Source organism: Pleurodeles waltl, chromosome 3_1 (genome assembly GCF_031143425.1).
Source record: "Pleurodeles waltl isolate 20211129_DDA chromosome 3_1, aPleWal1.hap1.20221129, whole genome shotgun sequence".
Lineage (NCBI taxonomy): Eukaryota > Metazoa > Chordata > Amphibia > Caudata > Salamandridae > Pleurodeles > Pleurodeles waltl.
In genome coordinates, this window is record NC_090440.1 from 405,215,897 (window position 1) to 405,504,254 (window position 288,358).

Below are 288,358 nucleotides of genomic sequence, written 5' to 3' on the forward strand. Positions count from 1 at the left end.
TGATGCTAATGCACAGAAGGAAAGGATGACAAAACAAAACAGGGGAGGGAAGAGACAAAGGATACACTGGGTCAGTGGCTGCACCAACACCACTGTTGGCGTACACAGCACCCTCACACACAGGGAACAGGTTTACGCAATATCCATTGCACTACCAGAGAAATTGCTTGCCACCAAGGCATGGGGAGGGGCACACACCACCAAATGCAGCACACCTGGGACCCACACAGCCCTGACCAGCAGTGGATGCCTACGAGCAAGGTAGCAAGATTATCCCTTCAGAACCCTAGCCACCAGGGGACCTATGCTGCAATGTCAGGCCTGGCCTAGGGGCACCCACTGACACACATCCCCCACCCGGATACCACCCTACCATGCGTAAGTTGTAATGATGGGCACTGTACTCACCCTCTTGTGGCTGCTGTGATGCCCTCAAGCACCCATCCAGCTCTGGATAGGCCACCACAAGTATGCAGGCCATCAGGGGGGTCAGGGTTCGACAGGCACCCCTTCCTCGTTGGGAGGCTATCCCCAGCTGGGCCTCCATTGTCGTCCATGCCCCTGGTCTCAGGTCCTCCCACCGTTTGCGACAGTGGGTGCTCTGCCTGCCATAGACCCGCAGGGTCCGCACCTTCTTGGCGATGGCATGCCATATACCCTTGTTTTGATGGGCACTGGCCTGCAGAGGCAATACACACAGGAAAATACCATTAGACAAACAGTCCTGCCTGTTACACATATGGCCCACCATACCCCTTCCCATCACCATTTCCACACACATGGCCCAGCACACAACCTGTATGCCACCAAGAGGACATCGACCTACCCCCCTTACACAAGGCCTTCACACACACAACTCCATGCATTCATGCCACATGCATCGTGCTCACAGTATACTCACCTGTTGGTCTGGAGGCCCATACAGCAGTCCGTACTGGGGTAGGACCCCATCCACCAGTCTCTCCAACTCCTCCGAAGTGAAGGCTGGGGCCCTTTCCCCAGTCACACGGGCCACGGTAGGTTCCGGACACAGGTCACACCAGCACATGCAGTGTAGGTCCTCTCCTATGGAAGGTCAGGTAGCAAGTGAGGAATCAGATGGAAAATAACGGTCACGTCCACGGCGGTGCATACCGTCACCGCCGGCGTAGATCACCATTGGCCACTGTAACCCCTTAGGGCCCAATGTTAGCCAATGAGGAGTTGTACGACAGTTCCCGACTGCCTCCCACAACGGCGCACGTCAGCGGAATTACCTCACTTCCACCTGTCCCTCCACACAGGACAGGCGGATGCCATTTCGGGGGGGGGTGGGCAGGCCCTGGAATAATGCTGCGTCACAGGAGATATTAGCACATACTGGACAAATCACAATGACCCATTACATGTTTACAGGATGCAAAGTACTGTTGTAGCTCCATTGTTCAGTAACTGGCTCCTCACTCTTTTGTCCCTTAGATTCCTATCGCTGCGGATGAATAGGAGATGGAGACATACCCCTGTGTACAAACCCCTGGTGGACTTGGCAACACTGGAGGACAGGCACATTATCCTCACCTATAGACTTGACAGGGCCACAATCACAGAGCTGTGTGCCCAGTTGAAGCCTGACCTGATATCTGCTATCCGTCACCCTACTGGGATCCCCCCTCTTATGCAAGTGCTAGCTGTGCTCCATTTCCTGGCAACTGGTTCTGTCCAAGTGACAGTGGGCTTGGCAGCAGAAATGTCACAGCCAATGTTCTCAATAGTGCTGACAAGAGTATTGTCTGCCTTCATAAAACACATGTGCAGCTACATTGTTTTCCCCTAGGTTGAAGATTTGGCCACAGTGAAGGTCGAGTTCTATGCAATGGGACATATCCACCACATAATTGGGGCGATTGATGGAACACATATTACATTTGTCCCCCCACGATAGAATGAACAGGTGTTCAGGAATCGTAAGAATTTCCACTCCATGAATGTTCAGATGGTGTGCTTGGAGGACCAGTACATCTCCCACGTCAAGGCTAAGTATACTGGGTAGGTGCATGATGCCTTTGTCCTAAGGAATAGCAGCATCCCAAATGTGATGGGCCAACTACAGAGGCACAGGTTGTGGCTAATAGGTGAACCCTGGTTCCCACCCAGTATATGTTGGTGTATGGGTATGGTGAGGGCCATATAGGATAGAGTGTGGCTAAATGTTGTCCCTCAATATTTGCAGGTGACTCTGGTTACCCAAACCTATCATGGCTGCAGACCCCTGTGAGGAATGCCAGGACAAGGGCAGAAGAACGTTATAATGAGGCACATGGGTGAACCAGAAGGATAATTGAAAGGACCTTTGGCCTCCCGAAGGCCAGGTTCCGGTGCCTACATCTAACAGGTGGATCCCTGTGCTGCTCACCAAAGAAGGTCTGCCAGAGAGTGGTGGCATTCTGCATGTTGCATAACCTGGCCCTCAGACGCCATGTCCCATTCCTGCAGGAGGAGGAGGCTAGAGATGCCCGTGTGGCTGCAGTAGACCCTGTGGACAGTGAGGATGAGGAGGCAGAGGATGAGGCCAACAGAACATGTGTGATCCGACAATACTTCCAATGACATACAAGTAGGACAGTGTTACTTCACATTTCAATGACTTTTGTTTTGGTTTGTGTGGCAATGGCATGCTGATATTTTCAACTTCTAGGCCCACTTACTGTTCCCTCTGGCAATTCATTTTGCAGATGTTGGTGACCTGACAATTACTCCTGGTGTGATCACTACAGCCAGCTACAGGTCATTAATCTATGTTCATTCTCTGTACAGTTGATTTGCAATGTTTGTACCTGTTACAATGAATACATGTTTGATATACATGACATACTCCAAAATGTTTTTTTTTCAAAGGGTGTTTATTGAAGTGCTAATATATGGAGGGGCAAGTGCAATGGGATGGGGTGATGATGGAGGAAAGTCCAGGGTATTGTTCCAGTCTGTTTGTAGCACAGGTGCATTGTCCAAAGGGACATAGGAAGGGGAGCAATGGCAGTTCAAGGTGGACAGGGTGACTGAGTGGGACACAAGGGTGACAATCAGGAGAGTCTAATTTTCTGGCAGGGTCTTGGTAAGTGTCTCTGGCTTCTGTCTGGATCGCAGGGAATGTTTGCGGGGTGGTTCTTCTTCTTCCGGGGGAGGGGTGCTGGTGGTCTCTGAGTCCTGTGGCGGGGCCTCCTGGCGGAGGTGGAAGGCTGTTCAGATGTCTGGCTAGTGGCAGGGGCCCGCTGGTGTGAGACTGCCTCCCTCATAATGTTGGCCATGTCTGCCAGCACCCCTGCAATGGAGATCAGGATGTTGTTAATGGCCTGCAAGTCCTCCCTGATCCCCTGGTACTGTCCCTCCTGCAGCCGCCTGTTCTCCTGCACATTGTCCAGGATCTGGCCCATCGTGTCCCGGGAATGTTGATAGGCTCCCAGGATCTCTGCGGGTGCCTCCTGGATAGTCGGTTCCCTGGGCCTGTCCTCCCCCTGGCACACCACAGTCCTCCCAGTGTCCCTGTTGGCCTGTGCCTCTGTCCCCTGAACTGTGTGCCCCCAGCCACTGACCCCAGGTCTCTGATTGTCTTGGGTGCGAGGTGTGCCCTGGGGTCCCTATAGAGATGGACACACTGCTGATTGATGTGTCCTGGGGACCGAGGTATGGGTACTCTGGTTGGGTGCTGTGGTGGTGTTTCCTGATGTGGGAGGCTCTGTGGTGGAGTGTGTCCGGGCCTGGGTAACCGGCTGTCCAGTGGTCCCTGATAAGCCAGGTGGGTCATCCAGATCCTGAAGACCAGAGTTGCTGTCATCACTGTGGGCCTCTTCAGTTGGGGGACTGGATAGTGCTGGCACCTCCTCTCCGGTGACATTGGCTGGGGTACCTGGGGGATGTAAATGATGTGTTATGTTTTCTGTGTCTGACATATTGTACAGCTGTGGCTTCCCCTCTTTGGTTGGATTTGCCCTGCCAGCTTTCACTTGTGTATGTTAGTGCATGGTGGGATAGTTAATTCTCTATAGTGTGAATGCTTTAGTGATGAGTGCCCATGCAGGGCTGTGAATGGTGTCAATGCATTGGTACAGCATGGAGGGCTTGGCATTGGAATGCGTGAGATGTGATGGTGGGCTGTGTAGAAAGTAGTGGAGTGGAGGGAGTGAGGGTGAGGGTATGTGATGGCATGCAGGTAGAGGGGTGATAGTAGTAGAGAGTTGACTTACCAGAGTCAAGTCCTCCTCCAACTCCGGCCAGGCCCTCAGGATGCAGTATTGCCAAGACCTGCTCCTCCCATGCTGTGAGTTGTGGGGGAGGAGGTGGTGGTCCACCGCCGGTCCTCTCGTTCGCGAGCTGGTGTCTTGCTGCAATGGAATGTACCTTCCCCCGTAGGTCATTCCACCTCTTCCTGATGTCATCCCTTCTTGAGTGCTGTCCCACAGCGTTGACCCTGTCCACAATTCTCTGCCATAGCCCCATCTTCCTGGCTATAGATATCTGCTGCACCTGTGCTCCAAATAGCTGTGGGTCTACCCTGACAATTTCCTCCACCATGACCCTTAGCTCCTCCTCTGTGAAACAGGGTGTTTTTGTGGTGCCATGGGTGTTGGTGATGTGTGTTGGTGAGGGTGTGTTGGGTAAAGTGTTGGGGTGTGTGATGTGGAATGCGTGAGTGGTGTGTAGGTGCGAGTAGTGTGTGGCTCTAGTTGTGTCAGTGGTCTTGGTGTCTCTCTGCTGGCAATGGTTTGTAATCGTAGAGGGTTGTGGGTAATGTGGATGTGTATGGGTGTCAGGTGTTTGTTGTTTGAATTGTCCAATGTGGTGTTGTTTTGTTTGTGTTTGTCCATTGTGAGCGCTGCGGTATGTACTGCCAATGGTTTACCGCCGTTGAATGTCTGCCGTGGTGATTCATGGGTCGTAATGTGGTAGGCGTAGTTCTGTTGGCGTAACAGCATGGGTTTTGGGACCGCCAGTTTATCACTGACCTTTGGTCTGGCAGATTTGTGTATGTGAATACTGACGGATTGGTGTGTGTGTCATAATATGGTGAACTGTGGCAGCGGTAAGTTGGCGATCGTTAGCTTGGTGGTAAGTGGGATTTACCGCCAATGTCATAATGAGGGCCACAATGTACTATAACAAACAATTGGCTGCTTTGATGGTGGCTAGGTCCAGACCAAAAGATAACTGGGGACAACTCGGTGCATACCTAGCACTGTAAAGAATCTTTCTTGAGGCTTTGGGAGGAATGGTGCTCGAATAGGGTTGAGTGTAACAATCTCAGTGAACAGAAAGATAGAGCTTAAAGTTGGAGTTAGCTTGCTGGCCCCACTGCTCTGATACTAAAGAGGACATCTTCTAATAGATTGGAGGACAGTTGAACATGTAGAAAGAAACAACATGAATTGAGTGTACTTTTTATACTGCATGAATATGTTACATAACAGGATGCAAACTTTGTCATGAAACTCCACTACTGTTGATACTACTAAGTGGGACTTTTTAATATAACTCAATTATGCAATAGTTACATTCCATTAGAAGTTGGGGCTCGGAGAGAGACAATAAATATAAAAGAAAAACTTTCAAAGAATAATAAAAGTACTGTTTAGTCATATGACACACGCACTATGACATTGTCAGTGACTCTGATTTTATGGTGATGGTCGATAGAATCAGGGAATGTACCAGACAGTCTTCCAGTCAACCAAGGGCTATTGCTGGGCCCCAGTTGACCTTTCTAGAGGAGATGAAAGAAGGTAGGGCTAGTCAGGTAGCTCACTCTTTTGTTCAGACAACAGCAGAATCCATGCACTTTCCCCCATTCATTGCCAAGGTTTTGATTCTTTTCAGGCATATCTATTTAAACAGGTGTGATCCAGTGTGGTCATCACGTTGAGGCCTTGTTTTTAGATCTCACCTACAGACATATTTTAGTTGTCTTTTCTCAAAGACCTATTGGTTCAATAAAAACACACAGAGTCGACTTTGGTTGAGCCATTGTTTACAATGTTGTCACTTTCTTGTCAATCTCACTTGCCTGCTTCATATACAATGGCTTTCCTTCCTCTTCATGTTTGTCCATCTCCTGGAGCATACCTTCTTTATACTTTTGATTGTCTGACTTGAATCCTTCCACTACTTCACATGAGGGAACTACTTTTTTTCTCAATGGACCCCATGGAAGTATATTTGTTTTCATGCTCTCTCCCCCATGTGCTGCTTCCCCCATCACATTCCCAATCCTTGTGCTCTCAGTGTTGCTGTGCACGCCTCCCAACTTGTCCATCAAAGCAGATCATATAGATGTTTTGCCAGGGTATGAAAAAAGAGCAGCCTTCATTTAGTGGGTTTGATTTTATCTCCTGTTTTCCACACGCTGCATTAAAACCCGGGCACTGACACACAATGCCAGCATTCATGCCACTTGAGGGCGGGATGGTGCACTAAGCTGGCATTTTAGGTAAAAGATGCATGTATCATGTCTGAAAAGGAGATGTCTCTACTAAAGGCCCATACATCTAATCATTGGGCTGCTGGTGAACACCGAATAGCTCTAGTATTTGTTTCAACTTCGAGTCCTGTGTGAAGTAAATTTCAAGCATTTTCCTTCAAATTACGACACGTCCTTATTCTTTTTAAATTTTGTTCCAAATGTATTTAAAAAAAAATAAACTATGCCATTTATAAAGATTAAAAATATTAAATTCAAATTTACAGTTGCAAGCTATCTTAAGATTTGTGTTTGCTTTCGTGCACTATTTAGATAAGCTTTACAAACCAGCACTGGCAAAACCGGTAGCATGGCACTTTTATAAATGTGAGCCCTGCTGGCTTTGCCAATGCTTGTTTCATACCTGGGTTTGGTAATCCAAACCAGACAACTGGCTACAATGGCCTGTGGAAGGGAGGTGGAGAGTAATATTCGTCGTTTTGACTTGAACTTGGACAAGGGAGGCAGCTGCCTAAACGGACTTTGCTGCCTTGCTTGACATCTGCCTTCTTGAGATTAAAATATAGAGATACGCTGGAGACCCCCACAACAAGATATGCTTTTCATCTCATACTCTGGGAAATGGGTGTCAATGATACAGATCATGGCAAACATTGGGTGATCTAGGTAAAAAGGCCCGTCCACTACAACTGTCAGCTGCCACAAAGTACAGGGGTGATGTTATGGTCTAGAGGGTTGCTAGCAAGGAGCTTGCTACAGAAACATTTATAACACCTGCAACGGATCCTGCAGAGAAATCTTCTTTGCATGAAAACATGCAGGGTTTGTCAGAAATGCTTACATGAGGAGCTAGGTGGCACAAAGCTATTGTGCCGGCGATTGTGAACCCTTAAAATGTTTTCCAATAACGTTATCATTATCTAAGTGACAACATGGACTTCCGCAAGGAGATGAAGGAGTAATATGCAGTCACAACCTGTAAATGTAGGTAAGAATCAATGTGGACCCTTTCATCTCTGAACAACAGCTAGGATGTTAGGCAAATACTGCGACTAAAGATCTAAATAATTAACAAACTGGACAGTTTTGTGGATGATTTCCTGGAAAACATCAAGCTGGAGTCTGTTCTCCAAAACTACATCTCCCAACACTCCTTGTAGTCCATAACATGCCCAGTCCCAGGCCTGGCCTCCTATAAATGTCTCTGCCTCCTTAGTCCTTCCTCTTTCTTTACTGCTTGCCACCAGAGATAAGTCTTCCTTCATATTGCTATTTGTTTCAACTGTTAAGTTTGTTTATATTGTTGACACCTACGGCTGTGGAGCGGGAGTGGGGGTTTCAACAGCGCTTCACTTGTGAACTGTTTGTTCCCCTCGCAGGCCGTCGCGCTCCCTTGATGATGGAGTTAATAGGTTTATTATTTAGGAATTCAGTCGCTCGACTCGAGCGCCGACGCGCTTCCAATTTGTTTATTCTATTTTTAGGGACTCCGAGTGCCCTGTGATCGGAGCGCTCCATTAGCCCGTCAAACTTAGCGAGGCTAAGCAGCCCCAGTGGAGCTGTGCGAGTGCCGGACGCAGAGGACGTAATCCTCTTTCGATGTTTGTGTGCGCATGCGCGATCCGTTCTCTGACCATGATTCTAGGTAGAGATCGGCTTGTGTGCTGCGCGACATTCACAACTTCACATTTTCACCCCTGAACGCCCAACTGGGCGCAAAAACATTTTTCAGGCTTCTGCCTAGAGGAATTTGTGCAGGTGCTCCTTCCACTTTTGAATTAGGCCGTTTTGAGTGTTATCAGCTCTCTCTAAATTGGAGATTTCTCCTCTTTAACCTGCTGGGGCTCTCCCCCCGTTGAACTCCTCCACTCCACTTGCTTCTCCAAGCATGGCATACTATGCAGAAAAGGATAAATTTTACCATGATGAGACGGAAATGCCTTATGAGCATCAGATGGAGGAGAGACTAGTACAGGCCCTGGGTCACCATGCACAGGACTCTGTTAACCAGGCCCTGATAAAAGCTTTAAAGTCTTTTACTCATGCACTAGTGAGGTTTGGTCAAAGGGAACTGATGGGGCGAACCCCCTCTTAGTCGCTGATTTGAGAAAATCAGTCGCCTGATGTGGGCTTTGCCCAGCGAGCCGCAGTGGGACCTACTTCCTCGGTGGAAATTTTCACGTAAATGGATCTTCTGTCCTAAAGGATCATGAGTATGGGGCTGGGGTCAATTTAGTTCCACCAGAGTTTTTTCCTGCCCCGTGCTGAAGTTTACCATTCCTCCGCCTCACATACTTCTGACTCCGACCAAGTGGAGGCAGAGCCCAAACAGCCCACAAAGCGCAAACGCAAGAGCCATAATACCATGTCGGAATCTACTCCTCAAAAGAATGTTCTTATTGATCTTGTGGATATCATACACCTGAGGTCTACTGAATAAGTTCCTTGTATGGAGGTTGCACACTATGTGCAGGACCACCTGCGTAAAGGTTTTGATAAAGATGTGCGCAACACCTTACGCTCAGAGTCTCCTCGCCCTTCCCTAATTGGCAAAGTGGCAGATACCCCGGAATTAGACCAGAGTGTAGCCACATTTCTTTAAATATTTGCCAAGGACCTGAAAAAGGGCTTCGATCGGGCCTGGAGAGGATGTCAGGATAAACTCCTCGACATACCAGGACACATTACCAAGATCCTTGAATTCGCTGTACAGGCAAAGGATTCCAGTACTCCTTTAGATCCGGAAGCCATTTTGAAATGGGCACAGAGGGCAATGTGCCTCCTGGGCAATGCTAATTGTGCTATGTCCACAGAACAGCGTAAATCATTTTTAATGCGGATAGATCCTAAGCTGGCTGAGCTGGCCCCATTGGAACCAGGTACACTTGCGAATGGCCTCCTTTTTGGTGAGAAATTTGTCAAAGACTTGGGCAAATAGGTCTCCGACTTTTCAGCCTTGGATAAGGCTCAAACTTCGATGAAACGGATCTTTAACAGGGGCTTTTTTGCCATGGCCGGACGCTATCGAGGCCGGGTGTCAGGCTGGGGTTTCTATCAGGCCTCAGTAGATTATATCCAGAGAGGTCATGGTTGCTACCAGAATGCATCAGGATTCTACCCTTCCCGAACCAGGAGAAGCCGTGGTCACACCTACACAGGCAGAAACCAAGGTGGTTTTCAATGCCACTGATGCCACAGCATCAGGTGTGGATTATTCCCTTTTCAGAAGTTATTCTGGGGGCAGACTAAGGTGGCACTTTGCCGCTTGGGCACAAATCTCTCAAGATCCTTGGGTTCTGCAGACAGTTCAAGGTTACAGACTGGAGTTGTACTCCCCTCCCAAACAGGAAGAGTTTCCTCTTCCACTCTGTTTTTCCCAAACCGAGAGCAGTTTCATAGACAAAATTGCTTCTCTCCTTCACAAACAAGCCATAGTTTCTACGGTTCCCCACCCAGTGGGTGAACATCCTTTAATTTGTAAACCTTTGTGAGGGATTCAAATGCTCAAACTCCCTCAACCTAAGTATACAACTTTATGGGACATGGATATTGTTTTGGGTTTTCTGAGAAACTGGCCATGTGACAAGGATCTCTCTGGTAAACAGTGGTCAGCTAAACTCACCATTCTTTTTTCTCTCATTTCCTGTCGGAGGGTGTCTGATGTTCTAGCCCTGGATTTGGCAGGTAGAGAATTTATCCTTCTGGAGTTTCTTTCACTATTTCTAAACGTACAAAGACGGCATCCAAGTGCATTTCATATCTCGCTTTTCCTCATAATCAAAAGTTGTGTTGCGAGATGTTTAAAAGCTTATGAGGCTTGTACTAGAGATACACAAGGCCAATTACTGATATCTCTTCAGAGTCCTTTTTCTCCAGTATCTTCAGCTACTTTGGCCAGATGGGTCAAATGGTTATTGGGGGAAGCGGGTATAGACATTACCACATTTGGAGCACATTCTGTGTGTGGTGCCATGGCTTCTAAGTCTTTTGCAGCCGGTTCCCGTTTAGAGGATATTATGGCGGCCGCAGATTGGTCATCCTACAATACGTTTAAGGTTTTTTTATCATAAGCCTATTGTTGATGTGGCATCTGCAGTGGTGGATCAGCTTTGAACTAGCACAATCCGAAGCCTCCGGTCCTACATAGAATTAAAAAAAATTCTAGGTATTGCATCAAGAGTTTTCAACTCTATTAAGGACACAGAGGCGAGGATTATCCCACCCAGATTAAGAGATTCTTTTCATATTCTTGCAATTGTTATGTGATTACATGATAAAGAATTTGTTATTTACGCATAATCTATTGTTTTCATGTATTTTACTTTATACCCACCCATGTATTGAATTGTCATTATCAGTTTATTAGCACATGTTCTTTTGTTCATAGGATCGGATAATAAGGCCCTAGATGTGCATTGGATGGTCGTTCCAGTTCAACCACTGGCTACAGTTCGTTGTTCCCCTTTGGGACTTAGAGAATTCAGTTCGTGGATGTCAGATTGTCTTCGGTTTATTATTGCAAAGAAAGAGGAAGGACTAAGGAGCTGGAGACATTTATAGGAATCCAGGCCTGGGACTGGGCATGTTATGGATTACAAGGAGTGTTGGGAGATGTAGTTTTCTGTTTAACTAATGTTGATTGGCTGCTGTAAACTTTCAGTAGAGAAAGAGAAAGCATAATCCTCGCCTCTGTGTCCTTAATAGAATTGAAAATTCTTGACACGATAGCTAGAAAAAATGTTAGCCCCCAGGCTCATCATTGGAACACTCAAAAGAAAGTAGGTGTGTTGTTCCATTGCTGTACTAAATGATAAACTTTGATGAAAAGGGTTTTTGAGGAGTACACTGCAATTGGTTTAAATCTTTTCAAACGCTTAAATTTTAAACCAATACCAGGCCTTTTACAGAGCAGAAACCCAAGATAGACTTTAAAGGCAATAGTGATATTGAATTCATATTTAACGCACAAAATAGTGCCCATGTCAGTTGCCTTTGGAATGTAATGCAACTGTAACACCTAAACTACATTGTCGAATCTATGTACTTATTCTCTCATTAACAGTCAGAAAAGTGCATTGGACTTGTTTCAAATTGGCTGGATTTAGATATTACAAAACACTGTGGATAGAAATTTATTTCCATATGATACATTTAAATGCAATCTTTTAGTTAACTAAAGCTTACTTAAGCTTCATACGACCCTTAGCCACGGGCATACCGAGCATTTACACATCTCACTCTTGATGCAGCAGTGCCATCTGTAAATGGGACTGAAACGCTGGGCTAGTTTTAGAAGAATATAGTGCTTGCCATGGAATGTTTTGCTGAGGACAACACTTTACGGCCAATAAAATGGAGGTCCTCGTGTGATTGTGAAATATCTCGTCCTTTGGGGCACCATGAACAAAGACTTTAATTTTGAATAGTTCTATGAGGCTGCACAGAGAGCACATGGACTACTTTCCCAAAAGTGCAGCAGGATTCCTTGCTTCCCAAACCAATGCTTGTCTGTAGGCAGATCCTACCACCCTCTTGTCTTAGTGTCCCTTAAGTGTATGAATTAAGATATGTGGTGCTTTGATGCAGAGTAGGCAGTGGAATGTCGTTTCTAAGACCTGTACAATCGAATGCACTTGTAAAGCTAGCAAGCAACTTCGTTGCTACAGACACGCACTAGGCAGTAGTCTTTTCTTATTTCATCTGAAATATTTTGTACATTCTATTTGTCTTTCAATGCACCATGTTTTCAGATTACAAACCCACAAGCACCGAAAAGAACGGTCATAAATAAAACTTTATTAAAAAAATACAAATTTGTTTGTTTTTATAAAAAATGTAACGGAGTCCAGAAATCTTCTTTTAAATACTCATTAGTCATACTAATATTGGAATAATATATTTTTTATATAATTTTTGTAACACCTATTTCCCAGTTTGAGTCAGCAGGCCTAGACTGGTTAAAAAGCTTTGGTGAGTTCCTGCACTCTCAAAACATACAAACAAAAGCTCAGCCACGTGCATCGACTTTTTCTTGTGATCTGTAAAATAGCCATAAAATTCAGTTTCACAGTGACCTTAAGCCACTTCAATTTTAGATGGATTCCATTAAATAGTATAACAATTCCTTCACTGTCTGCAGAACTGTGTGTATTCCTGCGTGTGTATTCCCGAATCCTTCCATATACCATGTAAAGTCTTCATAATGTCTTTAAAAAGTACAACAGTGCTCTTACAAAGTGAAACCATAAAATTGCTCTCATTCCAAGGTTTGATGGCAGTGAAAAAGAGGTAATTGTTTGGTGACTGCCATCATCTTTCAGATATGGACACAAAGTCAGATCACAAACGGTGCTCTCCATAGACTCCAAGAGATCTCGCAGGTACTTCTTTTTTGGCGCAATCACCAGGTGCAGAGATTATTTAAATATAATTGTTTCAAAGGTAGATGACAGTCATGATAAATTGGTACCAGAGAATTGAGACAGGTCTCGGAAAGGCGTCAGCATTGAGATACCATAGCTTCCAGATGTGTGGTTTTCTCAGAAATTGACATTTATTTCCCGGTAGACCACTCAAGCAAGTATAGGTATAGTCCTTTTCATTCTGATGAACTATGTATTGCAGCAGTTGGGCAAAATCTTTTTCTTGTCTGGAATGCTCAGTTTGGTTATAGTTTCTTTGTTTTCTTCTTTTAGATCCACAGTTTTCTTCACCTCCCTGTGTAGAGTAGATCACATCATTACATAAAATTAGACACTACACTCAAAATGATTTAGTAATTTCACGCAAAAAGTGAACATAGAAACTGATTTAGCTGCAATTATTGCCAAAAGTCTGATTTCAAAGTTAAGGTACATTCCTATGAAAAAAACCAGGCTAAATAAAACAGCTCAGTATGGGGCACAATTAGTAAGCCATTTGTTTGAAAACACAAACATTTCATGGTAGGCCTAGATGAAAAGAGTTAAATTACACCACTTGAAGGTGTTAAACTTCATCACAAAGTGTATTACGGTGGATGGACCAGGCAAATCATTAGATTCTCTTTCATGGCGATTTGTGTTTATTCATATTGCGTAACCTAATGAAGATTTGAATGCCTTTTTTCAGGCACATTCCTGTGCTGGAAATCTGCAAATTTATATGTGCACTATTGTGTAGAACTAAGCAAATGCTTGGCCTGGATAGTAGCCTTTGAGAATGGCTTTGCTTGAATTGTTCTCCATCTCAGACCCATCATCATTTTATTGACGGTCTTTGTGGTTGATTAGCGTTCAAGGCTATCCATATATCTTTGGTGTGATCTTTCTTTTTTACTAATATGTTTTCTTTACCTGTTTTGATTGTATGGATTTAGTTACATTGATTTTAGGGAACCTTGTTACACACTTGATAGGATTATGTTTGTGCATCAAACACATAGGGCAGGGTAAAGGTTACGCAAATCTTCTGCAATGAATGAAGATGTAGGTTCAAGACTGACCGTTGCTTTGCTTTAATTTAGTTTTCCTCTGACGATTTATTATTTTGACTTTAGATGTTAGATTTGAACTACATATGTATTATGCTTTGAGTTTTTTTTATTAGCTTTGTGGTTGATTAAGATTCAAGACTATCTGTAGTTCTTACTTTTTGAAATTAGTATTAAATTAGATCTATATAGCTATTCTTTGTATGGTATACTATTTGCCTATTTATCTTTGGTGGGCAATGATTATTCAGTATGGCATGTTTTCTTTTTTTACTGGTTTATTAATATGTGTGTTTAGTTGTTTAGGGACGTTCAGGCAGTGTTGCTGTCCTGCTGTCTCCCTGGGACTCACTGTCCCACACTGCATTGCTACTGAGGAAGAGGGGCTGTATCTGATTTCCCCACACTGCACGCTCCATCAGCATCCTACCACCTTCTGTGGTGCAGAGCATTCAGGGAGTGTTGCTGTCCTGCTATCGCCCTGACAATCATTGTCCCACATTGCATCAGTACTGAGGAGTAGGGGTTGTACCTGATTTCCGTGTGTGCTTTTTCAGCACCCTATCAGCTTCCGCAGTGTGGGACATGCCTGGGAAAAGTACAGGCCAAGGGCAGGCTCATCCTGTGCTCATCAGTGCCAGAAAGAGCCAGGGCGGGGCCTAGAACCTTGGATAAACTGTTGGAAATCATTGCTTATTGTGGTAAGAGCATTCGCTCTACTGCCATCTCAGCATTTGACTGCACCACCTCTGGCTGGCTTGGTGAGAGGATCAGTTGAACCTTAACCAATAGGAGATGTCGCTTGCTGTACATGGGTGTGCTGGGACCCTCAAGTTCCTGTTGTTGTATGGTAGGTCTCACCCCTCGCCTGCATCGTTTTTAAGGCCCCTCACATAAGACTGATTTTTGCTCCTCAGTACACAGGATTGTACTGGAACTGATAAAAGGGACGGTAAGGTATTCTTCTGGCACTGGGGCTTACAGTCTTTTGTTGCTTCACGACAACCTCCTCCCAACACAACTTTGTTTTTGTCTTTATCACATATATGTCTTCTCAAACAAGCTGATTTATTACCCCTCAGTTCATCTGAATCTACCTGAACTGATAAAAGGGACCATAAGGTATTCCACAAGTAATTGGGACCCTCAGCCTGTTTGTACTTTTCAGCATCTCTATTGCGACATCCTAGACTGATGGGGTGGGTTTTCCCTCTACTGTAGTCAAACTGTAATGAGCTAGGCGGCCACTTTGTGGTTGTTGATTTGGCAGACTAATATTCTGTTTAGCCAATACAATTTGGCATGGTCCAGACTTACGGCAAGAAGCCCTTGTTAGTGGTATTTTAATACATACTTGCATTGTATTTTATCTTCTCCTCTAAGCTGTTGCCAACTCCCCTATTATGGCATTCGGACTCCCTGAACTACCTGGTCTTATTTTATTTTCTCCTATATTACGTGAGATGGTACCCTCCAGGAACAGAGTAACATTAGGTTGTGTGTTGTTGGTTTTGATCTGCCATTCTGGCCAAAGTGCTTTAGGGACTTGGTCACTTGTATTAAATCTTTTTCCTGATTATTTTAACTCCCAAGAACTTTTTTAATGACTGAATTTTAGAAATGTGTTTTTATTTATAAATTTGAAGAAATTCTTTCCAGTCTTTTGAGAATATTAACGATTGAAGTGGATTGCCTAGTGCTAAACATACCTGCCATTTATGGTTTATTATCTGTTTAAGCCCTGATATTAGATGGCAGGCTTTTTTGCCTTTGCCATAGGGGAAAAAAAGCTTCTGAACTGCCAACAGAGGTAAAAAGGCGAGGGAGCAGGCAAATCATGTGTCACCAAATTGTGCCCTATACGAAACTTATGTTCTCCTGGAAGTAGTGGAGGGACCCTTGAAAACAACCGAGAAAGGCACTAGCCCAGTGACAACTTGAGGTGCTAAGAGTAATATTTAGTTTTATCTGATTAAATGAAGGGGAGTGGGAAAAAGCATAATGTAACAGAAACCCTAGTGCACTAGGTGAGTTCCCAGGGCCCCAGTAGAGCATCAGCAAGTGCAGTTGCCCCTGGGAGAATCACTAAAGTGAATAAAAATAACCCTGATATTGTCACATCGAGCCTTCAAATAAGTTTCAATTTGGGGGGTTGTGGAGAAGGGGAATCGGAGAATCTGAGAATAATTTGATGCACAAAGCCCCCCTCCTTAATGATAAAATGACTTGTACCTGCCTGTGGCAACCTACAGATCAATATCCAGGAGGGGGAGATTGGGGATCAGTTCAACCATCTGAAAACTAAAATTACGGGGCTAAAAACTGTTACCTCTCTGAAGCAACTTCTTACAGAAAAAGTGGAGATGCTGGAACTGATGGTCGAAGCTTTAGCAAAGGGAGAGCAGGAAAACATCCCCAGATGCCCTGAGTCTCATGCGCCAAACTTTTCTAACATGTGATCACTGGCTATATCTAGGCCCAGGAACACAACCCTTTTGGGGAGAAAAGCTCCCGTGGCAGAGGATTCCACCATTGTTGGGAGCCAATGTGAACATTATTTCAGGGAGAGCTATTAGGCATGTGTACCCTGACCCAAATGTCAGGAGCCCAGCAACTCCCTTAGACACAAGGTGTGTTGTTAACAGTAGTGCTCCCCATATTATTCTGCAGCCAGAAAACCTGGCTGTGCCACCAAGAGCTCCTATTACTTCCCATCTCTGGGGTAGGAGAGATAGTTTACCTAGTAGGCAATTGAGTAGAGAAGTGTTTCTGACAAACGTCCCTAAATCCCTATTGGTTAACCATGAGAGCAATGTGTTACTTATTAATAAAACAATTCACTTGCTTCACCGTGTGTGAAACTGCAGATCTGTGATCAGGAAGACATTGTTATTGCAACAAGATATGTGAGCAGGAGTAGTTCAACTGACTGCATTGGTGTGAGATTTGTTAACAATGCCATAGTTGAGGGCTTAATTCAAATGGAGCTAGATCTGTTTCGACTAGTGGCTCTCCCATCCGTTTATGACTTCACTTACCAGGCAAATTTTTATCTGGAAGACTGAGTTCACTAGTCCCGACTCCAGCCCAATTTTCCAGCAATCATGTCTACAGACCTTGTTCAATGCGGGCATCTGATATTGACAGACTGCAGCAGGGTCCGCCTTAGGGCAGTGGGACAAAGGATGACTGGGACACCCTGAAGGTCATGGTACAACCCAAGTTACCAAGTGTTTCTGAAGGAAGTCCGATTGTATTGATGAAATTGTTGTCCTGGAGCCTGGAGGGTATTAACTAAAAACAAAATTGCAGATCTAGGATGGGATGAATTTATTGATAGGCACCATATCATCCTATTGCAGGAAACATGGATGACTAAACCAGAGTTTAGGCCTGGCTAGTTGACCTTTTATATTAAAGCTACTCCTGCCAGTTTCGAGTGAGCATCCAGGGGTCTCATAATTTCGGTTAAGTCCATGATTATCTGTAAGACTGAAATGCTTAATTCTGGCTCTAGCGATACTTTGGGTATTAAATTGACTCTGCGAAACACTTCTAGAATGATTTACTCTTATTGTTGTTATTAATATTTATGTCCTCTCAGTGGTAGATAACAGTGAATGCCAAATATTACACTTCCTCCAAAATCTTCTTGATTCTGTAAAAATTGACTGGGTCATGATTCTAGTTGAAGACTGCAATTCACTCTTTGAACCATATGAGCCTCTCTCATCTCTGCTATTAGCTGAAGACAAGGAGTGGGGAATGCAGCGATATTTGCTAACCTTGTTAATAAATGAACAAAGGTGACAAACCAACTTTTCTACCTTACTCTTGAATATGGGCTAAAAGCAACCAACAGTCCCTCAAAATCTGTTCAATCGACCAAACTTAACTTTAAGTTAGGTAGATCCCTAAATTATAACCCAGGAAATTACAGGCCCACCAGTCTCATAGAAATTTCCCTAGAGTTCTTCGCCAGGCATGTTCTCTATCGACTCCAGACTTGGATGAAAGGCCACCAGATTTTGTCCGATTTCCAGACTGGATGTAGAAAATTAGTACTATGGACCAGGTATTCCGCTTTTCAGTCACCAGGTGGAAATATATCACAATAAGAAAAGTCCATCTTTATGTGGGGTTAATGAAATGGAAGGCCACATTTGACCTAGTCCCAAGGAAAAGCCTGTGGTATTATCTGAGACAATATGCCATCCTTGATGATCTTTTAAATATTTTAATTAAACTCATCACTGGTACATGTGCTCAACTTAGGTGGAATAGCTGCAGGGACCTCACTGATAGGATCCCCATCAACTGTGGGGTTAGACAAGGGTGTGTATTAGCACCCACTCTGTTCTGTCTGTACATTACCAGCTTGGTGAGCTGGATGAATAGTTGTCAACATGATGCCCCAAAATGAGCAAATGTCAGCACTTGATGTTTGCTGGTGATACTTTAATTATATCATGCACGTGCCTATGGGCCTTCAAGTTTTGTTGAGAGAATTCAAAAAATTCTGTGAAAACAGAGGCCTCGAAATTAATGCAGGAAAAACAAAGCTTATGGCCTTAAATCCCCATCACTCTTTTAAAAGCAAGATAAAGGTAGACGGGACACTGATGGGAGCAGATGAGAACTTTTATTTATTTAGGTACAAGATTTTCTGTTAAACTCTCCTGGACGCCCCAGATGAAAAAGAGTAAATCCTTGCTTCAGCACTGTTCTTCAGCCATCTTAAAAAAGTATTGACATACCTCCAGCAGAGCGCTTTCACCAGTCCTTGAGGTCTGTAAAGTAGTTACTCCTAGTAGGGCACTGTATGGGCTGAACTCTGGGAATACAGTGATACTAGTATGCTAACAAGAATGGAAAATAGATTTTTAAGATCACTCCTCAATTTACCAAGCAGTACCCCCTAGTCAACATTAAGACGGGACCTGAATATAGAAAGGGTTGGTGACATTGCCCATTTTAGGAATCTAAATTATTGGATCAGATTCTGGTCTACCCCTGAATTGGCCCTGAAGGAGCTGATTGCTCTTGACAAGAACTGTTCCACACCCTGGCTTAGGGTGGTCAACGAGCTCTGCCTTATATTTTCGGGTTTTCCCCACTCATCAGGCAGATGTACACTGAGTAGAAATGTGGGCATTCAGATTAAAATGCCCACATTTATATTCTTTCTGCAGTTTGGCCCGAATCAGGTCCGGAGGGCATGACAGATAAGTACTTAGCCCATAAATGCACACCACAATATGAAACTTTTATGGATAGAAGTATCCCGCACACAGACACAACTTTGTATTTTCGTTTCAGAATTGGCTTCCTTCCTCTTAACATGCTGACTGCAAAATGGAAGGGAAAACAAGGTGATTTAGGGGACTGTTCCTTCTGTACGTCAGCTATTGAAACAGAGGCTCACTTTTTATTCCTTTCCCCAAAGTACACTCTACCCCGCACTAAGTGGATTATTTCAATTTGTTGTCACTTGGGTGTCGGCCACTGTGCAGAGGCACCACAAATTCTTAGATCTGAAGCACATGAACCAATAGTTTTTGTGCTATCAAGATTTTTACATTGGGCTTGGTACATAAGGACTAGAAGTTATCATTTGCACACTGAATATTTGTTTAAACCTACCCATGGAGAGTGATGTTTCTGATTCAGGTGGAAGTGATATTCTGTTATCTGGATATATGAGGTAGGACATTTGTCAAGTTTATATTGATGTATTTTTTATGCGAGTTCTTTCGTCATCAAGCATTGCAGAACTATGCAAGTGTCACTTTATCAAGTACTTTATATCTCAGTAAATATTGGAGTTTTTACTAGCGGTTTGAAGCTTTATTTTGTCTACAGAACTCCCTTGATTAGCCTAGTCACTTGTCATTTTACTTTTGAAGTTTTACTTCTAATAAGTCGTCTAGATATTTCTCTTTCTAGGAAAACTCACATGCCACTTTAATGTGCACTTTATTCTCCTACAGACAACAGATTATGAATGTTGCACTGAAATTCAAATATGTATCTTGACTATGGAAACTTTCAGACTTTTAATGGTTATTTTCATACTGCTCCTGTATTTAAATGAGTTTTCTAGATGTTTTACATTGATTGGCTGTAGCACAAGTCACATTAGCAAGTACTTCTTGTTGATGCAAACAATGAATTATTATCATGGCACTGGAATTTTAAATGTCTATTGTGTCTGAGGGAATCCTTAGAACCTTTCAATCAGGTTATGCCCAGACAAATTATTAATCATTGTAAACTGCTTGATTTATACATAATTATAACAGCGTTGTATTTTTCCTGTGGTTGCATTTGTGATTATTTTTAACTGTGATTTCAATGTACGTTTATGGTTATATTTAAGCAAGCAACATAAAGTTATTACTTCTACTACTTGTTTTTACTGTAAGGATTCTGTTACATTCATCTTTGAAACCCTTGTTACACATTTTATAGGATTATGTTTGAGCAGTAACAAAAATGGTAGAGTAATGCTTAAGCAAGTCTTATGTGATGAATGAAGATGTAGATTCAAGACTGACTGTTGCTTTGCTTTTATTTTTACTTTAACATGATTTATCGACTTGAACTTAGATGTTAGATTCAAACTGCTTGTTCATTATACTTTATTGAGTTTTCAATTGTTTAGGGTATTCATGGTTGAATTTTGTCATTGTTATGTTTATAGGGTTATTTATGATCAGTAACACAAAGTGTAGAGTAATGGTTAAGTAAGTCTTGCACGATGAATGAAGATGTAGGTTCAAGACTGACTGCTGCTTTGCTTTTATTTTAGTTTTACTTTGACAAGATTTATCAACTTGAATTTAGATGTTAGATTCAACCTACTTGTTCATTATACTTTACTGAGTTAAGTTAAGGTATTTGTGGTTGAATTGTGCCATTCTTGTGTTTACTTAAGTAAATACCTTTCTTGTGTGGTGTGTGGGATCATAGAGTCCTTTTTTTAACCATAGAGTGGTAGGAAGCCGAGATGCACATGGTGAAATGCCGACATGCTAGGCCTGAGGGGCTTTTGAACCTCCAGAATGAGTTTGGTCAGCGCCCTTTGGGCATGTGGATTACCACAGTGTGGAGTTATGTGCTCAGGTCGTTTCTTTGGCTATCTTCCTCTTTGGACAAATACACTTTTTAGGTTTTCGTCAAGCATCAGAGAGAGAGAGAGCCATATTACTTGGATCCCATTTCTCCTCATATAAAAGAGCAACAACTCTGGTGGTCCTGTGTCAATAACCTGATTCCATGGCTCTTTGCCACCTATGGATAGACAGGTGGTCTTAATCCCTGAAATGTGGTATATCCCTTTCTGATAGGAGAAAAACTATATGAATGCAGGTTAACAAAGTCTCTTTATGATCAGTCTCTCAGCAAGGATCTCAGGTCAATGTGAGCAACACTCAGGAAGTTATATTTTCACCTTCAAGTACCAACTACCTGTTTGGGTACATTCCTGGAAAGTTTTAAGTATGGCACTTGCATGCACTTCAAAGTGCCCTTAATGAAATGTTGGGATTCAATCCTTCCAACTTTAAGAAAACAGTTGAGTTTCTCCTTCTATCAAAGGGAGATCCTACTTTGAGTGGAAAAGGTTGAAACCCCGTTTATTCATCTGAATAGGCAATTTTAACTGCATGATTTCTAAGGCACTAACCTGCAGACGTTTGGATAGGTCAGTAGAAAAGCTGTATATTCCTAAGAACTAGGAAACAATTATTTAAGGAACAGGTAAGAACAAATGGCTCCTATTTTGTCACAAGGCACTGGACAGGCATGTTACCAATCCTATTCAATTAATGTCTCCTATTGGTATCTTCATAAGCAGGATCAAGCTTATGAAGACATTCTTAAGATGACTTTGCATATGTCTAATGTTAAATATTTTCCTTTCAAAAGTCTCACTTTGTATGGAATTTGAAAATTAGTTAGAGCTTTCTGATCATATGCTTTTCAATCATAGTAAATTGGTGACATTTTTGTGACCTGTACATTAGCAAGCAAAGACAGAGCACGGAAATCCAGGCCCTGAAGATAGTTAACAAAATTAAGGCCATACACATAGCCCACTACGCCACACTGCAAAATTACTTTGCAGTTCGCTCCAAAGGTATAGTGGGTGAACAGTGAAAACAACCAGAACGTGAGTGGCTGCTGTTATTGGCAATTGTATATTTTGCACTTTTTTAGTGTGACAGCGCCCTCACATCACAAATTGACACAAGGATGCATTTTATGCTACACTAGAAAGTTGAATAAGGAATTTGTGTTTTGCATAACTAAGCATAATTTTCATGCAATTTCACACAATTATGCAAAAGCAAGTTACGTGAATTTTGCACACTCCTAGTTCCATGGCAGCTTCTGAGAAGTTTTAGCCATACCATTATAAATATAATCTGGCATGGCTGCCACACTGTGTTGGACATGGTTTCAAAAATTAGTTTGAAGTAGGCAGCTCTGAACAATGCAGTTACAACACCTCTAGAACTGTTGTGGTTGGGAACTTTCGCAACAATTTCACAGAAGGAAGCAGCTAAGCCTAGTAATGCCAGTATTTGCTCTTTAACTGCCTTACCTTCTAAGCAACACACACATCATTGATACATTCTCTTTTGTGTGTTTACAATCCTGGTAGACAGAGTCAAAGAAAACTAAAAAGGCTAGCCTGAGAGGATGTATTAGGGGCAGAATTTGGTTACATTGGGGTGTGTATGTATTTATGCGTGCCAAAAAGTCTGCTTTAGGTTTGCATGCCAAAAAGTCCACTTTAGGTTGCTATGACCTCCGAGGGTGTCACGAGGTACCCCGGGAGCAGCATCCAAATGCAGTACTCCACATTCAAAACAGAATGTGTACACATGCACTCAGGACTTGCGAAAATTGAAATTTCATTGTCCAAAGAAATACCAGCTCAAGCAGTGTGTGTTGGCGTGAGCAGGCCATCTGGCCGAAACACATTTCATTAAGTGGTGCTTCTTTGGGTAATAAAATTTCAATTTTCACCAAGTCCTGAGTGCGCGTGTACACATTCTATTTCTTTACAAAGATTTCAAAAGTAGTCCACAACTCACTTCAGCTGCTGTCTGGAAATTTGTGGAGTGATTCGTCAAGCAGGGCTGAGAAAAAGTGGGGGAGGTCCCAAAACACATTTTCCTCATGCAGTTTCACATTGGGATTTTAGACATCACCACAGCTCGAACCGCTGAAAGAATTACACCAAATTTGGCAGAAAGCTAAACCTTGGTCCAGAAAGAGTGCTTTTTAGGGTCGAGGGCAAAGAACTCCGTAGTTGGTGTAATCTCTCTATGGTCTTGTAACCACGCCCATGTCAAGCCCATCAGTTTGGTTGGTTCGTGGGCTTGTCTTTTAAAATTCGCTTGATTTAATTAGTAAAAGGCATGCATACATCATGCCTTTTCCGATGTTTAGCCCTCCTTGAGCGCACCGGCCAACTACTGAAAACATACGAAGTTCCATGTTTTCCACACTATTTTTTCCTCTTTATTTCGTAGACAGCGCGATCCTGCTGGGCAGTAGTCGAGCACTTTGCATGACATCGACCCCTTTACATGGATATTTGCACTTTTGGTGGTTACATGGATAATTGCACTTTTGCCGGTTACATGGATAATTGCACTTTTGCCGATAAATTTCACTGTGTGTTTGCTTTGCGCTCATGGCAGCTGTCGGCTCGCTTATGTGAAACTGTTTTCAGTTTATGTGGCAAGAAAATCCAGTTAGGAGTTTACAACGCTAATAGCATTAACTCGAGTAAACGCTAGACCCATTGCATTGCAAATGCTTATTATGATTTGGTGCATATTCATCCAGTACTTTTGGAGGTACTAGAGGAAAAAGAAATATACATATCTAGGGATCCCCCGAGGGGGATCAGGGAGAAAAGCAAGCCCCTGATAGGCTGGCTGCAACCTGAATGGAATGATACAGCAGCCATTTTCCTTCTCAGTCGGCTTCTGGGGGAGGGCAGTGGGGGAGGGGGGGATTGAGGGGAACAAAAGTTAACAACATAAGGGGTCAGGATATAATTATTCTGATCCCATAGGACACATGGAGGTGTCCCTTTTTTTGCGCTGAACCGCGGATCCACCGCCAGGCTCAACATGACCTCCAGTGTAAACCTGCAATGAATCAGCTAATTTGAAACCCAAGAGAAAAAAAAAAAAAACACGACACACCAAACCCTTGCTGCGCATGGCCAAAGGCTGAACGTGGCGTGGTGTTGGTTATGTGTGGGGGGATTGGCCATGGGTATTGCAGCGGTTGTATTGACATAAGGAAATTATATATTACTTTACGATAAAAAAAAAACATAGAAATACAGTGAAAAAGACACAAAGGTTACTGGGCCGTTATAGTTAGGTTGACGTTTTACCCAAACAAAACCAGAGAAATTCAGCAGTTATAGTAATACTTACAGTTATACTTATTTGAAGAAACTATAACTTTTGTCATTAAGTAACTTTAGGCCACGAGTTATAGTTTAAAATAAAAATAACTATAACTGCTGAATTTCTATGGTTTTGTGTACGTAAAATGTCATCCTAACTGTGAGGTCCCTGTAACTTTTGTTTTTTTCAGTGAAATATATAAATATATATATAATTCACTTAAAAAACCCAAAGGTTACAGGGATGTTATAGTTAGGTTCTGTAATTACTCTCACAAAACCAGAGAAATTCTGCAGTTATAGTTAGAGTTATTTCAAGTAACTATAACTAGCTGCCTAAGGTAACTATAACTTGCACCCCCGCCATGCACAGTTTTTTCTTCAATCATTTATCTTCTAATGTTTCACTGATATTTTCATTGATGTTATAAAAGCTGTCATAAGTGCTGTAATATCGGGGGTAACTACCAGTGCATGGCGAGGGTGCGAGTTATAGTTATCATAGGCCGCAAGTTATAGTTACTTGAAATAAATCTAACTACAACTGCTGAATTTCTCTGGTTTTGTGCGAGTAAATTCAGAACCTAACTATAATATCCCTGCAACTTTTGTTTTTATTAAGTGAATTTCTAAGTTTTTTTTTTTTAATTCTCTTTCCTAACTATAATGTTCCTGTAACCTTTAGTTAGTCAGTGATTTTATTTTTTTTATTTTTATGTAAAGTCATTTTTATCACTATACGTTAATCCAACCACTGCGCACAGCTTAGGACCATACGTGGCGGGAGCTGGCTGCAGGGCCTGGCCTGTGGCCAGTTCTGCAGTTAACTCCCCTAACCACCCAACCCCACACTGCGTACGCCCTTTGGGCCGGTCTTTCGGTGTGAGAAAAGGTGTGACAGGGTGTCTCTTGGTGTGTGAGTTTCTGTCTGGTGTGAGAATGGCTGCGACAGGGTCTATGTGGGAGTAAGAGTGGGTGTGAGAGTGTCTGATTGTGCTCCAATAGATTAAAGATGCATTCACGTCCACAAAAGATTTCAGATCATTTTTCAATATGGAATTGAGGAGCAAACACACTTGCTTTGCCTTCGCCAAGCCCAGGAGTTAGGATCAATTGTCCTTTCCACTGGTGCACCTGGTATGTTTATATTTGCAAGTGCTTTCTGCTGAGATTTAATTTCTGTGGAAATGAGCATCATGGCCAGAACAGAAGCTCACCACTCATTTATTCAACAAGAGTCCACAGTTTTACACAAAATGTCTAGCCAACTGGAGCACTTTCTACTGGTTTGCAAGTGCTACCTCGGTAGAGTGGACATTGTGGGCAAGGGGGGCTGCGTGGCTCACCTCCTTGGCTGATTTCGGCCACAGGGATGCCATTCCCCCAGGGCCCAGTCCCAACATATACCTTTTTCTTGGGAGGGGGGGCGCACAGCCGATCTCAGCCCTGGAGACCCCATCCCTTGGGGCCCGGTCATGTCACCTGGGTGTCCCCCATGGCACCCAGTCATCATTGTTAGGGAGGCCTGCGGCAGCCAGCATTGCTTTTGCAGACAGGGAGCTGCTAAACATGTAGCTCCCTGTCTGCAAAAGCAATCGCTTCCTCCGTTTCCCTGTCTGCATCTCTTGAGTGCAGGGAAACAGAGGAAACCTCTTCTCCCAGCATGCGAGAGCTCTTTAAAATCTCTCACTTGCTGGGATCAGATTGTTTGCTCTGACTTTCTTCTTACATTTCAGATGGCGTCTCTGTGGCTGCAGGGGACAGAATGATAGCCTCGGGCAGTGGTGGTCCCCGGGGGAGTCTGCAGAACCCCCACTACTATATTTTAAACATTTTGCCTTGGCGAGGTGGTGGCCACTGGGGCTGCGGGGGGTGAGGCAGTGCAACCCCCCCGTATATAATCAAAACATCCTTGGGAGGTGCCAGTTCCTGGGGAACAGGGGCGTCTGTGGGACCCCCATTATTATAATGAAGTCATTTCGCTCCGGGGAAATGGTGGTCTCGGCGGCACGGGGCCGCATGGCACTCCTACTGACTATTAAACCGCCAGTAGGATAAATAAATATAGATATATGATTTACATTGCAAGTCAAGTGAAACAACATATTGTCCTAAAGATATCAATACTACTATAGTAATTGGTAGTATATTGACATTCTGATAACTTGCTACAAATTTCCATGCAAATGTACATGCAATATGTAGATTACCTGGCAAGATGCAGAACGGCTTCCACCACATTGGTTCCCTCCTTGGCACTGGTCTCACAGAAGAGTGAGCTGTAAGCCTGAGAAAAAAATGTATACAATGGAAACCATTAGCCATCTTGTTATTTCTCACCACAGACAATGCTATCAATGATCGGTCTAAAACTGAAATGCGTGTAACCACATACGTGTGAGTTACAAAGCAGCCTTTATCATTCTAATGAAAAGTAACTGTAAATTTAATCGTGTGCCCTCTAAACAGCAGGTGATAAGCGTTATGCGACTGCTACTTTGAATGAAGAGATGTAGGTTAGGTGAATACGTTTATATGTGCAGCAGGTAAAAAAAACGGCCAATGCTGCTTTTTCTTAGAAAGCATCAAACTGGTGAAAAGTGCTCTTTGATACAAAATACATACGGATGCATATCAAAAGCATGACTGTCTAGCTGGTGAGATGGCATCAACAGTCAGACAGTAATCACTAGTTTCAGTGTATGCTCAAACTCGACTTCAGCATATAATAAAATACTGCTCTGAGCAGGTGCAGCTTCTGGGCCACCAGGTCTGTCTGGTTATGCTCCCTTGCAGACCCTTTCCAAGCAGGAATAGAAGTGTGGGGGCGCTGGTGTCATGCTCTCACAAAGTTAAGGGACATAACTAGCTTTTGCAGGCTCTCTTGGTTTCAGTTCGAGCAAGGACACAGTGGTGCCATCGAAGCAGCTGAGGCAGCTGGTATCTGCAACTTCCAAGATTTCTATTCCCTGCCTGTTCTAACTGCTTAAAAGCACAGTCTAAAGCTCACACGGGATGTTCCACCAAAGGACACGTACACCATCAGCCACCAGCGCAGGTTGGGAGCCTACCTTAGTTTCCCTCCTTGATTGTAGGGGGGGGTGGGAGGGCAAGTGGGAAGGGAATCGTGCCCCAGCGCAATATAAGCTAATAGGCCAGCTGGTAGGCCAGTCCTCCATCAGCTTTCATCCCTGGCATGCCCAAGGTCCTTGAACCAGGTTACATATCTCTCTGCCGCTGGACACACTGAGGAGGAATTTTTTTGAAGCTCCTATTAAACTCTAATCTTCTTGCATTCCAGAAGGGGACACCTACCAAACAAGGAAGCTCCCAGATAATCTTCATTACTAAAATAAACCTTGATTGTACATCAGCCCAGATGACATGTCAAAATGCCCCCAGCTGATACTTTGAAAGGCAACACTTCTGCCATCCAATTGGCAGTATGTATACATAGGTCTAAGCACCACTCTGCCCTCAGGTTTTGGTTAGTACTTCTGAAAGTCATCCAGGGGAGTAGTAAGAGGATATAGTGCTCTATGGCAAGAGTGCCTACAGTTTAACTTTCTTGTGAGCGTCTAAGGTCCTAAGGTACAGGTCTTTACATGGACAGGCAACCTTTGGACATCATTGGAAAATGCCCCATTATTTTCTGTCACCATCATCAGATAAAAGGGACCTTAAGTGATACCAGGACATCAGTAAGGAGACACCACCGACCGTACACTGAGTCACATAGGACATTATCACAAGCACCGTAGACTTTTTCATAAAAGTGTACGTGACTCTTGTTGCCTGGGTTATGTAGTTTTTGGGAGTAGCTATTTTTGCAGTCCACAGTTCCAGCTCCCACTTTATTCAGTACTGCGACTATTTTTAGGTCGAACACTTTTTAGTTTACACATCACTTAGGTACCAGGGCTTTACATGAATGTTGAGCCTGCTTATCAGTATTCTTAACCTTGTCTCTTGGATCATATTCCATTTATCGACTCAGGACCGAGTTGAACCAAAGCAACTCCTATAAGGTAATAGTGGCCATAGGGCTCAGTGTTCACAGAAAATATAGTGCCTAATAGGAGGGTAATATAAAGGTGTTTGGGGTTGCAACCTTGACTGTGAAGGTGCTATGACCTTTTTGTTTTCTTTGTATCTCGCACATTTAAATGTTATGTTTAGATATGTGTTACATAGTACGTTTGCTTGTGTAAATACTGAGGGTTATCTATTGTACCATACTTAATCTTAGTGTCCACGTCCAACAAGTTTCTGGTATAGGCTTTGACTCTCTCAGGGTAGAGCCTGTGAGCAGTCAAGTGTCTACATAATCTCTTGGCTATCTAGTTTGGAGTGCACATGTGTTGTATCAATGTGACACCAGTAAAAAAACCACATTACCCACACATAATGTTTCCCAGTAATATCTGACTACAACAGAACAGCAAGAAAATGCCTCACACCACTAATAACTATAAATTATGGGGGCTGTAGTAGAAACCTGCCAATTGCTTTGCAGAATTTATCCCATTTTACAGGCTCAGCTAGATGGGTCTTGGGCAGAAAAATGTGTGTGATTCAGAATGTTTTACTTTCAAAACAGAATTATGGAAAGTACTGCATAAATAATGAAGCTGAATGTCATGCACGATTTCTGATTTCTTAAACGTAGAGAAGGTACTTAAAGTCAACCAGAAAAACTTACTACAAAAAAATAATAAAAAAACTGGGTGAAATTCCAACAAGCACTGCAGAAAAAGAATGGATGACCTGCCAGAACAAAGGTATTTCAAATAGCTAAGTGCACGTACTTCCAAGCTAGCCCTTGAAGGTGATTCTTGCGCTTTGCGCATAATATGGAGTCAAGACCTTCTACCATGCCAAAGGTGGACAGCTCATGAATTTGAACTTAGAGCTAACCCAGTCATCATGAAAAAGAACCTTAGGTCAGCTGCGGTCTTAAATGGTATAATTATCATGCTCGCGAATTAGCGAGGTTTTTCAACTAACGCCGACCTTGTGGCTCAACTCCAGTTTCCTGGAAAAGCACCTTCACAAGTCTTACACAAAAAGTATCACATAATGATCCTGCCTTGCTTAGGTTCAACACACTGCCAGGTAATACCAGAAACTGTTGTATGTGGCAGCACTTTTATATGACAATAATGCATGGTACATTCAAGACACACCTGATTTCATCTTGAAACCAAGCACTGGTAAAGGCAATGAGGATCACCTTTGTAACCTATTGGTTTTGGCAATAGTTTTAGCAATATGTTACTGTAGATACAAAGCATACTTTGTGAGTAAAGACTTTGAATGTATTAACATTTTTTAACTCTTTGCTTTAGTGTGTTTTTGTATTGTATTTGTAATGTACTAAACTAAATAGTGGCAAAGATAAGAAGTCATGGTTCTAAAAGGCTGAGTTATTTGGATTTCCAATGCTCCTCTGGTACGCATGAGATGAGTAGCGGTTAGGCATCTGCGAGAGTTCTGCTTATGGATGGATAATCTGTAGCTGAGGCTGAAGACATTGCGAGTCAGTGGGCAACCTGTGGTGAGATTACACGCTCATGCAAACCCTGGCCTCTCTCCAGTGTGCACATACTGAGGGGCACATATGGGCCATTTGTATTCCCTATTCTATTTATGCACAACACAATCTTTGTTGTTACTCATTTATATCAGACTGCTAACATGAACTCAAAGCCAATAGATCTGGCTTGTTTTAGGCGCAGATTTGTGGTTGTGTGATATGTCTAGATGCAATGGCAGAAACCTCACAAAGAGACACCTAAATGCTAGTCAGGCAGCATGCAGTGTAAAGCACTGAATGGCATTTCAGTGTTTTAAGTCCCACCCTTAATTACATAGTCCACATGCCTTGCAGAGGCTCACAATGCACTGTGGCGCACAATAGGCTTTTGCCTCGTGACGAAAGCGGTTGCATAGGCAAGACCTAAAAATTGTGATGTAAAACTGTGGAGTCCTTGGAGCCAAATTTAAAACTTGTGGAACAGAAAGAAAGTGACCGCTTTGCTCCTCTGCGACACTCACCCTGCAGTGTCTCTGGAAGGGCAGGAGATCAGAGAAAGCAGAAAGCCTGATCTCCTCCACTCAGACACACCAGGCAATGACTGTAGGTCTCAGAGCTGTTGGTGCCACTTTGGCTTATTATTTATTTATTTTTTAAAAGAAGTGGAGGTGCAGTACTTGTTCCCTGGCAAAGTTGATCCAAAACTCATGCAGGTCATTTGTTCCCTGGTGAAGCAGATCCAAATATTCTCAGCTTTTCTATGAGTCAGGAGCTAAGTGAGAAACATGAGTAAGAGACAGCAAAAGGGGAGAGCAAAGCAATATGGAAGGTGGATTTGCTGAGGATGGGGTGAAGGGAAAGCAACAGGAGGGTAAGGAAAGCAACAGATGGCAGGGCAGAAGCAACTTAGGAGCATAGATGGAGAAGCAAGTAAACTGAGTAAGATATAGTTATGTGAACTGGGAAAGGAATCTCAGAGGACAGGGGTCTGATGAAGCAACACAGAGGACGGGGAAAGCAAAGCAGGGGCTGCAATACAGAGGACACAGGGAGCTAATGAAACTAATGGGGAGAGAGAACAAAAAAAGAGCAGGGGGGACATAAATGGGCGAGAGAATAATGAGAAGGGGCGGAGGAAAAGCATATGGGCAAGAGAGATAGCATAACATGGCACGCAGAGGCGGGAAGAGAGGCACACTAGAGCGATAGATGGAAAACACATGCGTTCTCGTGCAGTGCTTAAACAAAAAGGAAATGTAGCTCCTGAAAGTGAGTTGTAGAATGGCATTAGTAATGCACCCATGCTCCAGCGAAGGGGCAAAAGCAAGAAAACTAATGAAAGCCCACACAAGCTAATGAGAGGGACAATGAAGCCAACCAGTGGAAACGAAAGAGTGGCCTTTAAGCCCACGGTAAGCTAACAATATGTGTCTCCCAACAGGCAGCAGATGTGCTGTCTAATTTCCGAGACCCAACAACTACATTTAGTATTAGGGAATGTGTGACAGGCACAAAGCATAGGAAAGAGGACCATTCGAGTGATATAGCTAACAAATGTGTGCTTCATTGCCATGCTTTCTAAAAACTCCAGCTTTCCTGACAGTGTTCAATTTAACAGGGCAGAGACGGGAAACTCTCCACTTCTCTGGTGCACATGCTGCAACCATGGCTGCAAGGGAAGATAATCTTGTAGGCATACGTATTAGAATAAAGTAAGGTGTCACTCCATGAAACAGACCAATGAAGGAATATACCCAAATATGTTTATTCCACACAGAGGAAGACTTCATCCATCACACAATCCACCAGAGCAGCATCTAACAGTTTTCACTGGAATGAGGCAGACCGCCAAACCTAAATATTTGAAGAACCCCATACATACAATATAAGAATCAACTTGAGTGCGAACCACAATATATCTTCTCTGCCCACAGAAAACAGGGAAACAAGAACTCAAAAACAAACAAAGCTTGAACAATACAAAGGACAAGAAACAAAGCATACAAAATTGCAGAAATTCAAAGATAAAGCAACAATTATTTTATTGACATCTTTTTGCAATTCTATTGCAACTCAAATTACCCCTTGAAGCGCTTCACCACCTTATGAAACGTACCTTATTTTGAGATACCAATTTTTTATGAGGACACAATACCCTAACACTCACACAAACATTAGCCTCCATAAGCTTCTGCAACGGGGTACTGTTTGCACTTACTTTTTGTAGCAAAGCAGAAGCACAGTACAAGTGACCCCTTATTGCTCCATAAAATATAATTGAACACTTGCTGAGGGGAGATGCTGAAAGTCTGAATTTCAACTGCTGACCCGATGACAGCAGAGGGTATGCAGGGATAATATACATGGCTTGGCATTGATAAGGCTTAGTAAACTATGACAGCCATTTAAGTTAGATGGCTAACAACATTTAGACAATTAGGGTAGGGAACAGGTTCATTGATAAGTGCTTTGCGGTGAAATATAGTCAGGCCATATGTCATGTTAAATTTAATTTACATAGAATCTGCATAGTTATTTACAATAATCATAACTATTCTGGTACATAAGATTTATAGAAAAACTTTTGCTGAATACATTATCACATGATAATAAATTGTCAATCGTGTGTGTTCAGATTTTAGGGGAACAGAGCATAACTTGCTGGAGAGGAAGGGGGAAACAACTGCCAATTCCACATTTATTTTTAGGGCAATGTGGCCCTATCAGGTCTGATCCCAATAATATTGGTGTGAAAATTACAAAACATTTTTATAGTGGTCTTGATGATTGATGTGGAAACATCATACGTGAATTTCAAACTGGCTTTACACCAAGAAGTTGCTGCACAAGCCTTAGCATAATAAAACAAGCACTGCCAAAACCAACATGACTGGTGTGTCTGCAACATAGACAATAGACACTCAATGGTACAGTTATTCCAGGAATACCAGAAATTTTCTGAGGCTGTTTCACCCATGACATAATAATTTTAATAGCTCAATGTAAACAGTCCCAGTGTGCTGTATCTCTATATCTGCAGTATAGAAATCATTAGCTTGCCCACAGGCAGCTGATGCGTGGTCTGTAGCCATGCTACAATACATAACATTATTTTTCACTAAAGAAAAATAGCAGAAAAATACTTCTCACTTTTAGCTCCTTCATTATTTTTGAGGTTATGTAGAGAGAAAGGCAGTAGACGAAACTATGACAAAAATGAAATCAGAAAATTCCATAAATATTAACAGAATTGATTTCTAGTATACAGACCAATAATCAGTTAGAAAGGTATGGGAAATAATTCACTAACATATATAACCTCTGATGGATCAAACAGGACTTCTGAGCACCGATTCTATTCATTTACAAGTTTTTTGTCCAAAATACTGTTCTTAGTTACCCATATCCAGCAATACTATGCGTGGATGATGTGGTTTTCATTTCCTAAACGCGACGAGAGCTATAACATCTGGATGACACATTAGGCTAACACTGTTTAATTGTCTCATGGTTCAAGACCGGGGAAACCTAAAGCCTCAGACTACTTGGTACCAAGCAAATATTTTACTGGCTAAGAACATTTTTGACATATTTTCCACCTAAACAAAGGTATCTTGAGTGCAACAACAGGTATTTAATACTTCGTTTTTTGACCCCAAAAGTTTGGGCAAACAAAGTTTAGAGTGTAACAGGTAAATGGCTGCGAGAATCATTTACTAGAGGAAAAATATTGTCTATGAGGAAATAAAACACTGGAAAGTAGATTTATATATCACTGGCCTTAAATATTCCCATCTTAACAGATCGTTTCTGTCCTGATTTAATTAAACCCATTTACTATTGTTTCTTGATCAAAATTGATTATTGCAACCAATTTCTAACAAACTAAACAGTGGGAAAGACAATGAGTATGGCTAGCTTATGTGTGGAATTAAAAACAGGCTAAAATGATGTTTGCATGCTTTAGAATATTAAAGCTAGTCCTATTGGCTTTGCATGGTTTGTTTAATATTTATATTTGATTTAAACTCATAAACTAGCTCGCTGAACGAATAACAGCTGCAGGACTAACTTGTTTCGGACTTTGGCTTAATATCAATGAAGTTAAAATGTTATTAATGCTTCATCGTGAAAATGTGCGCATCAGAGCTGTATGTGTACCGCTTCACTGTGGGTGTCACTTCTGGGCCTTGAGCAGTAAGGAGCTGAGGGAGGCGCTCCTTATGTACAGAACCGCAGGACAAAGACAAACAGTCAGCAGGAGACCCAATGTTAAAGAATAACGTGGGAAGCTCACTGCCGCATGAGTAGTGGTAGGAGGAATGCAGGTGTGCCTGCAGCATCGTGCCTATCACGGGCGTGCCTGTGCACGGAGAGTGAGGGGAAAGGTCAGGTTGAGCAGTGGGAGGCGCCTAGGGCTGTGCTTGTGCAAAAGAAAATCTTGGCAGGTGTGCCGTGACAGCAAGAGTACACAAACATGTGTGCATGTGAAATAGCTGCATGCGTACATGCATGTCTGACCAACAGAAGGGAGGACATGCGCGTATATGACGTTTGAGGGCAGTTACAGGTGACACAGAGTTGGACTGGCCTGTAGGGCAATCAGGCATTGCCCGCTGAGTTGGTCAGACAGATCAGTGTGGGCCGCTTTTGTGACTGTTTGTGGGCCACTTTTATGGCTGGTGGGTCGGTTTTTACACTTGATTTGCCTGACGTTTCCACAAGCTTTGCTGCAGCAATCGCAAATCGTACCTTTCAAAGCACCCATACAGTGTGTCTTTACAAGTTCAAAACTGACCTGATTTGCAAACGTGGGCCGCTTTCATTCGCTATCTCGCTCTTTAATGGGGACCACTTCTATTCTGCTGCCAGGGCCTATTTTTCGGCCCAATCCAACCCGGGGCTGTACTGAATGGGGTGCGTATGTATGTACCGGAGGTATGGTACGGGAGATTCTGAGTAGTGGGAGGGTAATCCCGTGTGTATGTCTCAACGGCAGGATGCTGCTACTTGTCTCTGCACCCAAAGGTAGCTGGTTCAAACCGGTTAGCTCAGTGACCAAGGTGATACAAATGCCCCTGTGAGCAGCAAGCAAACATATGTTTGAAACAGGAGGAGATACACAGCAGGGGATATGCAGGAGGTGTCCTGTGCTGTAGAATTCGACAAAAGAGTGAGTGCAGAGGAAGGGTGTGTGCCGTGTGTGGTTTTGTAGACTGAGGCCTGGTACAGAGTGAGTGTGCTTGCACTGTAGAAGTACATACATATGTGTATGTATGGACTAGGTGGGCATGTGCATTGACGGTGTGTATGCAGTGGCAGATATCAGTGTTTATGTGTAGTGGTTGCTGGTACAGGGGCATCGGTGTGGAAAATGAGAATCAATCCCTCACGCAGGTGCATAAGGCAAGCCTCACGGCCTCTGTGGTTCAGAGGTCACGGGCGGGGATCAGCCAGGGGCATAACGGATCCCCACACTGTGCAGGCCCCCCCACAGTTCCAGCAGCCAGTTGCCGAGAATCTATATAATTTAAAAAGGTGTAACTATAAAAAAAAAAAAAAAAACGTTGTATAGACATAGGCCTATCATTAGTGGCAGAGGTGAATGAAAAAATAGAATTCACAAAGAGTGTCTCTCGTTTCAAATCAAGGGCATCTTGGAGGGTTAAAGGAGACGCTTCAGTCTCTTCCTGCTGCACTTCTAATTGGCACATACAGACCTCAGATACCAGCACTGGAGAGGAAACTGGAATGCAGTTTGCAGTTCCGTCTTCAAGACAGGTCAGACGACAGGGGAAACAAAAGCAGCCTGCAGTGATCTTAGCGTGCTCCCAATTTTTCAGGTCACATTAAGATAACTGGCGAATGATGTTAAAGAGAGCTGTTTTTTTGTGTCTATTTATGGTTTTGACTTAAAGTAGTATATAAGGGTAATGAGCCTGCTGCAAATGTGTAACAAGCAGATCGCAGATTTGTATTTTATGGTGATAGCTCATTGGGCTACTGCTTTGGTCACAGAGAATGTTTTGGTACTTGCAGTTCGTAAGCTACAGTTCTCGTAATAAAGCACAGTGAACTGTGAGCCATTATCAAAGAGATGCATGCAGACTGCAACACGTAAGCTTGGAACCTTATTTTTTCTAAAATATTTGTCATTTTAAGGTAGCTAAAAAGGTTTAATTTCAGTAGTAAAAAAATCGTATTGATATAGACAGCCCCAACCATGGCTACAAATTACATTCCGAGTTTGTGTTTCTCCAGAAAAAACACTCAACATATAATGCCTATCAGTATGGATGACATGATTCCTACAGGTTGCAGCTCACGTTGTCTTATGTAACAGTATCTAACAATGATTTACACATTTCACTGATTCATCGTCTCTGTGTGAGGCATAAAGAGTGCTTTGACACCATACATTGGGGTTATGTAGAGATGAGGTGCACCAATGCAGGGAGGTCACGAGGGAATCCATGGAGGAGGTCCTGGGCAGGGCTCTAGCAAAGATTGCCATACTGGGCGCCACTAATGCGAACCCCAGCCCTGGGTGTTTGTGTTATCTGCCCCAGCCTCGGAAAGTGAGACACAGTGCCAATGGCCCATCTGCATTTCATTTTCCATAGTGCAGAGTCCCCTGACTTACCTCTTTACCCAGAACTCTCCAAACTAAGGCCAGATTTAGAGCTCGTCAGACGGGTTACTCCGTCACAACGGTGGCGGATATCCTGTCCATCGAAATCTAAATCCCATAGGATAGAATGGGATTTGGACTTCGGCGAACGGGATATCCGTCACTGTTGTAACCACTCTGCCGAGTTCTAAATCAAGCCCTAAGTTTTTTAACTGTTCATTTAAATGGCCTGAATGTACAAACAAATAACATAACAACGCCTAAAAACACACAATGAACTGGAATCCAGACATGCACCATAATGTAAATCGGAACTATTAGTAAAATAAAAAGAAATTATCTTCAAAAAGCATATTTGATCCTACAGGTAGCTCTAAAACTTATATATGTTATAATTCTGAAAGCTACACGATTACAAAAATGCTCCTTAAGTGCATTACCAAAATGCACTTGATGGCACACTGAGGTTGTATATTTCATCACATTTTACAATTTGTGCCTGGCAGATTTTACATAGTGGCGTGTACGTTTTCACTCACACCCACATTCTTACAATCTGGTTCTAGCTTTTTATCCAAGATCATTGTGCATTCTGGAATTTGTAGTTTTGTGTTTAGCTGTTAAACAACCTCTGTTTGGACTGTGCTTTTGGATACAACGCCAGGAATGACTGAAGGTGTCACATGTGACATGTGCCATTTGGCAGCTGTACACACATATCCCTTCATACTTCATCATGTGTTTTGTCACATAGGCTTGCTTTGCCGCTATGGTATTCTACCTGGTTAAGTGAGTGGTGCTTGCACAACTGCTGCCACTACAGTACCTCTCTAGTGAAGGTGGCTGTCATTGCTTCTAGTTTCCCATGGTGTATCGCTCTTGTGAGGGATGTTTGCAGTACTCATGTTTCCGATGCTGTATCTGTTTCACAAGGGAGACCTCTACAGCTACTGCTAATATTTTTCATGTTTAGTGCGACAGAAGGTTGCACATCTTCTGTCAATGCTGGTCTTGCTTTGCTAGAGAAGCTTGCACTGATGCTCACAGTAACACACTGATGTGCAATCAATTTGAAGCTGATGTCACTCCTGTACCTTTTCTCTGTGAGGAAAGTTTGCTGTGCTGTTGCATGTGGTGTGCTTGTTTTTTATGCGATGGAAGCTTGCACAGAAGTTGCCTTTGCTATGCTTGTTTTGCATCAGGGAAGCTTGCAGTACAGCTCTGTGTGCTATTTCTCTTTTGTGTGAAGAAAACTTACACCAATGCTGCTTGCGCATAACCAGCATGGGGACATTTTATTCTCCTTTTCAATGCTGCTATCTGCATAGTACCTGCTGTGGGTGTGTAAATGAAGGTCGCACTGCTGATACTTATGAACAGCTTCTTGTGACTGTGAGAAACGTGAACTACTCCTGTGTATGCTGTACCTGCTGCCTGAAAGCGAATTTTGCTCTATTGCTGCTATGGCTATTGTACTCTATTGCAAATTTTGAAAACAATCCTCTGCACTTAGGCAGAGGGTCATAAATAGCCAAGTGAGGAGAAGTATGTGACATAAATATGGGTGTGGGAATTAGGACTCAAACATGGTAACATTGAAATGCTAAGAAAATAAGAGTTAAAAAGAATGAAGAGAGAAGCAAAGGAACAGTGAATGAAAAGAAACAATGATGGGTAGACAAAGGGAGGGACAAACGGGGAAAGTAAATGTGAGACATAGGGAAAAGAAAAATGTTAGAAAACACCTTTATGGAAGAGAATAAAAGGAATGGGGATCACACCTGAGAAAGAAAGCATTTGATAGATAAAGGAAAATCAAAAGAGATATAAGAAAGAGGGTAATAACTATGAAATAAATGAAGAAATTAGAAAGGAAAATGAATGGGACAGGGAAATACACATATAGAAAGGAACTGACTGGAAAAGAACAAAGGAGTTGGAAAAAAGGAAGTAAGGAATAGATAGCTTAAGACCAAAGTCTGAACAATGGCAAAGAGCATGAACAGGAGTCCAAGCCCATGAGGCAGAGCCTGAGGAAGAGTGGGCAGTAAACACAAAAGGTAGAGATATGTACATTGAAAAGTGGTGTAGGGAGTTTCGACTGGATGGATGGAGTGAAGTTATGGAATGTGAAGGAGAGATGACACACGTGTAAAATATGGAGTTAAGAAAGGTAAGGAGTAAGGGAACATACAGGAAGTTGAGTGAGCTGGAATGAAAATTTTGAGTAATAAAAGTAAGACTGAAACAAGAAGTACGTAGATGCATGGGAATGAGAGAGGTATCTGTGAAGGAAACAAGTGTGATAGGAGTTTGGAGATGACTAAGAGGGGTAAAGATGGCAGTGGTTTAGAAACTGGGGATGCAGAATCAAGAATATCAGAGGCAGAGAAGGAGTTGAACGTAGCTTTGAGAGATGATAGTGAGAGAATGAGAAAAATACATTGGAAAGTGAGATGAACTGAAGAAAGATATTTAGTGGCCAAAGGTCAAATTAAATGTGAGAGACAGGGGTGGTGTAGATATTAGAGAATGTGGTGTGTGCAAGTTGAAGCTAAATATGATAAGGGAGAATTAGCAGTAGGGTGTCAGTAAAACTGGGAAAGATAGAGGTGAGTGCAAAAAGTTAGAGATATAGTTTAGAAAGAGAGTTTCAGAGTTGGAGGTAAGTAGCAAACTGGAAGAGAAAGAGTGAACTAATGAGAGATTGAGGTGCAAAGAAACACATGAAAAAGAAGAGAGGGTGAAATTGTTAGAACATGTAGAAGTGTGAGGGATCATGATAGTAGCATGAAAATGAGGGACATAAGCATGTTTGAAGAGGAAACTCAAAGAAATCGATGAAACCGGAGGATGAAAGTGGAATTAAGAGAACTGAGAGAGAAGAGAACAAGAAGGGGGAGTGAGGAAACTTGGAACGATGGAAGTAAGAATGGCAAAGGTAAATCACAGCAATGGTAGTGAGAGGGGGGCCTAAATATGTTGGAGAAGGGGAGCAGTGCTGGAAGAAAAAAGAGAATTGGTGAACTGTTCAAAGTAGAAAAGGTGATGAAAAAATGAGAGCTAAGAGGAGAGGCTGACTGATCAAGGAACATGAGAGATAAAAAGGACTAATAACATGGTTCATTGGTGCACTGCAAATGGAATTTTCAGTAGCACAAAGGTACCGCTTTTGCTCATGACCACCTTTGATATGCTCGTCACCCTATAACACCAAAATGAATTTTTATATGTCCTAAGGTCTCCCTGACAGCAGAACTTGTTGGTCTCCTTGAAGCTATCTGTATCTGTTTCTGTAATGAAAGCCCTGCTGCTAGTTTTGCGGTCCGTTATGATGGTGAAGTGCTTTAAAACAGTGGGCAGGGGGCGTGGCCAAGATGGCGGCATGAGCAGACACGCACGGGAGAGCTCTGCTGTCCGGACCTACAAACGGCACACTGGCACTGGGCCCCCACATCATAACCGCCCCCAAATACTGGGGGGTCCAGCTAGGACCTAGGGGTTGCGCGGTGTGCCCCGGAACAGCGCCCGATCTGAGGCGGAGATCCGCCGACGCGGGCCGCCAGCGATGCCTGAGACGGACGAGGCCGGCGACCTCCGTGAGACTGGGAGATACGGGCAGACAGACCCGGATGCACCAGCCCCGCTACCGAGAGCGGCTTAGAGGAGAAGAGGGTGTGGCATGCATCGGGCCGCAGAGGTACGAGATGGGGGGAGGGGCAGATGTAGAGAGCGGCATTGTGGAGCAGCCTGCCCCCCGGCCCTGAGAAGACCTGTTAGGGCCTTGGGAGCCGGTCCTGGTGACCTTGGGACTTCCCTCTGCCCCACTACTAGGGTAGCGGAGGTGAGGAAGCTGCGCCATTAAGGGTGGGGGCACTCGGCAGGACTGATCGGCCCGCGGAGTGGCGGAGTAAGCGGGGACAGACCACGGACCAGCACAACTCCCGCCTCGCTCCCTGGGGGGTCCTGAGAACAGTGAGAGCTGCTAGGTGGGCCTAGAAACGGGGCATCGGAGGCTGGGCCCCCGTCTCACCTGTGGAGGAGGCTTCAGGGCTCCGGAAGTGGGAGAGCTGCGCCTGACCGGCGAAAGAGACTCGGCAGGATTGTTCGGCCCGCGGGGAGGCATCTGGGGACCCGCCTGGTGCTGCCTGGTTTGAGGGGAAGTGGTGGGGGGCTCAGAGAGCAGCCTGGCAATGACTTCCTCCAAAGACGTATCCAGCCACCCGGGACTATTCGTTTTACTCCGCGTCCTCAAAGATGTACACACGGATAGACTATTTCCTGGCCTCCTCAGAATTCTGCTCTAGAGTGCGGGCTACCGAGATAGAGCCCAGGGCCTTAACAGATCATGCCCCTATAACCCTGATGGCACAAATCAAGGGTGTTCGAGCCAGCGGCCCTGGCTGGCGATTTCAGGATACGATCCTACAGTCCAAAGGCCATGGTAGAGGCCGTCCGACAAGCGATACTAGACTATCTCAATCACAATGATACCGGAGCTACCAGCTTAGAAACACTTTGGGAAGTGCTAAAGGTAGTTGTACGAGGGGAGGTGATGTCCCTGTCAGCCAAGGAAAACAAGGCCCGGAGAGATCAGAGGGAGAAGCTGGAACACAAGGTGGCTGCTTTGGAGCGCTCTCATAAGCATACGGGAGCTCCCAGAGTATGGAGGGAACTAGAGAAAGTACGCTTACAGCTGAGGAGACTGGACTGGGACCGGGCAGAGTATGCTCTAGCACAGCTCAAACATAAATTCTATACAGGGGGGCAACAGATGTGGGAAACTTCTTGCCCATAAACTAAGAGCACAGCGCCACACCAAAGCCATAATGATGGTGCGTTCCCCCTCCCAGGGAGAGGCCCATACAGACACCCAAATAGCGGAAGCTTTTTCTGACTTTTATGGAAAGCTACATGCAGCAGACGCAGCGACAGGCCTTGATCCCTCCGCTTACCTGGCCGACACTGTGATTCCCCCACTCACTGATGCAGACTGGCTAGATCAATCCATAAAGAAAGAGGAGGTTATCTCGGCTATTTCCTGTCTGGTGGTGGGGAAATCACCTGGCCCGGACGGCTATACCTCACTCTTTTATAAAACTTTCTGTCCAGAGTTGGCCCCCATCCTTACAAGACTTTTCAATTCCTTCCTGATAACCAAGGTTCTTGCCCCCAGCATGCTTGAGGCCACCATTACGGTCATTCAAAAACCTGGGAAGAACCCGGAGGAATGTGGATCATACCGGCCCATTTCACTCCTAAATATCGATGCCAAACTATTTACGGGCATCTTAGCGCAGCGCCTCAATCCCTATATGCCCGGACTTATTGACCCCGACCAGGCGGGTTTCATACCCCACAGACAACGTGGTGACAATACAAAAAGGCTCTTACATTTAATAGATAAAACGCACAGAACCCAGAGGGAGGCACTCCTCCTCACCATCGATGTGGAGAAGGCATTTGATAGGGTACATTGGCCCTATCTCTTCTGGGTCTTGGAGCACTTTGGAGTCGGTCCAGCGCTCCTGACCTGGATAAAATGCATATACAGACAGCCCAAGGCAGCAGTCCGAATCAATGGGACGCTATCAAAGTCGTTCCCGATCAGACGGGGAACGAGGCAGGGATGTCCGCTTTCCCCACTTTTATTTGCTCTTTATATGGAGCCCTTTGCACAAAGGCTTCGGGATGATCCCCGGATTACTGGCATTAAATTTGGAGGGGACCACCACCTTATTAGCCTATACGCAGATGATGCAATTCTTACACTGGCGGACCCAATGGTCTCACTCCCCGCGCTTACGGATGCCTTGCATACATTTGGCTTAGCCTCAGGGTTCAAGGTGAATGCGCCGAAATCCCAAATCTGTCTGTCCCCCTAGATCATGAGAAAGAACTACGTTCCAGATACCTGTTTCAGTGGTCTAAGACACATGTCCCATATCTTGGCATAGTTCTAGCCACGACGACAGCGGACACGGTTCGCGCGCGATCTCGCGATCGATCGAGATATATATATATATATATATATATATATATATATATATATATATATATATATATATATATATATATATATATATATATATATCTCTCTCTCTCTCTCTCTCTCTCTCTCTCTCTCTCTCTCTCTCTCTCTCTCTCTCTCTCTCTCTCTCTCTCTCTCTCTCTCTCAAGTCTTAGAGACATGGGGGGAAACATACTCTGTCTTGGTTCGGTAGGGTTGCTGCCATTAAAATGACGATCCTGCCACGCATACTCTATGTGTTCCAGACACTCCCCTTGGCTCCGCTGCCCACCACCATCTATACCATAAAGTCGGCAATTTTGAAATGTATCTGGAATCGGAAGTCCGCGCGCGTGTAGCGCCTCATACTTTACAGGCCTAAGAGGGAGGGAGAGCTAGCGGTACCATGCCTGCTAAAGTACTACCAAGCGGCCCAGCTGCGATTTATACTGGAGTGGAGCCGACCGATCACTGAGATGCACTGGTGTTTCATGGACAGGTGATTGCCGGGTCCCATATCTGGAAAGAGCCCTGGCTGAGACGCAGACATAGGGCGATAGGCCTTTACTCATCGCCCATCACGGACGTGACTCTCCGGGTCTGGGACGCTGTGGTGACGAAGTATGGCCTGACAACCTTTCCCTCCCCCAAGACGCCGATCTGTGCAAATCCAGACTTTACACCTGGCCTACAAGCTGAGAACTCCCAATGCTGGTATGACGGGGTGTAGGAGGGCCGGCTGCCTTTTCGACAGGGATAGCATTGACCCCTTTGAACAAATGCATACGGACTAACGGAGGCAGATAGGCTGACATATTGTCAGGTCAGACACTGGGTGCATCAACCAGCGATTAAGCCCTTGGTGGCTAGAACACTCATGCCTTTTGAGAAATGGCTCTTAGCGAAGAAAGACGACAAGCAAATGATATCAGAAATCTATAAGCTTCTCCGCGAAGCCCCACGTTCACCCAAATCTAAAGGGCAGAAGAGATGGGAGATTGAGGTGGGGAAAGAACTGACGGAGGAGGAGTGGGACGGTATATATTTCAGAGCACACCACACAGCCCATAACTCATCGGGGCTGAAACAGCTTACAAGATAGCTACACACTGGTATTACACCCCGGCGAGGATACATGCATGGGATCCCACTAAGTCTGGGCTATGTTGGAGGGGGTGCGGAAACACAGGCACGCTCATTCACTTGCTGTGGCACTGTCCTAAACTGCAAAGATATTGGAAAAGCATACTCAACGACATAGATAGAGTATTTCACACTGAGATCCCCAGACTCCCGATGTTTACTATACTGGGCCTCCCAAACCCTCTCACCTTTCCCCTCCACTCCTTGAGGGGTCGACAGATTGCCCTTGCACTCAATGCGGCACACCAGTCCATTCTAGCATTATAGAGCACCGACTCACACTGCATGGCTCCACAAACTCTGGTTTATCCTAGCAATGGAGAAACTAACATTGGCAGCTACAGAATGGGCGGTTGAGGTGCCTGATCTCTGGAGACCGTTTATACAGATCCTATCCGCTGAATTTAACAAACGTACTTGCCCCGCATATTTAAAGAGTTTGCGGCTTCTGTGGGACGCCCAACGTCTGGACGGACGGTTGGCGTTCCGCGGGTGGGATGAGGATCTGGGGCTTGGCTGATAATAGGGCATTGAACTGGGAGGGTGGAGGTGAGTGGCAGTGCGAAAGACAAACGGTGGAGCTCTACTGTTTACATGTTGCGTTTATGTTATTGCTGTCTTGATTTTGGTTATGCTCATAATTTGTTTTCTTTCCCCATCTGATGCCTGGTTTATCGCCAGCATGGAAATGGTTCTTGTATTGGTGGTCTGAAATGAGTCAATCAATATTGCACTACAGCTACTACTCGCACAATGCTTTCTATAGATCCTTTCTACGGAACTGAAACGAAGCACCTTTATTGCTTTCTTGTTGCCGGCCATTACGGTTATAGGCGCATGGCTATGTATCTTGTTCAATATCACGATATACCAATAAACAGATTTGATCCATAAAACAGTGGGTGGTAGAGTGACTGAATAAGGAGGCCCCCTTGCAATGCATTTTAGGGGGCCTCCCTAAGGTTTTGTTATGCCATTGCGATTAGCCCCACGCCACCCACAATCCCAAATCTCTCCTGTCTAGGCCCTACTTTGGTTATCGGTTGCCAGAAGATCGTCCTTCAATCTCCTTTATATCACCCACAAAGCAATACAAGAACAAGGCCATTTTTAATCAGGAATAAAATCAGCAATTACATTTAACAAAGAAACCTCTGGTCAATGGCACCCGTCTCAAAACACCACTATACAAGAAGAAAGGCAATAGGTGGTACAAACTTCTCTGTTTAAGTGGCCAAACTATGAAATTCATTACCCCCAAATATAAGATCCACGGATAACTGTCTTATCTTCAGAAGACTACTCAAGAATTGGCTCTTCCCTACATAACCACCATACTAAAACAGCAATGGACTGCATATTCCTGTGTGTGTATGTAAACATTAATAATTTGATTATATGCATATATCAAGATATGTATATTTCTTTGAAACAAATATGTATAATACTATTTTATCTTAAAATATATACACACCTTTTAGGCCTGTTTTAACAAATGTACATTTTAATTACATTTAAATGTATATATATGTATGGATGTGTAGGTGTATACATATATTATATTAAGCTTGACATGTTAATAGGTCATTGAATAATTTCTCCATAAGTTGTCTGATTAGATGCTTATGAGTCTCTGTTTTTATTGTATCTATGACAATAGGTAAATATTATCCTATTTATCTACAAGCTTTTCACTATTGAAATATTGAGGAAAGATAAAACAATGTTATAAGAGTACACAAATAAATTGACTTCAAATATTGCAACATTTGAAAGTCTGTGTTTATATGATACAAATCTCTCTCTATATATTATATTCCTTACACATATATTTCCTTGCTATGTAACCATGTATCTATATATTTATTACTTTAGTTCTACTGTTCAAGAGGAAAGAAAATACACTCCTAAAAGCTTTAATCTGCCTCACCATCACCCTATACCTCTAGCAACCTATCCTCTATTGCCACTCTCCGACTCATCCCAAATCCATTCCACTACTATGATGTCCTAAATAACCTTTCCTAGACTCTTCCCTCCTCTACCCCTTCTGACTCACCCGAAACCTCAGTTTACTGCTATGGTCTCCCAAACAACCCTACTAAATTCTCCCACATTTATCTCCCCTTTGACTCATCTAAAAGCCCATTTTATTACTATGATCTCCCTAATCCCTTTCTACACACTCTTCCCTCCTCCATCTCTCCTTTACTCATCCCAAACCACATATTACTACTGTAATCTCCCAATTAACACTTATGGATTATTCGCTCCTCTGTCCCTCCATTATTCTATTCAATCCAACTAACAGACTCACATGTCCTCTGCTCAAATTAGCTCATACCTTCTTATACTAATACTGTACTCCTATTTCTTTATACTAATACACCACTAATCCTCTGGGTTCCGGAGTAGTGTGCTACTCGCTGAAAGGGCTTTGACCCCTCGCCATGAGTAGTAAGCTCTATATAAATACAATTGTAATATAAGCAATAAAGTGAACTAGAAGCAGCAGCAAAATCATGAAAAAATAAGACTGCTTACGAGGAGCACTTCGTTGACCACCTGAAGCCAATGAGATCTGGCATTAATTTGGATTCTTCTCAAGTGCTGAGGAAAGAGCAGGACTTTTCCAATTAAAAGGGCACAGCTGCTGACAATACGAGCATTGTAATAAAGTGTGAAACAGACTTTTTCTGAATTAGCTCCATGACACTGGGGATGTAATATCAGTGTTGCTAGGCAGAATTACGGCCACATTTACATAGCTCACAGTCCAGAGTGCAAATCTCATAGCAGTCCTGACGTGAGTAAGGCGAGCCTGTTGGTATATGTGGTGCTTGAGGTGAGATTATTACATCTTTGACAAATACCATCAAACTACATGTCTGCGGCCGCTGCTGCCTTCCACCTCACTCTGTGCCACACATACTCGCTCTCTGGGGAGCAGGTACACTCCACTCAGTAGTGTTGGTTAGAGACAAACTCTTTTGAAGGTTAAAGGACTAGACTACCTGCCTCTTAGTGATGCAGACTCACCTAAAGCATCAAAATGCCATCACTAAAACTGGCAACACTTCAAACACTGTATGGCTGTCCTGCGGGTTGGCACAAAGTCACGAGCTAAAGGAGGCCAAGCCATTGCATATATACTGACTGTGGGAAGAGCCACAAGGTGAATGGCACAGCTACAAACCAAAGGCCGTCTCACAGCCCCTTTTTAAAATGATTAATTCTGTTTAAAATCCATTAACTTTATTGAGTGCAAGAAGTTGGCAGACAGCTAATGATGTTTCTATTCCATACCCAAATATGAATGGATAGTTATTTAAAAAAGGACTCAAACTGATTTAATGAATGATAACATGATAACACGTTTTCTACTGAAGGAGAGCAATTTTACATTTACATAATTAACACATTTAATAGCAAAATGTGATTCACAGTTTTGAATAATGTCTGCATATTAATCATAATTGTTAGTAGGTGACCACATTTAGCAATTACTAACAGCACCAGAGTTTAAACGTTTGTTTAACTTAAAGTTGACCATACTTTCTTGACTACCAAACTAGTAATCCTTTCATTGCACATATCTTTTATACTTGTTTTGCATGGTATGTGTTTTTCCTTTGCAGATACTAAGTTTTCCCAGATGCATTTTGCTAGCTAATGTTGTTGTGCAGAAGACTGATGGAGAGATTATCAAAAGAAGAAGGTGCCAGGACAGGAGAGTGACTCGTGGGAAGAGCTGAATGTATCCAACAGTCTGTCTAGAGTAACACCTTAAGAACATAGTCATGACTGGATCATTGTGCTGCTCTGAGAAAGAGGGGACATTACCTGCTTCCAGAGTCTGGAGAAAAAGGATTGGCTCGCAAGAGTGAGAACAAACTATAACATTGCAAACTAACATCTTGATAAATAATATTACTGTGTGTTCTTTAGACCAGAAAGAAGAGATGTTTTCTGACTTTGAGTTAAGAAAAAAACCCTTCTTAGGTTTGCTGATCGCCACTGCTTGAGCAAAAAGGCTTTATGTAAGAGTACTAATATTCTCTCATCAGAGACTTTTACTTGGCTTTCTGAAGCGGACACCTTAACTTATTTACTTAACCAAGTGCCCTTCCTGATCTATATCTGTTTGATTTAGATTAGGGAGTTTCCTTCATTTACACACAATTTGTATATTCCGTATTCTTTTTGGAGTTATTATTAATGTTTTATTCTATATCATACTGAAACATCAGCTTCTTGACCATTTGACTTAATGATCTGATTTACCAATTAAGGATTTGCAGCCTAACTAAGTTTGTTAATAAAACCCTGAAAATTCATTACAACTCTTGTTTCCTGTGGAGTCCAGATTGTCTTCACTGTTATGGAAATGCATGTTAATGATTGCTTCTAGATTTCTCTCCATGTCGACTAACAATGTTCCATAGACCAGTGGCAGGGTTGGTTTGGTGATTACAGCCAACGCTTGAAGAATCCCTTCTCCACCACTACCCAGTTCATTTGCATTGCTATGTGAGTTGCTCCAATTGAGGTGATCCATGACAATTCAAACCCATTTATTTCTGAAATGAGAACTCATTGCATCAGAAAAATTCACAGCTGATTCTTTCAATCATCGTTTTTTTCCACAGCTGCTTCAAGATTATTTCGCAATAAAACCATTTAAGCCACCAAATGGGACTTCTCAGTTTAACCTCAGATCTGCATCCAGGAGTTACAGTTACGCTGTGGAGAGTCTGTGTTCTAGCTGTTCCTGCTCTCTAGCTTTGTTGCACAATCTTCTAAAGAGAATGCACTTTAAATGTGTGAAGTTGGTGTACAAGGACAGAACAAGCACATATTCTGTCACGGAAACTGTGAAAAAAGGTGTCTTTGTGTTGGATATCGGTCACACCTCAATTTATAGGAAGCAGTTCATCTTGGATTCTGTAGAACTGATCCTACTGGTATTATTGTGTGGCCGCGCATTTGAACAGTCACTCATCCGATGCCTTACTCCTTTGATAGTTTTAGAATTCGAATATAGACCAGGATTTCAGTTACTCAATTATACTGGTGTGAGTTTGCCATCTGCTCAATATATCCATGCAAAAGATGCTTTGAAAACGACATTCTCTGTTTCTGACACCTACCACGTTCTATAAAACATCAGAATGAGTGCTCACAGACCTGCAAATAGAATGATAGTGCTTGTGACTCTTCTTCCTAGTATGTCTAAAACACACATGGGCTCAGTTCCAACTCACACTTGCCGACTCACCCGTGCTAGTTTCTCCCCATCTGAAGTGCGGATACTACCGGACTCTGGCATTTCTTCTCGAAGATCAATCTTGTTGCCGATTACCATGACTGGAATAGATTTATCTGTGGAACTCTAAAACATGAGGTAGATCTTTAATATACCAACCAGTTAGACATAAAATCAGAACTTGCACAGATGTGAAAGTCATAAATAAACTTTGATGCTTCCAAAGAGCAGATGCTTAGGGTTTGAGAACCTACACTGTAGTTTCTGTTTTTTTAATTGGAGTACTGTAGCACTTATCTCTGCAGGTGCAGAGTACAGATCTTCTTTACAGAATTCTATGTTGGTTCCAAAAGGGAGCAATTTATTTTCCAGTCTGAAGAAGTTACAGTACCCACACTTTATTTAAGCCTCATCCTACACTGGGGCTAAAACTGCATCACACAAATAACATCAGACACTGCTTAGTAGTCCGTATTTAAAATTGGAATTTTAAATGTGTGCATTCAAATTTTAAATACAGTATACAAGTCAGTCCCATATTCTTATATCATATACCAAAAAGGGCATTGAAGAAAAACACACTATTTATTGTAATCATGTAATCCACTATCTCAAGTCTGCATGGCCAACTAAAGTATTATAAAAATAATAATTCCTTATATATGGTGTACCTGTAGGAATGAGAACATACCAAGTAAAGAATGAAGGGCTTAAACTTTCTTAAAGAACCAGAAAGGTTAGATGCCGTTGAACCTTTTCTCGTATTAAGAATATTGCATATCTCACATCTAATGTTTATAATTAAGTATATCTCCACAGCCTCCAAACTATGTTAATGTTTTAAGGATTAATTCTGTTTATGGACAGTTTGGTAGAAGTTCAAACGCTCCCCATTCTAGCTTTTTCATTCCCAATGCAGAACACTACTTCTTGGCCAGCACAGGGTTAAGTATGTTAGCGCAAGACTGAACTCAGGTATATTAACAAGACTTGTTCATTAACCTATATCAAATGTCAAATTGGTTAAACATTTAGCAACGTTTATCATCTGACCTTCTTTCAACAAAGGTACCCTGAACCTGCAAATGAACAAACAGAAATATTAAGTACATTAAGGTATTCAAACAACGAAAATGCTGGATGTGTTGGGTAAAGGGAGCATTTTGGTTATCTGTAACACCTGTTTTCTTTCCCATTAGCTGCTATCAACAGCGTATATAATCAGAAACCTAAAATTAGACTTTGTCATTGAACCAATGCCAAGAGTCACTGCCGATTTTTCACAAGAACTCGTCATACTCTTAGAAAAAGGTTCAATAATGCAAACATGAACTTGTGGAATTATCAAATTACAACTGAGACAATAACAATAACGTATCCATTTACCAATCAAGGCATTATATCTTTTTGTTTTACTCTAGTGGAGTCTGCTTGTGTTAAGGAGCTGAGGCCGGAAGTTAAACGTGAAAGTAAACATATCTTCACTAAGTCCTATCTGGTACCTTGATTTCATCAATCCATTCGCGGACATTGAGGAAGCTACTTTCCGACGTAACGTCATACAGCAGTAAAACTCCGTGAGCTTTTCGGAAATAAGACTTGGCTATGCTACGAAACCTGCACAAAGACAAGGTGAATTAGAGTGAATTTTATAATATCAAAAACACAATTTCTAGCAGCTGTAATAAAAACTATAAGTGTCTGTTTTTAACTGTCACATTAATTTTACCTTTCTTGTCCCGCTGTATCCCAGATCTGTAATGTTGTTTGTTCCCCATCCACCATTAGCTTCTTAATTTGAAAATCAACACCTAAGGAGAAGAAGGTAAAAAAAAAAAATTAAAAAACCAACATAGGTCAGAAAGGTAAAAAAAACAACAGGTCAGATATTACAATTCTAGATGCCCCTTCTCCGTAAAATATTTTAAGTTTGTTTAGTTTCAGTTATTTGGGAGTCTACGTTAAAACTACCTGAGAAGAGAATGAGAGATCAACCCCAAATCTGTGTACATCCTAACTGGCAAATGTAGGGAGAGTGATGATTCAAGGCAGACAAAGGACCCTATATTGTCCATGTAAAGATACACCAAAGTGTAAAGCCTAAGAAAAATTGACTTACAGTCTCAATGACTTGCACACTTCCAGGAATTCCGAGGAGGCAGTAAACTTTGGTATAGTCATGCAATGGATTACAAACTACTACACTAAAGCAAAGAAAGGTCAACTCTTGATGCGGTGCGATGCTACATGGCAAAACGAATTAGAGCATGAAACAACACACGAACATATTGACACACACAATCTGAGCTACTCTGCTCTGTGAATATTTCCTGTTGTCAGGTCAAGCCTTAACTGAAGTACAAAGAAAGCCACCTTATTGTGGTTTTTATTGATATATCTGTTACTGTAATAAAAAACAATGTTGTTTAAACCTGGAATAGGGCAATACACGGGTATCTTCTGTCAGGACATTAAATGGTGCAACAAAATTGTGGTAATAATTTTGAAAATAAGGTATGCCCATTATTTAGTTCTGTTATTCTTTTTTTTAGCATACTCATTTTTTATTTAGGTTATTTATAGAGTGCAAACCTAACCCCAAGAAGAAGTGTAGCACCGTAAAAGCACAAAATCATACATAAAGTAGTGAAGATATAACAGATTGAAGATATACAGAGTAGACGATTTATACGTTCCATAAGCATTAACGCATTAACAGCACAAGTAAAACCTATTACACAAGCAGTATATTGTGCAGATATTTTACATATCCCACACATAATGTCTAATAAATGTATAGAGAGCTAGTCATTGAGGGTGGGACAAAGCAGAGCGAAAAATAATTGAGTCACTAGAAAGAGAAGTTTCTAACTGGATGTTTTAAGGATGATGGAAGGTGGTGCAGAAGAGGCAGGTGTTAAATGTTTTTTTTTCTGAATTGCAGAACGACGAGGACAGTCTAATACATAGTAGATGTTGATTCCAAAGTATAGGTATGTAGACGGAAAATATCAATTTCCATAGTATTTCAGTTTGTGATGAAGGGAGGATTTCTCACCTCCTACCAAAGTACAGTATTTCTAATTGGCGGCATTGCCCTTGCATACTAAGACAATGCAACAATGATTAAGGACTGTGTCACCACATGGACCCACTACAAATAAGGATTTTGATAACTCTTTATAAAACATCCATCCACAAAATCTCCGCTAACAGATACATAAAATTGCACACAAATTTGCCTTTTTCATGGAAAAATGTGGGTGCTCGATGTTAAATGTTCACACACAGAACCAGGAGGCTTAGATTACCTTTATAGTTCTCCCACATGACTCCTGCATGATCTGGAGCCCATTATACCACTCCGGTTAATTGCTTAGGCAAGCAGCAACACATTCAGTACATCCCAGACATGCACTAGGAAGGGAAGACTGTAGAACTCACTCACATGTTGCATAGAGAGGAGACATTGTAAGTTTCTTGAATTGACAGTACAGCAGACCTACAGCTCCTAATTCAGTTCAGGCAGCAGCTACTACATGGCCTCACTCAGTGGGATAAACACCGACCAGATCATCAGTCCTGGGGTACATTTAACAACACACGCAGTGGTAGGTGAAGCAGCAAGCACTTTCCTGAGCGCACTTCTGCAATGCCAAATGTTTATAAAAGGGGGAGGGGCGAGAAAAAATCGGTCCTGCTGAGTAAAACACATGCTTCCTGCAGCTGCAAGCCAGTCGATCTACTGCAGTCTTCTGGTAGCACTGGACAATTAAAATCCATCGCTCACTCGCACTAAAAACAATTTTACTAGGTTGTTAACGAAATGCACAGCCTCCCCGCCCCCTTTTCTCATGCAATTTCTGTGGCATCCCGTGTCGGTCACAATAATATATGCCACACTCGCGCTGTAGTACTGTTTTGCACATCAGACTACCGCGCTTCCTCTAAAACAAAAACAAAATCGTGTTTTCCGTTTGCTAAACACTATGTGTCAGATATGGAAATGCTCCATGTACATGGTTAACTGAAGCACTCTTAGACCCGCAAAGGGACAGACTTTCATAATGTAAGCGATAAATAATCACTTTTCTAAAACTACACCATCTTTCCTTGCGGATATCGGAGCACTGAGTCAGCTATTGTAAGCAGACTGAATGCTGCCAGAATACCCACAAGCATTGTTCAGAGTGTGGTACCAAGAATGTTTTAGAGATTCCGTTACTTCTAGACGTTGTAGCAACTGCCAATCAAAATGAAGCATTACCATATTGTACAGCTGTTTGATTTACACTACACTTTGTTGTAATCCCTGGGCCTCAAGTACTAAAAAGGGAATTTCATGAATCAATATACTCCTCATCTAGTTATTACATTCTTTCCCAGACTTTTCACTCTCCTCATGACCATAGTTTAAATGATTGAAATGCCACAGTTTCCTCCTGTGTTATCATGTTTGCTCATGTCCTCGAGTTTTGAACACCTTTCCATTCTCACATTCAGCACTTTGGTTTCCTGGTACAGTCTTGCTATCCATGCCCTCTTCCAAGAGTACGGTGGGGGCAATCATTGGCGCACTTTTCAGATACCAGTCGTTTGTTTATTGATTGAACTATTTCGGTTTGCTTATGAAAGAAGAAATGTGCAAACAGCTCTCCAGCCCAAGCGTGAGAAGGAGTTGGTCCTCTACTCAATGGAACTATGCTTTGAGTGTCTACTGCAGCAAATATGCTGCCATTTTCATCAAAGTACGCGTTTCTGTTTGGTGCATGGTGCAAACATTTTTTTTTATATTGTTCTATAAAATGTGTACACCTTACTTAATCCCCATCACAAACGAGAGAGTCTGGTGGAAGAGCTGTGTATTATTAATTGATATAACAGAATTAAAAAGGATTAGATCCTTTTGCAGTCACTGTATTAAAAAAAAGTTACGTTGATGACTCGAAGCAGCGTCATTAAGTAAAAAGTAAAAATGCAGCTTTGTTTCATGTAATTTTTATTTTGATCTCAAAGCTAAAGATACCTTTTAAGGGGCACATACACAAAACAGGCCTTCCTCTACAATGCAACATGAGAATAAAAGGCAGATAGGACCTGCAGGTGACAAACTGATTAATGTTACACTATGATGATAGGGAAGACATCTAAGGTCAAGTAGAAGAAATATGCTGTCCAGTGGTCATCCAGGCCAGAGTTCCATCCCAGTGCAGATCACAGGTTCAAACTGCATGCCAGAGAATCACTGGCACTGCAGGGTGAGGCAATTGATGGTGTACAATCTGCATCCAGTTGAGAGTTGTACCCTCTAAAATGGGGAATTAAGCACCATTTGGGCATGATTTTCCCCTGGTCTAGGGAACACAAACCTAAACTGAGCATAATTTTCACCCATGATTTGGGAAAAGTCTTACATGCCACAAACCTGGGGAAGTCTCTCTTGTTAAGCACAGTTTGTGCCAAACTTGTAGTGCTATTTTGGGTGTAAAAAGTAATTTGCGTTCAAAATGGAATTTGCACTGCCTTTGTAATCAGAGCATTAGAGTACAGTGCATTCTTGGAACAGCAATACCAAATATGATAGATAAGAGGGATCAAGCAAATGATCTTCTTGTATCGCTTGCACAAAAAAAGTCACCAGAAGCCGTTCACAACTCCATTTTCAATGTAATCCACGTTTTTCCTTTTGCTGTAACAGTGCAACGAGTGCTGCTGCTGTTACCTTTTCCTGGATTGAGAAGAATTTATTTATTTACATATTGCTTGTGATAGTGCAAACTCCACCTGCCTGGGTTTCAATGCGCTGCACAATCTTTTGTAATATACATGTAATAGAAGTATTAACTGAAAGTACACGAAGGGTAACATTAACCTGTGCAGATTAATCACTATTTGGGTAGGGCATACTTGCCCATAAAGATATATGGAACGTCTGCAATATGGAAACACGATAAAGGGATAAGTAGAAATTAACATTAAACTAAGAGATACGTAAATACATCCACAAGTAGAGAAAGTGGTTACTGTCTATACTGTAGTGTGGACAATCATTAAGATATAATTAAAGGCTACTTGGGATACAATAGGGCATAAACAGGCAGTATAAGAGCAGTTTCTGTTGTAACTCAGTCAAGGCATGCCAATGTAAATAGATAGCTCAGAAGTGATAATAAACACCACACTTCCTTTCTGAGAGATGGAAAGGCTTTACTTCCACACTCTAACGCTCTAAGTTGCCACACTGAAATGGCTATTTTGCGGCACTACAAAATAGTTCTCTTTTAATGTTCTAGAATTGACTCCTATCCTAGAAAATGGTCCCACAAGCCCATTTGTCACAACCAAGGTTGGATGGATTTAGATTTGCTTGACAGCCCCATACTGGCGTAAAACCAGTGAGCGGCAGGAATTTTAATTGTGGTAGACATACACTTATGAAAGAAGTGTCTTGAGTTAAAAAAAAAAAAAAAAAATCTCGTTAATTAAATTTAAAGTGAAAGTTTTGTCTTTTTTTATTCCTTGATAAAATGATATTGTTGAATGTCGGGATGGCTTCCGTTCTGCTTATGACTTCATGACTCATACTGGTCGTTTGTCCCACTGCGGCGCAGTTGATTTGCTAAAGAATTTTCAAATATTCAAATGATCAGGCACAGACAGAGAGGATGGTTCAGAGTACCATTTCATAATTGAAAATCAATTTAATAAAGGAGCAATGGCTAATTCGGGATGATTTACTTTTGAAACAAGTTGGGGTGCAATAAAATCTATTTAAGGGACATCTAAAACCAAGTTGTATCCTTCCGGCACAAACTTCTTAACACCTTACTTCCCCGTTTTCTACATGATTATAGTTTTATTATTAATGGGATACAATGTTCAAGAAGCGAGTGCACACTTTTTAAACACATCTAGCATCTTACAAATACCACTATTCACACCAGTTTAATAGGTTTCTACCTTGTGATCAACAGCAACTACATACTCACAAGCTCATGTTAGGTCAGAATAAGTACATGATGCAGTATCTACTCAGAAGAAGTCTCGGGCCCTATGGCGTGCTTTGATCGCCTGAGGCCAGTTACCATTTTAAAGGCTACTATTTTAACAATTATGCATTTAGATTTCTGGTTGTCCAGCACAAACTAGAACTAGACAATATTTAACCATGAGGACTGTAGCACTAGGTCATCAGCCTTAACATAACAGGAACGTGGGATGGCTGTACAATCTAAGGAGAGATATATTGCTTTAATTATCATTGTACCTGTATCCAGGGTTCTCACAGTTGATGAATGTTCACGTGTAAAACTCAGTTTGTTGTGATGCCATGAAGATACGTTAAATAATCAAGGATATAAAAAGATAGTTGACTTGTGCTCTACTGTACCTAAAGTGGTTGGAATTTGCCCCCGGAACTCATTCAGACATAATCGGAGCATGAAACTGGATTTCCCCGAGCCAGCATCTCCAGCTAAGACCAGCCGGTAATCGAGACAAGGGCCCTGGCTCTCATCTTCCACCGTCACACCTTCTTTCTAAATGAAGTTTGAACAAGGGAGGACATGAATTAAAGAAGGAATACAGAAAGATGTTTGTGCTGATACACAATTGCTCCTCTTTCAGTCTTCACATGAGCATGTAGCATTTCCCCCATAAAAGGTCTGAAGGCCACCACCCCTTATGCAGTTTATTGCACTCCTGATTGCTGAGGGCCCAGCTGTATGTTGTTTATTGCAACTTGATTTATTACCATATGGAACAAACAAAGCACAGTTAGTTAAGCAGGCCAATGGTGAATATGTGGCGAGGCAGACAGTAAAAACAGCACCCCATGTTATTGTTATTATTTCAACTACACACCTGGCTCAGGAGCAAATCAGCTTCACATACCCTTTTCCCCTGATCACATAACCCTCAGGGTAATTACCACCTACTTTGACCTACATGTTGCAATACTTTATTAGTGAATACAAATGTCAAGTAAATGCCAGTGATAGCTCACTTCAATATAGTATTATCTAATGGTGATTTTTAAACTAGCTACATTTCATGTGAGACCTTGTAGGAAGCCCCTACCTTTTACTACACAATCTATGCTGCACTACATCAAATTGTAGCCTTAAGATGGAATTCCAAAACTTTACGTCAATAACAAGTTGGAGTTTGAGAGAGATCTATATGGTTCAAAGTACATATCCTTCTTATTTGTGGGTATGAGATGTTGTGGGTATGGGAATACCCTTCTTTACAAATTTGCAGCAGTATTAAATAGTGGCCTAATAAACATGGTCTAACTAACGAGTATCTTACTATGAAAAACAGTGTTTAAAGTTCAAGTTATGAGGGACATCTTCCCATGCTCCTGAAAACTCCCACAAAAACACGGGAAACTCAGAAATATTTTCTCACATGGCTTAACTCCATCCTACACTCAGACTGTGTAAATCATTTTAGTGATCCAGCTAGAGCATCTTGCTGTGGCCTTGAAAAAAAAGCATTTCGTATTGAAGAAAACACTCATTAAATCATAGCATAAAATACAGCCAACTTGCAGAGTTGAGCCAATCAGCCAGAGCAAAGACTAATAGTTTCACCTTTGTGAAAACATTTAGATCTCTTAATTAGTAGTAGTACCATTCTAATAGCAATATCTTCTAAATTGCCATGTCTTTGGGCAGGTAAATGTATTGATTTAGTTCTTTTTGCCTGACCATCCACCCACCATAGGTATGTATGTCCAATATCGTTCAAAACATTAGGTATTCACTTAGGGGACCTGTGTGAAATCAGAAGCGTATGGATTTTATAAGTCCACGTGCTTGAAAGTGGACAAAATGAGTATAATTAATTTGTGCAATAGAAAAACCTGTACCTCAAAACTTCAAACATCCTGTGAAGTGTTATTTGAAAACAAGCTACTTTTATTATGTTTAGAGGTTGGCATCATTAGCATTATCAGACATTTTGGAACCCTTTTTTGGCAGAAGCAGTATTCACTATTTTTAAGTTGTCAACAATACTCAGTCCTCCAAACGAGAGGGAGAAAGGTGGTTAATCATCTGGCCTAATGCCCCTAAAAATTGGCTATTTCACAAAGTGAATCATGGCTGCTCGACAATAAAAAAGCCATGCTTTGAATTATTTGCACAATATTGTCCAGCTCTTTAAACATGGTCTCTTGTTATTGTGCAATACCTTTCGTGTAAAAGCAGGAAGCCGTTTCCTGGAGGAAGCAGTGGACCCACAGTGACTGGGTGGCCGGGAGGAATTCCAATCCAGGGATCTTCGAGATTCAACTCTATAGTCCGACCCCTAGAGAAGTAAAACATTTAGTATCTAAAGTTTATAAAGGTAGTTTCTTTGTTATGAAGAGGAGTATCTTCATATCAACTCTCGAGTTAATGGAGTAGAACACATAAGGCATATTTTCAAAGTCACCTACATCATAGGTATATGGTTTCCCCCAGACCCCCACTGCCTCCATTTTCAAAGCCTTGCTCCCTCAACAGTACAGCATGCAGAACAATGACTCATCCAACAGAAGCTGAGGAGCCATTCACAAATCATCATGGACCTATGCACTCTAGCAACAACTACCAAATAAATCCTTCAGCACCCCTTTCTGCTCATTCCTGTTGTGTGCAGTCGATAAAGCCACATTCCTCATCATCTTCCACCTACTCAGACTTAGGGCCTCATTATGAGTTTGGCGGTCGAACTGGCGGACCACCATGGTGGCGGTGTTTCAAACTGCACTAGGCCGATGGTCTCCAGACCACCGGATAACGAGTTTCCCATAGGGCTGTCAGGACTGGTGAGGGGAGGCAGGGGGTAGTATAGTGTAGCCAATACCAGCCATGCTTACCTACCTGTTGGCACAATGGGCAGACATGCATGCATGGGACAAAATGCATGGGACAAAATGCGCCCACAAACCACAAATATTTTGGGGCCCCACCTCACCCTCCATGGGGCGTACCCCCTGGGCCCTCCATTTTGTGCCCCTTACCTGCCTGACCACCAAGCTTTCCATGGCGATGGGATTGCTGTTGAAAGCTTGGCAGTCCAGCAGGTCGTATTGGCAATGGCGATCCCAATGCTGGGATCTCCAACTTTGGCTGCTGAGGTCAGGACTGCTGCGGTTCTCACCGCACTGACTATGGTGTTGCCGGCGGTCCCACTGCCAAACTCATAATCTGGCGGTCCAACCGTTAATCTCTTTTGCTGCTGAGAGAATGGACCACATAATGAGCCAGCTAATTTAAGAACTTGTTCCTCAGTAGCATCAGTTCCTCAGCGACATCAACCTATCAAGCAACACAGTAACCAAGATCGTGAAGGAAACCTTCCTCAGCCTCCTTGAAACCACCACCCCTAAACCCCACATGAGAGTACCTACTCACAACAAAGCAACACGGTCTCCTTTATCTGCAATTCCAACACAGACCCCACCTGAAACACTCCTCAAACTTGACTGACTACACAGCCACCCACTTTGACCTACGTCATGCCATACCGCCTCACAGAGGGCAGTGTACATCAACCAAGTGACAGATTTGATCTTTCAATGGCTTCCCATCAACATACTCAGCAACAGTTTCAGTGTCTTGACAGGCTTTTCAGACTGTGACAAATACATCAAATCCCTGCACTCTGTCCTCATTCACACCTTCCAAACCACAGTTGATGCCCATTCCCCCATCAAATCCAGCTCCTCAAAGGCCAAGCTACCTGCACCATGGTGCCCACAAGAATTCACAAACAGCAAACTTAAAGAGACAAAACATGTTATAATACAGAAGGTTCTCTGACCAATGACACAACTGCGAGAAGACCTAACTGCCCATCTATAAAACCATTAATTGAGAAAAAACATTGTTTGCTATGCAAGCTTGACCTGGATGCAGGGGTAGCTGCCAGGCAAGAGTGAAATTATACCTTGTACCCCTTCACCAACTGCACATTAATCAACCAATGGCTATAGAGGGCGATAACAAGACTATGGAGCATGGAATATGGTAAGACCACAAGCAAAGAGCTACACCTTTACTGATCACTTGGGTTTAGGTGGAGGATCAGAAGGCGAGCACAGCCAAAAAGTACTCCCTGCAGAGACAACCAAAATGTTTGCTATTTCCACACAGCTTTTACTTATTTTGCCTTCTGCAATGGAACATACTTCCTTTTCACCTGAGATCTATTCCCTTTCATCTCTGTTTTAGGGAAAAAAAAATAAAGACTCACCTTATTTCTTTTAAAACAGATTTCTCTCTGTTAATGTTTTATAGTACCAAGAGACCCCAGCGGATACAGTGCTCTATAAATTACCCTTAAAGTCTAACAATCCCTGAGGGATGAAAGTACTAATAAATACCATGTTTGAAAAAGTGTACTAGTTTCAGGAGGCAACAGGCACAGGAGTCTTTACAGTATATCTAAACTGGCCCTAAAAAGATCCACAAACAAAGCGAACACTATTGCCTAGGATGATTTGTTGCCTAAAGAGGTCACACGCACTTCTCCTCTCGTCATATAATATCACCATTCATTAACATTTGTTGCAGCCTCATATTCAAGACATTTCAGAGACTTGTCCATAGCAAATCTATATAAAAAGTTCAGCCTGTCCTTTTCAGCGGAATTATGCAAATGATTTTAACATTTCATTTTAAGAAATCCTGTGGAAAATTGACAGCGAGAAGTGATTTTTAATCCAACAAAATCTGTGAAGTTTGTGTTGTTTTGAATATGCTGCACACCAAATATATGCCACTTTGCTGACAAATGAAAGCTGTGAGGGATTTCTGTTAAAACAGCTACAAGTATTGAACATTAAGCAATTTCCCTTTGCAGTGATGTTTGTATTGATTTTCAAAGGTGTACTTGACAACATGAAACAAATGTATATGCCTCGTTACATTTTTGAAAAGCCAAGAGGGCTAAAAGTTAACATTGCTAAAATGGATAGAGATTTCAACAGTCATTTGCTGGCAATAGCCTATACATGCTAAAGAAATTGCATGTGACTGGAAAAGAGCCACATTTGTAATGCTGATATTATAAATGTCAGGAAATTCAGGCATTTTCCACTGGTGAGGGCAGCCCCAAGCAAGGATGATCTAGAAAAGTTAGTGGAGGCTATGAAAAAAGAACAAGTTACTTACCTTCAGTAAAGCCTTATCGGGTAGATACATATTCTAGTTGCAGATTCCTTCCCTTCGAATTTCCCCAGGCATCATACTGGATCCAGAGAATTTTCTGAGCAGTACCCCTGTGCGCCGTTAGGTGGTGCAGATGGGTTCTGCATCCGTTGTTGGCATTGTCTGCACTGGATATGACATTGAGGTCTTATATAGGTGCCACCTTGGCATGCTGGCATCGGTTTCTTTTCACGACTCTCCATGCCAGAAATGTAAATCCATGAAGAACACTGACTACTGGTGTGCCAAAACTAAGTCCTTGAGAGGGGAGTTGCTGTCCCTAGAAATCAGTTCACAAAGCTGGGAGGATGGATGGGTCACTAAGGAATCTGCAACTAGAATAGGTGTCTACAAGATAAGGCGTTACCAAAGCTAAGTAACCTGTTCATTTGATAGAGTTTGAGTTGCAGATTTCTTAGCTTTGAATAGATATCCAAGCAATATCATCCCTGGAGGTGGGTCTGCGAACCAAGATCATACTAGAAAGTCCTGTAGGACTGAACAGGCAAAGTAGCACTGCAACTGTACAAGCAGTAGTGTTTGGTAAACGTGTGCAGAAAAGCCCACACTGCCGCCTGACAGATGCTAAGAACTGGAACTCCATGGGGTAACTCAGTGGTCACACCTATAGCTCAGATAGAATGAGCACGCAAACCTTCAGGTGTTTGCTTTTTGGCCAGCGCGTAGCAGATCTTGATGCAGAAGATGACCCATCTGGAGATGGCCTGCTTCTGCACTGCCCTACCTTTCTTCGCACCCACATAACCAACAAAGAGTTGATCATCCAGCCAAAATTATTTTGTACGATCAAAGTAGAACGCAAATGCTCTTTTTAGGTCCAGGCAGTGGAGTCTCTCCTCTTCCTTACAAGGATGTGGGGGTGCATAAAAAGTAGGCAGGGTGATGGATTGGCTTACATGAAAGGGTCTAATAACTTTTGGTAGAAATGAAGTCCTGGTGCGAAACAGCACTTTGTCAGGATAGACAGAAAGATAGGATGGCTAATATTACACCACCTGCAGCTCATTCACCCTGTGGGCAGATGTAATGGCCACAAGGAAGGCTGTTTTCAAAGTGAGAAGCCTGAGAGGACAATTGTGTAGCGCACATAAGAAATGTCAAAAACAAATTCAGATTCCATTGGGATATAATGAATAGGGATGGTGGGAAATATATGTGTAAGACCTTTGAGGAACCTGTGTACAGTACAGGAGTTAAACAAGGAAGGTTGATCAGGAAACCTCAAAAAGAAAAAATTGCAGATAAACAACCTTTGAGTGTGCCCATTGCATAGCCCTGCTCGGCCAAAGAAAGTAAGAGAGAGGGGCAGAAAGGGGGTCAACAGAAATGTCTCTGCACCATGCCACAAATTTCTTCCAATGACAGGCATATACCTTTTGGTTCTGGGGAGGAAAGCCCAGGCTAAAGCACCTCTGTCAGCAGGTTAGTCCTGACTGCCACCAAAGGCAAATCAAGGAACAAGACCTCAGCTGCCCTTCTCACCACCATTGAATACGAAGTCCCTTCCTCCGTTGCCATGGTAAGGGGAGAAAACATGCCAGTATCTGGATAAGTACCTAGTTCACTGGCCTTACCCAAATCTGTGCGCCAGTCCATAGGCTCTTGGAGTTGGTATTCTAAAGGGTACAGTTACCCCTCCCATACCTCACTGTAACTTAGCCCATAAGAAAGGGGATCAGGATCCAACAGAGGGGTCAAAGCCCCTGCCGGCGTCTGAGTCTGCGTCATACGACGACCACCCGGCTCCATGTTAGAGTCAGCAATGAGAACGGGGATGGTGCCCCCTGTGGGTGGTGCCAGGAACCTCGACATCAGGGCCAGCATCGGGGTGCTGGTCCGGATCCAGGACCAGATCCGTGGGTGTCCTTCAGCGCCAAGACCGAAGCCATAAATACGGAACCTGAAGGGGCCTCTTCTGACTCTGCTGGTCCCAAAGGTGCTCAGGGGGAGTCGGGCTGCCCAAAAAGGAGATTTATCACCTCGTAAATCTCTTGGGGTTGGGTGGGGGTCACTTCAGCTTCCAGAAATCCCCATGTCTCGTCGGCCGACCAGAAGTCGAAGAATGCTTAGACTTCTTGCTTTTCTACTTGTGCCTCGACTTACCCGACCACCCTGAGGACTTTGTGTGGGACGACAAAGATGGAGGACTCGGCAACCACTCCCAGGACCTTCCTCTCGACCGGGACCTCGACTTGCATTGAGTTGAGCGTTGAGCCACCATCAGCTTCAGGGACCACTTCTTCAAAGCCTTCAGATGCAAAGCCAGACTTTGGGTCGTGGTCGTCCTCCAGACACCAAAGACACACAAGGTGCGGATCCGTCACAGACATTTCCCGATGACAGGAGCCACAGGGATGCAACCTGGTCGTTCTCTATGACATCCTTGAAGCACCAGGAGTAGAAAACTAAAAAATATATTCGACAAAAGTAAAAAAAAAAAAAAAAACCTAGTCAAAAAGTGACTGAAGGGTAGCCCTCTTCAGATTGGCGCTAGCTGGCACAAAAAGAAAAGAACTGACATCAGCATGTTGGAGTGGCGCCTACATAGGACCCGCAATATCATATCTGGCGTGGATGATGGCAGAGGCAGAGCAGATCCACGTCACCTAATGGCACGCAGGGGTACTGTTCACAAAATTCTCCTGCCTGATCCAGTCTGACGCCTGGGGCAAACTCAAAGGTAAGAAATTTGCAGCCAGAAGTCTCTATCAAATTTAAATGTTAATTTAAAATAAAGTATTAGGTTAGTTATATGATGGCGCAGACATTTAATATTGCCTTAGATCCCGCTGTAGCAGGCTTTACCGGCCATTAAAGGCTTGCTCCAGCGTTAAATGCCGAGCCGAAGGCGTTATGGCCAGTGGAGCCCGCTATGGTGGGCTCTAAGGCATTTAGAACATTCTGCCACTAGAGGGCAGAATGTTCTAATAAATAAGACCAAGTCTTCAAAGAGCCCAAGGGGATTAAAATCCCCTCGGGCTCCGTGAGGCCTGTGCTCACAGCTGTTGTGTGAACAAAGATAACATTGGAATGTTGATGCTCTGGGCTTTTACCGGCCAGTAAAAACCTGGAGCACTCCATTGTCTGCAGTGGAGATCCCAATATTCCAACGTTCTAATTTAAAATGAGTTTTGAATGCATCAGTGACTTTGAATGGTACCCTGACAAAGGATAATAATATACTGGGGATTGAGAGGAGCGATAAACTAGAGAGGAGTTTGTTGTCTCAATAAAGGGCTATAACTTCAAAATGCAGTTTAGAGACATATGAAGAATTGTTAAGCAGTTAAAGTTTGGTTTAGATCAGTAGTGAAAGGGTTCAGGACAGGCTATGTGTCATAAGAGATCCAACTTGCATGAAGAATCACTACTGCTAATGTTATGGAACAGTCAGCGAAGTTGGCAAAGAGAAGTCTGTGATGATGCAAAGGGAGCAGAAGAAATTAATAAAAAGAAGGAAGGGAGTGGAGTTTTTAAATGTGTTTGAATACCACCCACAAACCCACAATGCAGAGTAAAAAGTTTGTTTTTGCTATGTGAAAGGGGGCCTCACAGCATGGGATAAGACGGTATTTCAAAGAGTGTGTAAGGGCAGGATAAAAGTTGTGCATAACAAACAAAGAGGAACTATGAAGGTAAGGACAAAATTTGTGGAATTAAAAGGGAGGTGAGATAAAAAGAGAACAAAGGCATTTTTTCCAACATTCTATCATCACAAAGAGGTAGGTTTTAAACATGAACGATTACATGCAGCGACATTGTTACCTCTGGTACAGAGGATATCACCTTGCCCCCGTCTGCCTGTTTACTACCCCTCCAGCCTTACCTTGGTCTTTTAGCTGTACTGTTGCTTCCCTGTGGCTCAGGGCCCAGTCCAGCCGGACCATGTAGCACACTCTCCATTTGTCAATGGCAGCACTCTCCACTTGACAAGAGATTTTAGCTATTTCAAGGCTAAATCCTCCTTCACCTCAATGCAAGTTAATAATAAATTTCTCTTTTCTTTGATCCCAAACTTTGGCCTCTATCGGTCTCCACATTCGTCTTTCCAGACTCAAGCAGAGAACTCATATGCAATGGCATGGTCATTCTTTTCTTGTGCCTTTAAGTGTAAAGAGGAGGGTGAGAAAGAAGTAAATGGCAAAGGGATAGAAATAAGAAGGTAGAGAGAGAAGGATGTAAGGGGGGAAACGATGATTGGGTTGGATAAGAAGAGAGACCACATGGGAAGGTAGAAGACCAAAGCAATCACCGCGAATGATGGAAGAAAGATAGGAGGTAGGATGGCACACGGAGAAGGTAAGAGGATTGCAAAGGGCAGCAAATGAGGAAGGAAAGTTAGTGAAGAGTGAAAAAGTGATCAGCAGAGAGATGAGGGAAAAACAATATGGAATAACAACAATGGGGGATAAAGGAGGAATCTGAAGAAAGATGAATGGGACAAAAGATATGAATAAAGAAAAATATGGGAACAAAGATCTTGACATGCAAGCAAAAGAACAGTTGGATAAAAACTGGAAGAGAAAAGTAGAAGAAGGGAGAGAGCAATGTGATAGGGAGAAGGGAACAATACAGGAGATAGCATAGGTGAAGAGAAAGACAGGAGGTTAAGTTTGGAAAAAGGAGAAAGACAAGAAAACTTACAGAGAAAGACTGTATACAAGAGAAAGTAAGGCAGAGGGAGAAAAAAAGGGGAGAGGTGGAAGAAGTAACAGAAAATGGGTCTCAGAATGAGAGACATAAGATTAAAGAACAAACAAAGGAAAAAGAGGAGCAAAGAAAGGCAACAAAGAGGGGAAGAAAAGAAGAACAGTAAGGTAAGTATAGGACTGTGTAAGGAGGCATGGTCGACAGAAGGAAGGTAAGAAGGAATTGTCCTTTTGGAACAGAAATAGAGATGTACTAAGCCAGCATGACATTTTCCAAGTACTTCCTCTGCAACACCTTTGCTGTTTTTGTTACACACTCTACTGGCTTTCGCCATATTAGTACCCAGAAGCATATGGTACACATTATGCTATGGATTACTACTTTCTTCACAGATGTGGTAGACACTTGTAGTTTGCAGATAAAGTCTCCTATCAATGCAGATGCAGCATGGTCGGACGGGGATAAGAACAATCTACCATTCACAGCAACCCTGTACTTCACCTGTACTAGATACGACTGGGTTGGGAATGTGAGGAGGTCAAAGCCATAAAGCCTACTGGCAAACTTCCTGGATGTCAGCTTCATTCCTGACCGTCTGTTATGTGTTTACAAGTCCACACTTGCATGCACAGTATTCCTTGGCAGGAGTGCACTGTCGGAGCTTCTCGCCCGTCCAGAGAAGTCTGACATTTGGTGATGGTTATTCATTAGCTGGAGAAGGATATTGGGCTTGCTGGTATTATTTAAAGGCTTCTCTCTGCATTTCTGCAGCACAACAAAGTGGTAGATTAAGACACTGAAATCTGCCACACTGTTTATCATCTAAAGCCAAATCCTGGACTGTGCTCCAATGAAGACCTTTCATAGAAATGCTCTTTCTACTAAAAACTATTTTTATAAGAACCTAGCAAACACAATTAGGATTTATTTGTAGCACTTAGAAAGTGTCCTTCTTTCATGCATTCTGTAGTACAATAGTCGTCACCTTCCATTTACCTCCAAATCAGACAGCAAGCCACTTCGTGTTGCTATGTCCTCTGAACTGTCTGTGCAATCACTGTCAACGTCACTGGGAGAGTCGTCTTCATCGCTGTAAGCCAAACTCTGGGGCATGGAGACACCACTGTCCAGGTATCTGTCTGCCCAATCAGCAACGTCCGAGAATTTACCATAATCTGACTCGACCATATAACTAGAAGAAAGTCAAAATGATAAACAAAAGTAGTTATAGTCAAGTTCTTTCTATGGACTGATGTCAATCAGTTTATTGGCGATCCTACAAAACCCTCTCTCTTCGGCGGTGACAATCTTACCTGCTGTGTGTGATCACAGGTATCATATTGGGGCTGGAACGGTCTGCTAAACTGAGGCGACCTGGGGAAGACAACTAAGAGGACATTGCTAGTTACATAAAGTGTTATAATTATGCAGAAAAAGATAACACTTCCACTGAAATATTGCTTTATTCAGATAGAAAAGACTAGATTCTGGATATGTTAATGTACATGGATTGCAGGAATGGCAGCCTTTTTGTTTGCACATTAATAAGGCAATTATGAAAAACACAGTCTTATTCATGAACCAAACATACTTAGATTATTTTGCAATCCGCTCACCTAAGACTCCGAAGACTATTTTAAAAAATTATTTTAATCAGTTCTTGGCTACTAGAGTTTGCCCCTTAACATTTCCTCCGAAGTGAGGTAGATGTTTGCACTGCCAGTCTTTCTTATCTTAACCAATTTAAGTTCACCAGGGTCACTTACCCCCTTCCGTTCCTTTTCTGCACTCGTCACGAGAGCGGACCTGAGGCTGTCATTGCTGTCATAAAGTGACTTGTTGGCTGCCCTGCAAATACCATGAACAACATTAGTGTTCTATTTATATCGCAATGGTCTTTCTCATAACTCAAACTAAATATGAGACTGGTTAGACAAGCACTGAATGAGATGTTTCCCGCCATCTGTGGGCCACAAAGGCAAGGTGGGTGGAGTCAATCCCAGCTCGCTTTTCACAGAGGCATAACCAGTTATTCCATTTATAGAGAAGATGCTGGTCTAACGGAATCATCCAGAGCAAACAATGTTAAATGATTGGAGATGTTCAAAAAGTACAATATGAAATAAGCACATTAAGGGTTAAATTGTTATGAGATCACGGAACAAGGCATTCCCAATCCAGGCATTTAATTAAGGAAAAACATTGAGGTGGGTAAACCAAACCATCTCATTTCAAATTAACAAAGGCTAACTAACACATAAATTTGATAAATATAAATGGAATCCCAGGACAGGCAAGGGATTCCCAGTGACACAGCCATATGGTAATAGGTATGCGGCGTCGAGGCAGGTGACATGCTATCAGGAATGCTGCCCAGAAGGCCATAGAAACAGAAGTTAAAATATGGTCACTGGCAGCATCTCATTCACAATGCACTTGGTGAGCATAAGAATCCAGAGGAAATGAAAAGCCAGAGATCTGGTTGTGTGGGAGTATTATATTGATATGGAGTATGGTAGTTTTAAAAGGCCATATCTGGGGCGTGGCTTCGGGCGTCAAGATGGCGGTCGCACTCTGAGAGTGCTCTGGACCCCTCCGTCATCCGCCCATAGCTAACGCGGTTTTGCCGAGCGAGGGATGCCACTTCGACTATCCCCGTGATCCCTGGATCCTGAGGAGCCGGTGGAGGTGAGCGGTAGCGAAAGGCAGGCTCCGATCTGCCGCCGCGGCCCGACAGGCTCCGAGGGGAAAGAAAAATAAAATGGCGGCTGGGACGGGGTCTCCGTGGCTGATTCGGCTCCAACGCTGTTGCCCTTACTGATGCTGCGGCGCCGGGCTGGGGGCGCCCCACGGGCCCTGGAGAGCGCTGGGTCGTGCTCCGCGCGTGGAGCCCCGTGGACGGAAGAGACGGCCCTGTCCCGGCCTGAGAAAAAGGCCCTACGTTAGCGGGGCCGCCCCTGGGTGCCCGCGCGGAGGCGCCGGAGTGGGGGGCCTGTGGGGCCCCGCCGGACCGGAAGTACGCCGGGGGTCCGGGAGGGCATTGGGACCGCGCCCCGCACGCGGAACCCCGCGGACTGAGGGGACGACGACGGCTCGGGGGAGAGGCCCTGCGGCGAGAGGGCGGCCCGGGGTGCCCACACAGAGACGATCGACGAGGAGGCTCTGCGATAACCCGCCGGACGGGGGACGCACCGGGAACCCTGGAGAGCACTGGGGCGCGAAGTCCCACGGATTGGAGGAGGCAACGCCGCCCCGACCCAAGAAGGGGGGCCCTGCGCCGGCGGGACTGCCTCCGGGCGCCCAGCTGAACTGTCGGTGGAGAGGACCCACGGAACCCCACTGAAGGGAGGCGGGACGCTGTTGGCACGAGGAGGAACAGCGTGACAGTGGTATGGAGGATGCCCACCCGCGGCTCCCATTCCCTCCCTCCACCCTGGTGCCTTGATTGTCTTGGGGTGGGGGCCGGGAGCGTGTGGCATGCCTGAGTCGTTCGGGGGATCAGAGGTGACCCCATATATTCTTCAAGCAGCTATCGACAAGCGGGCCGGTGGGCCAATCTCACCCTCCCCGACGAGGCCGCTGACCTGAATGGCCCGACCACCAACGCGACTAAAAACAGGCCGTGAACCTGGGACACTGCGACATCCAGGGAGACTGGATCTGAGCCACCCCGTGGATTCCCAATCATAACAAGTGAACCAAGGCCCAAGATTTAAATCAAAACACGGCAAGACTTAACCTGTCCGACTCCCCCCCGCGCCACAATGGGGAGAGACAAGGCGAACAAACAACCTCCACCCTCTCAGCAAAAGATCGACCAGTTCACGACGCCGACAGGACAGCGGGGAGAGGGGGACACGGCTAGTGGGGGCCCGGCGCCGGACGGAGTGAGCGCCATCCTCCAGGCCATCCAAACTTCGCAATCCGCTGTAGAGACCAAAATCGGGGAAGTACGGGAGGATGTGGGCCTTGTTAGGCAGGACCTCAGAAACGCAGTGAACCGGATCACTGAGGTCGAGGCCAGAGTCTCCCAGACTGAAAGCGACCTATCCGACCTTAAAGCCAAAGTAACCCAGCTGATGACTCGATCCGGAGAGTTGCACCGCCGCGCTGAGGACGCGGAGAACCGGTCAAGACGCAACTACCTGCGCTTCATTGGTTTTCCAGAGGGCATAGAGGACGGCGGGGCCTCCGAATTCCTAGAGAATTGGATCAAGACCTGGATGCCGGAACAGTCCCTCTCGCCCTGGTTTGTGGTTGAGCGAGCCCACAGGGCACTTGCCCCTCGTCCCCCTCCGGGCGGCCCAAAACACCCGATGATTGCTCGCTTCCTCAACTTTAAAGACAGAGATAGTATCCTCAAGGAGTCTAGGCGTCTGGAAGACCTCCACTGGGAAAACCACAGGATCCTAATCTTCCCGGACTACACCCGTGAGGTCCAGACTCGCCGTCGTTCATATGAGCAGGTTAAACAAAAACTTAGAGCAATGCAGCTCTCTTACATGCTCCTCTTCCCCGCAAGACTCAAGGTCCTCTTGGCCGGGAAAGCTCATTTTTTTGAAACACCTGAAGAGGCATGGGACTGGCTGACAGAGGAGGGCGTCGGAGCCCGGAGGGGCCCCCCGGGTCCTACTGAAAAGATCTCCCGGATGGGACCCCCCCTCCCGGAGGGGCCCCGGAGGAGCCGGAGACGTACCAGGTCCCGGAGGGGGGGGATAAAAGGAAAAGATCCAGACACTCTGGTGGACAATGAGACGGCCCGGAACTTAGACTCACAGTCCGAGGGAAGTGCGGACCCTCCCGAGCCTCGGGCCTCGGCCCAGGCGATGGACGACGGACGCTTGAGCCAGTCCCCGGCACTTGATTAATACTGACAATGAAACATACTTGACCCCTGCTGGGGGACCCCCGGGGGGCGACCCGGGTTGTTCAACCTTTAAGACGCGGGCCCCTAGGGGACCATCGTTGGTCACGCTGTGCCCCTCTGACGTACAGCACATTACCTCGGCACACGGCCGCTAATTGCAGTTGATCCGGTTAAATGGAGGGGTTCACCACTCCACCCCAATGATAGTCACTCTGGCTATCTGGTTCTGGTTGGGTATGTGGGCGACAGATGCTTCCGGGGTGGGAGTATGGGGAGGGGAGCAGTTAGGGGGGGGGGGGGGTTTGAAACCAGTTTAAAGCGTAACGAGTCGCTTAATCTCGTTTGTTATTTTAATATCTCACTGTTAAGTTCAAAACAGCCGTCCCTAGATCCACAACCAGACACTCAATTTGGTACAATACTCATGCAATCCACGATTGGCATGCACTGACACAGGTCCTCTCCTGGAACGTAAATGGCCTGCTAGACAAGATCAAAAGGTCAGCAGTATTTAGCACTCTTCGCAGATATTCTCCCTCTGTGTTTTTTTTGCAAGAAACTCACCTCCTCGGGACTAGGTGCCCCATGCTTATGCGAGGAGGTTATGATAGAATATACCATGCGGGCTTCTCTAGAGGCTCCAGGGGTGTGGCCATCCTACTCCACCGCTCCCTACCCATGGTGATTACAGGCACACAATCCGATCCACAGGGCAGATTCGTAGTGGCCACAGGGACGCTCCATGGGTCGCCAATAAACCTTGTCTGTGTGTACGCCCCTCCGGCGGGACTGGACCCCTTCCTACTCTCGCTCCGACGCGTGGCGGCGGAGCTCCCCCAGGGGGCCACCCTGTTGGGAGGAGACTTCAATGCCGTTCTCGACCCCACCCTGGATGTGTCTGGCGGGGCCACTGCCAGTAGATCCAATAGGGCTTCGGCCCTCAACAGCTGGACCGAGAGCCTAGGCCTATGTGACGTATGGAGAACCTGGCACCCCAGGGAGCGGCAATACACGCACACATCAGCTGCCCACCAAACGCAATCCAGAATAGATCTTATATTCATGCCCGCCACGGACCTCCCGAGCGTTACAGGGGCAGAGATACTCCCTCGTGGAGTCTCAGATCATGCTCCAGTACGTGTTCGTTTGGGCGGAACAGACCCCTCCAGGCGCCTGGTGTGGCGACTGAATGCCTGGTATTTGAAGGACGAAGACTATGCCCACGAGGTCACGACTCACCTTACCCAATACTTCGATCTGAATACTGGATCAGTCCAGTCTCCGGGAACACTATGGGCAGCATGTAAGGCCACCCTTAGAGGGCAAGCTAAATACCTCCTCCGTTCCCGCGAAAGGGATCGAAATTCTCAGGTCTCCAAGCTGGAGGCCAAGGCCTTAAGGCTGGAGTGCCAACAAGCAACCTTGCCGTCTGCCTCTACCTTGAGACAACTGACCTTAGTCAGAGGCGAAATCAAACACATAATACTAGAATCGGCTAAACATATCTGGAGAGCTTCCACTGCCCGAATATATGGCTGGGGAGACAAAAATGGGAAGCTCTTGCATTGGTTGGCCACCCGTCCTCTGGCCAACAGAGTTATCCCAGAGATTTTAGATGCCTCGGGCACCCTCACCAAAACACCTATTGATATTGCGCAGAGTTTTGCCTCATATTATGCCAGCCTATATGCGAGGCACCCCCGCCCGATCATTGAGAGAGATGCTCCCCTTCTAAACGACATTACCCTTCCTAGGGTCCCCTCGGAGACAAGAGACAGGCTGGACGAAACTATTAGCCTCGAAGAAATCACCAACGCGATCTCCAGCCTGGCATCGGGTAAGACCCCTGGTCCTGACGGGTTCCCAGCAGAGTTATACAAGAAATGCAGTGACATTCTGGGTCCACACCTTCTTAACATGTACGAGGAGGCTGAGAGACTGGGCCGCTTCCCTGTTGGGATCGATCAAGCCACGATTGTAGTGATCCCCAAAACCCAACCACCATCACGACACTGTTCGGCGTACCGGCCCATCTCACTCTTAAACACTGAGGTCAAGGTGCTCTCTTCGATCCTTGCCTCTAGATTGAAAACAGTAATGCCCACTCTGGTGCATCCTGACCAATGTGGCTTTATGCCCACCCGCAGCACCAGACACTGCATCAGGCGGCTACATCTGGCCCTGGCCCACCAAAAGACCCTGTCGCACAAACCCTTGGCACTACTCCTACTCGATTTCGAGAAAGCCTTTGATACAGTGGACTGGTCTTACCTCGAACAGGTTCTGCAAAGAAACGGGCTCGGCCCCAAATTTCGAAGCCTAGTGAGACTCCTATATTCCAGGCCGACAGCCCGAGTTCAGGTGAACGGGGTGGTTTCCGATCCATTCCCCATTGGCCGTGGAACCCGACAGGGATGCCCACTATCTCCCCTGCTCTTCGCATTGATAACAGAACCCTTAGCGATAATACTCCGAGGAGACCCATTGATCGAGGGCTGGTCCTGGCCCACCTGCTTAGAGGATCGCGTGGCGTTATACGCAGATGATGTCCTCCTATATATTTCCAACCCGGCCAAAAGCGGCCCCCGCGTACTGGAAATCCTAGGCCTCTTTGCGGAGGCCTCGGGATTGATCCTAAATCCCACCAAGTCCTTATTGGTCCCCCTGCACAGCTCTAGGGACTGTGTGGACTGGCAGCGAAACATCCCAGTACGAAGAAACAGTTTTAAGTACTTGGGAATACACATCTCACTCCTCCCCGAATTGTCATGGGAACTCAACATTACGCCGTTAACTAGGAAAATCAAGATTGATCTTCTGCGCTGGAAGACCCTCCCCCTTAATTTGCTCGGCAAAATAGCGCTCTACAAGATGATGATCCTCCCTAGGCTCCTCTACTTATTGCAAAATTTTCCGTTCCCTATACCCATAAAATGGTTCAGGGAAATGGATTCACTGGCGCGCCAATTTATATGGAGCGGAGCTCGCTCACGACTGGCGCTCAAAACTTGCCAAAGAGATGTACACGAGGGGGACTTGGGCATGTCCAATGTCCACTTTTACTATCTTGCGACGCAGCTGCTTGTAATTAACGACTGGGTGGGGGGTGGGTGGTCAGACCCGGCATACCGGTTGGAACTTCAGTCCATGGGCTACCCTCGGATCTTTGGCACCCTCTACGGAGGTCCAATCTCTCAAGACGTCCCGGACGTAACTAAGGTGATTTTACAGGGATGGCGGACTGCTCAGAGGTTGACGGGGTGGCAGGGGCGTCTCACCCAACAGACCCCGCTATGGCATGGGAGATACTTGGTGCAGGTGGCGGGCTTGGGGGGTTTTCGAAACTGGGACAATATAGGTATCTCTACTCTGGGGGACGTCTGGAGAGGGTCGTATATGCGATCCTTTGAGGATCTCCCAAAAAATTTCTCCCTGAATAAGACACAGTTCCACAGATATCTCCAGCTCCGACACGCCCTACTAGCACATGTCCAAATGGGAGAAGACATACCCGAGCATAGTCCTATGGAGGCCGGGGTGCTGATGGGGGACCTGGGTAAGGGAGGTGTTTCCCAGATATACCGTGCCCTGGTCGCCGGCACCCCGGGTTCTCTGGGGGAGCTCCGCCGAAGGTGGGAGGGATGGGCGGGCCCCATGGAGGGGATGGACTGGGACGAAGCATTGATGGCCCCACGCACCCTAGCGATGGCCACACGCCTTCGATTGATACAAGCATATTACCTTCACACAGCCTATATCACTCCCATCAAACTACACAGAGCCGGCTTACGCCCCACAGCGGAATGCCCTCGCTGCAGAAACCCCACAGCCGACTTTTTCCACATGGTATGGACCTGTCCAGTCATAGTGACATACTGGGAAGCTGTTTTGCAGGAAATCTCCGAGGTCCTACAGGAAGATATAGAGAGGAGACCTCTGCCCCTCCTTCTGGGGATCATGGGCGACACTGGGTTGAGGAGACCGGACCGAGTTTTCCTTGGGGTGGCGTGCCTGGTAGCCAAGAGGGATATTGTGGCGGGCTGGAAGGCTATAGGTGCCCCAACACTGACTAAATGGAGAAGAGGGGTAGACTGGTGTGCGCAGAATGAAAAACTTGTATATGAGGCCAGAGGCTGTCCAAACAAATATGATAAGATATGGGGGAAGTGGGAGGCTGCCGCAGGTCCTTAGATTAAACAAAGTATAGCCACCAATCATATTGTACTGTCTGGGAGCATGGGCTCGGCTGTTGTTAGATGCACGTTGGCATCTTGTTCTATGTTTGTACCATTGTATTTACCCTTTTCTTTTCTCTTTGCAAAATAAAAAAAGTCTTTATCAAAAAAAGGCCATATCTATTATTACACAGTCACTCCTGAAGATGTTACGAGAGGAGGAAACACGTCCTGTAGTAAATACTCAGGCCGGTAATGCTCTACTGAGCAAGCTGAATCTGAAATTTAGTTTGCAGTTAGACCAGGTTCAGAAGTTTCAAGAATGCAGTCGACATATTATTGCACAAGCAACAGTTATACTTAATCATACGAACCATCAAAGGACTGTGAAGGAATAGTACACTGTATGGAATACAGGTCTATACTGGGTGTAGAATTGAAATCCAATATGGAATTTCAGATGCCATAGTCAATATTGAGTTCAGAATTCTTTCTTCAATATAGAAATCAGACCATCTACTTGGTATAGATGTGAAAGTCAGATCCTACTGTTTAGAATTCAGTCCCTTTAGTAATCAGGTAATTTGCTGTTCAAATAGGACTATCAATAAATTTGCCACCTGGTGGTTTGTTCATAAGTAAATGTATTCAATTATGAAGGACTGAAATTAGACCATTAAACATGGGTTTGTAGTTAACCTAGGTGGTTTCTAAACTGGTGATCTACAGATGAAAGTCACTTATACTCAAGTGTTTAATGAACCCGCTACTGCTCACAAACATGACAAGTTACATTGAGCATCAGTCTCATGCGTGGACTAATTATTACAAGAGACTTACAACAGCTAAGTGATCAGTCACTCTTTACCGAACAAGTGTATTTTCAAATCAATAAATAGTTGCAAATCTATTTCCAGGTCTAGTGATGATACCGAAAGGTGAACACAGCATTTGAGCAAGAAGATAAGGGCTGTCTACCTGCACAAAAAGGAAGAAAACCTGAACAAACACGGCATCCGATCTGAAGCACGTATGCAAGGATTAATGTTAAATAAAGTCATTTTGTATCAGGATAATGCTCTAAAAGATTTTAAATCAAATTTCCAGAAATTACATATCATAAGGGCAGATCTCTCAGAAACATTCTTTGCCCTAGTTTTCCGATACTTAGATCAAGGGATGATTGGCTGTCTAACCATAGGAAAGGTTTTTACAAATTTGGTCAATGTGGAATGTGCAGATGGACCTGTCATGGTAAGAAGGAATTCACCAGTATTAATAATCAGACCTATAGGATAGAATCAGCCATAAATTGTAATATGACATGTGTTATATACATCATAGTATGTAAATGTGAAAGTATTTATGTGGGAAGCACTATCCGTCCATTTAGTATTAGGATTAGTGAACATATGAGAATACTTATACACGATGATGATAGATATCCGATAGTGGCAATATGCCAGACACAAGGGATTAGCAAGTCATTTAAATATTTCAGCATCAAACATATACCGAGAGACCTTAGGGGTGGTAACAGGGAACTTTCCCTAAGAAGGAAGGAAGCACTGTGGATAATGCGCCTTAGAGCAGCAGAGGACGGTCTTACCACAGATCATAAACTTGAATACTTTTTGGGCGACTTATATTACTGTATATTTTGTTTATAAATTAAGATGTAAGAGTTTTACTTCATAAATCCTGCTTGATTATTTTGTAAACAAAAGCACGCTAATCAATTAAGAATGCAACATAGTATTCTGAACAATGTTATTTTACATCGCTATATAGGCTAATTATTGTTGTTGATTTGACACTATTTTGAATTGTTATTGTCATATATTGGAGTTAGGTCATTATTGTAGTCATCGTTATTCGGACATACACACACAAGTTCTTGAAACTAAACTCAGATTGCCAACAGACATTGATTGTCAGCCCATGACTATAGGGTGACTCACACACCCTCTATATTATTGATAGGATTTTGCGTGAGTTTCGAGAGTTTTGAAACATCTGGTATCCCATTAGAAGGCAGAGGGGATAACCAAACTCTTTGCAGGTACAAGATATATGTGTACATGTTGGTTGTATGCATGAGCAACATACTCCATTACCGAGGATATGTTTGGCATGAGGTATACGGTTTAGGGTTTACTTGTATATGGTTCACATTAAGACTGTTACAACTTTGAGGAAATGCTATGATTACATGTTAATATCTCTTCCACTTTATATATTATCGACCGTTTGGTCACAGGTGTTGTTGTGCTGAGTACTGTATTTGCTTTGTTTTGCCGTAGCTTCTTGGTGTTGTAGTCAGTTAATTATATTTTTTAATTTGCCCATGAGAAACTATTTCCTTTTGTGATTAGTGCACACATACATTAATAACCTCTTAATTTACATTTTTATGTTGACATACTTAGCAACATAATTTGTTTCAATAACGTACCCATTGAGAATATGGTAATACGATACACCCAAGATGGCAGTTAAGGAGGGACCTGTAAATGAGTACTTCCTCTACCTCCGCGATCATTTAAAGGTAGCATTTCCGCTAGTGGAAAACGCTAGCGTACTCGCGGTCGATGCACGTGGAAAAAATAGGATTATTTTCTTCCATCACTGCCTCTTAATACACAAGGTGAGCCACATATGTTTTCAAATGGTAGCCGTGGTTTGTGGACACACCATGTGCATTTCCCATGGAAAAATACGATAGTACTCTCTAATTGTGCGATAGTTTAGAGACAACAATAGCGTTTTGATGATGAACGCTGTTACGTTAATAGAGACTTAGTTGTGTCAAACTGAATCAATTAGATGATTCTTCTCCTACAACACTAGGTTATGTACACGTCCGGTAACTACAATTCGAGCACATTTCGGTTTTGATTGTGGTAACAAACCAGCAAGCTTAGTACATACCATAACTGATGACTGCGATGGTGAAATGCTATCATTTTGGTGTGAACTCTATGGACTACAGTATTACGGCATTAATTTTGGTTTGATTTAGTATTTTCAATTCAATTTCTTTTTTACAGTGAATATGACATGGGGCATTCTTTTGGAACAAGTTGACTTTGACCTCTAGACTTGGAAGCTGACTATGTATTTGACTTTGTAGTAGGTAGGCTCTTATGAACATTTTTATGCCTATCTATTTGTGCTATCACTGGGTTTTGTTACACTTGTGTGTGCATGGGCCATTAACAAATATACTTGATTAACTTTGGGTTCCATATGTTGTGGATGCATAAACTATCATGTCCACTATTAATCTGCATGCACTTGGATACGTCACTGAGTTTCAAATTTTGATTTAAGGGATTATCAATGGTGAACTACTCGTAAGACTGGAAACATATTGGTCCCCATTCTGAGTTCAGTATGGTGGAGGGCTTATGTGTTTAGTAGTAACATTTGTTTTTACTTATACAGAGCTTATTTTAATATAATTCTTGCCCTGAAGAAGTCATTGGGTTGTTACCCTAGACGAAACACGTGTTGGCTGTTGGTGGTTTCATAATGCAATGTTTCACACCAAGAAGGATAGGACTTATACTTGTAACAAGGCTGTGATATACTTGGAACACAACAATTCTCACACGGAAGATTAAGACTTTTACTGAAGATAAATAAACTATGGACTGATTACACAAACAAAGAAGAAGTGCTAAGTGTTCTATCTAATGGTCAAATTACCAGATTTCTATATTTTTTGTACTTTGGACTCTGGTGGTGTTTTCCTTACACGATTTTGATATTTCTAGGTTACTATTAACTTGAGATATTATACAAATATTATACCGTGGGCCTCTTCGTATAGACATCCCTGCTGTAGTCTTAGAACGTATTTGGCTAACAATAAAAAAAAAGAGAATATTTTCAAAGTACCCAACGCAAAAGAACTACAGTCTGGACTGCAAGCAAAAAGAGACTAATGTTCAACTACTTTCTCTAGAGAACATTCTATCATGATCTAGCTCAGGAAGTAGCTTTATCCTGTCACTGCACAAAAACATACTCATTTTGGAGATATGAACCTCAGGGCAAACAGGTGAAGGAACCAAAAGTAATGCCTAGTGAAAGGTTTGGTTAATTACATGGTTTCCCTGTGTGGCCTACAGGTGAGCTTCATAATGGAACGTTGTATTTTTAAAAAATGTCTAGCTAATTCCCTCATAGCTAAATCCTTCACTATCTTAAATCTTGAGTGTTGATGAGAGACGTGGAATGCTCAACCCCTTCAACAGCATATTTCATGTCAGGAAGATGGATGCACCTCCATAAAACCCAAAACTAAGGTATCAGAAAAAGCAATCACCAGTATGGTGATGATGGTATTGACTTGTAAAGCACACTCACTGATCACACAAGGGGTGTCCTGGCACTAAGAGAAGATCACTGAAGAACCCATCAGATGACAAAAAAAGAAAAAAAGAGTATTGAGTGGATTACAAAACAAAAAATGATTAGACTTGGCTCTCCCAAATATGTGACAAGGAAGCTACAGGTGGTTCAGAATGCCGCAGCACGCCTCCTACTAGACATCCCAAGGCATACCTCGGCAAAGCTGGCCCTTGCATCTCTTCATTGGCTCCCAATGGAACAGCGTATAAAATTCAAAACTTTATGCGTTATCCACAGATCATTATATAACAGAGGACCTCCTTTGTTAAAGACCTTGGCCACCTACTATAAGCCCACCAGAGACCTTAGGTCTGCATCAGCAGCACTGGCCATACTACCAAAAGTCAAAAAAGCTAGATGGGGCGGTGCCACAATGGGATACCTGGGGCTAAATTGTGGAATTCCCTTCCCCTCGGGATCCGATTAACTAGCCATGATCTTAATTTCCGAAAGGCACTCAAAACCTGGCTGTTTTAGATCTACCTGTCCCTCCCTCATAGTCCTGTTGTTGTCCTTTAGCGCTGGGAGGCCTTCGGGTAGCCATGCGCTTTATAAGTCCAATTAACATAACATAACATAACATAACATTCAATACGGACTGCCAGAGGGAAGAGATTCCAAATTCTTGGTGCAAAGTAGGAGAATGCTCTGCCACTTACATGTTATTTCTGTATTTTGGGAATTTGAAGGAGGAGCGTGGAGAGTGAAGAAAGGACAAAGATTAAATTTAGCCTGAACGTAAACTGGACCACCCATGTAAAGGTGACAGATGTAAATAAATCATGCTTCTCAGTAGGAAGCCAGTTTAATTGTCATGGACCATCTGAGATGTGCAAATGGAAGGGAAGTCTACGAAGAAGCCAGGAGGCTGATCTCTGGTCCAACTGTAGATAAAGCAGCTCGTATTCTGCAATACCAAGCTTGATGGAATTAGCATAGTCAAGCCTTGAAAGTATAAAGGCTTCAATGAGCTTTTTATTTTTTATTTTTATTTTATTTTTTACTGTAGCTAGGTAGCAGATGAACAATTTTGCTGCACGTTCTCAGGTAGAAACTTTGTTGATCAAAAGGAAAAGATAACTGGGAGTCGAACAGTGCTCCCAGACCTTTAACTGAGGAGTGGTTGTAGGTGGAAGACCTAACTCAGTAGGCAACCTGTTTGGTATCCACAGTCCTGGAGAATAGTCAATAATGAAAAATTCTATTTTTTGTGTGCGAAATTTAAGGTGATTTTTATTTATCCAGGAACCTACCTTAAGAAGACAAGAAAAAAAATTGGATTGAGTGTGATTAGTCAATTTGCAGGACAATTTGGTTGTCATCAGCACAGGCCATTACATTCAGGCCGAATGACAGAATAAGCTTAGCTAGGGGGCAGAATAAACATTAAAAAGGGTCAGATTAAAGAACCTTGAGGTACGTTGCAGTGATGCAATGCAAGCATTGTATTTTTGTCTCTGTACTTCATATTACGCATCAACCAGGTTAGCTGGTCAAGATTCTTTGTGATCTGAGGTAGGTCCCTGTTCAGGCTGATATCAGAGCTGCCAGACAGTGGGAGAGAATGGTTGGGAATCTTCACTCTCACCTAGTTTAATTTGCATGGTTTACAAAAGGCAGAGAGAAGATATGCAAAGACCTTGCGGCCATTCAAAAAGAAATATCCCTATTCCATTATGTGTTCTATAATACTGGACCATCCAACTGCTTAGAGAATTGACAGGTATTTTAGTAGATTACAGCGGACTGTAAAAATAATCTCAACCTCTTCGTTTTATTCTTCGACTAGACGGGCTGCAAGAGAAAGACAAGAACTATTATTCATTGTGGATTTCTGGAATCCACTGGTGCTTTCTTCAAAGGTCTACCTAAACTGTCCATTCATTGATAGCTTGTAGTAGGCTACATCAATATAGCATGTTACCTCTTCTTTGCTTATACTGAAAACCATTGTTTTGATGCCTATCAAACGTGTTCAACATTTATGTGCACTATGTTTTAGGATCGACTGTGGCTATAAAGACTCTCATCGCATAAAAACACTGACAAGCGAGGTTGCCAGATCCTATGATCAAAGGGTATAGGAATGCAGAACTTAACAACAATTACTCTTTAATTGAGCAAAAAAGCATTTTTAGATGGTAGTATAAAGAGACAGTTGTGGATTTAATGGGTAGTGGAAGTTCAGCCACGATGGTACAGACAATTTTTCCTATATGCCTTAATTAGAGACCCTGAATAGATCTAAAGGTATAGTAATACTGTAGTGTAGTTAAATAACTATGTTTTTTCTTTATTTGAGGTGTTTCTTGAGAGCACTTTTGAAGGAGATAAGAGGGCTAGAGATTATTTCAGCAGGAAGAGAGTTCAAATGCACGAGCCCCTTAGACGGACAGAAATCTCAATGCTGTACAGGGGAGTTTGGGTGTGATCAGTAGATTAAGACTACAGGTTGGGATGAATCAGCTAGGGATGGAAGAGGGGTAGTTTGGTGAGAGACCAGTAAGGAGTTGTAAAACCAAGATCAATAACTCTATACCATGCTCACAATCAGCTGACATGGTGCAAATACATGGAGGTCTGCCTAGGAAGAGAGGGCAGGCTCCATGTGACAAGGTTAAGGGTCTAACTGCACGGGGCAAAAGAGTATGTGGGAAGACGTATCATCTGACTGCTAATGTACTCGACGTTTTTGAAAACTCGCATGAATAAAAGTTTTTTGGCAGTGAGGGAGATAATGTATGTTCAGACTTTTTGAATCACCAATTAGAAATCTGAGTGCAGTGGGTGTGTTAATTATGAATGCTTCAATGCTCCTGGGGGTGAAAATATACAACCACCTTTGTGGTTGGGTTGTTGAAGTCAGCAGGAAAACAGGTAATTTCCATTTCGGATGAATACAGCATAAGCTCTGAGAGACATTTTGAAATCTATTCTATAAGTAACCCAAGAGAGGGTAACAATTTTAGTACTCACAACAAAATAAATAGGCCAGCCATGACAATGCTTCTTCTCATTACAGTATTATGTAGTCTGCACAGACTTTATGTCTGCCACAGGTGTTATTCTTGTCTACATAACAAGTCTGTTTAAGCTCAATTATGGAAAAAAATTGAAAACATCCAGTGCTGAGCTCCTTTGACATCATGAATAGAGTGTTTTGTTGAGGTGAAGAGAAGGAGAACGTGGGAAGTTGGAATTCAAAGAGAGAAGTTGGAGATGAGCATTTGTAGAGATAGATGCTTAGGTGCAGAACAGAGGCCATGAGCATTATACAGATAGCCCGTGAGGTAAGCTGTAATTTTGATTAAGACAGGGGCATCTCTTGGACTGTCCTGTTTTTTTTGCCTACATTCTGGTTACTATCCTCTCTTTTCCTTTGGCCCCTGGAATAAAATGCATACTGTCAGAAATTGGGTCTCTAGTTGGCAGAGTATGCCCCCTGTCCAAGTAGGGACCACAATCCTAGTCAGGGTAAGTCAGATACACTCCCTAAATTAAAACGCAGCGCGATCGTCTTTTCATTTGTGTGGCAAGAAAAGTCCAGCTAGGAGTTTACAACACTAACAGCTCTAACTCGAGCAAATGCAAGACCCGTTGCTATTAGCTTTGTAAACTCCTAACCGGACTTTTCTTGCCACACAAATGAAAAAAAAAAAAAAACGCAGCGCGATCATCTTTTCATTTGTGTGGCAAGAAAAGTCCAGCTAGGAGTTTACAACACTAACAGCTCTAACTCGAGCAAATGCAAGACCCGTTGCTATTAGCTTTGTAAACTCCTAACCGGACTTTTCGTGCCACACAAATGAAAAAAAAAAAACACAGCGCGATCGTCTTTTCATTTGTGTGGCAAGAAAAGTCCAGCTAGGAGTTTACAACACTAACAGCTCTAACTCGAGCAAATGCAAGACCCGTTGCTATTAGCTTTGTAAACTCCTAACCGGACTTTTCGTGCCACACAAATGAAAAAAAAAAAACACAGCGCGATCGTCTTTTCATTTGTGTGGCAAGAAAAGTCCAGCTAGGAGTTTACAACACTAACAGCTCTAACTCGAGCAAATGCGAGACCCGTTGCTATTAGCTTTGGAAACTCCTAACCGGACTTTTCTTGCCACACAAATGAACAAATAAAAAGCAGCACGATCGCGCTGCATTTTCTTTTCTTTTCATTTGTCTGGCAAGAAAAGTCCAGTTAGGATTTTACAACGCTAATAGCTCTAACTCGAGCAAATGCATGACCCGTTGCGCCCATCAGTGCACACAGGGATGAAAACAATAAGCTGTGGAGCTCAACTCGCAAAAACACATGCGTCCTGTTTTGTGACCTTTTAAAAATAAGCACGAGAAACGGAATCATGTTTACACAGCATAAAAAAATAGTGAGGGGAGAGCAAGCTGGCCCTGGAAAAGCCCCCCTCTGTTTTATTATGTTTGCAAAGAGAGCTAGTGGGAATGAGGGAGTGAACAAGCACCCACAGGGTTGAAGTGAAACAGGCAAATGCAAAAAAAAAAAAGTCCCTTACAGAAAAGATAAACAGAACATAGCGTAATTACACAGTACTTTGTGCTGCTCCAAAAGTGAAAAAAGGCAGGACAAAGAGGCAGGATTGACCACTAGCAAGCAAGGATTTTTGAAGGACACTGCAACTAACAAATGAAAACGCTGGAACTCACTCTATAGTATACTTAAAAGTGTACAGCAGGCCGAACGCTCAACCTAAAACTCCAATAAATAGATCTAGAGATATGCAATTATAAAGTTAGCACGTTTGATCGTGACGTAGCAAAGATCATAACAGGAAGAATCACATCTATACTTTTAAAGTGATGCAGGATTGAGATTGCACTGTTAGGTGAACCCGTGCACTTCTATTCTGAGATTTACGGTCGCGCTAGTGCTCAACAGGGACATCAACAATGCAAAAGTGCTTCCACAGTCCATGGCGGACAAACTTTAAGCCGGGCCCTCTAGACTGGTGAGTTCAAAAGCTTTGGCAGATTATGTAGAGTGGGTTCCTCAGCTTTGTGGGTGCAAGCGATGCACAGTAACTACCGAGTAGAAGAGAAGGACGGGTGCGGCGGTCTCTCCTTGCTGGGAACTGCGCAGGATTGGTTCTCCAGCTTTCGGCTTCGCAGGCGGTGTTGAGTTGCCTGATGACCTGTAGGTGGCACAGTGAGCTCCAGCAGTGCCCTGCGAAGGTGGTTTTGTCGGGTGGAAGGATACTGCCGCACAGGAGGATCACACAGCAAGGGCAGACATGACTGCCTGTTCGGTGCACTATATAGGCAGATGCACCTGATAAAATCAAAGCAGCTGTGCATACGATGATCACACAGCAAAGGCAGTCACGACTGCTTGATTGGCGCACCACAAAGGCAGATGCGCCTGATGAAACTAAAGCATCTCTGCACAAGCTGATCCCATGGAAAGAGCAGGCACGGTAGCTTGATTGTTGCAAAATATGTCTTTTATGGCCCTCAGACTTCGAGGAACAGGGGGCAAGCCAACAAGCCATTGGACATTCTTGCTTCCAGGATGTAGAAAATACGTTTAGTCCTTCTCACTCCAGGCAAGAAGCAGCAGGCCAACACAGCAAAGCAAGTTGTGCAGTGGCAATCCCTCCTACAGCACAGCACACATCACGCAGTAGGCCAATAAAGCAATGCAGTAGTGGAGTGGCAGTGTCCCGTCCCCTGGCAGCACAGCAGTCCTTCTTCCTGGCAGAATGTCCTTGGTTCCAGTAGAGTTCTGATTTGGTGGGGTTTGGTGCCCAGTACTTATACCCAGTTGAGTCTTTGAAGTGGGGGAGACTTCAGGGAGATGCCTTTGCAGTGCACATTGTCCCTGCCCTTCCTGCCCTAGCTCCAGACACTCCACAGGGGACTATGCAGCCCTCTGTGTGGGGAGAGGCACAGCCCTGTTCAGGTGTGTCAGCTCCTCCCTCCCATCTAGCCCAGGAGGGCCCATCAGCCCGGTAATGGGCCATCAGGATGCAAATGTCACACCCAAGCTCCCTTTGTGTGTGACTGTCTAGAGGGAATGCACAAAGCCCAGGTATCATCTACCCCAGATGTGTATTCAGAGACAGGCAGAGGCACAGAATGGTTAAAGTAAGAAAATGCCAACTTTATAAAAGTGACGTTTTCAGACTTACAGTTTAAAATAAAGCTTCACCATAAGTTGTGATTTTAAATTGGGAGTCCAAATACACCAAACTCCATAATTCAATTGACAGTTACACTTAAATGATGCTACAAGGTAAACCCAATGTTAACCTATAGGAGAGATAGGCCTTGCAGTAGTGAAAATTGAATGTAGCTGTTTTTCACTAGCAGGACAAGCACATGTCCAACTTTTGCAATACACTGCACGCCCCCCCATGGGGCTAACCTTAGGGGTGACTGATATGTAATAAAAAGGAAAGTTTGGGCTTGGCAAGTGGGTGTACTTGCCAAGTGGAAATGGCAGTTTAAAACTGCACACACAGGCTCTGCAGTGACCGGCCTGAGACATATTTAAAGGGCTACTGTAGTGGATGGCACAATCAGTGCTGCAGGCCCCACTAGCAGCATTTAATTAACAGGCCCTGGGCACATACAGTGCACTTTACTAGGGGCTTACAGGTAAATTAAATATGCCAGTTATGGAGAAGCCAAAGTTACCATGTTTAGAGTACAGAGTGCCTGCATTTTAGCACTGGGAAGCAGTGATAAAGTACCCAGAATCCTAAAAGTCAGCAAAAATGTCATACCTATCAATAATCACCAAGGTGATCCTTTTGAATCCTTTATTGAGAGTGCATATAATCTGGTTAATATAATCAGTGTAAGTGAGAGAAAAATATATACAGTCATTGTCTATTGTATCAATATGTTCATGGAGAGCTGTGGACATATATTACTCTCCGAAAAAATAAGTCGACTTTGTCATATTCATGATTATGCGTGACAGAAAATATAGTAAATGAAAACCGTTATCGGAGAAAAATATTCTTACAAGGTGCATTACTACACACTATTCCCCGATGGTAGAATAGGACTCAAGATGAGCATTGCGCATTTTATTGTGTAAAAACAGACAATAACTGGTAACCCCAAAGAAAGAGAATTACGCCCATTGCATCAGGTCGCTTACCGGTTTGGCCAAGGCGGAGCTATCTTTTACTGGCAGAAGTCATTATGGACTAAATCCCTCGTCATATTCATAATTAAATGTTTAGGAAGTTATGATAAAATTATTGTAATGAATGAAAACTGTCATTAGGCCATTATTGATATATTCCTAGAAGGTGCATTACTCAACACTAGTTCCCGATGGTGGAATTCAGATTCAAGATTAAGGTGATCATTGCTCTTTGTCAGTGGATAGAATGAAACTAAAAATAACTAGTAACCCCAAGGAAGGCCCTTGCGCCTGTTACATCAGGTCGCTTACCGGTTAAGCCAATGTAGTGCTGTTTTTTGCGGGCAGAAATCATTTTGGGCTAAATCCCCCACGAGAAGCTTGCCGTTCTCATCCAATGCCATACCTTGTTAAGGTCTGTGCCTGACGTCCTATTTCTATTCTTCTGGTTCAAGTAACGGTCATTTCAAATGCATGGTACCGGCAGCCATGATGGAATGGCTAATGAGAGCATGAAACGATGGTGAGGTCAAGGGAAAAATGCAATTTATTCACTATCGGGGCATGTGTCAAACTTCACTTATTATAGACAATACAAATAGTACATTTCACCCTTAAGTACCCGTTACTTGTAACCATGTGTTGGATCCGACCTGGCATAATTCACATTTGCGAGTATAGTCCTACTTTACTTATCGTGTCCCCGGGGGTCGAACCATGCACGTCCCTAAAGGGAAAATAATTATAATAATTTTACCAATAGTTGGCAATGCTACGATTGAATTCCATTTTTTACTTATCGTATCCCAAAAATTGGACACTACAAAATCCTGTTTTAGCCATCATGTAAAAAGTTAAATATAACAAGAAAACATTTTCTTCCAGTGCAATAGAATGAAATTTTAATTAGTACTGCGTGATGTAGAATAGGGGTTATATATCATCTCAAAATCGCGTCCTAGTGCCTGCCTTGGTTCATTCATACTCCTTCCCTAGATGATATAAAACGAGGATTTTGGACACATGTTTTTGGAAGCGGGTCCCCAATGCTTTAGAGTCAAGTTATGTTGAGAGATCATCTATCTCTAGTAAAGAAGAAGCTACCAATACTTGCTAACCCACCTTAAGAGAAAATATGAACTGGGTATAGTATTCTATAGGAATAAACTGGTGCATAGGGTGTTGGTTCTAGGGAGAAAATTGGCGCTCTGAGAAAATTAAGAGATGAAATCAGTACAATGCTAATTATTGTTACCCATGGTGCACTCCTGGGGGTCTACACCCCTAACCCCCCAATACTGTAAGATAAACAGAGCGTACCGGCTCATTTCTACTGATGCAGACGCTGATACAGCATGATTGATCTTGACTTCAACAATAGATTTGAACCTACTATTCCTACATTGGCAAGACGAATATTGCAAAATGCATTTACCTTCTAAATACATGGAATCTTGATGCCTACCTAATTAGGTGCAACCTAATTACAGCCCTGAGGAAGTCGTGGGGTTAATCCCTGGACGAAACACGTGTTGGCTGAAGATTGGCAGACACACTGTTGATTGGCTGAAGATTGGCAGACGCATTGTTGATTAAGTATGATTGAATAATCCGAAGCTGGACGATTGACAGTTATATCATTCATCAATTGAAACCTTCAATAAATTCTACACTGTTTGGAATCGTGTTGGAGACTGTTGAGCCTTCTTGCTTCTGGACTTTAAAGAGATGCCATCTGAGGACATCCAGGCTTAATACCTTCTTTCTTTCCCTTTTTATTTGGGAAACCATAGAGACTTTATACTACACCAATTTACTTTACAATTACCATTGAGTGCCTCCTTTGGGTACACTAGTATTCTATAGGTCCTAACATAATCATATGTAAGTCTGGGAAGTACCAACATTTGCATCTATAGACCAGGCATTATACATATCTGTCCACTCCATATGTAATACTTTTTATATTGTTCACACAATACATAGCATATGTGGTGCAATGTCCATTGAAGGAGGCAGTGAGGTCAGGCTATATCCATCGATTCATTAGAGGAGCCAGTAGTGCCATTCTACATCTTTGTTAAGGCCATGGCGTACTGTGTCAAAGCGAATAATAAAAGGCGCTTTCACATTGTCGCAGCTTCAGTTCCAGATCTCCACCCCGGGGATGTTGTTTCATTTTGAGTAAACCACAGAATTTAAAGGTCTGTGTAAAGGGGTGACATTTTACAAAATGTTCTACCAATGGATGTCTCAGATCATCCTTTTGTATATTGTGATAGTGTTCTTGGATTCCTGTTTTAAGGCTCTAGTTGTACTACATATGTAAACCATGTCACATCGGCAAGTAATAGAATATATTATGTTAGTACTTTCACAGTTAATGAAGTGGCGTCTCAAAAAATTTTGGTCATTAATTGTAACCTTTTTTGATTTGGAAAGACCCAGTTTGCAAATTGAGCAATTGGTACAAGTATAAAACCCTGTAGCTTGTTTTAAAAAGTGTTTGGTTCTGTTCCTTTCTTGGTAACATGAAGAACATACTTTGTCCCTGAGACTGGGTGCTCTATTGAAGCTTATCTGTGGAAAAGATTTGATGTTCTGTGAAATTGAAGGATTCTTAGTGAGTAAATACCAATGTTTTTTAAGCAGTTTGTGGATGTGTTGATGACCATTGTTCTAATGATTAATGAAGCGAATGGACGTCTTGTTTGTGGTAGTGAGTTTTTCTTTGTTTTGAATTTCATTACGGTCAATTTTGGCAAAGTGTTCCTTTGTGTGGTCCGGTCCTGATCCGTTATATCCTCTTCTGCATAAGCCTTCAGTAATTTTTTTGCCGCTATCTCATAGTCTTCCATATTGCTACAGTTTCTCCTGGCCCTTCTGTATTCACCTACTGGGATATTTCTAATAGTACTTTGTGAATGGCAGCTTGTAGCATAAAGAATAGAGTTGGCAGCGGTTTCCTTTCTATGGAGTACTATTGATTTTGATCAATGTAAAAGGTAAGATGCAAATATTCAATTGATTTCCTAGAGATTTGATTGGTCACATCAGTTCCACATTTGTTGGGTGAGAGAGTATGCAAGAATTGTCTAAGTAGAGATTCTTGGCCTTGCCAGATAAAAAGAATGTCATCAATATATCGTCCCCAAAAAATTATGTTTTGTGTGTGATCCTCTGTATTGTCCTTCCATAGCCAGTGCCTTTCCACTTCACCCATCAAGACACAGGTGTACAGTGGAGCAAAACGAGCTCCCATTGACCACATTATATGCTCACTCAATAATGGTTTAAAAAGGATTACCTTGGTGATTATTGATAGGTATGACGTATGTTTTATCTTGACCACTCTACGGTGTTGCAGTACAGCATGTAGTAACGGAGTAATTTAATAACACGTGTTGATGCACTTCTAAATTAGATGTGTCATCTACATAGATTATAATTATACTGTACCAGCATTATAACAGCATGCAGTAACGGAGTAACTTAATAACAAGTGATAATGCACTCACAAATTAGAGATGTATTCTTCTTAGATTACAATTATACTGTGCCAGCACCTGCCCCATTAATTGGGTGTGTTTTTACTTTGCAAGACTCAACTATGATATTTGGAGATAATCTAGACACAAACAATCGTGTTACTTCATCTCTATCACAAGTGGTGATTGACTTACTTTTCTTTTGACCTTGCACCGGATGCACTGGATATACCTAGGGACTTCTCTTTATCCACCAATTTTACGGGTAATGTATGTCTTCCCCAAAAGTTCTTTCTAAAAACTGACTACGCCGATATTTTTCAGCCTTGAAGAAGCCCCAGGTGGATACACCCTAGGAGGCGAAACACGTTTTGGCTTGCTGTGTTTCTCTGCCTAAATGTGCACGAATAAACAGACTTTGGATCTAGCACTCTGACATGATGTGTCAATTCCATAATTCAAATTGATATATGTTACAAGATTGGATCTCCAAGCAATGAATAAACTGTGGGTTTCTCAATCCTTTATAGTTCCAAGATTTTGACTGGGGGCAAATTGGCCCATACCCCATCTCACAACTCACAACTGGATTAAAAGGGCATTTCAAAGGAGGTGAGAGTTGAACCATAGGAATACTGCTGTCCAAACACAAAAACATAGAATGCATAACATCGAAGGTTATAAATAAAGGTTCTGCACTACGTTTTAAAGAGACCTAAAGATAAGCCATTACAACACCCTCCTTTCTACCTCAAAACCAAACAAAGAAATAAAGAGGTATAAAAACAAAATACAAAAACAGAGAGAACTGAGCAAAAACTAAAATATTCACTGTCCATGTATATAAACCTCCAAATGATGAGGAGAACAGCAACATCTTTGAATCCACACCTCACTACTGCCAGATTAAGACAAGTTTGTTCTGTACTCACTATTACTGAAATCTCCACAACCACTTTCTCCTCTCAACATACCCCTACCACAGCTTTCAACCAATTCTGCATCTTCCATCAGCATGAAATTACGAATACCTTCCTGGTTACAATATTCCTCCCGGCTTCCAACATTACCTTTTTGATACAAAGCCACCTTGCGACGGTTCCATTTGTCACCATTATCAAACTTCACATATTCTTTGCACACCTTCTGCACTTTAAATGGGCCCCAAAATTTGGACAAGCCCACATTCACCCTTCCATGTCTCACCTCCACCAAATCTACCTAATCATTAATTTCTTTAGTCACTACACCAGATTGGGCCTTTTTTCCACTGCAATCACAATTAAATAACCACACGGCAGTCAATTTTGTGCCTGGTTTCCTTCCCCTCATGCTTTTAAACTTTGACATCTTAGTCACTTCATTCTTTGTGGTGCGATGAGCCCATACGATGCTATTCACCATTTCTTCCACATTACACCCCCATTGTATCACCATCAAAATCATACCTTTGACCAGACGGTTCACCATTTCTACTATGCCATAGGCTTGAGGGTTGTATAGTGCCATGAGGTGATGTTTAATACTACAGCTTTCCAAAAATGTTTTAGTTTCTTGTAAGGTGAGTTGGGTGCTGTTATCTGTAATAAGTAACTATAGAAAACCCTTGTCCATAAGTACTCTCTCCAGAACAGAAATAACGGCACACTTGGTGGTTACTTCCCTCATAAAATTAACCAACCACCTGAAGTGTACATCCACCAAAACTTCAGCATTTTTTACTTCTCCTCTTGCATCAGAAAATGGCCCTATAAAATCCAAACACCATACTCCAAGGTTTACCTGGATCCTCCATGTGACGTGGTATGGTCTGCAGACCAGTTTTAAGCCTCTTTTCACTTTCTTTACAAGCCTTACAGTTTTCCACTCACAATGCGATTTGATCATCCATCCTTGGCCACCAAGAGTTTTCCCTCCTCTTGGTTAGCGTTTGCCCAGATGTCCTTCATGTGCTATACCAATGAACTTTCCTTTCAGACCCAATCTTCCCTTTGAGACCCCTGGTGGGACACACTATTCATTCCACAAAATAACATCCTGGCCACACAAAGTTAATTCGTCAAGCACTTTCACAAACGGCCTCACAGAAGGAGAACAGTGCTCTCCTTCTTCCAGTCTTCAACAAGCATCTGTTTAACAACCTATAATACTTCATCAACCTCCATTCTCTGACCCCAAAGTGAAGGGTCCACAAACACACACCCTTACATCCAACATCCATGACACAGCTCCTGCTTGTTCATTTGCCAACCCCACCTCCTTGTCAACATCAGTCTAATCTAACAACATAAGTCAGACAGTCTACTTAAGCATCCCACCAACCCAGAATGTACTCAATCTTATACCTATACTCCTGTAACCTAGATGCAAGCCTTGCCAACCTTGCTGAACCTTTCCCAGCCCTTCCTGGTGTTGGCACCTTGATTAAAGGTTTGTGATCTGTATGAAGACAGAAACCCAAACCCCACAGATATGTCCTGAAGTATTCAACACTCCAGGCTGCAGCTAACACCTCACGCTCTATGACTGAATAATTGCATTCGTTATTAGTATGACACCGTGATGCAAAAGCAATGTTTTTCTCCACTCCTCCCTATAACTGGGAGGAAATGGCCCCCACAGCCAAGCACTTGCATTAACAATAAAGATAAACTTCAAGTGGGTATCAAATGGTACCAAAATCCCTACCTCACAAATTTCCTTCCTTTAAGCAATCAAATGATTCTTGTTGGTCCTTGTACCACACAAATGCACACCCTTTTCTTAATATCCGACTTAAGCTCTGTCTTCCCAGCAAACGTTTCCACAAATTTAGAGTGGAATTCAATGTGACCCATGAAAGATCATAACTGGGCTTTATCCTGAGGTATGGGGGTCGATATAATAGCTGTAAGCAAATCTGCCTTGGGTTTGACCCGCTTGTCTGAAATGGTGTGACCCAAATACTCATCTACTCAAAAGGAAATGTGCATTCTCCTTCTGCAGGGTGAGCCCCTGATCCCACAACCTGCACAAAACTGGTTTTAAAGCACAATTATGTTCTTGAACAGTCTCCTCCATCCTGAAAATAGATGACATTTTTGAACCATTTAAATACCTCAGCCATCATGCATTGTAGGATGCTTGTGGCCGATGATAACCCAAAGGGCATTCTGGTAAACTGAAATGTGCACTCCATTGTAACAAGTGCGATTAAACTCGTTGATTCCTCGTGAAAGCAGATCTGTTGATATGCACACTTTAGATCCAGTTTGGAGAACAACTTTCCCCTTTTGAGCACTAACATTTATTTGTTAATGTTAGGTAAAAAGAGGGCGTCCATAACTATATTCTGGTTCAGCCTCTTCAAGTCCACATAAAATCTTAACCGGTCATCAGCTTCTCTAGTTATTACCACCAGTGAGTTCCAACTTGAAGCTTCCACAGAATTGATAACACTCTCCCTCATCGTGTCTACTAACATTTTCTTTACTTCACTCCTAACCACCACAGTCACTCTCTATGTGTTTTACTGGAACCGCACCATGCTTCACGATGATTTTGTGGACGTATGCCTTCAATTGACCCAATGTGTCACTAAACACCTCTCTCACATCAATAATCGCATTATTGATACCAATATATCGTCCATAACCTGACTGGGAGCATGCAGATTGATTATGATACATAAATCATATTGGTGCACCCAAACCAGTATTGATGGCCATTCTGTGCAACATATATTTTCCCTTCAATTTATCTTGTCAGGAATTTAACTGGGCTTGGAAGTATCCCAAGATATCAATTCTCTCTACTTGGTATTCCCTCGGATTAATATCCTTGGCCGTTAAATCCTCATTTTGCCATTCCTTTTTTAACATACTTTCGGAATTATGGTGTACAAGGACCCTAAATCTACCATGAATTGGACATCCCTATCCTTGATTACAAAACTTGCTTTTGGTCCGAGTCTTCCCCCTTCTTTATCTCCCTCCTTATATAGGCGCAACACAATATTTTCCTGTCTGTCTTTTCTTGGTTCTTCTGTGACAACTACATGTGACTTGTTGGTTTCTTTGCACAAGTGGGCAAAATGGCCCTTGCGACCAGCATAACATGACTTAGAGTCTCCATAACAGAAAGCACTCCCACATCTATAACAAACCTTAGAGGATTTGAAGTAACTACTGCCCCCCTTCTGTAACCTGTTGGCTATTTGGTTGTTAATGACACCAGTGCTCTCTTGGGGATCTTCCTTTTTGTTTACCAGGGATACCTCATCTCCACGCTTGCCCTATCTTTCTTACATGTTTTCTGATTCCTCTGCTACCTAGGCTTTGCTGAGTGCATCCGTCAAAGAAAATTGTTTCGCTACCCATAGCTCTTGTGTCTCTTTCTCCTACACTGAACGATTAACTGGTCACAAATGAGTTCTTTAGTCATTTGGCCAAAACAGCACTTGACAGGAAGTTCACACAAACTTGACACAGTCATCCACTGACTCACCTGACTTGTATAGGCAAGTATAAAATGTATATCCTGACATGACAATATTCCCCTCTTTGGCAAATCTGCGCTCCAAATGCAGTTTTGCCTCTTTATATTCACCATGTCACGTATAGGTTGATCATTAATGTCAAGTGCTTCAGGAAGAAACTTTTTCCAAAGTACTTAAAAATAAGGTTTTTTTCCTTTCAGGTCTAAAGTCCTGCCCAACCAAAGCAATCAAATCATTTTCAAATAAATCTATTCAGTACTCCCACTGGACAGAAGGTGTACCATGGTGAGGAAAAAAGGGAGGTGAACAACAATTGCAGAGGACTCCATGCTAGAGACTATGAGAGCTATGGAGTGAAAAAGAACAGTCCTCTGCTTTTCATCATTATTTTTCCAAAGGGTCAAGCTAAGGTGCGGTCATCCAACAGTCACGTGAAGCCACTGACTAATGAATGTGAGTTACTCTTCTCACGCTGAGCGACACACATATACTGTTGAAACTTTCTCTCCATTATGAGATAGGGAGATTTAATGCTGTTCTCATCAAGTTGCTTGTGCGCGCCCCTACTAATGTTAAATTCAGACCGCTCTGTGCACCGGGGTTTCAAAGATTCTTAAGACAATGTAACAATCAGGTGTGCGTGTTGCCACTGAAGGCTCCAAGCATCTTTTGTGGTGGTAAACCTTTGGATCACGGCTCGAGCTGCCCGTTGAGCACAGCAGTGCAGTGCAATTCAGCAGTAATTTTTATAAATAGTGGAGTTATTCACAGTCGGTGTAGTGGCTGTCAGTTGTCCACTTGTTGAGGCAAATCTGGGCGTTCTGCATTTGTACTGCATATCTGATGGTCATGCTTTTCTCCTCATATCAGGGACTATGAAATAGGTTTGACGATCACATGTTTGGCTGGCTAGCGCCAAAATGTAGCAAAGACCTCAGAGACTTCAAAGTATATTATCTAACTCTTTAATAGCGCACAGTCTGCCGCAGTGTGATTGCCTCCTGCCAGCCAGAAACCAACTGCCAGGCCTCAAATCCTGCTCAGGCCAAACACAACCATAACTTCAAAGATTCTAAATAAAGTTTCTGCAGTATGTCATAAGGAGACAAAAAGATAAATGTCAGCTTGTGCCTTGCATGGTACAAGGCCTGTGCAGCTGTAGTATACGCTCCTCGCCAGCCCTCTTACAACTCGGGCCTCAACACTGCACATGCAACTCTCACCATGTGACTACGGCACTGCCACATGCCCAGCATATCTACTGAGCATAATCACGGCTTGGCAGAGTGGTTCGTATAGGAGGGCAAGCATGGCAATAGTGACCACGGTGCGCACATTCACGCCTGAGTGCTTCCGAATAGGGACAGAGCTTTTGAGTTCAGGCAAACCAGGGTGTATGAGCAGCATGTTGATGCTGTCGCTGAAGGGCCACCTGCGTGAGCAGGAGGGTGCGTTCGCCACTGCATGTGAGTCGGGAAGTGCTGAACACACATGCGTGTTTACACTACCCATGAGTGTTGCTCTACTAATATAGTAATATGGGAAGCCAAGACTTATTACGTCCAGTTGCCCTATTGGATTGCAGGGGAGCAACCTCATGCTGTTTGGTATCATTGAACTCGGAACGACAAACCCACACTATTGATAATGGTAGTTTTGTCATCATTGCCCAAGAAGGGCTACTTCGGTGAAGTGGGCAGTTCTAGGTCGGGACTGGTTGTGGTGCCCCATAAATTAGGGTTCATTCCATTGGTCCTGGGTGAAGATCACATCTGCGCATTCCCCAGATAACTGCAATAAAACTTGGGCATCCAGAACGACAGATTCCTGCCATTTGGGGACTGGCCAGATAGAAATGGGGGAGAGGTTGTGACACTTGGCCTTCCAGAGCCAGAGCCTGGCACCCATACAGATACAGATCTATGTTCCAGGGCAGATAGGGAAGAAATTCAGGGGAGACATCTGTGGTTAAAAGTATACCATTTGAACCCTCCCCAACTTCAAAGCATTTATTTAGTATAACAAGGGATACTCAATGTCTGCAACTCAGAGTATCACCTATGGATATGCAGAACCAGTGCGGCTGGACCGTGTCGGCACACTGGCAGAGGAAACTGGGGGCACAGGAGGATAACTGTCCAGAAAGGGGATCTGCTAACTCTTCCAGTATAAGAGACTGTCCTGTGGCTGATTGCATGCTGTAGTGTGGCTCTCCAAGGCAGGTTGGCTTGCCCCCTGTTTTCGGCGGAAGTCTCTGGGACATCAAAAACCTCCGGAAGGAATGGGAGCTTACAACGTAATAAGTAATATCTGGAGAGCGGTGCCCTCTATTGTGCTCACACTGTGCCGGATTCCACGAGGCAGAAGAAGTGTGCGCGTGGCCTAAGGAAGAAGTCTTGAGACCAGGACGCATCAGGTGCAAAGTAGCAACGTATTATGCGCACAACTGGTGTCTGGCCCTCAAAAGTGAGGACCACTGCACCCTGAGACGGCTTAAGAAGTGACGGATTATTTTTGTGTAACCCTGCTGAGTCTTCTCGGGGGTCAAGTGGGAAGCATGTGTCTTGCGTGAAAACTCAACTTCATGCTCATTGTGTGCTGTGCCCATTCATAGGTTTGAACCCCCAGAGGTATGGGTACAACCCGAGGAGCATTGCACGTGGCCTAGTGCAGCACAACAGAACTTGGGTCTAGTGTGTGCATCTGGAGTGACAGTCAAGTATGGCTAAGGTTATAGCAAACTAAACGGAGTACCTGAACCCACAAGGGTACGGAAAACCAGGAATTGGTTGGAACCACCTTGTGCCTCAGGGAACTCCAAGCTACTGTATCTCTGAGTAGTGTACTCTGTTGTGTGAGAACACGTCACTGAGCACTTTATACATTGGATCAAACCTGTCTGGGAGCCAGTGGAGGTTCAGAGGCAACAGACAATGTGTCTTCAGTCCAGAGGCACGGACCTGGTAACTTGTTGTGTACAATCTGAACTGTCTGCGGCAAGTCAAGAGAACACGCCCTAACAGCATCTCTCCATTCCGGAGGTGCTGAACTTGGTTATTTCTTTGTAACATCGGATCTTCTGTCGGATGGTCCCAGGGACCCCCCTCTTGTGTTTTGTAGATCTCTCAGTGAACGTCATATTTGGAGACTGAACATCTCCACCTTGTTTGTCTGCTGGCCTTTGTTTTTCCTGTCTCCCAGCATAAGCCCAACACCTGGGGAGTGTGACCTAGCCAGAAGCAGTTAGGTGTCCAGGGGAAAAGTACAATATTCTGAGGGTTGTGGTGGGGTGCAGGGAACTGGAGTGCTGGGTGGCAGGTGGAGGGCAGATTGGGAACAGGGAGTCTGAAAGCAGAAGGGCATCCACTTGGTAGTCATCAGGGCACCGCATTAGGGTGCTGGAAGCTAGTGCGTACAAGAGTGTGTGCGTGCGCACCTGTGCCAACTGATACCCGGGTCCCATGCCTAGGCCAAGTGAGAACGAAGGAGTGCTGGGGCAGCACCGTGGTGTTGCTGTGTACTCTTGTTTTGCTAGGGAGATCCTAGGATGGACATAGCACTTTACTAGCTTGGCTGAGGCTAGGAGTCTGGTTGGGAGAGTGCGAGTGGTGTGATATACATTTTTGCTGCTACTGCCAGTCCCCCAGAGCACCTCCTGATTTACATGTGTTACACTGATTGTGGGGGACGTGAGGGTAGGGCTAATGCTGACAGCGGGTGGGCACCTAGAGAATTACCTATTTAGCAACTATAGTTGGAGTCAAGTTGGCTTGTATGTCTCAGTTGCTCAAACACACTTCAGGTAAACAAAAGGATACTACACCAAAAGAAATTGGACAATGGTGTATTTTGCTAGCACTGTCCTCCTTGTTGAACTAAAGGTGTGCTGAATTGCATTTGGATTGCAGGTTTGACAAAGCGGAGGTTCAAAGTTAGAGAAATTTAAATGTATCAATAGTTCCCCAGCTTAAATGCACACTAATTTGTATCACCAAAGTTACTAGCCTTTGTTTAGAAGTCTGTTAGCCTTAGTCCACTGCTGAGAGACAGCGACCCCCCCTCACCCTTCTGTTATACCCACACAATGTCAAAGGGAAAAACATGAGAAGGACACTTTTGCAATGTCTGCAATGCAGTTGAAATAGTATTTAAACAATAGTGTCAATAGAATGGTAGGGGTTGAGTGACCTGGTGCATGTAAACAATGTATACATTTAGGGACTTAGAGAAAGATTTGGGTATCATTGGCATTTCAGACAGCTTATAATTATATTTGCTATTTCTCTCCTTTTGTGAACCTCAGCGGGGGAGGGGCCGCCACAAATGAAAGACTTTATTCTTCTTCTACTTAAGACCTACAATAGGGACCGCAGAAAGTGTACTTAACAGAAAATGAGTAGAGCATTTCAGACAGGCGTAAAGGAAGAGCATTCTTGCTGCACTTTCATGCTGTAAATCTGTAAATCCCACTGTACTCATAAAACACCAAAACACAAGATGCGTCATTTTCAACAGCCTTTAATCCCCTGTAAAGGCCCGATGCTCTGGTATTATGTTTAAACCATTTTGTACCAGAGAACACTAGGAGAGCAAACACTACAGCCAGAAGGACCATCAATTTATAGGCAGGTGTTCTTTCTTTGAGGGACACATCACTCTAAGTTAAGAGAAACAATGTGTTGTTTGACCTTGCACAAACTACATGCTCATCTCCACAGGCTGATTCCATTCTGAAATCTCATACCACGGTATTGGGAAGATAAAGCTCTTTGAGGTGGGGTTACCAGAGAGCAACTTCTATGTAGGGTGACCAGATAAAGTAGTGTTAACTTCAGGGATATGGACTAGTACTTTAGGTTATGATAGTGGTCCAGAGCTGAATGATGCCATGTAAACATCTTCATTTTATAGGCAAGACTAATGTCCAGGACTTTTACTCTTAAAATCACCTGCAAGGGCATGCGTTTGATAGTAGGAGCAGCACCAGTACTAAACCTGTGGTATCAGAATGTTTGCCCCAGATCACAGAATGCGTTTATTAAAAGGAATTTCAGAATTTTTGATGAGTTGGTTGCTGTGAATCAATGCCCATTTATGAGTTGAATAAAGTGAGATAGGGTTACCATCTTGAAATAACTTCGGTATCTAAATAGGGGAAACGCTTTAAAAACTATGATGAAGGTTCCCGGTTATTAGCTGCAGGGGCCATTCTGAGAATTATCCAGGATTCACAGATTGATAATTGTGGAATTGTGAGGATGATGCACTGGAAGGGAGCAGCACTGCATATCTGCACCCAGTGATACCAAAGAGAAATTTGTACTTTGAGCAGATGGCCCATTGCTGTAGAAAAGTAAAAAATGTTTAAACCGCTGGTGATACATGATCCAGGATACTGGGGAAGGGGTTTACCAGCAGGACTTGTGCCTTCGGAGAAATCTAAAGAGACCCCACATCGCTTATGTTTAAAATCTTTCTGAAATTGGCAGTGTAATTTTGGTGGTCAGCTTTGCTTTGTGGGATTCGAGAGGAGATAGAGGTGGCTCATAGACCAACTGGATTTCCAGATTTGCACGGGCACAGAAATATCACAGCTCCTGGCAAAATATAAACATTGAATTCATAAAAATCAAGCAAGGCATTTTAAACATTGGGACAGTCTAAAACATTAGTCAACTTTGTACACACTTTGCAGAGCAGGCCATTACTACACCATAGGAGCATAACAGGGTGCAAGCTGAAAGCCATTTAAACACAAGTGTTACTCTCAGAAATGGAAAAGCAAATATTCTTCTCTCAGAGAAGCACGTGATGAAAAATCCCCCGCAAATGATGGGTCAGCAAACCTAGAGAAGGATGAAGAAAACTGCCTTGAAAAAGCAGTAGAGACACTTGCTTTATCCTTTCTTTTTAGAATAGTCTCAGTTCTATTTTGTGTCTGGGTGAGGACAAGCAAACTATCAGCAACTATGTTCCTGCCTTATATCTGATGTTCCTAGTTACTTTATTTGGAAGATTTCAAATGATTTAAAAATCAGACCTTCAGAATGGTACTTAGTACATTTGACCACATTTCTGGAGTGTGCAATAAACTTTATTGTCTCCCAGGCCCTGAGCACAATTGGAAAACTAATTAGAAATTTATTTTGTGCCATATTTCCCGCCACGTTTACTCTTGTCTTTCAATCCGGTGGGTCGATCAGCCCTAGAGCCTTGTTGGTGAATATGTGCTTTGCTAGTATCCAACTAACTGCAACTCCATGGGGGAATTAGGGAAACGCTGAGGAGTTCAGTCACAGAAGTATATAAAACATTCTCAAACTTGAGGAATTCTATTAAGGATAACAGTTTAAAAGATTTCTTAGAATCAAAGGTAGGGAACATGGGATGAGGACTGAAGAGGCTACAGCCCTGCACATTCAACACCTCCCAAGAGTTTTCCAATGCAAGCATAAAGAGGAGGCTCACCCATGTCTCAAATAATTAAGTGAAGTAATCATGAGCTTACTCAATTATCTTTTTAGAAGGAGGGGAACATTAATGAGGTTATGGGTTGGATGAGGATGAGAGTCTTAACAACTGCAGGGAATGTACACAAACAACAGACTAATGAAACCTACAGTAGTGAAGGTTGTGAACTGTATTGACACATGCAATGATTCCAACCTCTCTTCTCAACTATACTTAAAGTTTTTAGATGAAACTTTCCTGACTGAGGAGACCTCGCTGCTCTACAGAGGATGCAAGGGCCCATCTTGCACTCCTGGGAGAGGTGGCTGAATCTCCAGCTCAAGGAGTGAAACAGTACCATGATGGAACTGCAAAGTTTAGAATCTGGCTAATTCTACAGTAGGGCAGTGTAAGGATATCACCTATATTCCCAAGGGCACCAGGTGCCTGTCCATTCAAAAAGCGTCCATAGACCCCCCAATGCAAAGGAAAGTGATGGCAAAACAAATTAAAGCTGGCACCAAAACTCTGTGCATCAGCCAGGCTGAAACTGGAAGGAACAGCATTTTGATCTCTAATTTCTGGTGTTTGTCTAGTATCTGAAACACCTAAAGGGGATGGAAAGAAGTGTAGAATTTCACTGCCAGATTAGTGTGGCAACTCTATGTTAACAGAGAAGATGCAATACTGTGGCTTATGCAGGATAATACAACGTTGAAGGTATTTTTATGGTGATCTGTATACATGCTGGCACATTAGAGGCTGATGAGTGACTAATTCGGCAACCGACTATGTTTCAAAAACAAACATGTGAAAGTGTTCAAATATGTTCCAAATCATCTGTGACCAAGTACATTGAAACAAGTTCTAATCATCACTGTCATTACCATTCCTCATACTTGCTAATTCTCCATGACTTTACCTCATCGAACTGAAATACTGACTTTTTTGCAGTGGACATATCCCACCAAAATGCTATTCTTATGTTTTGATCCAGAGACGTGAACAAAGAATTTTTTAACCCTACTACTTGATCCGGGAGGACCACAACTAGTTTTAGAACAACTTTTTATGTTGTGAGTTTCTCAAAGGTCTAGCAAGTCTAGATAGGTCAGAAAGTACTCAACCATATAGATGTAATACTCACATTTATACTTTCAATAACAGCATCATTAGTGACATTTCATGACCCTTAAATTCAAAGATAATGAGGGTTTAAAAAGTATATACATACTGTAGTATTTCAATATGGCTGCTGTATCCCCTGCTCTCATCTGTCACCAGCCTCATCATCTCTTTTTCTCTACGGAAAAATATAAACAGCTATAAACATTTCCAGACTCTGAGGTATACAATCTAGCTTGGAGGCAAAGTAGAACAGGGATGACTCTTTCTTAATAATTACATGAACAAGAAGCACAGATGCCAAACAGCTAGTATAGGTGCACACTGATATTAGCCTAACAGGGAGAAGGGCAAACCTTTAGTTTAAAACACAAATAAGTACAGACACCTTTCATGATGGATCTGTTGGTCCGTGTAGTCATTCTTCAGCTTATCCAGTTCTGTATGGAGCAATGCTACGTTGGTTTGGGTCTCAAGCAGTTTTCGTGTTAGATGTTCATTTTCCTTGAAAGAAAATAATGTAGATACAGGTTTCTTGAAAACAATGCTGCTTTAGATATTTTCAACGATCATAATACTCAAACAAGCCTATTCATTTCAAAACGTAGGTTAATGTCAGGCCACCATTCAAACCTCCCACTAATGAGCCCACTATCCCACGATATAGATGAGAATGATTTGTCAGCCCCAGGATATGAAGATTGCTACCACAAAGACTAAGGCACACTGATATGACCATGTATGAGGCTGCAAGTAGTCACCAATATCTTATCAACTCACAGATTTATTATTATTCCATAACGACTACCTGAACTCCTGAAATAAACACTACAGCAGCATTATTGAAAAAACATGCCTGGTTCCTCCATCACCAAGTCTCCTAAAACATTCAAAATGCAGTTTGAGGTGGTGACTCTGATATATGGACATAGTTTGTCTACAAGTAGTAGATGATTCTTTGACCCACCATCAAGCCATGATTTTCAGTAGGCCAAAGTGAAACAATTTAATTCCTCTAATGCAATGAGGTTCTAGGTACAGCAATCATACATCTTAGCAAAGCCTAGCACATGACAGCAAGTAATTAGAGTCATCGTTCTTGATGGAGCAGCAACACCCATTGTTGCTGGTGTTGATTAGATGATCACCAGCTGAAGACTCCAATTCCCACTGCTAGTTTGTGTTAACGAATGCAGACCACTTATGCCAAGAAACTTATCATATCTGAATCTAACAATTTTAAAATTTCCTTCACTACTACATCAAGAGATTTGAAAGCACCAGTGAGTTATAGAATGCTCACTAAATGACTCTACAAACGTTATAATTCAATACAGCGACATGGTGCCTTAAATTCAATAGTTATAAAACATTCCAGTTGCCTCCAAAAAACAGGCTGCAACATGCTCAAAGGGATATTTCTTATACTGATATTACATTTTTTAAGTCATGGTTGACTACGCTAGTGCTCTAATAGCCACGGGTGCTTTACCATAAATTGGATTCTCCATGCGCATTAAACTTTTATCCAAAAGCACAAAACAAGAAAGGGGACTACTTTAGAAAACAACACTTCAGTTCAATGAAAGGAGCCATAAACAGAAAATGAAGGTATTTTTTTGTTTTTGTAACAATAGAAAGCGTATCTTCAATAATCATCTCTCTCTCTCTATATATATATATATATATATATATATATATATATTCAGTTATCTTAAAGGATTATTCATACAGAGAAGTCTGTAGCACATACTGGAATTTTGCACACTTTATGACATAGATTGGGCAGCAATTTACGAAGTTTTTATTTTATTTTGTATAGGTATCAGACAGCACTTTAGACACTCAGTCTCTCTCCTTTGTCCTGCAGTTGATATGGAATATATTCTAATACATGTAGAACAGTTGGAGCCCATAAACAGGCGTTTGATAACTATGCAATCATTTGAGAGGTAAACAATCCAGTATAAGAAATGTATCCAGAGAACGCAGGGTTCCCAAAAGTAGAACTAGCGACAAGAAAATCTAAATAGAGCACCGTTTAGATTTGACGTGAATACTTGGTTAAAGAAATATTTCTGTAGGCACATTTGTTACAGAACCACGATGCAAAAAGACCAAAGTACAAATATGCTGCAAATATTTTCATGGTCAGTGTGGAAGTGAAATTGAAGTCTACTAACCTGGCGATCGTCAGTACAGGTAAGACTGAATCAACAAACATTGGTCAGCGAAATCTCCATTAACTGATCAAGTTCAGATGATTTATGGCTACAAAAGACATACACAAGTCAGATTTCACCAGTCCATGAAAATAAACTTTCAGACTGACTAGGACAGTCCTGAGCACTTTGCTCACTTGCCACAGATTCCAAAATACAGGGCCTAACCCAAAAATCCCCATTTGTGTGTTCCTCTCAAAGGTCATTGCCCATAAAAATGACTGCGTCCCCCGGAACTGCAAATTGTTCATGAAGCACTTTCAACATCCTATTTCCATACTCCTGATGGTTCATTAATTGGAAGACTTGGAAATTTCGACAAAGACTGAGCCTTTATTTGTGTGTGTTCATGCATCCTACTGCAACCAACAACGACATAAGAGCTTCTATACAGGTGTGAAAAGGCTGAGGATTTGCTTGAAACTAACACTGTTCTAGCGAAATTAAGGATAGTTCATTGACTCTTGCATGAAATGTTCAGCATCCCATGCAAGTACAAGTGTTCCTTGAGATCTCCAACCACACTAGAGACGGGTCTACAATCCGGACCACCACTGTCAACACCACCCTGCTCCTGTATGGAATTGTTTAAAGAGAATTCATAAGTCTGGGCATCAGTCACCATGTATGCCTCATTAGTTGCTTTTATTAGCATATCCGTTTTATACATCAAGTGGGCTGTACCTAGTCACCTGTGCTTAGTGTGCCTAGTTTTCTGCAAACCTAGATCTACTGATACTGCTGACCCAATCAACAAAGTACTAATTACATGACCTCGAAGACCAATCTCAAGGTCAGAAAATAACTTCCAAGTAAGAAGAGTGTAAGAAACCTTCAACTGAAAGTCTACAATAATTTCTGGTGAGGGATTTTTTTACACACAGACCACACAGGAAGGTGGTTGTTGCATCCCCTTAAGGGAGCATAAGCACCACCAAAATTAAACCCTGCAGGCTTGGAGAAGAAGACATGAAAAAGGGGAGTGGAGCAAAAACATGTACCAAGCCTTGTTTAGTGTACACCAGGCAAGCCACATGTTGGGAAGCCTTAGCGGAACTTCCAATGTATCTCTCCAGAATGGATGGATGATCCGAGAGCTACAAAGGTAATTGGTTCTTTCTTCACTGGACTGTGCTGTTGCCTGATCACTCATGCATGAGACGAACACTCCACTTAGTCAGCTTAGTTGAGAGGTTATCTCTGAAAAGAGGTGCCTGTGGTTGCCTTCTTGTGATATCCCTGTGGGGCCTCTGATGTGCCACGGCTGGCATGGTTTGCAGGGACCTGTCATCACCCCTGAAAACAAAATATCCATGCTAGTTTAAGGATTCCAGCCTGACAAGAAGGACCATGCTTGTGAGAACCCAAGAGCTGAATAGCCAGGCACCATGCCTCTTGCAGGAACCCCAGCTGACGAATACCCAAAGCTCTTCATGCCATAGAGACTACCTTCATGAAGCACAGAGGAAGGAAAGAGAACACTGAACCCTGTCCCTCAGTGCTTTGGTGAACAACAAGTCGGAGATGCTTAGCAAATAACCACTAAGGGCTAACGTCTTGTGGGTGAGTTACTTTGCACTGGAGTGAGTGTATTCCACAATAGTGGTTCTTCCCATAAACTTTGCCTCATGTCTTTGCTTCACTTAGCTAGGGACTGTTGACACCACATGAAAAGCTATGTCTCACTAGTTACAATTACAAATCCAGAGGAGGTGTAAGACACTTCTAGGAAGTTTACTTCCACTAAGAGAGGGTTGAGGATTCCCTGTCGTAAATGGACGAGATGGAGAGATGTTACTCAAACAGTGAGAGTGATCCACTAGTGCAAGCAGAAGTGAGGAGTATAACTATGCAGAGTTTAAGTTGTGCCTGCCACTGAGTTACAGCCACAGTTGGTTTCAGTTTGCATGTTATGGCTTGCGTCAAGGCAGTAATTAAACTTCGCAGTACGGTACTGAGACAGCGTGTCAACACGTTTCAATTGGGAGATTTATCATTGAGGGTCTTTTGGGCCACCAAACCAAAATGGAGACTCTTATGTTCACACTGTATGCCATGTTCTTTTAGTATGTCATGTCCCAGTAGCATGTTCAACACAGCGGCTCTTACTGTAAATGTAGCACCAACCAAATCCAAAGATAGAAGTGCCATCAAGTGTGTATGGTGCACATTAGTGAAAACCGACACCCACTTCCATCATGCAATAGTACTCCCGTCTTCAGCTGGTGCGAATTCCTGTCACTGCTTACACTGCTACACTTAAACTTTGGTATAGCTAGCAGGAGACTGAATCTCACTACTTTTCAATGCCTCTGTTAGAGGCCTATTCTTCACAATTGCGTCCATTGTGATGTCGCGCATCCGACTGCATGAGAACGGTGGTCCTGAAATTCATCAACTTTTTATAAGACCGAGTGGAACTAGGGATTGCGTCTGACGGTTGGGCATCAAGAACGTCCTATTTATAACCCGCAGTATTCTTGACTCTGTGTTTTACCAGCTGCAGCGTGTGATGTCACAGTCTGTGGAACCTAGTGCAGCAGGTTTCTCCACATTCTGTTCTGCGGTTATAACAAGTGTCTGGCCCTGCACTTTGAGGCTTTAGGGCAAAGTCAACCACTTGCCAAAGAGCATTCACCCTCAGTCACGACTACTAGTCCATCAACCTACTGCCACATGAAAAGAAACATATGAGCAGGGCACCCACGCATGTCCATCAAGAAGTAATCTAACGACATGCCGTCGGCATCTATGCCAAAATCTACTTTCCACCAATTGCCTTGGTGCTCAAATCTTCCTCAGTCTACTTGCTGGTCAATTCAACCTTCTTTTCCCCAGTGGAGTGCAGTCTAAGCGCTATCAAGGTATGGTTGGGCTGCCATGAACAAACCATACTCTTAAGGCCCTGGACGAGGCCTCCTGCAGTGTTAGCTGGTTTGCAGCGTTTTGCAAAGCTGAGTTTGTTTTCCAGTATGGTTGTGTTTCTCGCATTGTGCTTTTGTAGGTCATTCATTTGGGGAACAGCATGTACAGTGGAAGCATCTTGAGGGTGCTGTGGGACAAGGAGGGTGAGCAGAGGTCTGAAAAGGATAGGGCAAGACAAGAGCACGTTAAACTTTTCTACCCCAGCTGTCTTCAGATAGCAGGGGTTAGAGAAAGCACAGGCCTCCAGTGCTCTTAAGAGCGCCGAGAGAGGCCACTCCTTCCAATCCTGATGCTTCTTCAGTGCTGGTTGCCAGCATGAAAGGAGCACCAGGATTGCTGAAGAGAATTTGCTGGAGCCTGAGGAGAGAGAAGCGGAGACGTCCTGCAGATTTCTGGATGCATCCTGAACCCATTTAACAATCTAACAGGCATATAGATTCAGACTGACTTGCAAAAATATGGCGCTGCTTCCCAATTTAGAGTGTATTTGTTTTTTATAAGAAGGCCCTCTCTATGAGGTTTTAGGACATTGCACAGCACAACGTTTTTCGAAACATAACAGAACAACAGAGTATTCTGTAGAAAAGAACAATATGGGGCTTTGAGATTTTAGATGGCCAATTACATGACAATCAATAGATTCAGGGTATAATGCATTTTTATAATTTCATGGAGTCTTTATTGAGATGAGAAAAGGTCTCCTACATGACTCTGGAGAGCGTGCACCATTGCCTTAAATTCTCACATCAAGTGACACGAAGTGAGACCCAGAGCTGAACACTGTGGTCTGGAGGGACATTTTAGGTACACCTTACTTCACTGAGCATGAGCACCGACAGCACACCGGGCAGAACACTAGCCGTGGGACATCAATTAATTATTAAGGCATGCTAAGCCTATTTACCTTTCGCTTGACAGGGAAGAGATGCCTACTGGCCCTTCCCAGGATTTTGATTTGTCAGTCAGTCCCCTGAAAAATGTCTTATACTCAATACATTTGGGACATGGCTGGCACATGTGTGTTAGTTATTACATTTGCATATGAAAATGTCTGTAGAGCGAGTGAGCTGCATGTGACTGTGGCAACCCAGGAATTCATTATGGTTACTTGTTCCAGAGTGATACATAAGATGAGGTTAAGAAGAACCTCAGACAGCAATGTAAATTGCAGGGCTGCATTCCTGACGTGCTTTGTAGTGGACCAGACTTCTAGAGTGTCGCGGATGTGAGGCAAGGGTTCCTTTTCAAGTGTAGGGAAAACTTTCTGTTGTTTCCTATTCCATTGTTGCCTAAAAGTGTTACCCACAACAGGTTGAGTGATAGATAAGTTGGGGTATGGTTTCCATCCTTTGTGCCTCCAAACTCACAGCCACATTCCTGCTGAAACTGTGAGACAAAGAGTTTGGTTTGACCAGGCTGAAAAGAAAACACAAAAGTCCGAAGCTACCTGAAACCAGTCCCTAAACTGGACCTGTGAAATACATGTAGTATGTACTTTTTACCTTTATATTATTCTTTATTGCATTATTGTATTTGTGTTATGACTTAAACTGTACTGGTTAATTACCTGTATATGTTCCATGCACGCTCCTCTAATGGAACCTTTATCCATTGGTTGTTGCTCTGGAGTGCGGGTGGCTCTTGATTCAGTCGGCCGTTACTTCAGGATCTGAGAGCAGCTCCGAGCATGGGTCCCTTATTTATGAAGAATAAACTCTTCGTCTGGCTCCAGAGGAAATTGGCTTCTTGTCTTATTTTGGGGCGCCCCACCACAATACACAAATTCTATCTGTAGAATTTACTTGTGCTATCTGCAGACGTTGGAAAAAGTGTGCAGCAGAAGCTACCAACAAGTGTGCAAACATTTTGTTTTACCACAATGCAGGGTCCCATCCCAATGATGATCAAGAAACGTCTCTGTGCTGCAAGGTTGGTGTTGCAGACTGCCATCTGCCTTTGCCAGATTGGAAAGAAGAACCTGTAAGTTCTGAAAACTGGCTAGACAAGATTACTTAGTCCTGCCGTCAGAGAAAGGGATGTTAGACTGATGAGCAGGAGTACTGAAAAGACCCGTCAATGAAACGTCCCAGAAACTGACGCACATGTTACAGCTTGGAGCTCACAGAAATCTCAACTGATTTCCACAATCTCTGAGCAGGCAAAGTATCCCTAAAGGTGTGGTGCTTGAAGAGCCGTGAATGCATCTCAGAAGTTTTACCAGCAGAAGTTAAAGTGCCTAGAGAAGGTCGACACACAGCCAAATCATAGACAGCAATCAATGGTTTAATTGACCTCCATCACATCACCGCTGTAACCCTTGTTCCGGTGGTGGGTTTTCTTTGGCCTGAGGAATAACTGAGGAATAAGCGCTAGCGAGGACCTACCTGATTCTGAGCAGCACCAGAAGAGTGCAGCCTCCATCCCTCTGGTGCACATGCCACCACACCGCCATAGCTGAGCATGCACCTTCACAAAAGACATAAGGCCAGAAATCACACTAGACTCTAAGATGCGGAGGCCAGGCCGGGACAGTGTGAGTGTATCCATTCCTAATGGGTTGTGCTGGAACTGGCTGCCTCGTTAGTAACTTTACAAGTAGGTACAGTGTTAAGGAGGGAAGGATAGGACACTTTGCAACCAATGTTATGTGCTACCATGAAGGTATCTAGAACTAAGCTTGGGGAGGGTATGCTAGAACCAAGAAGGACCTTGAGAAAGTCACATTCTCAGATCCTACAAGAGGACAATTTGTCCTATCTTGCATTAACTATATTTTGCTCCTACCTCTGATCATTAGGGAACACACCCAGATAATACTGTCTGACTAACAAAGCAATTGTTACCTAGACCACTGTTTACCATATGGCTCCTCTCTAAATGCTATATGTTCAGTATTGCATTGTGCGCTGGAAATAAAGTTTGACTGTTATTATACGTCCCATTGAGTTTTGCACCACATCCCTGAGTAATCTTTAGACTACTTGACTTTGCTACCATCAGGGTCAAGTGACAGAGGAGTACGCTCAGTGTTCATAGGCTCAATAGCATGGTAAAGCCCTGTGATAAAGGGTTCTGGTTGTAGCAATCCATGTCCAGTGACCTCTGGCTAACTTGGGACATCTGAAAATGTTCCCTCCCAGAAACTTCATGAAACAAATGTAAAGTTGGTTACTTAAATTCTTACGACTTCAAATACGTCAATGAAGCATTTCTGTTAAAAGGCTAAAAACAACCCTTTTTTGGTACACTTCCCAGAATCTTAGAACAGTTATAAAACATGGCTCATTGTATATGTCTGATTTCCTACAAGTTTGTATCCATGATTACCCTTTTTGTTAGTCTCTTAGCATCTGTATGTATGCATGTACGTACATATATATTGTTCTTTATCTAGCATGAACCTAGCTGGGAAGAAATGGTAACTGGTTTAGTGACCACAGCAATGCTACAGCAAAATGAAAAACGTGTATTTGGTCCCTTTAAAAAGTCAATGGGCCCGGTGGGTGCACCTCGTGAATTTCCTTAACAGCACTAAATCACTTTTCATTCCTTCTCAGGCTAACTGTTCCCGGGGATAGCATGGTAGGTCAAGCAACCCATGTCTGTTCTAATTAGTCTCCCTTGCAGGCCAGTATCAGTCTAGGCTCTTGCAGGCACTCCATTTTAAGTAGGCAATAAAAATACACATTATTATAATCGATCTTCTAAAATTTACATTAGTGGGACATAGAGGTGTTGTTCTTGGTAGTGACAGAAGGGATTCGTGAGGTTTCGAGGGAGTAATGGTATGATGGAAAACCTTAAAGGAAGGGGGTTGCAGTGAAAATGGAAGCTATTATAACCACAGCCAAGATTTGACGGTAGCAATCTTCAGCTCATTAGCGTTTTGTGGACATATAATACAAAAGATAGCAGACAAAACAGATCACAGCAGAAAGATAATCTTATGTGAAGGCCATATACCAGGCATCTGCTAGCCTACCCCTACATCCTCCCCTCACATGCGTGGCTGATGGTGCTCAAGCAGCTCTCTGCCTTTTAACTGTGCCGCATCATCCATCAGTCATTTTCCACTCTTGGTGTGCAGAACTGGTGATTTTCACGATCTTCACAAGCTGGCATGTTGTGCACCTAAGGTGTTACTAGTGCTGACATTGGTGAAGAGCAGCTTTGGTTCTAGTACGTTGTGGGCCGTGTACTTTAGATCCCTGTCAAGAGCACTGAAATCCAAGGTGCACCAGTGGATGTGGGAGGCATAAACTTCACAACCTATTTGTACTTAAAGAGCTTTACACAATGTTTCCTTGTATCCAGTGGGTTCTGGAAATTCCAATTGTCTTCTTTCGTGCAGAGCTGGAGAATTTCTACTTCAAATCTAGTGTGGAATCCCAATGCAATCGATCGTTTACTAGAATTTGTGATTTTGGATAGCAAATATACATCGTTTCTCTCTCAGTCACATCATCTACAATTAGCTGTTTAGAATCTGGGCCTGCTCAAAAGAAAACAGTGAAAACGGTGACCTATTCGCAGTCCAGCAGACATAACAAGTGCCTGTGTTGTCGGCCAATCAGTGCATTCCCGTTAACGAAATATTCAAAGGATCACTTTTGCTTCTAAAGTTCCTTTTTCTATAAGAAAGAATCATCACCCTCCAAATAATGGAATACTTCATTTGTAACGCACTGAGACGTTTCCCTCCTCGAAGTGCGCACCATTCAAGAAGGCGTTCTAAGTAGCACTCTACAATAATACACAGTATAACCAGTGCTTCATTCGTGATAGGATCAGCGCTGGTGCCAAAAGCTTTGGCCAGAATCCAGCGGCCGCTGCTACCTCATGTCAGCGCAGTAAAGACCAAGGCTGCCGGGTCTTGAATCAACCTCATGGCTCTTGCATCCACCACCAGACACTCCCCGTCCCTCTTTCACACTTGTGCCGCTTTGTGCTTTCTCTCTTTCTGCCCGTTTTCATTTTTTCTCTTCCTCCGTCTTTCCCCTGTGTTTGTGTTTCCCTCTGTGCCTCTCAGGGATGCGGAAAAATAAGTGCCGGTACCCAAAATGAGTGCTGGTGGCCCCCACCGGCAACCACCGTCTGAAGTTAAGAATTGAGTGTTACACACTTACTGGACATATGCAAAGGACTCACCTGGGTGAGACTGTAGACTTGGTCTTTCAATCTGAGGCTCTCGTCCTTCGATTCGGTAGCCTTTCTAACCTCTTCACTCTTCCAACAAAATACACAAACAATACAATTTTATTGAGCAGCTTGTTTGTATGTGTACCAATCTAGAAAACATATGTTAAGTAATGTGAACTTTTAAATACACATGTCGGTTTGGCCGGCAGTCCATGGCCAGACAAACGGACATGCGCACGAACAATCCTCCTCCACAGCCCGAGTGAAGAACCAGTGCAGTCTCCCAGTCCCCATCTGAGGTCCAATTCAGATTGCGCAGACCAATCCAGGTGCTTGTCTCAAGCTGGGTAACAGTATGAGGCAAGTGTCTTGATTGGATGGGGAGAGAAGACGCATGGAAGCACAGAGGCGGCGAGGAACACCGAGGCGGCCTTCTTAAGGTTAGTGGTTTTATTTATTATTCCCACCCCCCAACCCTGCGCGAACACTCTCCCTCCACACACCCAAGCGCGAACACCCCCATGCTCCGCACAACCCCTCCCCGCCCCACCAAGTATTATTAAAAGCAGCCGCCACTGTACCAAGATCAATGGTACTCATTTTATCAACCTCAGAAAGGCACAACAATGAATTGGTTGTTGGTATTTTAACTTGTGTCCTGACCTCTGAGTGAGCTTATACTCATGATCTCATAAAAACTATGGTTGCACAAATAAGTTACATTCTTCATTTCACAAAATCTTTAATCAGTTGCACCCAGGACCTTTGCCAGGTCTTGTCCAGAGCTCTGGTGGGACAGGCCGCTTCACAGAGGCTGGCAAATGTTCAATGCCAGTTTTAGTGGCACACTACAATATTAACATTCTGGATCCTATTTTCTTTAGACTGGTATTCATGGATTCTGAGGTCAGTGTATCCACAAAGGCATGAAGTGGTTGTCTTTAAATGTATCTTGTAGAAAAAAAGCCAGGAAGTATTGCAGGGTCACCTGGAATAACCATTGGGCACTCCCTCAATTACAAATAGCTGCATATTAGCTCTTGATTATCTCACTCGTCTGCGCACCATCAAGTAAATGTTTATGCATGCACAGAAGCTGCTCTTCGTTCAATCCGCATGAGAACTGTGTGCTTACATTAAATTGAATCTTCAAAATCTACTTTCTACTTCTTTTTGATAAGTCTTCCCATGCAGTCATTCTAGGGTTGGTCTCAAATTCCCCTGAATGTCTTTTGCTACACTTGAATCCTGCAACAATTTCAATTTAGGGATAATCTGAACAGGATACATTTTGAATACACTGAACATGATACACACATTTAGGTGGTGAATTTCATTCTTACATATTGTACCACTGTTTCACAGCAAAGTAAACCCTTTATGGATTTTGATAATGTATAATCTATTAAGTTAACATTGGCAGAAACTTGGGAAATTAGCTCTCCTAAATTTCTAATTTGCTTTGACAACAAGGCCAGGCACATTCCGAGGCAGAGTATATTTTCAATTAACGAAAAATAAACAGCTTGGTAATTAGTTTTAATTTGCAGTTTGTAACTGCAGTACTTTAGATGACATCAGCTGGCAGCTGAATATGCTATTCCTGGAAGATCGTAAGTAAGCTTGTTCTTTCACCTTGTGTAACCTGTCGATGAGGGACTGCATCTCTGATAGCTCGATCTGGTGTCTCCTCTGCAGTTCAAGGATGGTAGCTTCAACTTTCTGGCGCTCCTGACAGAAGGAAAAGTAAGGAAAAAGCAAAGTGTGAATGTTTAGGATGATCACGTGCATGGCAGGATCTACGGCCTATCACACCTACGGTTTACAACTCAGAAGAAAACATGTAAATTTGCAGATATGAACAACCTGATACCACTGTAAGAGTTTGAAAGCAAAGACATCCATTTTCAAAGTACAGAAAAGGCAGAATTGATGAGATCAGCACAGAAAATATTTTCCGACAGTTCTGGGGTGTGAAGGGAGATCAGTATTGAACTAGGGCAAAAGGATGAAAACGTTGATTTACAGATTTGATAAGGTCAAGATAGGAGAAAGACTCCCTGAATTTTGTTTGCTGGACTATATCTGATGATATCAAAATATTTCAAGTGTTTTGAATGAATGACTTGGAAGACTAAACTGAAGCATTAGAAACTGAGTCTTTATAAGAGTAGAAAGAAGCAAGAGTAGAAAGAAGCATGAGAAGGGTGGACTTCACGGGATGCAGCAGTGAAGATTGGACAACTGTACATTAGTAATTTAAATGTGTTACCGAAAAATACCATCTACTCGTTCTTAATACTTATAATTGCATCCCTTCGAAACTAAAGTATGTTGAATTGAAATTAAGTGTTGTGTTATTTTGAAAAGAAACAGTTATTTTTTGCCCATTCCAGAAAAAAATCTCACACTCATCAACTCGTTCAACTAAACTTTTCAAATAGTGACATCAAGCAAATGCAATCATATGAGTCAACCCTAGCCCCGTAGTCCCTAACATCTACATTCAAAACCCTTTCACTTAACCCTATACCAAAACCGTTAATCCTAAATACGTAGCACTAAACACTACACACTAAATCACTAGTCCCTAATTCCGTATATGTACCTCCTATTGTTTATACCCTTCACCATATACCCATAAACCATGATCCCTTAACCCCAAACCTCTATGCATTTTTAACCCTAAATGCCATACTCCAAATCCTTAACCCTAAATCTTTACTCCTGTATCAATAAGCCCAACCATTAGCCCCATACTTAACCCAATACCCTTTACCCAATGCTTCTAACGCTTAACCCATTATCCCATACATTTAACCTTTCATCCTGTACCCCAACCCCTTGACTCTACTCCCCAAATCCTTAATCACAAAACCCTTAGAAACATACCTTTACCACTCAAACCCTAACCCCTAACTCATATCCTTGACCTATATACTAAGTATCTTAACCATATAACACCAAGCCTAAAACCTATACCAAATACCCTTAAATCTATACCTTATGTGCACAACTGAATACTTTTAACCCATACACCCCCACACATTTTACTCCTATCTATCAATGCCTACCTACTATACATCAAACCCATAACCATATACTTCAACCCATAACAGTAGCCCCATATCGCCACACTCGTAACACCTAGCTCTCTTACCCCTGAACCATTAACCCTTTTCTCCATTTACACTGTCCTTACTTGTGTATGTTTTGTGAACAAACTCTCTGGGAAGTGTACCTTTTCTATGTATCATTTTTAGAACTTATATTTGAAAAGTGTTACTTTTGGGGGTGTTATTTTCGAAGTTTTGAGACAATAAAGATTGGAGTACTCTGAATCTAGAGAACAGTGTTTCTTATTTAACTAAACTGAAGCATGAAAACGTGGTCTATATCTAACTAGCCTGAAGCATGAGAGGATGGTCCTAGGTAGCAAGTCTGATACATAAAACAGGGCTGTGGAATTTAATAAAACATCTACCTGTTCATGGGACAGGTTGCTTCATAAATCTACTTGTCCTGTAAAAAAAATTAATTGCCCCTTTGGTGCCATGTAGAGCGGCGACAAATTATGGCAGCAATCTCATTACGCAAGAGTGCTGATAGTAGCTTCTCTGATTAAGCCAGGGCTAATAATATAGCAGGGCTTGAATACTAGCAATTCCAAGCCCTACTATAGCAATTTGTTTATTATGCCACCTTTCTGAAGATCTGAATACAGGGGCTGGAAGAAGCTGTAAGCAAGAGTTCCAGGGCTGGAATGCCTTTGAGTCTGTGCAAACCTATTAAAATGCATGTTTTAAGAATTTTCACCAGCACTTCTCTAATCTTTTCCCATGCTGAGAAAGGCTGGAAATATACTTCTGACAAGGGCAGAAGTAGAAGTTCTTCCAGGATTGGGAAAAAAGTGGTTGGAGGGAAAGTTAACTTATAAACGCTCAATAGATTTTCACATGAGCAAATCGTCACATACATATTTGCTAAAATACAGTTAACAAGTTTGTTCTAGGAGAAGGATTTCCTGGTCTATGTCTGTAAATTCTTGTGAATTCATGAAGGCCACTAATGCAAAGTCATATACCATGGGTGCACTTTTGTCACTTTCTTTAAGAATTGGGCCCCCAATTAGGTTTGGCATTAACCAAGACATTTTATTTTTCTTAAAATTATATTTCTCTGTCCATCTATCCGCTGTCTTTACTGTGAGTGATAGCATTCTGCTGTTCCACAAGGAGCATATTGGCCCACAAAGTAGTTTTGTTCAGTGTCAGGAACTAATGTGGCAGTGTGTGCTTTTTAAGACCATTTATTTTGTGCTTTTTGTCAATATTTGTTACAATGGTGAGGGCCTGGCAACTACTACAACAATAAATTGTTAAAAAGCTATGTCAAAACAAAACATGAATTGACAAAACCAAAAGATTGACCAGCAATGTCAGATCAGTTGGCTTTGCCAGTGCTTGTTTAGTTTCATGTTTCCCATACTCTTGTTGAAAATGGTTACCCTGATTTTCCATTATGAATATTTTTGGGAAATACTAGCATGCATCAACATAGTTTACTAAATGATGCCTCAAAGAAATAGTACCTAAAATTTCACAATAATTTATCAGAACGTTTTTTCCTACTTGCATTTTTTTCTGAGCATTTTATTTTGAAAACAAAGAATCATCAATCTTGCTTACAGGTTTATCTAAGCATTTGCATCTAATCAGAGAGCATTCTGGGAGCACTATACGTAGCCTCATATTGTTAAACCTTTAAAATGTGTGTAAACAGGTTTTTTTTTCACTGAAACTACTGTCAGTAGTGCAGTGTGACCTTACAACATTTATATAGATTGCTCATCCTAATAATAAAAGCTTTGCATTAGTAAACCATAAAAACAAGTTCGGACAGCATTAATAGATGGACACAAATATTACCTCCACTCCCTTCCCTGTAAACTGGCAGCCAAAGGGTTTGTGATGTAGGGGGTTCGGCCTACTTGTCCCAAGGACAAAATAAACATGAAGTACATGTTACCTACCTTTGGTAACAAAATATCTGGTAGAGACATTTTCTAGTTGCAGATTCCTTACCTTAGAATTTCCCCCAGGCGTCAGACTGGATCCAGAGATTTTTCTTCGAGCAATACCCTTGCGCGTCGGTGAGTGGCATTGGTCGACTCCGGGGGCGTCGTTGGCATCGTAGTCACCGTGATGACGTTGGGAGTAGTATATATATATGCCGCCCTCGCGCAGTGACGTCAGTTTCTTTTAATGACTTTCCACGCCAAAGCGCAAAGTCGCTAAGAACACTGAGATTGTGGGCCAGAGCTAAGGACCTGAAAGGGGGAATCCTAGAAATCAGTTCGCAAGTGGGGATGATGGGTGGGCAGTAAGGAATCGGCAACTAGATTATGTCTCTACCAGATATTTCGTTACCGAAGGTAAGTAACTTGTACATCTGATGGAGACTTCTAGTTGCAGATTCCTTCCCTTCGACTAGATACCCAAGCGATGCCATCCTTGGTGGTGGGCTGCAAACCAAGATCATACTAGGAAGCCCTGCAGGACATAACAACCAAAGTAGCCGTCCCGACGGACCTGACTGTCCATAAAGTAGTGCTTAGCGAACGTGTGCAGGGACGCCCACGTAGCTGCCTGGCAGATATCCAGGACAGGAACTCCGTGTGCTAACGCAGTGGGAGCAGCAGTTGCTCTGGTGGAATGAGCACACAAGCCCTCAGGAGGTTGCTTTTTGGCCAAAACACAGCACATTTTGATGCAAAGAAGCACCCATCGAGAGATAATACGCTTTTGCACCGCCTTCCCTTTTTTCTCACCCACATACCCAACGAAGAATTGATCGTCCACCTGGAAATCATTAGTACGATTGAGGTAGAACACCAATGCTCTTTTTGGGTCCCGGGGGTGGAGTCTCTCCTCCTCATGGGAAGGATGTGGGGGTGCATAGAAAGTGGGCAGAGTGATGGACTGGCCTACATGAAAGGGTGTAACCACCTTAGGAAGGAAGGAAGGAAGCCTTAGTACGCAACACTACTTTGTCAGGGTGCACAGACAAGTATGGAGGTTTTGAGGAAAGGGCCTGAAGCTCGCTCACCCTGCGAGCAGAGATGATAGCAACAAGAAAGACAGTTTTGAATGGGAGGAGCTGCATGGGACAATTATGCATTGGCTGAAAGGGAGTACACATCAAATAAGTAAGGACAAGATTGAATTCCCACTGAGGCATGATAAATGGAGTCGGAGGAAATAAATGGGTGACTCCTTTTAGGAATCTACTCACAATAGGAGATTTAAAGAGTGAGGGCTGATCAGGTAGCCTAAAAAAGGCCAAAATGGCAGATAAATACCCTTTAAGGGTGCCCAAAGTAGAGCCCTGCTGGGCCAAAGAAAGAATGAACAGAAGAACCTCGGAAAGAGGGGGCAGAAAGGGGATCAATAGATTTGTTGGTACACCATGCCACAAATTTATTCCAAACGACAGGCGTATACAGTTTTGGTTGATGGACTCCTGGCTGCCAAGATAACATCGCAGACTTCGGGTGGAAGTGCAAAAGCCGTCAACTGTTGCCGCTCAATCTCCATGCATGAAGTCGAAGGTTGGACAGGTTTGGGTGAAGAACCGTCCCCTGTTGCTGCGACAGAAGATCTGCCCGAAGAGGCAGTCTGAGTGGAGGATCGATGGACATGCTCAATAACTCTGGATACCATACTCTCCGTTCCCAGTTTGGAGCCACCAAGATGACTTGGGCCCAGTCGTTCCTGATTCTCTGGAGAACTCTGGGCAGAAGAGGTATAGGCGGAAAGGTGGAAAGGAGGCCGGAGTTCTACTTGAGACAAAAAGCGTCTCCGAGCGAGTGCTGCCTTTTGAAACTCCAACGTGCAAAACAGATGACATTGCGCGTTCTCTGCAGAGGCGATCAGATCTAACCAAGGCTCTCCCCACTGCTGAAAAAGACCTTGCACCACCTCCGGATGGAGACACCATTCGTGATCGGGTGTGCATCGAAGGCTGAGTTCGTACGCTCTGGCATTGAGGGAACCCGCCAGATGGGTAATGCCCTGATGTTCCAGCCATGTACAGAGGCGTAGTGCCTCCTGACAAAGGGTCCAGGACCCTACTCCGCCCTGTTTGATGCAGTACCACATGGCAGTAGTATTGTCCGTGAACACCTGCACCACTTTCCCTTTGAGAGAGGGAAGGAATGCTTTCAACGCAAGCCTGATCGCCCGGAGCTCCAGAAGACTGATATGGAGCCCAGACTCCGCCGGAGACCAGAGTCCTCTGATTCCCGCCTCTCCCATGTGGCCGCCCCAACCCAGAAGTGACGCATCTGTCACTATAGAGAGATTTGGTTGAAGAAGGGTGAGGGATCCGCCGTGGACCCAATGCAGATTTGAAAGCCACCACTGCAGGTCTTTCGCAGTCCCCTCCGAGATCTGGACCATGTCAGAGAGATTCCCCTGATGCTGCGCCCACTGGAACTTCAGGTCCCACTGAAGAGCCCGCATATGCCATCTGGCATGTGTTACTAGCAGGATGCTAGAGGCCATGATGCCTAGCAGCCGCAGAGTCAGCCTCACCAAAACCCAAGACCAAAGCTGAAAGATCGTAATCATAGCCTGAATGTTTTGGACTCGCTTTTCGGGAGGATAAGCCCGAAACTGCACTGTGTCCAGAGCAGCTGACTGAGACCCCTGACCTGCGCAGATGAGCTGCAACCACCGCCATCACTTTCGTGAACACCCGAGGGGCGCTGGTAAGGTCGAAAGGGAGCATAGTAAACTGAAAGCGCTCGTGACCTACCACGAATCATAGGTAACGCCTGTGGGCAGGCAGGATGGGGATGCGGAAATAAGCGTCCTGCAAGTCCAAAGCTACCATCCAGTCTCCTGGGTCCAAGGCAGACAGAACCTGAGCCAGGGTGAGCATTTTGAATTTCTCCTTGAGGAAATAGTTTAGGTCCCGAAGGTCTAGGATAGGACGTAAGCCCTTGTCCTTTTTGGGTGTCAGAAAGTAGCTGGAATAACAACCACAACCTACTTCGGGCATAGGGACCTTTTCTATAGCTCCCTTGGCCAAGAGAGCTGCAACTTCCTGGCGGAGAAGTGCCAAACGATCCTCTGGAAGGTGACTGAAAGATGGAGGCATGGTTGGTGGAGCAGATTCGAAAGGGAGGGAGTAGCCCTTTCGAACTATCTGCAAAACCCACCTGTCCGTGGTGATGTTTTTCCAGTGGGGCAGGTGATGGCGAATCCTGCCACCAACTGAACGGGAGTGAGGGGACAGACTAGGAGGGTTTGGAGGCTGCAGCGGGGGTAGAGGTGGACTGGGCAGACCTCTGGCCACGTGGGATTCTGCATCCCCGGCCATGCAGAGGCTGAACAGCGTGGGTGGCACGGAGGCTGGGTGGAGGATGCGACAGGGAGCCCCTTCCGTGGGCACGAAAGGGGCGAAAAGCGGACTGTGGGAGGCGATGGGCAGAGGAAAGACCGAGGGACCAAGCCGTAGCCTGTGAATCCTTGAATCTCTCCAAGGCCGAGTCCGCTTTGTCTCTGAAGAGACGTGAGCCATCAAAGGGCATGTCCATGAGTGACTGTTGGACATCCCCAGAAAAACCAGAAGTACGTAACCAGGTGTGGCATCGTAAGGCCACCGTCATAGCAACCGATCTGCCCAGAGAGTTGGTTTTGTCCAGCCCACAACAGATTGTGAACTTTGTCGCATCTCTCCCATCGTTCACAGCTTGGGAGACGATAGCACGGGCCTCCTCCAGTATCTGCAGCAGGACTTGCGCAACCATATCCCTCAACGAGTGGGTATATCGGTCCATAAGGCATGCGGTGTTCACAGACCGCAGCGCGAGACTGGAGGAAGAAAATAACTTCTTGCCAAACTGTTCCAGCTTTTGGATTCCCTGTCTGGGGGTGCGGAAGGGAATGTGCCTGAAGAAGAGGAAGCCTGGATAACAACACTTTCAGGCGTGTGGTGTTGGAACAGGAATTTAAGGTCATTTGGAGCAGGCCGATGGCGGCGTGCGATAGCCCTATTCACAGGAGCCCCTGTGTTGGGTTTGGACCAGGTACCTCAAAGGACATCGGTGAGGGCTTCATTAAATGGCAAAAGGGGTTCTGAAGTAGAAGCCCCAGGCTGAAGCACCTCCGTCAGGAGATTAGATCTGACCTCAAAAGTGGGAAGCTCATGACCAAGGACCTCAGCTGCCTTACTGACTACCATACCATAAGTCGCTCCCTCCACTGTAGCCACGGTAGGAGGAGACAGCATGCCAGCGTCAGGAGAAGTATCCAGACCACTGGATTCGCCCAGTTCCTGAGCCCAGTCCATTAAAGGGTCATCCTTGTATTCATAAGGGTCCAGGGGCCCCTCCAATTCCTCACCATATTCGTACCCATAAGAAAAAGGGTCTGAATCTGACCTGGGGCAAATAGGCCCCATCGAAGTTGATGCTCTGACTCTGAGTCATCGGGGATAAGAATTGGGTCGACGTTGATAGTGGGCACTACAGACGTCGGGAGCATCGATAATCAACCTGGTGCCGGACAAGGTCTCAAGGGTGCGACTGGCACCAGTGCGGATCCGGAGGTGACCTCGGTGGCCGGAGCCGAATCCGCCAGTGCGCAACCCGAATGCCCCTCAGCCGAACCCCTTGGGCCCCAAAGGCGCCGTATCAGGGTCGGACCACCCAAAGATGAGGCGCATGGCCTCATAAAGCTCTTTAAGCTGGGCGGGGGTCGCTCCGGATCCGGGAAACTCAGGGAAACGCATAGCCGACCCAGACGCAGGCTCTGAGGATGGAGGCCTTATGCGTGGACACTCCTCCCCTACCACGTCGGCCGAGCGACAGCACGAAGTCGGAGAGCCATAGGTTCTCTTCGACTTCTTCTTCTTACCTTGACCCGAGGATGTGGAAGAAGATGAGTGGTGATGGCTCCGCGACTGGTCTCGAGACCTTCCTCTCGAGTGAGCTTTAGGGACTGCTCCCTCAAAGCCTTCGGGTTCATGGCCCGGCACTCGGAGCATGACTTCGGGTCATGGTCGTGCTTGAGACACCACAGACAAACCCGATGAGGATCCTCACCGTCATCGTACGATGAGAGTCCTCGCACAGCTTGAAACCGGTCTTCGGGGACCTCCTCGACGCACCAAATTTTACACAAAAACTCAACAAAACGGTCTAATTAGGTCAAAAATAGATCAGGGTAGCTCTTCTCCAGATCAGCGTGTGGCGCGGAAAGAAAAGAACTGGCGTCACTGCGCATGGGAGGCATCTATAAACTACTCCCTGCGCCATCACGGCGACTACGACGCCAACAACGCCCATGGAGTCGACCGACGGCACCTACTGACGCGCAAGGGTATTGCTCAAAGAAAAATCTCCAGATCCAGTCTGACGCCTAGGGGAAATTCTAAGGTAAGGAATTTGCAACTAGAAGTCTCTATCAGATAACTTGTTGTCCTTGACCCCAAACAATATGTCCTGAGTGTGGGACTAAAAGAATTCCTCACCCCTGATAAAATGGTCAGAAAGAGCCTAAATACAAATACAATGAAAATATTAAAGATGTCATGGGCTACACAGAATGCACGTTAATTATACACAAAGTTCCTGACCTACTTAGTAAATACTAACCGATAAATGTACTGCATCCTTAAATTCCATTTGTTTTGAATTTTAGCTTGTTGCATTTTGCCAGCTACATTAAGGTTTTGGGTATTTAACAATATATCAAAATTATATTTTCCCTTCATATCCACCATATTGGTCAGTAAAGAATTCCTCTTTTTGATGCACGACAACCACTGTGATGATACTACAGGAAAAAACAGAACTAAGCACTGAGAAGGTAGATGCGTTGAAAAGACTAAGAGCCTGATTTAGATCTTGGTGGAGGGGTTACTCAGTCGCAACTGTAACATATTTCCCATCTGCCTAAATCTAAATACTTTTGTTTTCTATGGTATCTAGATTTTGGCAGACAGGATCTCTGTCACTGTTGCGATGGAGTAACCCCTCCGCCGAGATCTAAATCAGGCCCTAAATTCCTCTGAAGCACCAGAGCATTCCACTGGGGTGGGTTTTCTCTATTATCTCTCTCTTTCGACTGCACAGTATAATTCACTCTCTTCTGGCTACCATCCATCACACTATACAATCTTATTAAGGGAACCACCTGGGGACCATGCAGAGTACTGAAGTTAGGTGCCTGCCATAATACATGAAATTGCCTCCTTGGTGTAAATTGTTACAGCCACATAAGGAGGCTAGCGAGCTCAGCCTCAATTAATTTAAACAAACATTTTCAAAGCCAATAGGTCTTGCCTATACAAAAGCTATTGGTTTTGCCAATGTGTTTTAGCCATGTTGTATACCATCGTGACTGCTGTTCAGCATGGCTAAAAGTTAGTGACATAAAGGAGAGCGGCATGGAGTGTCATTGAATGGCATAGAGTGGAGTGTCACATCAGGGAGGGAGTAGAGTACAGTGGAGGGGTGTAGAGTGGAGGGGCGTAGACTGGAATCGAGTGTCATACAGTGGAGTGCTGTAGACTGAAGTAGTGAATCACAGAGTAGTGTGACAGAGTGTCATGGAGTGGAGTAAAGCGGCATGGCATAGAGGGAGCTGTGCACAGTGGGAGTAGAGTGCTATGGCAAAGAGTGGAATAGATTGTCATTGAGTGGAATGGCAAACAGTGGAGCAGAGTGCCACTGAATTGAGTGCCAGAGTGTTGTGGAGTGGCATAGTGGAGTAGAGTGTCATACAATAGAGTCAAGTGATGCAGAGTGGAGGAAAGTGACAGAGAGAGTTGCTTGTAGTGGAGTAGAGTGTCATGGCGTAGTCTGGAGTCGATTGTCAGAGTGGAGCGGAGCAGAGTGACACAGGATGAAGTGGTAGGAGTGTTGTTGAGTGTCATAGAGAGAGTGGAGTGGCGTACACTAGAGTGGAATGGTGTAGAGTTAAATGGTGTGGCATGGCATGGCGTAGAGGGGGAGGAGTACAGTGAAGCAGAGTGTTGCAGAGCAGAGTGGCATAAAGTAGAGTAGGTTGTCAGAGTGGAGTGGCATAGAGTGGAGTGGCCTAGATTGGCACAGAGTGGAGTGGCATATGGTGGCAGAGTGGAGAGGCATAGAGTGGAGTGGCAAATGGTGGTATAGTGGAGTAGAGGGTCAGAGTAGAGTGGTGTAAAGTGGCATGGAGGGAGTTGAGTGGAGTGGTGCAGATTGGCAAAGAGTGGGAGAGAGTGGAGAGGCACAGAGTGACGTAGAGTGGAGTAAAGTGTTGTGGAGTAGAGTATCAGAGTGGAGTAAAGTGTCAGAGTGGCGAAGAGTGTTGTGTCATTTAGTAGTATGGCATAGAGTGGAGGGGAATAGATTGGAGGGGCTTAAAGTTGAAGGGCATGTCTGAGTGTAGGAGCATATTGTAGAGTGCAGTAGAATGGCATGTCACAGTGGAGTGGCGTTTCATTCAGTAGTGTGTCAGAGCGAGTGGAGTGGCATATCAGAGTGGAATGTGCCGAGTGTTGTAGAATGGAGTGGCATGTCAGAGTGGAGAGGTGTGTAGTAGAATGGAATAGTGTTGTACATTGGACTAGAGTGGAGGAGCACAGAATGGAGTAGAGTGTAGTAGAATGCAATTGAGTAGAGCGAAGTGGCGTAGTGGACTGTATATGGTGTGGCAGCACACTGCCATTACAGACAACACATTTTCAATGGAAATGACCATTACATTTCCATGATGAGAGTTTTACTGATAAAAAGTATAGAGCGCATTAATTATAATGTGCGGAACTGTCATCACAAAGTGTATTGATTTGTTTGATTATATTAAAATAGTTAGTATTAATGCTGTGTCAAATGTTCCTATTATTTTTTAGATTGTCATAGATATTAATTTCTGTTTATTCCATTCTCGTTTCTCCTCTTTCAATCAAGCTTCAATCTTCAATCTCACAAAAACCGAAGAAGAAAATTCCAAATGCTTCTTAGATATTTATGTATATATATATATATATATATATATATAGGATTTTTATTGTTATACAAAGTTCTGTATGGTCATTATGTTGACGAACATCCAACAACTTTCTTATTTTGTAGCGCTTCGTTAACGCAAGTGGAACCACGCTTGTGTTAACAACGACTCCCTTTTTCTCTTCAGTCATGCGTGGTTGGCGCATCATTCATCATACATCTTTTATATATAAACATCCTGAACAACGACGCCGGAACCAAAACGTCGTTAGCGCAAGCGGAACCACGCTTTTGTTCACAACGACTCCCTTTTTCTCTGCCTTAACCAAGCATGTGCTGAACAACGCACATGCGTGGTTAAGGCAGAGAAAAAGGGAGTCAGCAGCGGAAGAGGACGCGGTCAGGTAAGTGGGGCTGGGGGTAGGGGTTATTTTGTATTAAAGGCAGGTGGGGGGGTTGGGGTAGTTTTGTTTTTAGGGGCAGTGGTGGGGGTGTTTTTTTTGGGGTGGGGGTTGGGGTAATTTTATATTTAGGGTGGGTCGGGTTTTAAGGGGCAGGGGTTATGGCAATTTTGTATTTACGGTGGGTTTTTAGGCGCGGGGTCAGGGTAATTTTGTTTTTAGGCCTGGGTAGTTTTATTTTTGGGGTGGAGTCGGTTGTTTTTAGGGCAGGTGGGGGGTTGGAGTAGGTTTTAGGGCTCAGGGTGGGAGAGGGGTATAAGTGTTGGGTGGTTATAAGGGCTTTGCTGCAAGTAATATTTGTAGTAGTAATTTTAAATGATTCCTGTTAGAAAACCATAAGAATTCACTGAAAAAAAACAAGGTTACAGGGACGTTATAATTAGGTTCTGAATTTACTCATTCAAAACCATAGAAATCCAGCAGTTACAGTTAGAGTTCTTTTAAGTAACTGTAACACGCACCCTAAGATAACTATAACTTGTGCCTACGGCATGCACAACTAATTACTCCACATATTATATCATTGATGAGATGTTGTATGGCATCTTTGATATTATCACTGCAACATTTCCAATAAAATTATTGATAAGAAAACTGTGCATGGCAAGGGCTCGAGTTAAAGTATCCTTAGGGCGTGAGTTATAGTTAATTAAAATAACTAACTATAACTGCTAAATTTCTATGGTTTTTGGACGAGTAAATTCAGAACCAAACTATAACGTCCCTGTAACCTTTGTTTTTTTCAGTGAATTTTTTCAGTGAATATATATATATATATACATATATATATATTCACATATATATATATATATATATATATATATATATATATACATACATACATACAACAGCATTTCGAATTTTCTTCTTTGGTATTTGTGAAATTGAAGCTTGATTGAAAGAGGAGAAATGAGAATGGAATACGCAGAAATTAATATATATCTGACGATCTAAAAAATAATAGGAAAATTTGACACAGCATTATTTCCACATTTCCTATGAGGTGGAGTTGGCCACTTCCCTGAGAAATGTCACAGAGTTTTCCACACAAAAAAAAAAAATCAAAACAACGATGAAGGCATACTAAGTGGGGTGAGGAGAGGATTGGGCCTAAAGAAAAACACTTCAGAATTAGCAAAAAAAATCCTTCACTTGTTCTTTCCTAATTCTGATATAATCTGAAATATCAAAACAGTTCATTTACAGATATTTAAATTTTGATTTGGGCTAGCAAAAAAAAGCTTTTATTTTCACAGCCTTTCCTTTCACAGCACGATTCTCACATTAATCCTCTCACTTTGAGGTCAGAGATAGAAAAGAAAACACTACACTCCCTAGGAAGAAAAAACCTGACATTTGACCTGTCTTTGAATGCAAAGCAAATGTGACAGGATAAGAACAAGATTTAGAGTCCTGTGTACAGAAGGCACGCACTGGTGGAGATTATAACAAATAGGCTATGCTGCACTGGAGGGACTAACTCAAGCTGGATAGCCTAACACAACTAAAGCCAGAAAACAGAAAGCATAAAGCTGGCAATTGCGAGTTACAAAACACAAAGCCAGAGGTAAGCAATGGGCGGAACCCATTGCCAGGCAGGGCCGAACTGTGACAAAGGGTAGGCTTAGGCACTTAAATAAAAATGGCCTTCATTACTGAACCAGGTAGTTATAAAAGTGGCCCACATTTGCAAACCAGGCCAGTTTAGATAGTCAAGACACACTGTATGGGTATTCTGCAAGAAATGGGAGAATGCATGCGTTTGTGTTTGCTGCCGGGAATCATTGTGGTAATATAAAGGAAATCAACAGTAAAAACCGACCCACCAGGCCATAGAACCGGCTCACAAACTGCAAAAACAAACAAAAAAAAACAGCCCACACACTGATCTGTTAGACCAGCACATCGGGCACTGCCTGATTGCCCATAGGCCAGTCCACCCTGTTACCAGGTATGCTTTCAGAATATCCACAAGAATGTGTTACCAATCCAGACAACTGTGCTGTCTGGTAGGTTTCAACCTAAAAAAAAAAAAGAGAAAGTCTGTAAGCCATTTTCGAGGTGTCTCCTGGTCCTGCACCACCCTCCAGTGTTTAAAAAATATGCATAAAAAACAAACAAGCCAGGCTTGCATCCCCTGCGCAAACATGTCTGAACAATGTAAAGCAAGGTTTATTCATGCACATGCCGTTATGTAGTGCAAGGGTACTGTTGAGAGTCTGGTAGGCCCAAATCCTTCTGGTCTCACAGGTAGAAGTACTATAAGATATATATGAGATTAAGCGCACAACTGCAGGCTTCTATTAGTGACAGGAAGGTGGAGTAGAGACTACTTGAAAAGCTTCCTACCCAGGGTGATGATTGGCTCAAAGGCAGAATTTATAAAAGTTGGACAGGTGGACACTTGGTCCTATTAAGCGACTGGCAAATGGTCCCTTGGAGAGACAGGCCCTTGCATTTCTCCAGGAGAGGACTGCCTCAAATCTGGGAGCACCCGAGTGGGGAAAGGAACAATAAGTGAGTTAGATGGCTTGGCCATCTGATCAGGCTATGGGATATGGATGTGGGTTATTGTACCCAACGTAGCCCCTGACGAGGTCGTAGGTGGCGTGTCTGCTAGTGCAGGTGTTTTAATAAAACATTTTAACGAGTGTTCATGTATTCTGAATAAGTGATTTGTGTAGAAAATATAATAACGTAGAAAATAATGCACGCATTTGAAAATGTGATTACGAAGAATTGCCGCCAATGTTCACAAAGCGTACTTACTAGTGAATTAATATTGTGAAATGTTGAATATATGTTTGACTAATGTAGTAGTATGTCATATTAAGGGTTATGCATTATGCTCTAGCTTTATAAGTTGTAGGCCTTAACTTAGCGAATGTCTTGGCCTAGTTTGTCAGGCCTCATGTCAAAGCTGTATTTCTTAACGTTTAATAAATGGCTGTCGTAGAGAGTTAAACTGTGATTTAATTTTGCCTTGTTTAAATGTGCTCACAACTGAGGTTTTCTCATGAGAACCGACTGTTAGAAGATGCTCTTCTTGTTAATGTAACAATTTATGTGTAAGGCGTATGAGACGGACTTTCTCAGGAGAAGAACAATGGAGATACTGACTGAAGTAGAAGCTGCAACAATATTGTTACCTGACAAGCCGGATGATGAGGACATTGCAGGACAAACCAACCAAGGACATGTGAACGGAGTAATGGTAGAATTCATAGATTTGCCATTTTAGTTTTATTGGATAAATTGTGAACATGTGATTATCTGACCAATAGGGATTTTGGAAGTAGTTTTAGGAGTTTTGATTTAACGATACTGCACTGAGAAGAACCCAGCATTCGGCATTTTGCCATTGGATTCATTGCCCATTTTCTTGCTGGCCGAAAGGTCAGTATTTCCTTATGAGTCTTGACAAGAGACGTGTCTGACTTTAATGCTTACAGACTTTTTGTTTTCTGAACTTTGATGCTGAATCCTGATGCTTTGATGATCGACTGATGTCCTGAGGACGAAGAATGACTGTTTGCTGATCCACACTGAGGAAAGGTATTATGACCTAGACTGTTGATTATTATGCACATTTGCTTTTTCTTTCTAGGTACCAACTGCATTGTTTTGATAGAGCCATAGTTAGATGTTTTTCCAAATTTGTGTTACTAAATTGTTTTGCATGAAGCCCAACATGCTGATGCTAATCAGATGTTAGTTAAGGATTCTCACTAATGAAATTGTGCTAATAGAGAAATAATGCTTGATGAATTTCTTTGCTGAACTTAAATGTACATAATTACATTGTCGCTGTTGACTGTTATTAATTTGCACTGTAACTCTAGAATGTGTTGTAGTCCAAGCTTTGATTAGATTACATTTCCTCTGCTGCTTTGGACAGCCAGTATTGTATCTGTATGTGTTCCATTTGATTTTGAGATTAATCTACATAACCTTAGCATTGTTAATATATGGAAATAAATATTCTAACCTTTACTAAAAGGTGTGGTTATTCATGACTGAAAGGTCATGGTGCGTGACAATTACTGACTCCATTGATTATTACAGTTATTGATGGTTGTTGATTATTGATAGTGTATTGATTATTGATTATGTACTGGAGCTATGGTAAGAACATCTTAGTTGCGAGTCAAAAGGTTCATCGACCTGTTCGCGTCGTCTTGTAAGTTTACTTATTAAGGTCAGACACGCTAGCATGTCCCATGTGCTAGATCACTGCCAGGACCATATGAGTTGGTTCATGTTCAGTTTAGGACCAACGGTCCCTAAACTACAATCATTCTGTAGTTCAGTAGGAGGGCAGAAGAGGAGCATAACCTATCTGTTAAATCTTCATGAATTTAAGGGTGACTCAGCTGGTATCTCCACAATTCATCTATGCACATTGCACAGAAAACACATTTCAAGCAAAATATTTTCTTTGAAAAAAGAATTGATTGGAACAGAATGATAGCACATGGTCCAGTGTTTTTCCATCACACATACACGTCATTACAAAATGACTTTACAGTTTGAAGCTTAGCAAGATAATGTAATTTGGCCGAATCACGTCTTGGTCAAGTGCCAAAGTTGAGCTTAGATCACTGGTATCAGAGTTACAAAGTCAGAAATTTACCCAATAGGACATATCTTCCCTCCCACATCTGTTGCAACTTTCAGACAGTCCTGTTCTTTTCTTAGCTAACAGTATGTTGTATGATGTCAATAAATAAAAGTCAAAGAACACAGGTGTTTTGGTATTTTCGTTAAAAAGGCAGGGTTTTCTATTTACATCACCCATGGGGTCGCTAAGCAGCACCGAACAGGGTTTCAAGCTCTTAAGCCTCAGAGGGTCCACAGACTGCCCCTATGAGAGGGGCACCCCTTCAGACTCCACTGGCAGGATTTCTTCGTGTACAGCCACACTGACAGATTCTGCCCTTTGACAATCTTGTGAACGTTCGGTGGTTGGGAGTGTTTGGGAATAAGGTGTAATACCCAGCAACGCTAACTAGAAAAAGTTAAAGGAATGCTAACCGTGAATAGGGCAGCAGTAGCAGCGTTACGGGCATTACTGTGAATGAGGGTAGCAAGGTGCGCGCCTGGGCTGGCGTTTGGCATCCCGAGCCGTACGTAAATAAAGACTCTGGACTTGAAGTCCTGCCACTGAGACTTGCCCCATCTGTGGCCACTGTAAGGTAAACAGATAAGGTCATATAGAGTTCTGTCACAAATACAGAATTATGTTTGCCGCAGTATACTGCCAGCAACGAAGGGAAGAGGGGCTTACACACACGTTATTTAAGACTGACTGCAGTCACAAAAAGACAGAAAGGCCGTCAAAACGCAGCAGCAGCTATCTTTAAGTCACACACAGTACCGTGTACCGGCAGCCTATAGGTTGCAACCCTCTTCCTAGTACGCAGGGAGGCCAAGGTACAATCTTGGGTGTGGTGATATTTAGCCTGGAATTGTTGTGTACATAAGCACTTTAGTATGCACTATGTTGTATGTGTTTCAATTAATGAGATATACATTTAAAATTCCACACAGCATTCCTTCATTTATAACTCTGGACAAATTGGACGAGATTAGAACCCGTGATAAAAGAAGCACCTGCGCCTTATGTTGTGGGTGAGCCGCTCAAAACCTGGAAACCGCTGTCAGGTGAGAAAAGCCAAGACTTGTTTGAAGGCGACAGACTCCTCAATGCATGGGCAGCCACTGCATGACTAAAAGTAACCGGTCGTACAGCCAAACACATCCTTCTAAAACACCTCAAAAGAAACCCCTTCATTTGGAGGGTTGAAGATCTCATGTATATGTTTTTGGGGCAGTACAGTTAATAGTTTTACAATTATTTAAAAATAAAATAATACTCATTAGTATTGGGGCCGTTTCAAGTGGGAGATAGAAGTTAGTGACAGAAATGTGGATAACACTACTGTATTACCTGCTACGTTATGTGCCACATTTAGAGGGATAAGGGCACTTGTAGGGTCAAGGAGAGAATCACTTGGCAGAAGAAGGCTGGTGTTGTGAAAGAGAAGCACAATATAGGTATGCCACAGTGGTAAGCTCCAGCAGGGGGTAAGAGTCATTCAGAAACATTAAGGCCCTCATTACAACTTTTTGCGGGCGGCAAGCGCCGGCCACCAAGTTGTATCCGCCGCGCGGCCGCCAATGAGGCCACACTCCCGCGGTGGCCATTTCGAGATCCCCGCTGGGCCAGCAGCGGGGATGTTGGCCGCAACACGGGAGCCGGCTCCAAATGGAGCCGGCGGTGTTGCAGCTGCGCGACAGGTGCAGTTGCACCCGTCGCGCTTTTCATTGTCTGCTATGCAGACAGTGAAAAGCTCCATGGGGCCGTGGCAGGGGCCAGGGACCCCGCGACTCCCCTTTCCGCCAGCCTTTTAATGGCAGTTCATACCACCATGAAAAGGCTGGCGGGAGGGGGACTCGTAATCCCCTGGGCAGTGCTGCAAGCAGCGCTGCCCTGGGGGATTACAACCGCCGGGACCAAAGTGGCGGGAAACCGCCGGTGCGACCATGGCGCTTCCGCCGCAGTTGTAATTCCATTTGAAGCACCGCCAGCCTGTTGGCGGAGCTTACGACGAAACAGTCCTAATGAGGGCCTAAGGTGGTCATTACGACCCTGGCGGATTACTTCCGCCAGGGCCGCGGGACGCGCTGGCACCGCCGACAGGCCGGCGGTGCCCCGCGGGGCATTCTGACCGCGGCGGCTTAGCCGCGGTCAGAGAAGGGAAACCGGCGGTCTCCCGCCGCCCCCAAGGAATCCTCCAAGCCGGTGCAGCTTGCTGCGCCGGCTTGGGGATTCCGACTCCCCCTCCCGCCATCCAGTTCCTGGCGGTTCTCCCGCCGGGAACCGGATGGCGGGAGGGGGAGTCGCGGGGCCCCTGGGGGCCCCTGCACTGCCCATGCCAATGGCATGGGCAATGCAGGGGCCCCCGTAAGAGGGCCCCAAAATGTATTTCACTGTCTGCCTTGCAGACAGTGAAATACGCGACGGGTGCAACAGCACCCGTCGCACCTTCCCACTCCGCCGGCTCTATTACGAGCCGGCATCCTCGTGGGAAGGGAGTTTTTCCCTGGGCTGGCGGGCGGTCTTTTGGAGACCGCCCGCCAGCCCAGGGAAAAACTCATAATACCCTCCGCGGTCTTCTGACCGCGGAGCGGTATTATGGAGGGCGGAATTCTGGCGGGCGGACTCCGCCGCCCGCCGGAATCGTAATCAGGCCCCAAGTCTTTTTTGGGGGAGGGGGAACAACAGTGCCAGAGTATCACTCTACCATAAAGGCAGATGGGCTCACCTCTTCCTGGGCTTTATGCTCTGCATTGATCAGTTGCTGCTGTAAGTCTTCTTCCAGCTCCGCCAACTGCGCGGCTGCCATCTCCTCGCTCCTGCCAATCGGAACCCACAGAAACAGGAATTTGGAGGAAACAAACAAAAACACGGACAAAGCACACAATTTAATAAATGTCAGCATCAACACATCCAAGTGCAATTGGGGCGGAGGGGAACATCTCACACTGGACTCATACATTAGTTATACTGAGTGTTTTCCAGGTCAGGTGGGTCACAAAACTAGTATTTCAGGTTTTCCCCACCTGTCCATTAAAGACACAGTAGGTGAACGGTAGGAACAGAAACAAGCATTGGCATAACCAATAGTTAACTATGCAAGAGCTATTGGCTTTGCCAAAGTGTTAAGCCACGGATCTGTGGAGCTATTGGCTTTGCCAATGTCTTTTAGCATGGATTAAAGTTAATGGCATACTGCAGAGTGGCATGGAGTAAAGTAGAGTGGAATGTAGTAGAATAGAGTTGTGTGTAGAGTATTGTGGAGTGACGTACAGTGGAGTAGAATGGCATGGAGTGTTGTAGAGTGATAGAATGGCAGAGAATTGTAGAGTGGACTAGAGGAGCATAGAGTGGAAGGGCATAGAGTGGCAGGGCATACAGTGTTGCGGCATAGAGTGGAGTGTGAGTGTTGTAGAGTAAAGTAGAGTGTTGTGGAGGGGTGCAGACTGGAGTGACACAGAGCAGAGTGGCATAGAGCAGAGTGGCACAGAATGGAGTAGACTTTTGTAGAGTAAAGTGGCATACAGTGGAGTAGAGTCATGCAGAATGGAGTGGCATACAGTTTAGTGGAATGGAGTAGTGTGTCATATAGTGGAGTGGTCTAGAGTGGCAAGGCATAGTGTGGAGTATTGTAGAGTAAAGTGTTGTAGAGAGGAGGGTCACAGAGTGGAGGGGAGTGAATTATCAGAGTGGAGTGTCATATAGTTCAAGGCATGGAGTGGAGTGCCACTGATTGGAGTAGAGTGGCGTAGCGTAGCGTGGAGTGGACTGGCATGGAGTGGAGTAAAGTGGCATAAAATGCCATAGAGTGGCATAGAGTGTCAGAGTGGAGCGTCAAAGTGGAGTGTTGTGTTGTAGAGTGGAGTGGAATGGAGTAGTTTGTAAAGTGGAGTGGCGTAGAATGGTATGGCATAGATTGGAGTGTTGTAAAGCATTGAAGAGAGGAGAGTAGCAGAGTGGAGGGGATTTGAGTGGCATACAGTAGAGTAGAGTAGAGTGTTGTAGAGTGGAGGGGCATAAAGTTACATGGAGTAGAGTGAGTGCCAGAGAGTGGAGTAGAGTGTTGTAGAGTGGACTAAAGCATCATAGAAAGGAGTGATGCAGAGTAAAGGGGCATAGAGTAGAGTTACGTAATATAGAGTGGAGTGAAGTTTTGTAGAGGGTCATGGAGTGGAGTGCCATGCAGTGAAGTGCCGCAGGGTGAAGTGGAGTGCCGCAGGGTGAAGTGGAGTGCCGTAGGGTGAAGTGGCATGGAGTGGAGTAAAGTGCCACAGAGTGGAGTGGCACAGAGTGTAAGAGTAGAGTGTCATAGGTTGGAGTGGCACAGAGCGGCATAGACTGGCGCAGAATGGAGTGGCATAAAGTGGAATGGAGTACAGTGTTGGTGAGTAGAGTGGAGTATCGTGTCGTACAGTGCAGTGTTGTGGAGTAGTGTACAGTGGCATAGAGTGGAGCAGAGTGTTGTAGCCAAAACCTTTATTTCTAAGAAATAAATTCTTGCAGAAATATTACATAAACATCATTTAACATACACAATTACAAACATCATAAAATCCATACATAGCACTTAATTACATTTAATCCACCAACACCTACATCAACCTAAAATAAAAACGAACAGTATAAAATGTAGAATTTCATTACAAGACAGGAGGCTATCACTATGCATATCATTCCCTTAGTGCCACTCCAGGCAGCACATTTGGAAGAAAACATTACATCAGAAAGAAACATTCCAGAATAGAACGATAAACCCCATGAATAGTCTCTGAACTGCAGCCACATCCTCTTAATTGCTGCTCCAGTTCAGATAACTAGCACTTGATTCATTGCTTATTAGGATATATTTAATAGTTAGAGGTCCTTTAATATATACTTTAATTTTGTTGGCAGCTTATAGGTTTATACGCTGTGTATATGAGTTCATAGCTTTCTTGTGCATTTACAGTGGTCACTAGTTTTGTTGAAGACCTGTTTTTCAGTGCGTTTATTTATAAGTATTCAGTCTTTTTAAAATATTATATTCAATGTCTGTCTCATACATTGTCTTACTTGTCCCATTTTTTACGTTGTTGGCCTCATGCAGGTTCTCTTTTTTTTGCCGATGGCCTGGGGCTTTGACTTAGTTCTGACAGTTGGGGACCTGCGAGCACCGCCTCATTGAGCCTCTCGTGACTTGGTTTTCTTTTCTGTGTCTTATGTAAGCTGTTTGTGCACGTAATTTATGTTCATGAGGCCATTTTAGACCTCTTGCAATCTTCCGGTGAGGTGTTGTTGGAGTCTCGAGGAGCTCCTTCGTGCATGTAGTGCTAGCAAGTAGGTTAGAAGAATGTGATTAGACATAACGGGCCATATGTACTAAAGCATTTTCCCATAGACACAGAATGGGTAAAATCCTTTGGTACATCTGGCCCAACATTCCCTTACCTCTCGCAAGATGTGGTGGCCATATTTAGTTGGGCTTACTATCACTCTTTTATAAACGGCTCCATTAGCGTTTTATCACGATTAGCATCTGACAGTTGTCAGTTGCAAGTTGTGGTTGGAAGAGGAGGCATTTTTTCTAGTCAGGTTTTAGTGTGATTATTATACCGTTAGATTTTGTCTTATTTCAAATATATATTTATATATTTTCAAATCGGACTACATTTTTTTACCATTTATAAAATTATTTAGGAAGTATGTCAGAATCAGAGAATGGGGTCATCATTTCTGAGGGGGGAAAAAAGTGAGGGAATTATAAGAAAATTAATTAAGAATGAAATGAAAAAATTGTGTTAAAAAGTAATTGAAAGAAGATTTGAGCTACAAAACGAAATCATATTCAGACACCGAGTACTGGTCATTAGCAGAAAGTGATGCAGAGAAGAAAGTTATGCAAGGAAAAAGGAAGAGAAAGATGAAGTATTTGAACAGAAAGCCTGTTAGCAAAAAAGAGATGGTTGGTTTTAGCACCAAGAAAACAAAAAGGTGTCCTAAGTGACACAAAGGGGCTCATTATGATCCTCTAAGCGGTCCTAAGCGGTCTGGACCGCCACCAATGCAGTGGTGACCACCAGGGAACTGCCAGCTTCGCTAGGATCTAGGATCCCAGTGGCTGGAGGTGGTGGAGATCCTAATCCACCAGGGCTGTGCTGCAAGCAACGCTGCCCTGGGGAGTACGACCTTGTTCTCTGTCATCCTTTTCATGGCGGTAACACCGCCATGAAAAGCTTGGCAGAGAACAGGTGCAGGGGGCCACAAGGGTGCACCCATGCACTTGGCATGGGCAGTGCAGGCCCCCCTGACCAGCACCATCGCAATGTTCACTGTCTGCTTTGCAGAATATGAAACTCCAATAGATTTAGAATTATTGAGAGGATTGAGTCAAAGAGCTATTGTTCTTTTGGGAGATGCAAAAGCAAAATCAGGCTTCAATGCCAAAAGAAGACGAGCGGTCTTGTTAAAAATAAACCCAAAATTGAGGACCTTGCGGTCAAGGAAAGCACCGAAAATCCAAAAGGGTTGTTATTTGGGGAAAATATGATTAAGAATTTGTGTAAATAAGTTTCAACTTTTATGGCTTTGGAAAAAGCTCAATTTAATATGCAACACGTGTTCAATGGTGTTTTTAGGAGGGCTGGCAGAAGGGGACTTTCTGCTGGCCTAGAATTACAAAAGTCCCATTATGCTCAAAGAGGAGGAAGAGGATATTCTGGAGGTGCAACAGCCTCCTCCTACCCTCAACGAGGAAGATTCCAACGAGGAAGGGAATCTAGAGCCTGAGGTCACAGATATGCTGGTGAGTACAGTGAATACTACTGTTTTTTCTCCTAGGAAAAGTAGGAGGATGCTTAAGGTATTTTATAAAACAATTACAAAGGGCCTGTGGGTTCTGAATACTATTCAAGATTACAAATAGAGTTTACAGAGATTCCTCGTCAGTACAGAGAACGAAGACAAATGATACTGAACAAGGACCAGAATATAGTTGTAGAAAAAGAAATAGCAAGTATGTTGGAAAAGAATGCAATTGTAAGAGTGAGTGTAGAAGACAAAAGGGCTCATTACCCCCAAGTTCACAGATGGCGGTCAGACCGCCACCAATGCGGTGGTCCGAGCACCATATTACGACCACAGCAGTCGTGGCGCAGTCGTATCACCAGCACTGCCTGAATTAGTTGTCCGGGTGGTCTGATGGTTGTGGCGGTCCTAATCCGCCAGGGCAGTGCTGCAAGCAGCGCTGCCCTGGGGATTACGACTTCGTTCTCTGCCAGAGATTTCATGGCGGTAGCACCGCCTTGAAAAGGCTGGTGAACTGGTGCAGGGGGTACCAGGGGGGCCCATGCACTTGGCATGGGCAGTGCAGGGCCCCACTGGCCAGCACTGTCGCAATGTTCACTGTCTGCTTTGCACACAGACAGTGAACACTGCGAGGGTGCTGGTGCACCCTGTGCTCTACAGCATTGCGGACGGCTCAATTACGAGCCGGAGACAATGCTGAAGGGTGTTTACCGGTGGCGCAGCGGGCAGAAACTCAGGTTTCCACCTGTTGACCTAGCGGGAAACTCATAATGGGTCTGGCGGGGAGGTAGCCACATTGGTGGCAACCTCCCCATTGGAGTTTCGGCGGCCAAAATCGTAGTGAGGATCAAAGTCTACATACGTACGTTATTTTTAGAGGGAAAAAAAACAAACTGTGGAGACCTGTAATACATTTGTGAGATCTCAACAGGTTTTTAGTTTACAGACAATTCAAGATCGAAGGAATCCATATTTTGTGGGACATGCTGTTAAGGAAAAACTGTTGGTGAAATTAGACCTGAAGGACACTTACTTTACCATTCCAATGTTGAATCACAGTCAACCATACCTCCAATTTGGCAGGATCAAATTTACCTATTTTTTTGCCTTCCCTTTGGTCTGTCCTCAGCACCATGGTGTTTCAGCATGGTGATGAGAGCAGTGGTATTTTTTTTAAGAGAGGGTGAGGTGTGAGAATGATCATCTATTTGGACAACATTCTTCTAATGTCTTAAAGTTTAGATCAACTTCTCAAGGATCTGCAGAGGACAAAGAATCTTTTGGACAGTTTGGGTGTTCTGGGACAAGTCAGTTATGAAACCTTCTCAGAAGTTGGAATTCCTGGGGTTTACAATAGATCCATTAGATTTTGTTTTGAGTTTACCAGAGAAAAAGGTAAACAAAATAAAAAAAGAAACCGGTTATTTCTGGAGAAGGGATTGCTTGATTAGTTTGAAAGCAGAAAATTTACCGGGAAAGGAAAATGTGTCTGCGGATGGGAGTTCCAGATATTTGAGGGATTACACAAATTGGAAGCTTTGTCAGAGAGTTTTTCAGGAGTTAATTCGTCTTTGGGATCCTTTGGAGATAGCTTTATTTGCAAGGCCTATTGACTTTTCAGATTCAGAAGTATTTCTGTATTTCAGGTGTCTGGATTCTGTGGAATCCCCTATAGTGGAAGTTATGAATGTTTTAGTGGAATTATTTGAGAAGGGTTCCCTTATAGGATTATTAACTATTATAGGTCAGCAATTTCCCCAGGACAGTCCCAAGAGGAAGGATGGTATATATGGAGTAATGTTTTAGTATGTAGGGTCCTGAAAAAGTATTCGATTGAAGAGACCTCCAATGCCAAGATACAGAGAATTATGGGATGTGAATAAGGTATTATCTATGTTCATATCTTGGCCAAGTAATAAATATTAATATAAATGATATTGTACTGTATTGTAATAGTATTTATATAATGCTTACTACCCCTGACGAGGCGTTGAAGCGCTTTTCGGCAAGTAGCACGCTACTCCGGACTCAAAAGGAATTAGTGGTGGATTAGTATAGGGAAATATGAGTACAGTTTTAGTATTACTATGAGTTAATTTGAGCCGCGGATATGTGAGTGTTAGCTGGATTGACTGGGGTAATTGAGGGGTGGAGGAGGGAAGAATCCAGAAGTGTTAATTGCGAGTTTATGGTAATAGGATTTAGGCTTGGGATGAGTAGAGAGGGGATGGAGGAGGGAAGAGTATGTGGAAAGGGTTATGGAGATCATAGTACAGGAGGGGTTTTGGATGAGTTAAAGGTGAGATAAATGAGGGAGAATTTAGTAGGGTTGTTTGGGAAATCATGGTAGTAAAGTGAGGTTTGGGTGAGTTAGATGTGGAAGAGGAGGGAAGAGCTTAGGCAGGGTTATTTAGGAGGTGAAAGTAGTAGAATGGATTTGGGATGAGTCAGAGTGGGAATGGAGGATAGATTGATAGAGACATGACATATGGTGATGGGTAGATGGGTAGGCAAAGTGTGATTTAAAAATGAGAGCAGGGATTCATAAGTATCTAATATAACAACTTATCTAGGAGCTATGCAATGACCTATGAACATGTTAAACACAGAATAACATACATATATATATATATATATATATATACATACATACACACAAACACACATACACACATGAATACACACACATATATGTACATACATATACATATTTAAACCATGCGTAAATATACATTAGTTAAACAGGTTTAAAGAGTATGTCTGTAGTTTATTGTTATGACATAGTAGTGATACATATTTTCTAAAGAACTATATATAACTAGAATGTACACATAATCAGATAAAAATATGTATCAACATAGGCATATGCAGTCCATAGCTGTTTGAATATGGTGGTTATGAAGGAAAGAGCCAAATCTTGAGTAGTTTTCTGAAGACAAGATAGTTATCTGTGGCTCTTATAGTTGGGGTTAATGAATTCCATAGTTTGGCTGCTTGAACGGAGAAGGATGTACCACCTATAGTCTTTTTCTTGTATGGTGGCATTCTAAGGCGGGGCGCCAATCTTGAGCGGAGGTTTCTTTGTTGAATGTATTTGGTTATTTTGTTTCTGATAAAAAGCGTTCCTGTTCAATGCTTTATGGGTGATACAAAGCAGCTTGAAGGTGCATCTTCTGGCACTGGGTAACCAGTGTAGTGCTCTCAAGGCAGGGGAGATGTGGGCTTGTGGCTTTACATGTAATAGTAGCCTGGCTGCGGAGTTCTGAATACGTTGTAGTTTTTTCATAATAGAGATGATCCATGGTAGAGGCCATTGGCATAATCCAGTTTGGATAGTACAAGCGAGATAGTAGCTTGCACCTTATGTGGAAATCCGAGGTGGGGAAGATGCGTCGTAGAGTCTTCAAGGTGATGAAGCTCGTTTGTGCTAATTTGTCCACTTGGGCATTCATAGTTAACTTGGAGTCCATGATGATTCCAATGTTTTTAACTTCCTTGGATAATTGAGGAGGTGGTCCGAGATCGTCACGCCAGGCACACAGTGGGTCATAATTTATCCAGTCACCACATATGAGTATTTCTGTTTTGGAGGCATTTAGTTTGAGATGGCTCCAAGTCATAGACTGATCAACGGCTCTGAGGCAACTGAAGATTAGTGAGTTATCAATGTTTTTGGGGCATTCTAATTTAAGTAGTATTTGTGTGTCATCTGCATAGTTGTAGCAAGTGAGATGAAAATCATTGATCAGTTCTGGTAAAGATATCATGTAGATGTTGAAAAGCAAAGGTGAGATGATTGATCCTTGGGGGGACCCCTGCTTTTGTGAGGTAGGGTTTGGATGAGAAGGGGGGAGAATAGATGATATTAGTTCTTTTTTAAAGATAGGATGTAAACCAGTCGAGAGCAGTCCCTTCTATGCCAGCTTCGTGGAGTCTTTGAATTAGGGTGTCATGGTCAACCATATCAAAGGGAGCCGAGAGATCCAAGAGAAGTAGTGCAGCAACTCCATTGCGGTCGGCTGTGTTTTTAGTATCATCCCAGATTGCTATGAGTGCCGATTCAGTGCCTCTTCCTGGCCGGAATCCAGTTTGGAAGTCTGAAAGTATAAAATTGTCTTCAATGAATTGTGACATCTGGGTGAATGCTGCTCTTTCTATCAGGTTGCCCAGGAAAGCTCCATTTGTGATTGGTCTGTAGTTGTTGGGGTCTTGCGGGTTTAGGTTTGTTTCCTTTCATGACGGTCGTATGTATGCCTTTTTCAGGTCTACAGGAAAAGTTCCTGTAGTTAAAGAGTTGTTGATGATTCTTCTTACAGGTGTAGCAGCAGAAGTAGATAAAAGAATGTTCTTGAAGATGTGTGGTGGGCAAGGGTCAGAATGGCAAACGGAAGGTCTGCTTGCTTTGACCAAATCCTTGTGATACTTGTTTGAAGGACTGTAGAGGCTGGGTTGGTTTATTCTTAGAGGGTATTTTAGGAAAGGGGTTGGTGCTGATGGTTTTCTTCTGTTTTAAATAGGAGTCCAATTTGTCTGCCTTGGTTGTGTAATGAGTTGCCAGTTTGTTTGTGAAATCTTGAGCAGTGGGATGACTTCCTTCCATGCATGTAGGTTTTCGAAAATTAATTGAGAATTTTATAGAATTCTTTGGTTGCAGATTTAGCATTTTGAATTCTGTCTGAGTAGTACCTTTTTTTTTAAAGCTTTTTTGATTGATGATTTGTATATTCTGTTAGGTTTGTGTAGCTGCAGTTTGTCTTGACTGTTATTTGTTTTGAGCCAGGTCTGCTGCAACTTTCTGATTTGTTACGTTATCTTTTTAAGTTCTGTGTTTCTCCATATAAATGTTTAGACATCAGGAAATTGTCTATGAAATGGGTTTATGTTTCAGCTCAGGCCGGAGGGAATCAGAAGTGAAGGTTTTGGAGGTAAGTGACATTGTTTATGGCCCCTTTGGGGTAACTTTTGAAATTTCAAAATGAACTAAGGGGGTGATTCCGAGACTGGCGGGCGGCGGAGGCCGCCCGCCAGTCTACCCCGACAAAATACCGCTCCGCGGTCACAAGACCGCGGAGGGTATTTTGAGATTTGCCCTGGGCTGGCGGGCAGCCGCCAAAAGGCCGCCCGCCAGCCCAGGGCAAATCTACCTTCCCATGAGGACGCCGGCTCCAAATGGAGCCGGCGTAGTGGGAAGGTGCGACGGGTGCTGTTGCACCCGTCGCGTATTTCAGTGTCTGCTTTGCAGACACTGAAATACTTTGTGGGGCCCTCTTACAGGGATCCCTGCAGTGCCCATGCCATTGGCATGGGCACTGCAGGGGCCCCCAGGGGCCCCGCGGCACCCCCTACCGCCATCCTGTTCCTGGCGGGAGACCCGCCAGGAACAGGATGGCGGTAGGGGGCGTCAGAATCCCCCATGGCTGCGGGGCGCGCTCCGCAGCCATGGAGGATTCTCCCGAGCAGCGGAAAGTCGGCGGGAGACCGCCGACTTTCCGTTTCTGACCGCGGCTGAACCGCTGCGGTCAGAATGCTCGAGGGAGCACCGCCAGCCTGTTGGCGGTGCTCCCGTGGTCGGTGACCCTGGCGGTCACCGCCCGCCAGGGTCAGAATGACCCCCTAAGTCTGTCAGAAACTATTTTCTATCCAAGATTGATTCATGCAAAGATCTGTGTGTGGTACATTGTATAAAAGAGTATGAATTAAAAACTCTGGAAGTCAGAGCTTATGAAGTAAATCAATTGTTGATATCATTTGTGAAACCATAAAAAGCAGTTACCATGACCACTATTGCAAGATGGATTGAATGGACAATGCAGGAGGCAGGTATTTATGTGGATACATTTACAGCACATTCTATGAGAGGGGCTATGGCCAGCAAATCATTTTGGAGTGATGGTAGATTGGAAAAGATTCTGAAAGCAGCAGATTGGTCAAATGCTTCTACTTTTGCTAATCATTATTGCAAACCTATTGAACATATGTCTAGAGTGGTGCCGGAGAGCTACCAACATGCAAAATGATAGCCTCCGATCTTGTAATGAAATGGGGGTTCTCATAATGTAATCAAAAGAGAATCTAGGTTTCATTAAAGACACAGAAGCTAGCATTATCCCTCCCTCTGCACCCTATAATGTTTACGTTTTGTAAAAAAAAAGGTAGGAATTTCAGGAGTCATAAAAATATAATAAGTATATGATTGAATGTTTTTATAGTTGTTTTTTTATTAGATTTCATTTAAAAAAAAAAAATAGGAAACACGTTATGCTTTTTTGTACTGATTACATTGTAAAGATGGTTATCTGTATATTTTTTTCAGAAAATAATCAATAAGCAGATCATGGTTGGTGGATATTCGTTTGGATTGGAATTATATAACAGAATTTTTCCTTTTGGATTCACAATTTAAAAGAGGATGTGGCTGCAGTTCTGAAAGTATTTATGGGGTTTAGAGTTCTATTCTGACATGTTTCTTTATGATGTAATGTTTTCCTTGAAAGTGTTGCTTAGAGTGGCATTAAAGGATTATTATGCATAATGCTAGCCTTTGTGTATTTAATAAAATCTAGTTTCTCTTTTTGTTACATTATGAGAATCACTATTTCATCACAATAAAACTCAATCAAAGTTGATAACATTGCCATATACCTTTTGAGAACATTTGAGACATCATTAATTACCCAAGGCATACTGCTAATTTAGACAGGTAAAACATTATAAAGTGCTGTGTGCACAGCCACACATTCGCTTTTCGAAGTCTGGTTCCACCTAGTACCTTACAAGATCAACACCAAGCTATCTAAGGGGAACAGATCTTAGTGAGTTCAGTACACATTATCAAGCCCTTTAATAACTTTAAAAAAAAATACTGAGTTCCCATGGGATACAATGCCTTTATCCAGGTAGAGCGTTAAAGTGCAAGTGCAACGCCAAACTATCATGAGCTCTGGGGTCCCATTCAGTCTCCTTTCTAACATGATTGACACCCACCTAATTAAAAAGAACAAAACTCAATAGGTTACAGCCCATTACCACATACCTATAAAGAGCAGTTGGAAGGAGGGATATATTACCCAGGTCAAGCAGCTCATTTAACCCACTAGAGCAGTATAAAGTGCAACAAACAAATCAACCCCATTCACATACCCAAATACCCAATAGCAGCATTTGGAAAAGGTGGCAAATTGCCCAAGGCATACATCTCATTTTGCCAACCACGTTATAAAGTGCAGAACTACTATCACAGCCTCTGATCCACCCCCATGCGATCAACCTTCTAACGTATTTTGGGCCGGCCTATGTAGTAAGAAAAGTCACTACCAAACCTGTGGGTATAAATCCTACCCTCAGTCTGAATGAACTGACAAGAGTAGCCTGGCATAGGTGGTTACAAATTGCCTCAAGAATTGACCATTAGCAATAGCTACATCCTGGAACATGAGGCCACATATCAGGTTAAGGCCCTCATCTCGACTTTGAATCCCATATTTTATAAAAAAACAGGTTGGAAAATCTTCCTCCTTTCCTCAAGAAAAAGTGCAAAGTACTTATGAACTCGCCGGCAGGGACAAAGTCCAAGATTCACCATAATTTTCAGCTTTAGACCTGGCATCTGCCATCTGGGGTCAATGCCAATCCTTAAACGCTAAATTTCATATCTCAAAGGCTTATCTGGGATTTTATATAGAAACGGGTAAGGGTCCCTACTCTCCTGAAAAATAAGGAAGGGAATAACAGAACTCCTATTCTTTGGATAGTGTAAAAACTCCCTTTGCCTAGTTTCCACAGTACATTGCCTAAGGGTACATTTGATTTGACTTATTTGTATAATTTTGCCTTCCTCCAGATGTAAATCAGGATCCCCCAGGCACCCTATTATAACTGACACAGGGTTACTCTTGCAAGAAAAATTTGATAATACCTCTGGAAGGGTTTTGGCCCATAGCTTTTCAATCTGAACATCATTTGCGATAAAAAAGTATTGATCTCTTGCATCTGCCAGGCACTACAAGCAACAGAGCCTAGCTCCCTCCTTATAGCTCAGATCATTGAACTTTTGGGAAGGTCAAGGAGCAGTTTTAAAATACACCCTTCTAGGTTATCCCATGGGACAGGCCTATACATTGCTAACACCTCAGTTCCCTAAAGAGTCTGAGGGATAGGTTTGCCCTGAATCACCTTACTTAATGGCTCAAAGGTACAACTGCCAAATCTATGATTGAACCTTTTCAGGTTTGAAGTTTCAGAGAGGTCTAATGTTTATTCCAGTGCCTAACATCTGCAAAAGTCATACCCAGATACTTATATTCTCAGGCCAGCTCCAGCAGTACATTCCCTAGGAAACAAGTTAAAGTATTTTTTGTAAAGAACAGTGTTTTGTTTATTTTATCAGCATTAATAGTTAATTTTCAATACAGTAGGGGTTCAGAGCATCAAGTTTTATTTGGAGCCCAATGGGAGTAAGATCTATCACTACAAGATCATGTGCATAGAAGAGGCAGCTGATATGTCTGCCCTTGATCTTTGGTGAAAATCAGAAGCACCTAGTGTCTGGGGAAGGTCTGCAATGAACAGGAAGTATAGCAATGGACCTGGTGCAGGCCATTTTCTACTGTAATTTTTCCCGACAAACTACCTAACCCATCTAGGTAAACCTGAACCCACATATCCCTGTGTAGCCTCATGAGCAGACCTAACAGAGTCCCAGAGATCCTTCACTGTTGGGAGCTTGCGCCAGAGCATACTTCTGTCCACCCTTTTGAAGGCTGCACAGAAGTCAACGAAGCAGCAGCACAGGCCACCTGCCAGCTCCATTGACCTCCTTGCAATTTCCCACAGCGCGAACAGTGGTCCACTGTAGAATACTTTGGTCTAAAAACCTCCTCCTCAATTGGGATCAGTCCAGAGTCAAAAGCCCAAGAAGCTAAGTAACTCAACAAAGTTTGAGCAAACAATTTAGAGGTAATATCTAACAAACTAATCAAGTGATAGTTAGCAGGCAGGTTCAGTTTGCCTTTTTTATGAATGGGCTTCACTATGGCTCCTTTCCAATAATCCACAAGATGGCCTGAATATGTTACCCACTGAAAGAACACACTCAAGATTAGACCCCACTTCCTAGGATCTTTCTTTAAAAAATAAAAAATCACAAATGGCAAGAAAACAGCACCACCTGCCCTAGAGGCCTTGACGATGCTGATTATTTCAGACAGAATTACTGGTGTATGACTATTAGCGATTGCCTCTACATCAGCTTGAGAACAAGACGTGATTGCTACCCGGTTCTCAGAATCACCACTACTATAAAGTGAGAGAATAAAAGTATATCAGACTTCTTCACTAACCTGTGCCTCAAGGGAAGATGTTGATAAGAAGGTTACAGCATTCACAACCCTCCAAAAGTTCCTACTATTTTTGTCCACAAGGGCAGCCAGCATTAATTCCAAAATTGACCCTTTAAAACTCACTCTTTTTGAGGGCACACAAACTTCAATAGGTGGTTTTCAAGGCCATCATGGCTTCTCTTAGGCTGGTGTTACTTGGACCACGATTCAAACTCCAGAGATTCCTGTTCGCCACTCTTCTACCCTCCCGACAATCATCATCCACCCAGCTATTTCCTCTGGCCCCAGTGGATTTGTGAGGACCCTACCCTCTTCCCCCCTTGCCAGATTGAAATGGGATAGTAGTTGCTTTGTTAATCTGCAGTACTAGCCCATCACATCCATATTTGTTTTCAGGTCTTAAGGCTCAAAATCAATAGATGAGAGGGTATGCAAGGCATCTTCAGTGATCACAACACAAACAGTCCTGTGGTAAAATACCTCCGGGGACAATGCAAAGCGTACACCTATCGGGATGGTGCCATTAAACTCCAAGAGCAAGATGGTCGTTTGTCCCTAAGTCAAGAGCTCTAAAAGAACTGATAAATTGGAACAAAACCATTATCAATGGACATATTACTGTTGCCATATTTAAAAGTACTGGCCACAGGGATGTCATCATTAACAAAGATCAAATTCAGCTGGGCTAGATAGGCCAAGACCTTAACATCCCCCTCCCTTGCACTCACTGAAAAAGTAGTCAGGAATGTTTAATGCAGATCTTCTGTTGACCCAAATTCCTTAAAAGCTTAATTTTGCATTAAAATCACCTCCCACCACAAACAAAGCATTTGGATAATCCAGTAACAATGTTTCACATCATTAACCAAATTACATAATTCACATTTCGGTAGGTGGCGCTCTGGGAGAATACATATATTTACACATATCATCTGATTTGGCCCCACTTCATTAGGAAATAGTTTGATTAGGCCAGAAAGAGCCCATACACAGGACGTCTGGAGCTTAGTTGCCTTCCTCCCAAACAGACGGATACCAATTTTAACAAACCGCCCAATGCTCCAACTCTTACTGAAGCCTTTGCTCTTTCTTCTACAGCAGCAAACCCCTCTACTGCTGGGTGCTCCAACGGTCAGGTCTCCTGAAGGAACAGCACTGATTAATTGGTTAAAACCACTTGGTAGTTTTCTGCTTCCAAAAATGATTTAAACCCATGTACGTTCCATATCAAGACACGACCCAGCCGTGGATGCCCCTGGCTATCAATATCCTCCACCCCTCCCCATTCTTCGTTGAGCTATAGCGACCTTGCATATCATCAAAATGGTGGAAGTCTGCTCCTGTGGGAAAATATCCCTGCCTCACATACCTGTTACAACTCCTAAGCTCATCAAAACATGATGGGTATGAAGACTTTTGGTTTCTCACTTTTGGCACTCTATAATTTTGGAACGTGATGGTGACTATTCTTTCTTGGGGCCATTCCCATTCCCACCAGCTCCTATAATTCCCTGTTCTCTTGCCTGAACCCAGGAACCTAGAAAAGGTGATATGATTGTGTTTTAACCCTCCATGTTCACTTAGAAACTGGGTTATCTGACTGGGACTACTCACCCCTGTTCTCATCAGGAGCTTCCAATTGTCCTCTGTTCTTTCACAGAAGCCTATTCTGTTCACTGCCAAGGAAGATACAGAGTTTTCCAGTAGACTCTTAATCTCCTTGGAAACAAATAGAACACTGGTTAGTTCTTCGTCTGCTAGTGTTAAAACCGGCCAGTTCTAAGTCATTTGAGTTAATACTCCTTAATCTTAAAATGGTAACAAATATGCTTACCAGCCATGATCTATTCAGAGGTCAACTGAGTGCTTCCCTTCCTACCACATCCCCCTTTGCCCAGTCTTGTTTTTGATAGAAGAGTATAACTGAATCTCAATAAATCTCTTTTCTTCCCGAAAAAATTTCCCCTTCTTATTACTAGATAAGGATTTCATGAGATATATGTCCCACCACTTACCAAGGAAATGGTAGGAAGTCTCTTGAGAGGTAGAGGGAGGGCTAAAGGACTACCACCCAAAGTGACATCCTTGGTCCCACCTTTGAGGGATTGCTTCAGGCAACTGGATTGTTCAACATAAGGGCCTTTAACATTCCCTGGAATGTTACTTGCATAAGGGAAAGCAAATTGAACACTGACAGGTTCTGGGCAATGTCAGAAACATTCCCCAAAGAGTAGACTCATTAGATGGTTCATGGTTGGATGGTCATGCAAGTCACCTAAAAGCTCCTTCCTCCTTCGTTGAGCCAGCAGCCAGACCTTTGGACCTGCAAAGGGTGTCTGTTTAGCATATGCTCTTCAGGTTGACTCAGTCAGGACAGCCCCTGTACGTGTTTCCCTCCTAGCTATTGCTGAGGATGAAGACCTTGGGGTCCGGCACCTAACTGACCCCTCTTTGGCCTTGAAACCCCTCAGTCAGGTGCATGAAACTGCACAGTTCCAGCTCCAGTTCTCCTGGGCTGTTGCCAACACAATTGTCTACCAGGAGGAAACATTCAACATCAAACTCCTTTTTAGCATGTGGACCAAGTTGGACATTCGATTTACAGGGTTTAAGCGATTGCAAAGATTTGTGAGATCAATGCTCTTGGGGGGAGTCACCTCTATTGTGAGAGGCACGCAGGGGTGACCATTGTAAGACATCCACAGGTTGTGGTGTGATTACTACCACCTCCTCCCTTCCTATATCCTCTGGTAGAACCACCACCACACCTGCCCAGCAACTGTCCGCTGAATGTACTGCTACCAGTTCTGCTGTCAGTTGCTCGGCGGAGGCAGTCAACCCCACCATCCAGATTTCTTGACCCCTAAATCCATCCTTAAAACCTTCCTCTATGCTAACTGTGGAGTACAGCCTTTCCAAATTCACAAGATTAGTTCCATCCTCGGCGACACCAATTTTACTCAATTGCGGATGACTCACCCCCTCATTCTGCTCTGGAGCACCGGGGGCTGGACTTTTTACTTTAATTGCTTTGTGACAAAAGCCTCATAGAGAGGAGGGCAACCCAGCAACAGATCTCATTGATGTAGCAGCCTTATGGCTATGACTCGCTGCTGGTGACCCGTTTCTCTCAGGGGAATGCGCATGGGTAGCCTGATTAATGAAAGAACTAACTAGGGCTTCTCTGGAGCTAACTCTAGTAGAGGTTCCCAGAAAACATCCAGAGAATCTCAAACTAACCTAGTGAGGGAGAGAGTGGCCGGGGGGGTTACAGATGAAGTTCCAACAGGCAGACCATGAATTACGGATACCACTTTGGCACTCAAATAGTCCTCAATTACCCCTTCTGACGTAGGGTTCATTGTAGAACCTGAAATAGTTTCATCTACCAGGCTGTCCCGACTGTCTTCAGTAGCAGGTAAAAACTGTGAATGTTTCCCAGATGTCCCTAGCAACACTCTAACAAGACCCTCTTGAAGCACAGAGAAAGGACTCCATGGAACTGTGTGCTCAATACTGGCTTGCTCTTCACTTACACCTTTTGATCTTTTACGGTGGATTGGGGCCATTCACCCCAGCTCTCCTACCTCTTGGTCTTAAAAAGCGTGCCAAGATGGCAAAACAGCACAGTGGCAAAGTAGTATATAAGTAGGATAAGTAAAGTTCTCAAACAGCAGCTCTGCACTCCGCCCACATGAACCAGGGCCTAAGTCCTCTAATCTTGCTGCTAAAGGAAGGTAATCATGTAGGTCAATTGTGACAGGACTGTAACAGGACTGTGTCCAGGGTCTCAAATGCTGCAAAAAACAGGCACGACTGGGCTCTTAGACGACACCAGACAGGAACTTAGGGAACATAGGATAACACAGCAGGAGGCCCACTGCACAAGCTGCACCAGCTTTCTAGAGTAACCGTCTCCGCACACTGGGCCAACCATGCCAACCATACCATCCACACCTAGTGTGCCCTCCTTGCCCCCAGGTTTCTCCCCAACTTCAACAGGCCTCATGTAACACAGCCCGAAGTTAACAATTTTCACCAACGCCTTCAAGAGTCTTCAAGCAGGAACCAAATGAAGATAATGGCATGAATATCTCCAAGACACCTCCAGGATGAAACAATGCTCAAAAGCCACGACCTCCTCCTATATCCCAATTTACAAGCACCTCCTCTGTGCACTGCGGTGCAATGCGATAATGGCTGCACAGGGGTGTAGGATGGTACAGGAGGTTATAGACTGGCGTGTGAGAGGCAATAAAAGGCGATGAGAGATGGTAGAGCCATAAATGATGATGGACTACTGTGTGCCCGCTAGCGGTACCTAAACAATGTGCAACACGCACCAGCCCCTCAGATGGCGACTTCCAGACACTCAGGTTGGGGTCGCTGTGCTTAATGGAATACAAGCCTAACGGGTGCACGCTCACCTTTCTACGAAAGCTAACTGATTGTGCATGTGTGGCTTGCACAACTCCTGCAATACTGCTACGCTACCCTCCCGCCCTAGCCGGAACTGAGCTGGCGGCAGGAGGAACAAACACCAAGTTGATCCCTTAGGGTGAGAATACAAACAGAGGGGTTCTGCGGTGGAGGTCGAAAGTGGTGTGCAGCAGGTGGGCAGTGTAGACGAGTGGGAATCCTCAGCCCTCAGGGCTCCGTCGACTGCTCCGACAGCCTACTGTCTTCCTCCCTCCTCCTCCTCTCAAGCGTGTGCAGTGCATACCATCTCTTCGTAGAGCGTCTCTCTTCCTGTATCATCTCTCTTCGTTGAGTGTCTCTCCTCCCATAGAGTGGAGTGGCGTAGAGTGGAATAGAGTTTTGATGAGTGGAGTATAGTGGCATAGAGTGGAATGGCTTAGAGTGAAGTAGAATGCATTGGAATAGAGTGAAGTAGAGAGGTGTGTCAGAGTGGAGTAGAATGGTGTGGACTGGAGTGGAGTGGCACAGAGTGACATACAGTGGAGTGAGGTAGCGTAGAGGGGAGAATAGTGTTGTGGAGTACAGGGTGTACTAGCCTACTGCCTTTACCGACAGCACATTTTTAAATGAAATGTTGATAACATTTGCACAGACATACAGTTTTACTGATAAAATTATACAGCACTCAAATGATAATGTGTGGAAATGGCATCACCTAGTGTATGGAACTGGTTTGATCTTATTCAAATATTTGTTCCCACCACACTTCAAAATAAAAATAAAAAAATGGGCTTAATCAGTGCTTTACTAACTCAGATATATTCTGAAATATTAGCATCTAATTTACAGACATTTAAATTTTGTTCTATACAAAAGACTCTGGGGTGGAGGCAAAAATTGCCGCACCTTTTCTTTCAGTCATATAAGTAATATATATATATCAATAATTGTGGACACGAGTCTTGAGGGTAAGCCCTCTAATCCTCAGTCAGCAAAAATCAAGGTGCTACAATTGAACAAGACTCAGCACATATATACATCCACCTATAGAAGAGGATAATACCGTCAAAAAGAATGGATAGATAAATGATTTTTACCATTTATTAAGGACATTACTATTTGGGTTGTTTGGAATTGCAAATATTATGGAAGTTCAATTAATTTCTTGCTATTTCTCCTCCATCAGTTTTGGGTAAAAATAAAATGGATTATTAATGACATTACTATTTGGGTTGACTGGAATTGTAAATATTATGGAAGTTCAATTAATTTCTTGTCATTTCTCCTCCATCGGTTTTGGGTTATAATAAAACACATAAAAAAAAAAAAAAATCAACAATAATAATATTAGAGAGAAACATTTATGAATATATGGGGATTATTTCCAATAAATATGGGCTTTGTAAATAAATATTAAGGAGACGTGAATATGACAAACATCTGATTATTATAGTTGTATTTATGTAATGGTTTTAATATTTAATCATTTTTTCTTTGTATATTTTTTTTCTTTTACTAAATTATGGTTATTTATATTTGTATGTTTTTAGTCCTGAAGAAGTCAGTTGGCTATGGCTATTTTCACTGTAAAAGAAGACGTACTTGACGTGACAATTTATATATATGGTGCTGCATAAGGATGTGAAGATACATAAGGAGATTTTTCCTTCCTCTATAGGTGGATGTATATATGTGCTGAGTCTCGTTGTTCAATTTAAATTTTGTTGTTTGCTAGAAAAAATAACATCCTACAGTTTTCCTCAAGCACACCCACAGTACCCAGCATGATTGTCACATAAACCCTCTCACTTTGAAGTCAGAGAAAGAAAAATAAAACACCAAGCTCCTTGACAAGACAGAACCTGAGATATGACCGGTGTCGTTGAACGCACAGTAAATGTGACAAAATAAGAAAAAATGTAAAGGACTGTTTACCGAAAGCAGGAAATGTGGAAGAATGCAGTAAACAGACTATGCTCCATGGGAGGGACTAGATCAGGCTGGACAGCCTAAAACAAATAAAGCCAGCAGACAGAATGCAAGCAAATGTGAATTACAAAACACAAAGCCAATGGTAAGCAATAGGCTGATTACATTTGTAGGGATGCTTTATGAATGTATCCAAGAAGTCTTTGCAAACCAGACAACTGTGCTGTCTTGCAGGCCTCGCCCCAAAAAGTGGCCTAAGAGTAGCAGGGGAAATTTAAGAGTTCCTTTGGGAATCAACAATGCAGGCAGCAATCCTGTTCTGCACACTAAATCCATTAAAGCCATATTTGACAACATTCTCTGACCAAAGAGAGGTAGATATAAAACATGCTTATTTGCATATTGACAATAGGACAAAATGATCAATTTGGATAATTAAATCATTAATTAGCGCATGCATACAAAAAGTTTCTGTGACAGGAGAGGTTGCCCAACAGATACTGAGTCCTCGCGTGCAGCGCATAGTGACGTCACTCCCTCCATCCCATGAAGGTGCTAGAGAGGCTAGACAGAGGTCTTCAAACTGGGGGGCGGGCCCCGCTAGGGGGGCCTCAAATGATCCCAGGGGGGGTGCCAGACTCTGGCAAAAAGCAGCATTATACAGATAACAGGCCTTTGCTTAAAGCAAAGGCCTGTTATTGCATTTTTTAAAAGGTAACAGTACTTAACTGCAATGTTTAAATAGGTCTAGACACATTTAAACATTGCCATCTTTATAAAATAATTGTGAAAAATTCTGTAGGGGGGCCAATGATTTTTCTTTTTCACCTGGGGGTGGGGTGGGCGGCATTAAAAAGTTTGGAGACCACTGGGCTAGATGCACAGCCTTCTCTGGAACCCTGATCGTAAACGGATCGCTTTTAGAAGTGAGTAGCCAGCAGAATGTAAAGTTTGCAATCTTCCAGAAAAGCATATGCGTGTTTTTTTTGTGTTTTTTTTCCAAAGAGGGTGAATATTCCCCATTGATTTGGGTTAGGGTGCTCTTGGCTTCAATTCAGAAGGACTTCATTTTAAAACCCTTAAATGTTTGACACGGGAACTCAGTTTCACATGGATCTGGTATCCTTAGAATCCGAAATAAACACCTTTTCGATCCCCACTCGCCAAACACAGAACTACCCTATCGAGCTCTTTCTCAGGGCAGCTCCCAAAACCAGAAGTGCCCTCCCACTCTGCATCAGAAAAGCACGCACCTTCTGCCCCCACTGTCGAAAACTTCCTTAAAACGAATACCTGAACGCTTGAACTTCCCTTTGGGTAAGCCTCCAACAACATTTGAAAATAATGTGCCCTAGTGAAGTCGTCAACCAAGAAATGTGTAAGCTAGTCTGAAATTATGCCTAACCTTACTGCAAAGGGAAACACAAAACGTATACATTGATGTACTCCAAACCTATGCACCTATACTAGAGGTTAGGTGTTGTGCTGTACTGTAAACGGGATCACAACACGGAAAATCTGAATGTTTTCTAATTGGAAACTCCAAACCCGTGCACCTACATTCCACCCTATGTATAGTTTTTATGTTCAAAAGTAAATTGCAACTTGAAAAACAATTATTGAATGCACAGCGATCTGAAACAGCAAGTGATAAGTTCGCGTTTTACAAAACAACTATAAATAAATAATACGTTTCAAATAGTATCATCTGGCTGTATGTTTTGCAAAGCAAACTGACAGTACCATTCATTCAACTAGGGACGAAAGACCACTTCGCTTTACAGTATAGATGATATTAAAGAAAACAAGCACATGTGTGAGAAGCAATTAGAGTAGAATTTGATACACGTGTCAACTCACCTTCCTCACTTGAAGAACACCCAAACCCAACTTTACATTAGGTCTCCCAAAGCAGCGCACTCCTGATTTCACAATCCCAGACCAAATTGGTATTTCAAGTTTTTACATCAAATCCAGAGATGAAGTGGAACACATAGGTGTAATTCAGAAAACAGCAACATACGTCCAAGACTTGTGTCTGAAGACCACAATCCACATATCCACCGTGACCTGTCCGATGGAACTGCACAGAACTAAGCTACAATGTAAGCAAGCTGAACAGTGTCCTCACGGCGAGGAAACAGGTTGAGTGCAAACAGCAGTTTGTTGTTTTTCCTGCATCATCACCTATGCTTTGGACAACACCTACCTCCATATCAGCCACAACAGGTTAGTCCAGTTCTGGCTTGCGTGCTCACTCTGAAGCATTCTGCGCGGTGTAGTTCATGTATTTCGCGCTTCACTGGCCAAGCTGACACATATCCCAGAATGCTTCACGGTCACAGTAGGAGAGCTGGTCTCATCTGCACTTTAATGTGAAGATTAGTGGTGGTAAGTCCTGTTTTTGGGTTCTGCTCACCACTGGAGCAGGCAGAGCCGCAACCTTTCAGATCTTAAGACATGCAAGAGGACCACACTCAGTCGTCTTCAACTGGTTAGGCCCCTCGCGCTACACACAAGAACAAATTTGCTATGACGTGCAGCGCGACACACAAGAACAAATTTGCTATGACGTGCATAAATAGTTCTCTGTATAGCGGTTGGTTTTGCTGACTATTTTTCTAAACTGACTTGTGTGACTTATTGATGGAAATCTCAGGTCTCATCACTGGCGGAGAGTTCATTTCCTTGAACTCCAGGTCTCAATAACAGGTCAGACACAGGGTCAGGTAAATAATAATTACAACACCAAAATCGTGGTGTGGAGACCAAGGGAATATGTGAGTGCATGTGGAGTGCAGTGTTACTTTCATGGCTGATGAGAGATGCCGCAGTTTATGTTCCCAAGTGGAGAGGGATGTCATTACTTCACTGGATGACAAGGTGAACCAGTAGCAGCGGACCTTAAGGGGATCCAGATCGTTTCCATGTAAAAGTTGTAACAGTATCTTACCAGCAGAAGAGGGTTCCACGATCTCTACTGCACACAGGTCAGCGGAGCTGTTACAGCCCGGCCTCACACATACACAATATATATCTGACATGCTGCACTAGCGTCATGCAGGGCAGCATGTAAGATAGTGGTGCTTTAGGGCTTGTCAATCACACACCCTCTTGCCCTATCAGAAGCTGGAATAGTAAAAAGGTTTACCTTGGTACCTTCAACCCTATTTCAGCTTCTGATTGGGTGGAAGCTCCTTGGTTCTTCCTCTAGCTTGCTGCAGATAGACGGGAAAGTCAAAAGTTGTGGCCCTGCCCCAGGTAAGTGTTTATGTTCCAAAGCCGGAGTGTGTGTTTGACTGTGTGCTGGGGAGTGCATTTGTATGTCTGCATGCCCACAACTGTGTGTATAAGTCTGCTTGTATGCCTGAGTGTGAGTGTGAGAGGTCTGAAAGTGTGGCCCAGGGTTTGGCTACTTTGGGACGTCTAGGGACCTCACCAGTTTCATAATCCACCAGCTGCCACTTAGGTGGACCCACGGTATACCTGGACACAGCCTGGAATGACTTGGCAATGAATGAATTAACTGAATTTATAAAGCACATGAATACCCGGGGGTGTCCTGGAACTAAAAACCTAAAGGATTGGGTGCCTGCAGCATGGTGATCATGAGTTGTAAACATCTTGGAGAAATCCAGGCAATCAGGAATGGATTTTGTTAAGGACATTAGGGATGCTGCCTTGTAAGATAGCCATTGTGGCACAGCAGGGGTGGTGGAGTCTAGAGTCACAAAACTCACTGTGAAAACCCAGCCTGGTGAGGGCAATCCTGAGAGACAGGAAAGGATCTGGTCCTTGGGTAAACAAGCCAGCATTAAGCCGATTTAAGCCACCACCTGGAAGATTCCCAGGGTTGGCTTACCAAAAGGTAAGGTGTGTTTTGACTTCACGCACAACTTGGCAAAGTGTCAAGAAACGCCTGCGGGGTTTTAGGCTCATTTTGAAGTGAACCCAACAGAGATTCCGGAGGAAAGCGATGACAGTGCCACTATCACTTATTTTCACTTAATGAAATGTTAATCTGTAACTCACATAACCACTGCTCATATGATTTAAACGATTTACACCTGACTTATTTATTATCTTGCATATTATTTCACATATTTTTCTCATTGTTTTACATTTAGTAAACTGATTAAGTCATTTGTTGTTTATTAACTTTAATTAGCATATATGCAATTTTACATTGTAGGCCTAGGTGCCTTACTCCATGTTTGAAATAAATTTTGAGTTTTTGCTTGTTGTGCAAAATACTTTTGCTGTTACAAGCACTAGAGACACTGTGTGCCCATTTAGAAATATTATTCTTTGTTAGCTTATAGTTTGAAGGTCATAAAGTAGCAATTAACTAGTTTGGACAGTGACTTCGGCATCTGAAATGGATGGGAAACTGAAGAGATGAATACCCCTTTGTGCAATATCGCAACGTTTGATCTGAGGGCATTGAACTATCCATGAGAAGGAGGCAGACACCAAGTACAGAGAGAATTTTGGTTTTTGATTGGTTCTTGTCTGGTGGGGATCTGAAAAATGTATCACCTAGATGGAACTTATGTTTTAACTGTGTGAAGCTTGTTAGTTAGATCTCTTGTCAAGCTAACATGAGCAGGCAGATGTCCTATCCCTCCTCTTGAGAAAAATGATCCTTATTTTCCTGCTCATAGAGTAACTCTTGAGAGCGAGCACATTCCTTCTCATTGTATTTGGAACCTTTATTTAGTTCTTTTGATGCTATGTTTGCTGACACCTGCTGCTTCTGAATTTCCCTTACTTGACCACAATTTTAGCTTAGCAGTAGGATGCTTCCTTTAGGAATACAAGAATTTGCTTTAATTTGCCTAGGCCGCCCAGAGTAGTCTGGTTAAACTATGAAGTATTTCACTAGTATTACCTATTCACTAATAATTCACTAGTATTACCTATTCACTAAATGTTATTATTTGGATTACATCTGCGTAAACTGTGTTCAGGTGAATTTTGATTTATGTATAATTGATTTGATTGGAGACTACCATTTGGCTAATTTGCTAATAAACCTTAAGGGTTTGCAAACTTACTCCGCTCCGTAATTACTGTGGGGCAAAATCTGCTTCACTGCCATTGCAATGTTATTGAATTTGTTACTTCAACCTTAATTTGAGATAAGTGTTCATCCCAATGGAGATAGCGGAGTCTCTAGTTTGCACCAAGTTTTGGCTGTGAAAATACCATTAGAGTAAGAGGAGGGGAAGACTGGGAGCCAAAGAAGGTCCAGTACCAAGGCTCTGAAATAATCATGTAACAAATGAGGGAGGTACTGTTGCTGTTAAAGAGAAAAGAAGAGAACAGTGCAGAGGATGAGACAGGGATAGGGAACCCTAAAAGTTATTTCTTGGTGCCCTTACATATATATCCCTTAGGGATGTTATGCTTCATCATAAGGCATGCTCCTCATAGGACCGGCTCTGCAATGTCCTACGGGCCCCAGGAAGGGTTGCTTTAGCGGAGATCTTTCTTCTGTTATGCCGTATGATGAGTAGTCAAAGTGTGAAGGTATCCGGAGTGTGTGGGGTGGACTGTGTGCATTTACAAGTGAGGGAAGATAAAACTGCCAAAATATGCCAAATAGATCTTTAATGTAGTGGTTCTCTTGACAGCATTAAAAACCTAATAAGGTGGTCAGGGCTACTATGGGGGTATAATGTACCCAGCAGCCTAAAAATAAGTGAATGCAATCAGGCCAACATGTTTCGTACCTCAAGGCCCAACAAAGGATATGCAGTGCCTCTCCAGGACCTAAAAACTTTGGGGGTGCAACCCTACTCCACACCTAAATTCTCATGTGTGGTAATGGTGTTGCTCTTGGAAATTATACCTGGAGTAAATGATCGTCCAACCCTCTGGAGTGAATGATCATCCAACCCTCTGGATCAATCAGATATGCCTCATAAGTCAGAGTCAGAGGTTAGTGCACAGCTGCTAAGTGATTACTGCACGGATAGCGCAATGACCTACCATCCTCTGCTCACCAGGGTAGGTCGGTGGCGCTCTTTGCGCTAACTTCAGACTATGACCTATCGGGCATATCTGATTGATCCAAAGGGTTGGATCAAGGCGAGCAGCTGAGGGTAGGTGTATAGAGCTCTCCGTGCAGTAACCACCTAGCAGCTGTTTGTTAACTTCTGACTCTGACCTATGGGGAATATCTGATTGATCCAAAGGGTTGGATCCAGACGAGCAGAGGAGGGTAGGTCGGTTACACATACATGTCAAAAGAGCTGATTCAGGTAGGAGACTCACCATTTTTCAGCCACAAACTGCTTTATTTTAGTTGTCTTCCACAAAAAATTGCCTTTGCTTTGGTGTATGTGAATGGGGAAAATTAAGTCCCCTGATTTTTGTTTTAAAAAAATCCCTCATCCCAGTTTAAAATGTTGGCATGTATGTACCTAGCATTCTCCGGTCATTTTGTTTTTCCTGCCTCTAACTGGGAAAGGGAGAAAATGTAAGACTGCTGGGCATGAGTCTTTCGTGTAAACCTCTGCCAGGCTGGGGTTTTAGGTCACGACTGGACTTTCAGATCAGGGGCACCTTCAGCTATTTCTGGATGCTGCTCGTGGTACTTAAAGGTCCACCCCTGATTTAGGGGTCTGGGGTCAACTATACAATAACTGGAACCAATACAGTGTTCCAGAGCCCCCGTGGTCCAAGTCTCTTGAGGTATCTGAGACACTTCAGTACTGAAGAGGCCACCAACACTGTACATAACGTTACCACTTGAGTCTGTGCCTTCAAGGGCACAACGTTCCAGTCCTGGCCTTTCCTTTCATAAATCATTGTATTCAGTTATTATTTGGTCCAATGACTTCTTTTGAACACTACAACTTCTCCATTGCACAGTGCTAAAGAACAGTGTGCTGTGTTGTGTTGTTAAAGGAAAGGACAGTGCTACAACAGGAAAAGGGTGTCCCCGATGACAAGGAACCAGCTGAGGAACAAGGAATGTTCGAGCTACAGTGCTCACAAGGTTGAATTGGCTGAGATCGCTTGAACTCAAAGCGAGGACATCACTTCCTTCCTCTTGGGCCTGCTCGAAGTGTATGTTGAGCCGCGCAGAGTCACAAATGCAGGCCTTCGGGCTGCACTGAAAAAGGTTTGCTGGCACGAATGGTGAGGTAGGTACTGCTGCTAAACTGTGGCTTCCTCCGTTGAGGTAACGTGTGCAGCAAAACTACCCCTAGGTAGTGTTGGGGGGCACCGATTTGCTAAGTCAGAATCAACACAGACACATGATTGTGGTTACTAGAACTGGCCCAGGGCACGTGCGCCTGGCCCTTTTATTAGCAGGGTCACCTGACCGGTGACACCTGTGATGGATCAGATGTGGGGGTGAGTGTGGAAGCCAGCCCTCAAGGAGTGGCTGGTGGAAACACGTCAGTACAGAAACAGTAGTATGAGTACAGCCGTACTCTACATCCCTCCCGAACTTTATTTAAAAAACAAGTCCAACCTGTGGGAAAGAAGGAACACTAAAACAAACATCACTGAGTCTCTTCAGGCAGTCCACTGGACAGGTGCAGTTGGGGGCACCCGGCATAACGGCACGCCTCTGTAGTTTAACCAGACTACTCTGGGCACAAATGGCAGTGTTGACAAAGTGTGGATCTCCCAATTGCCTGTCCATGAGGTTACAGTCCGCAAGGGCACTGTTAGTCCTGTATCACCTGGTCTCACAGAGTTGGAGTTTATTTACAAAGTCCACTGGGATGTCGCATCCTGAGCAGTGGTGGAGACTATTTACGGAGTTTAATGTGGATGCATCAGGAGCAGTAGGGAGTCCACTGCAAAGATCTCTTTGAAGGTGTTCGGGCTTCATGGACGGCAACCTGCAAAGACGGAGCACGACATGGGTGTATGGGAGTCTTCCTTGACGACAATGACGCTTCCTAACGTCTGCTGGTGGATCAGCTTCCAACTTCCCTCTCTTGCTAGGACTCCTCGCATAGGAGTCTCCTTGAGGCCCTTTTGCCAGGCTGCCATGGAACCGTGTGGACTGTGCGGGGCCTATCGTAGGCCGAGCAAAGACATCACTGAGGAACTGCCAACAGGACCAAATTCAAGTCGCTCATGAAGCCACGAAGGATGGTTGTCTCAGGGTCTGTGTGCTCTGTCCATCAGGATTTAGGTTCAAGGGCCTTTATTAGATAGTCCTTGGGTGACCAGTCTCCGTCCATGACCTCAGTGTTTCCCAGAGCCTGCCGTGGAGCTGCCTCTGACACATCCGTTGGGTAGCCATTTTAGCTACAGCTTATACATGTTATTTTAGCGAACTAGGCCTGCCGTTGTGCACTTTAATTTAGATATGTTTTATTCTAGCTTTGTTATATTATTTTAACAGTAGCCACATTTGCTGTCTTGTTTTCTCTATCTAGCTGTTCTTCGCCTACGTCAGCACTACGTTCTTAAACAGGACATTTCTTTCACTGTGCTTTTTGCAAGGCTGCAGTAAGAAAGTTTGCTGGCAAAAGTGGTACAATCTGTCTCCAATGTTCACAGAAACATATATACACACTATTACGTGGGGATCCTTTCTTGGAACATCAGCTGTTTTATTATAAAAACACTACTTTGCCGATGTACGTTAGAGGGAGATTCTAGCCAGATGACCACAACTGTATGCTTTGCTGCAGCTGCTTATGTAGACTACATGCCTTTTGTTCAGGTATGAGGGGTGATGTCTCCCAGGGGGAATCTGAAGGGAAGAATTAGAGCTTAACATGCTGTTGTTTGACATAGCCTAGGTAGGAACTCTTCTTAAAAACCGTAGCGATAACATGGGGGTGTAATTTTTGTGTTTTACTCTCCTAGTCACGATTTTAATCCTGTTGTACTTCATCGTTCTAGTTATTGCAATACATGCTCTATTATCTAAGATTCAGTTACTTCAAACAAACCTTATTGAACTATACTCTGCCTCTGACTGTCCTTGCATGCATGAGACTTATGTAACTGAGAGAAACGTAGAGATCTGAGTGACAACGATTCCCCTGAGGAGTCATTTATGTCATGCGCCCGGTTGGCCAATCATCCCTACTCTTGGGTGGAGATGAGGCACTGCTAGTAAGCCAGAACAAACCCGGATTAGGCCGACAGGCGTCACCTGGAGCGGGTTCAGACTCCGTCCCCTGCAGTCCAGGTGATTCTGCTGCCCAAATCCAGTAGTCTCATTAAAATAATGAGAAACTACGCAACATGGCGCCGCCAACGTTTGGTCAGGCACTAATTTTCGGGTCCTCCCGAGTATCTCTGTCTCACTACATGCAAGGACACCTCAGTACTATTTACGGAGTCGTCCGTTGTATTGAGGATTTTCCTCCTCAGCTAAGTAGGAAGTACCTAACTAACACTGTAGGTTGCTCAAGCTTGGACTCTAAAAGGATAATCCCCATTTGGTGTGCTTATCTCTGAACGAAATATACCATTCATCATGGCAAACCCGCAATGGGTAGTAATTGCAGTCAATATGCGACCACCCTTACCGCACATTTATTGGCGCATGGCCCCGTGGCCCAGGGGGGTCCTGTTACATTTGTTGTTGAGGCTCATCCAGCCCATAGAACAGAAATTTTCTATTCCTGGGTCACATTTTTAGCAGCTGCTGGGAACACAAATACATTTCATCACTATACACCTGCAAACATACCTACACAATATAGAGCATATGCATATCTAGAAATACCTTCATCTTATCAAAAATATAATAATTGGCTTGATGGCACCTCACCACATACAATCCTACACGTTAGGTTAGGTCCTCTAAGTAATGATGGTCCTACCTGGCCTTTGTTGGCCACATATACACCACACCCTGATGCAGCAACCTTGACAGTAGCTGAAGTCCGCCGCTTATATGCTGAGCTGATGGAAATATATAGACGATTAGTACAGTTTGTAATGCAAACATTTAATACAAACCCAGCGTGTGCTGCACCGGCGCAACCACATGCAGTAACACCAGGTATTAATCCTGCAAGTGTACATTCGATCATGGGTAAAGTACCCGCCAAACGAGAAGAGATTCCGTTTTGGTTAGCTCAAAAAATAAATGCACTGGAGGCAGTATTTCCCCATAGGGGACTTCAGGATAAGCATTGACTATTAACTATGTGCTTGCCATTTGGGATGGTTCCCACAGTAGATAACTGCAATACTTGGGGCACGATATTTGCCACGCTCTATACTACAGCACATGGTACACTGACCCTTGCCAATCTTCCGGAAGTGTTAAAACAAACTCACAATGAATATGGGGCTGCCCCATCCCTGAACCAGGGGATGCAACCAACGGGCAATTTTGCCACAAGATCTTCCATCTTATTAAATAACCTTAAAGGGGAAGCAGTTGCACTAGCAGTGCACCTGTGGCTCCGGGACGTTCCTCAGCAGGATCAAGAACATGAGCTGCCAAAGATTATCGTGGAGACCTACTCCAGTACTGGTCGAGATAGTCTGGGGGCCAGACCCACAAAACCACAGTTTCAGAGTAAATCTAATAAAGATACTACCAAGCAAGCTGCTGAGGGTTCTAAAAAACGCTGGGATAAAAAACAAACAACACCTGAAAAAGAAAGGGGAGAATCTCCGCATACGGAGACCCCACAGAATAGATATAATCTCAGAAATAGAGATACACCAATCTTGTTCCTTTCAGGACTCACCAGAAAAATGCAGTGAGAGAGGTGGGTGGTCAGAGCGAAGAACAAAGTACGTGAAACCGAGACAGGAATCACAACGCTCTAAGAAGTTTTTGTCAAAAAAGAAGAGAAACTTCCCCAACACATGATTCAATTTAAAAAGAAAAAAGTGGCAGCAGTTGCGATTCATCATGCCACTCAAGAAGTGGGCACTAGCTCTGCTAGACAGCGCAGCAGAGGTCACAATAGTTCGTTGGAATCTTCAAGAGCATCTGGAGGTGAAAGCAACTGATGACTTCTTACAAGCGGACATGCGTGTCTCCACGCCTGACAGGGTGTATAAAGTAACGTTATAGTTAGAAGGAGACATTGAACCCATAATCAACGCAATCTTTTAGGACCGTGTCATAAAAATATATGATATTTTACTGCCCGAAAGGGATTGGCCACCTGAATTTGTCTGTACTTGCCCATATGGGGGAGAGGTTATTAAACCTTCTTTCTCGCCTCTTGTTCTCGATTAGCTCGCAGAATCCTACACCATTGACTGGGCATTGGCGCACGTAGTTTGGGATAAAGATTCCCCCTATCATGTAATTCCAATTTAAAATCAAACTCCACCTCAACCCCAGTATCCATTAAAACATGATGCTAAAGCACCTGTGAGGGGAAATACTCACATAATTAGAGTACCAGGGCGTAATCGAACTCTGAATCTCACCAATGAATAATCCTTTATTTCCTGTAGCTAAACCGGACATTCATACAGAATAGTCTTAGACTACAGACACTTAAATAGTCATACATGCACATATGCTATACAAAACTCTCATAGCACGGCACTCATGAACAACAGTGTGCAAAAAATACAAAACAACATTGGGTATTTCCAATGGTTTCTTCTGCCAAAACATAGCGCCTTAGAGTAGAGACCTAACAAGTTTCAGCACACTAGGCTCTCAGAAAAAATTCTGTCTTTTATCACAGGGGTATAAGAACAGTCCAGGACTGTTCTCGGCTTGCGTAACTTCAATATTACATAACATTGACGCTGAGGCACTGATGACATTTACCTTACAGATGTTGAAATACTGCAACATCTAAGACGGCTAGCCCACATTGTTGTGGCATTTGCCAAATTTGGCTATAAATTCAACTTCAAGAAAACAAAATTGCCTTCCTTAGTGTCCTGTCTTTGGGATACGAATTATCAAGTGAAGGAAAGGGCCTAGCACCACAATTCTTAGAAAAATGCGCACAGTTACAACCTCCAGATACCATTAAAAAACTCAAATCCCTATTGGGTTTCCTAACTTTTGGCAGAATTTACATTCCAGATTACGCATCAGGCATAAAACCCTCATATGATTTAATACGTCCTGACTTTTCCAGTAAATTTTGGACAGTCGAACACACGCATTCTCAGAGCTTTGCAAACAGACGTGCTTGAGGCACAACACCTACAGACAAGGGACAATAAAAAACATCTGGTTATCAGAATAATTGCTGGTGCCATTGGTTTCACCTATGTGACATTCAATGAGGGTAAGACCGTCCCGATTGCCTACAGATCACATTTGTATTCAGCAGCAGAACAACGCTTTGCTCCCATTGAGAAAATACTCACTGCTGTTCAGATGGCGGTCATTAAAGAAAGACCACTAGCCCAGGGGAAACGCATTATGGTCCTATCTCCAAACCCAGCCCTCGAGGCTGTTACCAAAGCCAGTGTTCCAAACGCTAAAGCATTACATCCACATTGGGTCCAAGGGGCAACGTCTCTGACAGCCACTGATGTTGACTATATCTTTGACCCAAAGTTACAAGCTCAAGAATTTTTGCAATATGAACTAGAATACCCAGTTCGGCAAATACATTGCCTATTGATCAATATCAAAGAGTCATGTACACCAATGGCTCAGCACAACCAGCTATAGGCACAAAACACCAATACTCTGCTCCTTGCACAGTCGTAAGCGGCTATATGGAGGGTAGCAAATTCTATCCACAACACACTTTCACGCAAATCCTAGGGGATTGCACTGCACAACTAGCAGAGCTAAAGGCTCTGGTGATGGCACTGGAACATATGGATCCTGAACAGCTAACGCTGACTGTGATTCTACTATTGTGTCCAGTCCTTCAATGAATATCTGCATTACTGGCGCCAGAATGGGTTCAGAGATTCCAAAGGTAACACTATCAAACACAGACTTCTGTGGGGGAAAGTAGCAGATCTGAAGGAAACGCTATCAAATGTCCATGTTGTACATACACTTGGACACCGGTGCGTTGGAATACACGTTGCTGGGAATACGCTGGCTATTGAAGCAGCCAAATCAGCAGTAGCTACGGCTTCTGTTGCTGCAGTAACTTGTTCGAGAATGAAATCCGACAATGACATATGGGCTGCTGTGAAAGCCACGGCTGAAGGCACGCCTTTACCAAAAGCATTCCCTGCTAAATATTCCTACTGGATGGGAGGCTTCCTTGACGCAGAAGTAAAAATACCAGGCGTGGGGGTTACAGTGATTTACAATAAAGAACTAAGACCAGAGTTGATCAAAGCAGCGCATGAGGGAGTTGCCTCTGCCCATGCTGGTGTGGCAGCTACAATATCATTGTGGCAAGCTCGTTATTGGGGGACAGGTCTATACAAACACACCAAGCAGTATGTCCTTTGTTGTGACATCTGCCAACAAATTAAGGGGTCCACCGTTAAACGCCCACCGCAGACACCCCTCCTAATTTCAAACAAACCATTACAGTGTGTGTACTTGGATCATTGTGGTCCCTTGACACCTGACAGTGCATACAAATACATCTTAGTCGCTGTCGACTCCTACTCCAGATTTCTATGGGTGTGGCCACAACGCTCTGCTGACACTCGGACTGTTATTAAAGATTTGCAAGTCTTTATCGGCACATATGCAGTTGCAGCCTTCCACTCAGACCAGGGCCCTGCTTTTGCCTCAAGGACATTCAGGGACACCATAGCTTTGTTAGGGGTCCAACTCCATTACTAGTCTCCATTTCATCCAAAGGGCTATAGTGTTGTGGAACGATGAAACAGATTTAAAGCGATCCTTATCAGCCAGAATATTAGGTATGGGTCGTAGTTGGCTTAATCACCTGTTTGGAGTCCAGAGAGCACTTAATAATCTGCCTAGAAGGTCCCTGGGGGGGGTCGTACTTCATACGAGTGCCTGTTTGGAAATCGAATGTATGTTCCAGACCTTGATGATCCTGGCGTGGAGGCGGCAGAAACACCTTTTGACATAAATGGGTGTGTCACTGTCTTGCAGGAATTACAACAGTTCCGTGATGACAACGCTTCTGCCGGTGCTGCCTCCATAGGAATTAAGGATGTACCAATAACATCTACCGGCTGGATTCCAGAGGTTGGAGATCTAGTATGTGAAAAAGGAGTTCAGTCCTTCCTATTGTGCACCGATCCCAGGCCTGGGAATACACTGTACCAGAACTGGCATTCTACCACTGCTGCCTGGTTCTAAAGAAAACCGCTTTTTCCTCCATCGACAATTTCAAATTACACCATAAGGAACAACCAGTAGTACCCGAATCCCTCTCACTACTGGTCAAGATGTCCCTCTACAAGTCTTAAGCAGCAACGCTGACACCTCTCCGAGGTTGCGGAGGGTGGAAAATGATCTTGCATTAGTTCTACTAACATCTATTACAACAAGCTACACGGAAACTGATGATCGATTTGATTTGACTTCTACACAAACGGATGACGTCATTTAGAGTGAACCACCGTGGGAGACCCCTACCATTTCTCCTCTTCAAAATACGGCTCCAGTTTTTCCACAAACTGCTTCTGGATACTTTGCCGACATCAATGACACTTTTTCAGACTCATTTGCCTGTTCTACACCTGAACTGCCAAAAACATGTAAGCTGATAAATTGGCTTAAAATAAATTACTTCATTTTCTCATGGAACTATCTGTGGTTTTCCTTGACTATATTAGCTTTCCTCCTTTGAATTGGGTTTGTTATTACTTTCTTTCTACTGATACATGGTCATTACCTTCCTGAACGATCAACAGTTGAACTGGTGGATGAGGTCCTAAAACTACATTTTTCTTCTCACAAGGTCTGCAGAGACTTGTCTTTCGTGAACATTTCCGCTATACCAATTCCTGATGGGACTGTTTGGGATAAAGTCACATTTGATGTATACGGCCCGACGGAGTGCATTCAAATACCATATGTGTTTAAACTTTCTATGAACTATGTAATAATACCCAGAGTTGTTTCTGATAACTGGGATGTGAAAACAGTTGATTCTATGATGACTGAATTGCAGTATTTTACTGTATTTGAAAGTGAGGGGGTTTATCAATCCAAAGAAAATTATGGTGGCATGTTCTGCTATAATTATTATGGACACCATTTCATTTACAGAGCAAGCACCCCAAAGACTATCTTTAATTACACACAAATGGGAGCATTGTCCAACTCCACCACAAGGGAGTTCTAAAACATATTCTGAAAAATCTGCATATTTTCTGGGCACAATGTTAAAAATGCTGAGTCGTATTATTTCAAATTGCCAGTTATGGAAAATGTACATATATTGACAGATACAAAATTAATTTATTCAGATTCCTGTGTTTCCCGGTTAGCTATAGAAGGCTACGGATATTGGTTGAAGTCGATTGACTTAATAAGGGGAAAGGAAGCTTTGTTCAGAGCATGCCTGATACCTGTTCAAATTATATTCTTAAATGAAACTGTACAACACACAAGTTGTTTAGGCTTAGCAAAAATTAAGGATTTGAATGCACCCTGTATTCCTGCACCTGCAAAATTTTACGACTGGCAAAAGTATGTAAATGCAACTGAAGATCAGCTCGATGAATGGGTTCAAAATGGCATGTTTAATGCTTCACTTTATGTGGGTGGTTATTGTGGCAAATAGATACAAATGGGTGTCATAAACGTTTTGTAAACTCCACTGGGCGATTTGGAACAAGTAGGCCAGACACTTGCTATGTGTCATCTGAACATGTGGGTATAGTAACAACATACAATGTAGGGAAACTATGCCAGCAATGGTTGATGGGTTCCTCACTAGATGCTGTTAGAGAACACCTCAGTCTCCTGTCTAATAACACTGGCTTACAGGGCTTCCTGTTAGGCCCCAGAAAACAACAAAGAAAGCGCTTCTTTTATGCAGTCTATAATGAAATATGGAAGCTTTCTCAAAAAGAAGCTGCCACCCGGTTAAGGCAAACAGATCAGGAAAATTTACAGAAGGCATTTAGCTGTTGTAGATAATTATATTAACACCCTGTTCGACCGGATATACACTTTAAACAACATTGTTTCCTCTGTAATAGACATAGTACAAAGCAACATGTCCTCTTTACAGCATGGACAAAGTCAACTAAGATCCATTAAGCAGTTAGGATGGACAATACAAACATTGAAGGCAGGTTGCGTTCCCTGACAACACGTTAGCGTAAGGGACATTCTCCACATTTAATTTAAGGCGACAACAACAACTAATGGCTAAAAAAGAAGCGACTTATGTCATGTTAAACATTAAGAAATTAGAAAAGTTGCCTTTTACTGTGGCTGAAATACCATCTGCTGAGTGGTTCATTCACGGGGTCATCAATCTGCCTATTTCAACACTTCAATTCACATCCTGCTTAAAACATATTCCAGTGGGCAGACATGAAAGGTTAGGAGATAGTTAAATTCATGAGGTGTGGGAGCTACCCTTCTCATATAAATGTCTGAGAAGCATGAAAGAGGTCTTTCTTAGCGGTAGTGAATGCAAGACTTCGGTCAACCATTCGATGATTTGTAAACAGCTGCCCTTGCACGGGGCGTGTAACGCTTCAGCAGTGAACTTGGCTTGTTATCTGAAGGAAGTCCCAGTCCCCTTAATTAGACCTGCATTCCAGGTGCTCTCAAATGGCAGCTACGTGCTGCTTAATAGCGAGAGCTGTTGTGTCATGCGAACCGGAATAGTTTACATCGTTTCGGTCTCCAAAATTGTTACATGCTGTGGGAATGTACTTTTTCCTCCTACACGACAGAGGGAAGTAGCTGAGATTTGACCCCATATCGCTAGTTCAAATGTGAATTTTGACAAGTTGAGCAGACTCAAGGCTTTATTGTTTCAAAAACATGTGGTGCTCACATCGGCACGCAAGACTAATGCTCTTCAGGTTGCGAGGTCATCTGCAGGGATACAGTCCCTTTTAAGTACTAACTTTCCGAGACACTTTGGTGAACTCGTGGGATGGATATTTATTGCGTCCAGTACTACTGGAATCGTGAATTTCTTTAAGGCTGTTGGTTTTGGTTTTGTTCACACCTTCTCCTCATATATTTGGCTTAAAATACCTTCAGCCATCGACTCAATATTCTCCGGTATTTTCGGGGGATTTCCAATAACTTTGGCTATAATGGGTGGCATTTGCTATTGCTACCTTTTCTGCACAATGGTTGTCCCTTTACAACAAGGAGGACTGAATGCGATTCCAACAGCGCAGCTGTGTCGTGAGCGCATGATGCAGTACTTTGGAGCACCATTTCTGGAGCAATGTAAGTATGACTGGTCTCTGTCATTCTGACCGGTTTTGCATTGTGTGCAGCCTGTGTTTCAGTGCCTCTGGTGCACCTTTGAATGTGCACTGAAAGTCTGTCTTTCTATGCAGCGCTTGTTTTCATTGGACGCCGGTCTGTTGACGTCATTACCAGACATGCACGTTGAGGGTGCGTTTGCTATGGGAAGCGGTTTATGAGTTGTCCTTTGTGAATCATGCAGCCCTAAACTCACTGTTGGGCACACCACGGAATGCTGCTGCCTCGGATGGAGCTCAGGCTTTGGAACACGAATGCTCCTTGGTTTTCATTGGCGATGAACTTCCTACTTTACCACCTGCCGAAGTGGAGGATTTCCTGTCTTCAATTATCCTGGATTCAATTGGCGACTTTAAAAATGACGCTGACTTCTTAAATTCGGCTTTTTATTTTGGCGCCACAATTAACATTTTAAATTGTCCTTTAATACATGCTCAAGTGGCTTTTGACTTGTCATTACTGACACTCCTATGTGTGTGTGTGTATATATATATAAGGTGTGTGTGTGTGTGTGTGTGTGTATATATATATATATATATATACACACACACACACACACACCTTAGGATGAATTTTAGTAGCTTTTACATATAATTAGGCTTTAAACTGGCAAGGGGAGGGTGTTGTGTAGCCATTTTAGCTACAGCTTTATACACGTTATTTTAGCAATCTAGGCCCGCCACTGTGCACTTTACCCTAGATATGTTTTATTCTAGCTTTGTTATATTATTTTAACAGTGGCCACATTTGTGGTCTTGTTTTGTTTTCTCTATTTAGCTGTTCTTCACCTAGGTCAGCACTACGTTCTTAAACAGGACATTTCTTTCACCATGTGCTTTTCTCAAGACTGCAGTAAGATAGGTTGCCGGCAAAAGTGGTACGATTTGTCTCCAATGTTCACAGAAACATACACACTCTTATGTGGGGATCCTTTCTTGGAACATCAGCTGTTTTATAATATATTAAACACTACTTTGACCCATGTACGTCAGAGGGAGAGTCGAGCCAGATGACCATGACTATATGCTGATTGCTTCACTGCAGCTGCTTATGTAGACTACAGGCCTCCTATAAGAGATGATGTCTTCTCAGGGGGAAACTGAAGGGCAGAATTAGAGCTTAACATGATGTGCTCTGACATTGCCTAGGTAGGAACTATTCTTAAAAACGTAGCGACAACATAGGGAAGTTATTTTTGTGTTTTACTCTCCTAGTCACGATTTTAATCCTGTTGTGCTTCATCGTCCTAGTTCTATTATCTAAGATGCAGTTACTTCAATAAAACCTTATTGAACTATATCCTGCCTATCATTGTCCTTGCATGCATGAGACTAATGGAACTGAGAAAAACGGAAGAGATCTGAGTAAACACGATTCCCCTGACGAGTCATTTATGTCATGTGCACGGTTGCCCAATCATCCCTACTCTTGGGTGGAGATGAGGCACTGCTAGTTAGGCGGAACACACGTGGATTAGGCTGATAGGCATCACCTGGAGCGGGTTCAGACTCAGTCCCCCGCAGTCCAGGTGATTCTGTTGCCCCAATCCAGTAGTCTCACTAGGATAATGAGAAGCTTTGTGACAATCTCTCTTGCCGAGATTCCCCTCTCGCTGGAATTCGCAGAAGACTTCTGGGTGGCTAAGAATGCCTTGTTAACCTCTGGTTGTTTTGCAAATGTGCAGCTCCACACTGGTGGTGCGATGATTTTTAGGTGGTTCTGGTGATGCACCTGGTAATGATGACAGTCTTACCATCTAAAAATTGATCGACGGGTGGCTCTGTCTCGCTTGGAGAAAGGATGACCAGAGGGACTTCGTAGCCACTTGCAGTTCTCGTTTAGTATGTGCAGTTACCAGCAGGGATGCCATCTATGTGAAGCAGCCGGCTACAGATGTCTGGAGGGTCACACTGTGAACCCTGGGGCCTGGATGCGGTTCACGCTTGCTGGCGGCTTACAGTTTATCCACTCACTGAGCTGTCTCCAGTGACATCTGTGCAACCCGGTGGCTGGCTTGTGTTGATGGATGCCCTCTCCAGTGTTGGTACAAGTCTTCAGTCTTATTCCTCTTCTTTTTCTCTTGCGCACCTGTGGTGTTCCGGATCTTCAGTGTGACAGGTCTGTCACACACATTTCTTCTTCCAACCTTCTTCACAACATGGCGTTGTGCCTCGTTCCTCTCTCTCTCTCTCTCTCTCGTTTCCATTTTCTTGTGTGAAGTGGCATTGTGCCACAACTTCACATAGACTTTTAGCTGGTTGTATCCTGCACCTTGGACAGTGCATTGTCTTCCATTGAGGACTCTCACAGGCTTAGTTCTGTTAATAGGACTTGATTCCTTCTCCTCGTGGACCTCTCACAGGTCCCGTACCTTCCTTAGGGATCTTCTCGGTGCCCCGCTCCCTGACTGGAGGGTCATCTCTTATCCTTCCTCTCTTCACCCAAGGGCGTAGTGCTTGTGTCTCAAGACCACGCTGTTGCAGCGCTTGCTCCTGCCTCCTTTCAAATTTGCTTGGCAGGGTCAGTCACTCCCGGCGATGGGCTCGATGATGAGCCAACAGTGGCAAACCAGTGCTGGGGATGGCCAGCAAGCGCGGCCTCTGTGGTGAGACATTCCTGCTTGTCCTCTAGGGCTCTCTCTCTCTCCAGTGTTGCTGACCTTTTCCGTCAGGTTCATAGGTGTGACTGTCCGTGCACCCCTTACTTCCCACTCTTGGTCATTCTTCCTGGGCACCTCTGCTGGTGCTTTGCATGTCTTTTCTCCAGGCCTGCAGTGGTGGTTGTTTACCGCTGGGGGCGTGCAGCACTCTCTTCCTAGTTGCAGTGATGGCAGACGGCTTCTAGGGATGCACATGCAGCGCCCAGTGCTCCTCGTGGTCAGTCTCCACTTTCTTGTGCTGAGGCACTGGGCACTGAAAACTCTGGCACAGTTGCAGCGAGACTCATCATAGCTTTTCTCTTGCTGTGGTCCATTGCCAGTGGGGGCCTGCAGGTGCAGTGTTGGCTATTTGCAGATGTGACAGGGAGGCTGCTCAGGGCAGGTGCAGCCTTGCTCTTCTCTCCTTCTAGCAGGCACAAAAACAGGAAGTGCTTTGTGGTTGTCGCTGGAGGCCAACCGTCTCCTTTCCTCACAGCGGTGGCAGCAGATGGTCACCAGTGGGCAAACAGCACTCTCTCTGGGCGCTCATTGCTAATGCCAGGCAGCAGGGCGGGTTGTCGCCTGCATACATTTTTGCTCTGTCAGGGGTGAGGGGCAGTGCAAGAAGCTACCGTCAGGTTTCGCTGTAGTCACTCTTTTGTCGCCAGCAGTTTTGTCAGTACTGCGGGCAACTTGGGGCAGGAGATGCCGATGCGGGCTCAAACTGTCTCTTGTGCTGCATCATTTCAGGGTGTGCTCCTCTTCATGCCAAGGTGAGTAATAGTGCAGGCTAGGGAAAGCACTCACAACAGCGCTGCAGCTCCCACTTTAATCTTGAAAAGTAATGGAAGCTGGTGCAGTAGCATGATCGCTACAGGTTGCAAAAGGTCTGTTCTCCACAGCGGTAGTTGGTAGGGCCAGCAGGGGTGGTGCTTAGTGCTCACCATTGAGGCAGCCGCAGGCCAATCCACACTTGTTTCGCCTGCGGGCAGGGCCTCAGCAGGCATGCCTCTCTCCATACTCCTGAACCGCTATTGGCCCGGCTCTTCCATTCACCATTTCCTTGGCTGCGGGCAAGGCATTGAGGACACTGGGTAATATGCCACCCGGTTTTCCTTTACCGGTGGTAGCATTAAGAGTGGGGGTTGGCGCACACCCTCTCAGAGGAGCGTGTAGGCCACCTCCAATCATTGACCCCACCCCATTTCACATCGTTTATGCTGCTCACACTCCGGACGGCAACTGGTGCAGCGAGAGGTTGGAGAGAAACAGTCTCTATTCTCACCTCCTTTGTAGAGCTGGCATCTGGGCGCCGTTTTGTTGCCACCCAGGAGTTGGTGCAGGGGGGGTCACTCTCTGTTCCTGTAGCACGCTTCACCCCTCTTTCTTCTCCAGGGCTGGTCAGCGTGCTGGTTCCCATGCAGGAAAGGGCTGCAGGGGCATGCCTTATGGATGGAAGTTGCAGGGGAGCCTTGTGCATTTCCTCCTCCGGGAGTGACCGAGCTGCTGCCAGCTCACGTGTGGGGCAGACCCACCCATTGCCACTGTAGTGTTAGGGGCCCTAGGCCCTCATGCTAAGTCAAGAACTACACTGACACACGATTGGCCGAGGACACATGCGCCCAGCCCCTTTTATTATCAGGGTCACTTGACCGGTGACACCTGTGGTGGATGGGTGTGGGGTGAGAGTGGAAGTCAGCTCTCAAAGAGTGGCTGGTGGAAACTAGTCAGTAGAGAAACACTAGAATGAGTCCAGCCGGCCTTTACACCTTAGGCCCTGGTGCTGCAGCTAAAAGAGAGCTCATCTGAGAGGCACCGGGACCCCTGGCAGAGCAGATGAGTGAGAGCTGAACTGGGAGGTCCCTACGCGTTCCCGCCCATTGTTAGCTGTTTACGTTCGATGTGTTAAAACAACGGATCCTAGCTGTAACATACAACTTGTTATAAAAGGTAACGCGCAAACCATTAACTGCAGTGACTTTTCAAATACAGGTTTTCTTTGCATCCTGGTACTTGTAGTCTATGGTAAAGACAAACAAAAACTGCAAGTACTAAAATGCAAAGAGAAACAGTGGAACGTAATTAAATACCAATAAACATCACACTCTCGTTTTGTTATTGAAAGCAGTTTTTAACCGGAAAGGCGGAAGAATTGCACGCTTAGAACAATCAGGAGCGAAGCTTCAGCTACTCCAGACTGAGACCTTCACGCATGGATTGCTGCTGTCCTGGCCAAATCCATCTTCGACTTTACTGCAAAGCAAAGTATAGTAACTAACAGAGGGACGGTCGTGCTCGTTGCTGAAGCTTCCTGACTCCTCCCCCACCCCATTTAGGCCGACGCAAAAGCGAATGTGGAGGTGTGAGGGAAAAGGGAGACAGCGTATGTTAAACAGAGGCGCTTGAAAATAGAGGAATGATCAATGTCAGTGTGTGCTGAACCGCGGCAGCCAGGTAAGAGGAAGCCTGATCTGCCTGTAAACAACTTCATGCGCCCTGGGCATGGGCCCAGCTCGCCTATGCTAAAAACCGGTCCAATGCGGACACTGTACTTTTATATTCACTCGTTTCAAAGTATGGTACACCCCCCGGGAGGGGGTAAGACTTTCCAACCGATGACTGGTAGTGGATGGAATAGGAACGACCTCTTGGAACCGCAAACACAAGATTTAGAAGAATAGTTTCGAATAGGAATTTTAACAGCGCCGCACCAGTTTGTTTCCTCTTGTCTTTTTCAGGGGGTGCTCAGAAGTCTGGCCGGCGCTATTAAATGCCAGCGGGCTGAATACGGTAATGTTGCATTATATCCTCCGAACGCACAAACCTCTTAATCTAAAGGCCTTAACTGGCAGCACCCCCTTACCGGGCTCCTTTTGAGGTTGAGTCTCTTTGAGGTTCACTATTGAGCGAGTCGCGCCATACGGCTCAGTGGGCGTGGCTGGGCCAATTGAATATCGTCTAAATTAACCATATTAATTGCGGGGGAGGGGGGTTTGTAGGGCTCAATCAGCCATATTAACGGCAGCTGATTTTCTGATTTCCCTCTCTCTGTCATATATATTAATGCAGTAATGGCGGAAATGAACGCAGTTATCTTTTCTGACATTGTCAAGCTTTGCCGCCCTGACCAGCACCACTGTAACGACAGGTTCATAGTTGTCATGAAGAGATCTTGACTGTGTTGTGACACTTTACAACATTTCTGGGTTTTTAGATGACACGACGTGCTTTGGGGATGCTGCGACTTTTAAACGCGTATCAATAACGTGTGAGGCTAAGCTATATGTGCCTTAGTGAAAATCTACGTCGGATTTTAAAAGAAAACTAATCCTTTCTGATGCTGTTAGAGGGGGCAGGGTGCAACTGACATACTAATTAATGGAACTGAACTAGAATTGGACGAGTTCGCTCAACTAGTCGCCCGTAACTCAACAAGTCAGGGTCTTTGTAATGTTACTGTAGCACATCTCTCAACTTTCCCCGGCCCTACGTGAGTATCTCATCCTAGTCTGGTTTGTTTTTGCATTCTGAAATGTATTACGTGGGTATATGTCATTATAAAACTGGCCTCGATTAGCTATTCACCTATGGGAGATGTAAAATCGCTGTAATTACAGTCCTACAAATGTAACGAATACATCGGAACTACAATTATGTCAGTGCAAAGCAAAAAGACTGAACGAACAGCTGTGAACATGGGCGAAATTGTACTCCCTGGAACTGCAGTTGCTGGATACGGGTTTGTAAAAGGAAAGCCATCGACTGGAAAGATAATGTCCTGGAGCGAGCCAGGACAACAATGCGTCTCAGGTGCGAGCACTTTTACGTGCTCCTGTTTTTTCCTTTGCACGGTCACACTTGTGGTTTTTATTTTCCCCTTTTGAATGCTGAAATACACGGTCAGAAATGCAAGAAATGAACTTCTCAAATTTCGTGCGATCACAGCAATGTACCCATCACATGCTTCTAGTCAAATAACTCAATAATAGTAACCATTCTTGCTAATTCCTACACCACCACTTCAGGCAACAAGTACGTAAAGATTGGGCTCCCCTCACTCCTTGAGATCCTTGCTCTCTGCAACCAAATCCATCCTTGGCAAATGTTTGTAAATTCTGTTGGATGACAATCTGATACTGGATAATGGAGTTTCTAGCAAAATGGAGTCCGCTAATAACTCTGAACGGTGACCTCAGTTTGCATATGTACTTGCTGCAGCCATGAGAAGTGATGCTTAGTAGTGCACATCTGATACTAATATTATTTATGTTTAAGCAGCCATGTGGTGCAGTGTTGCAGGGACACCTCATTTCCAGTTCTAGGCTTTCTCTTTCACAATTTTTTGTACTTTGGTGCTTCTGTTAAGAGGACCCTTTTAGGACCTGGATTAGTCACCCCTGTTTTAGCTTGGTTTTACTGCTTATGTTTTTATTCACATTTTATTCATGTTAGCGTGACTTCTTCTTTTTTTTTTTTTTAGGAAAGGCTTTTACATGTTTTATCAGTCTGTTTTTATTCTAGGAAAGCAAGAAACATGCTGCCCGTTTAGCTTAGCCTTTGCACAACGTAGATAATGAGTACTTTCTGTCCAAGGCTACGGAACATGGTTCACAAAAGGCTAGTTTGTGTTGCCCGTACAGGAGACAGGTTCTATCCCCCAGACACAACATTACAACAGAACTCTATCCCCGAGTTGGTATGGTATATTATATAAACCATGCAATGACCCAAGGAGAGCAGAGGGCATTCCTGCCACAGCGATACAGGGACACATACTGTGTGACACACAGCTCGGCTGGCACTAATCTGCAGGCTTCCTGAGAGGATTGCCGTCTACATGACATGCTGATTCCTAATACTTTATCCAGATATGGGGCTCATCCCTTGGGTCAGGCCAGGCAGAGGGTTACAACCACCATGCTCTCAGATATAGACATGGGTTAGGTAGGAATCTCTAGATCCCCTAAAACATCCAGAACCACATACATCATGGTTGGATTGTTTATCTTCTTTACCCTAATCGTAATTCTGATTACCTTGCTTTGCTTCACCTGCCTAATTATTGCAGCTCACTCTTCATATGCTAGATTGCGATTGTTTCAATAAATGTATTGAAAACTGACTTTGAATCTTTGTATCTTTCCTTGGCATGCACAAGTAACTGAGTGAAAGGGGTATGATCTGTTTCCACAGCTTCCCTGGGGAGTCAGAGTGTCATGCTCAGGTTGCAATAATCCCCTTTTACCCCAGTAGGTTTGGGTGAGGTACTGTGAACTAGCCAGGAGTTATCTGACAGCTGCTAAAGGTGTGGATTGCACTCCGTTTTCCAAAGTCTACAGCGTTGCCGTCCTAAGCATGCAGCCCTATTACCAAAGTAGAAACCACATAATACTTCTAGTCAATCAGTTGGACAGTGAAACAAGATAACACTTCCCAGAATTAATTACTTTGTTAGATGACTGTAAAGAACTGAACATATGGTGTCCCAGAGACTTCTAGGCCAGATGTATTATCTATATGGTATTTCATTAGCATAAAACTAGCCAAAAGCACTGTACGTGGTCCAAGACAAGCATAAAGTCAATGTGTAATAGGAGAGGGAGCTGAGTTGTGGACGGTAAATGCATTAATATGACTACCGTATAAAACTCTTGTTCACCTACTACCATCAAGTTTTGTTATTCTACCACAATGGGGAAGACAGTAATAGTAGATAAATCTAACAATATGTGCCAAATAATACACACACATTTTACTTTGGTATAATTTATTAACAAAAACAAATAAGCCAAGATTCAGTTGCAAAAGTAAGTGGACCCCATAATTCACTATTGCTGGGAACCCCACATTGCAGTAATTACTTAAGTGAACATTTCAATTAAGGTTTGTCAGACTGCCACATTGACTGTGAGGAATTCTGCCTCTCACCCCTTACAAAAGTGCATCAACTCAGTGATGTTTGGTACATTTATGTGTAAACAGGTTTGAATGGGTTGAGGCCTGGACCTTGACTTGGTCATTTTACATTCAGGAGTTTTTTCTTTTACAGCCATTCAGCCGTAGATTGGCTGGTGTTTTTTGGATCACTGTCATTTGACTAAGATGTTTGTGTTGGGTTTTCCACTAGAATGAGCTGGAATATTGATGAATTCATGGTGGACTCAATGATTGTCAGCTATCAAGGTCATATGGATGAAAACCAGGCCAAACTCATCATCTCTTCATCAGACTGCTTGAAAGTTGATTTGAGGTGTTGTAGTGTATAGTGTTTGGTTGTGACCAAATGTGTGTTTGTCCATATTGTGACCGTAAGCTGTACGCACTTATTGTACTAGCTCTCATATCAGATCAACTATGTACATGAAGGTGATAATTTAAACATGTATACCTGTGATTTTGTTTGACTCCAATGAATAAACCTAAAGAAAATCATGTGTTTGTGAATTGCAGCCAAACAATTTTACCTTTGTGTCATCTGCAGAACGACCATTGTTTCATAAGTCTCATGGTTCATTCAGGTGCTGTCTTGCAAACCTGTGCCATGGAGATAAAGGGTTTTCTAGTAACTACTTCTTCATAAAAAACATATATATATATATATATATATATATATATATATATTTTCTAAAAGCTAGATTTATGCTTGTTAATGTTTACCACATTGACAGAGGTCTGTAGATACTTAGATGTAGCTTTGGGCTTTCTTGTGATCTCTCGGAGCATCATACAATTTGATCTTGGAGTGAATTTGCAGGATGCCACCTGCTCTCTAGGTTCACACCATCCTGAAATCTCTCCATTTGACAACGTTTCTTATTTTATATGCACTTAGTAGGAGGTCCTTGTGGTCAGGTAATCATTTGTGCAAGTTTAGCAGCACCTGATTGTAATTACTTTCTTAACTGATCTAGAAGCAGTAAAAATGTGCTTACTTTTTCACACAAAAATACTGTATGTTGGATGTTTTCTTTTGTTTAATAAAGGATTCTATCTTGTCACGGGTCCAGTTGGCATTAATGAGATAAGGCCGATAACTATTATGCATGCAGATATGTTCAGACTTTCTATCAGAGTGTCACAGGAGGAACTGTTCAACGACATATAGAGGGTACAAAGTGTTTAAAGGATGAAAGTTTGGCTCATATCCCCTATAAAAGCTTTCTTGCATCACAGACCCTGAAACATATTTCACTGCCAGCCGGTATGCAATTTTCCAAGCTGAAGTATGTATTGCAGGAGTCCGGGAGTAAGAATTCAATTCAAAGGGAAAACAGGGTCACTTATCTGTATTACCGAGAAGGTGGCCTCTTCATAAATTGTGAAGCGCTACATGCATCATTTCATCCAGTGGGGCTGCTAGCATAGGGATGTTGAATAATCCAATTGCTACAGTGGCAGGGTCTAAAGTACTGTGCATGGTCCGGTCATGCAATGTGGAACACTTTTTTGTTGTTGTTTTTTTACAATACATGGATAACGGATGGTGTAGTAGGATTTTGTGATTTACAGAGAATGCAGTCTTTGTAGAAATGGCCTGTTCGTGCAGTTAAGTCATCATAAACAACTACTGGACTGCCAACTCGGTTTAGAAGATTGAGGTTTTTATGACTTGGCATGACTTCTGATGGCAGACCTAGGGCACAGTGATGCATGGAGTCAAATTACCACTGTGCTGTCAGCCTCCACTTTCCAGTTAATAGTTCAGCCTCCACTAGTAAGTCCTCCACATTAAAATGAGAAAGGGGGTCAGCCTGCCCGTTGGTGTGCTCTGCCTCTTTGTCTTTGTGCGCCACTTTACAAAAACCTTCTCAATAGTTCAGCAGGCAGAGAAAATACATGGGGTGCATGTTAAAGGACAGGTTAGGGTTTCTAGGACTGGTAAAGGAGTTTTTCCTCCATCTCTTTTATACAACACATGGAAAAAGTAAGACAATCACACGCTATTATCACTGAGAAAAAGTGAAAAAAGAACTGGATAATTTTATTGGTGGTGAGTTAACAATTCTCAGTCCTGAGTATCCCGCACCTCTCCAGCCCACAAACACGTTCTCTAATTCTTAGAAAAAGACATATCTAATAGTGACCTAATGAAGGCCCATATGTACTACTTAGAGGTCACAAAATCTCTTCACTTTATGCAACCAGTAAATATTTTACAAACTGACCTATGTGCTAATAGGTAAGTTCTTAAAATTCTGAATATTTTAAGAACTGATGTATGCACTATGAGTAGGTCCATTCGTAAATATTTAAAACAGAGCTACCTCATGCCTATTAGTGAGGTAGGATGTAAATTCTGATGCAGTATGATTGGAGGCCTTCAGACCAACTTGTCTGTGATTGCATTTTAAAGAAATAAACTTTTTGCTTAAAATAGACTGTTTTCATAAAGGGAAACAGGACTGTGTTTACATTTTTGAAAGTTTAAGATGAGCCTGTGGTTCTCCTTTGGACCACTTCCTCCTCCTACATAAAACTTTTTTATTTTTAACATTGACAAAGGGGAAAGGGTCCCAAGGGAACCACTTTCCTTTTGTGAACAGGTTACCATCTCCTTTGAAATGTCAGTTAAAAATGATTGTTTTGTGACCGGATTTTAGTTGCAAACTATTGATACATTAGATACTGGTTCGGTATTTGGAAGGGATGCTTTCAACATGTTCTTTCTAAGTACCAAATTGATATTTATTTGGAATCACACTTTAGGACTCAGAAATCCCTTCCTGACTCCTAAGATATGATTACTAGATAAGAGAAAGCAAGGTTTATAGACGCAAACAAGGAACCAGAGTGCCTGCAAACTTTAAAATGCTTAGTACATCAGAGCTGAAATTAATAAATACAGGGAGTGCAGAATTATTAGGCAAGTTGTATTTTTGAGGATTAATTTTATTATTGAACAACAACCATGTTCTCAATGAACCCAAAAAACTCATTAATATCAAAGCTGAATATATTTGGAAGTAGTTTTTAGTTTGTTTTTAGTTTTAGTTATGTTAGGGGGATATCTGTGTGTGCAGGTGACACTATTACTGTGCATAATTATTAGGCAACTTAACAAAAAAAAATATATACCCATTTCAATTATTTATTATTACCAGTGAAACCAATATAACATCTCAACATTCACAAATATACATTTCTGACATTCAAAAACAAAACAAAAACAAATCAGTGACCAATATAGCCACCTTTCTTTGCAAGGACACTCAAAAGCCTGCCATCCATGGATTCTGTCAGTGTTTTGATCTGTTCACCATCAACATTGCGTGCAGCAGCAACCACAGCCTCCCAGACACTGTTCAGAGAGGTGTACTGTTTTCCCTCCTTGTAAATCTCACATTTGATGATGGACCACAGGTTCTCAATGGGGTTCAGATCAGGTGAACAAGGAGGCCATGTCATTAGATTTCCTTCTTTTATACCCTTTCTTGCCAGCCACGCTGTGGAGTACTTGGACACGTGTGATGGAGCATTGTCCTGCATGAAAATCATGTTTTTCTTGAAGGATGCAGACTTCTTCCTGTACCACTGCTTGAAGAAGGTGTCTTCCAGGAACTGGCAGTAGGACTGGGAGTTGAGCTTGACTCCATCCTCAACCCGAAAAGGCCCCACAAGCTCATCTTTGATGATACCAGCCCAAACCAGTACTCCACCTCCACCTTGCTGGCGTCTGAGTCGGACTGAAGCTCTCTGCCCTTTACCAATCCAGCCACGGGCCCATCCATCTGGCCCATCAAGACTCACTCTCATTTCATCAGTCCATAAAACCTTAGAAAAATCAGTCTTGAGATATTTCTTGGCCCAGTCTTGCCGTTTCAGCTTGTGTGTCTTGTTCAGTGGTGGTCGTCTTTCAGCCTTTCTTACCTTGGCCATGTCTCTGAGTATTGCACACCTTGTGCTTTTGGGCACTCCAGTGATGTTGCAGCTCTGAAATATGTCCAAACTGGTGGCAAGTGGCATCGTGGCAGCTGCACGCTTGACTTTTCTCAGTTCATGGGCAGTTATTTTGCGCCTTGGTTTTTCCACACGCTTCTTGCGACCCTGTTGACTATTTTGAATGAAACGCTTGAATGTTCGATGATCACGCTTCAGAAGCTTTGCAATTTTAAGAGTGATGCATCCCTCTGCAAGATATCTCACTATTTTTGACTTTTCTGAGCCTGTCAAGTCCTTCTTTTGACCCATTTTGCCAAAGGAAAGGAAGTTGCCTAATAATTATGCACACCTGATATAGGGTGTTGATGTCATTAGACCACACCCCTTCTCATTACAGAGATGCACATCACCTAATATGCTTAATTGGTAGTAGGCTTTCGAGCCTATACAGCTTGGAGTAAGACAACATGCATAAAGAGGATGATGTGGTCAAAATACTCATTTGCCTAATAATTCTGCACTCCCTGTATAGCAGCCTTGGTGCAATGGTTCTCAGTGGCTTCGAAACAACTATATTCAAAAGGGAATCACTGTTTTCCCTATTTGTATAATTTTAGGAATTGTCTCATCCTGAAACACTGAGCCACAGCCAAACAAATATCCACTGTGCACAACGTCTTGGAGAATTAATAGCTACCAAGAGTACAATGCTTTAGTAAACTAAAAAAGGCCTTTTGTTCAAGATTAATTCTAGCATGGTTTGGATATAAATACCAAATAGTGCAATCTGCAATGGATCGAACCCACCAGTGCTGTCCTTGGAACTGTGCTTTGCAGAATAGTGCGAAAAGACCACGCATACAAAATATTGTGATACAGGCCAGGACCAAGCATGCAGAGTTTTATACCTTATACCTTTCATGATCCCTAAATATGACTGCCCCATCACTCCAAGTAGGGAGGTCGCCTTTATTCTATACCGTTCTTTCACCATGGTTCCATTGATGCCAAGAGCCCAGTTGGTTCCGTGGGTAAGAAAGATGCCATGGTACTCACTGAATGCAGTGATCTGTTAAATGAAAGCGCAGGTCTGGAAGCATGGTGTTCTGCTGACTCGAAGCACTCTGAAAACTCTAGGCCTAACCTTGTCAGGAGAAGGCAAAGTGGCCACTGGGCGAGTAGGTCCCTGGTGCTAGGCAGCACCCTTGCCAAGTGTCTGCAATGCACACCCACCAGGGCTGGCACATGCACGTGTCGGGGTGAGAACAGAATATGATGCAGAGCTCTCATTGGAATTGTGGATTGGACTCAACCTGCCTCTGAGAAGCCCACCTGAGCCTTCCCATCTCCCAGGTGAGAAGTGAAAAACAGATTCATTTGTTAATGTAGCTCTCTCTATGTGTGGTATTATCTAGATTCCGGATCGTCTCAGCTATCATTTATTTCTGAATTTATTTTTGAAATTTCACTGCTTATTAAATAAAGAGTATAATTTTACAATCTATTTCTTTAATTTACCTTCACCAATTTGATTATTTGTTCTAATTTTATACCAAGTAAGCGCTGAGTTTGGTAAGTACTGTATTCTTGGCACTCTACATACAATAGCTAAATGTACCTTCTGCGCAGACTCAGCATCCTGCAGTACAGAGGCAACACAATTGATAAATGTCTTTGAAAACAATAATACCAAATCAAATTTGCTGAAATGCTGTGGGATGGCCAAGATCACAAAGGCACAAGAAACTCAACGGTGCTCATTTATTAAATAAGGAAATAAACCGAAATAAAATAAGTACCTTATCTTCTGCTTAGTTCCTGATTTGTCATACGGTAGATACAAATGAGGCATGATGAGTAGTGCCATAATTAGCAGGTGCTTTTTGATCTATGCATTCACCACCGGGCTTTTGTTGCAGGTAATGCAACGCCGTTTTTCTTTGTTTGCTGTGATGCAATTTTATCTTGATGCAGGAAAACTACATACAGTAAGTGGGTTAACAAGGGGCCTGATGATGCATGAAAAGGGGGTTTCCGCGCAAATTTAAGTACGTGCTTTATTCAACAACGTTTACCATAATCAGAAGGATGATTAATGGCTTGTACGCCAATTAAACGTTGTGCTTACATGTGTTGTCAAAAATACATTTGTTTTGAAGTTTGAAAATGTCAATTTTAAATGGGACCCATTTAAGAATTATAAAGCATAAATATGAGTGGTATAAACCTTGAATGCATCGAACAAGAGTAATCTACATGTGCTGTGGTTTGAATAATCACAATGCTTTATACTTCCCATACTGCTGATATAGTTTGAAAAACTTGTAAAGTTAAATTTGCAAACTAAGGAGATATTTTTATTTACAATAGAGACAGACACATTTGTCACACTGTAGTCTTCACTTTTCATAGTAAGTTGTGCCCTGGTAGGATCACCACTAACTAGGTTCTGTTCACAACATTTTGACTCAATTTGGTAAAAAAAAATGAAAGGCAGGCACATATTTCCTTTTAAAAGGATCGGCAGCAGTTTGTCACGTGAAGATGGCTGGCACTGGACCCTATTCATTTGAACATAAAGCAAATGTTTCAAGAAAAAGATAATTTTTAGAGGGATAGGCGCAGCTGCTTTTCAGACAAACCCCTCAAAGGTTATCTGGGTTGCTGAAGCCCCTCCTGTGACCCTAATTCCAGTGTCACTGTCTGCAAGGGAAGCAAATATGTTGGGAAGGTTCGGGGTGGGCTTCTTGAACAATGCCATGCTTTACTCTTCGCCCATGGATGATACACTGTACAGTAGGCAAAAGGTGTATGCTGTGCACTGGGATACCATCTCGCTCCTAAGAACTTGAGCACCAGACATTGTCTTTGCAGTTGCTCTGTGAATGTTCTAGAGGGTTTTTGCCAGTGGAAATGACCGTTTTGTATTATAGGCGAGGATATCTTCAAGACGAGCACAAGACACTCCCACTGGCAATGCCCAGAATGTTCACTTTTGAGATATGCATGGTGGTACCAGGTTTCTGTGAGCGTGGCATTGCTTGAGAAAACAAGCATTGGCAATTCAAATAGGTCGCGCCTACGTGAGAGATATTGGCTTTGCCAATGTATTTTAGCCATGTATACAGCAGTGTGGCTACTGTTCAGTATGGCTAAGGGTTAGTGGAGTGGCGTAGAGTGAATTGGAGTGGCATGGAGGAATGTTGAGTGGAATGGAGTGGTGTAGACTGGAATAGTGTGGGGTAGTGTGGTACAGAGTGCAGTAGAGTAGTATGGTTATGAGTGTAAAAAAGTGTCAATCAGGATGGCATATAGGTTTAAAGTAAAATAAACAAGAAGCTGTATGCCTGTTTTAAAAGTAGGAAAGCACATTGCACTTCCAGGAACAGCACTGAAACGCTTAAAATAAAAACAAATGCACTGCAAAAGAGAAGGAAGACCAAAGACGAGGAAGAACATGTACTTGGTCCATACTCCAGGGAGAAGCTAACACAAGAAAGGAAAGGAAGCTAAACAATAAAAAGATTGCAAATGAGAGAGACAAAGAAAACGACTAATGGTATGCTATGGGTCGGTTGTAAGCCCACTAAATTGTAAATATGTCTTGCAGCACAGTGTATGCAAGACTTAAAAAGACTTAAAACATATAACATCTTTAATTTATGTCAGTTTGTTTATGCTGACTTAACACTTGATGTGAATAAAGTAGTTGCAGCTTTCCACTGTCTCAAGACTTATGTGCGACTGCAAATCCATGAGTGTGGTTTGCTATGTCTGGTGGCTCAGCAGGAATCTGTCTTTGACATCATGGTCAGAGGTTCAAATCCCAGCAGTCCTTTTGGGCGAACGTGCGCTTCTAGATACACGTTGTGCTGTGCATGCTGTCACTTTCATCCAGATGAGGGTGAGACACTGAAAGTATAGCACGTGCTTATCAACACCTTTTGTCAAACCCAACAAGTGAAATGGCTGATGGTTCTCACCTAAGCAAGTTACATACACAGGGACATTGTGCACACCGCATGTTTAGAATCTAGGGGAGGGCGGCTTGCTTTAATCACACATTTGTTCTGCACTTAAGTACCAGAAGCCAGAGTGCATTTTGTAAAAACACATACCTATGAGCCCAATGAGTGTGTTCAAGTCCTAAAACTGACGTGTCCTTGCTTGCCAGCAGGTGGCTGTGTCCAACTAAAGATATCCACATTACAGAGCACACTGAGTGCACAAAGCTGCCTCACACAAGGGTGTAACCAGTGGCAATGCCAGCATTTCATCCAACATGCTTATGCAGATGAATCAGAAGTGGAGCTATAATTGGTGACAAAAGCTGCATGGGCACCAGAGCCCGAGGAATGAGAGGCCCACGTCACCATATTTGACTCTTTTGCTACCCAAACGGAGGACGAAGGGGCCCTTTTGGTAGCTTGCGTTAGGGCCCGTGCCACCATTGCTGAACCACCTGCACCCATTCCTCATTTATGGTGAATAAACATCATACTGGGAACAGGAAACTTAAGGTGATTCTAAACGGTCTTTACAAAGACAAACGTCCACTAGCCAAAAAGTACAAGTTACTTACCTTCGGTAACAATATATCTGGTAGAGACATATTCTAGTCGCAGATTGCTTACCTTTGATTCCTTACCTTAGAACTTTTCCCCCATGCATCAGACTGGATCCGGAGATTTTTTTCTTCGAGCAATATCCTTGCGCGTTGGTAGGTGGCATCCGTCAACTCCGCGGGCATCGTAGTCGCTGTGATGACATCAGGAGTAGTACATAGATGCCGCCTCAGCGCAGTGACGTCAGTTCTTTTCTTTCCAGGCCACGTGCTGATCCAGAGAGAGCTACTCTTTGTCAAATTTTGACCAACTTTTACTATTTTCACGTAATGCTGTTTCTTAGGTTTGGCCTAGAGACAGATTTAGCTGTCGGATAGCCTCATGTTTATGGGCGTGTAGAAAAGGGACCTTGGCCAGCCTTCTCCTGCCCGTTTGTTACTTGCAGGGTCAGGATATAGTGGTAGGTGTGTTCTAATGGTGCTTACTGGAGTATCCTGTTTCAATGTAACATTTTCATTAGTTGTTGTGAGTGTCAATTATATTGCGTGACGGCATTGTTTTGGCGGACTTATTTCAACAAAGTTTACATGCTCTTGTCTGCAGCATGATGGAAGTATTTTATTTTGTTCAATGCATTATGCGTTGATTTTCACACGTTGTCGTCTTTTGCAAAAGCGTTTATTTATACGGTCTACTGAGATGTCAGGAACTGTTAATGCACTTAAATCGTGTGGGTTATGTCTATGCATGTATGCTTAACATTGTGCTTTGCAAACTATGTACTCACTTGCCTTACCTCCATGTCGACAGGTGTTAATGTGCTTGTTCTTACTGTTTGTATGTTTTTCTTTTTTGCATATCGACTTTACTTTGAATGGAAAGTTTTCGTTTACTTGTTTTTGTGGGTTTGTTTTATGTGTTTACATATTAATGTGCCAATATTTAATGTTTTGTGTGCTCTGTATTTGTTGCCGCAAGTATGCTTTACGTTGCCTTTTTTTATCTGCTTATTTGTATGCCTTCCTGCTATGTCGTCAAATATTATTGCGCAATATTTGTTACTTTTACTCCGTGTTTCCATCGCACACAGACATATTAGCTTCAAGTCGTCAGGCGGCCTTCAGAACTTTAAAAGCGGCACCCTTAATACTTGTTTGATCTTTTTCCTCTATTATACGGTCATTACATTGAGCCTGCATCTTTACGTATCTTGTTACATGTATATTTCAGCCTTCTTGATTCGAAATACATTTACAAACTTAAAAGCGATACCCTTTAGGATTGCACACTCTTTGTAAACTATGCACATTAATATTTCTTCCCTCCTTTTAACGGTCTAAGCAGGTGCCAGTTCGGTGCATTTCAGCTGCATCTTTTGTGTAATCCGTGTGGTGGTGACTGAAGATGTAATGTGGCCCTCCGGCGGCAGCTCGCTATTACTGTAGACGTGGATTGGTTCATCATTAGTAGACATGGGTCGGGCGAAGCGTAATATGCTAGTGCCTTTCTCTTTCCGTGCTAATCCCTTTTCTGTGAGAACTTCCGCCGAGGCCCTTGGTGCATGCAACTTTATTTACATTGTTCATTCAGGTTTTCTTAGTGGCATTTCTCGAAGTCTCCAGGTTGGCCCAGGGAGGTTGCTTCATGCGTGTATTTTCTGTCCAAAGCTGAGATTAATATTAATGTATTGCTTTAACTGGCGCCTCTACTCCCTGTAACCATTTTTTGTGACATTATACATCACTGTCACGAGTTGACATGAGTGAAATACTGTTTAGAGTTGCTGTTACTGTAATTGCTGATGTAGTATTGTTATTTAACAATTGTGATTGTAAAGAGAATTTTAGTCAACTCTTGCAAGGATACTTCTAGATGTATTCGGATTATATCATACAGTTTCCATTTCCAGTATTCCTCAATGTCTGTTGGTTGGGAATGGCTTCTCCTTCACATCCCTACTTTCACTCCAACATCAAGAATTATTTTTTAACACCATGGTGTGTACAGCTTTTTACCCTTCGAAGTTCTGCAAAATGAGGATATTACGGCTGTAGGATATACGTTTTTAGGTGCAAACCACATTTAAGCAGCAGCTTGAGCCTATAAAAAGCACTTTTTGTTTACTCAATATAACTGTGCTGGCTTTGGTGTGGATATACCCCGGGACCGGGGATCTCCCATTTCAGCTCAATTCTGGCGATTACAACTTTTCTAACCAGAACAGTGAATAACTGCATTAACGGATTAATACTGTATCTTTTTCAATATAGTTTTCCCCTGTTCGGAGAAAACTGCTAACTTTTTCAGCCTGGTCAGAGCTCAGAGAGGACTTGATGAGGGGTGGTTATTTACTTTCTCCAAACCTCCTTTGAGTACTGGTCATTGACAAGCAGATACATCTGTATAACAGGGAAACTGCAGACCTCTTGCTCTGATGATGGAAGACAACGGTGTATGGAAATACCGAATACCAGTGGTGATAGCGCCTTTAGTTTCCACAGATGAAAAGGAGGCCCAGTCGAACATAACTCCCTTTGGTCCTTTAAATTGATGTAAACTATTTTAAAGCTGCAGATCTTGACCTGACACGATGAAGCAATAGGTTAAAGTTCGCAATGCCGAAGTCCGCAGTGGACAAGTCAAGTTAGGATTAGCAATGCCAGTTCTTCTTTCTATGATGAAGTTTTCAGATCACCAGGTAATAAGAAATGCACAGTTTCCATACTAGGCTGTGTTCAGAAGTCCGGCTGGTGTCTTTCCGCTCGTTGATGACTGCTGAAGAATTCCTGTAGCTGAGACGCCGTGGTTCTCTCCAAAACTTTGAAACTAAGGCAGTCCAGTTATTAGGCATCCATTTTGGCTGTCATTGGGGTCCATGGAGGCCTTTTGAAGCAGCGAGGTCAGGATCACATTTTTGAACCCAGGTTGGCATATAGCCTGCCTTGAATGTGAAATTCACCAAATTGGTAGCACATGGGGCAATAATCGTTGCCATTTCTCTAGCGACTAGTTCAGGTGTATTCATAATAGGTTGGCTTTTTTTTCAATAGCCCGCCTTTACAGGAAAAAAAAGGTGAATAGGCACGCAGCAAAAAAGTTCTCAGAAGAACGTGCAGATTTGGTGTGGCTGAATTTCTAGGAGTAAGTCACACATACTCAGAAATAAGGCATAGTAAATTGGGGAGAAGTGTTGACACTTTGTGGAGTTCTTGATAACCAGCAATATAAGCACAGAAAACATTGCTGGGGGTAAAGTTAGAATAATGCTATTCAGCCACCTAACATATTCAATGCACCCACTCAGTCTTTCCATTGGATTAACCTTTTTTTTTAATTGGGACATACATGATGTGGCGTGGCGGGAAATAATGCCCATGTGTTCTTTCCAAAGTCAGAAGAATTACATTCTTTTTTAGTTTGCTTTCAGAACTGTTATGAAATACCGCTGGCTTTTTAGACAATACTTTAGAAACAGATTGCACTAAAATGCACTATTTGATCCCATTTATTAAAAACATGTGGGAGAAAAAGGGTCCTTCCAAATTAGCCCCCTCTATCTCTTGAAGATTTGGGTTTATTTGCTACGCTCGACCTCACACCCCAACCCTATAATTCTGATAATGACCATACGATGCAACGTTTTATAATGTTGGCAGCTGTGCAGTGGGGACAAAACCTTAGATAGAAATCAGACATCTTTGGCATTGTCCAGCACTGGGATACTCTATGGTACAAGAACGCCAGAGATTAAAGCCAAAAGCTGTTTATTAGGGGACCCCCACTGCACAACTGATAGTATGACGGCATGCCCCTACTCAAGCTAGCCTACACTGTAGAAACGTTACCTTGCGGGACTGACGGGAGGGGCTTATGAGTGGGCTGATGGATTTCGGATTCCAGTGCTGGGTCTGATAAGGCATTCAGGGTAAATAATGTAATTCCATGAAAGTATCTCCATAGAACCACCACCTCAGCTCCCTGAAGACCGAGCATAGAGAATAGCCCTGGCAGGAAGTCATTGCAGAAAGATAGTGCATCTTCCCACTTGGTGAAATTGCCTAATGAGTTCAGTGTCAGGTGCAGAGATATGCCAGTACCTTCCATCTTCAGAGGTCTTACCTTTGCAGGGATCTGAAATTCACGATATTAATGACTTAAATTTGTAAGTCCACAAGTGTTGAGCTACAGATCAATTTGTAGTGTGTGCTGCTTTGACGATCACATTAAATAATAAAGTCTTACTGACCATTCTAGCTATCATGGAAGGCTGCATTGTGTTCGTTGTTGGGTTTCTAGGTTTTTTAAATAGGAGGAGAAAATCTAGAAGGTCAATGCTGGGGGGTGTCAAGGCACGCAGTAAAAAGAAGTGACTGGCTTCTTGTGGGTGTTTCCTCTCAGTGCAGAATATGGAGTAAGATTTACCTGCAGAGGCGTGTTTCTATGACCTCGTGTTGTGTGAGACGACAATAGTGCGACCTAGTAAATGTGCTAAGCTTGTGTGTCTCATACAGACTGTGGAGTGAAGAGGACAAATGGGACAGTATGGAGGCATGAGGGATGTCAAACAAGGCCACTTTCTTCCTTTACGAACAGTTACTTGGAAACACAATTTCCCCAGAAGAGCAGGTGCCTCTAACTTCCTATCTACACCTTTGCAGTGTTATGTGTATTTGTAAAGCACACTTTCACCCTTGAGGGTATCCTGACACTGAGCAGGTTTGTGTGTATAGCCCTGCTTGTGGCAGGTTGATTATTTGAAAAGCCAGGTCTTGAGCTTCTTGTGGAATTCAAGAGGAGAGGAGGAGGGTGCTCTGATGCGGAGTAGGAGCTCACTCCTTTCTTTAGGGCCGATGTAAGTGAACCTCCATCCTCTTGATCTGATTTTGTATATGTGTGAGATGTGCCAGCAGGAATCCTGCAGAGCGGAGTGCCTGAGTGGTTGGTGGAAAGAGGTGCAACTGGTCAGGTAGTTGTGACCCGAGTTGTGTGTGTAAGCATATTTGTGTATCAGGAGACAGTGCAGTTCTCTGGGGTGTGATGTGGATTCTCTGTAGGAGGTTGAGGATGAGTCTCTCTGCTGAGTTCTGGGTGGTTTGTAGTCTTGTAGTAAGTTTGGTGATCTGGTGTAGGCTTGCTGGTGACTGGGGTCTCGGTTTTTCTATTGTTGCTTGGGAGACATTTGGAGCTCTTCCACAGCATCTTCAGGGTGTGTAAGCAAAGTGCAATTATGGTGTTGACTTGTGTGGTCATATCCAGCTTGCTGTTGATCATTCCGAAGATCTCTGTGAAGGTTTTGGGTGTAGGTTTGAGTTTGGCCAGTTTCATGGTGAGGTTTTCTTGGTGAAGATATTGATGGGGTTTATCTTGTTGGTGTTGAGCTTGAGACAGATGGCTTTCATCCAGTTGGCGAGTTCGGTCTTGCAGGGGGTGAACTTGTTTCTTGTGTTTTGTCTGAGAGGGAAGGTATGAGTTGCGTACAAGTCATCTGTGTACAAGAGGATATTGATGTTGTGTGTGCATATAACATTGGCCTGAGGGATCATGTATGTGTTGAAGTGGGTGGGGCCCAGCGATGAGTCCTGAGGCACTCCGCAGATGAGTTTGGGGGTTTCGGAGGAGTAAAGTGCCAGGCTCAATATTGTTGCTTCAATGTTTGCTGTTTTAATATTCCCATTCAGATGGACTTTACCTTTCTTCCTGTGGTATGATTTTATATTTTCCTGTGTAAAGCAAGTACAAGCAGGCTTTAGCTTAACAAGGATGCATCACAATGCATGTATTCCCAGACTATTGTTTATTTATTTATATATTTTTGGCGTTCATTGACAATTGCTGTTCATTTTGGCCCTTGAATTTTGTCTTGTTTCAATCATCTTCTAGACACTGATTTAGGGTGGTTTTGATGGTGTTCTTACCAACATTAGTCTTGCCCTTCAAGTTTAATCAAAAACCATCAGATTGGCAATGAGATTTTTCAACCCCAATCTATGATCCTCCTAAAGAGACACTTGGCACCGTACATGTGTGTATTAAAAAGCATGGTAACAACTTAGCTATTAGGAGGAGTTGCACATCACTGGGGCAATCGAGAAAGAAACTAGAGAGACCTTCATTGCACCCAGGCCTTGGCTGTGTGTAGCATTATTTCAAGTCTCCACTTTCTTTGAGCTCCTGAAACAACAGTGATCTTGTGACCAACTATCCATACTAGTCTCTCTATTCTGCCAGTATTCTGAATTTGTTTACTGGTGCCGGAAGTCACCATCTTTGTGAGAATCATCTTCACTTAGCAGTGGATTAAGCTGCTGAATATTCTATCCCCCGCAGGCCTTGTTTGGGTTTCAGATTGCCGAGGTGTCAGAGCTGTGCAGTCGGCACAGTTAAGGAGGCGCCGTTACTCTGAATCTTCCAGCCCTCTATCTGCCCTACGAGTCCTCTGCAACCCTGTGAGACATTACATTAGTCCTCACCTTTCAGTAAATGTTCTTATAATGCATTGCCCTAGTCTAAACTGCAACAACTGGATTGATAGATAACTACTACAAACAATGGAGGGATATTGACGCTGATTACTGATGGCAGTTTTTTTCAGTACCATTGATGTTTCGGCTTCATAACATCAGATCTTGCTGAATTCAAAATCCAGATCACTTACAATAGGGGATCATTCTAATTCAAAAGAATGCTGTTGGGTTGAGATCCCTTCAGCAGTGTTCAACCACTTGATGCTCAGGATGCTTAAAATAGTCAGTGCAGTATTTCCAGAATCTCCTCAATTCCTTTCCATATGAGACAGTTGGAGAAAAAGAGTATACAAGTGGATAATGGAAGTGATAGAGTTTGATAGAATTAATGGTACCATTTGTTAGTTTCTACTGGCTGAGGGTTTCAACTTAAACATGTGGTAATGATCGGTGCATTCACCATTGGAGTAATGACTGTTGTTTCACGCGATTCTTAAAATGGGCTCGCAAATTTTATTTACAAACTTCTTCCAAAGTACTTATAGAAATAGGTCACTAAAAGAGAAGCCATTGCTGACAGTGCTGCAACACTTACTGATCATGTGCGAATCGTTATAAAATATTGAGAGTTAACAAACTGAGTCACATACTAAAAAACGTGTTTTTCAAGTTTCTGGTCTTGTAAAACTGTTGCGCAATCCTTAAGAACAAAATACGTCAGAATGATGAATTGGTAAAAGACTCACATATGCTTAAAAAATCCAGAACAACCTAACTCGTGAATTTGACAATTTGATTTGCACCACCTTAATCCCTGAATTCTATTTTATTTTTAATTACTGCTGTTTAAATGCTGATCAATGTACAATTCACTTTAAATGTAGGAATAAAACTAACAGCCTAATTCCATATGCTCCGTTCCCATACTTCTAGAGCCATATCTTAAATGAGATACTGGAAGGAATAGTTAAGGGAGAGCAGCATGCCAGCTCACATCATACGCAGGCAATTTAGGTTAAAATATAAATACCTATGAACATACTGTGGTATATTTAATCTTATTTAGTTTGTAGAAGCCTTAGCAGAAGACTGACGACCATATTGTGAATGAGCTGAAGCCTTTGCAGCACGCATCCGGGCTAACCCAAGTAGAATGAGTTTTAACAGTAGATTTTTGAGAGAATGATGGCTTGAAACATAGACCTTAGGGCAAAAGAGGAAGGAAGGGGATGAACGTTCTGAATATCTTCAAGTAGACTACCATTAATTTCGTATTTGAAACTAAGAAAATGATCATAGATTACACCAAGATTTCGTGTGGATTCAACTTGAATATGAGAAGTATCTAAGTTCAGAGGATACCAGTTAGGAGTCCTCAGTGTGCTTGTGTGGGGTGGGGGGTTCCCAAAATATCAGGACCTACGTCATTGAGCATGTGCATGTAAGTTTTCAACCAGAAAGCAACTGCCGATTGGCTGGCAAGCAAGCATGGAGCGGCTCCTGGAAATGTTCAAATAATCCGCATCGTTAAGGGAGAAAATGACCTAGATAACATCTGTGTATGACATGGGGGAAAATCTCAGCTGCCAATCAACACTTTACCATGTGAAGACTGGCAAGAGTTGGGCTTAAGGTGGAGTATTGGGATATCCCACAGACCGGACTTTTGTGAAATACATGAAAAGGCAGAGTTTTCTGCACTTTATTTTCTTTTGTCAATTTTACCCTGGTTTTATTAAAATTATTTAAATTCCAATAATCAGGGCGTGGGGAATCGGAAGATCCAGTGAAGCTCTGGCTTATCCACAACAACTTGACTCATCTAATTGTGTAAATATTTGTTCTTTTTTTTTTAAATGTGCCATCAACATAAGTAAAACGATATTGTTTTTACTGGAGGGGATTTCTTTGCTGGGTGTGCCTTATTATTTTAAAGGGAAATGTTGCGATCGTCACCTTCTTATGTGATTTTGTGTATTTTATCTATTTATTTTTATTAATATTGGCAAAGGTAAACCAGGTCTTGTGTAACCCTCTGTTAATTTGCCACCTGCACTTTATTAGCCACACTTTATCTGGGAGCAGAAGGACCGAACAAGGACTGACCTAGCCTTCAGAAGTTACGTTGGCGACCCCCAGGGGCTTTTTGACCCTTTGTCTGATTTTGAAATAGCGTCATGTATTCGTTGATTGTTTTTCTTGTGCAGTGGTCTGTTGTAAGCATACTAATGATGTGATTATGATGTACGTTTCTATTATGTGATTCATAGGACATTTTGCAAAACGAGTTCTTTCTTGCACTCTGCTTTACATTTGGAAGCCAAAAATGGGGAGAAATTCAGTTTAAAATAACAAATATTACATATTCTGTGTTTCCACACTTCCACATTTATCTTGAGAAAAATGATACTACATTTGCGTAAGTAGGCCTATTGTCTACAACAAGTAGAGCCACAAAATGCAACATTAAGGCATCAAATTTTCACAATGAAAAATGACCTTTGGGTTGTGTGGATAGCAGAGGTATTTAGGCCTGTAATAAGCTGCCAACCAAGGGAACCTCCTAACCCCATACATTTCAGAAAACCAAACACCTGGGACGGTCCATGGTGGTGTGACTTACATGGATCCCACATGTTGTCTTACCCAGAATGCCCTGCAAACCTCAAAATGTTGCCAAAATCAAGCATTTTTCTCATGTTTCTGTGAGGGAAAGTTCTGGAGTCTGCAGGGATCGACAAAATTCCTACCACCCAGGGTAAATTATAATTCTTCCCTTCTGCCCCCTCCTTTTGGGAGGGGTGGGGAGGCTTGTCACTTTCTTCAGGGCAGCCCCAACACTATTCATGAAGCTACTGATTTATATCCATCCTAAGGTGTGATACAAGGGTCTAGGCCTACGGCTACAGTTACAGCCTATTGTTCAAAAGATTTTAAATTCGTCCAGCAATATGAGGTGGACTCTGGTAAGCATACATTTGCTCTTTCTAAACCCATTGTTCCCAGAAGTCACTTAAAGCCACATTTTACCCTCTCAAGCAACATTCCATTCCGTTTCATCTATAGTCCTATGCAAACAACGCCCTGTGGTTTTTGTATTTATGCCAAGAATGTTTGTCAGCCAATCTGAGTGCGATCTAACAAATACATACCATCCACGTACAAGGATGTGCTTGTTTCTTGAACGGTGAATTTTTGCATAAAACAATTGCCTTTTGCATATTTTGAAATAATTCACCAACACATATTTTGGAAAATAATGCAGCAAATAAGCAGCATTGCTTCAGCCACACCTTACTTTAACCAACCTTAAACACGCATGTAGCACTGACCAAATGAACAGTTATAATTTTCCTACAATAAGTGTTCATACGGTGCAAAGGAACAAACAACTTTCAGGTGGCTTAGGGGCATTTGAGCAGCTCACTGTAGCAGATGTATTAGAAGCTTTGTATGTGCAGAGAGGGCCTCTTCACGATAGTCCTAGAGACCTGTAAAGTATCAGCTTATCATTAGCTCACAGTAAACAAATGACATGAAATGCTGCAGTCAGGTGCTGTACATCCCAAACGCTCACCTTTTCAGTACTGACTCCAGCTTCTCCATATTCAGCCTCTGAGCTCGAAAGTCTCTGGCCACATCCTCAATCATCCTCTCGTACTGCTGGAGCAGGCCAAAATCAGAGGTGGCGTGGATCTGCTGGTACACCTCGCAGAGCTGTTCCCGGCTGCAGCAAGACAATGATGAGCCGATTAATAAAACCAAATACAGAAATGTGTAACTTAAATCAGCAAAAAGTATGACATAAGTTGTTGACAACTTAAGAAAAATGGGCAAACATGTATGTGTCCTGCCCATGAGGTATGCATTTCTATCAAGCTGTGCAAGAAAGATGGAGATTCATATACATTTATCTAGTCTGAGTACCACGGTCTTCTCCATGACCCTATTTTATTCTGCAGTTCAGAGGTCTGCTCTCTTTCAAAACCTTTCATCTAACACTCCTGTCTGGACCATGACTTTAAAACTCCAAGAGATCCTGATACCTATGTCCCCATAATATAATAAGATCCCCCATTCCCATCTTCCATCAAATCCTGAAGGTATGTAATGAACGTTTCCCACAAGGGTTACTGCCCCCTCTAATAGCTAGCGTCTGACTCTGTCTCTCCTTGGCGTCTTCATTTCTTCCTGATCATCCATTCACACTACTGAGAAAAAAGACCTTTAGTTTTCTCACTAAGGTTCTGCTTTACAGTAATTATCTAACTTACTTTTCAATGTAACTTTGATCTTTCCTCCTGAAAACTTCAGTTTGTTGAAATTTCTAGCATGGCACATTTCTTATTTTCCTTGTATCATTTCCCTGAATCAGCAGAGGCATTTTTGTTAGCTCTGTTTTTCTGTACTTACTTACAGGATCAGGATTAGCCTCTAGGGCAATGAGGCAGTGTCTGATGGGCTGGTCTGAAAAGTCAGTTTGTGTGCTTTTTTTAGCTGTTGATATCCCCAATGTTACCACAAACCTTGCCTTTAGCAAGCACAAATACATTTGATCCCACATACCTTACAAAATACAGCTGTAGTCTTCCGTTACACATTCAGAATTGGCTGTATTTGCAAACATGGGCAACTGGCAAAGTTCAGCCAGTTTTCCCATTACTTTAATTATTATTGCTGAATTGCTCTACTTTTGGTTTGGTCTTTTGGTTCCCAAGTGTCTTCTTACATGCATTGCATTTAACTGTTGCTGTGAACGGATCAGTTGTCCTCCAACTCCACCAGTTATCTGGGGTGGGTACCAGTAGCGGCCGGCACAAATCTTGAGGGGTTTGGGTAGATTTATTGGCCTATGAATCTGGTCAGGCATTTGGTCAGATCTCTTAGTTGTGAATGGCCCTGCCTGAGATCTGTGATATAATTTTCTGAACCTGCTTGAGAGTCTGTGTTTTAAGAGAATGCAATGTGGAGTCAGAGCCCTACACACCTTTGGGCCTTGGCTGCGGAATGAGTTATCACTGTCTCTACGGACTGATCACCAGCTTTTTAGGAGAGAGTTTCTGCCTTTTTTCGGTTGTTACCTGTGCTTGCTGTTGAGCATATGTGCCGCCCTCCACTGCACTATACCAGCTACACAGATGATATTCATGCTCAAGAAAAAATGTAGTAATGTGTTCTATATTTGTCATTCATGCTTCTGCTGGTATCGCTGTCACGTCATTACCCCAGCCTTTTGTCTTTTTGTCACGTATTTAAAGTTGTGTGCTCCTTAGTGCTCAAATACTCTTCTTTTTACAAATCCAATGATGATGTTCTGCCTCCTACTCGAGTTCGTGGTGTGACCATTGAGAGGATTGCCTCTAAGGCAATTCATGCCATAGCATGGTGTGAGCTCTACCCTCCTCGCCTTTTGATTTCCTTATTTTGCTGACCATTCTTCCCAGAGCCCCAGCACCGTACGACCAAAATGTATGCTCTGGTTGCCAAGTGCCAAGTATTGAGGGATTGGTGAGTACACAGGTTCTGTAATAAAGGTGCTCAATACTATTCTTATGTGGCAGTACTAAGCATTTTAGCTGCCTATGCAAATTTGACTCTACATTGGATGTCTATATTAGAGATTAAATAGTTGTTCACTGTAGTAATTTAAAAAAAAGATACATCAACTCGTACATATTTTGATCAGGCGTTGCCTTAGAATTTGCCTACTGTCCGTCAACTCTACCATATAAGGTGCTTCTTTATTCCATCTACTTTGCTTCTGCACAGTGTTTAATTGTTAGTCAGTAATACTTATTTCAATGCTCATAGCAAAGAAGTCAGTGGTTTTGTGTCCATGATTGTAATATTCGTGGGCATATGTAGCTTTTTCCGCACAACAATCTTTAAATGTCAGTTGAAGATCATCTAGTAATCTGTTGGTACCAACAAACTAATAAGTCACTAATGTTTCCCTCTTATCTATTTTTCTTTACTAAATGCTCTGCATCACATCTTTGGACTGTGAGCATGTCTAGGTGTCCTCATGTGTCTTTAGGAACAGCAATTGCTTTTACTTTAGATTTTTCCAGGGCATCTCATCCACTCCACATTCAACCCTCATATATAGGACATTCTTCTTCTGACACTGAACAGCAAGAAACCTATATATATATATAATTTTCGAAGAACGGTGCAACCTAATTAGGCACCAAAAGGCTGCACAATATCCAAGAGCTCGTGGAAAGTAGAAAATGAGCAGAATTCAAAAAATAATTCATATGAAAAAATTATATATATATATATATATATATATATATATATATATATATATATATATAATACAATACCATTAGTTTCTCCCCTTCAGGAGCCTCTCTTGCCCAAGGCTGGTTGAAAATTCCAATCCAAGATGGAGAAATAAGGCGGCACCACCAGGATGAGATTCCAAATCCTTATTATCCTTTCATTTATTAAATTCTAAAGTGCTCGGTGCTCATAAACATGGTAACGCGTTTTGGCCGTAGCCTTCAACAGACTACAAACTATATGTAGTGTGATCTGTGAGCAGGGTCGGACTGAGACAGAAAATAGACCTGGGCACCATAATAAAAGTGGCTCCCATTAGCAAATCAGAGAGCTAAAAGAGCTAAAAAGTGGCTGTTGCAACAGAGTACTTTCTATTGAAATTCTAAATTAGGCCCTAAATCTTGTTTCAGCTTACAAAGTCAAAATTCTGAAATATGTAATTTACTTTACACTATGTTATGCAAATGATCGGTTTTTGTGTTTTAATGTGATTATTCCAAAATCTGAACCATATTATGACCCACATGGTCTGGGTTAATTGTTTTTGAAGCTATACAGAGACATAGTAAACACCACCACTTACAGCACTTTACCACTGAAAAGGATTAGCTGCGCTTATCTTCCTTACATAGGTGGGGCTCCTATTGCAAAGGTCATGCTGACCCACCCTGTGTCCCTGATTGCCTGGAACAACAAAGTCCTGCACTGACAGGTGTGCTGACTGACGCATATTTACAGTTCAGGTGGAGACGCCGTGCTTTCATTTGGAACCTCTGCACTATCCACACTGCGACTGAATCGGGCACTTTGAAATGGCAAGCAGACCACCCTGGAGAGATCTTAGTTTGGTATTGGAAGCATTACAAACGATGTGAAACAAAGGACAGCAGCTGCATCACAAATATATCTTACGGTTCCCCAGCATAGGGTTGCCCAGTCCCCATTTCCTCTTAGTACCATATGTTTGACAGTATTGTGATATTTATGCGAGGCCTGCACTTTTGCCTTTCCCTGATTACTGGCTGATGACCGCCAGATGCAAAAACCTCAGCCCCCTTTGTGCCTCTGTTGGAGGGTGCTCCAGGATGGAGATGACCCTGGTGTGAGGGGAATCCCTCTACACAAAGGCTATGCCTGGAGAACAACAAGGAAAGAGTACTTGAAAGGAGCCCTACCCTCAACCAGTTTTACAGTTTCAGACAGTGGATCCACATGTCCTGTTTGCCATTTGTGTCTAAAAGTAGGACTACATTTTTGGTTCCAGTTCCAAGTCTTCTATGGCCAAAGACTAGTGTGTTCCATAGAGTGCAGCCAGAGTTGGAGCTCTTGATGGAAGAGATATATACCGATCCTGAAGCACCTAGAAGCCTGCTGTCTGATGAAAGAGGGAAGGAGCCTGCTTCACCCCGAGGAGGGGTGACTGTCAAAGAAGGAGAGAGGTGCAGCACATTCCTAGTGACCGTGGGGCACCCAGAGGAGCAAATGGCTGGATAACAATCAAGGAGGACCAGCGTTTCAGAGGGTTATCAAAACGTTCCCTGTTGTAACAAGAACAGCAACACCAACACATTTGCCAAGGTCTGGTTGAGGCTGTAAATGTGTTGTGGTCAGCTTATTCTGGACTGCAAATACTGAAGTTGTGATAAGCCTGTGCGGAGCTGAAATTGCAGACAATATGATTGGCCAGTGTGAAGTATATGAGCTAACAAGCCAAATATTCCCAAGCACTGCTTTGTCGTGGACCCTCTGGCCCAGGGTGGCGCATTGCCAGACCCAGAGGCTCAGGACACTCACTGTTGGTAGAGCAGGACCATGCAGTATCCAGACTGTCTCTCTCATAAACCAAAAGACTCTTAGCTGGTGAACTTTTGAATGCAGCCCAGCACTGGAGGTGAGAGACACTTGTGGACTGCCTGCAGCAAGCTGACATTCATCAGTGTGTGTAGGCATGTGTCGAGGTACTGGGCAGGCCATGGCTGACCTGTGAGGACTGATTTCATCCATGAGTGTGTAGGGGACTAACCAGACTGAGTTCTCTCTGTTTTAGAGGCTATTTAAACTGCACATGTGCCAGATTCCCACTAGTCCTGCAATCCCCTAGAGTTAGAGTGGACAACTCAGAACCAGGGAGAGAGCCTGGAGACAGTAGAAACGGTGAGGGAGCAGGTTGGGTTCAGCACTTGCCAATTTAGTGCCCAGAGACACCAAGGGGCCAATTTCTACATTGGTGGTAAAATACTATGAAGAGTATCCTTACCACCAACATATTGGTCCGCCAGCCGGATTTAGAAGCGGGCGGACCTTTGATGTAACCACAGTGGAGGCTACACTGGATATACACCTTTGGTGAATTTTTTGAGATCGAATGGGATATTTAGTGTAAATCAAGGCACAGACGTAGATCGACCAGCAAGGTAGGCTTTTAGAACACAGAATCGAAGCTGTCCGATTAACTATATTTTCACGAATGCTTTTTTTTTTTTCATACAATCAAGAGCTTTATGGTGAAACAGATTTGTGGAAGTGACCTTTATCCTTTCCATAAAGAGTTAAATATTAGTGCTACCATGGATGCAGAGAAGGTCCTTGTGTAACTAGTAGCTTTTCCTAGAAGACTTACGAGATTTTGTAAAAAACAATTGTTATTTCTGGCCAACTGTCAACAAAACCAAGAAATTCAACTCCAAGAAGAGATATCTGATAACTTTATGGAGTGGCATAATAAGTGAGGTAGTCTTATGCATAAGGATGGAGTTGCACTTAAATGGGAAACTATCGAAAATTGCCCAGGCTGTAATGAGGAAAGAAAAGATGTGCATTCATAGCACCAAAATAAATACAAACCATTGATAAACAGTAAGAAAAAGATTTATAGGGAGAGGTGTTGGAAACAAATGTTGAAAATAATTGAAGCAAAGAAATTAAATAGATTTTGGCAGCTGGAATATCATGGATCAGGGAGGGCAGCAATAAAAACGAGCTGTATAGTGGAAGAAGAGGCGTGGATGACATATCTGGAAGAGATGTAGGGGAGGGGAGCGTGTGCAATGGGAGGAAAGAGTCATAATAGATAGTGATAGTCTGTTACTATTTAACATTAGGAATATTAAGGACCCAATATGGTCATTAAGATTAACAGAGCATCAGGTCTAGAAAATTTACCCACCATTATAATTAAAACAAATGTGGATTGGTGGGCAACATGTTATTTAGTGTTTCAAATAATATCGGGTCAGTTTTCTGAAAATTGGAAGGGTGCAGTTATCAGACCAATCTTCAAAAAGGGTGATGCAAAACAAACAACAACAAAAAATACAGGTTAATAAATCTACTTGATGTAGGGGAGAAATTGTTTTCCAGAATAATCTTGGGTAAGCTGAAGGAATGGGTAGAAACAAATAACATAATTTCTATATAACGGGGGTGGCTTAAGGAGTGACATTCTACTACAGACCATTGTTTTAGTTTATGGTCGTGCTCGGTGGAGCAAAGGGGCAGGTTGTTCTGCTGCTTTGTGGATTTTAGCTCAGGGTTTGACTTGGGGTGGGGTGAGGGGGATTGGGAAGTTCCATGGAAAATTTGACATATTTAGAGATACCACCAAGTTCTCTCCACCAAGTTCTCTCCTTGTTTTAAAAGAATTGCATTTGCGGAACTGGGCACAAGCAATAATTGATGGTGAAGGAGGGCTGACCCGGAAAATACCAATTAATAATTGATTGTGACAAGCCAGTGTATTTGCACCTTTACTCTCTCCCTGTTTTAAAGGAGATCTACCATCCGTTTTACCTTTGCCCAGAGGCTTAAGCCCCAAAATGAATGTCATGCTTAGAGCATATCTTTTATATGTGGATGATATTGTCATTATGGACATGACTGAGATTGGCCTTAAAAAGCCAATCTCTAGTCATGAATACTGATGTAAGATTACATTGGTAGCAAATAGTGATATGACCAAAGTGTCCTGTTTAGCGAGGAGATCGGGAAAGCCAGTAAGGTAAAATTTGAATTTAAGAAGTAATAAAGTTGAGACAGTAAACAAATATTAATATTTAAAAGTATGGTTTAAACAGAAATTACAGTGGAATTATTTGAGTCAAGAGCACTCTCCTCTGTGAGCGGGCATAAAATATTTAGTAAAGATTATGAGGGTTCGTCTATAAGACCAGTTATATCTGCTAATACGCCTATGATTTGTACACAATTTCAATATGGGGTGGAAATTTTAAGTCTTAGCGTAAAACATAATTGGGAGACTAAAGAGGGGAAGTGTTTAAAAAGGCAGTTGTCATTACCAAAGCCAACAATGGTCCAGGCAATAAAAATGGAAACTGGTGTAGCACCCTGAAGTTATTTAGCACATGCAGAGGTAGTAATGTTTTGGCTACACTTGGAAAGTAGGGAAGGGCAAAAGATTTCTAGCCTCAGCAAAAATGAGATTACAACGAGTGAGTTGAAGTGGGTAAAGGAAGTCAGAAAAATGTTGGAAGATTAAACATAGCAAGCCAAAACCTACAAATATCCACCACAAAGGCTGAATTCCATATAACCTCAAAAGCAAGATTACATGACTCGAGGTAATTAAGAGGAAAATCTCAATCACTTCTGTGCAGCCCTCTTGGCAAAATGGGGAATGGTTCCCACATAAAGAGGCCTTATCGAATCCAACACTCAACTATGAGCAGGTAAAGTCTCGAATTGCTTTATTACCGTCATATGAACTGAAATGTGAAAAAAGAAACAATAGACATTAATGGGAAATGTACCTGTGCACTAAATGTAAAATGCAATTGTTTGTTTATTCTTTTAAATTGTCAAATGTTACTAATGCTTCATAAAGCATTTTCAAGAATACTTTCTCTTAAATATGGTACTTTTGAACACAGAGAAGCAACGGAGCTTTTAACTGAGATGAAATATCTAGGTGTATCATGTGCAAAAGGAAGATTTTTGATTGTGGTAAAATAATTTTAAAAAGGGTTTTAACTTATCAGTTGCTCATAAATAACATGGAAAAGGTATGTGGAACATCAAGACCATATGTTAATGTATGAAGTAAATTGTGTATGTTGTATGTTGATTTTAGAGTGTATTGTATTATGAGAATTGTGTACATTGTTTTATGGTGGTTTAATAAAGACTGTGTTTTTAATAAACGTATGTTTTTTTTAATTTTTATTTTTTTGTAATGACTTTTGACAACTTTGCTGTGACAACGGTTCTGGCCAATGCTTTAAAATGACTGCCAGCCCAGCAGTTGTTTCTAAATTTGGCAGAGAATACTCTGTTTGTCAAATTGTAAATCTGGTCTAAATTGGTTCCTCTGCTAATAGTGTGTAGTATTGAGAACCACCATGTAATAAAATACTTTTGTTTCTTAAAAGACGAGCACTGGGATGGACATTCTCTTTGAGTTGTTGACTGATTGTTGAGCATGAGCACTACCAGGCTACCTCCCTCAGAACTCTGTTACTGCTCTGCCTCTTTACCCTGACTGCCATATACAGAAAGAGCTGTGCTTGGGCCACTTTGAAGTGCCATAACGGGACAGACCCCGGAGCATCAAAGACAAACAACCTCAACCCCTAACTGTTGAGGGCATGAAGCCCCTGCTTGTTCCATGGCCCCCTGAACAATGTCTGATACTATCCTTTCTGCCTTTGAGTTTTGCAGGAATAAAATTCCACATGGAGCAGGTGACCTTGTTTTAAAAAAACACTTTAGCCTCTACTGAATAAGCAAGAACTAGTTCTCCACTAGTTGAAGATCTTGGTTAACCAGTCAGAGGGTGGGGCTTCTCAGTGGCAAAGCATTGGGTTCCTTCAGTTGAGAGAACAAAGGTATCAAGAAACTAAAAGACAGGATGATATGTTTAGGAATTGGGAGAGTAGAAATGGAAGCATTTGGGCTTGACTCACAAAATATCTCTGTGTGTATCTGCAGCCTACACATGCATATATTCTTTCTAGCAAGTGTAAAAGCCATGTTAATGATTCATTTTTTAGGAAACGGACTTACGGTCCACTGGAGATCTTCAATGGGAGGTCTTACACATACATCTAACCTCCTGATTGTCACTGTAGATGGAAGCATGCACATTGAAGCTAGTTCCAATCTAGTTAATGCCATGGGAACTGATACACATCAGGGACAATCATAGGAATGTCACTGACAACAGCAATCAAACCATGTATGCTAACAGCTATAATGTTTTGAAGTATTTTGTCAACGGGCCAAGGAATGTTTTTCAAGTGATTGATTTATGGAGCATAGCGCCGCATCACCCCTGAATTGTTTGAAGAAGATTTTATTTTTCAAGAATGTGTTCAATTTCAGTCCACAAAACCCAAATAAACAGACATAAGATACATTGAAATTTAAATAACATCTCACTGGGTAATATTTGATCTATTCCATATTAAGATTGATTTTAAGGTCATAGTGTTACCATATCATATAAATAGCAGTGTATCTACTTTCTAAAACTCACTTTTGCAAAAAAACAAGTCACACAGTCCTAGTTGTAATACTTATTTTCTCCCATACACAGTACAATCAACTTGCAATGTTATGTTTAAAATCTTTAGAAAGTCGAAGTATTTAAGCACATGCATATTTTTAGTGGTGGTAATCAAAACATCCCTCATCAAAGACTTTTGACTATGGGATCAGCTAGATAGATATGTAATGGGCACCCATTAATCAGAAAGACCACAATAATTCAGCACAGACCATCTCAACAGCACCCCTTTGATATCTACTTTATCTTTATCCTTTTCATTTTGCTATCCATGACTTGGGACTGGTCTGGGAGCAACTTTACATAGCCTTGCCATGCTTTAGAAATGATAATATTTGAAATTAAATAAGAGGTACTCTGATGCACATAGTGGGTAGTGAGATCTGTTTCCTAAAATTGTGGAGCATAATGTATGAGAAATTGTGCTTTTATTAACCTGAGATAACTTTATTTTTCATCCATCTTGAATGTGACACCATAGTATACCATATGATAGTTTCTGTTGTTATTATTGTGCTGTAATAAAGGATTTTAGGCTTTGCAGTGAATGAAATGTACCTATTCAAGGAAAACCTAAGTGTTTTCGACTAAACGCATTATGTAACAAGTCATGTCACATGTACAGACTGTGGAAATGTCTCAGTCTACTCTAGATGAATGATGGGAGAATCTGCAAATGTATTCTGTAGTAAAATGTTTCTTTTTGCTTTTTTCTTATTGTTGAAAACCCTGTGAACCACATACACGATTAGTAAATGTATGAAATCCTACAAAAGGATGAGATTATTCTATGCAAGGAAGACACGTTTCCCTTTCTTAGACTGCGAATCAAAGCTAGGTTTCCAGTAGAAGTTTACTGAATTCTTCTATGTATTCTTTATGATTTATATACTTATCATACGAATAGATTGATTGATTGTCCAGCGTATGCATTTCTGTAGATATCCCTGAGTAAACCTTTTAACTTTAGTCCTTATCTGCCATTGTTAGAGAAATGCTTCTAACATTATTAATGTATAAGATCTAGTAAAAGCAGAGAGATTGGTCCAACCGGGAGCAAAGTCAAAAGAGAGACAGGTTTGCTCACTGACAGAAGGTTAATGAAGTTCTGATATCAGGATCGTGCTTAATTGATGTTATCCTAATTACTGTCCCACATTCTTCCCCTTAGCGCTAGTCCACCCAACGAGCTGTCCTTCGTCTCTATTTAGTAACTATCTGTATTCTGCTTAGACCCCTATCATCTTCTTCCCAGTCCTTTGATTCAATTGCTTCATTGAAAGCAAGGTGTAATAGTACTACTTCTCCCAATCCTAAAGACTGCAAGGCTCAGTTACTACATTTAAAGTAATTCTATTAAAATACAGTATGTCAGTATAACTGTTGTTCCAGGTACCGTTGTTGCTATGGTCAGTTCCAGGGAGTAATCATACACTGTGAAAGCTTTTTGGGGTCAGGTTGGCAAATCATTCTAACACTGCAGTATCATCTATGTAAAACAACTGGATGCATGTTTTGTCCAATCATAGGAGTGGAGAGGGCAGTATCTTGCTCACCTTAATTCTGAAAGGTGTGGGTTGATTAAAGAGGGCACAACTGGGCAACCTTGCTTGACCCTCTGTCAGTGTACTACTTATGCAGATAGGCAACTTTATTTTACAGCCCAATTAAATCCCAAATGCTGGAATACAATAGCTGTATTACTGTTATCAAATAATGTGGTATCCCCCATTTCAACAGCTCAGTCACGGATGAATCATATACCATTTACAATTTCATGGTTTCTTTGCCACAACGCTGCTGGCAGGCTTTTTGTAGAAATGGCCTTGCAAAATTTGGTTTGCATCCAAGGTATATGATTAGATTCCTATGTCAGGATTTTAGACTGTTGGATAACAGTCTTGTAAATATCTTCTTTGGTGGAAAAAGCATTGCTTACAGCTTAAACTATGTGTTATTCTCCTTTTTTAAATACTGACACAGGAGTTTTGCCACAAAGCTGGGACCTGAGGTTTCATTACATATCCCTCAAAGTAGAGCAGCAGCCCTGCCTGGGACCAGTGATGCTCTCTGCTGCCTTGACCCATCGATACTCCTTGTCTTGTTCCAAAGAACTATCTGCTGTTTAGAGACATGTATGCTTGTTACTGCCTGGGGCCATTGATATTTATTGCCGTCTGAGGCCAGTCCTGAGTGACATAGAAGTAAGTAGTTAAGAACCTGGTATAAGACGACTTCAGGGCTCACAGGTCATCCATCCTATGTAAGGCAGGTCTAGCAAACCTAATCCTATTTTTAATTATGAATTCAGGTTCGTTTAGTTAAACTACTCATGGCATAAACACATAACATTAGGGTGCCCCAAAACAAAGACTAAAACAAGAATGGAGAATTATCTTTGCACCAGTTATCTTTTTCAGATGCTTGCATTAGTGTCACTGAAGTGTCAAGCACATGGCATGTAAGTGTCACACACAGGCAAACTGCAAACAAGGAAAGGTAACGTGCATGTGATGGGATAGAGAAAGGGCCTGTAATTCGAGGAGATGGCCTTTTGTTACATTCTTTGGCATTGCTGATATCTGAGTGAGAGGTGAGGTGAGCTTTTGGTGCACTTTGGAATCCTCTCATACATGGGCCGCTGAAGGAGCGAGGGAAAGCTTGTGAAGAAGGAAAGGGGGCTTGGTATTCACCAGTCTCTTCTTCCGTTATTGTACCCATCCTCCATATGCACTAGCCCCTCTGCTTTAAAAACACTGCTTCTATTGCAATGTACCACAGCCTTGTAGGGAGGCAAGATTAAGTCAATACACAACACGTGCTACACTTCACATGCGGACTCTGGGCCCAGGGCTGGTGTATCCGCCCCAGTTTTCGGAGAGCAGTCGGAGAGTATGTGCACTATAGTCCAAATAATCAATATGCAGCACCCATTGTCTCCGTCACACCCATGGGTCTGTTACAGTGCCTCACTGACCTAAGGGGCAGAGATGCCAGTGCTTATGCATCATGTGAGTGATATGCATGCTTATATGATTCTCTTTTTTGTTAATCCACCTATCCTAGCTTTTGGAGGGAGAGAGAGAGAGAGAGAGAGAGAGCATCCTGCTGCATATTCACCAGTCCCTGTTTCTTTGAATCCCTCTGAGAGGAAGTTTCAGAGATTAAGATAAGGAAGGATTCAGTACAAAAGAACATAAACAACCCGAGCGTTCTAGTGTACATGCTTATCCCACCCTCCAAAACACAGGATAGATAGGTGTTTGCTGATGTCTGGATTTTGAACAGAGGGTCGGGTGAGCATGTGTACTTGCGCTGACACGTGCTGTGTGTATATATACATTGGCCCCTTTCTCTTCCTTTAATACATTCTAAAGTTACAGATCCATCAATCTACTCTGCCGTAGTGCCTAAAGGGAAGCATGCTACTTATTATTATTTTTATAGTTAAAACAAAGTAAAAGATTCCTGAATAATGTCTGACAGATGGCCACCCCTAAACCTGGTGAGCACACTACAGCTGGAACATGAACCTGAGCATGTGCCAAGTTTGGACTGGCCAATGAAGTACCCTGGCACTTGGAGGTAGGGGCTGCTTTTTGGACTGCATGGTCTGTAATGATCCACCGCTGAGAGTCCTTCCCTAAATAATACAGGACCTATTCACAAAGGTAAACTTACACATGTAGATTTACGCTCCTTTAAATTCACTCTTACATTTAGTAGTTACTTTACTACTTTTGCCTACTCCCCATTTAGGAATGTAATGTTAACTCCATTACATATACTTGCATATCTCCACCTCCTGGAAACAGAGGGTGGAGACAAATTTACAACTGTAAAATTACTACTAGTAACTTTTCACACATTGGTGGACGAGCGAGCTCTCTATAATAAAGTATATGGAAAAGTAAAAAAGTTTTATTAAAGTTGTAGAAATGTAGTAAACATATTAAATGGTAAATATTAATATAAAATAATTTTTTTCAACCTATAAAAAAGTTACAGATCTATTATCTTAAAAGCGTATTAAAATATTGAATGTAAATATATTTAATGGATGCATAATTAAAGATTTATTAAATATGCTTCCTACAGTAAAATGTTTATTTTTATGTAATATGTATTGAAAAGTTCTAGACGTTATGTACAGAATTATTTTAATTCATTCATTTTTATACAAATGTTACATTTGTTTTTTTAAATGTACTAAAATATGTTTAAATATGCTTATTTAACTCTAAATGAAATGTGTGTGTGTGTATATGTATGTGTGTGTGTATATATATATATTTTTTTTTCTTTAAGTTGAAATAAGTTAACTATTGTTAACATTATTTCCTGTGTTTATTTTAAGTACCTGCCTCCATTATTCAGTTCCAGTGGGGACCATTTGTTGTACCGAACTTTCTCTCCGTATCTTAGCAGGAATACATTTACAACAGTTTTGAGACATTTGGGGTGTTATAAGTATAGTATGTGAACAGCAATGGTGTGTTTTCCCCCCCTGAGCCCCTCCTTATTCTTCCATTTAACTCCTCCCCAAATCTCTCTCATATAGCAGTAAGTAGCCCCTATTTTCCAGCCACTCCCACTGCAATACTAAAAGGTAGGCTTACATGTGCTGGAAATGTCTGCAGAGAAAAGATAGGAGAGGCGTTGATCTCCACCCATATGGCAGTGAATCACGTTTTGCAGTACGTAGGAGTACTACTGTAGCACTACTAAATTTACTACAAAAAAGTTTGTGAAAAGGCCCCAATATTTCTAAAACCGTGCTTTAATTTGCACCGTTTCAACCCATTTTTCCCCAATCATTTATTTGGGGGAAGGCACTTCATAGACAACAAAGACTATGCTATGGACGTAGAAATGTGGGGCTGGTGTGAACATTCTCGGCAGTGCTCATGTGAGTTACCATTCAGACCTTGGCTTGTGCCACGGGGAAGCGCATTCTCTTGCCACCATACTTGAGAAATATGGACCCTGTCAAAAGAGTTTCCGTTTCCTTTATGTGCGGTCCTTTCAGTGTCTACTAGGATTTTGTTTTGCCTTTTGCTGCGGAACAAATGCACTAACCGGTTCTGAAAGTGTTAAGAGCTGTGTGTTGCCGAGGGAGGAAGACGTCCTTCTTTATTTCTCAGCTGTGTTAAAGATCGGTTGCTGATTTTCAGCATATAGTAACATGATGGAAAAGCAAAACTTTAAATAAATGGGACTACTAAGTGATAGCAAAAATGGTCCCGCCTTCCAATTAACCAAGCACCCTTAAAAGCTAGTCACTGTTGCACTAGACATTACATAGAAAATTGGCAAAGCCAAGTGGCCTTGCCTTTCACGGGCTTACCTGGCCTTTTGGTTTTACCAATGCTTTTTGCCAATGCTGACCCTCATCAGCAAAAAAAGGAAAGCTTGTTTACAATGCGATACAGCATCGGTAAAATAAAATAAAAAGGGGGGGGTATCTCAGTGTGCTAATGTGCATGCATAGACCGACATGGTCAGGTATGTGTCCTGGCGTGGCTGCAATAAAAAAAATAAAAAAAAAAATATACCATTACAAGATGACAGATTCCAGCCTTCGAGAGGTACAAAATATGGGTGAAAGTGCATTAAAGATAAATAAGTCACCCAGGATCAAACTGTAGCCTCCAAAAAAGAAAAAAAAACATGTATTTTTTCAAAAAAAGAGATGGGACATGGGAGCATCAGGCACCTTCACTGAAATGCGACTGAAACATGAGCACAACATGTTCAGCCAGCAGCTTTGAAACAGTGGTCACTTTTCCACTGGAAAATGTGTGTATATCACATTTACAATTGATTCACCTAGTCACTGGACATATGCAGGTTATAATCTCATGTAAGAGCTGCATTACTTTACAGACACACAAATGCACAGAAGTATTTCCCAAAATATTGGGATAGAAGTGACACCTGAGTGATCATGATCATGGAGTGGGAAGAAACTATCCTCCATCACAAGTACGTCTGCTTGTATATTACATGCCGCCTTTTACCAAAACTGTGTGTGACCTGCAGATAAATATAGATGCCCAGCACAGCACCTTGGCTCAGTTGGGCACCACCACATTGCAGAATAAGAGACTACACAAATTAACAAGCATTTGCAATGGGTCTTTCATTTGCTCACGTTAAAGCTATTAGGGTTGTAAATTCCTAACTGAACTTTTCTTGCCATATAAATTGAAAGTGAAAAGTAAAACAGTTGACAAAAACAAGCCACTTCAAAGCGCCACAGCCACCATGAGCATGAAAGCAAAGGAGAGACACAAAGAAAAAGACATTCTCTCGCAAACGTATCGGCAAATGTGCAATTACGCTTGTAACAGGGTCGGTGTCCAAGGCGGTAAAAAAAACGCCTCAAGGAGGGATAAACGTAAAGCATTTACCAATGATAACAAAGGATTTATGAAAGGCAAGGCCACAAATGAGTGCTAGTGATGGGCATGCGGTGGGAGTGCTTAAAAGCCCATAGATCGGTTACAACAGGTCAAATCGCATGCACGCTCCACCTAAAAATTACATTTGAACTAAGATTGGTTAAAATGGGAAAATACAGCTATCATGAATAGTGGGTATTTCCCGCTGCTTGCAGGCTACGCATGCCTCACTTTTAGTTAAAGGTCTGCCTTCAGGATGTACCTTCTGGGGCAAAGAGCCATTGGCATAAAGCAGAAAGCCAGCTGGTCCAAGCCAAATAAGGCTAGAATCCCGCAAGACTAAGGCAGCCTTACAGATATCCACGGGCACTGGACGCGTGCAGGCCTACGTTAAGGGCGGATACTATGCACTGCAAAAATTGCAAACTACTATCTCATGCGGTGAGGCTGCATCAGTTACTACTGATACCTGACTTCTGGTTAGTGCTGTAGTTCACTGACCATAACTGCAGCATCAGACTCGTAAAGCAATGATGTCACCACTTCCCACTTTTCTCGCGCAGCACCAGACGTACACTAGACTAATGATTCTCCTGTCCGATTCAACCTCAAATATCATGGTTAGTTTCCTTCCCTCCCTTACTACTAGTATTATCATTTCATTATGCATAGCAGCCCATAGAGAAATATCCATTATTTGGAGGTGGCACATGCTTAAACAGTCTAATTTCCGGTCTGCTGTATAATTTATTTTACTCTCTACTTTTGTCTTTCCTCTGTCATCACAGCCATTTGATATCAAATAAACATAAACGCTATCACCAAATTTTGATACAACAAGCAATCACAAAATGAAACTTCTTGCTACCCTATATATTTTTTTTTAAGCTGCACCGGACTAGGCGTATGCAAAATTTTAAAGATGGATAGGTTTATAAAATTCAAAGCTTGCAAATTTTGAGAAACATATCTTCAGTGGCCATTCAGTGCAACAGGAAAACCATTCCTGCTGCACCGAAGGCTCATAAAAGGGCACACAGAGGCAACACTCCCACATCGCTTGGTCTAAGCACATACGGATGCATTTTCAAGTCCCAGACCTGCACTGCTTCCTGCCTACTGCGGCTGGCCTTTGCCCCTCAGTAGCCCACCACCACCCAGCTACCCTATGCCTTCTGTTGGCCTCTCCCGCCTTTTCCTCTGTGCTATTAAGTGAAAAAACTGTATGTTACTTTTCACATCAGCAAATACATAAGATAAAAACGCTTGACCGTGAAAAAACATATATGCCGACAGTGAAAGCTGAGTAGAATCTTTTTAAAACGGGCACTGGAAAAGCCAATAGGCTCGCCCAATAGGAAGGATGCGGCGCTATGGGCAGTGTAGGCAGGCGGGGCGCCCACTTGGAACTGAGGAACCAGGTTCAAGTCTCAGCATCACCTTCACATCCTGTGATTCTGGGCAAATCACTTTATCTCCCCTCCCTTGAAAATAAAAATGAATGTGAAGTTGTAAAAGTATAATTGGTGTTCAAATAAAGTATCACATAATTGGGTCGAGTTTACGCTAACTAAGAATGGAAAAAAATGAACTACTGCATCAATTGCAGTAAGAGTGGCAGAGGGAGACTAATTAAGTTAAATTAATCTGTATTTGGGCTCAGCTCCACACAGAGACAAAGAAGTGATGGCATCCCACGAACTGCCGAATTAAAAAGCAGCAAACATGAGTTATAATGGTGCTAGAAAATGGTAAGTGATGGGCGGGCAAAGAGCCCTTTTTTCTAGAGTTTTTTTTTTCTTCAGATAAAATAGTCGTCGCCATAGCGACCTTGAATGCACGCTGCCTGCAGGCTTGACCTAACAAGAGTTAAGATTAGCTATACCGCAAACTTGAAACATGTTTTCCTATCTTTTGGTTCTGCCAATGCTTGCTGACCATGCTGAACAGCATCAACAAAAAAACTAAATCTGGCCTAAGCATGACAATGTATGTGTGTGTGTGTGTGTGTGTGTGTGTATGCATGTATCACCATGCATGCACACTTAAACATCATGACGTGACTGCTATTCAGACTTTTGGACCCAAGTGTGATGATGCATGCTAGCTCATGGGTCACCATATATGTACATGTATACATCATAATGCCCATGTGGTAAATTAAAAATAAATAACATTAGTATGAAATTGCATTTAGAGAAAGGTGCAGTGTTACAGCAAACTTCAGCTGTTGGGCCTTCCTAAAAAGAAAAAAAAAAAAAAAAGAAAGTACTTGAGAGGGGAGGTGGTAAGGGAGAAGTGAGGGGTAAGTCAGTCACAATGAGGGCGGTGATTAGTGAGGCGTGGTTAAGCAACCCTGGGACCAGGGGAGGAAGATGCATTTAAAAAAATAAAATAAAAGCTGACACAGGTGGCAAAAACAACCGACAAGCTGGGGGTGGGAGGACAATGAGAGTTTGGAGGGCAGGGATGTGAAGGGGAAAGTAGCACTGAGGAGAGAGGGAGTAAGAAATCACATGCACTCCCATGGAGAGCTGAAAGCAAAAGAAAGATGTAGTTCCCTGAATGTTAGGATGCACGTCATACAATCAAAAGGATGGTATAGAAGTTATACTCCAAGGAACCAACATAAGAATAAGGAGAAAAACCACTGAAAAAGAAGCAAGCAAATGAATAAAAGGAAACAAGTCAAACAATCAAAAGGATGGTAAAAAAGCTGTGCTCCAAGGAACAAACATAAGAAGCAGGAAAGTCACTGAACACGAAGCAAGTAAATGAGACTGACAAGAAAGCCAACCAATGATCAGCAGTGGGCTATCCTCAAAGCCTGCTGTGAGTATTGGTTTAGTATACAATAGGTCTTTTGACACAGAGACCTAAAGCTAAGACCTAACAATAACTCCATTCTGAATCCACAAAGTCAGAGATGTTTTCAACAGTAAAGAACTTCAAGTCAAACAAAAACAGAATTTTGAAACAGAGCACTTATTTCCACTTTTTCAAATGTACATAAATAAACAAGCACCAGACTCTGAAATTAAATGATTTTGCAACTGAAATAAGAGTGCAGTTTAGACATAACAACTGAGTGACTGACGACTGCCTGAAAGTTAACCATTCCTCCTTGGGTAACAGTCTCACTCCCTGTTTAAATTCCAGTGGCTCCAGTGATGGCTGACATAAAAGTGGTGGGGCTGGTAGAGGGGGCACGGGGAGAGCGCAGGGTGGGGATGGGTAATAACAGCTGGCCAAACAGACATGTGCAGTTAAGGGGCACACTCCACTCTCCCCTACCATGACCTGGCCCCACCCCTCCCTACATAGGTTGACTCAGCCAGCAGCAGTAAAATAAAACAATACTGAAATATCTTTTTTTGATGTACTTTTTTTTTTTTTGCTGCTGGCTCAGAGCCAGCAGGGCAATGCTCCTTTGCCAGTGTGGAGGAGCTGCCAATGAGTGGCTCAACCAACTGACAGACTGAGCCTGACCCCCTGGGACCTACTCCAGCTCTAGTTCTGTGGAGCATCCTCAGTCATGGCTCCACGCCAGATCTTTGTTGAGGCGTACTCCTTGTCCCAAATGTCCCAAGATGCATAATGTACATCTGGGCTCAGCCATTTGCAAATCAGCCTTGACCCTGCTGCTCATGGGGACAGTGTAACCCGAACTGCCAAGTCAGGTCATACCCGGCTGCTGAGCCCATAAGTAAGGCCAAACCAGTCCTGGGTTGCTTGAGTTCAGGTTCAGGGAGGATCTGGCCTGGCAGTTCGGGATGGACTGTTCCCATGAGGAGCAGGATCAAGACTGATTTGCATATGGCTGGGTTCAAACTGAGGTGGCTTTGTGGGCGAACGAAAGATGGGTTGGAATGCTACCTCAACCGATTGCCAGTGGTTAGACTTATTGCAGGCTGCACCCCCCCCCATTACCTTTGTGTGTTTTAGGATATCAGAGTTGTGTTTCCAGTGGCTAAACTGCACGTTGTGCAGGCAGAAAACCTGAATTTAATCTTAACATAAATTTAGAAAAAGGACAGTGTTTGAGGTCCACATGTATTTGTTAGGTATTATTAATGTCTGAATGTTACTCTTCGTGTGATGAGATGGTGTGCAACATTTCAAGAGACACAGGGCTTGTTGAGTTATTAAAGATCCATTGTATGATTCTGCTCTTCATCTGAACAAAAAGCATAGCTGGTTACAAACGACCAAAAAACAGGGCCTACACTTGTTTCACGACTATAACAGCTAATGTGACGCTTCACAAGGGCCTAAGATGTACCACGATGAATGCTATATCATTTGCAAGGCCAAAGTATGTAAAAATTCCAGTCCAATTAAATGAGCAACAGTTTTACAAATACAGAGATTCTTTTCACTGACAGCAAAAAAGGGGCTCAGTAACTCTAAAGCTTATAAGTGTAATTAATGTAATTTCAGTATCATAACTGAGCTCCGAATCACGTTCGCTTGTTCAGTTTCAAGCCAAACCTTCCTTACTAGATCAAATTGTGTGACCCAAGGCAAACTTTATTTCACAGTGCCTCATTTCCATGAGCAACGAGTTTGAGAGCATCTTGAAGAAATTCGTGATTGGCACAATTCAAAAACATCAAACGTATATGGTTGCAAAGGCAATAATATTGCTTCTTAAATCACACCAGCCATGTATAAAGTGTGCATAACAAAGTGATATCACTCTTGGTTGACTCCTGGCAGTCATCGGGACCCAGGGATATTTTTGAATATTTCTAAATTTATATTTGAAACTATTAAGTTTTGAAAATGTTACTCAGTACGTTGGTATAATACACTGTATAAAATTTAAATACTCACAAATGTTAAAGAAATACACTTTTGTGAATATGACCGGTCTTTATCATATTTTACCTGATGTTTTTTATTTTGGGAAAAGGCCTTTACAGCGTAGGCATTAACACTAATACCTTTTTACCACGCATCATTTACCATGCATTGTCTTTACAATGTAATGCCTTAACCACGTATATACATTACCATGCATGTCTTTTCAATGCTCTGTAAGTGTATTTAAGGTAAGTATGTATGTATATTTGTGTGTACATCTATATATATATCTATATATATACACACACACACACATTACACATAGGTGCGTACATATGTATACATACGTACACATATATGTAAAAACATACATGTATGTGTGTAAATGTATATACATACATACGTAAATACGTATATATGTATATATGTCCATAAGTGTATACTATACTTAAGTACATACCTATATACATATGTATATTCATATATATGTGGCACGCATATGAATTGTGTGTGTGTGTATCTCTCTCTCTCTCTCTCTCTCTCTCTATATATATATATATATATATATATATATATATATATATATATACATACATATATATTAGAGTTTAAAGGTGGTAAGGGTGTTTTAAGGGTTTAGCAATAGGTAAGACTATAGGTAGATAAGGGTGTTTTAAGGGTTTAGGGGTGGGTAGGAGCATAGGGTGGTAAAAGATTTTTAGGGTTTAGGGTTGCGTAAGGGTATAGGGTGGTAAGGGAGTTTTTAGGGTGGATAGGGGGATTTGATGATAATGGTGTGTTTAGGGTGGGTAAGGGTATTGGGTGGTAAGGGTGTTTTTAGGGTTTAGGGGCGAGTATTGGGTAGTAAGGATATTTTTTGCAATTTAGGGGTGGGTAGAGGTATAGGTTAGTACAGTTAAAAAAGGGGGAATAAAAATAATTTTAAGAAAAGAGGGATGGTGGGGGCTGCTGCAATAAAAAAAAGTGTACATTTCAAATAATAAAAAAAAAGGGTTACAATCACTAACTATATATAGGTGTGTGTGTGTGTATGTATGTATATGTGTATATATATATATATATATATATATACATATATTACTTAGTGGTGGTCGCCACTAGGTAGCTATGGTTAGGACCTAGTTACTATAGAAAGAGAGTTTTTTGTTTTGCTAATAACTTTGGCACCATTTGATTAATCTTCACGAAATTCTCCAAGACAATACAACGCTCACTTCAGAGTCTGTCTGAAACGTTTTGTAGTGATCCGTCAAGCGGGGGCCGAGCAAAAGGGGGGTGGGGGAGGTCCCAAAAAGTGTTTTCACCATTCATTTTCCATAGGGATTTTGAACAGCGATAGCTCCCAAACCACTGGACAGAATTACACTAAACGTATCTCTTGGTCCAGAAAGAGCCCTTTTGTTATTTGGTGTAAATGCATTAAGTAGTTTCAGAGAAATTAAAGAAAATCCAAATTTGTGTATATAGGGACAAGAAGGATTTGCGATCCCTTCTGATCTTGTGCTGAGATTCCCTGCGGGTTAAAAAGCACTTTTTTTTTTTTTAAATTGCCGCGAATCTGCTGCAATTTTTTTTTATTTTTTTTTAAACGAAGCGCTGGCCCTAAGGTAACTATAATTCGCGCCCTCAATATGCATTGTTAATTTCCCCACATAATACATCACTCATGACTTCTTTGATAACATCATTTGATAATATCAGTGTAACATTTGCAGTAAAATTATTTAGCAGAAAACTGTGCATGTTAGGGGCGCAAGTTGTAGTTACCATAGGGTACGAGTTATACTTACTTGAGATACCCCTAACTATAACTGATGAATTTCTATGGTTTGGTACATTTAAAAGGTGATCCTAACTATAAAGTCCAAAGTTTTTAAGCATAGATTGGCCTAGCGCCATCCACGCCTAGCTTGAAAGCAACAGTCTTTTTGCCATTTGTACAGTAAAATCTTTAAACTTTGCTAGAAAAACAGACATTTGAGGTGAGCAAATCTAGAGTGTTGCTGATGTTGTAGAGTGCTCCTTATTGGAGCTGCTCTTCACCTAAACTTGGGAACTACCCAGTTCTCTCTCCTGTTTTGTATAATATATGGGTCACTCTAAACCCTGAAAGGATGTTGTTTTGAGATATATATATATATATATATATATATATATATATATATATATATATATATATATGTGTGTGTTTTGTTACCTTACCGTACACTTACTTTCCATTGTAAAGGTATGCGTGGTAATGGTATATACATGGAAAAGGCATGCATTGTATTGTCTTACATCCGTTAGCGTGATTTACTTGCCAAACGCTTCTTAGGGTTCGATCATGCTTTTACTCTTAGAGGCGAGTTCAACCTTGACTATTCCTATGAATTTGCTTCATATTCTATAACACCGATATTGTTTTTTTGTTTATGTATTTTTCATATTTGTTCTTTTTGCAGATTTCTATATCATAAACTTGGCCCAAGGGTGTTAGACTGCTCTACATAAGCACTAGATTACATTACTTTTTTTGTTTTAGGTTTGGAGGGGAGAGTTTAAGGGACTTCCCCTGAATTACAGGATGTTGAGTCGTGGTCGGGACTCAAATCTGTTCCTCCCACCCCCCCCTTTGTAGGCTGGCAGATCTGGCCGTTAGGCCACAGTAGAATTTAATATCTAGTTAAGTTAATGTTGCTGATTGAGATGTATAAAAAAGAAACAGCAAAGGCTGGCACCGAGTAGAGGGTTTTTAATGGCATTAGATGTCACCAAGCTTCAGCAGCGCCCTTGGCAATTCAGCTCGATGGACCCTGTGAAGATGTTGGCTAAATGTTTTGCAGCAGTGGGTGCCTTGACACAGCCTCTGCTTTGGGCTGTTGCAAAGTTTTCATATTTCTGTTGCTTACACTGCATTAGTAGCGTGATTAAAGTACATAAAGTTAGAGCCATTGTTTCTGAGCTCCCACCAGCTTGGCTTCTCCGCTGTCAGGCCCTCTTCTCTTTCTCTGGAATTACGTATATCTGGTACGGACCTTGGACTACCAATGGGCAGTGGCACTGTTTAGAAATAGCTATCGGATTGGTAGGTTCCTCTAGCTGAAAACCACTGCACAGAGAATTAACAGTGAGCAAACTATCCCCTACAGCTCCTCAGCATGCACCACAGACAAAAGCTGTCGCTGTTAAGACGGGGAGAATACTTGAAAAATCATAATACCATATTAGGTTTGTTGTTAAATCACCGACCTATTTTTTTTATGCGACTCAGTAAAGATGACCGAGTGTAGACCGGAAGATTCCGCCCCCACCACCAACCAGACTGTTTGGGTCTCACCAGGAGTTACAGGAATGCTTCCAGGCCACGCCAGAGACTGGACTAACAGGTATGACAGCCTCAGACCTCCATATAGCTGCAGTTTAACGTGAGTGCCCTATTTCAGGTGTCTGAGCTGCCTGATGGGTCACCCTTCGCCTGCTGAGTGTGGGATCCCCAAACTCACCAAGTGAAGGCCTTAAAAAAAAAAAAAAAAAAAAAAAAAAAAAAACACCATTTACCTAACCCCACAGGCTAGGTGTCTGTCAAAACGGATAAACATCTCATTAGATTATACTGTGTTCTACTTATAAAGGAGGTTGAAAATGTATCTGAGAAGTGGAGCACTAGCGATAATTACATCCAGGGCTGTGCGCTGTGTGTGTTATTTTTGGAGCTGGATTTTGTTGATGCAGCTTTTATTTACTTCTGACACATGAAGCAGAATTTCGCAACTGTGCATCAGCATAGGAAATAACATTGCACTTAGATGTGCAAGAAAAGTTCAGCCAATTAGAAGTCCTATTATAAGGCTCGCCTACAGAGACCTATTGTAAATAATACCAATACTAAAAGCGAGCTTCGGCTTAGTCCCTTGCATAACACTGGATGAATTTCTTGTCAGTCTTGTTTGCTTGCATTACACAGTTTCGTTCTTTCCTCTTGTGTTTGTCTGTCCCCTGGAGGTTAGCTTCTTGACCCTTCTTTTAATTGACTGACTTGTATCCTTCAACAGCTCCACATCAGGGAATTACGTTTTTATTTTGATTCCAGCAGTCAGTGAGAGTGCATATACTTTTTTGCTCTCTCTCTTCTGTGCGCTGCATTTTTCTTATATACCACCCGGCCTCTCCCTGTTGCTCTCCTCCAAGTTCACCCATGGCATCTCCTGCACCCATCCTTCCTGCTCAGCTTGTATTTTTCATGATCTGGCTTGGCAGCATAGTGGTCGCTAGACAATTTTGTGAACATCACCACAGAGGTGTTTTGGCTCCGCCCATGTAGTGGGAGCCAGAACTACAGTTTTTGATTGGGCAGAAGTTGTGCGTTTCCACACAAAAAATCCATGCACCACACAGCTTAGATCATTTTGTTTATTCAGCTGCCTAAGCTTGAACATTCATGGGCACACACATGACATTAAGATGCCATTAAAGTGTCTTAGATAGCTAGACAAGGTATGTTGTTTTTCTCTGACAGCAGCACAGACAGGAGGAGGGCAGTCATTAACCTGCATTGATATTTAGGTCTGGTTTGATAGTGCAACAGTCGCCTGATTTTTCAACCAACACAAATATTACTCTACAGTTCTTTGCTCCCACACAAATACATGTCTATTCCCATGCTAGTTGTTTGTAATGCCTCACTGTACCATAAAACATTCCTTTAAAGCCAGACCTATTGGGATTGCCAATGCTTGTTTCATTATTTAACAACCCACCCCCACCGGCTTCCTATTGCTGCTGCCACTAGGTGTCATTTAGTTTTGTAATCCCCTATCACCTGCCCATTTGACCATTGCTCCCCCATACTCTCTATCACACAACTTCTGTGTATTTCTATATTATTTAACCCATCTCCTTCATTGCTCCCTTTCAACCCACTCCCCACTACTGCCACCACTCAGTGGTGGTTATTTTTAACTTCCCACCTCGCTCCACTATTGGTACCCACATCTCCCTCATTGTTCCCCATCGCTTTCTTTTTACCTTTTTTGTAAGGGGCCAGCAACTCTAATCTGCTCTCGGACTGCACCTGTTCAATAAAAAAAGTGCTTTGACAAACATTTTAACCTTTGTTTATTTACGGTTCCAAGATAGATGTCTGCTATGTTGGAATGGTAATCAAAAACAATGGTCACAACATCAATGCATATGTGTTTATGCGTGATGGACACACGTATGCATCTACATATCATCCTTGGGCATCAGTGCATCATGGTGCATATGTGTGGATACATGAAGAGGCATGCGCACATAATTGTCAGCATGCTGGACCTTACTTTTTCCTTTCTTTTTTTTGCTGAAACTCGTCACAATCTGCAACAAACCAATCTTTGGCAAGGGCTAGACCTAATTGGTTTTGACAATGTTGTTGAATTGTGGCCGGTTTGGTTTCCTGAAGCTCCAGCTTGCATCTTTAGAAGTTTGATTTCACCTTTGACTTGAACAGTGGGACACTATACGCTGAATTGCCTCTAGGCACTTCCTGGCTCAAGAGGTCATAGCACAAAAAAGAGGAGGTATCCGTTTGCTTGTGCAGACTGAATGAATTGCATTGGTGTGCATGCCAGTGACACATTATATAGACTGGGACCAGGCACATGAGTGGTTTGTTTGTGAAAAAGCAAAACGTTGGAGCTCATTTCATCCCTGTGGAGCTACAGCCCAAGGGACAATGGTGAAGCCAGATTTGCCTAAAGGATGGACATCTGCTACCAGTATCTATGCATGTTTAAGTTGTGCGCATTCATCTTGCAGACTGAATTTGTAATTGAAACGCAGTTTAGTACTTTCCTCCTTTACTGGTTCAAGTTTGTCAGGGTATAGCTTGCTTAAGACGGCATTACCATAAGCCCATGGTTTAGCACCAGTTCAAAAGGAAGCGAGGGGCGAGAGTCGGAGCCAGTCAGTCGTGTTCTTATTAAATAATACCTGCATCTGTGGTTCAAGGTCAGAAGCCCCAAGAGGAAGAAGAAAAGTTGGCAAAACAAATAGTTACCTAAAACACAAAATCTCTCAGTATCCCCTGAGTAAAGCTGTTTACATTTTAATAGATTTAAAACTGAAAAGCCCCCAAAGATTCATTCATTATCTAATGAAAGAGTTGTGAGGTTCCTTGCAGGGACACCAGTGCTGGGACTTGAAGGAGTGATTTCAGATAATTCCACTGAGGAGCCACATGGACTACAAATAACACTGTATCCAAAGAGTATCATTTTCGAAGTAGCCAGAGGGGTGTAAGGCGTTGGAGAAAGTGGAGATCAAATAAGCTGTCAGGTTGTTGGAACTTTCCAAGGCGTCAACAAAAAATGTCTTCACAACCCCTGTCCAGACCTATGTGGACATCCAGCTATATGTCTGTTGCTGGGCAAATGAAGCACTGCATGTCCCATGAGGTGTTTCTTTTAAGCAAACCTTGCAATACAAGCTATCTGTCTGGGTACATTCATTTATTTGCGGTCATCCCAATTCTGAACACACTTTGCAGGCCTTTGTCATCATTGAATATCCCAAAACGTAAACAAGACAAGATGGAGTCCATATGAAATAAAACATGCTTCTACAAAGCAAAAGTGTCAAATAGATAAGGAGGGTGAACCTTTTAGGGAAGTGTCTGGGGTAAGTATGTGGTTCAGGTGTACATGTAGCACCTAGGAAGAGCACTACATGTACACCTGGATAGTTTACAATTACATGCACAAATGGGTAGTTTACACAAAGGAGCTACTTGACAGATTCGACAATAGGTGCAGTTGGATGTTGTTTCTTTGTTGCATTGGTCTAGGTCAGTGGTTCCCAACCTTTTGACTTCTGTGGACCCCCATTTTATCAATACTGGAGCCCGGGGACCCCCACTGAGTCATTACTGATAGTTGGAACCTAATAATATTAAATTTTCTAAGCAGTCGCGGACCCCCTGAGGAGGCTTTGCGGACCCCCAGGGGTCCCTGGCCCACAGGTTGGGAACCACTGGTCTAGGTCGTTTTTAAACTATACGCCTGTACAGTGTTCAATGATGTAAATATTTTGGTCGGCAGTTTTCAATGTGACTGCAGTATGTGAGGTCAGGGAGAAAATGTTCCAGAAGAGCCTTGTGTGAGTCAGTGGTGATGTTACCAATGGGTTAGTGGATTTTTTTAACCTTACAGAAGGGTTCTGCAGGGAGTAGTCTGTTGAGCACACAAGTTAAATTTGGGATTGGAGACTAAAGAGTGTTGGCTAGTTCCTGCTGGAGAAGCTTCCACAAATGTAGCTCCCGAGTAGAGTTGCTTTACTCTAAACCTACCTAGAGAGTATCATGGGAAAACATCAGAAAGATTTCACCTTGGCCTGGATTCCGATCACCACCCCATATTTCGGGGTGGCAGTAAGAGGGGAGAGAGATAAGTTGTCTATCACAGGATCCTTGCATTATGTGGCACCAGATGAAGGTCTAAGCAATTCCGTGGAGATGCCTACTGGAATCCCAGCAGGTAAGACCTCGTGAATGAGGTAAGTAAATGCTGTTGTATTGCAAAGCCTGTTGCAAGAATCCAAAGTCGACAAGGAACCTGTAAAGTATAATATTGAGTCCCAATTCCATTTGCGGATATGTGGTTCTATCCCAACAAAATGCAGTAGTTCTATGGAAATGGCTCCGAGGTCCTGGGAATGCAGACATTTTCCATGGTTTATGTTTATCTGAAGTATGAAACTGGTGTCTATTTAAAGTGTAATGAAATTGATCAACTCCAACCAAGTTGGTGCACTAATGGATTCTTGTTAAGTATTCAGATGTCTAACCAAGATGTGCGTGAATGCTGTATTCACTTCTTGCAGTGATGATCGTCAATAATTTACTATGTGGCACAACAACAGTAAGTGAGAAGGCATTTTTGAAAAAATAGGGAAAACGTTTACTTGTTGCTTCCACAGGCCACTGGAGAGAATGATTCTGTAAAAGTACAGTCCTCTTGCATACAAATTAGACTATTTCTCTGACACTTAGTCAAGGAGTGTTATTAAACGACCCAAGAAGTTGACATTCTGAGGTTCGCCCTGTAGCACAAAGCAAAATGTAATTAAATGGAAATGTCCTTAATCATCAGGATTTGATTTGTAAAACAATCACTCCTGAATTGAAACTGTAAATATTATGGATACACATGTAAACTCAGCCAGAAAAACTATCTGTGTAAAGGTGCAGATACCTGCATCTTAAAACTGGGATCCTTCCCATGAGTGCATGTTATTTCCTTGGGTCTGTACAGTTACAGTGAGAGGTAGCCACCAGAAATGATGCCATGAAACATCTTCACAAGCGGTATAATGCAAGCAATGTTAAGTTTGATATTTATATATGGTTTACGCATAGTTCAATTAAAAAACAAAATGTGATAACTCCTAACAATGTCTGGCGTTGACATTGATTTTAAGCTGATTTGATGTGATGATATCTCATAGAAACATTATCAAAGATGACTGATGCAAGAGAAAGAAAGATAGTCTCTATAACAGTAAAAGGTTAAAACTAAGTGGAGGCACAAATAAATGTATCCTATTTGGTGAGTTCCTAAATGTTAAACATTAATCTTTGCATTAATCTTTACATTAATGTGAAGCAAGTTATCCTAAACCACACAGCAAAGGATTGATAAAGCATATTGAAGGGCTCAGGACCACTTAGCCATGGATCAACCTAGAGAGTGCGAACCCTTCCTCTACACTTTATATGTGAAAGCGTCATAATTAAAATAAAGGGGAACCTAGTACTTAGATGTAGCGAGGAAAAGCCACAAAGGGGAAAAGGTATTGCACATGCAGTGAAAATCTCTGTCATGAAACAATTACATAGAGACCAGTACAAGCTGCTGTGTTCCTTACTATACATGTGTTTTTTTTTACCATATGATGAAAGGCGCTCCTCCAGTAACACAGCTTTATACACCCCCCAAACGGAATTACTTTTTTATCCTCACTCTTTAATGTCTTGTGAATTCACTGCCATACTATTTTTTTATCATAGTACCGGTCCCTTTCTGGTAATTCTCACTACTAAGTCTAAATCTTCTTTCCTTGAGAAAACAGTGACAGTCCTGCAGTAAGAAGAAAAGATTCCAGAAACTCCCCACCTCCTTTAGAGTAACTCAGGGTTCTACGGTCTTCCCCCATGATTTTCACCCTCTAGCTCGAACCCCTCAAATCCATACTAACCAACAACAACATCAAGATCAATCAATACAGCGATGACCGACTACTACATCTCAAAATCTTCACAGCCAACGATATTTAGCGACTCACAACTAGCTATGAGCTAATCCAAAGTTGGGTGTCAACAACCTACCAAAAACTTAGCACGAGAAACACTGTATTCCTCTTGTTCACCAATAGCATAAAACAACCACGGCGGAAACCTGTCTATACAACACAAACCAAGTTGGCTTCACTACTCAATTGACACACAATACAAAATCCATTGGGTACGCTCTCAACAGAGTTCTCACCTTCAATGAAACACGAAAAACAAGACACCATGGTAGCTGCTCTCCCTCCTGTGAAAAGTTGTACCCTTTAGTCCAGAAAACTATTTTAGAACAACAGTAAAAAATGTGATCCTGTTTCAAATGCACGGTGGCAGTGATGTACTAAAGGGCCTCCAAGGCACCAAAGTGGCAGCCTTGAAAGGCAGCTTTCACACTAGTATGTCTCATCAAGGAATTAAAGTATTTTGATCACATCATCCCAGCACTGACAGCATCACGGCTCATCGCCCCAGGCCCTCACCATCCTCAAGACCAGATGTATTTCGTACAAGGCCATCAGAAACGTCATCCCTAAATATCTCACCAAGAAACTGACCACATCTGTGGGACGAAAAAACCAAGATCTTAGTACATGAACGAACAATTTTTCCTATTTCTTTAATGGCTTATATCTCGGGTATTTTTCAAGTGTTAACTTAGCTGGATTGTTTACTGATAAGCTTCATTTTCAGCCTCTAAGTAGAACCACTCGGATTCATACTTGCCATATACATCAAGATCTGTTAAAATGCCAAAGACACCCAACTTCCCCTCCAAAAAAGCGAAATACTTCCTTTTAGAAATGATTTTAGAACAACAGTGCAAGCCCCAGTCTTGTGCCAACTCGCTAGAGGAGCAGGAGTGCTCAACTGAACGGCCTTCTTGGCACCTCTGGAAGGCATCCTACATGCTGTAACACATCTCACTAAGAGGTTGAAGAGGTGTACTGACACCATCTCATCACTGAAGTAACACCCCCGCCCCCAACCTGCATCATCTTCACAACCAAATGCATAACATACAAGGCCGTCAAAAGTGACACCCCTACATATGTGGTCAAGAAACTAGCCACCTCTGGTGGAAGGGCCACACCTGGAGCCAGTGCCAGTTTATCACCAGACTAGAGACCAAGAAGTGTAGGAAAGGGGAAACCAGAAGGCAGGCCTTCTCATATACACACACCGGATCTGGAACAGCATCCCCATAGTCATCAGAACTCTTCTGACCCTCTTGCAAATCAGAAAGACAATAAAGACAGTTTTCAAAATGCACTAGCCTTCTACACAATATGACATTACTGATTCATTTCCTCTTTGGGAATAATCTTGTACTGCAGTCCTCTCACCTGCTGTTCAGTGCACACCTGCCTCCTAGTTAGGGTCACGGCATTTAACTATGTCTACAAAAGCACAAACAGTCTAATACACATTTTCTAATAACTGGCTAGCTAACTTAGTTTTGCTCTTAACAGAATCCAATGTACTTTAAAATAATTTTCCTAGTGTGCCAATCATTTGGTTTACCTATTTCGTTATGGGTATTTTTTTTAAGTACAGTTTTGTTTTGGCACATCAGTTAGATATTAAATGAAGCACATAATAACATTAATCAGCTTCAATAAGTATTTTGGATATTCCTAACAATACTTAGCTGGACTACCATCATGTCCCTCTTACTTGTCACGGTCCTTCCTTTGTGGATATGCAGAAAAAAACAGATACTTTGTGCCTCTATCCCCATGTATTTTTAACCTAAACCAATTACTCAAATAGGCCGTTTTGTTTCTTGGATCCTATAACAGATGCTACTCTCTACTTTAGGTGCAGAGAGGGGTCATGTGTCCCCTATCATCTAAGATTGATTCATTCCCCCAGTTTCATTGTGGTTGGCCTTTTACTGGAGATGAGGCGAGAATTAGGTCTATATGTGGTAAATGGATAGCTTTCTGGTCTTAGTGGGTTGTCATGGCCACAGGTTAACTAGCCTGAGGCTGCTGAAAAGAAAAAATGAGGATAAATGTTAGAAGTGAGTATCCTGCGGGCTTAGCGAGGGGTCCTTGAGCACTCCTTCTCTCCCAACTTGCTAAGCTTTGTCGTAGTTATTGGCATGCATGGTAATATGTGCATCTGGTTTCCCTGAAGGCACTTCATGCATCTTGTGCACTGGGAGGTCAAGCTTAATGCAGGACCCATTCAGGTCTGGTTGGATTCCCCCGGGCACCATGAGAGTCTGGTGTGAGAGGCCACCAGGAAATAAAATGGACTCTGACTCTGGTTCAATATGCATAGTAAATAAAATCTGGTTTCCCTTTAATTCACAGGTCCCTGGTTCGTCTGAGTTGGGGGCTGCAGTGAAGCCTGAAAGGATTGGACCTGGCAGTCAATTGCATGATGGGGGAGAGAGAAGAACAATACAGAAACAGGATCAGGGTCACTGACCCTACTCAAATCGGCCAGGTTCTGTGAAAATAGGATGTGGTCTTGACAGGGGAGGGAGAGGAGGCAGCACGTGCCCCTTTCCCCAAATGGATATTTGCTTCTGCAAGGCTGAGTCGCCATCTTGGACGAAAACAATGTTGAAAGTGAGAAGCAGCACTCCAAGCAGCGTCCCCACCAGCTGCTCACTTGTTTACAATGGGAGCTTTACAGTCCCTTGCTCGGAATTTTATGAAGGGAGGGCAAGTCATGGAACTTGGTAGCTGAACTGTGTTTGCTAGTCACTATTTGGTTGGTTCAGGTAAAGAAGAGCTGAGTGTACCTCGATTGGCCCTATTTAGAGATGGACATAGCCTTGCGCCATACCTGCACTCTGGAGAATAGTCTGCAGGGTCTGTTGTCTCCTCAGAAGGCTTTGGTGCACTGGTCAGAAGGTCTAGAATTCATAAGGTTTTGTAGAAAGTTGTGACTTATTCACAGTTTCAAATAAGGATCAAGGTATTGTTCGAGCCTAAATGTCTCTGACCTCTGAATGACTGGTGGGTATTCAGAGGTAAGCTGTTGGTTAAACCTTATTAAGCTGGTGTGGTAGGAACTCTATATATTTCAGTCAGTCATCACCAGTTGGATAAAAATAACTGCCTTTACGGGCATTGTTGATGTCCTCTGCAGGGATTTTTCGTCAGAGGTGAGCTCAAGGAAATCTGACTGAGACAACATTTGAGGGTAACCAGGTTCCAGCTCAATTGCTTCAAGGGACTTCGTAATCCAACATTCAAGGTGAATAGAAACGTGTAATCCTGCAATGCATATCATGAGCGTCTAAAGGTCAGCTGTCTCACTACACTGCTGTATCACTTTGAAGGGGATCCTATGCACTTGCAGGGTGGCACATGCAAGTGTGTGGCAGAAACCAATTTACCCTCCACCCCCCATTTGGGCCTTCATAGATTATCCATGGGGACCCTGTGTGCAAAATCTCTTGGGTGCTGTCAGTGGACCACCCCTTAAATTCTACAGATAGCCTCCCAAAAGTCATTCTACCCACAAGGAATCATGTGGGACTACTCACCTCCGGAGATGGGGCACTTTAGACATGTACAGCCAGCAGCAAACCATGCTACTACCATAAATAAATGTTCCATTACTTTTTTCAGCAAAATCAGGGAAATGTAGCTGACTAGAAATTTTTCAACTAGGATGGCAACCGGACCCATTCGGTTTCCAGCCTACACTTACTATAAACATTTCACCAGGTCGCCATATGTTCATATTATTTTTATTACTACTTGCATATCTCACTCAGACCGTTTTATTTGGTTTTTGCATTTTGCTTCCACTGCTTCTGTTGAGAAATTATTCCATTCCGTCACTATACTTTCTATTAAATGTTTATTTGTGAATATCACTTATGAGCCTTCCCTTGTCCATCTCGAATCGTCGATATCCTCAGCTTCTAGAGGTTAAAGTTTATTTAAATATGTTTTTATTTGGCAAGGAGTCGGGAAGTGAGGAGCTGGAAAAGCAATACACCTATCTAAAAAGAGATTTTAGGGCTCACAAAAGAAGAATTAAGTCTTCGATTCTAGTTGTTCTTTCATTAGGTTTTGGCAACTGTAGACTTGGCGGTGCACATTTGATTTGTTTCCAGGCAGCTTGAAGGAAAACTCAACTAGCAACAAATCCTTATATAAAATATATTCAAATAATTGTATGACAGCTGCAGATAGTGTGAATTGCTTGTGTGATTTTAGAAAAGAGCAACACCAACAGCAACTCATCACACTTAGGGAGTGGCATAACACAAATGACTAATGAATGGCCCATTAACCATGAGAGTACACCGCAAGCGAGGCACTGATTCCATTGCACCAAGAAGCATTACAAATAACACTAATTTGGGAACCTGAAAATGTCTCAGGGGTAACAGATTCTCAGCAAGTGCACATATACCAGGTCCATTTACATTTCTTTATTTTAGGTCTTGTCTCTTACTATTCTCTTTGAGTCTTGTAGTTGGTTGACTCTGCAGATTGGTCGTTCTTACAGGAGTGCATCACTAATGTGAGAGCTATTTTATCTTCGTTGATGCAATCTCCGCTTCTCCACAGTTTTACTCACATTATTGTCCTTAGTTTAGAACTTCTGACTTTACATTTCATATTCTTTCAGTAATGCCTCCAAGGACCACTATTGAAAGCCTCTGTTCCAAAGGCACCCCAATAATATTGTGTTGCTGAAACATGCCGAGAAAGTACAAATGCCCAAATATCGAATTCAAATTTGCATCCCGGTGTGTAGACTCCACCTGATTACATCTAACTTCGAACGATGCTCAACAGTTTTGTAGACATCTGCAAACTTTCTTCATTGACAAAACAACAAAACACTGGGAGAGGCAGCATCAACAACATCAACAAAACAGATTAAGAGCAAAGACACCAGGTACTGGTTTCTGCTCTCTTAGAAACTATCCCCAAAACCCCAATGAGGGAAACATTTAGAAGTCTACATGAAAGTGTGCAGCCGTCCGCCCCTAACCAATCTCATTAAGCAGTAGTTTGAATAAATTAATTATAAATAGGTGATTTAACCCAGTCCTCCCCAAAGACAGCCAGCCCTGCCGCCCCACTGCAAACAAGAGCCTCGACAAAGGTGCTGTTTCCCAACCCCAGGCTCCTTTTGACCCTCTGTTTACAAGACCCTCAGTTGCCTTGTTTTCACCATCCATGTGGAATTGACCCAGCCCTGTTGAAAATCTCAGAAGAGGCCCCCGGCAGCCAACACTGACTCCTAACGCATGTAAACCTCTGTCAATTCTCCACAGTGGACAATGGCATCCGTTTTCACTTTTATGAGGAAGAGGGGGTCTCTGACTCATTGTTCCGCTAGTTCTTTTATCCTTCCACCTACCAAACCATTCAGCCACTTCCCTCTTAAAAAGAGCATCGTTCGAACTTAACGGGTTGCCTTGCCAATCTGGTGATGATGCTTTTGTAAGAGCGAATATGACACATAGCAGAACTCATATTCCATTTTGTAAACTGCTGGGTAAATTATAACAAATATGAAGCAGCATTACACGTGTTGAACTTTTTTGTAATTTTTGCGCTGTACTTTAGCCATGCAGTACTTTGTATATAGCGCTAAAGTTATTAAATGTGGCACCTTTTGTACAGGAAACTGGAGTGATAACGGATCAGCAAGAAGAGCGTTCCTACTGGAGGGTTCCACTTGTGTCAGGGAGATTCAGCACGACGCAGTCACGAACACGATTGTCAGCTGGGCTGCTACTGCACAACACCGTCTCAGGGGGGAGTGAGGATGTGCCGTCATGCATGAAAACAGGAGCGGCTGTGAGCTAGAATGCCAGGGCTCCCTTATCCGTAGATAACACTATAAACTTGGATTTACGCAGGTTTGATTATAAGGGCTAAGAGGTGGAACGAACAATACTGCCGAATGTTTGAACGGCACAGGGAACTCTGCAACAGGATTCGATGTCACGACCCAGGAAATCGTTCAGCCTTTTTTAAGATACTTGGCAGGAACCGTGGCAGATCACAGGTTGTACACTGGCAGCGGGATATCAACCCACCACCGCTCTAACAGCGGGAGCCGGAGAAGTGGAGGCTGCTGTGATTCGTTATTGGGGTCTCCTGTCTGCAGACAAAAGCTCATGGCTAACATTGTACATAAAAACCACGTGAGAGATGACGGATGAGTGACCGATGCTGGCAAATGAGCAAAGAGCCTAGAAGGAGACAGTGAAAGACAAATGCTGAAAATAGGAAAAGAAAGAGAGAGGAAACAAGAGAAAGCAAATTAGAGAAAGGAAGTAAGAAGGAACGGGGAATAGACAACCAATATGATTAGAGAAAGACGGGCAGAAGGAGTGATTTAAGGAAGGAAGAAAATGTGAAAGAAAAGATGGTTTCCAAAGGAGAAGAAATTGATATAAAGAAGGAAGAGGACAGAAGAAAGGATGAATGAATGATCAGAGGAAAGGAGTGGAAAAGAATAGATGCAAGGCTAAAAGGAGGAAGAAAAGTCTCGAAGGTTGCGGGGCTGAGAGAATGGATGGATGGTCGGCTGGAGCGGTGAAAGGATCAATGGATGAATGATGTATTGAAGAGTGAAAGAATGGATGAGTGAAATGATGGATGGATGCAAGGGAGAAAGTAAAGCCGAGTGGGTCGACGATGGATGATGCATGGCTAAATGCATGGAAATGTGAGATAACGTATTACTGAATTGAGTGGTAGATGGATAAAAGAATGGATGAATAAATCATAAGATGGTTCAAAGTGGGAGTATTTTCATCTTCTGACAGCTTCCTTGTAGACCTAAAGATTTTGTTCAAATAGGACAGTCGGTCCCTCAACTAAGGTGCAGTGGCTTGAAAATGAGATACTCCAAAAACAAACAAACCATAAGAATATACGGCTGTGAATGGCTTACACTACGAATGCCGCAATGTAAGGCCGTGAATGGCTTGCATTGTGATTGCCGCAGAGTGTAAGGTTGTGAATGTCATACATTGCGAACACCACAGAATGTGACGTTGTGATTGTCATACACTGTGAATGCTGCAGAGTGTAAGGCTGTGAGTGTCTTATACTGTGAATGCCGCAGAGTGTAAGGCTGTGAGTGTCTTATACTGTGAATGCCACAGAGTGTAAGGCTGTGAATGTCTTATATTGTGAATACTGCAAAGAGTGAGGCTGTGAATGTCTTACACTGTGAATGCCGACGAGTATGAGACTATGAATGTCATACACTGTGAATGCCACGGAGTGTGAGGCTGTGAGTGTCTTACACTCTGAATGCCACAGAGTGTAAGGCTATGAATGTTTTACACTGTAAATGCTGCGGAGTGTAAAGCTGAGAATTTCATACACTGTGAATGCTGCAGAGTATAAGCCTGTAAATGTCATAGACTGAATGACCAAGAGTATGAGACTGTGAATGTCATACACTGTAAATGCTGCGGAGTGTAAGGCTGTGAATTTCATACACTGTGAATGCTGCAGAGTATAAGCCTGTAAATGTCATAGACTGAATGACAAAGAGTATGAGACTGTGAATGTCATACACTGTGAATGCTACGGAGTGTAAGGCTGTGAATGCCTTATACTATGAATGCCGACGAGTATGAGACTATGAATGGCATACACTGTGAATACCACAGAGTGTAAGGCTGTGAGTGTCTTATACTGTGAATGCCACAGAGTGTAAGGCTATGAATGTTTTACACTGTAAATGCTGCGGAGTGTAAGGCTGTGAATTTCATACACTATGAATGCTGCAGAGTATAAGCCTGTAAATGTCATAGACTGAATGACAAAGAGTATGAGACTGTGAATGTCATACACTGTGAATGCTACGGAGTGTAAGGCTGTGAATGTCTTACACTGTGAATGCCGACGAGTATGAGACTATGAATGTCATACACTGTGAATGCCACGGAGTGTGAGGCTGTGAGTGTCTTACACTCTGAATGCCACAGAGTGTAAGGCTATGAATGTTTTACACTGTAAATGCTGCGGAGTGTAAGGCTGTGAATTTCATACACTGTGAATGCTGCAGAGTATAAGGCTGTAAATGTCATAGACTGAATGACAAAGAGTATGAGACTGTGAATGTCATACACTGTCAATGCTACGGAGTGTAAGGCTGTGAATGCCTTATACTATGAATGCCGACAAGTATGAGACTATGAATGTCATACACTGTGAATGCCACGGAGTGTAAGGCTGTGAGTGTCTTACACTCTGAATGCCACAGAGTGTTAGGCTGTGAATGGTGTGCACTGTGAATGCTGCAAAGTGTAAGGCTGTGAGTGTCTTACATTGTGAATGTCCGAGTGTAAGGCTGTGAATGTTTTACACTGAATGCTGCAGAGTGTAAGGCTGTGAAAGTCTTACACTGGAAATGCTGCAGAGTCTAATGCTGTGAGTGGCATACACTGTGAGTGCCGCACAGGGTAAGGCTGTGAATGTCTTACATATACTTCAGTCTGCTGTCACTCTCCAACAGCAGCTGTCCAGTAAGACAAGAAAGGGTGGGTCGCGGCCGGTGAGGCTACTGGAGAATGTCAGACTGGGATATAACCTTCTCCTTCCTAGTACAGCGTCATCTAAAGGGAGGATAAACGCCATATTTGCACAATCCAAAAACCCATTCACTGTTGCTGGACTAAACGAAAACAAAATGCAGTAACGGTACACTCGTTTATTCTTGTCCTTTTCTGGGTGTCACAGCCCCAGAGTGATAAAGATGAGCTATAGATAGTGTTGATGAGAGGAGCAACAATGTAGCTAGGCCAGGCCCAACTACAGATGCATTGTGTTTTATTGTAATTTCATTTATATAGCGTTTATTACCCCTGAAAAAGTGTTGAAGTGCTTTACGCCAGGCAGCAAGGTGCTCCAGAACCCAAGATTAGTGGTTAATCCAGTGATTATTGGTTTTTGGGATTAGTCTTGTGCTGTCCAGAACAACATTCCATGCATTTACTCCACTTTCGTTGTGGTCGTAAATTAGTTGGAGTTAGGTGTGATCATTAGTTGGGAGGGGGATATGTGAGTTCATGCAGACGGTATAAACCTACAGAGTGCAAAGAGTGTCATCAGGGGGAATTCGATAACTAAGGTTCCCAAGCAGGATGCACAAGGGTTGCACACTCCGCAATAGCATGGTTTGCTTTCAGGGCATCTTAAGACTTGTTAGGGTACGAGGAGTTCAGAAAAGGCCTACTTACACGAGCCTGGAAGTCAATTCTAAAAAACTAATTGAAAGGGCCATGGGGAAGAAGCAGGAGAGGAAAAGTAGTGTGGAGCAAAAACCGCCTGACATTACACAAAAACTACAGTATTAGGCCAGGTCACCAAGGAGGCAGACAGTGTAACAAGTCAGTACTGGTTCAGGGTACTTATGGTACTTATTTTTACCATGTGTGCCTCACTGATGAGCAGCGTCATCCTTGACCTTGAAGCTGATTGGCAATGCTTCCCTTCCGGTCTCTTGGTGCGTAGCACATATTGTGCGATATCAGTACCTTGGCTCTTCAGAGGAACCTGCTTTCTGCAACACCATAAAATGGCTTCTCTGTGCCATGCCACTGTGTGAAGTGGTGCACTAATCTTACTGCACTGCTCCCAGCGGAGGCCTACATAGACACGGGGGGTACAAACTAACAACAAAGAGAGGGGGCCTCACTGTAAGCAGGGTCACTTTAATTATGTAGTTTGCAGCGTGGATTTTTTTGCATACTTACGAATTTGTCACATTATCAAGGATCTGCACCACAATCTGCAAATGTTTACAAAAAACTAGGTTTTTCGCTAAAACTGATGAAAAGTTACTAAAAATGTGGAAACGTGTCCATGTGCAGTGGGAAATACTTCCTAAAGGTTAACTGGTCCTCTTTCAGTTGCTTATTTCTAATGTGGTGGAATATTTGCCCAGACAGTATCACCATGGGTAAAAATTGCAAAACAATGAAACAAAACTATACACAATGTGCTGCATTATGCCGTATATTTGCTGCGTCCCCTGTCGCATAATGTGGTGCTCCCCTGCCACATAATTCCAGTGGCTTTGAGTTTAACATACCATTTCACTGAGGAGTGCTATGGCCGCACTAGAATTACGAGGCGTGCATTAACTTCACGGGCGCATTGCTTTCCAGCCACAGAAGCCACAGGCTGGGTGAAGGACCAGGGGAGGTAACGCATAAGCGATGAGCAGGGTCTGGCATTGATCTTGTTTAAGAGGCGGCACTCGGGGTCCATCTCATAATCCCCTGCGAGGCCTTTAACTGCACACGTTACACGCGCATCACACAGAGCTGTCATTGAATAACACCATTACACTTAATAGTCGTGCCTCCCCTGAAACTCGGGAGTCCCTATGGAGAGTGGAAGATATGTTTCTGAAGTCATGCATGTAATCTATCAGTCTAGCGGTAGTTCACAGACCTGGGGACACATCGTGAGCTCCTGCGGTGCGCTATGCTCTGAGCACTAGGCGTAGCACCTGTCACTCACACCGCGAGGTAGTTTGGAGGCGGTAATGCTACTTGGAGAGAGTGCAGGGTGCACTGCACCTTTGCCCACATCCATCCTGATAGAACGTGGACACATATGTGTATTATTCAGTTGGTACCAGTGCTTTAAACGAGCAGGTACTGTCCGGTACTGAGTACTTGCACTTCTTTCATTTGGAAGGGAGAGTGCCTGCAATTCTCAGCACTGATGCAATATACATTTAATGGGCAGAGTACTGGCACTTCTCAGGAGAAAAGAAGTACTCTAAATACTGAGTACCTGTACTTCTATAATTCAATTCAAAGCACTGGTACTACCACCTGCGGAGAGCGGAAGCAGCTCTGTGGGGCATTGTGTTCTTAGCACTAGGCGTAGCGCTTGTCTCTCACACACGTCTGGTGGTATTTTGCCAGGTGCAGTGTTACACCGAGATTCCCGCTCTACCTGTTGCTCACAGACAGACCGTAACTACGCACCTAGGGACAATTCTAGTGTGTGCCCCAGTACCGAGAGCACCATACACCGGCGCTACTTTGCGGGCGCCGTCCTCCTTACCTGGGCAGGTCATGCACCTCTCCCCCCAGACGGTCTTCAAACTCCCCCCAGGCGGCGATGCCCTGGGACCCGAAGGAGGCCAGGTCCAGGGTCTCGGACACCTCCTGGAAGCGCGCCGAGAAGTCCTGGAAGTCGATGGCCCCGTCGCGGTCCACGTCCAGCTTGCTGAAGAGCGGCCGCACCAGGCCGGGGCTGACCCCCAGCTCCCGGCACACGGTGGAGAAGTCCTCGAACTCCACCCGCCCCGAGCGGTTGACATCGCAGGCCGAGAAGAGGCGGCGCAGCTCCGGGCTGGACACCTCCTCGCTGGACCCCATGGGGACCGGGAGAGCGAGTCGGACAACCCCCGCAGGAACCGGGCGATCCCTGGGCACAAGCACGTTCACTGGCTGAAGGCAGTGAGGCAGGGTCAGAGGGTCTCTGTCACAGTCTGGTCCGGGGGCTGCGGTGCGACCCTCCACCCGAGAGCCCTCTTCCCCACTACAGGCAGCGCTTTGCTGGGCTCCTCCACTCGCTGGAGGCGCGCCACCTGTCCTTCCGCCCTCTGTCCACACACGCCTCTCCGCTCTCCGTGCCACTCACTTCAGGGCTAGCCCTCCCCAAGCCCGCTCCTCCGGCCCTCCTGTTCCGCGGCCGTCCCTACCACCTCTTTCTTCATTCCTTCAGTCTCCCACGCCGCCCACTCCCTTCCCCGCCCATTTTAACCCCGCTCCCCCACCTTTCCTCCTGAAACCGCCCTGCCCACCCCACCCGGCAGACGCGCTACTCTCGGCTCCCATCTAACTTCTGCCCTCTCACCTCCGCCTGCTCTCGGAGCTCGGTAACCGCACCATTCCGACCCAGGGTGCCACCTGGCCGGCCTTCCACCAGCACCACCGGCATGTTAATGTCCCGCCCCAGTGATTTCATTTGAAATGTAGAAGTGCAGGTACTCCCTATTTAGAGTACCTGTCTGCTGCTGAGAAGTGCCGGTACTCTCCCATTAAATATATTACAGAAGTGCTGAGAAGTGCAGGTACTCTCCCTTTCAAAATTAAAGAAGTGCAGGACTGGAGGGACTCCGTACCGGACAGTACCTGCCCATTTAAAGCAGTGCCGGTCGGAGCAAAAATATAAAAATCCCCTATTTCAGTGCTTTAAATGGTCCGGTACTAAGTACCAGCACTTTTTTATTTTGAGAGGGAGAGTACCTGCACTTCTCCAGATAAATGTAATACCTTTCATTGGAGAGTACCGGCACTTCTCCGAAACAAGCAGGTACTCTGGTACAGGGTACCTGCACTTCTATTTTTCAATTTCAAGCACTGCCTAAAGCTTGTATTTAATTCCCTTATCCCTATTTACTTCAAATAGCAACTATAAACATGAAGAACTTGTACATGTATTCTAGTGCTATGTCAACGATCTTTGACGAATAGCTAAAGTTACAAAGGCAGAAAAGTAATGTTACAAATCAGTACTTGGGATTTTGTTTAAAGACCTGCTGTATCATTTATCAGACCTTTGCTGCCTCCTAAAACAACATCAAACTGTCGGTATTTTCCTCTTGTAAAGGTGGCAACCGTACTCACCCTCCCCCCCAGTCTAGAGGCAGCTTCATTAAAGTGAGGAAAGCAACACTTAAAGGAGCTTCACGCAGGGGAGTAGCTACCATTGGTGCAGAAGGTTCACTAGTACCGGGACCCAAAGTCCTGAGGAGCTCACTGAAACCTGATAATTGTTGTATTTTGCTTTCCAAACAGCATTCAATGGGGCCATTTTCCTTGCTTGTAGCAGGGCCCATAGCAACCTTTCTATAATACTGGTTTCAAATACAATTTAACTTTCTATCTATAAAGTGTAATCACGAAGGAAGTGCAATCACCACTATCAGGCATTTATTGTGGGGCTAATTGCATTTCAGAGCCCTTGTAAATGAGAGTTAATCAGGCCGTAGCTTGGCCAAAGATATTCTGGGGTGGGGTGGTGGAGGTGAATCTCAAACTTCCCAACTTAAAAAGTAGTGTGCTGCAGTGTGGCGGGTTGAGAAGACCAAGGTTCAGGGTAGATTGTTTTCATGAGGAACAGGGTGAGTACAACTTATAATTGGTGGGTTGTCTAGAGTGGCACAGTGTATGAAAAACAATGAGTGGGAATGCTGCCCTGAGGGATTGCCACTGTTTAGACTCTTTGCAAGGATTCCTCCCATCAGCTTCTGGATGTTTGATTGCCAGTAGTATGCCTGGAAACTTGAAACTAGTGCAGCTCTCAAAACATATTACTGCCAATGTTAGTAAATTCTAAAAAGTAGTACATTTGAACCTATTCAATTAATACTTCATTGGGTGCAGATTTATTACTTTTTGGGTAAATGAGTCACTATACCTATTTAAGGTCTGATACAAAAAGTTAAAACCTCTTAATGAAATGAGAATGACTAGAAAAACCAACACAGACATAACAGACCTGACTCAGGGTCCCTAGACCCGACTACCAAACCAAGAAAACCTTTGAGGGGTTTCACACGCCAAACAACCCACTGAAACTATGCCCCGCTCTACTACACCAGGGCTTGGTAGTTCTCACTGGGAGCTCATGACTACGGTTATAAACAACACAACAGGCTGGAGTCCATGCCCTGGGATCACATATTTTATATGTATTTTACTGCACGCACTCTTTGTCTCTGCTATCGGAAGCCTTGGTGCATGTGGGCAAAGTTCCATGTTTCTAGTCATCACCATTTACGAATAATTTTATTAAGTGACTGAAGGCTTCATGTTCTAAGCCAGAGTCGCACACAGAGCAGGGCGCGCAGGCATATTTATAGGGTGAGGTGAGGCAGAGCTGAGCCGTGGATCAGGTGTGGCTCTAAGAGTCCGTACACAAGCCAAGTCATGAAAATGTCTGGCATATATATCATGTAACAAGCATAATGTAATAATGATACAATGTCTTCAGATTAAAAAAGTGTGTTTCTTTAACCCCTTCACTGTGGGCGTCGGCCACTGGCCGACGCCCGCACTACCTCCCTGGTGCGGGTCACGAACAGTGGCCGACACCAGGGAGGTTTTTTTTTTTTGCCCCAGGGAGACACAGAAGCTCTTCCGTGTCTCCCCCCGTCCCCCACCCGCCCCTTTGTGACGTCAGCGCACCGCGAGGCGCGCGCTGACGTAACAAAGTTGATTTTCCCCATCGGAGCAGGAAGCAGCCTTGCGGCCGCTTCCTGCTCCAAAAACGGCCTTCCCCACGTTCGGGAAGGCCTCGTAAGAAAGGGGAGAATCTCCCCTTTCTTACGAGGCCTTCCTGAAAGTGTTTCCTGGCCCCCGAACACAGCTGTAATGCGATCGGGGCCAGGAAACAGTTTCAGGAAGGCCTCGTAAGAAAGGGGCCAGGAAACACCACTAGACGCCAGGGATTTCACTTGGGGGGGTCGGCCCCCTCAGAAATCAGGCCCTCCCACCCCCCGGGGGCATATTTTTTCTAAAAAAAGGTAGGTGCCCCCGGGCCACCATTTTTTTTGTTTTTCAAAAATAAATAAATAAAATAAAATAAATGGACAGGGGGTCACCCGTGGGCAGAGTGACCCCCTGAGGGGGCAATTTTTTTTTGTTGTTGTTGCATTTTGGCCCCCAAGGAAACCATACAACAACAAAAACAATAGATCTCTCTCTCTCTCTCTCTCTCTATATATATATATATATATGTAACATCAAAAGAAATGCTCACTATCGGGCTCCCGAAGGCCCGAGAGGGGTGGTGCGTCAAGAACCGGCAGAGCACTCTGGATTTTTAAATAAAAGGAAAACAACACTGGCACAGTGTTGCACAGTGAAGACGCACACCCAGGAATTCGCAAACTAGTAGTATTTATTAACACAAATAATAAATACTACTAGTTTGCGAATTCCTGAGTGTGCGTCTTCACTGTGCAACACTGTGCCAGTGTTGTTTTCCTTATATATATATATATATATATATACATATATATATATATATGTATATGTATAGATCTATATATGTAGATATAACTATGTATGTATATATATATATATATCACTTTTGTCAATATGTGTGTGGTTTTCCTGGGGGCTGCGATTGGCCCCCAGGAAAACCAGACCCACATATAAAAGTGATATATATAGATTTGCCACCAGTTGTCTTGCAGTTGCAGCTTGCGTCTTCAAAGCAATGCATATACTTCAACTGACGCATTTCACCTGTAGCTTTTAGGCAGCAATAGAAAAGTCAAGTAAGTATTGTGATTATGTTTCTGCTACGAAAGGATCAGACTTTTGTCTAGAGGCAGTTTGAGTGCCATAAAGAAGCGCAGAAGGTTTATATGCCTACTGCAAAGAGCAAATCTGTATTTTATGTCAATAGCTGAGTACATTAGTAAAGTCAGCCATTACCTGCGCTATAATACAAATGAAATGTATGTGCAGGGCGGCTATGGAGAGATGAAGGGCACTTTTGCTGGGTGGTAATGAGGGAATCCGAGGAGGAGGGAGTGGGAGCACCAATAATGATTATTGGACTGGGCGCAGGAGGTGCTAAAGTCTGTGACGAATGGTATGTGACAAGGTGTTTTTTGAGTGTCTGGAAAGAACGTGCTGATTGAGGGAAGAAGTGCAGGTAAGGTAGCATCTACTGTTGCACGTATCTCACACACACCATCGATTTTGTGACTGTCTACGTAGGCTAGTGTTTTAGAGCAACAGTTTAGCCAATAGCAGAGATGGCATCTTGATGGATGACTGCTGCCGGCACTCGGGTTACAGAGGACAGCTCTGACATAGGATCAGAGACTGAGACAGCATCTGAGGGATAGGACAATGGCGCAGACTCTGGGAGTGATTTTTCAGTCGGAGGAGTCCCATTCGATAACTCCTCTTCCAGTACATTATGAGGGAGGTGATGATGACAGTCCTGCTGTCCCTTCGCAAGCAATCTGTGCAACTGGGTAATAGTGGGTTATCCCAACCCAGAGAGCAGGTGAATGCGTCGGCAAGCAGAGAGAGAGAGAGAGAGAGTGTTCTCTTGGGAGCACCCCAATTTAGTTCAGCCCCAAATTCCACTGCCCAAATCGTATTGTGGAGACATCAAAATTATCTATCGCAAAACAAACTGGTTTTGTAAGACAGGCACCTGTGTTTTTGGTCCTGGGTTCAGCGGCCATATAGAGAAACACACTAAACCCAAACATTTCTGGAAACTAGACATTCGGGGGAGTCCACAGAGGTGTGACTTGTGTGGATTCCCCAAAGTTTTCTTACCCAGAATACCCTGCAAAGCTGAAATGTTGAATAAAAACTCAATTTTTCCCGCATTTATATCACACAAACTACAGGAATATGCTGGGATCCACAAAATTCCTACCACCCAATGATTCCTCACCTGTCCTGATAAAAACACTACCCCACTTGAGTGCCTACACCTAGTGCCTGCGTCAGGAATGGATCACCCCAGGGTCAACAGCTGCCTCATGTAAGGACTAACATTGACCGTTGTGTGATCTATTCCTGTCGCGGGCACCAGGCCTACCCACACAAGTGAGGTACCATTTTTATCAGGAGACTTGGGGGAATGCTAGTTGGAAGGAAATTTGTGGCTCCTCTCAGATTCCAGAACTTTCTGTCACCGAAATGAGAGGAAAAAGTGTTTTTTTGGCCAAATTTTGATGTTTGCAAAGGATTCTGGGTAACAGAACCTGATCAGAGCCCCACAAGTCACCCCATCTTGGATTCCCCTGGGTTTCTAGTTTTCAAAAATGCACTGGTTTGCTAGGTTTACCCAGGTGCCGGCTGAGCTAGAGGCCAAAATCCACAGGTAGGCACTGTTTTCTATGAAAAAATGTGATGTGTCCACGTTGTGTTTTGGGGCATTTCCTGTCACGGGCGCTAGGCCTACCCACACAAGTGAGGTATCATTTTTATCGGGAGACTTGGGGGAACGCTGGGTGGAAGGAAATTTGTGGCTCCTCTCAGATTACAGAACTTTCGGTCACCGAAATGTGAGGAAAACGTGTTATTTTAGCCACATTTTGAGGTTTGCAAAGGATTCTGGGTAACAGAACCTGGTCAGAGCCCCACAAGCCACCCCATCTTGGATTCCCCTAGGTCTCTAGTTTTCAAAAATGCACAGGTTTGGTAGGTTTCCCTATGTGCCGGCTGAGCTAGAGACCAAAATCTACAGATAGGCACTTTGCAAAAAACAGCTCTGTTTTCTGTCAAAAAATGGGATGAGTCCACGTTGTGTTTTGGGGCATTTCCTGTCACAGGCGCTAGGCCTACCCACACAAGTGAGGTATCATTTTTATCGGGAGAGTTGGGGGAACATAGAATAGCAAAACAAGTGTTATTGCCCATTATCTTTCTCTACATTTTGTTCCTTCCAAATATACGAGAGTGTGTAAAAAAGACGTCTATTTGAGAAATGCCCTGCAATTCACATGCTAGTATGGGCACCCCGGAATTCAGAGATGTGCAAATAACCACTGCTCCTCAAAACCTTATCTTGAGCCCATTTTGGAAATGCAAAGGTTTTCTTGATACATATTTTTCACTCTTCATATTTCAGCAAATTAATTGCTGTATACCCAGTATAGAATGAAAACCAAATGCAGGGTGCAGCTCATTTATTGGCTCTGGGTACCTAGGTTTCTTGATGAACCTACAAGCCCTTTATATCCCCGCAACCACAAGAGTCCAGCAGACATAACGGTATATTGCTTTAAAAAATCTGACATCGCAGGAAAAAGTTACAGAGTAAAACATAAAGAAAAATGGCTGTTGTTTTCAGCTCAATTTCAATATTTGTTTATTTCAGCTGTTATTTTCTGTAGGGAACCCTTGTAGGATCTACACAAATGACCCCTTGCTGAATTCAGAATTTTGTCTAGTTTTTAGAAATGGTTAGCTTTCCGGGATCCAGCATTGAGTTCACACCCATTCCTGTCACTAACTGGAAGGAGGCTGAAAGCACCAAAAATAGTAAAAATGGGGTATGTCCCAGTAAAATGGCAAATTTGTGTTGAAAAATGTGGTTTTCTGATTCAAGTCTGCCCGTTCCTGAAAGGAAGGAAGGTGGTGATTTCAGCACCAGAAACCCTTTGTTGATGGCATTTTCAGGGAAAAAACCACAAGCCTTCTTCGGCAGCCCTTTTTCCCCATTTTTTTGGAAAAAACACAATTTTCACTGTATTTTGGCTAATTTCTTGGTCTCCTCCAGGGTAAACCACAAACTCTGGGTATGATTAGAATCCCTAGGATGTTGGGGAAAAAAGGCCGCAAATTTGGCGTGGATAGCTTATGTGGACAAAAAGTTATGAAGGCCTAAGCGCAAACTACCCCAAATAGCCAAAAAAGGACTTAGCACGGGTGGGTGGAGGTTGGGGGGGGGGTGGTAGAACAGGGGGGTGGGGGGGATGTGGGAGGCCGGGGGGGGAGGCCCAGCAGCTAAGAGGTTAACATGTGGTAGAGTATTTCCGTAATACATCAGATTATATCTTTGCACAGGCAGACTAAAGCAACATCCCCTTTGCTGCACCAGATACCATGAGGCATACTTGGTAGCAGGGCTGTACAAAGTTGTAAAGTCAAGCAACTCAGAAACTTTCCAATTCTAATTTAAAACATTTGTGAGCTTTGTAAAGTGCAAAGTTTGTTTTATTAAGTTTAAGAAATAAGAAAGGCATGGATGTTAATTCACCAAAAGGCCACGGTTAGCAGAAGTGACATCATACTCCGTTTGACCTTGGCATCCTCACTGGGGGTAACATGATATGACCTACTAGTCCAAATCTCCCAGAAAGTGATGTCACATGACCTTAACCCTGCATAATATCACAATATTTGACATTGCTGAAGTTCCACAATAGCTGCTTGATAAAAAAGCAACATAACAGCACAGCCAAATGTCTATTTTAAATACCACTTGTACAAGGGTGCTGCCATGAGCTTTGATAGTGGTGGGATATATTCCTTTTCCTTAATTGTAGCAAAGAAGCGAAGCGAGTGAACTAGACATCTTCTATGAGGGTGCAGAGGGTTGTTCCAAAAAATATTTCGAAAAAATAGGTTAAAATAGTGTACTTTAAAACCCGATTTTTCACCTAAATTAGTTAAAAAGCAACATGCCTTTAAATGTATTTTCATAGTGTGCCAAGCCTATGAAACCCCTGAAATACCCTGGGTATTAACACCATGTTTTTTTAAAATGTAATAAGGGTATGCATGATACGCCTGTCAGCTGTAGGGTGGTTTCCCTTCAACTTTTTGCCTTCCTCTTCCACTTTTTCTAACCTCATTTCTGCTGGTATTGGGACTCTGCACACTTTACCACTTCTAATCAGTGTTAAAGTGCTTGTGCTCTCTCCTCTAAGTATGGTAATATTGGCTTATCCCCAATTGACATATTTAATTTATTTCTAAGTCCCCAGTAAACGGGCACTACCTGTGCCTGGGGCTTGCTTATTAAATGCTATTAGTTGTTGGTGAGATGCACTAATTTTGCCTCTCAGTTAAGTAGCCTTTTAACATGTCTCAGGCTGGCCACTGCAGAGCCTGTGTGTGCAGTTTCAACCTGTCATTTAGACCTCACAAAATAACCTTTTTGCCATGCCCAAACCTTCCCTTTTTATACATATGTCACCCCTCAGGTAGACCCTGGACAGCCCAGAGGGCAGCGTGCAGAGTATTTAAAAGGTAGGACATGTACTTTTATGTTTTACATGACCTGGCAGTGAAAAAATCTCAGATTTGTTTTTCACTACTGTAAAGTCTATCACTCCCATAAGATAGCATTAGAATTGCCTTATTACATTTTATAAGTGTAATTTCCAAACAGGAGGAGATAAATGGTTCATATTTGGAGTCTCTGGAATCACAATTTAAAATCCTACCTTATGATGAGGTCAGAATTCCAAAAATTCTGAAAATGCCACTTGTAGAAAGTTGGCACTTTCTTGCCTTAACTTTTTGGTGCTTGCTGCATGTCTCTGGTCAAATGACTGACTGTAGTTGGCAATTGGGATTTGTGTATTCCTTCTATACAGCCACGCACAATGGGAGCTTAGGTGTGAACTGGATGGGCCATCACCAGCAGGATGGGAGGGAGGAGCTGGACACATCCTAACCTACACCAAAATAGGCTGCGTCCTGTCACCATACAAAGGGCCTTACAACCCTGCACTGTCACTCAGAACAACTTGGAGCTAGGGCAGTGGAGGCAAAGAATTCCTTGCACTTCAAAGAAGCTTCTCCCACCTTCCAGAACCAGGGCACCAGGATATAAAAGATGGAACTCAGGACACCACCACTTCATTACATTTCTAGACCTGTGGATACTCTGCCTGGAAGAAGGACTGCTAAGCTGCTGAAGTACTGCCACTCTGCTTCGACTGCACTCTGCTGAACTCCTGCTTTGCTGTGCTGACCTGCTGCCTCCTGCCCTCATGCCTGAGTGAGAAGACTGGACATGCATCTCTTGACCCCAGAACCCAGAGTGACTCCTAGGGCTAGTTGGCTGGTCTCCTCCTCCTGAAGCCTCTGGTACATAACAGGCTTCCAACAATCTTTCATACCTGGACTCTGCCATCTGTGAGTCTATCCTGCCAAGTGGTGCTTTCCCAGTCGTGGACCCTTGGAAGTGAGCCTAAAGTACTTTATCAGCTTGTGGATCCAGCAGAAGCCACACATCTCTGCTGTGCAGCTCAGAACTGAGCAGCACCAATGCATTACCGCCGCTGCATGGATTGGACCCGTGGCAAAGAGTTGCATTGCCACCGCAACCCTCATCGCCTTCAGGACCACCAATGTACAATCATTCCCCGGTGTAGGTCCTTGCATCTCTCATCAACAGAAGCTTTGACGGCAAAGCTGGACTCCGCATTGCAGCTCTTCAGAACCAATGCATTGCCCCAGCTGCACGTCATCCCCAACACTGCATTGGAATCCCCATAGATGGGATCCTCAATATTGATGCAATAGGACCTCATGCGGCAGCCTCGCCACATCTTGGAACCAATGTGCGACACATCTTCGATGTAGACCCACATAACACTCAGCAAGCCAAGATTAAAGGTACTTTTGTTCAGCTGGCCTAACTGGGTCCCTGTAGCCAGCCCTCGGTCCATCGTAAGTGGCCTCAACTTGTGACTTTGTCCCAGTTTGGCGCAACTAATTATCCACATTTGTCGCTTTACACTTTTTGGCACCATTTTCTTTAAAAACATTTTAAAATTTAATATCTCCGATTCTAATAATTGGATTTTTGTCATTTTCGTCTGATTTTATTTATTAAAAACTACTTTATTATTCTGTATTAACACTGTAACCAGGGGGTGAACACAGGTTAATTTGGGATTTGCTGGTGCCTTACTCTGACAAGGGTTGTGGCTACTGCTTGACCAGAGATTACACCCCAGCCAACCAACAACTCACTTTCTTACAGTGTTCCATAGTTCATAAATTACCTCCATTGTGTAAGGGCCACCTCTTTTTTTATGGGTACCCCTCATATGCCACGGGTGTCCATTATGCCTAAAATTACACACAATATGCTAGTACAAGAAATTTGCCACGTACTCCATACTAGGGGGGACCATATGTCAAAAATTACGACTAGTATGTCAGAGCCAGCATTTTGCCATGATTGCCCCCCTTCCTATATGCCACAGTTGTCCTACCTTATGACAAGAATTACTCCCAACATGCTCCCAACATTGTGCCTTGGGTGACACACATGCCAAAAATTAAATTTAGTATACCAGTACCAGTATTTTACAATGGGTGCCAGTTGTGCCAAGATGTACTTCTACTATGCTAATGTCAGTATTTTGTGACAGATGCCTGTCATATTAAGATATGCATCCAGTATTCCATTGTTAGAATTTTTCTTAGCCACAAATTACCTTCAGTATGCCACGGTTAGAGACAGACTCCCAAGCATAATATCACGTTCCTACTTATCCTCACTTACATTCACTTTCTCACACTCATTTATTTACATCATCTTTCACTCATTCATTCTCATTCTTTGCAGTCTCTTGCTGTGGGTCATTTTTCTTCAGTTGTGCACTCTCGCATACTTAGTCACACTGATTTGCACTTACTCTTACTTTCTCACTCCCTTTGACTTGCTCATTCATTCAAACTCACATTCACTCTTTCTCTCACTCATATGTTTTTACTCACTTTTACATACAGTCTTTCTCAGTTATCGCTCACTGGGACTCACTCATTCTCACTCACAGGCACCCTGTTATTTATGCTCATTCATTCCAATGCACATTAATTCTCACTCAATCTGTAACACCCCCTCACACTCATTCTTATTCTTATTCATTCTCTTCCACGCTCAATCATTTGAGATCACTTTAACTCACTGTCACTCTCCGCCACTCAATCAATCAATCAGAGGGTGTTTATGGAGCACGACTTGTCACCCCAGAGGGTCTCCAGGCACTGGTTGTGATGCTCGTCTGGCTGGCTATGGTGGTCAAAGAGCCAGGCCTTGAGTTGCTTTCTGAAGTTCTACAGAGAAGAGGATGTGCACAAGTAGAGGGGGAGATCATTCCATGATTTGGCGGTGAGCTAGGAGAAGGAGCAACCTCCAAAGTGTTTGCGGCAGACACGGGGACCGTGAACCTGGGCGAGGGTGGCTGAGTGAAGTTCTCCGGTCGGTGAAATGTGAGGCAGTTGTTGATAAAGGTGGGTCTGGCATTGTGCAGGGCCTTGTAGGAGTGCATGAGGAGTTTGAAGAGGCATCTTTGCTGTATGGGGAGCCAGTGGAGGGCCCTGAGGTGGGGAGTGATGCTGGTTCTCCTGGGGAGGTCAAGGACAAGCCTTTGCTGCCGGCGCAAACACTAGAACGCCAAGTTGTTTCCTGCCAGGCAAGGGTAACTTTATGCATGCCGGGCCCCGCCTCTGCCACATCCAGTATACGGATCGTTGCAGGTACGACAACACCACTTTTTTCTATGCCACTCCACTCTACATCATTCCACTCTACTTCATGTCACTACACTCTACTCTATGCCACTCCACCCTACGCTGCTTCACCATACACCACTTAACTCTACACCACTGTACTCTACCTCACCCTACTCAATGCCATCCCACTCCTCTCTACGCCACCCTACTCTACACCACCCTATGCTACTTCACTCTAAGCCACTCCACACCACGATACTCTATGCCACGGTATTCAACACCAATCTGCTGTATGCCACTTCACTGTACCAATCTAAGCCACTCTACCCTACTCCACTCTATGCCACTTTACTCTATGCCACCACCACTCTGTGCCACTATATTCTAAGCCACTCTACTCCACTCAAAGCCACTCTACTCCATGGCACTCTATTCCACTCCACACCACTCAACTTTATGCCACTTCATTCTATGCTACTCTGTGCCACTTCACTCTACGCCACTCTCCTCTATGCCACTCCACCATGCCACCAACTTTTATCCATGCTGCATAACACGGCTAAAAGACACTGGCAAAGAAAATAGTTCTTGCATAGATGAGGCCTGTTGTCTTTTCCAATACTTGTTTTTCTGAATGCTGCAGGTGCAGTGTTTACTAGTCCTTCAACAACTTACTCCAATTTCTCTCTCATGCCCTGGCCAACGGCCCCGAAATTCTCAACACCTCACCAACAACTTTGCATCAGCATAAAGTAGCTCTGCTGTGGGGGTGAGGAGCAGGAGGAGTGGATATGTTTGCGTTCAGAGGCCAGTGGGCGCTCTGATATAATCAACCAGTGACTGACTTGTAAACATAAAAGTGGCCCTGTGTTGCCTCCTTCTACGCACCATCATCAGCAAGGAAACAAAGTTTGATTCTGCCCAGGGCACTATCCTAGCAATGGCCAACCCAGACTGCCTGCTTCTTCTACCTCTCCCTACATTCATACCTGCAGAGGGTCGAGTTTCAGCAGCCATTTTAGGATTTCCTCACCCGCTGGTCATCCTAGGCAGGAAATTCATAGTTCCATTGGGTTGGCAAATCATCTTCACCCTGATGAAGTTTAACTTCATCTTGGGAAAAGATGAGAAACTTAGCTGCCTTCCCCAAGGTGAAGTTTAAGAGTCAAGTATAGACGTCAGTCACCCAGGGCTAATTTTTAGTCAAAGGGAGACAGCTCAAGGTTTATCTCTGCAGTCAATTGCTAATATAACAATGCCCTTGACGGACTCGTACTCCTTACTGATATAACTATTGTACAATGCAATTAAGTTCAAAGAGTGTTCCTAAGCCTGTCCTCTTAATGTTTCTCTCAACTGTTTGATCACACCCCCATCCGAATGCAACCATTGTTCTTCACTCCTATTTCATTGTAAAGCCCCCTGACACCTGCGCAGACATGTGATATAAATGGTAAAAAAACATAAGTGAAATAAAGTATTACCCCTGTACGTTATCAAGAAGTACAGTACTGCTCTTTACCTTTTCATCTCTTACCCTGAAAACATTAATTTCATGGATATGTGTAGGAATTATAGAGCACAATTCCAGCTACAGAACAACCACGCATCACACAACCTATGGAGCGGGTTAAGTTATAAGCGGGGTGTAAATGTATGAAGGGCATTCTAGAGAGTTTGGGAGTGTGGAAGGGGATAACATACCATTCCTACCTCTCCTCCTTCCAGAGTACTATTAGAGTACTCACATTTAAATTAATTGTATAAAATAATTTGTTTTAATTAATCCATTTTTTTTATGAAATAATGAAAATAACTTGTTATTGTCGTGAATTAGTTAAAATGAATACTAAAAGGGAGTACAGATGAGCTCTCTCGGACTGGTTACAGAGCAATTGTATTATAATGAAATGCATTTCATTTTCTATTAATTTTAATACATTACATCCATTATAACTAATAAAATTGGATTACTAGAAAAAAACATTAATTAATGACTAGAAGTAGGATTTCAAGTAGGGAAAGAGTAACACATTAAATATTAATGAATTAATTTGATGTAACAATTTACAAAAAATAAATAAAATAAAACATTGAACAAATGAAAGGGTTACAGTTACCCATAATAGAAAGGCTAAGAGTAAAACAACAGTATCTATCTGAATTTTAATTAATTACAAAAAAGAAAGGGAGATCTGAAGAGCAATAACAAGGAAATAGTGGCAAGCAAATAAAAATAATTAGAGATAAAGCCTACATTCGGAAAGAATCAGTTGATGAGGAAAAACAGCAAGGGCACGGCAGGAGATGAAATGACAGAATAAATATTGGTATGCTTCCAAGGAAGTCAGCCAATTGAGAGCTATTAGGTTGTGGTGATCTGCTTTGTGATAGATCTTGTTGATGTGGGAGCTGCCCATGCACCTAGAGCTTCTGATCCTGGATACGAGGGGTCCTCTTGCTGAGTGCTATGTAAATGATGAAGTGGATGGACCCTTATGAAGTCCATAGGACCCAAAACAGACTGACCCCTTTCTATTTCTGCTAATTTACTTTCTTCTCCCTTTGTAGACCTCTCCTTGTCTCTGAGCCTAGAAACGGAAATTGACTTTTTCTTGTCCTGTGTTTTTTTTCTTTCTGTTACCTTACTGCCACTGGGAGATGTTATAAGGCATGGACAAAGATTCCATTTGTGCAGGGCCCCCACTTTCAAAGGGGCGCCTTGGGAAAGAAAATGTTCTGTCTTTCGCTACTGTTTAATCTATTTCTTTATCTAGATCACTCACCCTCTCTGCCCGTCTCTGCTTCTGACTCTGTTTCTCTACTTGTCATCTTAGGATGTTTGAAGCCCTTGGAAGACATATTTATTTCAACAGTTTGTGTGTGACTCTGTTAAAGTTTAACATATAATTTGATATTGTTTTGACAGTATGCAGGCTTGAGTTAGCAGGAAATGGATAATACAATTAAAAATCTGTTTTGTGCAGTGCCCCACAAAATAGGTTTTGGCCAGTGACCCCAAACATATAAGTTCACACTGACTGTCACAGTTCTGGAAAGGATGTGGGTACGAGGCAACAGAAACTCCAAAAACAATCCTCCACACAGAAGAGACTAGGGTTAGGGTAGAGAGTGAGCATAATCTCTCCAGGGTAAAATAGGGTTTCAGGAACGAGAGAGAAGCACAGGAGTCTCTGCTCTTCTTTCACAGCCTTTGTTCGCAGGCAATAGACTGCGTCCCTCATTAATACAGGCTCATATGGTACCTTGCTTACGAGTAATCCATATTGAAAACTTTGATCGTACACATGCCTCAATCCCCTTTCCCAGGAGTAAGTCTTACCTGATGCGCCGATGACAATAGCCGGTGACAAGCCCAGGAGATACCGGGAAAACAAGCCCGGCTTGGGAACAGCAGGACACCAAAGTTGAGTAACTGCTAGGAGTCTGAAGTTATTGAATCCTGATTAGAAGTTTTAATAGGCAAGCACAAATAAAACATATGTGAGGGTACAAAATAGGAAGAGAAATAGAAAGAAAAACGTGACAGGGAGCAGGAACAGAATGTTGATAGGACTATCGCCAGCAGATACCATACCACCAAGAATGTTGTTCTGCAACGTAGTAAAGGTACTGACTCTTCTTATGCTGCTCTGGGAGTTTTGCCCTCGTGATCTTGCTATTTTGATTGGTCTGATTCTCCGTCTGCCTACGGCCCCCTCCTACTCAGCCCCACCTTCAGGTCTTCCAGCTACTGCGTTGTTCTTCAGCAAATCTCATCTTTGCGAGCTGTTTATTACAATTCTCAGACCTTCCGTATCAAATCCTGACATACATGGCCACAAATCCCCAAATATGCGTGTTTAGGCCAAGGTATTCTGTGGGGTGCAGTAAAAGAAAGGTAGCAGTTCGTCAGAAGGGTTGGTTTTAGAACTGCTTGTTTGCCCTAAGCTTTTGGCCGGGCCTGCACATTCTGCACCAGGCAGGGTATGCACCTTCTGGCTGGACTAAGCTGACGCGCACTCATCATTTCTCCCTAGCATAGTCAAAAGCAGCATCCGAAATGGTGGACCTTCTATAAATCAGAGAAGCAAGGTGCACAGCAGCACCTGCTCTTGGAGAGCTGTACGGTAGTTTTAGAGTGAGAAAAGCATTCTTGCTAATCCGAGGAAGTATGGCGCTTCCAATATGTACAGGCGCTATCCTCGTAGAAGTGCTAGATCTTGAATAAGAGAGAGGGCACCTGGTAAAAAGTGAAAACTGACACACACACACACACACACACAGCATAAACGGTGAATTCACTCCTTACGGATTTTAAGTTACTGTACGCCACCACTTCAGAGGAAGGTGATTGCACCTGTATCTCGAGGGCCATGAAATGGCAGGCAGTTGTGACCCGATGTTGCATCCTGTGCTGGTAGAGAAGCTGCATTGACATGTTGGGCAGCCATAGCCGATCATCAAAATACCACAGTCTAGGATTGGAATCAAACTGCGTGAAAAATAGTTTGTTCACATAATGTTATGTGTTCTGGAAACAGAACAGACCATTTCCAAACATGTCAGGATCTGGTTCTTCTATGTTATCACATCCTAACTCCCACGTGTCCTGATCTGTGAGTGATCCATTGGGTAAAGACAAGAGGTAGAGTCCGGCTCACTCTGGCTCGGGGTCATTCAGAGGACATTCTCTAACCTACAGTAGCAAATAGCAGCCGCGTTCATGAACTCTTATTATTAAATTCGATTATCTAGATAAACTGATGGAAGATCATATACACTTCATCAGTTAACTATTGCCATTTCGAATGCATGGGTGATTGAGGTGTGATTCAGCATTGAAACAGTATGCAATGAAATTCACTTATCTTGTTTGAGATTCACGAGTGTGAGTTATACTATGAACGTTGTCCTAGACCTGCTGCTGGGCTCAAGTTGACCGGATGTAACAACTGATTTTCAAGCATGAACTAGCGTTGATTACTAGGAATGAGGAGAGGCCTGAGTTCTATGTCACTATCTGTCTGTTAGTGAAAGTGTGAGGTGTATTCAGACTAGAGTTGAATCTCAATCAGGTCTACACATGCATAAACAAAAATGGGCTTTTGGACAGCCTTCAGCCATTGGCTACTATGGTCAACTGACTGTAGACAGTGGGTAAGGACCATGTCCATCAGTAGCATTTCGTGGACAAGAACATTCTAAAAATAATGCCTCTCCATTCTCTGTTTCTCACACACACACACTGGCGGCATGCCCGATCCCCAATGCTTCCCCTCATCCCTTCCCTACTTTCGTGCCTCCCCACCAATCCCCTGTTAGCTGAACATTTTTTCAATATCCCAGTAGGAGCAAAATGCTGCTAGACTGCTCTGTGATGCTATTAATTGTGTTTGACCAATGACTTGTGTTTCACCACTGCGCATATTAGTTGCTCAGTGTTCACCAGTAGCACATTATATGTTTTGTTCAGTTTAGCTGCCTATTGGCTTTGACATGACATTAGCATTACATTTGATATTTATGTCCGCTGCCTATTGGCTTTAACGTAGGGTTAGACATTGCAGTTGAGACATTACAGATGTCTGTGTTTTTCCAAGCTGTGTTTTTCCACAAGATGGACCAAGCTGTTTTCTTCACACCAGACCTTAGCTGATAAGAGCACGTAGATTTTGTGTTTACCTCGCAATCCAGTCTGAGAGCGAATTTGCTCAGAAGAACTGGCCCCTCTCCAAGGTTATTCGGCTCTCACACTGAGTTTGCTTTTAAGGATGACTCTGGGCTACAGTGAGTTAGATTTGAATCTGCTTGACTTCAGGCTGGAGCTAGACGTCAGTTGCCAGTCTCCCGTTTGGGTAGAGAATCTCTTTCTTGCAGTTGACCGGAGTCATCAACTTGCAGACCCCAGAAAGATGAAGCTGAGTTAAGGCCCTACCGCCTTGCCCATACGGTGATGAATTTGACTTTTATGCTTTGCTTTGCAGTTATGTTATATATTTGCTGTGCACATTGCAACTGAGAAGTACTGTGATATATTTTGCTTTCATTGCTGCGACTACTTTTGAATGTGTGCTTCCAATCTACTAATTTTGTCACTCAGGAACTTGTGGGTGGGGAATTAATAACAATAAATGTCTTCTTTGAACTCAGAAGTGCATTCCAGAGAGGTTCTGTAAGCTCCGATAGGAGATAAGTGGGAAAGCAGAACATGCTCACATCTGTTTTGCACTCTTCCCATGACTATCGTTCATGTTGGAATGGTAGAGTAAAAAAAGCCAAAAAGATGCTAATGTGTCATAGTGAATGCATGCAAATGTGTCACCAGGCATCCATGAGCATGCATCAACCTGCATATGTGCTCATTTATCACGACATATTAGGCACGCCTATGACAGTCTTCCTGACGTTATTTCCTTACCATTTCAAGATGGCCACCATGTGTTTACATTTGTGTTCATGCATTGCGAAGCATGCACAGTTTTTTGTGATGCATTGTGCACGCATGCCTCACACCTGGAGCTCCAATGCAAACAAGCATCGACAAAGTCACTTGGTTGGTACATACCTTTTAAAAGCAAGCCCTATTGACTGTGCCAGTTCATACTTTCAAATATGGCTGTCTGTGAAGGCTTCCTAGCATGGTCTTGGATTGCAATATTTCATTTCCTCTTGCAATACTTTTGCAAGAAGATCAACCTCCAGCTACACTCAAGATGGAATGACAATGGTTATTGTGCACTTGGAGTGACTACCAGGCAGTCTGTTGTCATCATTTAACTGAGTCGTTCTCTTTATTTCCTCAACACCCTAAGTGCCTTCCTCTCATCCTTATCCAAAATTGTTTTACCTGTATAACAAGTTGCATGACCTTGTATCGCTCCCAATTTCTTCATCTCACATTCTCAAATCCATATTCAATGTGCCATAAATTAAATCTTTAACAGTCCAAATATGAGCACTTGAAAGAAATATGTGCAGTGCAACTCTAGACCAGCCAGTGCCTATGACTCTGACAACAACTGGACAGCTCTGTATCACAGAATCTTGGCTCATTGCCGACTCTCAGTACATCATTGATTTCTTTCGCAAAAACGTTGTTGTTCCATGAATAGACAGTTAACTTAAACAAGGGGGAGGCATTGCCATCCTTAACAAGGACATTCTTTCAATCGCAATACCCATTGCTACTTTCCAAACTTCAAATGCTTTAGGACTACCATCTTCATATCACCTTCTAAACCTCTGACTTGCAGTCCTATACCTACCAACTAGGCATAAATCTAATTAAAAGACAAAATACCTGGAAACATTATTTGAAAAAAGTATTTATTTATTAATCGGTAAGACCTCAACTTATTAAAACTCAGTCAATTTGACATATCTGTGGGAGTTCTGTGCATTTTATAGACTTGTGCATTATGAACATGCAAAAAAGGGATTTATACTCAAATGTATATGTATATATAGTGATATTGTGCTATTGTTTATGAAACTAATTTGCCATGACTTGTTAAAGTGCGTCTTCCTGGCTTAGCTCCTAGACCTCAGTAAGGCCTCAGTGCCAACTTTTTCGAAATGTGTGTCTCCTCCTGCATGTTCACTGTTTATTATTACTGCAGTACACAGTCAAGCAGAAAAAAGTTTGTTTATTTCCATTCGCATAGTTCTTGCTGTTCTCAAAGAAAAACGTTTAAAATGGACACATTAATGTTGCAATCAATTGCTCTCACTGTATTGCATTCATTTGCAATAGCTAATTGTTGTTTAAGTAACTAGCTTGTCTTGCCTTTTCTGGATGACATTCTCACAGTGTGGGCAAAATATATTTTCACCTAGTGGGATAGTACTTAGATGGTAAGTCAATACGTTGTTAAATAGAACCATGCTCTGATTCACTAAAATAGCAATTCTTACACACCATGAAGAACCTGCAGTTTTCATTCTGTTTTATGAGACAATTTTCTATGTACACTCTTAAATTTGGGGGTGAGTCAGATGGCTTTCCAATGCCACTAGTGATACAGTCCTATTTGTTATTTATTTTGCTGCTCATTTGGAATTCAGAATTTTCCTGATTTTGCTCTTTGTTGTGTATTGATCTATCTCTGAAAGTCTTTATGACAATGACTTTATGCTTTTGAATTTTTGCAATAAACCTTTCTACATTTTTAGTTCTGCCCAGGAACTCAATTATTGAGCCTTTCCTACTCAATTAACTACATTTCTGATATACTGTATGGTGGCTTATCTCGGAGACACATTGCCTCATGAAATTTAAGTTTAACAGTCTCAGATTCATTTTCCTGTAGACGTGTTGTTGAGGTGTCATTTTTGGGGTGAACAATTTAGGGGTTCTCCACATATCAATAGACCTCAACTTGCTAAATGACTCCAATGGCAGCCCAATCCACAAATAGACCAACCTCATCATTTCACCCTAACATAACATAATGTAATGACATTAGCTTTATGAGTTACAAAAATAAGGTTATTATGGAATACAGAAAAGGCTTAGCATAGCTCTAATTCTTGTATCCTGTGTAGCAGATTAAATACTTAGAGAAGAGTGAAAAGAAGCCATTATATCCAAGGGCAAACCGATTCTTCTCATAGTCCTGCGGGACCCTATTTCAGTACATTGACTAGCTCATCAATCCTCCTGAAAGATGCCATCACTTTCTTCTGTTTCTAAATGCAATCAATTGGTCTCTTATTTTAACAATAAAACTATATTTTTGGAAAGTATCACCACAGCTCACCCTGTGAAAAGTTACTACCAAAAGCCAACAGGGCCCTGGCTATTTCTTCACCATCAGCAGTGAACAACTCTCTCTAATCATAAAGAAACTTAAACCCACAAACTACTTCCTTGACACCTTTACACTGAAAGTCATCAAATCTAATTTTAAGCTGTTCAAATAGGATTGAAAACCTCAGATAAATTTGTAGTAAACCAAGGAAGTCTTTTCTGTCTCCTTGAATAAGCCAAACCACCCACATTTTGAAAAAAAAAAAAAAAAACACGAGCCACAACCTAAGCACATCTGCAGACCTGTCCCTGTTGTACCCGGCCGACCTAGGGAGATCAATCAAGCATCGTGAGTCCAGCCATTTTAACATTAGCATGTTTGCTAACAATCATGGCCTGCGCTCTGTACAGAGTCTCTTAACAATCTCTTTGAAATTCTTTGATGACATATTGAATGAATGGGACTACTGTCTCCTTATGCTCCATCATCACTGGGATAGCTTCGATACAGTTTTTAAAAAAGCGTGTTATTGTTTTCATAAACAAAATACAAATATATTAACAGAGGATGTTTAGGGCACCACCAAGAGCAGAGAGGTTCAATCAACAATCAGTTGCAATCCATTTAATAGGCAATATGAAACTGACGGGTTTGCAATATATGACCTCTAAGAAGCCCATACACAAGCCAAGGCAGAAGTGAAATGGGAGGTTTGAAAGCGATCTCCCCAACTTCCTCCAATATGCAATATCATATGTTTAATATGCAATGCCATCTGTGTGTTTGGGTCTCTCTGAGTCCTAAACACATGGCACTTCTCTGAGATGGGCTATTCATATCACTTTACCAGTGGGTACCGGTTGGTATACTAAGCGAAAGGCCATCCTCCGTGAAGCCAACAACCTTTGATACAGTTAACCAGAAAAGGCTTTTCAACACCTTAAAGGTCCATCTAGACTGTAATGGTCAGGCCCAGAGCTGGCTCTCCTGCTTTCTTTCCAACCATCTGCAATTGATTAGGATTAGAGAGCACACCTCAGAAAATGCTGAGATGTCTTGAGTTGTTCCCCATGCTTCTGTTCCGGCACCCATTCTGTTAAAGCTGTATGTCGACGCAAGTAGAGCCATTGAGCTCTCAGAACATAATCTCTCCATGCCATCTTCGTCCTTTACATCTACCTTGATAAAGCACAACTTATTGATGCCTGCCTTCAAAAAACTGCATGCGTTGTTGTCACCCCAAACACAAAAGCTCCCAAGTTGTTCAGCAAGCTGAAAGTGAATGGTTTCACACCGTCTGTTTCTCAGAGATTGCAAGCAGCTCTGGGCTTCCACTTCTTTCACTCAGGCTTCACATTAACCTCACATGCATTCTTTGAAGAAGAGAGAAAACACATTCTCCCACCAATCCACCTCAGGCTGGTGGTTCTAGATATAATTATTGCTTCCTGGATTTTATTAACGGCCTCTTGGTAGGTAAACATAATCCTTGCTTGTTCATTTAAGGTTGTTCAACACGCTGTGGCCAGGGTCATTACAAGATCTGCTTTCAAATTCCGCTGCCTTGTATTAACAATTAAAAAATATATATATATGTATATTCTCCCCCTCCAGTTTACTTATCATTAGCAAAAACCCATAATAGAGAGAAGCAACCAGGTTCAAAACATCTCACCCACACAACCATCTCTTTACAGACACAGACCATATCAAATATAATTCTGTATACTAGAACTCCTATTCCAGCCAACTCTGCTTTCCCTCATGAAACACGTAAAATCCCACCTGTCCAACTATTTTTGATAGAACTGTTGGTGTTCTGAAGCTCACGTAGCAGTGTCACTGTTCTGCATGTACCTTCGGCAGCGAAAAGCAGCCCACAATATTATTCTTTGTTGTCTTATTTTATTCATAATAAAACAGCTTCACATTTTGATATTGTGACATTTTAAAGTCTGAATAATGTTTTAATCCATTGACAATTTAATACCCAGTCGCACAGTTTTAGTGGTCGGCCCAAATGCCTTCTAAAATGGTCTTGAACTCTTGTTCCTTCAAACCAATGATTGAATGTTTTTAATAAATTTCGTTATATTCCAAATTCTTATGTTCAAACATCAAGCATATGCTTTTCTTTCTCTGTTGTATACAATCTGTGCCCAATGCATTTTGGACTAGAGCACACAAAGTGGTGATCATGACAGTAGCATCCTTAGTTGTGGATGTTTTTGGGAGTTTGTTCCTTTAGACAGGATTAGTTATATTGTCGCTGAAGGACTACTAGTCATGAATGCTGAAGGCTGAAAGATACCGAGCCTACCTAGTTGGCATATTAAATAGTTTGACGCATTAAGTTGAAGAGAGAACCCTATTGGTGTGCCTAAGGAAATACATATAGTTCAACAATTTGAAGTCTATCATGCACCACCAAACTACCATCTCAACATGGTGGCTTTATTGGAACACCCCCTTTAACCATATTTGCCATACGAACAGGAAGTACTTGACACGCATTGGCAAAGGCAATGTGACTGGCTGATCTTTTGGTTTTGCCAGTTCTTATTTTTTGTGAATGTTTTGTGTACGGCCCAGTGGCCGTGTTGGCGCATCTGTCCTGCCCTTACTTAAGTAAAACTATTATTGTCTGAAGATCAAAATTAAAACACATCCTCCCCCAGTAGTGTCTGGCACTGAAGGGTGCTACTTATTATGCGGATGTGCAGTCAAAAAAGCAATTGGCTGCAGTGGGCGGATCTTATGTCCTATGCTGTATGATGTGATGAGAGGAAACAAAATATAAATGATACCAAAGCAGACCAATGAATGAAGAGGGCAGACTGAAAATCCATGTATGCAAGTAGTATTGTGTATATATATACTTATTCAAAACAAAAGGTCTTGGCTAAAAAAAACAAAAAAGTAATTTCTCTAGACTCATTTAAAGTCAGATCAGTTCAGGGGATCTTTGGGAATCTTTGGGAAAGGGTTTTACTAATCGTTAACACCTGGCTAGGACCAACTCTGTGAATCCAGAAGCAAATGGCATTACTCTTAAATATATATTCACAACGAAGTATGAAATACCTAGAAGACAGGAGTTGTAAAGCAATGGAGAATCTCAAGCAGTTTTACAACAGTTTCAAGAGAATTATTTTGACAGTTTATGATAAAGATGTTCAGTACATCCGTTCAGGTAAGAAAGAACGTAACATATTGTATCGAATATGCAATACATGGATACTACAAATATTTGTAATGAGATGGCACGATGCTCATTTGGGGGAAAACAGGAGGAATAAGTCCCCAGTATGCGAAAGACACACACAAAGAAGAGTCCGTAGTCGGGATTGCACCAAGAAATATCTAGCTTGTGAAGGCTAGGACAAGATGGAGTAGCCAAGAAGCAGGGATGCAGGTATAATACATTCACACTGAGCAGCCCGCCAAAAGAAGGCTGGCGAAGGGTGCCCCAAATGGCACTTCTAGAAAGACGTGGCCACAAGACTGCAGGTATGGGGCCACAGGATCTGGCCTTCACTTTCAGGGTCATGACTTCAGCACTGCATCAACGATGATAAGGGATTGTATAGTTCATTTTTATTGTTGTAATTCTCGGACAACATTTTCTGCCTCTTTGCTTACTAATAAAATAAGTCAATTATTTATTACTTACAAACAAGGCATAATTGCAAAGTCTGCTAAGGTGACATTGGAGCCTATACATATTGTTGTCCACTCACCTCACCTTTTTGACATGAGTCCCATCATGATGGAAATGTCCTAAAAACCTCCACGATTGTGCTTTCCATTTGCTCGGGGAAATAGTGGCAGTTGCGGAGAGCCATGGGCTTGATGGAGCAGTCAATATGTAGTTTGATTGGCAAGACTTTCAAGCATCCTAGGCCGTTGAATAATCCAGGAAGTGATTTAATGGTTTGGCAACTTCGAGGGTTTTTATGTTTTGGGTAAATGATACTAGTCCTAAATCCTCTGTGGTGTGATTCCCCAGAAGGGTGTCGGCCTTTTTGTCAAAGACATGGAATGTTGTTGTGACTTACTGGTCATTGGATCTCACTTTCATGGACATGCGCCCCTGCAAGGGCAATGTTGAGTGGCTGCCATACGTGAAGGTCTTGGTGTGTGATGGGGTAAGCGTTGACCTCGGATGAAGGCACTTGTATTGTTGTATTTCCATGATGTTTACTGAGGCACCGGTGTCGATCAGGGCCTTCACTTCGGACCCAGCAGTTTCGAACAAGCAGGTGGGTTGTGTCCTCTGCTGCTGCATCAGTTCTCTTGTGAATGAGATGAGGAAAACTTCCTCCTCGTCATCATTGGGGAACGAGTCTTGTAGCCGACGATCCTGTCGCTGCGGGTTATTGGCCGTTTTGGGTGGTATTGATTCATTTAAGGGTATCTGCTGTACCGTTCTGAATGGCATTCTCCCCCCCATTTTAGTTCTTCTTACTGGCCTTTTCACGGCATACAGAAGCAAAATGGTTGTTTTGTGCCGCAATTGGAGCATGTGAGCCGGTGTGCCAGGCAGTCGTCCAAGGAGTGCTCACACATTATGCACACCGAGGCTTTGACGATTGGGTGTGGATGCATGATGTGGTCATGTCTGTTTTTCTCCTGGTGCGGATGGCTCAGCTCGCTCAACTTTGATGGAGGGCGGTTTCTCTGGTGCCTGGGTGATAGCAATGTCCATTTCATTGGCTCTTGCAGCACATAAGTCATGAGATCGAGGCAGAGCTAGGATGTCGTTGAGACTGTTGTTTGGTTGCTTCAGTATGAGGCCTCTGAGAGTTTTATTTCTGCATCCTTGAATTAGTTGGGCCCTTATCTCTTTCAATTGGTCACCTGCAGTACACATTCTTGCCAACTCGCGCAGCTGCACGTAGAATACATCTATGGTCTCCCGCGTTGGTGGACCTGGCGGAGGTTGTAACGCTTGAAGTTGGGGTTCAACTGGGGGTCAAAGTGAGCCTTGAGTGCTCGCACAGCAGCGTCATAGTCTGTGGCAGGACCAGTGTTCTGGAGGTGTTTGAACAGTTTATTTTGACCCCCACATAATGAAGTAGAATAAGCCGCTTGATGGTCCCATCTGTTTCTTGGGTAGCAATGAAATAGTTTTCGAACCTTTGAATCCACATCTTCCAATTAGGTGACACAGTCATTAGGTCAGCAAGCTCAATAAATAGTTGTAGAACCCCTGCCAGCGTATGTTGCTGAGGACAATGTTTGAGTTTACAGCATTTGGGCCATGTTGTTAGCGTCATCTGCCATCATTGGGGTGTTTTTGTGCAAATGAAAGTCAGAATGTCAGAGAGTGCTCTCACTGCAGTACTGCTGATGTTTGCTGTGTGAGAATCTCAGAGGGGAAAATGTGATGTGCAAAGTCGATGGGCAGGCTGGGCCTAGCATGGCTTGGATTGCGTGTCGTGAGACCAACCTTGGTCTACCATGTCCTGTCCTGCTGGTTCCCCTGGGACGATGTGGAGGAAAACAGCTGGGCTGGCGTGGTGAAGGGTGCCTTGATAATCTGCAGCACGAGGAAGAGTGCTGGGCCTCTCCACGAGGTGCAATGGGCCGCTTTTGAGCAGGCTGCTTTGCCAGGTGGATTGCTGTGGAGCTCAGGCACTGCTGCATGAGTCAGAACCGCTCTTAGAAGCTCTGTCGCAGGCCTCTGGTGAAGGTGTTGTGTGGTCTTGCTGTTGGTACTCTGGCCTGGTGTGGAGCGCGTGTTGGTTGCTGCGTGCAGGTGGTGGCAGTGCTGTGATGGCAGCAGGTCGCAGGCGGTGCTATTGCTGTCTCACTGTGGGTTCAATACGCGAAGAGGACCATCCTTGTCGCCAGTGTTGCAAGGCGCCATGACTGGGTGGAGTCCCCGCTAATCACATCTAACACTGCTCAGGAACCCAAGACACAAGACACTCATACACAGTATTGAAGTGTGGGCAGAAGACCCCATACGGTCTCTGCCCCTTTATTTTATAGTCCCCGGCTACGCCTGGTCAGAGGATGTAGAAAGGCGCACATCCGAGTGACCACTCACAGCAGAGGGTCCTGGGTGGCTCACTACAACCTTGTCTCTTCTCGCCAATGCCTGTGCGCTGCCGCTCCTCCTAGTGCCACAATCCTCAGTTCACTCAAACTGGCTGCTACCTAGGTGCTACTTCTGCAAATTGAGTTACCCCTAGTTCTGAGAAGATTGAAGGATAGCGTTTTGGCCCTCTTGTGGAGGTTTCACATGATTGGCTAACTCAGATAATTGCGAGTCTGGCATGGTTATATCCATTTGAGGATTGACAGCATTGAAGCCCTTGTATGTTTCTACCTTATTTCACTCTTTGTCTGGAGGTATCAGTGTTTGCTCAAGGTGTATCTTCTGTCCACTAGGAAGTGGTCCTGCTGATTTTTCTTTCATAAAAGAGAGACCCTGCTTGTTACATTTGTCTGGCTTAAAATTGACAGTAAAATCAGCTGACTCAACTGTCCACTGGTAGACGTTCAGCCTAGGGAAAGATGGTAAATATACACATTTCCTAATAATGATGTAAAGTGCCTACACTAGGCGGCAACACTTCTGCTGGCAATTTTCTGGGCTCTGACTCCATCACTCAACTCTCTTTTATTTTGCCATCGGGTATGGGGAGAATTAATGGATGATATTGTGCTCCTCTGACTTTGATGACATTTTCAAAATAGTTCTCAGGCAGGAAAACACATGGGACATTTGTAGTCTGCAGGTTGGAGAACATAATGTGTTTGTTTTTAATCATGCAGTGATGGACTATGAAAATAAAGTCATGGGAGTCATCGTCTGATTGCACAGCATCTCACTTTATACTGAGGACCAACACACAAATGTGTAGGGATAGACCTTGAAATACAGGGGATTTCCCACGTTTAGTGGGAGCCATAGCATTCCCACATGACCTCCCATGGCCGTGTGCAAAGGAGTACACCAGTGATGAGAACCCTATGTTCCAAGGATGTCATCCAACAGCTTTGAGGTGGTTGCTTACATGCGGTGTCTCCCGCTGGCGTAACAAAACTTGCGGGGGCCCTCCTGCAAAGTACATGGAGGGGGCCTCCTCTAAACTCACTCAGGAGCTCTCAAGCCAGGGTACTGTGCTGAGGGGGCCCTCTGGAGCTTTGGGGTTCCCCGCAATGCGAGGGCTGTGGGTGGCCTTTCTTACACCAGTAGTGTCTCCTAGTTTTTAAAGCATTCAGCATTGTATGGTTTAAGATTAGTAGCACCCTCTGCAAACCAGATGGAGGTTGGTCTAAGTCATCCCTACAGTGTTCAGAGTAGATAATAGGGATGTATATAAAGTAGATTGGGGGTGCTGAGGAAAGGATATTTTATTGTTGTTCAGTTATATGAGTGAAGGCACTCCTTGTCCCTGCTTCTCTCTTTGCTCCTTTTTTTTTAATATAAAATGTCTACAGGGGCACAAGTCTGCAATGGCCCTATTGGGTTAATGGGCTAATTGGCTATAGGGCCGTTACTAAAGTCTATACTTTTCCAGAACTGGAGCTGGTCTCTTTAGTTTAGGAGGAGTTTACATGGACCATTACTGCTTCTTCACTTGAAACTTTGTATTACATTGACTGATGTCTGCAGAAAGGCTATTTGGGCGTCTCATAACACATCCCTTGCTGTAGCAAAGAGGGCTTTTGGGGTGATAAACCCCCACTCCCCCTTTTAACTTGTGTGCCTCTTGTTTTGTAGCCTATGCTGTGGAATGGGGCTCTCTTACCTAGAGTAATGTTATGTTTAACATGGATTTTAGCTACAAACCCAAGCAATTGTCTTATAAAATAAGGCCAGATGGAGTAAATGGCTCTAAGCCTGTTGCCAATAGCTAGTGTACTCGCAGTGGTGACAACAGATAAGCCTCAAACATCAGTGTCTTCTGCCCAGCGGTTGGCTCCTTTAAAAAAATTTGGAAGAAAGAGGCAGACCCAGGTGAACACAGACCAACTCGGAGAATGTTGTGCGCAGATTTTGGAGAGGGCGGCCATCTTGCAATTTACTGACCTTACTATACTGGAGAATGGCAGGTATGTTTCCTTTAGTGACATTAAGGGATGGAGCGATGATGTGAAACCACCAAATTGGGTGGGTACCGCACCAATGACATAAATACCTATCTCCCTTCATATCCCCTGCGAAGGCAGGGAGAGCTGATATGGAGTCTAAAAAACAGAGCAAGACCTGGTGAAGCTGTCTGCTCCTGTCAAAGAGCTTTGTGGGTGCACCTACTCCTGATTTGTGCTTTGGGTTCTTCAACTCTCCCTGGGGGGGCACCCACACTAGTTGCAGAGGACACTTAAAGAGGGGTCCTGTAGATTTTATTTGGGCAGGTCCTGTTTTAGTGCCTTGAAGAGCAGGTACTGTGGAGCTTTACTTTTGTGCACAGTCACCCCGCACGAGGGTCAATCCCTGCCTGAATGGGGAGAGCAGGTACAGAGGCTGGTCTGCTGTGGACCTTTGGGTGCTGCTGAGGAACAATCCGAGATTACCAGAGCTGACCAAGAGGACAAGTGCAGAACCTCTAGAGTTAAACTACTGTCATTCAGTAAGTCAATTCTAATTGTACAAAAGGTAGTGAAGAAGTTGAAAGACATACTGATGAAGATCGGTGGGGCAAGTGGATGCTGGTCCACTTGACTTGTGCTGGCACCAAGGAGCACAACATATATAGGGCCTGATTACAACTTTGGAGGACGGTGTTAAACCGTCCCAAAAGTGACGGATATACCACCTACCGTATTACGAGTTCCATAGGATATAATGGACTCGTAATACGGTAGGTGGTATATCCGCCACTTTTGGGACGGTTTAACACCGTCCTCCAAAGTTGTAATCAGGCCCATAGTATTTAGTTGTGTGTACATTAAGGTGTGTTCCTTTTTAAATAAAACATTGAGGCCATTCCTTTATTGAGTGTTATTGTTCTGTGTTGTTGCATTTTGAGTTTCTCGCCCATAGTAGCTCCCTTGGTGACCCTTGTACTTCTCTGCCTATCTATCCTGAGATTCAAGTGCTAAAAATAGTACTTAGCCCTCAGTCTGAGGAGTGGCCCCAGGACACCAAAGGTAAAAGCTCTTAATGATACAATTGGGCCCCAGTAATGTTTGATTACGGTAGGACTCCCAACATGGGCCTAAATTCACCAAAATGCCAGGGGTAGTGGATGTGACATCACAAGCCCTTTGACCTCCACTTTCACTCTCACACATACTTACACATACACACAAATTCACACTTACACATGCACTCTCTCACATACACACTCACTCCCAAGCACACACACAACATACATTTAAAAGATGTTTTACTTACCTCAGCTGCCATAGGAGGGTATATTCACGTTTTTATTATACTAATAGTGAATAATATGTTATCATTCACTATTAGTGTAATAAAAAATTGACAGAAAACAAAGAGAACGGAGCCACAACTGACGTCCATGAGGACAAGCTGCCACTGTGTTCCAGGCACTGAATTTGCCACCTCTGTAGGCAGGGTTCGTAAAGGCAGTGCCAGCAGTGCTTAATTTGTAAATAAAAAGGTGCCAGTGCCCAAAGCCCTCCTCTTAAACACGTGGCTGTTGCAATTAAATGTGTGAGCACGGAATACTGAGACAGTGTAATCCTGAAGCGATCTCGGACCTCCTCAATCCATTTACAGCCACGCCCTGCCACTCCAGCTCACTCTCGCAGCTTTCTGCTTTCTCCCATTGTGGCGCTTTTTCGTTTTTCTCTTCCTCCGTCTTTCCCATATGTGTCTTTTGCTCGCAGTAAATGCTCGGTGCAGGAGAATAAGCGCCAGCCCTCAAAAATAAGTGCAGGTGCTCAGCACTGGAAACAACAAACACAAATTAAGCACTGAGTGCCAGGGGTCGAAACCCCAAGCAAGGAGTCACAGCTTCGACCCCTTACGACCCCTAAATGACGTCCATGACTCTCAATCCAGTCTTTTTTTTTTTTTTTTAACAATAGCCCATTGTCAGTTGCAGGTGTTTGTATTAGGTGTTTGAACAATCAAATTAAGTGTCAGAAGTTCTGCAGGCTTCCAGGTTCATAACATTAGGCCTCACTCTTTTTTCATATTTATATAATGAGCGCAAGTGTAACATCATTTTGTGTGCTCTTATGTGCGTTAACCTATGGCATAGGTTCAACCTCGTAAGTAATGCATATAATTAAAGATGTATTAGGTCAATGTCTCGATTACTTATTGGTAAATTTAACTATGCCATATGCTCTCTCCCTTGCTGCAGTAATATTCTCAGGGTGGAGAATGTCCCCTGGCTTTGCTTGAGATATGAGTCCTAAATACGATTACCACACTTGCCCAGTGACGATGAACATTCTCAAGTATTGGATTGGCCTTTTCTAGTCTAATCCTGAGTGGTTTCTTAGCAGTGGTTTCCTGATAGGTTTCCGAGCAGGCACTTTGGCTGGGCATGGAGCTGCATTGATGTCCCTTAGCAATGACTTGGTCCTTGTGCACTTCATGACCCTCAGCGATGGGGCTAGAATGCCAAGCAGCCACCTCTCTTCACCTCAGTACCAGCAGGTGAAGAGAGGTGGCAGATGGCAACCATGCAGTAATACTTTTATAAAGGGTTGTGCTTCTGTAGTTAAGTTTTAGAAGAGTATAATACAAGCTGCACATTCTACATGCATGTAGAATTGTATAAGTCTTACAATATAAGCTACAGATTAAGATGTACCTTAGTTAACATAAAACAAGCATGTGTGGTTTACGAATGTGACTAAAATATAATTCAGTGGTGTGTTCATGCCAAACTACTGCTAGGAGCATCCTTGGGATGAAATTATTTTCAATGGTCTGAGATGTAAAATGTTGTTTTAATTTTCGTTACCTGTTGTTACGTAGTACAGATTGTCTCTTCACAGCTGATCACTCTGGCCAAGTAGATACTAGACTCAAACACTTTAAAAAGTATAATTAGTCAATTTATTAAGATACTCTGATTATAAAAACAAAATCTCCAACAAACCTTTTTGGAAAGCCTCAAGACTTTCTTTTTGAATCATACAATCTACCAGAACCTTTTATTAGATTGTTTCTTAAAGGAATAAACATTATTTTACTTTATCTCAGGTTTGCTATTAATCTCTGGTCTTCATAGATTAACAATGCATCCCAGAAAGCTGTGATACCTTCACCTGGAGTAATGGTTGACTCTCTCAAGTACTCTCAGCTTCCATTGTAGTTACAATTCGTGGAATTGGATTGAGCTTGATCTGACATGATGGCGTCACTCAGGTTAATAGACCTTGACAATTAAAGAAAACAGACAAGGGTTTTACCAACTGACCTGAAAACTGATAAGAGCAACGAAAATATAAAAAAAAAAAATGTATAGTATAAAAAAAGATTAACCGTGCAGAAAGTTTTCTATTATCGTTTCGTTGTTAACGGGTAAGTACAGAGTTGGCAGCTTCGTTGCTCCAAGTTCTGGAACATACAAAGATACTACATATAGACCAAAATTGAATTCAAGTTTTCAGGTCAATTTAACAACTAATACTGACTGATACACCACCAGCAACTCTGCATAAAATACTACTAAAAACAATGATAATAAATGCTACTGCTACTAATACTACTACTACGTCCACTACAAATTATAATAAGACTATTGAGTAATAATGATAATAATAATAATAAAAGTGTATGTGATCGTTAGGGACCTTAATCATAGACTTTCACAGCATTGAAATTACAGATCTTATTTATCGAGTGCACAAGAGCAGGTTCACATGATATTTAGGAGACTTTTGCTGTCTGCTGAGAGCGCCTGTCATCACGTAGCACACACCACAGCATTTCACGAATGTAGGCTGCTCAAAAAGGTAGCCCCAACACATTGCCATTAAATATTTGTTTTTTCGTTTTTTCTTGGGAGGCCCCCATTTTCTCTTTATGTAATTAGTTAGCAATGTTTCAATGGTAAAGTAAAGAACGACAAAATAGTTGCTTCACATCAAAACATAATCGAGCATGTGTATAGCGAAGTTTACGCGCACATGCATAGTGATGCATGAGCACATGGCAGCCATCTTTAAACAGTAACCAAGATATTCACTCTTTTGCACACTTGCAATTGGGTGCATAAAAGAAATGAATATGTATGCAACATAGCACATGTGCATGCATGTGTTGAGATGTGCATTGGTCATTGTGTTTATTTTTTATTAACTTGTTTAACCTTTATCGTTCCTACATGGACGAAAGCCATGATAGAATGGTACACAAAATGTGTACTGAGCACAAATGCAAATAAGCCCTAGCAATGCCATTAGTTTTTGCACTAACCTTCTAAAGGTGATAACTATTGCCTTTTCTAATATTTCTTTTTAAATATGTACCATAATTAGTGCTTTAAGTTTGCAACCATTGATTCCCTTTTGGTAGGCAGCAGCCCAATGGTCCAATGACAAATAATACTCGAATTGAATCCACACCAACCAGTTTGAAGGGCCATATTCATCTTTATATTTTCAAGAAAATGTATTATACTTCTTTTTAAATTAAATAATTAATTTGCCAAGACATACTTCGCAAACTTTTTTGCGTTCTCAGGATCTCTTTTTGCAGATCATTTATGCTAAAAAAGTAAATATATAAACTTACAATTAGAAGTCTTATATAGAAAAATGTATGTACCAAAATTAATCCACAAGAAGTAAAAATTGCTCAACCAATCACTTTATAAATTGCACCCCATTTACACACACAAACTATACTAAAGACAGAATTGCATTCACACAACATACCTATCACATGTTGTAGTTCTTAACATTCATATGGTCTACAGATATAAACATGTTTACGAACCACATTATGTCAACATTACCTCGAAAGTTCTCTCGTTATACTCCTGTACTACATACTGGCATACTCCAGTGACATTTTAACGTCTCTAGTGAAAACCCATTTTAGTACCATACCACCAAATCATTCATTCTGTAAATTGCCGCCTAAGTTCAGAAACAATCACAGTACATCTAATTATTCCTATTAATGTACTTGAATATACTTGATAAGTGTGGGATTCGAATTTGTTGATGTGTATTCTCTAACCTGTACCACTTCATACCTGGTTTTAAAATATTCAAAATGAATCCACCCTGTGCGCTTGAGAAGTTTAAAATATCCATATTTACCAAATGAATCTGATCTACCTTGCTTTTCCGGTACCTCTGCTTTAATATAACCTTGTAATGTAATTCTAATAAATTACACCAATTGCTTTTTAATCTAAATCTTTTATTGGTTTTCAGAAACTCAAAAAGAAGGTACAGTCGACACTATAGTATGGTGGAAATACAGCTTTTCATACTGGGCCAAGGCGGCGTATGCCATTTGGTAAGTAACATCTAAGTCAATAACGCAATAGAACACATAGCTTAAGCCGTTATATATGTGCATGCAGCTGTGAAAGTATCGTAACAAAAGGTTTGACATATGAACTGGCAGAGAGGTGGATCTATCAGGGGAACGGAGGGGTACGGCAGAATTCGTCGGATAAAAAGAGAGGACAGCAGCAGTATGAGGGGGATCTTCCGGTGAGGAGAAAGTAATTGAGCATGGAATAAGTATGCGAAGATGGGGGGGAACAGTGGACTTTGGCAGGCATGGAGTAAGCAAGGGTATTTTCCAAAGAAGGTCATCATTCCCAGTGAGTTGTGATAGAGCGGTCCGTAGTAATAATTTACCTGTGTTCGGACACTCTTTAGGCCGATGAATCTTTTGACTAAGTGGGAACTCTCTGTACTCTTAATCAATCAATTTCATTAAAATCAATAATCAATAACGAACATAAGCAATACCTTGTTCGACATAACACTTAACAATTAATCCAGAATACATTTCGGCGAACCCTGACCTTTCAGTCAGGAATAACCACACCAGTTTATTCAAAGTTAGTGAATTTTATTTCCCTATATTAGCAAAGCTAGCACAATATATATGTGTCTCAACACCAAATGATAAACGTAAATGAACATTAATAGCTGTCCATAACGACGAAACAGATGCAATCTATGTAGCATTTGAATCACAAGGCATTCGATAATAGCAATGCAAATCACTAATACGATAATCTGTAATGAACTAATCGCATACATTTAGTCAGCATAACAAGATCTCAAATTGCATCGTGCGACATATGGAATCCTCGTCTAACCTCAAATTAGCATCGGCATGTGGGACTTCATGCAAAAACAATTTAGCAACATTAATTTAGAAAACTCCTAACTAGGGATCTTACCAAAATCAGCAGTTGGTTACCTAAAAGAAACACAATGCAATTTTACAATTTCCTTTCATATTTACCAATTACGATCAGCATACAAGGAAGACTTCGTCTTACAGGTACCGTTCTTCGGTCATCATGGGTACCGTTTCGATCAGCATAGGACGGGGCAAAGGGGCAGGGGTGGACGGGGCAGTTGCCTCACGGCGGCAAGGTAAAACTACTACTTCATGCAAAGGGATCAAATCAAAGTTAAAGTCTCTAGGGCCAGAATCATCAAAGTCTCTCAAAATGTCGTCGCAGCAAAGTGGGCCATAATAGCTACGAAGTCTGCAAAATGGCGGGTATCGAGCTGGCAATGGCTGTAATGGCGCAATGGCTGAAATGGCGGTAATGAATCTGATTTCTTCTCGTGCACCTGGTTTTTATAGACAACAGTTCAAATCCAGTAGGGTCTCCATTGGAGGGTTCATAGGTTAGCTTCAAATTGTCCAATCAAAAACGACAGTTCTCAAGCTTTTACTTAAGCATACATTATCCTTGGAGATGGGTACGCAAGTTGCAACATTGTCTACCAATTAGCTCACTTTCAGAGCCTCCATTGTCCGCACCTGCAAATCGACCTTGAAGTAAAGAGAAAATATGCCAGGCTGGCACGAAACCTTAAGATAAGCATGTGAACGGTTTCTGTGGAAAAGTACAGCTTCAAGCAAAAATACACGTTTATTAGCACAGTGGAAAAATACGAGCATCTAAACCGTGAGACCAGGCAACTAGGCCAAAGCCTCCGCTAAAGTCATGCTAAGCTAAAACATTTCAAACAGGCAAATCGTAGCACACGTTTATGATTATGTCGGATTAGTGCAATTCTAGTACACCACGTTATATAAAGCACGCGTATAAATGATGGCAAACTACTCTGAGGGCACATTTTGTCCCCGTACAATCTTTATTAGTTCGGTTAAAGTCACACATGATTATTTCAGCACTACGTTTAAGCGTTAATAAATCAAAACCTTCATTTTCTGCTTCATCAATCCCTCCTCTGATGACTACTTGTCATCACACCAAATCATGCCCACAAATTTTATTCCATTAAAATTCTGTCTGTTCCCTTTTTCTTTTAGTTCCCCTAGTTTGCGCTTTGTATTCTTCTGCCATTCTTTTCATAATTTTCTCTTCTTTTCTTCTTTTAATTCTTTCCATAATCATTATTATTCCCCTTTTTATTCCCCAAATTCCAAATACACAAATTATTACTATTAATATTCCTTCTATTATTTTCAATAGTATTCCATTCCAAATTCCCCCAATCCAATGTCCCACTGAAGCAAGTCCCTTTCCAACCTTCTCCCACACTCCTGGTTCTTTCAATTCCTTCAAATCTGCACTTTCTTTTGTTAGATTAGCAAGCATAGTTTTAATCTTCACACTATTGTCGGGTATATAGGTACAACAGTGTCGTGCACCAAGCATTTTGCAAACGCCTCCATCCTTTGCTAAAAGAATGTCTAAAGCAAGCCTATTTTGAAGAGTCATAGCTCTTTCCGCTGCAAGTTCAGCATCTATCAGGATTATAGCACCTGAAAACTTTGTCAACATGTTATCCACTATAGTAGACAACTTTCTTATTTTGATGGAATTCAACACAACTCCCAATGAAGGAATCATGGCTCCAAATATATCTCCTACCACAGCAGCTGCGGTCTCTCTTTTCTGGATACGATGGGATCCAGATGTCTTTTGAATCATCGATAGGTCATCCAGTTGATAAACCTTTGGGAACACTATACCCAAATAACATCTCCCCCACCATCCCTTTGGAAGACGATAATAGGCATTATATCCACAAATGTAATATACACCTGGAATGACAGGGTCAAGTCCGTTCATCATGAATGTCCATTTGGCCTTAAAAATAAACGTATGTTTACACTCACTCGCTCCTACAAAAATATTGTCATAATAAGATTCACCTCGATATATACAAAATTTCCCTACATGCCAAGCATCTAAAGCTATCTTCCCTTGCGTCTTTATTGCAGCAAAATCATAATTATCTACTGAAGTCCTCTTATGTAGCTCTTTTTCTAATTTCGCCTTCATTTGTGCCCTTCTATCATCTGTGCGATCTAAAAAGCTTATTTCTACTGCAGAGAGTGAGCAGGTAAGGTTCTCCCTATGAGCATGAGCCGTTTCAAAAGGTTGCATTGGCTCGAAAAATTCCCTCATTATGTTAGCATCCCAATCTTTAGCAATCTGGCTTAGCTGCGCTATTATAGGAACATAAGCAAAAGTAACATCATAATTCGAGTAAAAATACTGTATGTTAGTTTGACCATAAAATCTAGACATTACTATACTACATGTAATCCCGTATGTAAGAGGCATGTGGTGATAAGTCACCCCTTCCTTTACTGATGTCGGTATCTGTGTACACACATAACAATCTTTCGCATCCATAGTCTCAACATACTCTGTTAGCAAGCGATAGAAAACGTTATACGAAAACTCTTTCTTATCATGCAAGAGTCTCTCATCCAATGCCAGTCTTTTCAATGGGGTTAGTTCAGTGACAGTAACAGGAGCAAAAGTAGAAGCCTCAATATTCTCATTCTTACCCTTTCCATGCGTTCCAAGCACAATTGCCATTATTATTAGTACACATGCAATTACCAAGCCTATACACACATATTTACAATATTTCTTTCTATTATTTTGCGTAGCGTACCTAGTCATGATCTGTATAGAATCAGAGAGCTAGAAGCACCTATAAATGAAACTATTTAGCAATTCAGTTACAAAGCTGAACGAGCGCAATGTTCACACCGTCTTCTTCAAGAGGCCGGTCACTTATCGGTTAGCAGCATTTGTCTCAATTCGGCAATAACACAGTCTTTATCGGTTTAGCAAGTGTCTCATCCGGTTTAGCAATGTCTCAGCTGGTTGTTTGTTTCACGTTAGATTGTAGCAAGAAATATCATTTATTACCCTTTCAATCGACAGAGTCTATGAAACTTTTCTTTTCTATTGGTATCTCTTCTTCTTCTTCGTTCTCGATGCTTAGAGATACAAACTCGTCAGTCCAATCGTCATTGACTGCATACGCCCATTCAGGACCGGAATATCTCCTGTTTGGTATCCTTTTCCTTTTCAATTTTGCTTCTCTTTTCGACTCTGCTTCGCTGGTGCTTTCCTCTTTTGTCAAGTCTTTTTCTTCACTTGACGATTGTTCCACAACAGTCACTTCCTTTCTTTTCTCTTTCACTTTCGGCCTTCCTCCTTCGTTCAAACTTTCTTTACTCTTTTCTTTTATTGGTGAAATACTTAGGCGGTCATTCTGACCCTGGCGGTCAAAGACCGCCAGGGCGGAGGACCGCGGGAGCACCGCCGACAGGCCGGCGGTGCTCCAATGGGGATTCCGACCGCGGCGGTAAAGCCGCGGTCGGACCGGCACCACTGGCGGGCTCCCGCCAGTGTACCGCCGCCCCATTGAATCCTCCACGGCGGCGCAGCTTGCTGCACCGCCGCGGGGATTCCGACCCCCCCTACCGCCATCCAGACCGCCGGGATCCGGATGGCGGTAGGGGGGGTCGCGGGGCCCCTGGGGGCCCCTGCAGTGCCCATGCCACTGGCATGGGCATTGCAGGGGCCCCCGTAAGAGGGCCCCTACATGTATTTCACTGTCTGCTGCGCAGACAGTGAAATACGCGACGGGTGCAACTGCACCCGTCGCACAGCTTCCACTCCGCCGGCTCGATTCCGAGCCGGCTTCATCGTGGAAGCCTCTTTCCCGCTGGGCTGGCGGGCGGTCTGAAGGCGACCGCCCGCCAGCCCAGCGGGAAAGTCAGAATTACCGCCGCGGTCTTTCGACCGCGGAACGGTAACCTGACGGCGGGACTTTGGCGGGCGGCCTCCGCTGCCCGCCAAGGTCAGAATGAGGGCCTTAGTCTTCTCTTTGCACCGTGTCCATTTGATGGACTTGTAATCTTTTCTGTGGAAGCTTGAACTTTTTCGTTCTGTTCTGCCTTGTCCCCTCCTTCTGGGGAATCAATCACGTTCTCTTTATCTTTCTCTGTATCGTCTGCTTTTGGGAAAGCCCTCCTCTGATCAGGCTCTCCTTCTTTTTCAACTCTTTCGAGCCCTTCGTCACCGTTACTTTCGTCAGGCTCTTTATCACTTTCAGCTGCTTCAGGTTCCTTATCACCTTCAGCTGCTTCAGGCTTTTTGCTACCCTCAGCTGCTTCAGGTTGTTTGTCACCTTCAGCTTCTTCGTCGCTGTCTGAACTTTCTCCTTGGTCTTCCCCAAGCGAGTTGGTGTCTTCGTCCTCGGAGAATATCTCTTTCTCTCCCGTTTCTGCCTGTTCGTTTTCTGTTCGGTTCTGCTCTGTCTCAGCACTCAGCACTGTTTTATCAGGCACTGGCAGTTTCAGCGCTTCAACTTCCTCATCTGTGGAACACAACACCTTCTTTGTGTGACTGGCGTGAATCCAGTTGGGAACCCCCGCACACTTCACAGCGGTAGTTGTCGTCAGGATCACTTGGAAAGGGCCTTTCCAACGGGGTTCCAGACACGACTTTCGCACATGCTTCTTTACCACGACCCAGTCACCTGCTTTCAGTGCGTGTCCTGGACCTTGTATCGGTGGCAAGGTGGTCGCTTCCACCTGGTGAGAGAAAGAGCGAACCACGTCAGCCAGACCTTTGCAGTAGTCTAACACCATATCATCTGTAATATTCAAAAGCGCGTTTGCGGGAACTGCAGGAAGTCTCATAGCCCTGCCCATGAGAATTTCGTGCGGAGACAATCCAGTCTTTCTATCAGGGGTGTTTCTCATTGACGTTAGCACTAAGGGCAATGCGTCAGGCCATTTCAAATTTGTCGATGCACATATTTTCGCCATTCTCGATTTCAGTGTACCATTCATCTGCTCCACCAGTCCTGATGCTTCAGGGCGATAGCTACAATGCAGCTTTTGCTCAATGTTCAGCGCTTCGCAAAGTAACTTTATCACCTCGTTATTGAAGTGACTTCCCCTATCTGATTCTAAAGAGATCGGGAATCCGAAGCGTGGTATCAACTCTCTCAGCAATAGCTTTGCAACCGTAAGGCTGTCATTTCTACGTGTGGGGTATGCCTCAATCCAGTGACTAAAAATGCACACAATCACCAACACATATTTCAGACCTCCATGCACAGGCATCTCAATGAAGTCCATCTGCATTCGACTAAAAGGCCCGCTTGCCCTACCAATGTGACTCGCGTTCACAACCGTTCCCTTTCCTGGGTTCATCTGCTGGCAAGTGACACATCGATGGCAAACTGCTTCTGCAGCTTGACGAAATCTGGGGTTAAACCAATCAGTTTTGAACAATCTTATCATGGCATCTCTCCCTAGGTGAGCCTGCCCATGATAAAACCGCGCAAGCTGTGATAAGAGACTGTTTGGCAAAACAAATTTTCCCTCGTGTGAAACCCATAACTCGTCTTGTCTCTTTATACATTGTGATTTAATCCAGGAATCTCTTTCATCCTCCCTGACATTATTTTGTAATGCTTTTAGTTCATCTATTGTATCTACGACCTTCAAGGCAAATGCTTCAGCTGGTTCGAGTTCTGGCTCGTTTATCGAATTCCATTCGTCCCTAAGTAATATACAGTTCAAGGCACAAAATCTTGCGACTTGATCCGCATATGCATTACCCAGAGAAACATAGTCCTGTCCTTTCGTATGAGCACTGCACTTTACCACTGCTACTTCGGCTGGTACTTGAATGGCGTGTAACAATTCCCTTATCCTTTCCCCGTTCTTCACTGGGGATCCTGAAGAAGTCAGGAACCCTCTCTGTGACCATAGTTGTCCAAAGTCATGCACAATCCCAAACCCGTATTGACTATCAGTGTAAATGGTGACTTTCATCAATGCAGACAGTTGACATGCTCTTGTAAGGGCTACAAGTTCTGCCACTTGTGCAGAATAGACTCCTTGAAGCCATCCCGCTTCCAAGACCCCTGTTACAGTACATACAGCATATCCTGCTTTCAAAATCCCCATCCCGTCTCTTAGACATGAACCATCAACAAAAAGAATTTGGTCATTTTCATCAAGTTTAGTATCTTTAATGTCCGGTCGAGGTTTTGTGCAAAATTCAGTCACCTGAAGGCAGTCATGCTCGACGTCTTCGGCGTTCTCAATTTCGACATTTTCTCCAGGAAGCAAGGTTGCTGGATTCAACGTAGTGCACCTCTTCAGCTGCACATTCGGTGAGCCCAGAATTATCGTTTCATACCTTGTGAGTCTTGCTCCGGTCATGTGCTGCGTTCGGGAGCGGGTCAAAAGTATTTCAACTGAGTGAGGGACCATGACTGTTACTGGGTGTCCCATCACTATTCCTTCACTCTGAGTGAGGCTGATACCAACTGCTGCTACGGCGCGCAAACACCCTGGGAGTGCTGCTGCGACCGGATCCAAAGTAGCTGAAAAATACGCTACTGGTCTGTTTACGCCACCATGGGCTTGGGTCAAGACAGACAGAGAACATGCATCACGTTCGTGACAAAACAATGTGAAAGGCTTTGTGTAATCAGGCATACCTAAAGCTGGGGCCCTACACATGCATTCTTTCAATTCAACAAAAGCATCCATCTCATCTCCTTTCAGTTCAATTTGATCCAAGGCATCCTTCTGGGTCAGTTTCAGTAAAGGCTTTGCTAGAGTCGAGAAGTTGGGAATCCACTGGCGACAGTAGCCCACCATTCCCCAAAACTTCCTCACCTCCCTCCTGGTCTTTGGTGGACTCATTTGGAGTACACTGGTTATTCTTTCCTTCATTATTCTCCGTGACCCTTTCTCTATCTGGTGACCCAAGTATTTCACTTTCTTCTGACAGAACTGTAATTTGGAAGGAGATACCTTATGTCCATTCCTCCCTAAATGGTTCAACAGAGCAATGGTATCAGCTGTGCAGCCACTTTCTGTCTTTGATGCAACCAGTAAGTCATCAATGTACTGTACTAGGGTTGACTCGAATGGCAATTCTAATGCTTCCAAATCTTTCTTTAGAATCTGATTGAAGATTGACGGTGACTCAGAAAACCCTTGAGGAATTTGACACCAACTGTATACTCTGTCTAGGAATTTGAAACAAAAGAGGAATTGGCTGTCCTCATGAAGAGGCACAGAAAAGAATGCTTGTGACAAGTCGATGACTGAGAACCACTCGGCATCGCAAGGAATTTGAAACATTATCACAGCTGGATTTGGTACGACAGGGCAGCATTTGACTATGATGTCATTTATTTTCCTCAAGTCCTGCACGAGTCGGACCTTTCCACTTGGCTTTATTAGTCCCATTATTGGTGAATTACATGGACTGCTTAACACTTCTTTCAGTACTCCCTGCTTTACAAATTCGTCAATAAGTTGAGCAACTTTCATGAGGGTATCTTGTGGCATGTGGTATTGTGGGGTCTGGGGAAAGATTGCATTGGGCTTTACAGCCACTTTCACTGGTTCCACTCCTTTCATCAATCCCACCTCTTTCCCAGTCATGTCCCACACTTCCTTTCCGACTGTCTCTCGTAATTCAGCTGGAATATCTTCTTCAGTTATCATCGGGAAAAGACAAATCAGAGGATACTCTTCATCGACAGTTTCCATCTCATCCCCCTCTATACTGTCCTCTTCTTCCCCATCACTGCTCGTCTGGATTGTTATTCCCTCGTTCGAACACATGATCGAACAACCCAATTTGCACAATAGGTCTCTCCCTAACAGTGCTATTGGGCTTGAGTCACATACCACAAACTGATGTACCCCTTGATAGTTACCGATGCTGACTGGTACCGGATCTGTAATTGGGTTCGTCAGGTGCCTGTTTGCTACTCCCACCACTTGAACTGTCCTCCCTGAGAGTGGCAAATTTGGTACTTCACTGCTCTTAACAGTTGAACGTGTTGCTCCTGTGTCAACCAAGAACGAGACACGATGACCCATTACTCTTCCCTCTACGTACGGACCCTTTTGATCAACTTCCAATGATGCTGCAAGCACACAATCTCCTTCTTCTTCTGAACTTTCACTCTCCCATACATTGTTTATTCCACTCTCACTGTGTAATGGGAACTGTTGTACGGTGCCATTTGTACTCATTACCTGACCCGAGACCTGTGGAGGAACCATCACTTGCTGCTGACTCATTGGTGCCAAGGGTATTTGCATTTGCTGATTAGGTACCATAGGTAACTGCTGTTGCATTGGCTGCTTTTGCGTCATCTGCATACGAGGCATCTGCATCTGCTGCGGCTGCATAGGTTGCAATCCCTGCAACTGATTTACGGTCTGAAAATTTGGGCTTGGACCTCTCATTTTCGGTCCCCTCATTGTCTGAAATGCATTGACATCATTGTTTTGCTGACCAACACCCGCACCTGCACCTGCACCTTCCTGCACCACCATCGGGCACTCGCGTTTCCAATGACCTACAATTCCGCACACGTGACACGGTATCACCTTCTTCATTGCCTGCACACCCGTCACAACAGTGTTCAAATCCGGACCATTATTCACAAAACCTCCTCTACCTCTGCCTCTCGCCTGTGGCTGAAACGCCATGTTTCCCTGCAACTGCGGCTGCGGTTGCGGTACCTGCTGTTGGAACCCTTGCATCCCTTGCAAACCCTGCAAACCTTGTAAACCTGTTTGAGCTGCCTTAAGCTGCATCATCATCACCTTCTCTTTCAACTTTTTCTGTTTTACTTCGATTTCATCGCTACAGTATTTCGCATAATTCAACACCTCATCAATCGGTTTCGATTGCCAACAAATCAAATGCGACTTTATCATCTGACTTATCTCTGGCCTCAGCCCTTCCACAAATCTGAAGACAAAATGGAGCATGTCCTTCGCCTCTATTGTTTCCGTGCCACTGTAATTCTTGAACGCCTTCAACAACCTCTCATAGTAACTATGAATCGATTCTTTAGTCTCTTGGGCAGTTCGATCAATCTTCTGCCAATCCACATTTTTCGCGGGAACCTTCGTCTTCAAATGCTCAATCACCTTATAGTACAAGCTCATCACCATAGGTGATGGTGCGCCCGTCTCCCTGTCTCTCTCTGGTTCACTTGTCGGCCAACCTACCGCTCTTTTGCAATCCTCCCACAAATCTGCCGGAACCACAATCTCAAAGAGAGTGTTCAGGTCCTCCCAGAGACATTTTGCAAGCTTCACAAACCTATCAGTCTGTTGATACCATTCAATCGGTTTCTCCCTCAGTTTGGGAAAATCATCCGTAAAAGACTGAATGTCGCTTCTGTGCCATGGTACATGTACTAATTTTCCCCCTGCTGTCTCCCTCATTGGTAACATTGTTACTGTATCACTACTCTGCGGTCTTTTCTCATTGTGCTCTGTAGCACTGTCCCTCCTCTTTTCCTTTCTCTTTACCCACCTGCTTTCCCATTTGTCTAAGCACCTCCACACTTGTGCACTCTGCAGCAATTCTCTAAGGTGTGTCTTCATGCCTGCTGACCTCATGTGTTCAAAATCTGTGGTCCCAAAATCTAACCTGTAGCTCCTGCTCAAGTGTTTCATCTTGTCTATGTCAACCCCGTTTCTGTCAGCTGCTTCTTGCAGACTCTTATGTACCTTGTTCACTTCCTTCGTAATCCTGGGACATAGATACCTCAGCTCTTCTTCTGTGTAGGACTCTAACCTGTTCACACCCATTGTCCCTTCCACCAATTCTTGTGCTTCCATGTTCAACCTGACCCTATTCATATAGTCTTCTCCTTTCCCACTGGCTGAATTTTGTGTGGAGTTTAGACTGTTGAACCATTGTGTCAACTGTTGCGCATTCACCCCCATCAGCGTGGCATTCACATCGACTGCCATCGATGGTTGCGGCAACTTTTCAGTATTCGATGTTAAAGGTATTATCAGTGGGGGGCTCGACCTCACCAGTGTCGATTGAGCACATACGGGACTAAACTCCATCAAGGATCCGGGTCCATTGGGTTGAGCCGCTATCGGAGTTATCCCTGGAGTGTTTTCTATGCACCTCCTTTCGGTCCCATTCTGCAGCATTGATCCCTGACCGCTCAGACCCAAGTTAGGCTGACTATACAAAGGTACCGGTGGACCTACAGTAATGGGTAGTGATATCGCGTCTGGGTTCTGTACATTTCCCATGTTCTGTGGCATGTTCATGCCCACCCCATGGGTCATCATTGCCGGCATGCCCATCTGACTCCCCGTTATCTGAGCATGTGCGTTTCCTCCCTGCACCTGCTTCTGGGGCAGCATAAACTGAGTTGATTCAGCTTGTCCCATTGTTTGGTTGTAACCATTCTGTCCTCCCCTTACGGTTGGGTCCATAATCATTCCTGTACTATTGTCGCTGCTGTAATACCCTGGCATCTGCGGCTGATAATTTTCTGCTGGTTTCAACATGGGCACATCTGGATATATTCTCCTAACCTGCAGTATCTGCGGGGTGAACAATAAACTCGGGTCCTTAGATCCCGATGACGCTCCTGAACTCTGGGTTTCACTGTTCTGTACCGGTGCCGGAGGGGCAGAACGGGTACTTGGACCTTGTCCATTCTCTGCATAAGGCGGTGGACGGTCGTTCAGCAATTGCATTATTAACTCCTCATCCTCTAACTCCTCTTCTCTTCTCAACTTTTCCTCGTCCTCTCTATCCTTGGAACACTTCCTGTCCGTCTTACAGGTAGCTTTCTTCCCTGTCTCCTCTTCTTCCTTAGTAATTGCGGGAAACAGTTTTATCCCCTGCAATACATCTGACCTCCACACCTTCTGTGCATTATCCCACCTAGCATCCGCTAGTGTCTTTTCTACCTTTCTCATCCTGGTCTCGAACTTCTTCTGCTGTTGCTGTCTGGCCATTAGTTCCCAAATCGCTAGAGCCTCAAACTGGGCTGGCCTTGGAGGCACCTTCATGTCGTACATCGTGAATCTCAAATTCTCTAGAATCCTTATATTGAATGTCCCATGTATCGCGAACGCTACGCTCCCATGTTTCTCTGTCAGTTTGTGCCATTGCTTTAGCCAAAGGCACGGAGCTACCCCCTTCTCTTCCATTACAATGTAAGCTGGTGTGCCCTCGGGCGGCGTCTCCTCTCCTACGCTCGCTTTAATGTAAGACTCCCCCTTCATCGCACTCCTGAATGCTTTAAAGAATTTCATTTTCTCGTCTTTTATTTCACAGAGTTCGTAATCAATGGGTGACTTTAATTCCCGGAATACTCTTCGCTTGCCTTTCCCCTTCCAATTGAGTCCCACGGACTGCGTCCAATCCGTGCGCGACCCTTCTCACCAACCAACCTATCCCAGCGCGGCTCCTAGTGACGTCACACTCACACACACTGCGGCTGACAAAGCCTTGCGGCTAGTCTTCCTTCACTCACCTCCTCTCGTAGCAACTTCTTGCATATATTGCGAGCTACCAAAAATAAAACAGATCTGTCGGTTTACTACAGGAAGGGTAACACAATCGCTTCAGGACCTTAGGGACCTTTCACTAGCCTCGGCCGCTATTCCGTCTTTCTCAGTCCCCACGTTCGCAAGCAAATCTGACCCGCAGACCTACTCTCAACTTGTCAATGATCTGTTCTAGTGCACTTAGAATCTTGTCAAAGCCCGAAGTCGAAGTTCCTTTCACTCCCTAACACACGTACCGACTCGTTGACCACGCCCGATCAACCTACTAAACCGCCCAGACCACAACATGGATCAACATACTCCGGAGTCTCTTGACCTCGCAGGGCCCGTCTCAACAACAACAACCACGTGGACCTTTTTATGCACAAAGCGCCACACGCACATGAAGTTCGACGACTTCCCTACTCTCACACTCGGAGCCGCACCTCCGCTATTTCTATGAAGTTCGACGACTTCTCTACTTCTACACTCGGAGTCGCACCTCCGCTATCCCCTAAAAAAGAAAAAATCCTCGTAGCCTTTTCACACACCCTGCGGCAATAAGCTGTGCAAGCGCAAAACCCTAACTTCACTCATACCATCACTAGTACCGCCAACGCTGTTTCCACACCTCCGTTCTCTCCATTCGCAAGCTCCGAGATCCCGGGAAAGTCGCGGTGGACCTAGCCCATCATCATTCTGTCAATCTATTTTACCCAAGAAAAATCTAATTCAACTTCTCGAATGGGGTCTCAAAATGCGCAACCGTTAATTCAACACCATGTACTCTAAGAGTACAGGGTCCCAAAAGACGTAACCGTCCTCTGCTACCATCTACTGATAGAGCGGTCCGTAGTAATAATTTACCTGTGTTCGGACGCTCTTTAGGCCGATGAATCTTTTGACTAAGTGGGAACTCTCTGTACTCTTAATCAATCAATTTCATTAAAATCAATAATCAATAACGAACATAAGAAATACCTTGTTCGACATAACACTTAACAATTAATCCAGAATACATTTCAGCGAACCCTGACCTTTCAGTCAGGAATAACCACACCAGTTTATTCAAAGTTAGTGAATTTTATTTCCCTATATTAGCAAAGCTAGCACAATATATATGTGTCTCAACACCAAATGATAAACGTAAATGAACATTAATAGCTGTCCATAACGACGAAACAGATGCAATCTATGTAGCATTTGAATCACAAGGCATTCGATAATAGCAATGCAAATCACTAATACGATAATCTGTAATGAACTAATCGCATACATTTAGTCAGCATAACAAGATCTCAAATTGCATCGTGCGACATATGGAATCCTCGTCTAACCTCAAATTAGCATCGGCATGTGGGACTTCATGCAAAAACAATTTAGCAACATTAATTTAGAAAACTCCTAACTAGGGATCTTACCAAAATCAGCAGTTGGTTACCTAAAAGAAACACAATGCAATTTTACAATTTCCTTTCATATTTACCAATTACGATCAGCATACAAGGAAGTCTTCGTCTCACAGGTACCGTTCTTCGGTCATCATGGGTACCGTTTCGATCAGCATAGGACGGGGCAAAGGGGCAGGGGTGGACGGGGCAGTTGCCTCACGGCGGCAAGGTAAAACTACTACTTCATGCAAAGGGATCAAATCAAAGTTAAAGTCTCTAGGGCCAGAATCATCAAAGTCTCTTTCTCTCGATTTGAGAAAGCATCAAAGTCTCTCAAAATGGCGTCGCAGCAAAGTGGGCCATAATAGCTACGAAGTCTGCAAAATGGCGGGTATCGAGCTGGTAATGGCTGTAATGGCGCAATGGCTGAAATGGCGGTAATGAATCCGATTTCTTCTCGTGCACCTGGTTTTTATAGACAACAGTTCAAATCCAGTAGGGTCTCCATTGGAGGGTTCATAGGTTAGCTTCAAATTGTCCAATCAAAAACGACAGTTCTCAAGCTTTTACTTAAGCATACATTATCCTTGGAGATGGGTACGCAAGTTGCAACATTGTCTACCAATTAGCTCACTTTCAGAGCCTCCATTGTCCGCACCTGCAAATCGACCTTGAAGTAAAGAGAAAATATGCCAGGCTGGAACGAAACCTTAAGATAAGCATGTGAACGGTTTCTGTGGAAAAGTACAGCTTCAAGCAAAAATACACGTTTATTAGCACAGTGGAAAAATACGAGCATCTAAACCGTGAGACCAGGCAACTAGGCCAAAGCTTCCGCTAAAGTCATGCTAAGCTAAAACATTTCAAACAGGCAAATCGTAGCACACGTTTATGATTATGTCGGATTAGTGCAATTCTAGTACACCACGTTATATAAAGCACGCGTATAAATGATGGCAAACTACTCTGAGGGCACATTTTGTCCCCGTACAATCTTTATTAGTTCGGTTAAAGTCACACATGATTATTTCAGCACTACGTTTAAGCGTTAATAAATCAAAACCTTCATTTTCTGCTTCATCAGTTGCAAAAGCTGTGAGAGAAGCGTAGCCCAGTGAGGGGAAATGGGTTGTTTGCGAAGGGCCCAGATTTCTTTGTAGCGGAGGGCGTCCTCTTCTGCCGTGCCCCACTTATGGACTACTCCATACCAGGCTGTCAAAGGGGGGTCTCAGGGATCGCCAGTGCAGGGTGAGGGTACGTTTGGTAAGGAGAAGCGCTAGCGAGGCAAAACGCGAGCGTATTTTATGTGGTTTGAAAATGCCAATCGAGCACGCCTCCCATGTGTGGATATTGGTGAGCGCCGTAACTTGAAGGAATATGTTGTGTATCTTCCCCCAGAAATGGTGCTGGACCAGATCATGTGTTGTAAATCTGTGCTGGTAGCCTGACATCGAAGACAGCGTGCGCCTGCTTGTGGGAAGAATCCATTTATTTGGGCAGGGGTGAGGTATGTGCGGTGCAGCATGAAGATTGTACGTTTTTAAAGTGAGAGTTAGGGGACACCTGTCGCGGGAATTCTAAGGCAATCTCCCGCTCGTTATCGGGCAGTGCACGCCCACATTCCTCCTTGCACCTGCGTCGGAGGGCATCTAGGGGAAGCATATTCAATTTGCGCACAGCTTGAGCCAGAGCCAGGTAATGAGATGGTGGCTAGGGCCCATCATAAGCATAGTCTGCAGTACTGGGTGCGGCGGAGGCTGTCTCCGCAGCGTTCCTCGGGATATGATATGTATGAGTGTGTCGACAGTGAAAGAGAAATTGCCTTGTGGGGTAAACAGTCTGTTACTAACTCATCAAATAAGAGCCTTTGAGGTAAAGATCCTTAACTGTGAGGATTGAGTGTGTTGGCAAATTTAGGAAGGCCATCCACTGGCAGCGCCGGTGATTTTGGGGACATGCGATTTATTTGAGTCTTGCAGGCTCGGGCTACTGCTACTTGCAGGGGTGGTGAGGAAGGGGGTGCTGCCCTGGGAAGGAGGAGATGATGTGTCGCTAGAGAGGGAAGTACACCATCCGCATTGCAGGTCTCCCCAAACTATCTTCCAGCTGTCCAGTGCAACAGACATTGTAATTGCACCTCGAGAAAGACTGTTTCACTGATAGGGTGCTTAACCCTCCCAGGTCAATCGGGAGCTGTAATTTGAGGATTGCTACTCAATGTTGTCCGTTGCCCCAGATAAGATGTCCCAACAATGAGTCTAGCTCATTGAAGGATGAGCGGGGTGGGATTATGGGGAGGTTAGTAAAATGATACAGCAGGTGAGGGAGTATAATCATTTTTGCCAGGGCAATTTTAACTATCGGAGCAGCAGGCAACGAGCACCAGCTGTGCATTTTTGCCTTTATGCCCTGTAGCATCACTTGAAGGTTCCCATCAAATATGTCCGAAGGAGTATGGTAGAGATGGACCCCCAAATAGCGAGTAGGCGCTCCCTACTACCAAAGAGGGATAGCGCCTAAGTGTATGGATCGCAGTGGTTGGTTAGGGTGAATTGGGTGTAT

At 43.1% G+C, this 288,358-nt stretch overlaps 1 protein-coding gene and 1 long non-coding RNA gene across 3 annotated transcripts; one reads left to right on the forward strand and one right to left on the reverse strand.

Annotated features, from left to right (window-relative positions):
• Positions 1-12,224: 12,224 nt before the first annotated feature.
• On the reverse strand, positions 12,225-238,662 carry LOC138284150 (ras and EF-hand domain-containing protein-like). 2 transcript variants are annotated; one of them, XM_069222634.1, is made up of 17 exons: positions 237,991-238,662; positions 197,186-197,335; positions 133,023-133,113; positions 113,866-113,961; positions 112,240-112,317; positions 102,333-102,448; positions 102,054-102,122; positions 67,587-67,668; positions 67,134-67,207; positions 66,817-67,012; positions 58,145-58,261; positions 56,337-56,484; positions 50,676-50,757; positions 50,449-50,563; positions 48,959-49,072; positions 26,571-26,647; positions 12,225-13,165 (listed from the first exon to the last, which is right to left on the reverse strand). In XM_069222634.1, the coding sequence occupies exons 1-17, from the start codon at positions 238,305-238,307 to the stop codon at positions 13,060-13,062; spliced, it is 2,028 nt and encodes a 675-aa protein (XP_069078735.1). In that variant the 5' UTR covers positions 238,308-238,662; the 3' UTR covers positions 12,225-13,059. The 2 variants fall into 2 exon arrangements, with proteins under 2 accessions (XP_069078735.1, XP_069078736.1); XM_069222635.1 differs by lacking the exons at positions 197,186-197,335; positions 237,991-238,662 and adding an exon at positions 173,986-174,051.
• Positions 45,255-78,497, forward strand: LOC138284151 (uncharacterized). Its single transcript, XR_011201351.1, has 3 exons — positions 45,255-47,563; positions 50,368-50,578; positions 75,780-78,497. It is a non-coding gene; the product is annotated as an uncharacterized lncRNA (long non-coding RNA).
• Positions 238,663-288,358: the final 49,696 nt, after the last annotated feature.

Bases quoted from the DNA above. Each gene is read 5' to 3' on its own strand.
- LOC138284150 (XM_069222634.1), bottom strand. From the start codon at position 238,307: ATGGGGTCCAGCGAGGAGGTGTCCAGCCCGGAGCTGCGCCGCCTCTTC. The intron at 112,318-113,865 runs GTGAAAGAACAA...TTTTGTTGGAAG, and splicing joins TCATCGACAGGTTACACAAG to AGTGAAGAGGTTAGAAAGGC. The intron at 58,262-66,816 runs GTAAATGGAAGG...TTACTTCTCTAG, and splicing joins GCTTGCTGTCTGATTTGGAG to GGGTCGGACTATAGAGTTGA.